At 48.3% G+C, this 288,358-nt stretch overlaps 1 protein-coding gene across 1 annotated transcript; it reads right to left on the reverse strand.

Moving 5' to 3' along the window:
* Positions 1-14,380: 14,380 nt before the first annotated feature.
* LOC134348749 (trichohyalin-like) lies at positions 14,381-157,569 on the reverse strand. The gene is made up of 27 exons (XM_063052551.1): positions 157,429-157,569; positions 152,650-152,742; positions 88,934-89,020; positions 85,323-85,340; positions 83,825-83,872; positions 82,704-82,748; positions 82,171-82,221; positions 72,078-72,110; positions 70,965-71,003; positions 67,598-67,654; positions 67,359-67,421; positions 66,956-67,036; positions 53,435-53,491; positions 52,528-52,605; positions 47,833-47,868; positions 44,986-45,111; positions 41,597-41,767; positions 40,497-40,589; positions 39,321-39,413; positions 37,714-37,806; positions 34,880-35,006; positions 26,075-30,091; positions 21,990-22,039; positions 21,322-21,439; positions 20,364-20,443; positions 18,582-18,686; positions 14,381-16,581 (listed from the first exon to the last, which is right to left on the reverse strand). The coding sequence occupies exons 2-27, from the start codon at positions 152,737-152,739 to the stop codon at positions 16,471-16,473; spliced, it is 5,967 nt and encodes a 1,988-aa protein (XP_062908621.1). The 5' UTR covers positions 152,740-152,742; positions 157,429-157,569; the 3' UTR covers positions 14,381-16,470.
* Positions 157,570-288,358: the final 130,789 nt, after the last annotated feature.

Here is a 288,358-nt window from a genome sequence, read left to right on the forward strand (position 1 = left end):
TCAAGAGTGGCAGTGGAGTGCCTTAATCTTTCATCACCTGATGTCCTTTGGATTACAAAATGTACTAGTATGCCAAGATGTCCAGATGCCTGTGGAGGAATGGTGCCGACTGGCACATTCCAAGCTGTGGGAGTATGTGCTGAGGGACACACTGAAGCTTGATGTGGATGCCGTGTAGACTTGGTGGCAAAGTGTCACAGTGTCAGACTCTTCTGCTTTGGAGAGGAAGGTGCTGGGTTGGGGGGTGGGGGAAGCCCCTCAATTATTGTAGTTATGTACCACCCCAGAGAGCCACATGAGTGGCAGCAGTACTATTGATTTTTAGGAATGGAATAGAACAGTACAGAAAGAATTGAGAATGAATGTAAATAATGAAAAGGCATCATTGCATGGTTTATTCTTCTAATTTTTTTCATTATGAATAAAGTTTATTTTGAAAAATCTTCACTTCCTCTGAATACTATCCTCTAAAAATCCTCTGACAAACTCTCCACCATTGATCTAAATAATTGTTTTATGTTCAGTTTACACTACATGAGAATTGCAATATTGTTAAATTGACCAGAGGAGTTCATCTGAAACATCTTAACAAATGCATTCTTGGTCTTATCCATGCTACTGGTTGCATCCTCCATGGCTTCTTTTTCCGGGAATTTTCTCTAACCATCAGCTTGCAATACTTCATTTGCGAAAACTAAACACATAGTATCTAGACCATGTGATTAAGTCCATATTTTTCCATTTCTGGATTACTTACCTGACGTACAAGTGGACACACTTTGTTGACACACTTCTTTGAGATAATTTCTGCTTATTCCAGGGCAGAGCAAATGGTAGATAGTACTGAACCAAGGCAAGTCTGAAATCATGTATGTTGGGATAATAAATGCTGGCAGGATGTATACAAAAATTGAAGCAAACTGAACAGTGTTTATATACAGAGAAACCTTGGCTTTTAAGATCATAGTCCCTGAAAATGGTGATACAGGTGGTGCTGAGGCATTAAGTGTGAGTTGGAACATCACATTGCAGCTGTACAAAATGTTGGCTTGGCTGTACTTGGAGTATTGCGTGCAGTTCTGGTCACCAAGCTACAAGAAAGATGTGGCAGCTTTAGAAAACGTTCAGAAGAGATTGATCAATATGTGGCCTGGAATGGATGCATCAGTTACAAGGAGAGATTGGACTTATTCCCACTGGAAGGTATGAGGCTGAGGGGTGACTTTCTTGAGGTTTATAAATTTATGAGGATATAGACAGAGCAGATAGACAGAGACTTTTTCCAGGATAGACTACTCTAAAATTAGAAGGCATGGGTATAAGGTGGAAGGGGAGAGATGTGAAGGAGATGGTGTGGTGGTTACTTGGACCAAGCTGCCAGAAGAGGCAGAAACAGTTAGAATGTTTAAAAGGCACTTGGACGTGTATTAGGAAAGGAATAGAGGAATACAATGGATTCTGGTAATTGAGTCATCGGTTAATCGGGGCAGCTGCTTATTCGGGACAAAAAGAGTAAAAACTAATTGTAAAAATAACCAGGATTCCCTTCCTTTATATGGGACACTGCCACTTAATTGGGACAAGAGACTGTTGCTGGACAGTTTCTAACTAGCGTCAGATGCATGTACTTGTGCTACTGTTAGACACTACACCATGCTAAGAGCAAAATTTTAAAATAGCATTAGTTATGCGTGCTTCTGTTTAAAAAGCAGTGATTTTTGTCACTGATAGCTGGTGAGAAATAAGCAGTAAAACAATTTTTGCTCATTGTTTTGCTCACTGCAGTTTAATCAAGTATTCAGGCCTGGAGATCATTGTGATCTCTTCTGGGGGAGGTATGACCTGTTCAAAAGTGACGGGTTGCACCTGAACCCGAGGGGAACCAATATTCTCGCGGGCAGGTTTGTTAGAGCTGTTGGGGAGGGTTTAAACTAATTTGGCAGGGAAGTGTGAACCGGAGTGAAGGGACTCAGGATAAGACAGATGGCAAAAAAGTAAAGATAGCGTTCAGTCAGACTGTCACGAAGGGCAAGCAGGTGATGGGACTTAGTTGCAGCCAACAGGCTGAGTATCAAAACATTAGGGATGCAGAATCAGAAAGGATAGCAAATATGGTACTCAAGGTGTTGTATCTAAATGTGTGTAGTATAAGAAATCAGGTGGATGATCTTGTTGCACTGTTACAGATTGCCAGGTATGATGTTGTGGCCATCACTGAATCGTGACTGAAGGATGGTTGTAGTTGGGAGCTGAATGTCCAAGGTTACATGTTATATCGGAGGGATAGGAAGGCAGGCAGAGGGGGTGGTGTGGCTCTACTGGTAAAGAATGGCATCAAATTTGTAGAAAGATGTGGCATAGGGTCGGAAGATATTGAATCCTTGTGGGTTGAGTTAAGAAACTGCAAGGGAAGAAGGACGTTGATGGCAGTTATATACAGGCCTCTCAACAATGGCTGGGATGTGGACCACAGATTACAACAGGAAATAGAAAAGGAAAGTCAAAAGGGCAATGTTATGATAGTCATGGGAGATTTTAACATGCAGGTTGATTGAGAAAATCAGGCTGGTGTAATGTATTGTGTGAGTATTCATAGCGTCAGAGTGCGTATGATGTCAGGACGTGGAAAAAGGGTTTAAAAAATGGAAGTCTGGTGAATAAATGGGGTTGTTCAATCTACAGTAGTGTCCGAGTCACATCAATATTACATGGTGTCAGAAAAAAACGCGAAAAATAAAAAGGAAGACACGTAAAAGATGTCACAGTTACAGCCACCGTCAAGTTTAAGCCTACAAGGTAATTTTGCTGAGAACTGAAAAATAAGGATCCAGAAGTTTGAGCTGTTTTGCACCGCTAGCGGCCTAGCTGAAAAGACGGAGAAAGTGCAATGTGCTACGTTTCTGCATGTGGCGGGAGAAGAGGCAATAAAAGTTTGCAACACATTTGTCTTCCAAGATGATGAGCAAGATAAAATTGAAGTGTTGAAAAAAAAGTTTCAAGATTACTGCAAACCGAGAAAAAATCTTACTTTCTTGTACTGTATTCTGCATTGTATTTTGCAATACTAACAGCAGTGTATTTTATTTTACTGACATAGACTAATAAACCTTTCATTAGTCTCTGTATCTAGCTGGAAGTTTGACTTGTCTCCCAGACCGTGTGTGATACAACTGTGACTGTGCTTGACCTTCATCCGCGTCAGTCTCTCGAGTGGCCTCTGTGTCTTTGGGGTCTGCATCACTCTTGGTGTCGTTTGTTTCCATGTCTGTATCTGTGGAAATGTCCTGTGCATCTGTACGTGGAAACTCACTCTCGCCTGTCTTCAGCAGATGTTTCCTGTTCCTCCTGTAGACTCTGTCATCTGGCATGCGAACTATGAAGGATCTTGGTTGCTGATGTCTGTTCACAACCACAGCTGGTTGCCAAGTGTCTCCTCTCTGTATTCTGACATTTTCACCTGTATGCTGATCTGGCAACTGTCTTGTATGTCTGTCATAGTAGCTCTTTTGCTTTATTTGCTTGTACTTTTGCTTGACATGTACTTGAGCATTACCTTCAGGAGTCAGTAGGGTTGTGGACGTTGGTAGTTTGTAAGTGCTCGTGATCCATACGCCACAGGCCTCCCATCCTGCAGTATAACAGCTGGTAATGGATCTCAAGAGAATGAGTTTGTTGAATGCCTAAGAGATAACTTTTTAGAGTGGTTTGTCATTGAGCCTACTAGGGGATCAGCTATACTGGATTGGGTGTTATGTAATGAACCAGAGACGATTATGGAGCTTAAGGTAAAAGAACCAATAGGAACCATTGATCACAGTATGATTGAGTTCAACTTGAAATTTGGTAGGGAGAAAGTAAAGTCTGATGTAGCAGTATTTCAGTGGAATAAGGGAAATTACAGTGGTATGAGAGAGGAGTTGGCCAAAGTAAATTGGAAGGAACTGCTGGTAGGGATGTCATCAGAGCAGTAATGGTGTGCATTTCTGAGAAAAATGAAGAAGGTGCATGGTATTTGTGTTCCAAAAATGAAGAAATACTCACATGGTAAAATAGTACAACCATGGCTGACAAAAGTAAAAGCTATTGTAAAGGAAAAAGAAAGGGCATACAACAAAGCAAAAATTAGTGGGAAGATAGAGGATTGGGAAGTTTCTAAAAACCGAATTATATTTATGATTTATAATTTAAATGTTTATATTTACTAATTTTTACTATTTTTAATATTTAATATTTGTAATCCAGGAAGTGGGAAGTGCAGAATCAAATATCACTGTGATGATTGTACATTCTAGTATCACACATCAAAGTTGCTGGTGAACGCAGCAGGCCAGGCAGCATCTATAGGAAGAGGCGCAGTCGACGTTTCAGGCCGAGACCCTTCGTCAGGACTAACTGAAGGAAGAGTGAGTAAGGGATTTGAAAGCTGGAGGGGGAGGGGGAGATGCAAAATGATAGGAGAAGACAGGAGGGGGAGGGATAGAGCCGAGAGCTGGACAGGTGATAGGCAAAAGGGATACGAGAGGATCATGGGACAGGAGGTCCGGGAAGAAAGACGGGGGGGGGTGACCCAGAGGATGGGCAAGAGGTATATTCAGAGGGACAGAGGGAGAAAAAGGAGAGTGAGAGAAAGAATGTGTGCATAAAAATGAGTAACAGATGGGGTACGAGGGGGAGGTGGAGCCTTAGCGGAAGTTAGAGAAGTCAATGTTCATGCCATCAGGTTGGAGGCTACCCAGACGGAATATAAGGTGTTGTTCCTCCAACCTGAGTGTGGCTTCATCTTTACAGTAGAGGAGGCCGTGGATAGACATGTCAGAATGGGAATGGGATGTGGAATTAAAATGTGTGGCCACTGGGAGATCCTGCTTTCTCTGGCGGACAGAGCGTAGATGTTCAGCAAAGCGGTCTCCCAGTCTGCGTCGGGTCTCACCAATATATAAAAGGCCACATTGGGAGCACCGGACGCAGTATATCACCCCAGTCGACTCACAGGTGAAGTGATGCCTCACCTGGAAGGACTGTTTGGGGCCCTGAATGGTGGTAAGGGAGGAAGTGTAAGGGCATGTGTAGCACTTGTTCCGCTTACACGGATAAGTGCCAGGAGGGAGATCAGTGGGGAGGGATGGGGGGGACGAATGGACAAGGGAGTTGTGTAGGGAGCGATCCCTGCGGAATGCAGAGAGAGGCGGGGAGGGAAAGATGTGCTTAGTGGTGGGATCCCGTTGGAGGTGGCGGAAGTTACGGAGAATAATATGTTGGACCCGGAGGCTGGTGGGGTGGTAGGTGAGGACCAGGGGAACCCTATTCCTAGTGGGGTTGTGGGAGGATGGAGTGAGAGCAGATGTACGTGAAATGGGGGAGATGCGTTTAAGAGCAGAGTTGATAGTGGAGGAATCTCCTATCATTTTGCATCTCCCCCTCCCCCTCCAGCTTTCAAATCCCTTACTCACTCTTCCTTCAGTTAGTCCTGACGAAGGGTCTCGGCCTGAAACGTCGACTGCGCCTCTTCCTATAGATGCTGCCTGGCCTGCTGCATTCACCAGCAACTTTGATGTGTGTTGCTTGAATTTCCAGCATCTGCAGAATTCCTGTTGTTCACATTCTAGTATCAATTGTTTGGTGACAATAAAGTATAAAGTATGTTGTATATTTGGATTTTCAGAAGGCTTTTGACAAGGTGCCACACATAAGGCTGCTTACCAAGTTAAGAGCCCATGATATTACAGGAAAATTACTAACATGGTTAGAGCATTGGCTGATTGATAGGAGGCAGTGAGTGGGAATAAAAGGATCCTTTTCTGGTTGGCTGCCAGTGACTAGTGGTGTTCCTTAGGGGTCGGTGTTGGGGCCACTTCTTTTTATGCTGTATATCAATGATTTAGAGGATGGAATAGATGGCTTTGTTGCCAAGTTTGCAACTGATGTGAAGATTAGTGGAGGGGTAGGTAGTGTTGAGGAAACAGATAGCATTCAGAAGGACTTAGACAGATTAGGAGAATGGGCAAGAAAGTGGCAAATGAAAGACAATATTGGAAAATAGTAGTAGAAATAAATGTCCAGACTATTTTCTAAACGGGGAGAAAATCCAGGAATCTGAGATGCAGGGGGACTTGGGAGTCCTTGTGCAGAACACCCTAAAGGTTGAGTCGGTGGTGAGGAAGACAAATGCCATGTTAGTATTCATTTCAAGAGGTCTAGAATACAAGAGCAAGGATGTGATGCTGAGGCTTTATAAGGTATTAGTGAGGCCTCACCTTGAGTATTGTGAACAGTTTTGGGCCCCTCATCTTAGAAAAGATATCCTGGCATTGGAGAGGGTCCAGAGGAGGTTCACAAGGATGATTCCAGGAATGAAAGGATTATCATACAAGGAATGTTTGCTGGCTCTGGGTCTGTACTCATTGGAATTCAGAAGGATGAGAGGGGATCTGATTGAAACCTTTTGAATGTTGAAAGGCCTAGACAGAGTAGATGTAAAAAGGATGTTTCCTATGGTGGGGGAGTCTCGGACAAGAGGGCACAGCCTCAGGATAGAGGGCGCCCTTTCAAAACGGAGATGCAGAGAAATTTCTTTAGTCAAAGGGTGGTGAATTTGTGGAATTTGTTGCCGTGCAACTGCGGAGGCCAGGTTGTTGGGTGTATTTAAGGCAGAGATTGATAGATTCTCCACTGGACATGGCATCAAAGGTAATGGGGAGAAGGCCGGGATCTGGGTTGAGGAGGAGAAAAAAAAGGATCAGCCATGATTGAATGGTGGAGCGGACTCGATGGGCCAGTTGGCCTAATTCTGCACATATATCTTATGGTCTTATGCTAGAAATGGTCAGAAGTGAAAATAAAACAATTGTATGTGACAGCTGCACACCCCGGTACACCACTTCATCATACAGACTAAACTAGGTGAGGGTAGCCGGCAGGCGTTATGCCCCAGTGTGACAGGGACATATATGTCTGTCCTAGCATGCGAAGTCATCTCTGGTGGACTGGGCGGATAAGATCTACAGTGAGATCCAATGGCCAGGAAGGCGGTTTTGCAAAGCTCTGTGAGGAATGAAGGGCATGATGAGGCACAGAAGAAGTCATAGCCAACTACTGCAACCAAGGAACTCCGGTTGTGACGACCTTTATACAACTAAACCTGGACTTCCGAGATCGAGAGAGCGAAACTGCCCCGGTGCACTTTAAAAACTCCTACACAGGTTTCCTTCCATCATCGGATACAATGGGCAACCACCAAAACAACCATTAGGAACTAATACACAGTTTTATAGTACTGTAGTGGTATTGAATATGTTATAATTTGTTCTGTATTTCATTTTAATATATAATTTGTTAGTCAGTTAAATGCTAGTCTGTCTTTTTAATACCTTTTTAACTACTTCAATGAAACTTTGGCTAATTGGGGCAGCCACTTAATTTGGCTAAAATATACTGGTCCCAAAGTGTTCCAATTAACCTGAATCCACTGTATTGGCCCAACAAAGGCAAATATGGTTATTGTAGATAGGCATCATGGATAAGATTAGCTTTATAAAGTCACATGTACATTGAAACATGTAGTGAAATGTGTCATTTGTGTCAATGACCAACACAGTCCAAGGGTATGCTGAGGGCAGCCACAGATGTTGCCATGCTTCCGGCACCATCATAACATGCCTGCAGCTTACTACGCCTAACCAATGTGCCTTTGGAATGTGGGCGGAAATGGAGCACCCGGAAGAAACTAATGCGAATAAAGGGAAAATGTACAAACTCCTTACAGTGGTGGGAACCCTAATCGCAGACACTGTAAAACATTAAACTAACCCCTGGAGGCCCCATTTCTGCACTGTACAGATCAACAATGAGTTGGTGTTTGTTGTTCCTGTTCTATTCCTTTTTATTTCAAAAATAAACTTTATTCATTTAAAAATACGTAAATACTAAAGAGTACATGACTTTCTTTATATTGGTAGTTTTGTCGAGGCTATATATTCATAGTGCTGTCAGGTCAATACATTTGTGATGTCATCAGGTTAAGATATTCTATGTGCAAACCACCAAAGATACTTTTTATGGTCACTTGAACAATATATCTTTAGAGTGAAGGGCTGTTACACAAGTCTGATTCTTTCTTGAAATGTGTCAAATCACAGTGCAAGCTTGATCTTCCAACTCTTTATGTAAGAACAGTCAGTCACTCTTCCTTCAGGTATTGCTGCATTGTTTACTAAATCTTTTGTCTCGATTTATGGCCCTAGTTTCAGATGGAATGACTTCATTTTCCACCTAAATTAAGAATTCTGTTACAGTCACTTTTCCCGAATGGACAATTTACAACATACCATCATTTAACACTTTATCATTACACAAATACAAATGTAATGTAGCTTCTTCACCATGTTGACCTGGAAAACCATCGCATAAGCCCTAGACTTAATAAAGCTCATCTTCAAAAATCTAAAAAGGAAGGTGGTATGGCCTTGCCTAATTTTCGTTTATATTATTGGGCAGCCAATATTCATTGTCTTATTTTTTGGTCTTTCTTCCATAACTAGTCTGACTGCCCAAAATGGGTGGCAATGGAGTTGAATTCTACTAAGGATCTTTCAACCTCTGCTCTTCTCAGTTCCTCACTTCCTTGTCACTTGCCTAGACTTATTGTTAATCCTCTTATCTGACATACTTTAAGAATATGGGCTCAGTTCAGAAAATTTGATGGTCTTCATGGTATTTCTCTGTCTAGCCCTATTTTACATAATCATCTTTTCCTACCTTCTATGCGGGATTCAACATTCTACGATTGGCATAGAAAGGGTATTAGGCGCTTTGAAGACCTTTTCATAGATAATCGTTTTGCAACTTTTCAACAATTGTCTGTAAAGTTTAATCTACCTAATACTCATTTCTTTAGATATCTTCAAATTAGACATTTCATTAACCCTTTGATATCAAACTTTCCTAAGATGCCTGAGAAAAATGTTTTGGACTTGTTTCTTTGTATTGGGAAAAGGTTTAATATCTGCTATTTGGGATAAGTTAATGATTTTGAGGCGCGCCCCTTTCGATAAAATCAGAACTGCCTGGGAACAAGTTCTAAATATCTCCTTATTTGATGCAGTTTGGGATTTAATTCTTAAGTCAGTCAGCTCAACCTCTCTATGTGCCCGCCTCTGCCTTTTGCAGTTTAAGGTTGTACACAGGGCCCACATAACTAAAACTAAATTATCGCGGTTTTATCCTGACATTAGTCCTGTCTGTGATGTGTAAAGGGGCTGAGGCTTCCCTTGTTCATATGTATTGGACCTGCCCTAGTCTAGAGAAATTCTGGAGAGAAGTTTTTTCAACCCTATCTCATATTCTTAATTGCCATTTAGAAGCTAACCCTCTGGTTGCTCTTTTTGGCACCTTGGGTGAAGTAAATATGCACTTGAGTCTGATTAAATGCCAAACATTATCTTTTGCCTCTCTCTTGGCTAGACGGTTGGTTCTTCTTAGGTAGAAAGATGCTGCCCCACCCATTTACGCTCGGTGGCTGAGTGATATTATGGCCTGTTTAGACCTCGAAAAGATTAATTATTCACTTCTTAATTCGGACATAAAGTTTCCTAAGGTGTGGGGACATTTTCTTGAATATTTTCATAATTCTTCTTTAGGGTAAGTTTATCCTTTTTTTGGTATGCTACAATCCCTTACTTCCAGCTTTTTTTGGTAAGTTATACGGTTTTTTGTTGTGAATTACATTATACTTTTGGTAGTCGGCATTATACTTTCTTTTTTCCTATATATATTTACAGTTCTCTGGGGTTGAATGCTCCGATTGATTTTTTTTTCTTTTATATGCAGAAATGGTTGGCCTGGGTTTTTCTTTTTCAGTGGGAGGTTGGGGTGGATACTAATTCTACATAATTCTCTTTTGGGTGCTTTTTTCTTATTGTTATGAATTACATATTGGATTTGTTTGTTTTGCACTGTATAAATCTCCATTTTGTTGTGGGGTTTTCTTTTGTAGTTTCACTGTAGAAATTTCTTTTCTTCGGTATTCACTAAGGAGAAGGACATTGAATTGTGTAAGGTAAGGGAAACAGGTAGGGAAGTTATGGAAACTATGATGATTAAAGAAGAGTAAGTACTGGAGCTTTTGAGGAATATAAAAGTGGATAAGTCTCCAGGTCCTGACAGGATATTCCCTAGGACCTTGAGGGAAGTTAGTGTAGAAATAGCAGGGGCGCTGACAGAAATATTTCAAATGTCATTAGAAACGGGGATGGTGCCGGAGGATTGGCATATTGCTGGTGTTGTTCCATTGTTTAAAAAGGGTTCTAAGAGTAAACCTCGCAATTATCGGCCTGTGAGTTTGACATCAGTGGTGGGTAAATAGATGTAAAGTATTCTTAGAGATGGTATATATAATTATCTGGATAGACAGGGTCTGATTAGGAACAATCAACATGGATTTGTGCATGGAAGGTCATGTCTGACAAATCTTATTGAATTTTTTGAAGAAGTTACTAGGAAAGTTGACAAGGGTAAAGTGGTGGATGTTGTCTATATGGACTTCAGTAAGGCCATTGACAAGGTTCCACACAGAAGGTTAGTTAGGAAGTTTCAGTTGTTAGGTATTAATATTGAAGTAGTAAAATGGATTCAGCGGTGGCTGGATGGGAGATGGCAGAGAGTAGTGGTGGATAACTGTTTGTCAGATTGGAGGCCGGTGACTAGTGGTGTGCCTCAGGGATCTGTACTGGGTCCAATGTTGTTTGTCATATACATTAATGATCTGGATGATGGAGTGGTAAATTGGATTAGTAAGTATGCAGATGATACTAAGATAGTTGGCGTTGTGGATAATGAAGTAGGTTTTCAAAGCTTGCGGAGAGATTCAGGCCAGTTGGAAGAGTGGGCTGAAAGATGGCGGATGGAGTTTAATGCTGATAGATGTGAGATGCTCATTTTGGTAGGACTAATCAAAATAGTACATACATGGTAAATGGTAGGGCATTGAAGAATGCAGTAGAACAGAGGGATCTAGGAATAATGGTGCATAGTTCCCTGAAGGTGGAATCTTGTGTGGATAGGGTGGTGAAGAAAGCTTTTGGTATGCTGGCCTTTATAAATCAGAGCATTGAGTGTAGGAGTTGGGATATAATGTGAAAATTATACAAGGCATTGGTGAGGCCAAATTTGAGTATTGTGTACAGATTTGGTCACCGAATTATAGGAAAGATGTCAACAAAATAGAGAGAGTACAGAGAAGATTTACTAGAATGTTACCTGGATTTCAGCACCTAAATTATAGAGAAAGGTTGAACAAGTTAGGTCTTTATTCATTGGAGCGTAGAAGGTTGAGGGGGGGGGCCTTAATAGAGGTATTTACAATTATGAGGAGGATAGATAGAGTTTACGTGGATAGGCTTTTTCCATTGAGAGAGAGATTCAAACAAGAGGGCATGAGTTGAGAGTTAGGGGGCAAAAATTTAGGAGTAACATGAGGGGGAACTTCTTTACTCAGAGAGTGGTAGCTGTGTGGAATGAGCTTCCAGCAGAAGTAGTGGAGGCAAGTTCGATATTGTCATTTAAAGTAAAATGGGATAGGTATATGGATAGGAAAGGAATGGAGGGTTATGGACTGAGTGCAGGTCGGTGGGACTAGGTGAGAGTAAGCGTTCGGCACGGGCTAGAAGGGCCGAGATGGCCTGTTTCTGTGCTGTAATTGTTATATGGTTAAATGCATAAAAAATTAATTTAAAAAAGTATATATCCTGTGCCTTCCAAATTATTTCCAGAAATCCCAACCATTGCTGCTCTGCAATCATCTCTGCCAGTGTTCTTTTACAATCAATTTTGGCCAGCTACTCTCTCATGTCTCTGTAATTCCCTTTATCACACTGTAATGCTTTTTTTGCTTGCTTTGACTGTCAAAACATGGAGGAACCAGCACACACCCCCAGAGCCGCTGATGATTCTGTGATTTCAGTTTCTGAGGCTGACGTGCAAGCAGCCTTCAGGAGGTTGAAAGCATAAAAAGCATCTGGTCAAGACAGGGGACTTGGGGAAGTATTAAACACCTGTCTTGATCAACTGAGTGGAGTGTTCATTGAGATCTTTAACATCTCATTTTGGCAGTCTGAGGTAAACACCTGCTTCAATCAGGCTTCAGTTGTACTGGTGCCTGAGAAAAACATGGTAATCTGCCTCAATGACTATTGTCCAGTAGCACTTACATCCACAGTGACGAAGTGTTTTGAGAGGCTGGTGATGAAACCTATCAACTCCTGCCTGAGAAGCGACTTGGATCAGCTTCAATTTGCCTACTGTCTCAACAGGTCCACAGCAGATACCATCTCACTGGCTCTTCACTCAACCCTGGAACATCTGGACAGCAGAAGTGACTACATAGGATGCTCTTTATCGTCTACAGCTTAGCATTCAATACAATCATCCCCTCAAAACTGATCAATAAGCTTCAAGACCTTGGCATCAATATCTCCTTGTGCAATTGGATCCTTGATTTTTTTTCCTCTTGCAGACCCTAGTCATTTGGATAGTTAACAACATTTCCACATCTGCATCAGTACAGGTGCACCACTGCTCTACTCACTTTACACTTGACTGTGTGGCTAAGCACAGCTCCAAAGCCAGATTCAAGTTTGTTGATGACATCACTGTTATAAGCTGAATCAAAGGTGGTGATGAATTAGCATATAGGAGGGAGATTGAAAATCTGGCTGAGAGGTGCCATAACAAAAACCTCTTACTCAACGTCATTAAGACCAAGGAGTTGATTATTGCTTCTGGAGAAAGAAACCAGAGGTCCAAAAACCAGTCCTCAATGGAGGATCAGAGGTGGAGAGAGTCAGCAACTTTAAATTCTCGGTGTTATTTCAAAGGACCTGTCTTGGACCCAGAAGTGAAGTGCAATTATGAAAAAGCATGGCAGTGCCTCTATTTCCTTACAAGTTAGCATAAATTCGGCAGGATATCTAAAACTTTGACAAGCTCCTATAGATGTATAGTGGAGAATATATTGACTGGCTGCATCACAGCCCGTTATGGACACACCAATGCCCCTGAACAGAAAATCTTACAAAAGTAATGGATATAGCCCAGTCCATCATGGTTAAAGCTCTCCCTACCATTGAGCAGATGCACATGAAGCATTGTTGAAAGAAAGCAGCATCCATCATCAGGGACCCCCATCACCTAGGACATGCTCTTTTCTCGCTGCTGCCGTCGGAAAGAAGGTACAGGAGCCTCAAGACTCACACCACCCAGTTCAGGAACAGTTACTACCCCTGAACCATCAGGCTCTTGAACCAAAAGGGCTTAACTGAATTTACCCCATAATTGAGATGTTCCCACAACCTATGGACTCACTTTCAGGGACTCTTCATCTAATGATCTTGATATTTATTGCTTATTTATTTTTAATCATTATTTCTTTCTTTTTGTATCTGCATAGTTTGTTGTCTTTTGCACAATGGTTGAACATCCAAGTTGGTGCGATCATTAATTGATTCTATTATGGATTTATTGAGTATGCCTGCAAATAAGAGAATCTCAGGGTTGTATATGGTGACAGATATGTACTCTGATAACAAATTTACTTTGAACTTTGAATATAGTGCCCAGACAGGCACTACTGGAATACTGCATCCAAATGGGAAGGGCTAGCAATATAATTCCAAGAGCATAATGGAAAGGGATATAGGACCCAGAGAAAATACAAGCAGGAATATAATCCAGATGAAAATAGGCAAATGGGAATACCTGCAAGGAAGAGGAATTGGAATATTTCTCAGGTGCTGTAAAGGGGTCAATACTATATATTTATTTATATATTTAAAAAAATTCAGCTGTGTACAATCTAGTACATTAGATTTATAAGATTTAATTAGGATTTTCATTTATCAAGTTGTCATAAAATAATTGAAAAATAAATGTTCCTTACAATATTATTTTAACCACTCCTTTCCATTCTTGGGTCCAAAAGTCTGGACTACACACACTAGATAGGTGGATAAGGATTAAACTTCTCTTTCATTGGGATCATTATCTCCTTATATGGATTAATATGAACATTTGTTCATATTTTGTGGTGACTCTGTTGTAAATTAGTCATAAAAAGTTGCTAATACTGAGGAATAAAATTTTGCCAGGACTCCTTACAATTATTCCATTAGGAAGGATCTCTGCTTAACATATTGTCCAAGGGACAGTTCCGAATTTTCTCCACATGCAGGTGTGAGCCTGGTTTACATGCTAAAGTCTCCTAGGGGCTCGGCAGATGAAGACAGGTTCCATGGTGATGGTCTGGTTGTACAAAATGATATGTTCAGATTGTTTCTAAGTTAAAATTAATATCATCCATTGGTCAATATATAGTGAAACACTCTGACAGTCTTTCGAAAATGTTTTATTGGTTTGAGAATGTAGTGTCGACATTAATATCTGTGTTGCAGTAAATGCTCCTTAGAAATTGCAGCAGATCTCCCCATTCTAAAACAAAATAAACTAAATCCAATGTAACAGCTTCAATTCCCCAACAGAAAACTCTCTCAACGAATCCTCTTACATTTGAGACCTCAACAGGATTAAGAAAGAAAGCTTAGCTCGCTGCCTGAGGTAGAATCTGTTCAGGAAAGCAAAAAACAAAACAAGAATGTACAACATGTGAAAAAGGAATTGTATAAACTACAGTTATGTACATTTGAATCAATCCCAGACTGTTTTTCATAGTTCTTGATTCAACCTAATCCTGTTGTTGCCATTTTCTATTATTGAAAAATTTAACTTGTCTATGTAAAAGCACTTCTCATCACTTAACACTTCCAAAATAATTTAGTTTCTCAAATCTAGACATGCCCCAGTCATGTACAGTATCTTAGGTAAGAAGTGCTTGTTATTATTTTTATAGGTAAGAAGAACATAACTGAGTTTCTTTTTAATGAAGCATTCCTTCAGCAGTTAGAAGCATGATTTGTTGCAGGTGCTGCTATCTCTGATACTTCAGGTTGTCAGATGTGAGGAAAGAGATAAGCTCTGATCTTCTGGGGAAGATAAAAGTCCATTCCTTCAGCCTCAAAGCTGAGTAGACCTTTTATTTATTTTGTTCATTGACAACTGCAGTGTGGTCAAACCACCACAACCCATATAAACACTGATGTCCTGCTTAAAGATACGTAGAGGGCAAAATACTGCAGATTTTACAAGAATTGCCTATCATTGAAAACTGTTTCTTCCTTAATGCTATTTTCACTTATTGATCTCTTCATCATTCCAGACAACTAAAAAGAGGAAACAATTACTGTTTGGAATTCTTCCACTTCCATGTGTGCTCAATTAATTATTAAAACTTTAACCGTTCTGTTTCACGAAACAAAGTCCAAGTAACCATTTGGTAGAATTAAATAAGAACTACTTAAGATAAAAGCTGGAGCATTGTCCAAGTTTAACTTTCAATCAGTGCATTTACTTAAAGTGAGTTTCAAAACCATCGCAGTATACTTAGTGTCCTGATGGCTTGGCTTTTCTAGCAGGCATTGAATTACCTCCTCACTTGCCGAAGATGCATTCCCATGACTTGACTCAACTGTTCTTTGGAGAGGAAGATTTAATCTAAGCATCATCTGCAATATTCCCTCCTTATCTTTAATTTTGCATTTCAGAGTGTTCCATGAGCGATATGTGGCAAAAATATGAAAATAAGCACTAGAGATTGAGGCAACATAGTGTACTGGCAAAACCCTTCACTGTGTTGGCAACTGACCTATCACTGATCACAGCCAACAAATCATTGACATTTGTACCAGCACTGAAAAAGGGACTATAATCCAATAGCACAACATTTGGTTTAAAAAAAATGTTTTCTCCAGATTCTGGTAATGCAGGCTCTTCTCTGAGGAGGTGGTGATTGAGTAATTGTGCAGACCACATCAAAGGGTAATACTGGAGTCATAAATAGGTTAGTCCAGGCAAAGATGCTCATTTTCCTATCCTGTATATAGATTATTGAACCAGTTGTGCTTTTAAAACAATTTAACATCTTTGTGGTTACTTCATTTGATGCCAACTTTTTATTTTCAGATACTTGAAGCTGACTTCATGTTCTGAATTGGTTAAAGGGAAGAATGCACTTATGTTCCAGGACATTTTGTCCAGTAACACAACCACTGTCTAACTATACCCTTTTCTGCTGTGGTTAACATACAGTTTAAAACCAGATCCCTGTGAAGCTAAGCTATTACTTGCTGATGGAATCATAAAACTATGTAGGCTATTCAGCCCGTCAGGTCTGTGCCAGAATGTTGACTGGGAAGCCTTCTAAAGAAAGTAGTACAAGTTGCAAGTCAGAAACATGTGCAATTTTTACCAATCTTTTTTCTCAGCAATGTGTCGTAACAGTGAAGCGTCTCGTTATATCTTTTGTAAAAAAAAAACACGCAAGTTTTTTTGTAACAAGCAGCTGGGCAGGAGTGTGACAGGGGTGCCCTATTGCTGGGATAATAGAGCACTCCGGTTAGCTTTCATTTTCTCCAGCCTCTTCGATAGGTGGCTGTTGCTCATCTCGAGCTCCTCAATTTTATCCAATGCTGAGCGGACCTATGGGAGAAAATAGAATCACTGGATCACCTCAGATTAGCACGTAAACAACAACGGCTGCCAGCAGAAATAATCATCTAATGAAGTGTGGAGCACAACAACAAGCCAAATGTTATTCCTTGATTAGGGACAGCCCTTTCAAATACTTTGCATCATTTGCGTTACCTTATGTACATGATCCACTTTTCTGCAAAATATGGAGCTTTCAATTTCCCTACATTTCTATAACCACTTACTGTATGGAAACATTATCAAACAGCTGACTGTCACAGTGGGAAATGTAAACGTTTATCTTGAGTGAAGTAGTAGTAAGCTGTATCTATTTCCGGTTCAGACCAATTCTCTATTGGGAGGTGTAAGCTGGAGAGAGATTAGATTAAAAAAAACTAAAACTGTTTCAGAGAGGAAGGGCTCCAACTACATGAACAGACTGAAGAAGCAATGATTGGCCTCTTTGGAAAATGTAGGCTGACATTTGAATGATGGGTCCAGAAAAAAATAAACAATAATCTTCTATTAATGGCACAACTTTAAGGTGATTGCTAGAAGAATCAAATACAAATTTGGGAATTAGCAGATATAGCTGTGTTCTGGAATGCATTTATTTAACCGTGCTATTCAAAAAAAAGGATCAATATCGGAAAGCAAAAAAAATTGCAGGGCTGCAGGGGAAAAACTAGAGGTTTGGGCCAAACTGGAATGCTGTTACAAAAAGTTGGCACAGGGAGAATGGTCTTCCATTGTAGTAGTTCAATAAACTATCATACAAAAACTTGAGCAACACAAAATGCTGGAGGAACTTAACAAGTCAGGAAACATCTATGGAGGGGAATGAACAGTCAAAGTTTCAGACCAAGACTCTTCATCAGGATTGGAAAGGAAGAGGGTAGAAGCCAGAATATTTAAACTTCAGGGTAGATGAAGCTGCAGATGCTGGAAGTCTTGAGCAACACACATAAAATACTGGAGGAGCTCAACAAATCAGGCAGCATCTATGGAGATCAGTCTTATATACATGAACAGATTATCAAAATTATTGATTTCTCACCTAGTCTAATCTGACCAACAATTTCCTTTAATTTTCTAGTTTAAAAGCAACTAATATATTTTTTTTCACCAGAGGCTATTGACTTTACTTCACTACAGTTTATAGGAACAATATCCAAAGTGTGTATGTCAAACCATATTATGTCTTGTCTGTACAGACAATAGGATATTGCATCAACAGGGAGACTCGGATGCTGTGAAGAGATAGAAGTGCTCACAAACTTAAATAAAAATAGTTTTTTGACATGTAAACTGAAGCCATTGAAGGCAGGAGGAGGTGATAGCAGTGCGTCGTGCGTACGTGCAGCTGTCTGGTGAAAATGATATCGTATCCGTTAAATAGGGGCCGTGGACAATTCTGATTTGATGGAGACAGACGTGAAAGCATAGAGGAACATCTGGAGAAATTTCTGAAACGCCCGTTCGCTGCTGTTGTTACTGCGCGATCGAGAATCTTTTCGGAGGGAAGGCCTCAAAATCCCCGGCTTTGCCTGCTGCTGGCGACCGAGACTGAGGTTGAATCGTTCGGATAGAGATGGTGCTTGGCACTTGGTGTCGGAGGGCTGATCGGAGGCTCGAAGTTTTTGGACGACTCAGAGTCAGGCATGGCAGGGAGAATTTTTCTTCCTTCTCCCGTCTGCGTGAGATGTGGGACTTTCGAGAAACTTTGCCATGGACTGTTCTTCATCAAGTTATGGTATTGTTGCACTGTTGTAACTATATGTTATAATTATGTGGTTTTGTTAGTTTTTTCAGTCTTGGTCTGTCCTGTGTTTTGTGGTATCACACCGGAGGAATATTGTATCATTTCTTAATGCATACATTACTAAATGACAGTAAAAGAGGACTGCGTGTCCTCATAATCTAGACCAACTGGACATCAGATATATATGTCTGCATTAAAATATTCTATTATTAAGTTCCCTTGAATAATTGTGAAGCCTTCACCTTACCTCTCTTTGGAGTTTGCGCTTCTCAGCTTTGAGTTCATCTTCCACTTTCTCTGCATTTTCTGCTGCTGTCTTATATCGTAAAACTTGGCCTTCAAGTCGAATGATCTGAAATAATTTCCAATCAGACCATGCAAACACACCCCCAAGAAAATATAAAACATTAATTAATTTCATAAGAGGTAAATAGAAAACTTTACATGTAGAAAAAGGGCTGCATGCAAGGGCACTAGTCAATAATTGAAAGTTCACAGTGTGGCAACTAACATCTCTCAGCTAATTTATTATTATGTATATGGTTAGTTGAGGGTGGTATCTTGTCAAAGGTACAAGGAGGGCTCTTTGTTCATCTAACAATGCTAGTAGAATTTTCAACATCTCTGAATCACAGGAAACAGACCAGTGCAAAATCTAGTATGAAAATCAGGACATGGCACTTCAAAAGTATGCTGTGTGGAACAAAGTCCAAAATGAAGTGTGACTCATGCAGAAGCAAGGCAAGTGCCAACTGAACAAAATGATGGTACTCTTCCAGGACAATTCCTTTACCACAAACCAGGGTTTATCTAATTGCAAAAACAAACCCTACAATTTTTGCTCCAGGGATCTAGGTGAAGTTTTGCATCTCTTATTCAACTTTAATATTTAAATTGGACCACACAAACATTTTGGATAAGAAAAGCCCACTAAGATGGAAACTGAATACTCTAACTCCATATACAAGTTTACAGATGATACCACCATAGTGAGCAGTATCTTGATGAGTTGGAATACAGGGAGGAGATAGAGGACTTAGTAACATGGTGTCATGTTTTCTCTGTGTCAGCAAACAAAAGAGCGGGTCATTGACTTCGGAAAGGGAGGCAGTGCACATGCTCAACAGTGCTGAGGTTGAGAACCTCAAGTTCCTAGACTGAACATCACCAACAGCCTGTCCTGGTCCAACATGTAGATGACATGACCAAGAAAGCTCAACAATGTCTACTTCCTCAGGCGGCTAAAGAAATTTGGCACCAACCCTCACCAATTTTTATCAGTGCACCATAGAAAGCATCCTATCTGAATGCATCACAGCTTGCTACTGCAATTGGTCTGCATGTGACCACAAGAAACTGCAGGGAATTGTGGACACAACTGAGCATATCATGGAAACCAGCCTCTCCTCCACGGACTCTGTCTATACTTCTTGTTGCATCAGTAAAGCAACCAGCATAATCAAAGACCTGGGCATTCTCTCTTCTCCCCTCTTCCATCAGGCGGAATATTCAAAAGGCTGAAAGCACACACCACTAGGCTCAAGGACAGCTTCCACCCTGCTGTCACAAATTTACTAAATAGTTCCCTAGCCTGATAAGTTGGACTCTTAACCTCACAATGTATTTTGTTATGATCTTACACTTCACTGTTTAATTGCACTGCACTTCCTTGTAGCTGTTACATTTTATTATCCATTGTTTTTTTAATCTTGTTCTACTTCAATGCACTAATATAATTATCTGATCTGTATGAACAGTATGTGAGAGAAGCATTTCACTGTATGTCAGTACATGTGAAAATAATAAAGTAATTCAAATTCCAGATTTTATGTGGAGTCACTGATATAGAGAACCAAATTGATAAACTAGTTTATTAATGTCACATGTACTAAAGTACTGTGAAAAATATTTCTTGCATATTGAGAGAGTAAAATAAATGGCTGATTAGGATTGAGGATAGAATAGAGTTAACAAGGGGAATGGACATTTTCTCCTCTTCTTTTTCATGCAGGAACACTGAAATTCTTACATGTTGTTCCAGTGCAGTTATTTCCTGTTCGGTCTTGGTGAGTTTAAACTTGTATTCGCTGATTTGTCTGTTAGCATCTCCTTTAAAAAAAATCCATCAGTTACAATAAGCAAAGGTTTGTCTATTTTGAGAATGAAAGATTTGCAAGTGATCAGGGATCTGGCCCCCAAAGTGAGCAGATTTGTAGCTGTATCGCACACACAGAATGAGTCAAACACCAGGATAAAGGTCAGGGTTGGGGTGGGGGGAGACAACACCAAAGAGAAAAAAGCAAATCAAACACGATGGTCAAAGATATTCTGTAGAGGAACAGAAACGTGAAACAGATACTTTATTAGTTTGAACTTTACGTGAGCTCAATTGGGCTGACAAGTTTCCTGAATAACCTCATTAAATCCTGTCCAACATCAAAATACAGAGGACAAAATTTCTGGAGATTATGTGTTTACAAGCCAATGAAAAACAGGAAATTTAATTTTGGGCCAGAGAACTCGTCTGACCTGGAGAGGTCCTTTTTTTTTGTGCTTTTCCTGCATGGATACCATTTAAACTACATAACAAGTATAATTTGACTTTGGATAACATCATAATAGCTTGCTTCAAAATGGTTACTGCAATTTCTCACCATTGTGACTTCCATATGATAACATCTTTGTTTTGCAACTAGAGAGAGCTAAGAATGTGTGGAGGAGCAATTTGCTTTATAGTCATTCTTTGAAAGGATATGCAAGGATTTTGAAAATGTGCTGCTCAATATAGCATACATAACCCATGTGCGTGATAACCTGAACAGGTTGGATATCCAGTCAGCAACGGTGTGATACCATTCTCAAAGTAGGCCACATAGAGCAAGAGCTGACTGGAGCACGAGACCTGCACTGAACTATCTAATACCACTACAGGAATCATACATAAACAAAGGCACACATTAAACAGATGACAGGAATTTGAGGCTTACTCTGCACATCAATGACCTGCACGTCCATCCCGTTTTCCAAGATTGTGTCACTGAACACTGCCTTTTCCACTTTTCCACTCTTGGTTTTCTCATCCAGTTGTGCTTTTAATATTTTAATCTAATGGAAACAAAAAAAAAATCAGAATGAAAACTAAATTCACACAAACATCTGTTGTGTCAATCTAGGTGCAATTTAAAATGCAAGGATCACATCTGACTCACGCAGCGTCCAATTTAGAGAACTAAAAGAAACAACTTATTAGGCATAAAGAGATGAAAGATGGCAGATGCTAGAATCTGAATAAAGCCTTCTTTTCCCCTTCTCTCAAATTCATCTCCCTGTTTGCCTGCTTCGCTCCCTTTTATTCTCATTCTCCCCTCCCCCCCTCCAAACCATTTCTCATCCCCCTTTCAGTCCATGGCCCCTTCTTTAATTTATTCCCCTTTCCCCAGCTGTTCTCTTCTAATTTTCCGCCCTTCAGCCCCGCCCCTACCCATCCCCACCCCTAATTTCTTTCCTTCTCTTATTTCCCGTCCTTCAGCTCCTCCCTCACCTGCACCCTCCCCTTTTAGCCTGTTTCTACCCCAAATTCCTTTCCTCTTGTTCTGCCTCCTTAACTCGTATCCTTCTCTCACCTTACTGTTCTCACCTCGCCGAAGGTTCTTACCTGCTCTAATAAGGCTTCCTTTTCATCTACAAATGTATTTACCCTAAAATCTGTGGAAGGAAAAAAGAAGAAAACTTTATGAATAAATCAGGGTACACAAATACTCATATTTAAAAGTATAAACACGAGACAAAAGAGAATGAGGAAATGTTGAAGTTAGTATAAAAAGTTAAATGAGTTATTCACATACCACAAAACACGGCAAGGGTGAGCCCAGGTTTAGTTCAACGTCAGTATGAGTGCTGGAACCTCGGGCTGCATGCAAACAGTCTACTCTTCCATTTTGTTTAGCATGCAAATTCCCTACAGTCAAACAGAACTGGAACACAAAATCTCATTATCCTGGTAATTTGGGGTTACATCAAAGATTATAACACACCAGAGAGAGGGAAGAAGATCGGTGGTAGGGGTGGAGGGAGAGAATGGGAGAAATAAAAGCAGGCGGTGAATGAAGCAGAAGGGCAAGATACTAGCAAAAGAAAGATAGATTGTGAAAAGGACTGAATGAAACTGACAGGATGAAAAAGAGCAAGATAGACTCGGAGATTACACAAACAGAGAGTGTGAGGGAGAGGGGGCTGAGGGAGTGAGGGAGGGAAGCAGAGAGAAAGAGTGTGAGAGAGAGAAATTTGCTCCCTGGCATCATGACATACAATCCAAGTTGCATCCATGCAAAATACCAGCCATGCACATGCTTAGTGTTTTCATTGTGCTCGACTTAGATGTTAATAGTATGTAAAAGGGGCCCCTTGGTGTGTTATAATTTTATAATTGCACTGTTGTAATCGACAGGTTATATTTTCCAAAAGGAGTTTACAATTATTAATTTTTGAAACTACGCAATTACTACAGTTAGTGGGAATGAGCTTGTGGAATGAGAGGTATGAATTGTAGGAGAGACAAATGTTACACAGGAATTGCAGTAAAACTCTGATAATCTGGCCTCCGATTGCTCATGTTTACTTATCAAACCAGAATGTGTGCCTAGGTGTGCAGCTAGGGTTGGTCTTTGAAAAATCAGAAACATGGGGAGGTCTGTGGCTGGAGCCAGCTTCGAGTATTTGTATATTTCCTATTCTCGTTAACCTTATGGGGTTTACTAGAAAAATCATTATACTACCGTGTAACATGTAAAAAAGCAGTAAATATTAGTGTGTTCGGGTATTAATGGGTGTTATGTATCCAACTGTGCAGAAAATTAGATAAGCTAGTCTGAGGGTGCCAGATTTTCTCAGTTTTACTGTTTAGGCTTGTCACGTGCACAAAAAATGATCACCAGAAAATAAATGCTGAAATTCATATTTCTATCATTTTCTCACTGGGTGAATTGAGACGAGCATGTAACCTTACAGATACTCTCAGGAATGTAGCCCTATTCTGTGGGGAGTAAGACTGTGACTCTCCTTAGGAGTGGGCGAGTGTCTGAGAGTTTGTCATTTTCTTCAGAGTGTAGCCTATCTCAGACCTGGAATAGGGGTACAGCTGTGGCTCCTCCAATAATCATGACCTCTATAATAATAATAGGTACGAGGTATGTGTGTGTTCTGTCCGTGACAGGACACTAACCTGTTACAGTGATTTTACCTCAACTACAATGATGGAATAGAAATCTTTACCTGTAAAATTTCCTTAAGTTAATGAGTTTTATAAAACTGTGATTCTTGTGATACAGTGTTGTGCCAGTGGTCTACTGATTCTGACAGTAATGAGATGTGCAAACATGGCAGGTAATCAAATCCACCCATGTGAGAGTACAGAAGCGGGATGGTAAAACGGGGGGGGGGTGGATTGCCCACACCATCACCCTATATTCTCACCTTGATAAACAGAATTTTACCCTTGACATAGAAAACACTCTTTGAAAGATGCAATTTCTTAATTCCCTTAAGGCAATCCATACGATGTTGTATAATTGGAGCAGACTCGATGGGCTAAATGGCCTATTTCTGCTCCTAATTTTGGTGGAGTGTAGTGCATTCAACCTGTATGAAAGCAGATTCTTCCCTTTCCATATCCTGCTTTTGGTTCAAGTTACTGTTAATTCCGTAATGACAATTTACTAACTACCCTTCTGAGCAAGGGACCTTTAGCTTAATCAACAGCTCAATCCAGTAGCAAGCAGGTTTTCCACTTCTCTTATCCCCAGTTCTCCAGGGCATTGAAACTGGTGAAACACTACCCCACATCCTCCATATTAATGTCATGGATGACAGGCCTGCAACGACCAGAACTTGTCATTACTAGCTAAGTTGTTGATAGAATTACACCCTGTGGCCACCTTATTTGGTACCTCCTGTACCTAAAGTGGTGACTGGGTATATGTTTTGTGGTCTTCTGTTGCTGCAGCCACCCATTTCAAGATTCAACGTGTTGTGCGATCAGAGATGCTCTTCTGCCCACCACTGTTGTAAAACATGGTTATTTCAATTATTCTTGACCTTCTGTCAGCTTGAACCAGTCTGGTTATTCCCCTCTGATCACTCTCATTAACAAGGCATTTTCCCCACAAAGTTGCTGCTCACCGGATTTTTAATTTTTCGCACCATTGTCTGTAAACTCTATAGACTGCAATACATGAAAATCCAGCAGATCAGCAGTTACACTAATAATCCCATTTTACACTAATAATTATTCCATGTCAAGGTTACTTGCATCACATTTCTCCCCCATTCTGATGTATTGTCTGAACAGAAACTGTACCTCTTGACCATGTTTGCATGCTTTTATGCATTGAGTTGGTGCCACATGATCGGCTGATTTGATATTTGCATTAATGAGCAGGTGTACCTAATAAAGTGGCCACTGAGTGTATATTCTCATTTATAAAAACTGGATCCATAAATGCATGTGTTTGGATTCTTCCAAACTCACTGATATGTACAGTTTAGGCCCAAACCTTCTCTCACGTGTAAATGAGCAGCATCTCAATTGATTTTAGATTGAACAGTTTGAACAGAACGTACAAGTTGTGATCTTTTATTCAGACTCCAGCCATTTCATAATGTCTCACTGATACATGTGCCTATTTAAGGATAGTGAGTGATATTAATACATACAAAAACTGTAACATAACACAGTACGCAATAATTTTTCAAGGCTCCAAAAAATGTATTAAGGCATAACAATAAGAACTCAAAGTTTTGGATGCAATTTGTGCTTCTTTAATTTTAAGTAGCTGTTCAGGGTTTATTTCAAATTTCACAGCAAACATGAACTTAAAAGTAAGTTGATGTTTTCAAGGGAATGTCTGAAGAAAGGCAGGGGGATAGCAGGGCACGCATAGGCACAAATCATTACATGCAGTTATTAAGCAGATAGGCTTTTATCATAGAGAGCCTCTGTCTAAACCAAGAGCGACTGCACAACCCTAACTGATTTTGCTGTCCAGCTATTGTAGAAGTGTGGACAGTAATCAGAACCAGAAACCTCATCTGGTCACTCTGCAGTAGTTATTGGTAAGCAGGACCTTTGAGTTTTCTACCTCCTACCTAAGAGTTACTGGATATTGATCAACAAAAGGAACCCTGAATGACTTCCCTGCCTAATTCTGGCATGTCATTTCCCTGCCCAATTCTGGCATGTCATGGACAATTGTAGGCACCCAATTTCTGCCGCCTCCTTATAATTGCTCTATGTTTAAAAACAGAATCTGGATTTCTGCACTTTTTATTATGTATGAGAAGTTCAAATTGATTTTGCATTCAAAACATTTCATTAAGCAGCAAGTATTGCACCATCAAGTAGTAGCCACATGGCAAAGAGATCAGTTGAAGACAAGTTGTCAACTGTGATCTGAGAAAAATGTGCAAGGTTTAGCTTGGCTTGTTCACAAAGAACACGCACATCATGGAAAGCTTAAAGAACAGGCAAGATGTGCAGTTAGCCAAGGGCTACAGAAGCTGGTGCTGGTGAAGCAGGATTGAGCACAGCTCAGAATATTGTGCAATAGTAGCTCAGGGCCAAGTGCAAACTTTATCAAAATGACAAATATACAAATTTATATTAAAATAACAATTCTGATAGTTCTTACAGTGTAGTTTTATAGTGCAATCTGCTGACTTGCAACAGATTTCATGAAAGTGAACACTCATCTTTACTTTTGCTTTTTCTCTTACTATCCTTTGTTGTCTCAGGAAGCCCCATTTCTTCTTCTGCTTCTTTCATATTGCCTTCTGCTCCACTAATGCTGGATATGCCCCTCTGATTCTCATCCTGCTGTTGGCTGCCATCATAGTTGGATTGCCTGGAACTACTGTTGCTACGCTGGCACTTCTGCTCAGCATATGCTGCATCCTTATTGCAATCAGTACTTGGAGTTAGATCCTCACTGGACCCTGCATTCACAATATGTCTGCGCTCAGCCTCACTTTCAGCAGATGTCTCTCCCCTTTTCTCTTCACTCTTAGATGCTTCTTCATCATCTTGTAATATGTCATTCATCTTTCTGTCCCACTCTAACTGATCCCCTTTCTCAGCATCCTTATCTTTGACTCTGATCTCTTGTTCTTCAGTTTCTCTCTGAGTATCTGTTGATTCTTCAGTCCCCATTTTGTTTATCTCAGAGCCATGCATCTTTTGTTCTTGGTTGGTCCCAGAATCTCCTTCACCCTTTTCAGGATACAGTTTTTCATCATCTCGAATTATTTGCTTGGCAACATCCTCCAGTGCCATTCTACCCATTGCTGGATCCTGCTGTGCAGCTTGCACTACTTCCTCCTGTCCTTCATTCAACTCAGGCCGTGTTCTTCCATCCTTTTCTTCAGCATCACTGACAGCCCCTTCAGATATTTGGGCATTATCCTCAAATGCTTTATTTCTGCTACTGATATCCAGGATTTGTCTGGTTCCTTCTTCATCTCCAAATTGCAGATTCTCTTGAGATGTTCGCTCTTCAATTACTCCAGTCTCACTCTCTCTCACCATCTCTTGTTCAGTTTTGCTGTGCATTACCTCGTGAATACTCTTGGAATCACTTTCTGGTTTGCCTTCACAGATTTCTTCCAAGTTCTTGTTTTGCAATTGATTGGTTTTGCAGCTCTCATGAACTTGTCCTTGTAAACAACACTCAGTTTCTTCATCTATGATTTCTTGCAGTTTCTCCTTTTGTATCAAAAGATCAGTGAGCTTTACTTCTTCTGATTCTTCAGCTATACAAATCTCATTCTCATTTCCTTGTGTTCTTCCTAGGATACTCGCGCCGTGCTGTTCTTCACTTTTTTGTCCAGAGTTGACTTTATCCTCCCCATTATGTTCAGGATCTTTAAAGTCATTATTTTCCTCTCCTCTTGGGCTCTTGACATCATCCTCTCCTCCCCTAAATCTTTTGACTTCTTCCCCCTCCTTGCCTTTGGGCCCTACAACCTCATCATCTTCTTTGAGGCTTTTGAACTCTTCCCCTTCTACATCTCTGGGGCCTGTGACTTCATCACCTATTTCTATGGGACTTTTGCTCACAGTCTCTTCTTTAAATTCACCCCCTTCCTCTTCCCTGGGAACTTGGAACTCACTCTCCTCCTCTCCTCTCAAGTCTTTGACCCGATATCTATCTTCACGAATGCTCTCATCTTCTGCTAAAATGGGGCCTTTGTCTTCACCTGCATCTTCATCCTTTGGGCCTATGGCCATATCTCTCTCTTCACTTCTTTCCTTATCAGCTTCTGCCCTGGGGTCCTTGACCCTATCACTCTCCTCTCTGGAGCCCTCGACTTTACTAACATTAGAATCAATGACTACGTTGCCCTCTTCACCTCTGGCTTTGTCCTCCCCTCTAAGGCCTTTAATCCCCTCTCCCTCTTTTCTGGAGTCTCCTTCAATATCCTGCATGTCTCTTCCTGGAAGGTTGACTTCATCCCCTTCATCACCTTTGACCTCATTATCTTTGATACTTTTGATTTCGTCTTCCTCTTCACTTCTGCCCTCATCCGTTTCTTCTCTGGATTTTTTGACCTCACTCCCCTCTTTATCTTCAACTTTATTGTCCTCTTTGGAAATTTTAATGTCATCCCCCTCCTTTTCTCTGGGATTTATGACCTCATTTTCCTCTTCTCTGAGCCTTTTGACCTCATCCTCTTCTTCACCTTTGGAGGACTTGACCTCATCCTCCTCTTCTCCATTGCCCTTGACCTCACATCCTTCTACACCTCTGACCTCATCACTACTCTCCATGGGACCTGTAACTTCACCTTCCTTCTCTTCAGGTCTGTTGAACATATCTGAACTAGCGTATTGAAACTCACACGCACTTTCCTTAATCTTAAACTCATTGTTAATATCTCCAGAAGCTTCCATCTCAATTTTTCCTCCTTGGATTTCCAATTTTGCTGCATACTCTTCTTGACATTTATTAATACCTTCTTTGGAGTCCTCAGTCTCATAGAGATCAATTATTTGGACTATGTTGTCATTTTTTTCTTTTCCCTGGTCTTTATCCCTACCATTGCCTTTATCCACATCAACACTGGAGCTCCCGACAGCTCTTTCACTTTCATGACCACTGTCACCACTCTCCCAACCATCTTCATCATACAAAATTCCACATGTATTACTTTCTTTGTCAGTACCATGATCTGTTCCACAACCTTCAATGACACTCTCTTTATTGTCACTTTCATCCATTCCATGGCCTTTAATTTCCTCTGCAGTGAAGCCTTTGTGCTCTTCTTCATCTTCTCTAAGTTCCCCAGCTTTATCCTCATTTTCTCTGAGCCGCTTACCTTCACCTTCAAATTCTACAGCTTTACTTTCAATCTCAGTTTCTGCCTCGTTTGTTTCCTCATTCAGTGTCATTTTCAGGAGACAGCCATGCTCTAAACTGCCTTCCACTTTTTGTTGCTGCAACAGTTGTCTGGTTCCATCACATGGGTCTGCATCTGGAATGAGCTCAGCTTCATTTGCCAGTTGTTCTTTCCCTTGTTCCAAATTTTCCATTTCTCTATCCTGCTGACAGACTTCTGTCCTCTCTTTCACTGTCATATCATCCGTCGAATCCTGGCCTTCACTATGAATGCATGCATGGTTAACTTCATCTCTGATCACAGGCCTTCCTTCCTCCCTTGGATGGCAAGCAATCTCTTCATTTTCCTCCAACTCCTGAAGGGCTGCTCCTTTTATTAAACCACTCCTTACCTCAGCCTTTTCTGCTTTTTCCTCTACTTCCTCCAGCTCTTCAGAAACTGTGAATCCACTAGCTACAGACTGCTCCTTTCTCTCATCTTTCTCTGCCCCATCCAGCTCATGGGTGCCTTCCCCGCTTGATCCAGATAGATCATTCTGATCTGACTGAATTAGCAATTGCCCAGCTTCCCCATTATTGATTATAGCACCCTGAACAGCAAGTGGGCAGATTTCACTCTCCTGAACTGTTGAATGGAACTCAATGTCCCGATTGACTGCCTGCTCCTGTTCTGTCTCTTGCATCATTGCTCCACCTAGATCCCTCTCTTCAACCTGGTGAAAACCAGCAGTTCTTTCTTGTGCCCTTGTCAAGTTTCCCTCTTTCACTTGGACTGACCCTATCTCACCAGAGATGGTCTCACCCTCATCTTGTGACTTTTCCTGCAATTCATGCCCCGACATCTGCTGCTGGAAAATTTGAATAGACTTTTCTACTACATTTTGCACTATTTCCTGAGTTTTCTCTAAAATCATTTGATAGTCAGCTCCGTTTTCAACATCATTAGAGTTCTGGTTAGCTTTCTCCTGTAGCTGATTCCCATTCACCCTTGGGTCACTTTCACTACCCTCACTGCAACCATAACTCTGCATTCCTTCTTCAAATCCTGAGGTGTCGCTTATTCCCTCAGATATCACTTTACCTCTAGAGTTTTGAGTGTCACTTGGACTTTGCTCTGCATCATCAAGATTAGATGCAGTACATTTTATCTGGTCTGCATTTCCATTATCTCTTACAGTCATTGTTGGTGCATCAGTCTCAGTTAGTTCCTCACAATTCTCAGCTTTGTCCTTTTCTTCCACATTATCCATTAATATCTCCCGATTCCCAGTCTCCTCCATCTGTTCATCAATTCCAGTATTCTGCATGTCTCCTGTTTGCTCAACAGCCTTCAAAATCTCACTCCTCATCTGCAATCCGTGGGTTTCTCCTATAAGGATCATTGGAAGAGGTGAAGACATTATGCCTGAGTTAACCCTTCTGAGTTAGGACTTTTCTCTAAAGAGCTGTAATTTGTCAAATATGTGTAAACCCTCAACAAAAAAAAAATACACATACTGGAAATCTTAAACTAATATTCCGATGAATGGCTACTGACCTGAAACATAAAATGTATTTCTCTTCCCACAACTACAACCCAGTCTGCTGAGTACCTGCAGCAGTTTCTGTTTGATTTGTAGTCCCCAGTTCTCCTGGCTTTTGTAAAAGCATTGGAGTGAAATTTTCACAGCATCTCTCGGGGCGGGGGGGGGGGGGAGTGGGGGGAATTTCACCTCCCCTCAAGGGACTTTGATTAAAACTGAGTAATGTCATTAACTGACCCAAAACTTGTTTAACCTCTTATGATGTTGACCATAATTTATCAATTGTGCTTTTTTTATTTCTTTGTAAAAATTTGGCTATTCTTGGCAAAGCCGACATTTATTGTCCAACCCTGATTGCCCTTGAGCAGGCAGAGGTGAGCTGCCTTCTTGAACCACCGCAGCCATCTTGTGAAGGTACACTTACGATGCTCTTGGGATGAGAACCTTAGGATTTAACACTTACCAATGATGAAGGAATGACAATACATTTCCAAGTTGGGATCACAGACAGGAGGAAATCTGTAGCTGCTGGAAATCTAAGCGACACACACAAAATGCTGGAGAGCTGGAGAAGCTCAGCAGGCCATGCAGCATCTATGGAAAAGAGTAGTTGACGTTTCAGGCCAAGACCCTTTATCAGGACTGGCGAAAAAAAGAGATGATGAGCCAGGGTAAGAGGTGTGGGGAGGGAAGGAAGAAATACACGGTAGTAGGTGATAGGTAAAGCCAGGGGTGAAGTAAAGAGCTGGGAAGTTGATTGGTGAAAGAGAAAGGGCTGGAGGAGGAATCTGAAAGGCCATGGAATAAAGGAAAAGGGGAGGAGCACCAGAGGGAGGTGATGGGCTGGGTAAGGAGATAAGGTGAGAGAGGGAAATGGGAATAGGGAATGGTGAAGGAGAAGGGGGGCATTAACAGAAGTTCAAGATGTTCCATCTGGGTAGCCTCCAACGTGATGGCATGAACATCGATTTGTTGAACTTCCAGTAATGCCCCCCACCATTCCGCATTCCCATTTCCCCCTCTCATCTTAACTTCTTGCCTGTCCATCACCTTCCTCTGGTGCTCCTCCCCCTTCCCTTTCTTCCATGGCCTTCTGTCCTCTCCTATCAGATCCATCCTTCTCCAGCCCTTTATCTCTTTTACCAAGCAACTTCCCAGCTCTTTATTTCAATCCTCCCCCTCTCCTGGTTTCACCTATCACCTGCTACCTTGTATTACTTCCTCCCCTTCCCCCATCCTTCTTACTCTAAGCTCCCACCTTTTTTTCTCCAGGCCTGATGAAGGGTCTCGGCCCGAAATGTAAACTATACTCTTTTCCACAGATGCTGCCTGGCCTGCTGAGATCCTTCTACATTTTGTGTGTGTTGCTCCAAGTTGGGATGGTATGCAACTTGAAAAAGAACCTGTAGTCATGATGCTCCCTGTGCCATTAACATTCCTGATGATAGAAACTGCAGATCTGGGACGCGTTGTCAGAGTAAGTAATTGCAGTGCATTTGCAGATGAAGCACACTGAAGCCACTGTTCACCAGTGGTGGACAAAGTAATTGTTTAGGATAGTAAATGTAATACCAAGTGGGCTACTTTAAGCCGATTGGCACTGAGCTTCTGGGAACTGTTGACAATGCACTCATCCAGGCAAGTGGATGGCATTCCACACATTCCCTACTTGTAAACAGTGAAAAGGCTTTGAAGTTTAAGAAGTTAAATTATTTGCTGCAGGAAGCCCAGCCTCAGGGTATGTCCACACTATGCCGGATAATTTTGAAAACGCCGGTTTTGAGTAAAAACTAAGCATTTTTCAAAATATCTCTGTCCACACTAACACGGATATTTGGGCGAATCTCCTCTACTGGGCACATGCAGCACACACAGAGAACAAGCGAAGAGGAAACGGTATACTTGGTGCGTGTTTGTCCAGTTAGAGTAGAAAAACTTAAAAGGAATTGCTCTTGGCTCTCGCACAGGAGGACTTAAAACTAAAACAAAAACAAATACTGGAGTGTATGGAGGCAACCGACTGAGAGTTCATGGACAGTATGACCCGGCTGACGACGAACATTGAAAAACTGACTAACTCTGTTGCATTAATAAAGCACCTTGTTAAATGTATAAAACATGTCTGCATCAGTGTTACCTTGTATTTCCATAAAATGTTACATTAGGCTGTTACACATCTATTGTCAGAGAAGTACTTGCATAAATAGGTAAACCACCTTCATACAAGCAAGGACAGAAAACAGGGCAAAGTGAGTGTACTTATTTATTCAGTAAGCTATGGGTCAAAGTATTTGGTGAGTACATTTCTAACTCTTCTGGCTTCAGTCTCGTTGCCGTCTCTTCTGAAATTGTTAGGTTCTGCGAAGCGCAGAATCAAATATCACTGTGTGATATCTAGTATCAATTGTTTGGCAACAATAAAGTAATAATAATAATAATAAGAAGAAAACAATGAAATGCCGCGCTGCCGCCATTTGTCCCGGCATGTCATGACAGCGGTTTTAAAAAGCTCCGGTTACCCCATACACAATGCAACGGATATTAGGCGTTTTCAGATTTATTCACTCTGGAGACCGTTTCTGAAAATCTCTGTTTTTGGGGGCTGAAAACGCCGTTTCAGTGTGGACGGAAGGTCAAAATGAAGTGAAAAAGCTTCGTTTTCAAAATTATCTGGCGTAGTGTGGACGTAGCCTAAGACATTGTACTTATGTGCTGCTCATTGCTGACCCCCAGGATATTGATGATAAGGTCTTTGTGATGGTAATTAATGGTTGGACTCGGTCTCAGTGAAAATAGTCATTACCTAGCACGCCTGTGCATTACCTAACCCATATTTGAATGATGCCTATTGTGTTTAGGCATGTGTTTTTTCATTTGCTGAGGAGTTATGAATGATATTGAACATTGACAATGAGCGAACATCCCCAGTTCTGATCATGTGATGAAAGGAAGGGCAATGATGAAGCAGTAGGTTGGCCTAAAACACTACCCTGAGGAACTCCAGTAGTGGTATCCTGGGTCTGGAATACTTAACTCCCAATGCCTACAATCATCTCTCTTTGTGTGAGGCATGACTTTGATCACTGGAGTGTTTTGTCTTGGATGATGATTTGCTTTAGTTTTACTATGGTGCCTTGATGTCACAGTCCTCAATTGCTGCCTTGATGTCTTGATTTCATTTTACCTCTGGCGTTCAGCTCTTTTGTTCACGTTTGGACCAAGGTAATGCTGTGAGCTCTGGAAATGGAGTGGATCTGGAAAACCTTACACAAGTCCTCAGTGAGTAGGCTATTGGTGAATGTGCTGCTTGTTAGCACTGTTTAAGGTAGTTACATTTATTTCACTGTCGAATAACTGATTGGGTGAAAATAAGCCAGGCTGGATTTGTCCTTATTGTAAATGGGACAAACTTGGGCAATTTTCCATATTACTGAGTAGATATCAGTGTTGTAACTTTCCTTGAAGAGTTTGCATAGAGGTACAAGTAATTCTGGATTATGTATCTTCAGTATTTTGGTTGGGATATTCCCATAGTCTCTGGTGTATCCAGTGCTGTCACCAGTTCCTTGGTAAGAAATTGGTTATTTTTGGAAAGGGTGGCAGGACAATTTAATTAGTTTTGAAAGATACTTACACTTCCGTTTGTGTAAAGAGGGTAATTTTTAACAGATGCAGTAGTCAAAAGGTGGCAACACATGACGATGCTAGTCTGTGGAGAATTTACTTAATGTATCTTGCAACAGGCACACTCTAATTTACCGCACTGTTCCTCTCCCACTTCAACCAAGACACCAGTGAAATTTGCCTTAAATTCCCTGTGGAAGAGTTGATATAAATTACAGAATTCCTCCTATTCCCTCTCAGTTGCCTGCACCTTTCAGTGTTGAGACACAACAGAATAATAGCCAACGTGGTGGAATAACCCATAGCACACGGCTGTGCCTACCTCTATTTAACAGCTTAACTATTTCATTCTGTAGTTGGGTTCAGACTTAAGCACCCCCTGTTTTAATCAATAATACACTCAATCTGAAACCTGCTCAAATGGTGTAAGTGGTAGTTGGCTTCCGTTAAATTTTCCAAAAAGGAGAAGGATTCAAATTGCTACCTTTACTTCAGGAAAGGGTTCCAAGATGGAATACATTAAACAACGCACATTCATCTCTGCCAAATGGTTCCAAAATTCAACCCCATTGCAGGCATTCCGTGTCCACTGGCTGAAGGGGACCTTCCTGAAGAATCATGGCTGATGGGTATGAGATGACAGCACCAATTTACCACAAATGGACACAATTTTAACAATTTCAGAGGGGCTAGTTGGTGGCATCAAAGATAGAAGTCACTGAACCACCTCTGGACACAAAATAAGTTCAATCTTCACATAAAGAAAATGTATTGCCCTAGCTATTGCGATCCGATGGTTCTGGAATATATATACTGCAGATGTAAATTTTTATGAGCTCAATTAATGTTCCTTAACAGTTCCAAAATCCCATTTAAACATATTTGTTCTGTGATCCAATTTGGCACATTTCCTGTTTCTTCTTTTGTTGTTCCTTCCTCCTTTATCCAGAGGTCATTTCAAAAGCTGAGATAAGCAACACACACCCCCAGCTTGAGCATCCTGTACTTACCTAGTGAGTTGTCACTGGAGTTCTGCTGCTGGGTTTCAGCTTGAGCCCTCGTCTGACTACTCTCACTGTGTGCACTGCCTTCTTTGCCAACGTGCTCAGCTTCTCCATTTGTCATCAACCCATGTGCCTGAGACAGAGAATGAACAAGTTACAGGGTGGAAGTGGTCCCAAACTCTTGCCAAGCTCCTACACACGTGCACAGGAGCAATGCTGAGCTTAACTGCTCATTTAGCTCTCTCGGGAGGCTTCAAGTGGCTAATCAAAGTAGCAGCCTGAGCCCTAGTCTGCACTGAACTTTCTGATATAACTTGATGCCATTGGAGTGACATGAAAGATGGCTGCAGCTCCTGGGCATGTGGGTGTGTTCTTCCTTCCCCACCACTGATAGAATTAGTGCTATATCACCCCCCCCCCCCATATCTTACAAGCTTTCTTGTGTCCTTTTCAATGTTAACAAAGTGTCTGACCTGATAGATCTCTTTCCACAGATGTAGACTGACCTGCTGAGTATTTTCAGCATTTTCTGTTTTTGTTTTAGATTCTGAACATCTGCAGTTGTTTTGATTTTTATTTGACCCACACTACCTTGTTTAAGCAGAGGTTCACACTCAATTAATGTGTATAGAAACTGATCTGGGAATCATTGCAGGCTGGATGCATAGCAAAGACAGCTGGACAGAAAGATGGCCTTAGTCATAAAATGTATGTTTTACTCGGCTGTGTCTTGCCTCAGAGCTCATTCCTCATATACACTCAGTGGCTACTTTATTAAGAACATCTGTACAGATGGTCGTTACTGCAAATATCTGATCAGCCAATCATGCGGCAACAATTCAATGCATAAAAGCACGCAGAAATGGTCAAGAGGTTCAGTTTTTGTTCAGACTAAACGTCAGAATGGGAAAGAAATGTGATCCAACTGATTTTGACTGTGGAATGATTGTTGGTACCACATGGGTGTTTTGAATATCTCAAACTCCTGATCTCTTAGGATTTTCACACAACAGGCTCCAGAGTTTACAGAGAATGGTGCGAAAAACAAAAAAAAATCCAGTGAACGGCAGATCTGTGGGTGAAAATGCCTTTTAATAAGAGGCTTAGAGGGGAATGGCTAGATTGGATCAAGCTAACAGTAAGGCAGAGTAACTCAAATAACCACGCGTTACAACAGTAGTGTGCAGTAGAGCATCTTTGAATGTACAACACACCAAACCTTGAAGTGGATGGGCTATAGCAGCAGAAACCACTGCTCAGTACCCTCTTTATTAGGTAAAGTAGGTTCCTGAGTGTAATTTGATCTGCTGATCCAAGTAGAAATAGGAAATGAGGGATGAATGTGTTGCTGGTGCTGCAAGGGTGACTTAGGAACTTGGATAATTGGAATTGCCTCTGAGGCAATTGAACCTTACAGTGTGGGACCCAAAAATCCTGCACCTTCCACCAGCAGCAGCAAGAGGGAGACTGATGAAACACAGGCAGACGATACTGAGCACCCATTTGTTTATTGCTCTCATCCTCATCGATTTTAACCTTGTTCAATGCTTTAGTCAGCAAGGAATAATGAAGCCAACCAAATGTTAGTAATCAATGCAGCGTACACCCCACAGCGCTGGCCCTAGCTGTACTCCAGCTGAATCCCCTTGAGATCACAGAAGTGCCAGATCATTCAGTCAGCTCAAAGATACTGTACATCCATAAAAGGGAAATTACAGGCTGCAATCGGTTGCAGTTCAGAAGTATATTTAGAAGAAGAAGAGTATCCAGCAGGTTTGTAAGTTGTCTGAAAGATGTCGCCATTGCTCACTGGTGCCACCTTGCTAGAAGTCAAGTACTGTTCATACAGATCGAACTATTACACAGTGCAATGAGGTAGAAGAAAGTGAAAAAATAACAATGGAAAATAAAGCTACAGAGAAAGTGCAGTTTTGGGAGAGGTTGGACGGGCTGAACTCGTTTTCCCTGAACCAATGGAGTCTGAGGAATGATCTAATATAAATATATAAGGTTATGAGAGACATAGGTAGGGTAGATACTCAGAATTTAATGAAAGGCCTTTGAACAACAGGGCGCATGTTTAAGATGAAGGGAAGAAGTTTTAAAGAGGATTTGAGGGGTTTTTTTTACACAGTTGTTAAAACCTGGAAAATTATTCTAGAAGTGGTCTAATCAGAAACAATTACTACATTTAAGAGGCATTTAGACAGACAGGCAAGGCACAGGAAGATATAGACTTAACATTGGAAATTTGGATTAGTGTGAATGGGCAAATAGGTCAGCATGACTGATGTGGGCCAAAGGGCCTGTTTCTGAGCTATACCACTCTTCATCTCTGTTATTGGTGGGGACAAATTTCCCCCAAAACAATATATAACTCTAGCTTCTATTCTTCAGTTAAGTATATTATAAAAGGCAATGGGCTCCTTCAGGAGCTTTGTTCCAGCAGTCCACTCTTCATGCATAGAGTTCAGACAGGCTGTAGGACAGCAGAAGGAATCCTAGTTAAGTCTGCCTCATCCTCATCCAGTACAACTGAATGGGAACTGGGATATGGAGGCCCGACTGCTATCCTCTCCCTGGCCTGGAAGGATTGAGGCTTACAATAATACTGCCCTGGCTGCTGAGCACCATCTCTTTCCTGCTGATTACATGACCTGTAACAGTCTGCAAACTTTCCCTGTTGCTACCACTACAATGTCCTCCCCTCCCAAAACACTCACTTCTCAATATTCTTTTCTCATTATTATTTTTCCTGTACCTGTTTCTCAATATTATTTTATGTAAGTGAAAGCCCAGGACCCCAGACTAGAAGATGCTTTCCAGTCCCAAATCCGTACCTTCAGTCTCTCCTTCAGCATTACAACCTCATTTCTAAGTTCATCTCGATCAATCCTGATGGCTTCAGAATATTCCTTCTGTCTTTCTAAGGCCTAATGCATCAGTAATAGAAGATGGATGAGAAAAAGGAAAAGTGTATGTAAAAATAGACAGGAAACAGAATTCAAAGTGAGGAGATACAGGCAAGATTCAAAAGATTCAGGCAAAAATAATGTTTATATGTTCGCATCAGATTAAGTAAACAGTTCTCATTATTGTACATACTGTCAAATTCCTTTTGTTAACCCCTCAGAAGCTCTAAACATCTCAAAGGCACTGTGTGACAAAACAGCTTCAGGAAGGAGCCAAAGGGCAGCAGTGGGTAGGAACTCTGTGGCAGCGGCAAGTCGCCGGTTGGAAACTGTTGGTCAATGATGGAATGGAGTTTCTCACCAACAGAGAGGAAGGGAAGCAGCGACTGGTCAATGAGGAAGAACTAGTAGAAAGGGAATTGCTGCATCAGTGGGACAAAAGAGATGATGGGTCCAGGGTTCTGAGGGGTAATATCTGATGTTAGGCTGCAGTTCTGGGAATTGAGGAAATAAAGGTCATGTGATCACTGGAAGCATCACAACATTTTGGAGGAACAGTCTGCAAGAATCATGGGTCAGTGAAGAAGGGCATCACATTTTCTTATCTGCAGTTTTCCCACAGTGTTATCATTCCCTATGTTGTACCTTTCCATGCCATAGTCTGTAACCTGCATTGTGACTGACCTGGTACCTCATCCGCATGTGTCGCCACTCTCAGTTGTCATGTATACTGGTTTTCCTTGTACTGCATTACCATGGGTTAGCAACAAACCAAAGGATGGCCACTGTTTCCCACTGTGGCTCCTCCCACAGCCAGTCGTCTGGCTGTTCCTTTCAGCAGCGCACTTGGAACCCAAAATGTTATAGTACTGAATAGAGAACGCCTTCTTCATGCAGATACCATAGCAACATGATAATTTCCTTGCTTTTTATTCAGAAGGTGGCTCCAGAGACTTTAGCTCATAATCTAGGGCTGATACTCTACTGTAGTTCTGCAGGAGGTTGCACTATTTGAGGTGCTGGTTTTCAGGTGAAACATTAAACCAAGGCTCTGTTTTCTTCCAGATTGGATGTACTATTTACATTGACTGTTTAATCAATATCACTAAGAAAGATCGTCTGATCATTTTCACGGGCTGCTGTGGGATCCCAGTGTGTGAAAGCTGACTGCCAGGTAAAATAATGACCATGCTGCAAAAGTGCTGGCTGCAAAGTGTTTTTGGCAGACCAGAGAAAAATATTGGTTAACCACAAGTGTTCCTTAGATCAGAATGTAAGAATGAGGCTTTTTTTCTGTGGACAATGGCAATGTTTTAATCCTCTGGGAAAAGTGGCAAGAAACCTATAACTGCCTTCACACAGCATTTAAAATGTGGCCAAATCTGGAAGAATTGGTCTGACCAACATTGTCCGTTCTGTCAATCACCAGAGGTCTAAGTGCCGTGGGGTTAACAAAATCTGGTCATCTGATTTAAATGCTGAGCAAGAAATGGGTAGCCGCGGTGTCAGGTCCTTCATGCACAGGTAGTTCCTACCCCAATTTTCTTGTCTTTCCATTCCAGCGTCTCCTGGAGGTCGGAGATTTCTTGTGCAAAAGAACGCTGTTTCTGGTTCAGCTCTTTGATTTCCTACCAGTTGCACCCAAGCCATGGAGAGCAGAAGATAAAAGAGAGAGAGAGAGAGAGAGCGAGAGAGAAGGTAGAAAAGGTAAGAATGGGGAGGAAGTGAAAAGAAGCCAGAGAAAGGGTGAATATGAGAAATGGTGTCATACTGAAAGCAAACCATACAATAGCAACAGTTCTCACATAGATTAAAATTAAAATGTCACCTCAGATGTTTTTTTTAAAAATCTGAGATAGCAATAGCGCACTATTCCACATTCTAAGTGTCACTTAGTGGAGACAAGAAACACATTTTGGGCAGTGCTATATTCTATCCTCACCCCAAGCCCACTGCCATGATCTCAGGTGACGTGACATGTTGCCAGCGTCAAGGGAGTAAGAGACAGGAAATGGTCAAGATTTCAGTGTTCACTGCTTATCTGTGTATACAATATCATTTTGTGAAGTATCTGCAGAAAAACTTTGAACTTACAGTTGCCTATCAGTTTAATTTACCATCCCACTTTGCCCTTTCTGTCTGTGGTCTCCCACATTGTTACAATGAGGCCCAAGACAAGCTTGAGGAACAACACCTCATCTTCCACCTGGGCATGCTGTAACCTGCAGGACTCAATCTCAGATTCAAATTTATAAAGTTAATTTAACAGCTTCTGGGGTAGTGTACTCAAGTTTCATGAGCAGTGCATGCCCATGACTAGTCTTCACATGTGAGATGGAGCAGGGCTAAACGTCCATTCATAATGTACACCAAAAAAAACAACAAAATAACAGCATCAGCAATTTAAACAGAACAATGAAAAGCATGGGTAATCCTCGAGAAACTTGAACCTTAGCCTACTAATTCAAAGAATACCAATCCACGGCTAATCCTAGACCAACCTGAACCTTAGCTTACTAATTAATGGAATTCCTATCCATGCCTAATCCTAGACAAGTTGGAATCTTAGCATTCTAATTTATGGAAAACCTATCCAAGGTATTCGATGAATTAGATTACTATCACTGTTACTGGCTATTGCCTTTCAGAAATGGTCAGTGGTAGCAGATTTGCTGCTCCCTGTCTGGAATGGCCTGTACCAATTCACTCACCATTAACATCTTTTCTCTCTCTTTAAGGGTCTCCTTCATTTCTTCAAACTGACGCTGCAAGATGCTATAAGCATGTTTTTGTCTCTCCAGTTCCTAGCAAGAAGAAGTAGTTAGGTGTTAGAGCTTCAGTAAACCAGGACAGTTGAAAATTGAGTATCTGTAATACCGGAGATAATGATGAACACTGTCCACAGATGAAACTCCAACCAGTAACCCACCGCAGGGCACCTGAAGCAATGAGAGACAGGGATCTATTTCCAGAAATCTCCACACAAACCATTAAGCTGGGTAGGGTGGTAAGGAAAGGAGAGGGTTATCTGTGGCTCTCCACACTCATAGGATGAGAATTTGTGTCTGAGATTTCCACTACTTGGTGAGAGCATAGCGAACTCAACATGTGGTTCTCTTGCGTAGTGTTGGATGTCATCATTATTGAACAGAATAAAAGTTCTACACACAAAATACTAGTGGAACTCAGGTGGTCAGGCAGTATCCATGGAGAGGAATAAAGTGTAAATATTTCAACCCTCATCAGGACTGGAAAGGAAGGAGGAAGAATGCTGGCATGAACATCAATTTCTCTCACTTCTGTTAATTTCTCTCCCTCCTCCTTCTCTCCTTTTCCATTCTTCATTCTGACTCCCCTCTTACCCCTTCTCTTCTCCTCACCTGCCCATCATCTTGCTTAGGTGGCCCCCTCCCCTTGCTCCCATGGCTCATTCTCCTCTCCATCAGGTTCCTTCTTCAGCCTTTTACCTTTTCCACCTATTTTCTCTCAGTTTCTCACCACATCCCCCCTCCCCCACCACCTACCTAACCCCTCATCTTGTTTCACTTATCACCTGCAGCTTGTACTCCTTCCCTTTCCCCCACCCTCATATTCTGCCTTCTTCCCCCTTACATTCCAGTTCTGATAAAGGGTCTTGGCCCAAAAGGTTGACTCTTTATTCCTTTCTAAAGATGCTGCCTGACCTGCTGAGTTCCTCCAGCATTTTGTGTGTGTTACTCTGGATTTTTAGCATCTGCAAATCTCTTCTGTTTATTAAAGGGCTATCCCACTCTGACATTGTCCTATGATGTTGAACACCCCATCTACTTACCTTGGTCTTTTCCTCATATCCCCTATGCATCTCTGCTAACTGTTCCTCCTGCTCCATCAGATCTTCCCTTAGTGTGTCCACCTGGTACATAAGGTTTGCTTTTTCATTGTCCAGCTGTGCATTTGATACCATGGCCTTTTTGTATTTCTCCTCAACCTCCATCAATGAGTCCTGGATAAAGGGCAAAAAACAAATTGTCAAAGGAGCAGCAAGCAAAGAAACTAGAACGTGAGGGATAGCATTGCTTTCCATTGGGACCAGGACAAAGCCTGCCTTAAAAAGCAAATATACAGTGACAGGGCAGAAGATCCTTCATTTTGTTAGGAGATATTCACTCAGTCACATATAAAAGAACACAGACCAACCAGTAGTCAACTTACTTCATCCACAGAAAGTAAAATTTGTGAAATAACCCACCTCTGGGATAATAGACTCAAACTCTCCCGGCTAGGAGAGACAGAGGCAAAAGATGGGTGAGTGATCCAGAGGAAGAAAGATTACAGAGAGAATAACCACAAGAAGAAGCTTGTTAGAATTTGGTTAATGGTAGGGTGAAAAACTGAATACATTCATGCTGTTAGTTGGAAGCTGGTCAGATGAAAGGAGATCGGTTTTAACTGAAGCCTATTGGTTAGCATCATCTGTTTACATAGGCAGCTAAACACCACTGGGAGAAGGGCTCACGCTCATTCCCAAACTAAATACCTTCAGCTCCTTCAACCCTTCCATGTATTTTCCTTCTACATCTTGTATCTGGTCCTTCAATTCAAAGATTTCCTATTGGTGGGAAAATTGGACAGTAGTGAGAATAGAAGGACCAAGAACAGAGAGAAATATGTAGATGCATAGAAAAGGTAGGTATCAGACAGCTGAAAACAGAAAGAAAATGGAGAGAGACCCATCAGGGCACAGTAGCAGCAGCCAGGCCAGTGGGGCTGTGGCCAGCTCTGAGGCTCAGAAACGAATGGTAAAGTCAGACAGAGCAATAGTGATGAGACTCATTAGGGGACAAACAGGAGATTCTGTGGCCATGAAAGAATCTCCAGATTGTGTATTGCCTCCTGATTGCTGGGGCAGAGGATGTCTCACAATGGCTGCAGAACTTTCTCAAGGGGGTGTAACGAGGTCCTGAGCAGGGAGTTAGGAGAGAGACTGAAAAGGAGGACCTTGAAAGCAGTCGTCTCTGGATTACTCCCGGTGCTAGGTGACAGGGGAAGAATAGAAAGATAGAACAGATGAATGAGGGGCTGAGGAACTGGTGCATGGGTCAAAGTTTCAGGACCCTCTTCTGAGAAAGGGGTGACCTGCACAAGAGTGACAGGTTGCACCTTAACTGGAGGGGAACCGATATCCAATTTGGGAGGTTTGCTGGTGCTACTGGGAAGGTTTAAACTGGTTTAGCAGGGGGATGGTCAAAAAGTAGGGATTGAGAGGAAGGTAGAGGTCATGAGCACAAAGAACAAGCAGGAGAAGAATAGACACAGTCAGATAGAAAGGTTAAAGTGTACGTATTTTAATATTAGGAATATTATGGGTAAGGGTGATAAACTTGAAATGTGGATCAATATATGGAACTATGAAGTTGTGGCCACAGTGAAGTTAAGAAAGGAACAGGAATGGATGCTTAATGTTCCAAGGTTTTGATGTTCCAGAGAAAATACAGAAGGAGGTAAAAGTGTGTGTGTGTGTGTGGGGGGGGGGTGTATGTGTGAGAGTGTGTGAGTGTGTGTGTGTGTGTGTGTGGGGGGGGGGTGGAGTTGTGTTATTAATCAGGGACAATATTGCAGTTGCCCTCAGAGGGACATAATGGAGGGCTCATCCACTGAATTGATATGGGTAGAACTCAAGAGTAATGAAGGTGCAATCACTCTGTTGGGATTATATTACAGACCCTGCCTCTTTCTCCTCTCCAATAACTGCCAGGCACAGGTAAGCAGGCACATTAGGGAAAGGTGTAAAGGTCATACTAGACCTGGTTTTGGGTGATGAGCCTGGCACTATGACTGACCTTTCAGTGGGTGAACAGTTATGGAACATTAAACACAATTCATTAAGTTTTAAGATAGCCATCAATAAGGATAAATATGGACCTTGTGGGAAAGTATTAAATTGGAGCTGGGCAAATTACAGGAGCGTTAGGCAGGAACTAAGGAGAATCAATTGGGAACAGTTGTTTTTGGGCAAGTCCACATCCAACAGGTAGAGCTGTTTAAAGACCAAATGTACAGAGTACAGGACAGTACAGTATGTTGCAGTCAGAAGGAAAGACAAAGATGGCAACGTCGGGGAATCTTGGATGTCGAGAGAGGTGATGAATTTAGTCAAGAAGAGAAAGTATGTAAAGCTTAGAAAGCTAGAATCAAGCAGTGCCCTTTAGGATTATAAAGCAGGCAGAAAAATACTCAAGAAGGAAATGAGGAAAGCCAGGAGGAGCCATGAAAAGTCCTTGGCATGTAGGATTAAAGAGAATCCCAAGGCATTCTATACCCCAAGTGATTTTCAAAATCCATGGTCACTCCTCGGAGAGGGAGCATTGAAATGGTATTGGGAACAGAGTCCATACACCAGGAGCACCCAGAAGCACTGTGTAGACAGCAAAAGGAGCATAGCACCTCCCAAGCACCGTATATGCTCACCCTGTCGGTCACCACATTCTCCATCTATGGAACAACACAGAACATAGAGCAGTACAACACAGGGACAGGCCCTTCATCAAACTAATTAAATTAGTAATCAAATGCCCAAATAAACTAAACCCTTCTGCTACACAATGTCCATATCCTTTCGTTTCCTGCACATTCATGTACCCACCTAAGAGCCTCTTGAAGACCTATCATATTTGCGCCACCACTTCCCCAGGAAGCGCACTTTAGGACCCTACCACTCTGCGTAACAAATCTTCCCCTGCACATCTCCTTAGAATTTATTCCCTCTCACACCAAATGCTTAATGCCTTCAGGTATTAAATATTTAAACCCTGAGCACAAAGATGCTGGCTGTCTACTCTACCTATGTGTTTCATATTCTTTTAAATCTCTTCCAGATTTCCCTCCGGTCTCAGCACCTCCAGAGCAAACATCTTTGTTCAACCTTTCCTTATAGCGCACCAGGCGGTATCCCGGCAAACCACTTCTGCATGCTCTGAAGCCTCCATGTCCTTTCTACGTATAATGGAGCAATCAGAACTGAATGCAGTAATCTAGATGTAAGCTAACTAGAGCTTTATAAGGCTGCAATGATCAGCACCCCGGGCAACTTCTTAATGAAAAGGATTTCTTCATCTCCACCATGGACTTGAAGGCCTGTTTAAAGAATGTCTGTATCTATCAGTGCATTCTTTATGTTCCCAGTGGATGAGGTTTTCCATGCCATTCCAATACACTCTTTACCTTGATCTCTCGAATGGAACCTTCAGTGTCTATTGAGGTGGTAGTCTCCCCACTACCTCGCCTTGACGAGGTCCCCCCCAGGGAGGCAAGGGTAGCTGCAGAGAGGCTTGAAGCTGCTCTGGATCCCTGAAATAAAATGTGCACCAATTAGTAAGTCAGGTCACATGGAGCAGAGTATTCCACAGCATAAGGCCAGTATCTGTGTTCACTCTGGACAGGACCAACCAAAATCAAACCATTAGACCACCAATTCAAAATCAGCCTGAAAAGGAATGGTATATTGACAATGATGACAATGATATTCAATCTATGGGCCTAAAAATTAACTACACTTGCATTTTTGGCATTAAACCAGCAATACATTTCTCACTAATGCTGTCTTCAAAAGTTTCAAAATGGTCAATATTTTATATGGTATATTTCAAAAACTGCATGGAGTTCTGCACTTACTGGTTAAGAAGTCGGTGAACACCTTGTAGTTGCTAGCACTCAGCCAAACAATTTCATGAGCTACTGCTATAACAGTATCAATGCACATAGAAACATAGAAAACCTACAGCACAATACAGGCCCTTCAGCCCACAAAGCTAAGCCGAACATGTCCTTACCTTAGAAATTACCTAGGGTTACCCATAGCCCTCTGTTTTTCTAAGCTCCATGTACCTATCCAGGATTCTCTTAAAAGACCCTATCGTATCCGCCAATACAAATAATATTGGAAAGTGCAGATTATTTACAGGAGGTACAAAATATAGTCCCAGGTTTAGTCAGAGGAACCCAGAGAGGCTCATGAACAACATTATCACAGCCAAGATGTCATATGTGGAAAGGGTTCAATGGACATTCCAGGCTACATGCAAGCACTGCAAACCAGTACAGCAAAAAAGACTTGATTTATCAAGTTGAGTCCTCTGCAATTAGGCCACTTTCATTATATTTTAACTTTTTATATTTCAGAAAATGCATATCTTTACAGTAAACACACATATATAACTGCTTACTTCCCTCCTCCCACCACAACCCCGTCTCTCTCTATCATTCCACATCTTGGTCTCTTCCCTCCTCTCTCCATGTCCCTGTCTCACTTTATTTTATCCATTGTGTCTCAGTCTTTCCAGTTCCACCCTCCCCCAGCTTTCTACAACCATGTCTCTATCTCTGGTGCACTGCCCACTTTTTCCTTATCTCTCTCCCATTTCTCTTCATGCTTTGCCAACTCTATTATACCAACAAATGCCACCCTGCCTCAGTTTGAGGTCATAGTAACTGTTTCACTTACAGTGCAATCTCTTCCAATAAAGGAGGTTAGAAGTTGCATACTGGTCGAAGGGGAACCTCAGAGTTGGTCATTTGCAGCTGGGGTGGAGGATGGAAATGGCATTGGTTGTTCACACAGCGCTAAAGCTGGGGATACTGTAACAGCCAGAGCTGGGATCCATTAGTCAGGGTTATGAAGGACTTAGGAGGGCACGTGGCCAAGTGGTTAAGGCATTCGTCTAGTATCTGAAGGTCACTAGTTCAAGCCTCAGCTGTGGCAACGTGTTTGTGTCCTTGAGCAAGGCAGTTAACCACACAGTGCTCTAGTGTCTGTGTGAGGAGTGGCGCCCCACACAGACTTCCAATCTGCGCTTTGTAAGGCATGAAAATGCCCGACACGGGCCTCTCATGGTCTGAGTTGACATTCCCTCCCTAGGAGGTGGAGAGATCACATACCAGGGAAGGGCAATATTCATGTATCTGTCTAAACGCTACTGAAAATCTTACTATTGTATTTGCTTTTACCATCTCTTCTGGTAGCTTGTTCCAGGTATCTGCAACTCTCACTACAAATTGGCTTGTGAATCTCTTTTAAACTCTCCAACTTGCACCTTAAATCTATGCCCTCAAATGTTAGACATTTCCATCCTGAGAAATAAAAACTCTTATCTACCCCATCTATGCTTTTCATACTTCTATATACTCCGCATTGGTGCTTATACCTTTAAGGAAATAACAGAAGCAATGGATCACCTTTACTAGCACTGTCAATGGAGGAAAGCTGGTGAGATAAGTAGAAACTGCACTCTACTTTTCATCTGCAAACCATCGTGTGAACATCATTGAGGTACACTTGACCAAGTGGTCACCAAACTGAGTCAAATGTTTAGGCTGTGCAGCATTTTAGAGTTCAAGTATGGTTATGTATCAAAAGGACACTTACAAGGTAATGCAGCCCAGCTCCAACCACCAAGGTACAATCCTGACCCACAGCCCTGTCTGTGTGGAGTTTTCACATTTTCCCTTCGTCTACATGGGATTCCCCTTCATATTCCACCCATGCCCAAAGAACTGCTAATTTTTAGGTTTACTGACTACTGTAAAATATCCCTGGTGGGAAAGCATGTGGAATATATGTGGAATATATGTGGAAATGAGATTGTTCTGAGGGTAGACATAGGCTCGAAGGGCTGAATTGACCTTCTTCTGTCATAAAGAAATACGAAGATCCAGCAGATTATGTCATGATAATTTTGCAACAAATTGTTTTTCTGTGCATATTATTTTTTGTGAGAACTTCCACTGCAGTTGTAAAATAAATTAATATGTAATCAGATCCACACTCAGAATCTGGATAGTCAATGTTGATTTGAAACCAAATTCAGATTTGGTGTTAACTTTGCAGAGTGCCTCCATTCTGTCTTTCAAGGGCAACTCCATATACCAAGGTACCTGCTGCTGTCACTTTAATTTTGTATCTCACTAATGGTTTGATAGTTTGTCTTTACCCTCGTTCACTTTTGAGGTGATACCCAACAGAACTGTTGAGAACAGGAAACAAAGCTCAGGTACTTGTAGCAAGCTCCTCACCTTCTCCATAAAATCTTTTTCCAATCGTTCCTCCACCTACAAGGAGAGAGCGAGAAAAACACAGGAAAGTTTAGAAAAACCTTTGTCATTAATGCAACCATTTTCATAAACCACGACATAGAGTGCAACTATGTTAAAACCGAACAAGAGCCAATGACACATGGGAGTCCATATTCCTGTAAATGTGTGTAGGATAGGTCAATGCCCAAATTTCAAGATTCAGCTGTCCATGAGGGAGGGGGAGGATGGGGGGGGCAGAAAGAGGAGGGAGGCAACTAAAAGAGTTATCACTATTAGAGAGGGAAAGAGAGAAGCCAATAGCAGTCACTGACTTTAGCCATTGTGAGTTAGTGTTCATGGTTGGAAACATACTTAAAACACACACTGTTTAACAATATCATGAACAATCTGCTCAAGCAGTCTGTTTGCTTTCCATACTGAATTGCAAATCAGCCTAATCTGTTAAAATTTTTCAGTGCTAAATTATTACCATCTTAACCCAAATTCATTCTACACAGGTTTTACCAAGATGTTTGATAAGGCACCTCATAGGAGGCTTATTCAGAAGATTAAAATGCATGGGATCCATAACAAATTGGCCATTTGGATTGAGAATTGTATTGCCCATAGAAGACAGAGGGTAGTGGTTGTCGGGACCTAATCTGGCTGGAGGTCTGTGACTAATGTGTTCTGCAGGGATCTGTACTAGGACCTCTGCTGTTTGTGCTATGTAAATGACCTGGGTGAAAATGTATATGGGTGTGTCAGCAAGTTTGAAGATTAATGATTTACACAGTTTGATAGGATGGTAAATAAGGCACAAAGCATGCTTGCCTTTATTAATCAATGAACTGAGTTCAAGACTCTGGACTGCTACAAACTTCTATAAATGCACGGTGAAGAGAATACCGTCTGGTTACATCACGGCCTGTTATAGAAACACCAATACTCTTCAATGGAAAATCCAAAAGAAGTAGTAGTCACAGCCCAGTCCATTACAGGTGAAATCCTCCCCACCATTCAGCACATCTACAGGGAGGACTGTCATAGGAAAGCTATGGACTCAGTTTCATGGACTGTACAACTCAGGATCTCAGTACTTATTTATTTCCCCCTTTTAGTATTTGCACAATTTGTTGTCTTTTGCACATTGTTTGTTTTTGTTTGTAAGCAGATTTTTATTGATTCTATTCTGTTTCTTTGTATTTACTGTGAATGCCTGCAAGAAAATGAACTTTGGGGTAGTATATGGTGACATATATGTAATTTGATAATAAATTTACTTTGAACTTTGGAAGTTATGATGGAATTTTATAAAATTCTAGTTAGGCCAAATCTGGAGTATCACATTCATTTCTGATTGCCCCTTTATAGGAAGGATGTCCAGTTTTTAGAGGATACAGAAGAGGTTTATCAGGATGCTGCCTGGATTAGAGGCATCTGCTATAAGGAGAGGCTGTACAAACTTGAGTTGTTTGGAGTGGTGGAAGCTGAGGGGAGATCCGATAAGATTATGAGAGACATAGATAGACAGTTGACATCTTTTCTTGCGAAGATTGAATTGTCTAATACAAGAAGGCATGCATTTAAAGTGAGTGGGAATAAGTGCAAAGGAATGTATTGGGTACAATTTTTATATAAAGACTGGTGGGACCTAGAATGCAGTGCCTGGGAAGGTGGTAAAAGCAAATATGATAGAGATAGATATGGACAGTGTGTACACAGAGGGACTAGTTTAGTTGGGCATTTGATTACTAATTTACAAACGCTTGTAATTAGTTTAGAACAACATTATAAACTGAAAGGCTTGTTCCTGTGCTGAACTGTTCTATGTTCTCTATACACTTACCATGAATAGCAGACCTTTGCCCAGTGCTATAGTGAGAGACTTATATTACTGTTGGATAATAAAAGGCTTATATCCATTGATACTTTCCAAAGTTGGTATGTAGTGAAAGACCTCTTGTACTGTACTCAGATCATATACATTATTAACAATCTTGCCCTACTAGTTCTGTACTCCAGTTACACAATGACAGACCTATACCCACCTGTACTATATCCTAGTGTAATACAACAAGGTCTGTACCAACCAGTATTATACCCCAGTATAATATAGTGTCCGTCTTTCCCCTATCAATATAGCCATGTAATATTCACAGACCTGCATATACCAACACAGCATCAAATAGATGGACATGAGACATTGTGACAGCAAGACCATACATGCCAGTACTGTGCCAATTACATACTGTATACATACTATAATGTGGCATTACTGGGCCCCACCAGTACTGGACAGTATGGACTTTCAGCCTCTAATATTGCACTTTAATGTTATAGTTTCAGAGGTTTTAATGCAAGAGCTAACACACAGGAGAGAATGAGTTCTCGCCATTCTAATAGTACCCATACAAATATAAATACCCATATATAATAAAACACTTTCCATCATAGCCAACAGTTAGCGATGAGAGGGGCTGTTGGATCTGGGAGATTACTCATCAGATGCAACTCTTGCTGCTACTGTCAGCGCTGGCCCACACACCTTTTGTTGACAGTGGCCCCACACCTCACTGTCGATGGCCTTTGCCCCTTCACAGCAGTCCTCACAGGCAGCTGCTCCATGCCAAGTTGTAAGTTATTATTTGTTGCTGGAACTCCAGCAGAGTGCCAGGGTTTGCACTAAGCTCCTGGCACAGCCCAAGCTGATGCCTTATTTTTTTTAAAGAAAGCTTGGGGCTGTCTGCCTGTAGGCAGTTTGACAGGAACATAACGAACCAGACATCTGCAGGGCTGTAGATTACCAGTGTACTAACAAAGTTTGCAAGTCCTAGTTGACTAAACAGGCAGTTGAACCAACAGTCCTTGAACTTCTGAATTAATCGTACATGCGGCCTAATGGTATCAATGAACTTCCAGCTGTTGTTCCAGAACAGTGGTACAGCTGGTAGATCCTCTAACCCACAGCTATGGAGACCGGAGTTTAGTCCTGACTTGGTCTGCTGTCTGTGTGCAGTTTGCATGCTCTCCCTGTGACAATGTGGATTTCCTCCCATAGCACCAAGACGTTTAGGTTAGTTGGCCACTGCAAGTTGCCCCTGAGTGATGGAACCTAGGAGGAGCTGGGGAGATTGAGGAGTGAATAAAAAAAGCAAGCTTAACTTAGGCTTAACGTAAATGGATGGTTGATAGTCAGCATGGTCAGCAGGGCCTGATTCCATGCTCTGCCTCTCTCTCTGACTGACTAAGTAGTGAGTCCCTGATAAAAGTCAGAACCCTCTCCGTGTTGTTCGATAAATAACCCGTTCTATTTCCCACATGCCCACACAATTTTTGCTTTTAAATCCAATATTTGTCAGTTGGAGTGTGAGAGTCTTAGAGAGAATTTCTTGAGCTTCAATATTTAAAAACACATTTTCACTTTGAAACAGAGTTGAAAAGAGAGAGACTGAGATGGGAGACTGCCTTTTGATAGAAAGGCATCACTCTACTACCGGAGAGGGGAGATTGCCCTTTGTCCTCTGGGGGAACCGCTCTGCTACTGCAGAGGGGAGACTGCCTTTTGATCACTGGTGGGATTGCTCCACTACTGGAGAGGGGAGACTGCCTTTTAATCGCTGGGGGAAATCGGTCTGTTACTGGACTGCCTTTGATCGCTGGTGGGACTGCTCTGCTGCCAGAGAGGGAAAGACCTATCACTGTGCCTGGAGAATGTTACCCAGGTTTTCTGCATTTCAGATATGGACTTTTTTCCCCAGTCTTATAGTTTTTTTTAAATTTTGAGGTTTTCGCCTGATCTTTCTCGCTTTTTGTATGCAGAGGGGATTTGGGGGTTGATGTGCCTGTTCTATTTTTGTTCATTTTTTTGTGTGGAGAGGAGGAATTTGCGGGTTGATGATCGTGCTGCCGTTCTTTTCTTTCTTGGTTTCTTGGCTATCTGGAGAAGAAGAATTTCAGAGTTGTATACTTTGATAATAAATGAACCTTTGAGATAATGCATCCATTTGTCATTCCTCAGTCTAACCGCCTGGGTGGGGGGGGGGTGTCAGAGTCCTCGAGGTTCTGACATTCCTCTATCCCCCAGTTACTAGTTGAATATTTCCACCTGTGTCTTGTTTTAGTTATCGGTGTACCTGTGCCTTGTTTTGCTGTAATAAACGGTGGTTGCCAGGCTCAGCTGAAGTTCAGTATCTTTAACCCATGGGCTACTGGGAAAGATGAATAGTAGAAATACTCAAGTTCAAGAGGAGGCAAGAGATGAGGATGGAGATGAATGAAGAATCTTTACTGAGGATTGGTTTGAAAGAAACTCGAGAATCACTACACACAGAGTAGGTAAACTCAAGGCTGAGCAAGGGCAAACAAGACAGAGGAAACTGAAAAAGAGAAATGAGACAAGGCACAGGTGCACTGGTAACAAAAGCAAGACACAGATAGAAACAATCAACTAGTCGACGGGAGGAGGACTTTGGTGCCTCCAGGTGGTCACACTGAGGTATGACACCATCGGAATTGGGCAGATTCGAAGATCACAGTTGGCATTGTAGACAGGAAAAATAATAACCAGATAGTTTTTACAAAGAGTTCCTGTGTAGATTATGAAGAAGAAAGGAAACCAGCAGGTTACACTAAAACAACAATGTGCATATTTTGTAAACACGAAGAGCAGAAAGCAAGCAAGATTGTCCTCACCACTGGACTTGCCCGAGCCGAGCTCGCACGAGATGATGTGCGGGAACCGGAGCCAAGCAAACAGTTGTATTCGGAGGGCTGGTCAAATGGGGAGAGTGTAGGAGAGACAGAGAGAGAGGGGGGAATTAGATGGAAGTTGTATAGGGACAGCTTAAATCAGTGTTTTTGATAGAGAGTTAAACATACACAACATGCAATGTTGCTGAATTATTGATAGTTAACGGGGAGAGGTACACATCTCAGTGTCTGGGATGGAACTCTTCCCATCCATCCATCCATCCATCTGCACATACATCCTTTACCTTTCTAAGGCCCCAGCGAGGGGCCCCATTTGACTCTGGCCAAATACTGGTTAAAAAGTTAGGCAAATGCTTCTTGAGCCTCAAGCATCAAATCAAGCAAAATACAGTACATGCAGGTCTTAGATCCCCATCAATGCAGCTTCTCTACAGATCCTATGGACCTAGATCAAATCTTATGCTTTCTTCCAAACTATAGCCATGCATTGCAGATCCATACAAACATACACCAAGTAATCCTTTCCAACCTCTTCTGCCCACTGTAGTCTATCCCAGACTACAATGAATCTAAGGAACTAAAATGTCTCTAGGTGCTTCACAGGTGTGCTTTTTAATAAAATTTTATGCCAAGGCACACCAGAGATAAGGCCTGATGATCAAAAAGATTAGAAATGGAATCAAATGAGAATTGCACAAAGAGTTGAGAAAGGGAAGAAATTCGAGCCAATGGTGAATCATAACCAATTATTATGATCAAGAGAGAAGAATAATCCAGTGTTATAGGCTGTAGAAGTTTACAGGAATACAACTTGAGATTGTGTCAGGAGTTGGAGGATGTATTAGAGAGAGAGAAAGAGAGAGAGAGAGAGAGGGAAACTAGGCCTTACAACGCGAGAGCTGAAACTACTGTAGCGATGGCTTGCACTCCCATCATAAGCAGACACCTGGAAGACAACGGTGAGACTGCATTAACTGGTGGAATAGGAGGTGAAGTGGCCACAGCAATGATGTCACTGACTAAGAGATATGTTGAGAAATCATGCATAGTGGATCAGTGAGGTATGTGTGGTAGGGGTGGGCAGCAGAAGCAATTTTTTATGAGACCAGTTCACAGCAAACTACAAAGAGTAAAACAGTAAGTAGTGACATGTAATTAATCTGATTTTCCCTCAGGAAGATGAACTGAAATATCTTCTAAACCGAAGTTAGAGGAAGAAATTTTACTCAAATAGAATGATCCTTTGAAAGGATTGGAAGGAAACAGCATCAGTTACATAGATTTAAGCAGAACCTTTGTACAGTGCTCCATTCAATCTGGCTGTTGCACCTTCAGGATAGAAAGGAGGAGATCTAGAACAAATTGACCAAAATAATACTTCATCTTAAAAGAGTTAAATTAAAACTTAAGGTTGCATCCAATTCTACACTCCTTTGATAAATTGTAGAAGACCGGATCAAGGTGTTTAAAGGTTTGAATGAGTTCATATGATAGAAATTGTTTCTTCTTGTGAAAGGAGTAATCTTACGTTGAGAGCTGGCCAGCAGGAACACAATGCTTGAAGTGGGTCAGACTGCAACATTGCTGGGCTATTTATGTCAAGCATGTTTCTTGTTAACAGAGAATTATTTTTCTGTCAAAATTCACTGTTACTTTTTGTTTATCTTCAGTACTGATTCTCTGCTGTGCTCTTTTTAGCCTCCTGAGGCTTGGTGCCTTCAGTGCATATATTTATTGTGTCTTTTCCCTGTAACTGTTTCTAATCTCCTTTTTCATCTTCCTTGTTTCTGTTGACCTCCAGTGCTCCCAGTGATTCTTTCCTGTTGCTTAATGTCTCCACGCACTTTCTACAATGTCTCAATATCTCCTAAGATGTTTTTTTTACACAAGCTACACCAAGGTTACGCTGATTGGCCAGGAAAGAGAGCATGTATATGAGAAGTCCAATCAATAACCTGACAGGCATGATAATCTCATGTAGTTACCGAGTCAGGCTGTAGGCTATACACCACAGGTTTACAATGCTTGAAATAGCCCCTGATTCAACTATTCAAATTAAAATCCTATTGTCTGACCAATCTAGAATGAACACAGAGACACCAGGGTTGGTACCAGGAAGAAACACTGAACAAGGGAATTCTTTGTGCATAATTATAAACAGTCTCACAGAGGGTGGAAGTGGTTTGAAGAGTGGGGATTGGTAAGATTATTATTGTGTAGGACAGTCAAAGGGTATGAAACTAAGGTGAGAAAAAATAGTTAAGATAAAGACTTACCATGAAGTAATCACACTGAAGTAGCTGTTCAAAAATGGCAGTTCTGTTCTCATGCACAGAAGTGCTATTGGAGTTTCCCATTTTCCACTTAATTCATTCAGCTTTGCAGTCTCTTAATTATTCCTTCTATACCTGGCCACCTTCTCCTCCTTCGAGCACCTCATCTTTCACTTATTTAGATACAGCGCGGATCAGACCCTTTTAGCCCAACCTGCTGTACCACCCAGCAACCAACCATTTAACCCTAGTCTAATCACCAGATAATTTACAATGACCAATTAACCTATTGTGTGGCGTGTGGCCAAGTGGTTAGGGCGTTGACTAGTGATCTGAAGGTCATGGGTTCGAGCCTCGGCCGGGGCAGCGTGTGTGTACTTGAGCAAGGCACTTAACCACACAATGCTCCAGTCTACCCAGCTCAGAATGGGGACCCGCAAAAATGCTGGGGGTTAACCTCGCGATAGACTGGCGTCCTATGGGGGGGGGGGGGTGCGTGGGAGTCTCATACTCTCAGCCGCTTCACGCCACAGAAACTGGCATAAGCACCGGCCTGATGGGCCACAAGGCTCGTGACAGACTTAATCTTTAATTAACCTATTAACTGATAAATCTTTAGACTGTGGAAGGAAAGCATGCACTCAGGGGAAGGACATTGGAATTGAACTCTAAACTTTGATGACCCATGCTGTTATAGTGTCCTCTTGTCTTATCGTCTCTGGGCTTATGAAATGTTTTCATTTTATGCAGCCTACGATAAGACTGTTCTCACTGAAACCTTTTCACTGCTTTCACTCTCTACATCAAGTCAGGTCCTAACTGCAGCAATTATCAACAACCATCTTAATTCTTCATAACCTCTCTACTGCATTCACAGCTTCCAGGATCTACTATAATCTGATGTTCAGCATTAAATTCCAGATCACATACAATGCCATTTCCTCCCTTGACCCTGTCTTCATTAGCATGTTTGTCTCAATCACAGATAGGTATCTTCTGCGTCTCCCCATTTTCGAGCAGTAAAAGAAATCTCAGTTAATGTTAATGCAGAAGTGAGACCATAGAACACTGTTGAAAGTGCTGCCTTTGAACTGTACTTTAAAGTGGATCTAAATGACTTTGAGGTATTACTTCAGAACAGATGGTGTCTTATTGGTTTCCTGAGCAAGTTTTCCTTAATTACTATTATAAAACAGATTATCTGTATATTTTTGAGAATTTGTTGCGTGTAAACCTATCAGGTTTCCAAATTTTACCACAACTGTGCTTATACGCCCCACTAAAAGGAATGTAAAAATGTTTCATTGATGTAATTTTTCCTTTTCTTCTAACCTCATGACCATCATCAAACTCAGTCAATCTACCAGTGATAGCTGTTCTTTCAATTCTTCCTTTTCCTACTCTTTCCCTCAGATTTGAGCATGTTGATGTATACCTGGAGACTAGGTCAGTCTGAAAGGCTAGACTGCATTGGATCCACAGAGATAGCTAATTACATACAAGCTTGGCTTAATGGCAGGAAGCAGATTGTGATAATAAAAAGCTGGTTTTGGACTGGAGACCTGTGACTAATGTGTCACAGGGATTGGCTCTGGGCCCATTGTTGTTTGACATCTATCGTGATGAATATTAACTGTCCTGGACCAGGAGCCTTACATATTTTTTGCTAAGCTCAGCTTTCTAAACACAGAAGCTGCCAATTGTAAAGATCAAAGTATTGTTTTGAAAAATTAAACAATATTCAATATAAATCAATATTCTTTGTTTAGCTTCTGGTCGTAAATGGGAGCCAGTTTTCAGTTCTTGATGTAAATGGCAAGCAGTAATCAGTTCGAAGTTAAAAAGACACTTTGTAAGTAAACACTGTCTGTAGCAGACTTGCTAGCTCCAACACACCTGTGCCGACTGCTGAAGAGGTGCAGTATAAGACAACGGGCTATTTAAAAAGTATAATAAAAACACAGGTTGGACAAAAATCCATTCCTCTGCCTTCGATTTCTGCGATGGATGACTAGTGGGTATGTCTTTTTGGCTTATAGGAATTGTAACTGTGTCTTATAAATCCTTTGTGTTTTTGAAATGGTTTGTAATTTAGAAATCTTTTATAAGCTAGAAATCCTCTTAAATGTGTTTTACGAATGTTGCTTACATTTAAATGTGTATCACTGAAAATAAATGAAATGTGTTTAAATCAGTTTGTTAGCTGGAAGTACCTCCTCCTTGGTTGTCAGGGGGGACCTACACTCAAATGGTGGGAACTTGCAGCTAAGCTCGCCATGAGCATAAACTAATCTTTGAAGATCAGGTTATAACAGTATAGCCTCTCTTTAGTGAGAGTACTTGTGGCTATCTATATCGGATAGGGCTTCAGGTCTTCATTTGAGTTTAGAACTTTGTGGTCAGCAAAACCAATGACATCAAGTTATATAAATAATTTGGATAAGAACGTACAAAGAATGGGTATGGTTAGTACTAGCGGATGATACTAAAATAGATGATATCATAGACAATAAAGACTATCAAAAATTACGGGGGCCTTAATCAGTTAGGTAAGCGGGCTGAGGAATGGCAACTTTTCATGTAAGTGTGAAGTTTTGTATTTTAGAAGTCAAACTAGGGATATACGTCCAGTGGATAGTAAGGGCCCTTGGGAAAGCAATGTCATGTGTTGACAGGGTGGTGAAGATCCTGTTTGGAATGCTGCCCTTCGTCGGTCAGGGCACTGAGTATATAAATTCGAATGTAATACAAGCCTGCACCTGGAGTACCGTCACAGTTTTACCTACCCTGATATAGGAAAGGTGTCATTAAGCTGGAAAGAGTGCAAAGGAGATTTGGAATAATGTTGCCAGGACTTGATGGCCCGAGTTACAGAGAGAGGTTGGGTGGGTTGGCACTTCACTCGTTGCTGTGTAAGAGACTGAGAGGTGACCTTGGAGGTGTATAAAATAATGACGGGAAGAGATGGGATGAATAAACAATCTTCTTCCCAGGAAAACAAACTCAGACTAGAGGGCATATGTTTAAGGTGAGAGGGGAAATAATTAAGAAGGACCTAAAGCAAAGATTTTCATGCAGAGGCTAGTGCCAGAGGAAGTGGTTGAGGCAGATACAATAAGAACATTTGGATAGGGGCATGGAAATGAAAGTTTGGAGAGATACGGAGTCAAACAAATAAGACGTGTGTTTGTGTGTGTGTGTGTGTGGTTGGATGTGATTTATATACTGTTACCTGCTGATGTAACTGTGTCCTGTGTCCTGAAACTGTGAAAACTGTTTTGGCTTTTAGAGTTAAGGTTATTTCCTCTGTAAGATAATAATCTAGTTGTTGTGGAAACCAATGACATAGACAGGACAAAGGAGGAAGTTTTGTTTAAGGAACATAAGCAAGTAGGGTCCAAACTGAAAAAAAACTTCTTGCTAAATGTATGGCTCCATGACCAAAGGAGAAACAGGTTCAATACATGGGGCACTGATAACAGTACTTGAATAGAAATAGCTGGTCTGTTGGGACAGGTTTCATTTGAATTGGTATTGAACCAATAGCCTAGTGAATTGAATAGCTAGAATTGTAAGACTTTAGATCAAATACATTAGGAAAGAGTCCTGGTGAGGGAGAATTCAGAAAGTTGAAGAGAATTTGACTGTCACTTTGTCCTGAGTAGCTAATGGGTAATGACAACCCGTGTGTTAGGAACATTCATTTGTAAACGTGCTTTGGAATTAGTCTGAGCAAGGAGAAGACCACTGAAGGCACCTTATCTGAATATGCAATACATTAATAACAAGAAATAGAAACAGATGAGATTGTAAAGTGACCAAAACCAGGAATTAAATATTCCAGGGCACTTTCAGAGAATGCAAAACTAAAAAGCTGAGGTAGTCTTGACTCTTTTCCAAGAATGAGATGAAAGGCAGTAGAAAAATCTTAGATCAGAAAATCTAGTTTCAGAATCAGTTGGAGTGCAATGAGAAACAACAAGGATGAGAACACTTGGGGGTTCTGTATAGGCTCCAGACAGTCATGGTAATGTCAGAGGCAGCATAAATGTAGAAAGTAAAGAAGGTACATACAATCAGTAGCCACTTTATTAGGCTCACCTGTACCTAATACAAATAGTAATACAAATTAATATTAAACTCATTAAATAATAATTGCTTATTAATGCAAATATCTAATCAGCCAATCATGTGGCAGCAACTCAATTCGTAAAAACATGCAACATAGTTAAAATGTTCAGTTGTTGTTCAGACCAAGTATTAGAATGGAGAAGAAATATGATCTCTGAATGCACAATACACAGAACCCTGAAGTGGATGGGCTATGGCAGCAGAAGACCACACCAGGTTCCACTCCTGTACCTAATAAAGTGGGCAGCGAGTGCATAACACCAGCTATAGAATAATCACAGGGTAACTTGCACCTACAGGACTGGGAAAATAAATTTAGCAGTAATGGAGAGGATGAATTTATAGTGAATAAGAGTTTTCAACAGCAATAGAAGTTATTTAGATCTGCTGTTTTGTATTAGAAAGGGTTATTTGATGACCTGCCACTTTGCAGAACACTCGTGATAAGAGAATATTTATGTAAAGAGAATGATTTAGTTCAATCTGATAAAAGGGTCTTAAATCTGAACAGAACAAATTAACTATGGAGACAGTACAGGGACTTGTTGTCGCCTTCCTTTATTCCATGAATTGGAAAGTAACAGAAATAACCCCAACACCTTTAAATAAGGAACTGTAAACCAGTTAGCCTAAAATCTGTAATTGGGAAAATGCTAGAACTTATTTCAGAAGAGGAACCGGGACCTTGGAAATTAACGGTATTATGCAGTCGATACATATTTATGAGAGGGAAAACCATATTCAACAGATCTCTTGGAATACTGAGGTTTTAACTTGCAAAATGGGTGAATGAGTTGATGTATGGAGTTTCACGAGGCCTTTCACAAGGCTATACAAAATTACTGGAAAAAATTACACTGTGTTGGAGTAATGTGCTGGTGTGGTTGAGGATTAATTAGTAACTAGAAAAGGCATGGCCATTTGAGTTTAGAGGCCGAGACAATCAAAATTCTACAAGGATCAATGCTGGGACCCCAGTTGTTCAAAATCAATAATTTCTAATAAGTAGTATCTATTTGTTGATGATACAAACTAAATTTAGGGTTGGCTGTCAGCAGATTGCAAAGGCTTTTAAGAAATAATGACTTGTTAAGTGAATGGGCTAGATTGGGGTAGGGGGTCGAAAACTAGAGGGGACAGATTTAAGGTGAGTTGGAAAAAATTTAGATGGCATTTGAGGGGCAAGTTTTCTTTCTGCCACATCCCCACACGCACACATAGAGGGTGGCGGGTATGTGGTAGAGGCAGGTAGATTTATAATGTTTAAAAGTCATTTGGTCAGATGCATGGATGCTAAAGGTAGAGGGATATGGGACAAAAGCATAAATGGGACTAGATACACTGGTTAGCACAGATAGTTTGGGCTGAATTGAATGCCTGTTTCTGTGCTGAATAACTTTGGCTCTTATATGCAGATACATCATACAATTACAATTAGGAAGGCGGACAGTATGCTAGTCTTTATTACAGAAGATTTGTGTTTGAGAGTAGACATCTCTCTGATTATATGTACTCAGTGGCCACTTCATTAGATACAGAGATACCTAATAAATTAGCCAATGAGTGTAAGCTCTTGGACTTCTGCTTCTGTAGCCCATCTACTTCAAGGTTCGAAGTGTTGTGCATTTAGATTTGCTCTTCTACATTGCACTGTTGTAGCACATGGTCGTTAGAGTTGCTGTCAACTTCCTGTCAGCTTGAACCAGTCTGACCATTCTCCTCTGTCATTAACAAGGTGCTTTTGCCCAAAGAATTGTCGTTCATTGGACGTTTCTTTTGTATTTTGCACCATTCTCTGTAAACTCTAGAGACTGTTGTGCGTGAAAATCCCACATCAGTAGTTTCTGAGATACTCAAACCATCCTGTTTGGTATCAACAATCATTCCATTATCGAAGTCACTTAGATCACATTTCTTCCCAATCTGATGTTTGGTGTGATCAGCAACTTGACTATGTCAGCATGCTTTTATGCTTTCAATTGCTGCCACATAATTGGCTGATTCGATATTTGCATTAATGAGCAGGTGTACAGGTGAACCTAATAAAGTGGCCACTGAGAGTAGATCGCTGCTGAGACTATCTCTGGAATACTGTTCATCTGATTCCATTTCCCTAGTAAGGATATGCTTGTGATAGAGGAAGATCAGTAAATGCTTACAAGATTGCAGGCTGGACCAGTGAAGAGAAACTGCACAAAGTAGGCCTGTATTCTCTATGCTTCAGAAGATCAAGGTCATGTTAAACATACAACATTCTTTCTGGAGTTAACAAGGTTATGTGGGATAATGTATTTCCTGGCTGGGTATCAAGAACCAGAAGTCTGTCCTTAAATGAATGACTGACCATTCGATTGACCGGTTAATTATTGTTTATGAGAAGTTTCTTCAATCTGACAGTACAGAATTTCAAAGAGTCACTGAATACATTAATGACAATGATAGATTTTTTTTGGATATTAAGGAATTTGTGGGGTTAGTGCAGGAAAGTAGTACTAGATAAGGTTGGGAGATACAATTAAAGATGTTGAATGACAGACACAGCATGAAGGTGTGAAATACCTGTTCTAAACTTCTTGACTCTAACTTCCTGTTCATCCCAAGATGCTCACTGAAATCTACCTCTTTAATCAAGCTTGTGGTCATCTCGATCTGATGAAGGACTGCAGGCCTGACACACTAACTGTTTCTCTTTCCACAGATATTGCCTGTTCTGTGTTTTTCAAGCATTTTGTTTATTTGTCAAATACCTACAGTGTTTAAATTTTCACTTAGCCTTCCAACAATTTGGTAGTGGTAACCACCACAATGCTGGAGCTCCAGAGCCTTTGCCTGACAATCCACACCTTGTTCAAAAGTAGCACTGGCTGAGGTTCCAAGTCTCTCTCCTAGCATACACTGGCATATAAATGTCTATGAACAAGAATTTCCACCTTGTAAAGATGAGGTCAGTTAAGAAGAGGAAACTGTAAGTGACAGGAGCATAGACAAAGGAGTCAATGGATGTTGTTCACTTGGATTTTCAGAAGGCCTTTGACATGGTGCCACACATGGGGCTGCTTAACAAGATAAGAGCCCATGGTATTACAGGAAAGATACTGGCATGGATAGAAGATTGGCTGATTGGCAGAGGCAAAGAGTCAGAAGACAGGGAGCCTTTTTTTGGTTAGCTGCCAGTAACTAGTCGTATTCCACAGGGGACAGTGTTTGGTCCACTACTTTTCATGTTATATGTTAATGATCTGAATGGAAGAATTGATGGCTTTGTGACCAAGTCTGCGGATAATACAAAGATAGCTGCAGTGGCAGGCAGTGTTGAGGAAGCAGGGAGTCTGCTGAAGAACTTGGATAGATTAGGAGAACACACACTGTATGTCACAGATAGAATACAGTGTATAGTTGTGCATTTTGCATATAGTAATACAGGCACAGACTATTTTCTAAACAGTCAGACCACATTTGGAGTATTGTGAGTAGTTTTTGGGCCCACATCTAAGAAAGGATGTGCTGTCATTGGAGAGGGTCAGTGATTCATGGAACACTACAGCACAGAAACAAGCCCTTCAGCTCATCTAAACTATGCCAAACCATTAATCTGTCTAGTCCCATCAACCTGCACACAGACCATAGCCCTCCATACACATACCTATCAATTTTTCTCTTAAACGTTGAAATCGAACCACCACCATCTTCGTTGGCACCTCATTCCACACCCTCAGCACCCTTTGAGTGAAGAACATCTCCCTCATGTTCCCCTTAAACATTTCACCTTTCACCCTTAACCCATGACCTGTAGTTGTAGTCTCACCCAACCTCCATTGAAAAAGTCTGCTTGTATTTACCCTGTCTATACCCCTTGTAATTTTGTATACCTTTATCAAGTCTCCTCTCATTCTCCTTTGCTCCAGGGAATGAAATCCTAACCTATTCAACCCTTCCCTCTAACTCAGATCCTCAAGTCCTGGCAACACCCTTGTCTGCACTCTTTCAATCTTACTGACATCTGCCCTGTAGATAAGTCATCAAAACTGCACACAATATCCAAATTAGGCATCACCAATATCTTATACAACTTCAACATAACTTCCCATCTCCTGTACTCAGTACTTTGATTTATGAAGGCCAATGTGTAAGAAGCTTTCTTTATGACTTTATTTACCTGTGATGCCACGTTCAAGGAATTATGGATCTGTATTCTCAGATCCTTCTGTTCTATTGTATTCCTCACTTCTGCCCCGCTGACCATGTAAGTCCCATCCTGGTTTGTCCTCCCAAAGTATAAGATCTCACACTTGTCTGCATTAAATTCCATCTGCCAGTTTTCAACCCATTTTTCCAGCTGGTCCAGATCCTGCTATAAGCTTTGGTAGTCTTTCTCACTGTCCACTACACCCCCAATCTTGGTGTCACCTACAAATATGCCGATCCAGTTTACCTTATCATTCAGATCGTTGATATAGATGACAAACAACAACAAAACTAGCACTGATTCCTGTGGCACACCACTTGTCACAGTCCTTCAGTCAGAGAGGGAACCATCTACTACACTCTCTGGCTTCTCCCACAACATAATGTCTAATCCAATTTACTACCTCATTTTGAATGATAAGTGACTAAACCTTCTTGACCACTGTCCCATGCAGGACCTTGTCAAACACCTTGCTAAAGTCTATGCAGATAACATCCAAAGCCTTGCCTTCATCAACTTTCCTGGTAACTCCCTCAAAAAACTCTAACAGATTGGTGAGACATGACCTACCACACACAAAGCCATTTTGACTATCCCTAATCAGTCCCTATCAAAATACTGAAATATCCGGTCCCTCAGAACACCTTCCAATAACTTACCCACTACTAGTACCAGGTTTACTGGCCTACAATTTCTTGGGTTATTCTTAGTCTTTCTTGAACAATGGAACAACATTAGCTATTCTCTAGCACCTCATTTGTGCCTAAGGATGATTTAAATATCTCTTCTATGCCTCTTGCAATTTCTGCACTAGCCTTCCACCAGGTCCGAGGGGACACCTTGTCAGGTGCTGAGAATTTATTCACCCTGATTTGCCTCAAGACAATAAACACCTACTCCTCTGTTATTTGTTTCGATCTATGACCTCACTGCTGCTTTGACTGAACTCTATATGCTCTGAGTCCATCTCTCGAGTAAATACCGATGCAAAAAATCTATTTATGATCTTTCAGCTCCATACATAGATAAGCCCTCTGATCTTTCAGAGGATCAATTTTGCCATTTGCTGTCCTTTTGCTCTTAATATATCTGTAGAAGCCTTTGGGATTCTCCTTCACCTTGTCTGCTAGAGCAACCTCATGCCTTCTTTTAGCCCTCCTAATTTCCTTCTTGCGTTTCCTCCTTAAGTACCTCATTTGTTCCATATTTCCTATACCTGCGATGTACCTTCTTTTTCTTAACCAGATTCCATAAACTTGTTACCCTTGCCTTTTATTCTGACAGAAACATACAAACTCTGTCCTCTCCAAATTTCACTTTGGAAGGCCTCCCACTTATCAAGTACACCTTTACCAGAAAACAACCTGTCCCAATCCACACTTGCCAGATCCTTTCTGATACCATCTAAATTCGCCTTTCTCCAAGTAGAATCTCAACCCGAAGACCAGACCTATCTTTCTCTCTAATTACTTTGAAACCAATGGCATTGCAATCACTAGATGCAAAGTATTCCCCTACACAAAGTTCTGTTAACTGCCCTGTCTCATTCCCTACTAGGAGATCTAGTATCACACTCCCACTAGTTGGGTCCTCTATGTACTTGTTAAGGAAAATATCCTGAACTCATTTGACAAACTCCATCTCATCCAGCCCTTTTATCTTATGAGAGTCCCACTCAAAATTTGTAAAGTTAAAAGTGCCTATTATCAGAACCTTAAGTTTCTTGCAAAAGTCTGTGAGCTCTCTACAAGTTTGCTCCTCTAAATCCCTTGGACTGTTGGGTGTCTATAATATAATCCATGGTTTTCCCTTTTTCACTCCTCAGTTCCACTCATGTAGGCTCAGTCAACGAGCTCTCCAGTCTGTCCTGTTGTGTCTGAGCAGTGCTGTGACATTCTCCTTGATTAGTAATGCCATTCCTCTCCCTTTAATCCTTCCTGCTCTATCACATCTAAATCAACAGAACCCTGGATCACTGAGCTGCCAGTCCTGCCACTCCTGCAACCAAGTCTCACCAATGGCTACAGTGTCATACTTTCATGTGGTGGCCATGCCCAAAGCTTATCTGCCTTTACTACAATACTCCTTGCATTGAGATATACACAACTTCCAACATTAGTCCCACTATGCTCAACCTTTTGATTTCTGACTTTGTATAAATGCTTAACAACATTTTTCCTCACAGCAACTCTATTATCAGCTCTGCTGCTTTAGTTCCTATTCCCTTGCGACTCGAGTTGAAAACCCCTTACCCCCATGCATCTTATTATTTGTTACATTATTTATGGTAATATTACTTTATGTGTTGTGTGTGTGAGCTATATGCACTGTATTGTGCACTTCGATCTGGAGAAACATTGCTTCATTTGGCGGTATACATGTGTATGGTCGAATGATAATAAACTGAACTTGAACTTCAACCTGTGTCCTGCACCTTGGTGTAACTACCTCCCTGTATGTCCTGTCGATAAACCCTTCAGCCTCCTGAATGATCTGGAGTTCATCCAGCTCCAGCTCCAATTCCTTTACGTGGTCTGAAAGAAGCTGCAGCTGGATGCATTTCTTGTAGGTGTAGTCACTGGAGGTCTCCCTGCCTTCCCACATCAGCAAGAGGAGCATTCATCTACCCTGCCTGGCTCTCCACTGCTCTAACTGTGCAATAAGAAAGAACGAAAGAAATAAAAATTAAATGAAAATATCTACCTACAGCCTCCGCCTCTCCTAAGCCTCTATGAGGCAAAGCCTGAACTCTCCACTTTAACAATGGTTCACTAACACAATGGCCACACACATAATGGCCCCTCTGCTTAAACCTAACTTCTTTATATCGGCCTTTGCCAAGAGCCTAATTATGCACAATCCAATGTCTCCATGGGAACTGTGGCACGCAGGATATCCTGACTGCCCCCACTCACTTTTTTAAAGATTTCTCTCCCACTACGCAATCCTGTGTCTCCAAAGGAACTGTGGCATGCAGAATAGGTTTACAAGAATGATCCCAAAAATGAAGGGATCAGCCTAATGGAAGCAGTTGATAGCTCTGACCCCGTACTTGCTGGAGTTTAGAAGAATGGGGGGGGGGGGGAGGAGGGGAATGTGTTCTCATTGAAACCAATTAAACGTTGAAAGCCCTAGACAGAGCGGATGTGGAGAGGATGCTTCCAATAGTGGGAAAGGGCTCACAGCCACAGAAGATGAGGACAAATTTCTTTAGCCAGAGGGTGGTGTATCTGTGGAATTCATTGCTACAGACAGCTGTGGAGGCCAAATCATTGGGTATATTTAAAGTGGAGGTTAATTTAGGAAGGTCGTCAAAGGTTATAGGGAGAATGGGGATGACATAAAAAAATAAATTAGCCATGACAGAATGGCAGAGTAGACCCAATGCGCTGAATGGCCTAATTTTGCTCCCATGCCTTATGGTCTTATTAACAGAACACCACTTAATTGCCTATGCTTAGTGTGAACAGATGATAAGAGATTTCCAGTGCTGGAATATAGAAAAGAAAAACAACACTGCAAGAACTTAGCAGGTGAAGCAGTATCTGGGGATGCAAAAAGTATATATCAAAATTTCTGGGCAAGACACAACATCAGAATTTGTGTAATATCTTGTACAAGTATCAGTGGGCACGGGCATGGACATGCACACATACAAGCAATTTTTTCTTTCGTCTGGTGATAAGTTAAAAAAAAAATGATGATTGAGGGTTAAAAGGAAGTGCACATGCAAGTACAAAGATATTGGCAAACACTGGCATACATCGACGTAAACATGCATAAGCAAGATAAAGCCAATGATGGTAGCAGAGACACCAACCCGTGTTCCATTCTGGGATGCCGTGTGGGACTTGGAGTTGAGTCCAATGCTGAGCACAGGGAGGTCGGAATAGTAACTTCCCTGGGAAAAATGCAAGAAAAGTGAATCAAACCCACACTTTACAAAGTGGGAGGGAGAAGACAGGGGACTGGTTAGCTGAGGGATGACGTCTAGTGAGTTTGGAAGGATGTGAGGCAAGGCGATAAGAACAGATAAAGGAAGAAACAGATTTGTGAGAAGGAACTGGTTGATGGGAGCAGTAATTAGGGCAAATTAGGAAAAGGTGATGGAGGAATGAAACACTGCAACGGTAAATTTCAGTGCAAGGGAGTAGTCAGTTTATACCAAGAACTCAATTGCTCTCCACACAATAAACAGGGCAGGAGAATGAAAACCAACAAACCACTGCCTCCTTTCTGAGTCGTTGTTTGGCTGATTTCAGACTGTCATCACTGTAGCGGGAGCTCTGTGCAATATCAGTGAGTGAAAGAAACAACAGGACATTACAGGCAGGTACTGGAGAACACTGATTGGATTGAAGCACATTCAGAATGTAAAAATCATAGATTCTGATTGTCTAGATTTGCACATGCTGCAAAGGTGCACACCCACACACTGCACAAATGCACAAGCAGTACTAACCCTACTAGAGTGTTTACTGTGCCCAGATCCACAAGACAACACGTCAAAGCCATTTGCCTGTCAGGAAAGAAAAGCAGTCTTTAAGTATCAATCGAAGCTTGGGGTGGCAGGAGGGATGCACTGGGCGAAGGATGCTAACCTACCCTTGGCCCAGTTCCTGGACTTGGTGTTTTATGACCCACCCTAAAGTGAACCAAAAGTCCACTCTTTGGGAACTTGCTAGCAAGGCCCTGACATTTCTTGTAAGGTGTGGAATCCAGGATGGAACATAATACTCCAGCCAAGCAGGAACAGTTTCACAACATTTTATTATCTTGTTTATTATTATCATTACACCACTATTTATAATGCCAAAAACAAAGAATCTCCTTTTTAAACACTTCACTTGATTCTGCTATTTGCAGAGACTTGTCCTCAGCACCAGACACAGGGGTTAACTCATTGCAGCGTCCCCTTAAAACAAAGTCTCCAGAACTATGAAACAAATACCATCACTGCACTGCGTAGACTTGGACATGCCTGTACTTCAGGGTTAGGCTGGGCTTGAACCAAGAGCTATTCCCTTGGTACAACACATTATCCCAACTATTTTTTTTTAACTTAAATAATGACTTATTATTAACTCCACTCAAAATAATCTCTTCATCTTGTAAAATGTTAACGGGGCGGATTCCAACTAGTCCTTCAAAATCTGTGGTACAGCATTTTCTCAAAGGTTAAAGGAATGTGAAAGGTTGTTACACCATGGGAACAAGACGATAGCTCTTGGCATTATAAATAGTGGCGTAATGATAATAAACAAGATACTAAAACATTGTGAAACTGTTATTGCATGACTCGAGTATTATGTTCCATCCTGGATACCACACATTACAAGAAATGTCAGGGCCTTACTAGCAGGTTCTCTGAGAAGTGGGTCTTTGGTTCGCTTTATGTTGGATCCAAATTAAGCCTCTGTAGGTGGGGCTAAACCTCCTCCATCTCCTAACCTCTGAGACTTCCAACCTCTCAATCATATGCCCGGGATTGTAGGAGGAAACAGTTTCAAACAAAACCAACTGGAAGAGGTCAAAGGCTGCTAACATGGGGACCTGCAGCAGGAAGGCTTCTGAGATTGGGCTTTGGATTCACCTCATATCAATTCAGTACTAGACTTTCTTTGAAAACATTTGATAAGTGTGCAGAGAAAGCTTTATTCTGTGGTGTGTAACTTGCCACACTTCTCTCCTTATGTAAAGTACTACTGTGAAGAATCCTAGACTTGTTACTTTTTCTGACTTTCTCATCTAAAAGTTCAATAGTCATCAGTTCCTCATTTCCTAGGTTTGTCTCCTAGTAGGAAGACTGTGTGTTAATTCCACTCAAAATGTGAGCATCAAATCCAGCTTGACTGCCCAGTCCAGTATCAATGCATTGTCAAAACCATCAACATATTAAACTGAGGTCCTTCTTGCCCTTCCAAGCAGGTAATTGCTCAAGTCTTGGCCAACGTTTGTCTCTGAACCAACATTACTGAAACATATTATTTGATCTTTACCACATTGCTCTTTGTGGGATCTCATTGTGTTTGAATTAGCCACGGCTTTTTCCCCAACGTTAAGCAACTTCCCAAAACATTTTCTTGCTGATGGACTAAGGATATATTGTGGATGCTGCATGAGCTTTATATATACAAGTATTTGCTTCTTATTCCATTTTTTCCATCCAACCTCTTTGTTGCATTGAAGAGGGTCCAGAGGAGATTCATGAGAAAGATCCCAGGAATGAAAGATCTATAGGAAGAGGTGCAGTCGACGTTTCAGGCCGAGACCCTTCGTCAGGACTAGGGGTCTCGGCCTGAAACGTCGACTGCACCTCTTCCTATAGATGCTGCTTGGCCTGCTGCGTTCACCAGCAACTTTGATGTATGTTGCTTGAATTTCCAGCATCTGCAGAATTCCTGTTGTTTCCAGGAATGAAAGAGGAATGTTTGATGGCTCTGGGCCTGAACTTTCTGGAGGTTAGAAGAATGAGGGGGGGATCTCATTGAAACCTACCAAATATTGTAAGGCCTGGATAGAGTGGATGTGTAGAGGATGGTTTCTATAGTGGAAGAGTCTAGAACCAGAGGGTACAGACACAGAATACAAGGACATCCCTATAGAACAGAGATGAGGAGGAATTTCTTTTACCAGAGGGTAGTGAATTTGTGGAAATCATTACCTCATACAGCTGTGGAGGCCATCATTGGGTATATTTAAATTGGAGTTTGATTAGTAAGGGTGCCAACAGTTAAGGGGAAAAGGCAGTGGAATGGGGTTGAAAGAAATAATAAATCATCCACGATGGACTGGTGGAGCAAAGTCAGTTGGCCTAATGGCCTAATTCTGCTCCTGTGTCTTATGGTCTTATGTTGGTAATGCCATGCCTTGCATGGAATTTCCATGCATTTCAACCACAGAGCAAGGAACAAATTAAGGCCTAGGTGTCAGAGATGAAATGGATCAGCCAGTATTACGGCAGCTCAGCCAATACTGACATACAGGGGTTCAGTTATAGTAGAAAGCTTCAACTCCAATTGCAATTCCCTAGGAAGAGCAGGTGATAAGTATTGGAGGGGAGCAGCAGGTACCCAACTCTGCAGAGAATTCAGGAAAATCATTCACAAGATCAACCTGCTTTTGGATTCTTTTAAGTAAAAACAAACTCCATCGAGCCTGAAATATGGTCCCCAAGTGACAGCTACTTTCAGGTGACCAACCTAAGCAGATGGGCTTTTTAAATAGAGTGATAGAGCAATCTGCTGCAGAGGCTTCACAGCTAAATCCATCATTGTCTTCAACCACACTCTATTTCCATCCCATAAACACTGCACCTGAAGACTATCATCATCTTTTCTCCAACTGAACTCAACATGGGTATGAAAAGATGAAGAAAGATATACTGCAGCTGGTGCCTTTGCCCAGACTGTCCAACCATACGATGATTGAGGCCTATGGCTGATGTGTAGTTAACTTAGATTTAGAGACTTACAGCATGGTAAAAGGCTGTAGCCAATGAGCCCACTTTGCCCAATTAAACTTGTGTGACCAATTACCTGTACCTGTGAACATGTATATCATTGGAATGGGTGAGGAGACTAGAGCACCCAGAGGAAACCCACACAGTCATGGGGAAAACATACAAACTCCTTACAGACAGTGGCGGGAATTGAACCCAGGTCACTAGCAATGTAATAGCGTTGTGCTACCATTGCACCCCATGATATGGACACTGTTGGGTAGAATGCTAGACTGCGACACCCTCCCTGCCCTTTCCAACCCCCCCTTCCACCCCCCGAGACAGGCACTCCTCAAATAGAAAATCGTATCAAGCTCCTGTTACATACGGCCTTTGCTTTCTTCTTCCTTCGGTGCTTCTCAGTGACCTGTTTCATACAGAGTAATGGGACAGTAAGGCAGACTTTCACAACTGGGAGGAAGAGATAGAGGAGAAGGAAGGGTTGAGGGGCTAAGGAATGCCTCAGCATGCAAAATAAGGGGAGTAAGTTACTCCATGAAATAAAGAGACAAACCATACAGCAAATACAGTCGGAACTTCTTGGAGCCTGCTCATGCCGCTCCCTCCATTCCAGTTAAGCTAGGAGTGAGCTGCCTTGCACAAGTTTAGGTGAGTAAAGCACCAGGGAAGCAGAGGACACACCCATGCAGGAGGACCAAGTTGTGGCAGGAATAATACCATTGCACCTTCATGGAGCTGACGGAGAGGCACTGACCAAGACATACCAGAAGTCACCAATCCTCTCAGTAGCCTGCTCGCACGGGGTTAGCCCTCCAGTCTGAGGCCAGGCAGTAAGCATATAGGATATTCCAGCTTTGGGGAATCATTCAAAGCCACACATGGGGAGTACAGTTAGAGTACAGGTTATGTTGCAGGGTTAGTGATTCAGAGAATGCAAGGTCAATCGCTACAATGATAATTTGAAATGTTATTTCAAAGTTTGAAGAAAACTAAATTAAGGAGCTGGTTTCTGTTCAAGTCAGAGTCACATGAAGTCTCTGAATTGTAAAACGCAATTGGTTCATTATTTTTTAAGGTATAAAAAAACTGCCACTATTACAGGAATGGCCTACTTACAAGCACAAATTCACAACCATGTGGTTTAACTCTGAGCTATTGAAAATAATACAAAGTAATGAGGTCCACAGCTCGGACAATCAGTAAATGCTGGTCTGGACTAGATCCCAAACGAAACAGAGGGCAGCTACAATAATTTTTAATTAGTTCAGCACAAAATTGTGGGCCAAAAAACGTGTTGTTATGTTCTAATACAACTGATCTGACTAAAATTATTTCATTATGTATTTAAACAATTTATTATTAATAATTTTAATTATTAATGATTACTAGTAATTAATAGTAACAAATAATTGATTTAATTTAACTAAACTAATTTAGTTAGTGACAGTCATGGAGGCACTCAACAGTTTTATGATCTCACCCCTCCAGAGGCACCAACACTCTCAAGGTCAGCCTGGTGAATAAAAGAAGAAAGTAGCACTCATCGGTGAAGAAGAGAGAGGTGCAGATCAGATGGATTTGTTATGCCTGAATGAAGCTGGCAACCGCAACTTGCATGAAGGCCAGGTCAGGTGACTTTTGTTTACATTAAATGAAATTGGGTTCATTGCTCTTAATTTGAGACTACCAATACAATGGCTATACCTGAACTAGAATGATGCTAATATCCTGGCACAAAGAGAAAAGAGAGGGGTTAAGGGCTTCAAATGATTAAAGTATGGAAGCAGATGGTGGAGAAGGGGTCAAGGGGATAAAGGGACCTTTCTTTCAAAGAAACCAAACTATTTTAAACAAACTAAACCTTAACAGCAAATAGAACAGATTAAACAGGGAGAGCCTAAAATGCCAGGCAATAAAATTTAACAAGGGTGGGTGATGATACTTAAAAGTAATGGGACAGGAACTGCTACTGAATTCGAATGTACAATATGGCAATATAACCGTCTTATGAAGAGCAATGAAGGAACTGTAGCCAGGATTTAATTGAAGTTGAGAGAAGAAGCTGCTTTCTCACTGAGAAATACAAGATTCTATGAGACGAAAAAAAAAACAATCAATAGTCTTGGTGTCAGATCCAAAACTAGAGGACATGGTCATAAATAGCCAATCCCATATCTCAAGGCTAAGAGAAGGAAGAATTTCTTTTAGATGGATAATTGAAAACATTTATAATTCACTGCCTTGGAACACAGATCAGGGATTGGTGGAATTTTGGATACTATGGGGATCAGAGGACATATTGAATGAGCAGAATATGAATGTTTACAGCCATATTCTTATCAAATGGTGGAACAGACTAGAACCACTACATGGCCTATTCCTGCTCTGCCTCTGTTAATCTTGTGTAACAGTAATAAAACAGGGAACTGGAGCTAATAGTATATTCAGAGGTAACCAGTATAGGTAAAAATCATAGTTCTGAGAGGCACATTTCTTGTTATATATATCACAATAGTATTAGAAAAAGTAACACTGCCACCAGAGTAACAGAGAATCCATTAGAACAGAAAATGAGATAATACAGGAATAATCACACTAATATTAAGTCTACAGAAAAGGAAGAAGGAAGAATAAATCTGTACACATGTTGGGGAAAAATGCACCTGGAAATTCATAGGTATAGCATTGTTTTTACTGCCACGCAGCAAGTCTTCCTTTTTCTGGAGTGGAAGACCATTGTTGTCGGGCCAAATTATACTATTCCGGAAATTCACCTTGACTTCCCCCACTTGTGTGACCCAGAGTGACTTCAAATATCATAGTTCCTCCAGAGCACTCCCAATCCAAACTAAAATCACTGACTTGGTGTCTTCTCTATCATCCCACCCCTAAATGTCGGTTAGCCTCGCTCCTGAACCCCTAATTTCCAGCTGAGGCTCTGATCTTTCTCATCACCACTTAACAAAGTCCCAATCTCCAAATCCATTCCCTGAACCAGTCTGAAATGGTGCAAAAACATGGTCAACTTTTGCCCAACTTCCCCAGAGCTGGTGCCAGTCTGAACCCCAAACATTCTTTTCTCAGTCTGTGCACATGATAGAAATCATGCATGCAACGGCCTTGGAAATGGGAGAATCACTTAAGTTTGCAGCTGTAGGTGCTTAACCCAAAATGACATCACTGAGGCCACATATCAATTTCATTGATAAATTATCTGGGTGGATTGCACTGCTCTGAAACAAATTGGCCTGATGTGACAAATGTCACATGGATGTAACTGGGCAGAATTCATTGGGCCAGAATGGCCTGTTACTGTGTTACATCTCTAAATAAAAAATATAACCATATAACCATATAACAATTACAGCACGGAAACAGGCCATCTCGGCCCTTCTAGTCCGTGCCGAACTCTTACTCTCACTAGTCCCACCGACCTGCAGTCAGCCCATAATCCTCCATTCCTTTCCTGTCCATATAGCTGTCCAGTTTAACTTTAAATGACAACATCGAACCTGCCTCAACCACTTCTGCTGGAAGCGCGTTCCATACAGCCACCACTCTCTCAGTAAAGAAGTTCCCCCTCATGTTACCCCTAAACTTTTGCCCTTTAACTCTCAACTCATGTCCTCTTGTTTGAATCTCCCCCACTCTCAAAGGAAAAAGCCTATCCACGTAAACTCTATCTATCCCTCTCATAATTTTAAATACCTCTATCAAGTCCCCCCTCAACCTTCTACGTTCCAAAGAATAAAGACCCAACTTGTTCAACCTTTCTTTGTAACTTAGGTGATGAAACCCAGGTAACATTCTAGTAAACCTTCTCCGTACTCTCTCTATTTTGTTGACATCTTTCGTATAATTCAGTGACCAAAACTGTACACAATACTCCAAATTTGGCTTCACCAATACTTTGTACAATTTCAACATTACGTCCTAACTCCTATACTCAATGCTCTGATTTATAAAGGCCAGCATACCAAAAGCTTTCTTCACCACCCTATCCACATGAGATTCCACCTTCAGGGAACTATGCACCATTATTCCTAGATCCCTCCGTTCTGCATTCTTCAATGTCCTACCATTTACCATGTATATCCTATTTTGATTAGTCCTACCAAAGTGTAGCACCTCACATTTATCAGCATTAAACTCCATCTGCCATCTTTCAGCCCACTCTTCTAACTGGCCTAAATCTCTCTCTCTAAAATAATTAAAAACTGTGAAATTAAATTATCAAAGAACCTAAGTAAATTCCATATTATTCTACAACCATATAAATTGATGTGGGAACAAGGTCACAACAGCAGATAGAATAAAATAAAAGACAGCCATGGCTAGGCAGTAATTTTATATAATTAATTTGCTCTGTCTCTACTAAAGAGATGCATGAAAAGATTAGAACTAATTGATATTCCAAGAAAGAGGATACTTATTAAGTAAGCCACTGAAAAAAGCCCTCATCTGGACAGATGATGTCCATTTTAAAACAATCTAGTAAACTGGAAGCAAATACTTCATTAGATATACAATGAATAATTTATTAGAGTAAGTGTAGAGCCAGAAGACTGACAGATAGCTAGTATTGTACCTATTTTTAAGAATGTATGTAGAACATGCTCAGAGTGTAATGGACTAGGCATCACATAATTGGTGGTAAGAAAAAATAAATTCTAACTAAAGAATGATTGTTAACTATCATTCAGGACCCCTAACACCTAGGACATACCCTCTACCCATGGTTACTATTAAGGAGAAGGTACAGGAGCCTGAAGACACACAATCAATGTTTTAGGGACATCTTCTTCTCCTCTGCCATCAAGATTTTTGAATTGACAATGAATCCATGCACACTACCTCACTATTTTTTTCTTTTTTTTGTTCTCCTTTCGCTCTACTTAATTTGATTTTATATATATATATATATATTCCAATTGTAATTTGTAGATTTTTTATTATTTTGTCTTGCAGAACCCTGTTGCTGCAAAACAACAAATTTCACGATATATGCCAGTGATAGTAAACCTGATTCTGATTTTGATTCTGAAGAAAATAGCAAAACATTTGAAACAAAAAGATACAATATTAAAATAGATTTCAAAATGTGATATCTTATTTGAAGAAAGTCATTGGAATCTCTAGGAATTTAACTGAATGATTACAAAGTGATCCAGTGGATGTAAATTATCTGGATGTCAATGAAGTACCAGATTAGAGATTAATAGAGAAAAGCATGAAGTCAGGGAATAAGCAGTGAATGGATGAATGCAAGGAATATGTAGGAAAGAACATATGGATGAACTGTGAGCTGATTAACAAAACCATATGAAAACAAGGTACTATTCTGACTTCAAGACTAACAGAACTAAAAATTGTTGATGGTGCACCTTTTTAGTTATGACATTGCATGCAAATTTGATTCTAAAACTGGGAGGTTTTAGCTATCAGGAATCAGCAACTGCTGGGTTTCGTCTCTTTTGGAAAGGGAAGCCTGGAAGAGTACAAAACCATGGAAGATTTTTATAACCTAGATACAAAGAGCTAGAAATTCCATTGTGTGGTACAATGCTTAGAGACACAACGAAACTCCATCAGAAGCATAATCACTAAACACACTTAACAAGTTTTTGCATACTCAGTCTCAGTCCTAGGAAAGTTTGATGACATACAAGTGGGGCCATGGGAAGCACAGTAGTGCTTCAAGGGTAGACAGCACACAGTTATCATTACCTACACAATTTCACAACAATAAACTATATATAAGATTAAGAAAAGATTTCAGCCTATTCCATTAATAGCACTTTTCTGCCTAGACCAGTAGCATGATGCTTGATAGTTCTCTGATTTCCCTATAGATACTGTAATAACTGAAGTGATAGTCCCAAGATCCACACCCAGCTGATGATTACTTGGATTTCTCTCACAAACCCTCACAATCACTGAAACCTATCGAATGGTGAAAGGCCTTGGTGGAGTGGATGTGGACGGTCTAAGACCAGAGGACACAGCCTCAGAAGAGAGAGGCAGGCATTCTTTCAGAACGGAGATGAGTAGGAGTTTCTTTAGCCAGGGAGTGGTGAATCTGTGGAGTTCTTTGCCACAGGCAGCTGTGGAGGCCAAGTCTTTATGTTTATTTAAAGCAGAGGTTGATAGATTCTTGATTGGTTAGGGCATGAAGAGATACAGGGAGAAGGCAGGAGATTGGGGTTGAGAGGAAAATTGGATCAGCCATGATGAAATGGTGGAGCAGACTCGATGGGCCAATTGGCCTAATTCTGCTCCTATATCTTATGGTCTTATCACCTTGATAACAACTTCATATATTTGACCCTCTGGTCTCATAGAATCACATAGTCACATAGCACACAAATAGGCACTTGCAATTCAACCCATAGTTCTACCACACACCTGCTAAAAGTTATTTACAGTGGATAATTAATCTGCCAGACTTTGGGCAGTGGGAGGAACCATCTCTATGGTCCCTGTACAAACTCCATAGAAGGTCAGGATTGAACACAGTGCATAAGAACATAAGAAATAGGAGCAGAATTAGGCCATTCAGCCCAAAGGGTCTGTTTCACCATTCGATCTTGGCTGATTTATTTTCCCTCTCAACCCCATCTACCTTCTCCTCATAACCTTTGATACCTTTAACAATTAAGAACCCATCAACCTCCACTTTAAATCAGTTGGCCTTCAGAGCCATCTGTGGCAATAAATTCCACAGATTCATCACCCTCTGCCTGAAGAAATTCCTCATCTGTTCTAAGGGGACATCCTTGTATTTTGAGGCTGTTCCCTCTGGTCCTAGACTCCTCCACTATAGGAAACATCCTCTCCTCGTCCGCTCTATCTCGACCTTTCAATATTTGATAAGTTTCAGTGAGATTCCATTCTCATTCTTCTAAACTCCAGTGTGCAGTGGCCCAGAGCCATCAAACGCTTCTCATAGGTTAATGCTTTCATCCTCAGGATCATTCTCATAAACTTCCTCTAGACCCTCTTCAATGGTAGTCCGTTCTTAGATACGGGCCCCAAAACTGCCTACAATTCTCAAAATGTGGTCTGACCAATGCCTTATAAAATCTCAGCATCACATCGCTGCTTTTACATCCTAGTCCTTTTGAACTGAATGCTAACATTGCATTTGCCTTCCTTACTACTGACTCAACTTGCGGTTAACTTTTAAGGATTCCTGCATGAGGACTTCCAAGTCCCTTTGCGCCTCCAATTTCTGAATTCACTCAATACTGCACAATACTGATGTACAGTGATGTTGAGCACAAGTCGAAGATTCATCATGGGGGTGTTGAATGGAATTTTGTACTCAACTTTTTATATCGGCCAAAAATTTAAACTTAGCTGACAGCAGACTTGTTGATGCAGGGTTGAAGATCAAAAATGAATGTGAAATGCAGCCAGCATAGTCCAGGAGAGGTGAAGGAAATATCCCATGTTCAGCCTAGGATACCAGACCTCACACACTTTCCAATCAGGACAGAAATCTAGTTGCACATACAGGATCAGACAGTGCAACTGACCATACATGCATACCTCACATGAGACTGTATCTCCACACCCTCCCTTCCCCAACCCACACACTGAGACAAAATTCAGCCTGTGTATCTGGGCACACAAAATAAACCTGTGTACAACAGAAAATGCAGGAAACACTCAGCAGGTCACTGAGCATCTTGGAAAAAAAGTTAATGTTTCAGATCAAAGACTCCTGTCATTAATTCTTATTTCTCTTTCCGAAGATGCTGCCTGACCTGCTGAGTCCTTCCATCATTTTCTGTTTAATTTCAAGTTTCCAGAACCTGCAGTTTCTTTATTTTTGCTTTCCAAATGAGACCCCATACTCACCTGAAATTACAATGTCCACTCTAACACGCTCATAGCCCAAACCAACCTGTGTCATCAGTCCCCTGAAAAATCCCCCACACTTACACAAATCCTTAAGCAGCTAGTGTTTTTGAATCAGACTGTGTAGCAGAATAATGCAGCCAACATGGCATTCTGGCTTCAGTTAGCAATGAGATTATTATATAGGTAAGTTATTTTAACAAATGGAGAATCGCTGCAACGTCCCAGGAACTGTGCATCTGAAAAACAACTCCTGTGCAAGATTTATCTGCACATAATTATAAAACATAAAGCTGGTTTAATTAAAGATCAGTTTTCGACTGATGCAGTGCGGTGCGCGGGATGACTCCTGATCGGAACTGATCAAAAACGTGGCTGAGAGAAGGGCAGGACTGGCAGTTCGCTAATCCAGGATTCAGACGCTACAGGTGTGACAGAGGTACACGGAAGTGAGGGAGGGCTGTTACCTTTCAGATAAGACAGGACATAACCGTAGTACTTAGAGATGACATTCTTGGGGGGAACATCCAAGGAGGTGGAACTTCAAAACACTGTCACTCTTGTTGGGGAGTATTATAGACCCTCCCCCAAATGTCAGCAGAAACCTGATGAGCTGGTGTATGGAGAAATTTTTCATAGTTTTAAGAATAATAGGGTTATAATCGTGGGAGATTCTAATTTTCCCCAGATTGACTGGGACTGGGTGTTAATGGACGAGACAAGGTGGAATTTGTAAAATATGTCCAGGAAAGTTTCCTGAATCAATATATAGTGGACCCTATTCAGGACAGTGTAATACTGGACCTCCTCTTGGGGAATGAGGTAGGGCAAGTGGCAAGTGGAGAACACTTCGGCTCTACAAACCATAACTCTATTAATTTTAAGACAATGATGAAAAGAGTAGGATAAGTCCTCCTGAAACTGGAGCAATGCTAACCTGGGGGAATTAGGCATGATCTACCAGAGGTTGATTTGATAAGCCTGTCTGAAGGGACAGGAACTAATGGCAAATGGGAGGCTTTTAAGAGTTGGATATGAAGAGCAGCATTTTCCTGTTAGGGTGAAGGGTAAACCTGGCTAATTTAAGGAATCCTGGCTGATGAGAGATATTGATACCCTAGCTGAGAAAAAAAGAAGCATAGTTTGGATTTAGAAAGTCAGGATCAATCGAATCTCTTGGTGACTATAAAAAGATTAATAATACTCACAGAGGGAAATTAGGAAGGCAAAGAAAGGATATGAGATGATGTGGTAGACAAGGCAAAGGAAAATCCCAAGAGTATAAGGGTGGTTCGGGAGGGAGTAGGTCCCCTAAAAGATTAGTAGAGAGATCAATGTCTTGAGCTACAGAGGTAGATGGAATTTTTAAAAATATTTCTCCTCCATGTTTACTGAGGAGAAAATCATGGTTGCTTAAGAGATAAGGGAAACTAGTGGAGATGTTTTGGAGGAAATTCATATTACCAGCGGAGGTATTTGCAACCTGAAAATACATTATGGTGGATAAATCCCCAAGACTTGACTGAGTACATTCACAGACTTTGTGGGAGGCCAGAGAAGAAATTACAGAGGCCCTTGCAGAGAGATCTGCTTCAACGTTAGCCAGAGGCAAAGTTAGCAGACTGAAGAGTGGCTAATGTTCTATTGTTCAAGAAGGACATCAAGGGCAAGCCAGGAACTACAGATTGTTCAGCCTGATATCAGTAGTGGTGAAGTTACTGGTGGGAATTCAGAGGGAAAGGATCTACCAGCATTTAGACAGACAGAGAGATAGATAGATGGATTCAGAGGAGTCAGCATGGCTTTCAGAGTGGAAACTTGAGTTCTACGAACATTTTAAAGTTTTTTGAAGAGGTAACCAAAGAAGTAGATGGGGTAGGGAGTCTGTTTAGACTTTGGCAAGGCACTTGACATGATCCTGCATAATAAGATGGTCTGGAAGGTTAAGTCCCATGGTTTTCAGGAAAAACTACAAGTCTTGGGCACATATATATAGCAAGAGTGCCTAAGACTTTTGCACAGTACTGTTGTAATTTTGTGTATTGCATTGTACTGCTGCCGTAAAAAAAAATTCATATGTGAGTGATGGTAAACCTGATATGGGTCTCTATTGTGGACTGAGAGTGGGAATGGAGTAGGGAGAGGAGAATTCTGGTTGGGAAAAGGGGAAGGGAGAGAGCAGCACCAGACAGACATTCTGTAATGATCAATAAACCAATTGTTTAGAATCACATGATGATCTTGCTTGGTGTCTCTGGGCTGGGTGTGTCTGCACCCGCACCACCCCTCACCCCGGCACTCCTTCTTGCCACCTTCCCATACCCCTCCCGCAGAACTCCACCCTCACCATTCCCAAGGTCCTTTGCTCCCGCCAGATTTACAAACTTGCTCTCCGCTCCACATTGACAAATACAGTGCTGTGCAAAAGTCTTAGGCACCCTAACTATATACAGTATACAGTATAGTATGTGCCTACCTGCTTTGCACAGTACTGTAGTTAGATGGATTCAAAACTGCCTTATAGGTAGGAAGCACAGGGTAATGGCTGGTTGTTTCTTGGAATGGAGGCTGGTGTCTAATGGTACATTGCAGGGGACGGTGTTGGACCCTTGTAATTCATTTATATACGTAAATGATTTGGATGCCCGTGCACAAGGCTTAATCATTAAGTTTGTGGATAACATGAAATTAGGTGTTATTGCTAGAGAAGAAGGGGATTATGGGGGATCTTGATCGGTTAGGGAAGTGGGCCGAGGAGGGGCAAATGTACTTCAATGCCGATAGGTGTGAGAAGATGCATTTTGGATTGTCAAACCAGCGAGGGACTTCCAGTATGAATGGTAGTGCACCAGGTGTGTAATGGAACAGAGAGACCAAGGAGTTTAAGTGCATAGTTCTTTGAAAGCAGTCTCACAGGTAGACAGGATGGTGAAAAGGGCGTACAAGCATTCTGGCCATCATCATTCAGGGCATTGAGAACAGGAGCTGGAACACTACGCTGCAGTTTTTTGTCACTGGTGAGGCTGTAGATTGAGCAGTGTACGGTTTTGATCACTTTACATAGGAAAGATTTGGTTAAACTGGAAACAGTACAGAGAAGATTAACAAGGATGTTACCAGGACTAGAGGGTTTGAGTTATAAGGAGAGGTTCTCCAGGCTAGTTATTTATTCCTTGAAATACAGGAGAATGCAATCTTATAGATATGTTTAAAATTATGAGAGGTATAGATAAGGGGATGGTAACAGTCATTTCCCCACAGTAGGGAAAACCAAAATTAGGGGGCATAGATGTATGGGTGAGAGTGGAATCATTTAAAAGCGACCCAAGGGGTGACTTTTTCCATGCAGAGGATGGTGAGTATATGGAACGAGCTGCTTAAGGGACCGGTGAAGACAGCTACAATAGTATCATTTGAGAGGCTGTTGGATAGGTACATGGAGGACAGGACTTGAGGGATTTGAACAAAACACAGGAAATTAGGACTAACTGAGTGTACAGCATGGTCTGCATGGATTGGTTGCGCTGAAGAACCTGTATTTGTGCTGTACCACGACTATAGCACCCCATTCTGTCTCCTGTGGGAGAGAGCCTGCATACTTAAATGAATCAAATTAGGAACCACATTATTGGTCAGAAATGAGTCATGAATTCAAAGTGCAAACAAAGACAGCTAACAATCACTGCAATAGGAAATTAAAATTCACAAACCCGAGCACTGCCTCGGCTTCCGACTGATGTCCACTCATCTTCATCAGACACCTGTACAAGAAACAAGCACGTTACCACACAGGCAGATGACAAAATCAAAGGAGGAAGGTGGAATGACTAAAGATGAGCAATATATAGCCGGGAATGGGGCTGGGTGAGGGAAGCAGAGGGCAGGTGAGGAAGAAAGAGATGAGAGAAGGGAGGGGAGAGATGGGGCAAGGTCAGAGAGAGAGACAGAGTGTGAGGCAGAGATATGGGGCAAGACAATAACAGTGGGCATCACTACAGAGGGAGTGAGATATGACTGGATTAGATGCTCTCAAGAGTTCTACATGCTGAGTGTGAAGTGCAGTGGGGAAGTGCAGATAAAATGCCGAAGACATGTGAATTAAGGAGAAATGAGAGGAGACAGTGACAGAACAATGGACAGTGAATTGGGAGGGGAAATAGTGAAAAGAAGAACAAGGGAAAGAAAAGGGAATTTGTAAAAGGAGAGAACAAAAGTAACAGAGAGAAAGAAGGAAGGTACAAACCGAAGTGTGTCTTCTGAATCTGCGAGAGTATTTCTCGCTGTCTTCCTGAAGTGCCAGGAGGATGATGAAGAGGGAGAAAAAAGCCAGAGTTTGTAAACAGTTCAAGCTGAGGTTCAGCAACAGTTGTTCAAAATTTTATAACAGACAGAAGAATGAGGAATCACACTTCATGCATTGTGTGCCAGACTCAAAATATAAAGATGTGAGCCTTCAAATGCTGACTGGGTTGAGGGGCCTGCAGATCCATAGCCTGCAGTAGGAACATAGATGAGGGAGAAGGTTGGATCTGTAGCTTGCCCCTCAGATCAGGGACACACTACGAAAGGATTTCACCTCATCCACTTTTGGCTCTTAATGGAACTCAGACCAGCCAAGAGCTGGTAGTGAGAAATATAATGATATCTCAGCCTTTCATAGAGCAGATTGTAGAGGATTCCCTCATTTACCAGCAAGCAATTTGCCTTCCTCATTATCTCATCTCCAATGGACATTGTGAATTGTTTGCTCATCAATGTGAGGAACTGCATTGTTCATAAAGAAACTCTTCAGGTTAAAGACAGTCAGTGCCAGTATCAAAGTCTTTCCCGGCAGCTATAGAGTGAATAACACTCTGATATCAAGTACTCCAGGAGATGAAGCAAATCTCTGGCTACATTGCAGAAATGGGAAAATTAGGTCAACACTAAGTTGATAATGTTTTCCTCCTTTCCAATGCCTTGAGCTTAGATTCCTGCTCATGGCTGCCTATACAGCCTCGCATAATCCAAGTGCCAGTTCACTGCTCAATCAGTATATGCACTGCCCAAATCTAATACCCCGGGGCCAGATGGACACCCTTCTATGGCTATAGTCTGGACTGGTTTTCACTTGGGGAGAGAAGACCACGTCTTTTGTGGTCTTTTTCCTCCCATCACATCCCATCCCAAAGACCACAAGGCATGCATCTGTCCAATCGTCGACAGGGAGAATGGCAATAGCTTACTCTAAGCACTGACCAGAATGGAAGCTCAATTTGCCCAAAGGACATCAGACACCAGAACCCTGCAACTGAGGATTATTTCCAAACGTAAAATGTGGGAAAGGGGAAGACTCTACATGCATTCTAACAGCACAGGCATTACCATCCACTGCTCGATGTCTCCCCACTTTGTATCCAGCCCATAATATTTCTACGAATAGAAAAAGGGAGAGATTAAGAGGAGGAAAGAAAAGTCAAGGACAGTAAATGAGGAGCAACTCAATATATGTTAAAGATCGTTGAATGCTTCAAGACCACAAACAACAGCAAACAACATTAATAAATACAATCAGTGGCCACTTATGTTAGGTACAGGAGGGGAGCCCGGTGCAGTTTTCTGCTGCTGTAGGCTGTCCACTTCAGTGTTTCGCATGGTTTACATTCAGAGGTGCTCTTCTGCACACCACTGTTGTTATATTTGTTATATACATGGATATTTGAGTTACTGTCGCTCTCCTGTCAACTTAAACTAGTCTAGCTATTTTCCTCTGACCTCTCTTATTAACAAGTCATTTTCACCCGCAGAATTACCGCTCACTGGATTTTTTTTTTCTTTTCACACCATGTTGTGTAAACACTAGAGATTGTTATATGTGAAAATCCCAAAAGATCAGCAGTTTTTGAGATATTCGAACCACCCCATCTGGCACCAACAATTATTCCATGGTCAAAGTCAATTAGATCGCATTTCTTGTTGCTTGGTCTGAACATCAACTGACCCACTTGACCATGTCTGCATGCTCTTAGGTATTGTGCTGTTGCCACATGATTGGCTAATTCCATATTTGCATTAACAAGTATAGGTGAACCTAAAAAGTAGCCACTGCGTGTATGTGAGCTGTGAGAAACACAACAATGTAGTCTCACTTGTTAAGCCTGATATTTAGACAGTTTTATCATTCCTAAATGGAGACCACCAGCTACTTTGGCCCCTATCATCCCCAATGATAGCTTAGTTGTGCCATACTAACTGAGCCAATTTTTCAGTACTGAAATTAGACTTCAAATTTCCTTTCCGTGCAGAAAACAACAAAAATCTACGACTCCACCTAAACTAGAGCTTTAGGCCAAAATTGAAATCGTCACTGGTGAGAATGAGTAATTACCTTACTGAAGGGCAGAACAGGGTCAAAGTAGCTAATTTGCCCTATATTAGTGTGCAAACTAAGCTGGATGGACCTGCTAGGCTGCAGATGGGTTACAGTGGAAGAGGAGACCAGGCAGATGGAATTCCTCTCCCTGGTGTTGTTGATCTCTTGTCCAGGGAGAACAGCCCAGTATTTTTTCTGAAACATCGGAGTGGGTGTTCCTCAATTATTTGCTTTCTCTCCAGCCCATATTTTGGATGGGTGTCCAACAGCATCACCATGCTTCTGCGGGGCAAACTCTAACTTCTATTTGATGATCACACTGTCACCACTCGTAACTGGAATTAGCCCAGAGGTGGAGGCGAGGTGTGAACTCGGGTCATAAACTAAAAATGTGCATGGAGTGTGGCAAAAGATCAGGCAACGAAGGGTGCACATTGACACATTTGATGAGTAAGCTGTCATGCCAGATTACTTTAAACATTTAGACAAACAAAGCAAAATACATCTCACCTTCTGTACCTGGTAAATCTACCAAGAGAAAGCAGTGGAGAGAAAACAAGAGAAGGCAGAAATTTAAAAAGAATTCAACTGAAACAGAGGTTCGACAGAGACTGAATCCGAAGCAGCTGTTGACCACAGAAAACCATGGGATATTTTCTTCTGATTTCCCTTATTCCCAACCTACACCAATACCATGTCACTCTGCCAGCCATGCACCTCTGCTGGCTACAAGGCCAGTTCTGCCCCCAGGCAACTTGTGCCGAAAGATCAGTACAACAAATTCATTATCTTTTTGACTTCCTCTCTAAAGTAGAACTGTACCTACCATCATTTAGAATTATACTGTGGCCGGTATCATACCCCAGTGGTACAGCGACAGACGTGTGTCATACTGGTTTTGTATCCATATGTTATACAGTGATAGATCCATATTTATCAGTGTACTGCAGTAGCAGTATTGCTCCCTGACATTATGGGGTCACAAGCATGCAATGCCTTCAAGTACTACTCTGCCATCCCAGTAAGAAGCACCAGACCGTACACTCAAGGCCCGCTCATTTGATTTTACTTAAATCACGGACTTCAACATTCTTCGATGCAAACTTAGTATCTGAGCTGCAGCAAACCACACAAAATCTATCAATTATGCTTGAAGCACCAGGCATCCTGCTAGTGGCATAGTGGGAATGATGATAGATACACCACAACCATCCTCCTCTAACCAGACATCAGAGTAGCCAACTCATGGTACATAATAAATGGGCCTTCACTGGGTTATTGTTCCCTCCATCGTACATATGGTCCCAAAATTACTCAAAGGGAAACAATGTAAACATCTGTTATTGAAGCTGTCATTTAAAATCACCACCAGAGGGCAGCAGATTGCGGATGAAAGCCATCAGATACAATTAACCCTACCACCCTCCTCTGACTCCATCAACTTTCCTCCCCCACTAATCCCAGCCCTATTCGCTGCCGTGTTTTCACCATGCCCTCTGAGCTTCCCCTCTTTGACGCAGAACATTCTGCCCTCAGCAAGGGCCTTACCTTTGTACCCCTTCATTTGCACCTCAGTGACTTCTGCGTCCGCCACGACACCAAGCTCTTCTTCCATCACCTCTGTCTCTAAGCCTGCTTCTTCAGCAAGAATTCCCTACTCCTCCCGTCTCTAACCCTCCTCCTATTCTTGGACACCCCACACTGGTTCTCTGCCTGCTTGGATCTTTTCATCTTTAATTGCCAACAAGACATCAACTAGCTCAACCTCAGCACTAATCCTTACCCCTTTGAACGCACCACCCTCCACTCTCTCTGCACCAATCCCAGCCTTACCATCAAACCCACAGACAAATCACGTGCTGTTATAGTGTGTCGCACTGACCTCTACCCTGCTGAGGCCAAGCAGCAACTCTCAAGACACCTTCTCTTATCTACCCCTTGAAGATGACAAAACTGCCTCTGACATCATCACTGACCTCATCAACTCTGGAGATCTCCCATTCACTGCCAACAAACTCCTAATTCCCTTACCTCCTACCCAGGAAACAACAAATTTCACTGTCTGGGTTGGCCATCGTCTCTGCCTGCTCCTGCCCCTCTGAACTCATGCCCACACACCTTGACTCCCTTCTATCCCCCTTGGTTCAGTCCACGACACTTCTCATACTCTCTATTTCCCCCCTACCTTTCAACTCCCTGGCCTGACTGCCTCACTTTCACCATGGCTCTCCAGTCCCTATACATTACTATCCCCCATTAAGAAGGCCTTAAAGCTCTGCTTCTTTCGCAATTAAAGAACCAACCAGTTCCCCTCCATCTCCACCGTCCTTGTCTGGCAGAACGGGTCCTCATCCTCAACAATTTCTCCATTGGCTCCTCCCACTTTCTCTAGAATTTCTCCACCTGCATGGGCCCCAGATATGCCTGCTATTTCGTTGGCTATGTAGAACATTCCATGTTCGAAGCTTTCCACAGTAATACTCCCCAACTCTTCCTCCACTACACTATCAACTATATCAGTGCTGCTTCTTGCACCCACGCTGAGCTCATCAATTTAATCAACTTTGCCTCCTACATCCATCCGGCCCTTAAATTCACTTGATCCATTCCTGACACCTCCCTCTTCTTTCTCCCCATCTCTGGAGCCAAACTGTCAAACCTACCAGTTCCCATGGCTACCTTGACTATACCTCTTCCCACCCAGTCTTCTGTAAAAATGCTTCTCCCTCTTCTCAGTTCCTTTGTCTCTGCCGCATCTATTCCCAGGATGAAGCTTTCCTTTCCAGGACATCAAAGATGTCCTCCTTCTTCAGAGAATGGGGTTTCCCTTCCTTCACCATTGACGTTGCCCTCAGCTGCGCCTCCTCCATTTCCTGGATATCTGCACCCACCCCAACTTACCACCACCTTAACAGTAATAGAATTCCTCTTGCCCTCACCTACCACCTCATGAGCCTCCGCATCCAGCGCATCAGTCTCTGCAACTATCACCATCTTCAAAGAGGTCCTTCTATCAAACACATCTTTACCTCCCCCCCCCCCACTCTCCCCTTTCTGCAGGGATCACTCCCTCCATGATTCCCTTATCCATTTGTCATCCCCATTAATCTCCCTCCCGGCACTTATCCCTGCAAGTGACCAACGTGCTACACCCGCCCATTCACCTCCTCCCTCGCCTCCATTCAGGGCCCCAAACAGTCTTCCAGGTGAGGCAACACTTTACCTGCGAATCTGCTGGGGTTGACTATTGTATTCAGTGCTCCCGATGCAGTCCCATGTGCATTGGTGAGCTCCGTTATAAATTGAGAGACTACCTCGTCGAGCAACTCCGCTCCATCCACCTAAAGCAGAACTTCCTATTGGCCAAACATTTTAATTCCCATTCCCATTCTTACATGTTGGTCCATTCGTCCTATGGTGTCACAATAAAGGCACCCTCCGGATGGAGAAGCAATACCTTATATTCTGTCTTGGTAGTCTCCAACCTGATGGCATGAATATCGATTTCTCATTCCGGTAAATATTTTCCCCCTCCTCCTGTCCACTTCTTCTATTCCCCACTCTGGCCTCTTATCTCTTCTCACCTGCCTGTCACCTCCCCCGGGGGCTTCTCCTTTTTCCCTTTCTCCTATGGTCCACTTTCCTTTCCCACCCACCTGGTTTCACCTATCAGCTTCTAGCTATTCTCCTTCCCCTTTCCCTAACCCTACCTTTTTATTCTGACGTCTTCCCCCTTCCTTTCCAGTCGTGAAGAAGGGTCTCAGCCCAAAATGTCAACTGTTTATTTCCATAGATGCTGCCTGACCTGCTGAGTTCCTCCAGTATTTTATGTGTTGCTTTGATTTCCAGCATCTGCAGAATTTCTTGTTTTTATCAGATACAGTTAACTTGGTTCTCAGCCCAAGTTTGTAAGTTTACAGTCTGCGTTGTCTCTATATACGTTCAGAATTGCAGCATTTCACCCTTCCCTCTCTTATGAGATTACTTGGCAGATCTTGCCACAATTAGAAATGCAGGCTCTTCAGACTCAGCCCAACTATACATCTTCTGGCTACGGAGGAAGCATAATAACAACCAACCGCAATTAAACTCTGGCAACACTTATTCAACCCACAACTCACCTCCTTCTGCTGTCTCTCCAGCTCCTTCATTCGAATCTCTCTTGCCTCAGCTCGTGCAGCTCGCTTTGCAGCCAACCTGGCCTCAGCCTGTGAAAGTCAAAGATTAAACATTGATGACTCTTAGGAACCACACCTCACTTCACTGGGAGGCCCCAGAGTAGTTCACAGGATTGCACACAAAACAACATGGCTCGCTGTTTGGATCAGCCCGCCCCACCATTGAGCACATTGAGAAGGAGCGCTGCCACAAGGAAACAGCATCCATCATCAAGGACCCCCCCATCCAGGCCATGCTCTCTTCTTGCTGCTGTCACCAGGAAGGAGGTACAGGAACCTTGGGTCCCACACCACCAGGTTCAGGAACAGTTATTACTCTTCAACCATCAGATGCCTGAACAAGTGTGGATACCCTCAATCACTGAACTGATTCCACAACCTACAGACTCATGTTCTCAGTTTATTTATTTGTTTGTTTCTTTTTGTATTTGCACAGTTTATTTTCTTTAACACATTGGCTGTCTGATAGTCTTTGTATGTAGTTATTCATTGTATTTCTCTGTTCTACTGTGTATGCCTGCAAGAAAACGAGTCTCATCGTATATGGTGACAAATATGGTGACCTGATAATAATTTTACTTTGAACTTTGGGAGGAAGTTATTTAAAAGGAAACAGTGGGAATGAATTATTCTATCCTTGAAAAGGCCATGATTAATTAAAGATAGTTAGTATGGCTATTTGGGGGAGATCCTGTCTAACCAATTTAATTACATTTTTTTGAAAAGGTAACAAAGCGTGTTAATTAGGCAGTATAGCTGATGTAGTCAGTACTTGAACTTCAGGGAGACCTTTGTCATGATTCCACATGGGTGACTGGGTCAAAATGATAGAGGCAAGTTGGCAACTGAATCTAAAATTGGCTCAGTGATACATGGCAAAGGGTTCTTTTTGTGATGGGAAGCATGTGGCCATGGCATTCCTACTCTTTGTAACAGGAAGGGGAGCTGGAATTGGAATTGGTTAGTTCTTGTGAGGTACAGTGAAAAGCCTGTTGTGCACACTGTCCATACCGATCATTCAACACACAGTGCCTAGAGGTGCTACAAGGTAAAGCAGGGAGAGAATGTAGAATGAAGTGTTACAAAGGAAGTGCAGTGCAGGCAGACAGTAAGGTGCAAAACCATAATGAGGTGGATTGTGAGGTCAAGGTCTGTTTTATCGTAAGAGGGAACCATTCAATAGTCTTATAACAGCAAAATAGAATTTGTCCTTCAGCCTGGTGATGTGTGCTTTCAGGGTTTTGAATTTTCTGCTCGATGGAAAGGAGAGAAGAGAGAATGTCTGGGATGGTTGGGGTCCTTGATTATGTTGGCTGCTCTACTGAGGCAGCAAGAAGTATAAACGGAGACCATGGAGGGGAGGTGGTTTCTGTGATGTGCTGAGCTGCGTTCACAACTCTCTTACAGTCCCAGACAGCAGTCATCATACCGAGCTGTGATGCATCCGGATAGGATGATTTCTATGGTACATCGATATCGATAAAAATTGGTCAATGCAGATATGCCAAATTTCTTTAGCCTCCTGAGGAAGTAGAGGCACTTCTTGGCCATGGCATCTACACGGTTATACCAGGACAGGCTATTGGTGATGTTCACTCCTAGGAACTTGAAGCTCTCAACCTCACAACTTTAGTATCATTATTGTAAACAGAAGCATGTGCACTTGCCCCTTTCTGAAGTCAATGACCAGCTCTTTCTTTGACATTGAGGGACAGGTTGTTGTCATGACACCACACACTAAGCTCTCTATCTCCTTCCTGATCTCTGACTAATAGTTATTTGAGGAACCGCCCACTATGATAGTATCATCTGCAAAATAGAGTAGACACTGGCCGCAGTCGTGGGTATATAAGGAGTAAAGTAGAGGAGGGTGTAACCTTGTTGAGCAGCAGTGTTTACAATAATCATAGCAGAGGTGTTGTTGCCTATCTTTACTGATTGTGGTCTATTAGTCAAGAAGTCGAGCAGGTGTTGATTCCCAGGTTTTGGAGTTTGGTGAAGAGTTTGCTTGGAATTATAGTATTGAAGATAGAGCTGTGGTCAATAAACAACACTATAATGTAGGTTCTTTACTGCCTAGATGCTCCAGAGATGAATATTAGTCGGGTGAGAGGGCATTCGCCAGAGACCTGTGTCAGCGGTAGGTGAACTGCAGTGGGTCAAGGCTGTCTGGAAGACTGGGGCTGATGTGTGCCATAATCAGCCTATCAAAGGACCTCATGGTGATAGACAAGTGGTAGAATCACTGGATCGTATTCATCAAGGCATGGTGCCCTGTTTATTATGACCTGATTTTTCTGGCACTGCCAGGTTAAATAGTAGGAAATTTATCCTCCTAATTACAGAATCAAAAAATTGAGGGCGGGGGGGAACATTTTGAGGAGATCTGAGAATGAAATTTTTTCATACTATACTTTTAATCTGGAACACAGTGGCTGAATGGGTGTTGGAGGCAGATACTCTTGCAAGAATTAAGTATCTAGAAAAGAACTTGAATTCCCAAGGCATAGAAAGCTACAGAGCAAGTGCTGGTAAATAGCATTAGTATAGATGATCATGTGGGTCAAAGAGCCTGTTTCTGTACTTTATAGCTACATGAATCTCAATATTGCGTCCCACTGGCAGATGCATAAACACCAAATTAGTAGCCCTTATCATCTACCAGGCTTGCATCCACTGATGTCGTGTCAGCTACATAATGACAGACTTGTACCTAGTACAGTAACCAGAAGGAAACTGTCGTTCACTCACCAATACAGGAGCTCGATATTAGTGACAAACTTGTACGCACCACGGTTATATTCCAGTATTATGAAAAGACAGAACTATCCCACCAGGTGTGTATTGCAGTGCTGTACAATGGCACCTGTTACTGTAAACTCTGCCACAGACTTACATTCAGCAGGACAGCCGCATTACCACAGCATTTGGAACACTGTTATGATAAACACTAAGTAAATGCAAGATCATTTTCCTTCTCCCCAAAAGCCCCTCTGGGATACTCCAGATCTCTGCCACAGTGCGCAGTAGCCATGTCGCCTTTAAGTGTAAACAAAATAATATTCCTAGCATTTATATCGTCTGTTTATGATATTCATGTATCATGTATCAAAGTAAAGTTCAAGTGCAAAGTAAATTTATTGTTATGAAATTTACTTTGAACTTGAAGTAATTTGAGTAAAGAATGCACATGTCATTGCATTCATTTTCTTGTAGGCATTCATAGAAATACAATATTATCAATGAAAAACTAGACAAAAACAAAGGCTGACAAAGAACCAATGTGCAAAAGGCAAACTGTGCAAATGCAAACAAGCAAACAAATAAATGAATAATACTGAGAACATGACGATGGATGATGGGTGTATAGGTGGCAGAAAAATGGAGGGCAATACAGCAGGGAGGGGTTAGATTAGTCTTAGTTGATAGGCACATGTATGATAGAAAAATGGAGGGCTATGTAGGAGGGAAGGGTCAGATTTATTTTCGAGTTAGTCAAAACGTCAGCACAACATTGAACAAACAGTAGTGGATACAGCCCAGTCCATCATGGTAAAGGGTAGAGCCTTCCTCACCACTGAGTACATCTACACGGAGCACTGCTGCAGGAAAGCAGCATCCATCAGACTCAGGTTTAACATCACCGGCATATGTCCAGAAATTTGTTAACTTAGTGGCAGCAGTATAATGCAATACATGATCATATAGAAAAAAAGTAAATAAGTATATATATGTATATTAAATAGTTAAATTAAAAATAGTGCAAAAACAAATAATAAAAAACTGAGGTAGTGTTCATGGGTTCAATGTCCCATTTAGGAATTGGATAGCAGAGGGGAAGAAGCTGTTCCTGAATCATTGAGTGTGTGCCTTCAGGCTTCTGTACCTCCTTCCTGACAGTAACAATGAGAAGAGGGGATGTCCTAGGTAATTGGGATACTTAATAATGGATGTCGCCTTTCTGAGGCACCATTCCTTGAAGATGTCTTGGATACTATAGAGGCTAGTATCCAAGGTGAAGCTGACTAATTTTACAACTTACTGTAGCTTCTTTTGATCCTGTGCAGTAGTCCCCCCCCCATGCCAGACAGTAATGCAGCCTTTCAGAATGCTCTTGATTGTACAAATTCTCAAGTGTTTTAGGTGACAAACAAATCTCCTCAAACTGCTAATGAAACATAGCCGCTGTCTTGCCTTCTTTATAGCTTCATCGGTATGCTACGACCCCACCATCAAGGCAATGTTCTCTTCTTGTTCCTGCCATTAGGAAGGTGGTACAGGAGCCTCAGGACCCACACCACCAGATTCAGGAATAGTTATTACCCCTCAAACATCAGGCTCTTGATCAGTGGGGATAACTTCTCTCAACATCACTCACCCCTTCGATGATTGTTCCCACAACCTATGGATTCACTTTCGAGAACTCTTTGTCTCACATTCTCAATATTTATTGCTTATTTATTTATTTATTTATTTATTATTATTGTCTTTTTGTTTCTTTTATATTTGTACAGTTTGTTGTCTTTTAAACATTGGTTGTTTGACCATCCTGTTGGGTACAGTCTTTCATTGATTCTATTATGTTTCTTGGATTTACTGAGGATGCCCACAAGAAAACAAATCTCTGGGTTGTATATGGTGACATATATGTTCTTTGATAAAAGATTTTCTTTGAACTTCGAACATTTTGGGCTAAGGAGCCTGCGCTGTTCTTTCTGGATAACCATTACAATTTATCCCCAAGGTAAACTTCATCACTCAGAGGGTGGTGCAAGTGTTGAATGAGTTGCTAGCAGAAGTGGTAGACGTGGGTTCACTGTAACATTTAAGAGAAGTTTGCATAGGTACATGGATGGGGGCAGGGGGGTTGGAGAGATACGGTCTAGGTACAGGTAGATGGAACTACGCAGAAGTTCAGGTTGTCATGGACCAGAGGTGCCGAAGGGCCTGTTTCTTTGTATAGTGGCCTATGACTATTAATTGAGGAGTCATTGAAAGTGAATCAATAGGTTGTGGTATCAGTTCAGATTTAAGGTGAGTGAAGTTACCCACAGCAATTCAGGAACCTGATAGTTATAGGGTAATAACTGTTCCTGAATCTGGTGTTGTGGGACCTAAAGTTCAGTACCTTCTTCCTGATGGCAGCAGCAAGAAGAGAGCATGGCCTGGATGGTGGAGTTCCTTAACAATGGAAATTACATGCTGGAGGGAATGAGGGAGGGGCGGTACCACTTACCCTGAAACCCAGCGCATTGCTTACCACGTAACCAGAGTCTTTCCTCCGGCCAAAGTTCAGCTCATAAACATGGCCACTGTTCATCAAGTACAAAGACTGAGCAAAAGTCTACTGTGGTAATGCAGGCCTTGGCATCATCTGCCCAGCGGCTGGCAGCACCTTGATTCCCCAGGCAGTGCAACACAATGTGCAGGGAGCATGGCTTTCTGGTAGGGAGCAATATTCAAAGCCCTCGGTATGCAAAGATATGGTGCTTTACATCAGGACGGGGCCAGTGTGATGGGGGAGATGGAAGTATTTCTACTTTGGCCAGTTGGCAGCTCTAGGTACCTAATTCTTTCCAGGGGCTGAGAGAGCCTCTCCATTTCATTTCACCGGACAAGCTCTTCAGATGGTCAACAGTCTCAGGTCATTTCACAGCAACTCGGCTGGTGAGTGGTTCTGAGTTTATCACCCAAGTGTCACGTTCCGATCAGGCATGAGTATGTAAGGACAGTTGATTCTGTGCTTGTCGTGTCAGCTCCTTACAAAAGTAATGCAACTCAGGCGCTGCTGTGATGCTTTGCTTAACTTATGATGCAGCTAGCTGACAAGTGACCCAACCAGCGCTATTCTAGGTCAGCTGTCAGAGTGATTCACCAGTCTCATTCAGATGAACTCCAGGATGCTTGTAGCCTTGCAGTAGACATGGGTTCAGCATCACTTTAACTCCTGTAGCTTTGATTTATCTATTATCTACTTATTCAAAGATACAGAGTGGAACAGGCTCTTCCGGCCTGACAAGCTGCACCACCCAGCAAACCCACCTAGTTAACACTAGCCTAATCCCAGGTCATTTACAATGACCAACTAACCTACTAACTGGTACGGCTTTGGAAAATGGGAGGAAACCGAAGCACCCACAGAGAACGCAGGCGTTCAAGAGGAGGATGTACAGACTCCTTACAGACGGCACCAGTATTGAACTCCAAACCTCAAAGCCCCGAGTCTGTTTACCACCTGTGATCTCCTTTCACCCGGGACGAGATGGTATTTCAGGACGAGACCCTTCATCAGGACCTAGTGAAGGGTCTCGGCCCGAAACATCGACTGCTTACTCTTCTACATAGATGCTGCCTGGCCTGCTGAGTTCCTCCAGCATTTTGTGTGTGTTTCTTTGGAGCATTTGCAGATTTTCCTCTGTTCTAGATGGTATTTGTCTTCTTGTTTCTCAGTTCCATGAAAAACATCAGTAAATGCATTTGTGTTGCTTGACTGAAGTGATTGTTTTTTGAACAGAGATGAGAAGGAATTTCTTTAGACAGAGGGAAGCGAATCTGTAGAATTCATTGCCACAGATGGCTTTGGAGGCCAAGTCACTAGATATATTTGAAGTGAAGGTTGATAGGTTCTTGATTAATAAGAGCGTCAAAGGTTACGGGGAGAAGGCAAGGAATGGGGTTGAGAGTGATAATAAATCAGCCATGATGGAATGGCAGAGCAGAATTGATGGGCTGAATGGCCTAAATCTCCTCCTATCCCTTATGGTCGAATGGATTACATTTCATAATCCTGTCATAGAAGATCTATATCAGTTCCACCTCTTACTTTGTACCACCTCCAAGTATAGTTGTGATATTTCTGGTTCACTTTCAGAGAGCATCTCTTGACAAGCTCCAGTTGTTCAAGGTCAGCATACCATTAGCTGAAACAGCGAGATAGTTTGATTAGTGGTAACTCCAAACCAGGTTGTAATGTCACTGACTACCCCTGAATCAATATCTTATCAGAGGTATTCTTCTCACAGAACTGGCCTTTTTCATCTCAAGATCCAGTGCTTTTAATGGGTACTCTGAAACTGACGTTATCTCTTCTGATGGCCTTTAACCATACAATGTTTGTATGGACGATTGTCCAATGCACACTGTGCACATTGTTTTCCAAAATGCAAGGGATTATCAGTCATTCTGGATGCCAGCACAATATCTGCAGCACCTCAGCCACCTGTTACAGCTATATTTTCTGTTCTGTGCCCTTTGTCTCACCCTTCGCTATGTCTACTTCCTCTTACTGACTATCTAACACATCAAGCATAGCTTTGGATATTTCATCCGCCTTACATGTCTGTGTGCTTTTCTGTAAATTTAATCCTGTCCCTCGTAGTATCCATTGTGTTCAAAGTCCACATACACTATCTTGAGATTCACTTTCTTGCAGGTATTTACAAGAAAGAAATACAGTAGAATTTTACAAAAAAGCTATACATAAACTGGAAACCACTGACAACCAATGAGCAAAAGACAAACTGTGCAAACAAAAATAATACTGAGAACGTGAGTTATAAAGGGTTCTTGAAAGTAAGTCTGTCGGTCGTAGAATCAGTTTAGAGTAGTGGTGACTGAAAGTATCCATACTGTTTAGGGGCTGGCTGGTCTTCCGGATTCTATAAATATTGTGATCTCAAACAAGTAAATTGTTTTCATCTGCAAAGCAAGCAAGTTCCCTTAATAGCAAAGGATTTTCTGTACACCCAGTTGCAAGTAGAGAACCAATTAAGTTCAACTGTTTTAACTGAAGGAAGGTGTAATCTGCTTGAATTAGTCTCTAATTAACACTTTGAGGGGCTCATTTAAGTATTTAATGATTATAGTACAATTCTCTCACCCTGTCACTACACAGTTGCAATAACAGATTTACTGCTCCAGTTTATCTGTCTAAGCCAGCTCACCATAAAGCACAAGCTATTCCTTCCACTGGCTCCATGTTTAGACAGATTACTTATCTAGAAATGCAGAAACTTGTTGGTTCTGTTTTCTCAATCATGTATCCCCTCTCTTGAATCGCATTGTTCACTGTCTTGGAGCCCATGTTCACATTATCTCAATTGGAATGGAATCATGCTTGGTACTCACTTTTTTCATTAGGCAATGTGTCTAAGTTTCATCAACTGACACTTCAAAGTTCAAAGTTAATTTATTATCAAACTACGTATATGTCACCATATACTATCTGAGATTCATTTTCTTGCAGGCATTCACAGCAGAACAGAGAATACACACAAAGTCTGACATACAATCAATGTGCAAAAGACAAACTCTGCAAATACTAAATAAATAAATAAACAAACAAACAGATAAATAAACAAACAAACAAACTGAGAACATGAGTTGTAGAGTCCTTGAAAGTGAGTTCTTCGGTTGTATTCAGTGATCAGCTGAGTGTTGAGGTGAGTAAACTTATCCAGGCCAGTTCAGGAGCCTGATGGTTGAAGGGTAATAACTGTTCCTGAACCTGATGGTGTGTGACCTAAGGCTCCCATAACTCCTTTCCGATGGCAGCAGTGAGAAGACAGTGTTGTCTGGATGGTGGGGGTTTTTGTTGATGGATGCTGCTGTCTTGTGGATGTGCTCGGACGCAGGGAGGGCTTTTCCCGAGATGGACTGGGCCACCTCCATGCCTCAGTTCACTCTAAATTACCTGAAAATACAGTTATTCTGTTTCAAACAGCTTTGCCTACAGCTTTGTTCCCTAAGTTATGCTGCAATACTAGAAGCAGTTAATCACATGTAACAACTTTAAAAGGAGTGGCAGCATTAAAGAAACAATTATCCATGGCTTGATGTGACATATAACACTTATTTCTAGCTATAACCTGTTTCGAACTAGTTAATAGTCTACCTGAATTCCAGATTCAAGAATGCTATTTAATACACTTCAAAAATTTATCATTGACATTTTTAATGCAAATATTTTGGGAATTATCCATGGCTTGACGTGACATATAACACTTATTTCTAGCTATAACCTGTACACTAGCACATCCTCTACATGTATATTGCTGCATACATTTTAGTGATGTTCTTATCAGTTCCATGTTAATTCTTACCTGATAACAGTCTAGTAAAATTTTGTCAACAAATGGTGTCTCTGCATATTGTTCTGCTCATTGGAATGGTGTGCAGCTTCTCTCTGTGCTTTCCTCCAAGAGAGAAGTTCACCGAACAGTGCCGGTTTCCACTCTGCTTAATTGTCCAGAATGGCTATGGTTTGTTCACCTGTAGGTCATGACTAGGGCTAAGGCCAACAATGTCACTGAGCTAACAGATACATGCAAAAAATAGCAATGACTCCACAGCAGGCAGTTCCGCACTATATATGGGTATCTAGAATGAGGACAGATGACAGAAGAGAAGGAAGTAGTTCAGAGCAGAGGCCCCAGCAGTGATGCAGAGAGAGTGGTTCCTTCAGGAAGACCCGGCAAATTAAAGTGTTACTAGTTGTCACCACCCCAACATCCTGGCATAGATGTAGAGATGGCCAATGAGTAGAAACAAAAAGGAGGAGAGAAGGGTGGGAACTGGAGGGGCATGGGATGGGCTGGGAAAAGAAAGATAGTGGAAAAAATAAAGAAGGAGAGAGGACAAAGATCAGAGTGTAGTAAGGAGCCAGCCGGATAAAAGGCAGGGTAGGGAAGCAGCACATTCCTAGTTTAGTGACTGCAAATGAACCATAGAACCATAGAACATTACAGCTGAAGCTGGGACTTCCTACAATACTTTCAGATTGTGCCCCTTGCAAATTTTACATCTTATTTCCTTAAACCAAAGGAGCTAGATTAAAACAGGTGGGAGAAGTGCAGGTGGAAACAACCGCTACATTCTCTCACTGCACTTAACCTTGCAAGGCCCTGGCACTTGTCCACATACCACACCAGGTTAAAACAGCAACATGTGATGTCAGAAGCCACTGGAGCTTGCTTTTCCTTTGAGCTGCCAACAGAAATAAAGTGCTGGGAAAGTGGGCAATCATAAAGAAAAATGTTCCAGAAATTATGTTGCTCAGCAGATCAAGTCGGAAGGAACAAAAAGACAGGAGGATTCACACAAGTTCCAAATTTACCCTCATAACAGGGTTCTGCTCTGAACGGCCTATCTATAAACCACACCCACTTTACCACGGGCAAGTTCTGCCTTACCCACGCACAGTTTGTAGGTACAAGAATCTTACTGGCGATCACTAGATTCAATTTTCTGCATTCAGTACAAGTACCCTAAAACTGCCCCGTCTACCCACCATCAAGGACATATACAGTGTACTGGGACAGATCAGGATCAGTATATTTTGGCCCAATTAAGCAGCTGCCCCAATTAGCCAAAGTTTCATGGAAATAGTTAAAAAAAGTATAAAAATGAGTAACAAATTATGGATTTAAATGAAATACAGAACAAATTAGACTATCAATACAACCACAGTAGTATAAAATGGTGTATTAGTTCCTAATAGTTAGCAATAGAGGAATTCATCCAGTGCATCCGTTCTTTTGACTGATCGTACATGGACAAAATCAGTGCTGGCACCGAGTGTAGATATTGGACTGCCTTCATACAATGCTGTCAACGATTATTCAAGATAACTGTCGATTTCTTCAAATTCTTTGTAGTTCCTAACTTATTGAAGCGGTGGAATCATTCCATTTTCACTCCTGGCTGTTTCTGGCATCTTTGAGCCTGAATGCTTGAAAGCGCAGGTAGCGAAACAGTTCTGAATGATCTTACTGCTTATTTCTCGCCAACTACCAGTGACAAAGATCACTGCTTTTGAACACAAACATATGCAACTGACACTATTTAACAATACTTCGCTCTACATGTACTGTCCTCCTCTCAATTCGTTCACTCATTTATACACTAGGAGCAATTTGCTGCGGCCAATACCCATCTCTCTGTATATCTTTGGGATGTAGGAAAAAATCTGGAGGAAACTAGTTAAAGGGAGAACATGGAAACTCCACATGGACAGCACCAGAGTTATGACTGAATCCAGGTTGATGGAATATCGGGGCATTAGCTCTATTATTTGCTTCACTGTGCAGTTTCTTGTACAATGAGATAAACAGACCTTTTTGGAGCACCACTATTTATTAGCCTTACATCATTTAAATAACATTTGCCTTTTTTTAGGAGTTTAGGAATTTGAGGAAACTTGGTATGCCACCAACGACTCTCGCAAATTTCTCCAGATGTACCATGGAGAACATTCTTACTGGTTACATCACCGTGTGGCACTGTACTGGATCGGAAAAAAGCTGCAGAGGGTTATAAACTCAGCCGGCTCCATCATGGGCACTAGCCTCCACAGAATTGAGGAGATCTTCAAAAGTTGATGCCTCGAAAAGACAACATCCATCATTAAGGAACCCCATCACCCAGGAAATGCCCTCTTCTCATTGCTACCATAAAGAAAGAGGTACAGGAGCCTGAAGACACATACTCAACATTTTATGAACAGCTTCTTCCGTTCTGCCATCAGATTTCTGAATGGAAAATGAAAAACAATATATACTACCTCACTATTTTTGGCTCTCCTTCTGTACTAATTTAATTTATATATATATATATTTCTTATCATAATTTATAGTTTTTTTGTAGTTTTATAGTTTTTTTTGCAATGTACTACTGCTGAAAAACAAAAAAATTCAGAATGAGAGAATCAGATTTAAATTTCACAACATATGCCAGTGACATTAAACCTGATTCTGATTTCAGTTTTATTCTTCCTGTGAAAGTGGTGAACGTCACATCTCCCCACATTGTTCCACTAGCCATCATTACGCCTGTCCACAACATGACTATATCCTTTGCAGTTTGTGCTGGGTTTTCAGTTTAAAAACTCCTTTAATTGGTGAGCTGCTTCCAGTCATTGGACAAAGCCTACAAGGTCTTTCCGAATGCAAGTAATTGGTTCAGTTCTGCCCTGACCACAAATGACCTTGACAAGTAGTGCGTCTCAGTCCCATAAGTTGTTACCAGACCACCAATATTGCAGAACATTGAACACTGTTTTCTAATGTGGGTTGTTATCATCAAGGTGATTGAAACATTGATGAGGGTTTTAAGACCATAAACATAGGATCAGAATAAGGCCATTCAGCCTATCGAGTCAGCATTCATCGTGGATGATTTATTATCCCTCCCAATCCCATTCTACCTTCTCCCTGTAACCTTTAATGCCCTCACTAATCAAGAGCCTATCAAACTCCACTTTAAATATATCCAGTGACTTGACCTCCACAGCCATCTGTGGCAATGAATTCCACAGATTCACTATCCTCTGGCTTAAGAAATTCCTTCTCATCTCTGTTCTGAAGGGCCTTCCTCTATTCTGAGGCTGAGCCCTCAGGTTCTGGACTCCCCAACTATAAGAAACAATCTCTCCAGATCATCTAGGGCTTTCAATATTTGAACAGTTTCAATGAACTTCACAGGTTAAAGAATGTATCACAACTTCAATGTCTAAGATTTCAGATAAAGCGATCTTAAGAAGTCAGGATGTTCATTAAGTAGAGCATTGCTCAGTCACAAACAGCAGGTAAGATTCATACAAAGTTGCAAAATAATTTACGCTGGTTTTGTAAGGAATAAATTATATCATGGTAATTATTTGCAACTTCAAATGCAGAAAGCCAATATGAGAGTAAATGATAAGACACTGAAAAAAATCTTGGAATTAAAATGCCAAGAATGAATTTATTTTCCATTAAATATCATTGCCCAATGGGGATTGCCAATGGGAATGGACTGGAGATGTGCTAAGCTTGATGAATCTTATTTTTGAGTGTCTGTCATGTGTCAATACTGGAGAAATAAAACAGCCATGGCCTTGGAAACCCAGCAGCTGTAACACTGCCTTTGTTCCAGCAGCAGTGTGTGTGTGTGTGTGTGTGTCTGTGTGTGTGTTTAACACCATTAGAAACTTGCTCCTCACTTGCTCTACAGATTCTGCAACTATTCAATCCACTGTGTACGAAAGACTGCAGTCAGAATATTACACAGCATCAACTTAAGCCAACACAGCTGAACAGACCCCAGTGGCTGATTTGGAATGACAAAAAGGTGGGAAGTTATCCCTAGCAGAGCAATCTAAAAGACAGCTCAGCGTTATGGTACTGGTACACTGGGATTAGCACATGCCCGAGCTCTAGTATCAATCTACTGTGCGGAAAAGCCAAATAAAAAAACAATAGTTAAGGGTGTAACTGTGTCCCTTCACAACTGTCTTTCCCAAATATCAGTAAACCTATATATTATCTGTATCATCTGTGAATGTGTCAAGAAATGCCAATTAAAATATATTTATTTATTTACTTTGCTCGCATACATTTTGTAAGAAAGAGCCAATTCTGTTCCTCAGATTATTGTATCCACTGGCACCATTTCCTGCTAGTAGCATCCTCAAAAACAATTGTTTGAATTTTTTTCAAGCAGAATTTCCTTTTCATAAAACTGTGACGACTGCTTAATCATCCTGTGATTTCCAACTGTGCTTGATGCGTCCTTAATTATTGACTCTGACGTTAAGCTAAGTGACTTGTAATTTTTCCCCTCCTTCCTTTCTTGAGTAATAGAGCCCTTTCCAGAAACGAGAGAGTTTTGGAATGTCACAACCAATAAATCCACATCGCTGCAGCCAGTTCTTTTCGATCCTTACGATCCAGGCCATAAGATCAAAGAGATTTGGCAGTCTTTTCTTCTTTACTCTAGTATTTATTCTCTAATGATGAAGATAATTTACATTCTCTGTTTTACACAGAACACAGAGCAGTATAGCACAGGAACAGGAGTCTGACCATCTGCACCAAACACAATGTTGAGCTAAACTAAAGCACAGGTTTGTTCAACCTCTCCTATAGCTCATACCCTCTAATCCAGACAGCATCCTAGTAAGCCTCTTCTACAAAGCCTCCACATTTCTTCTGTAATGCGGTGACCAGAATTGCACATAATACTTCAAATGAAGCCTAACCAAAGTTTCACGTAGCTGTAACATGACTTCCTGACTCTCATACTCAATACCCCAGTCACTGAAGACCAGCATGCCTGATGTCTTCTTTACCACTCTTTGTACTTGCATGACCACTTCAGTGATCTGCAGACATCGATCCCAAGCTCCAAGTACATCAATGTGGTTAAGTGTCCTGCCATTAACAGTGTACATTGGACCTCACACCTACTCAGGTTAAACTCCCTCTGTGATTTCTCTGGCCATATTCTGTAACTGAACTATGCTGTGTTGTATCCTTTGACACTGTCCATAATTCCACCAGTTTTTGTGTCATTTGCAAACTCACTAACCCATCTATCTACATTTTCATCCAAGCCATATATATCAGAAACAACAGACACCCCAGCACTAATCCCTGCTGTACACCGCTGGTCAGAGACGTTTTGTGTGCGTAACACCCTTCCATTACCATGGCTTTGTGAGGGGCATATCGTGTCTTACGAGTCTGATTTACTTTGTCGAAGAAGTGACAAAATAAACTGATGAATGTAGAGAGATGGATCTGGTGTATATGGATTTTAGAAAGGCTTTCAACAAGGTTCCCCATGGTAGGCTCATTCAGAAAGTCACAAGATCCAGGGACACAAATTGACAACGGTCCACATCTGCTGTGAAAAGAGTCCCTCATACGCCAGCCATATCTACCTCTCTGCACCATGCCCTGTATCACATTTCCAGCAAGCAAACATTGCACCCACCCTTAACTAATACATACCTGGAAACCTCTCGCAGGTGCCATTTGCTACTAAGGATGCACCCCCACTTCCTCCCACATATACAATACACCCATAAGGGCCTTCTGCAAATTCCATGATCTCTTTGCTGACCCTGGAAGTATCATGTATTGCCCACGACTCCTCCAGATACAGTGATCTCTCCGCACTAATCCTTGTCTAATCACCTGTAGCTAATCGTCAGCATACATTCAGGTATGGTTGAAAAATGCCACATGTTCCCAGGGATGCTTCTGACATACGAGAGGTGATTGATAAGTTCGTGGCCCAGGGTAGAAGGAGATGAGTTATACAGCTCTCGTTACATGCACATGCAGTTCAACTCTTTGAGTGATTATGCAGAAAGTTTGAAGTTTATAACTTATTAGTATTCTTACTTTTCTCTTCTTACTTTTTAACTTACGTTATTTTTTGTATTTTTTTTCATGGTAACATGTCGAAGCTGCACCCTCTCTAACATGCTGGTAGAGAGAGTTTTGTTTGGGTTTTTAACGCTGGAAATAGTTACATTCCGACACGTCTCATTAGCGGGACAGAAGCATGGTCGCATTGTTTATTCCAGGGACCAGCTGCTTACGCTTATGCCAGCCAGTTTAGCGAGCAGAGCGGCGGACACCCCTGCTGAAATCTGGAGGAAAACACACAGAGGATGCAGAGGGGGATCACAAAGTCGAGGAAAGAGGACCGGGTCGAGACAACAGAGACTTATGGAGAAGAGGAGTTCGGTGGGTAATAAAATGGACGAGTTCACGGCACTAGCCAGGCGTCAGAGAACATTTCGGGAGTGCAATGTTATGTGTTTCACTGGAGCGGGGCTGCACTAGGACATACCCGATCAAAACTTTTCCATGGACGGCTTCCAGACCGTTCAGGCCGACCAGAAGTGCACTGAGAGCGGTAAGCATAAAGGAGTTGGGTGCTTACTGTTCTGGTTAACAACAGATGGTGCAATCAGGGTCATACTACGATCGAGGAACGTGTTTGTAGACCGGATATTGAACTTTTTACTGTTGGACTTCGGCCATATTCCACCGAGATACAACACTGGGCGGCACGGGAGGTCGTTCCTGCCTGTGGCCATCAAACTTGCAGCTCCTCCCGTGGAGGGTCAGACACCCTGAGCCAATAGACTGGCCCTGGACTTATTTTCCATCTGGCATAGTTTGCATTTTGTTGTTTGATTGTTTGTGGTTTTTGTATTGCTATATTTATGCTCTATTCTTGGTTGGTGCGGCTGTAACGAAACCCAATTTCCCTCGGGATCAATAAAGTATATCTATCTATTTATCAGGGGTGATTGATAAGTTCGTGGCCTGTGGCAGAAAGAGATGAGTTATTAACCTCAAACTTTCTGCATAATCACTCAAAGAGTTGAACTGCATGTGCACGTAACGAGAGCTGTATAACTCATCTCCTTCTACCTTAGGCCACAAACTTATCAATCACCCCTGCTGTGGACACTTTCTGGAGGGCCAAGATCCGTATGCTCCACGACCGCTGGACTAAATGTGTAAATATAGGAGGGGACTACATTGAAAAATAAATGTGCTAGGTTTTCTAAAATTGACTCCTTCTACCTTATGCCATGAACTTATCAATCACCCGTCGTATTGTCCTTTAACATCCTGTCACCTATAGCGTGAGTTGCTCTAACAAAGAAAAGAGCTGTTATTTTATTGAGACTCTCAGATGCTAACAGGAAAACTCAAAGAGTTTTGTCGCATTCACCAACTGTCACGGTAGTGTAGTGGTGAGCATAACGGTATTACAGAGGCAGCGATCCGGTTTCATTTCGTTTCCTGCCACTGTCTTTAAGGAGTTATACGTTTTCCTCCCGTGACTGTCCCAAAGTCGTGCAGATTAATAGGTTAATTGGTCACATGGATGTAATTAGGTGGTGCAGGCTCATTGAGCTGAAAAGGCCAGCTATGGCATTGTATCTCTAAATTTAAAAAAAATGAACTCAATAATCACTCCGATTGACAGAGTCACAAGAAGCCGCTCAGCCAGGATGAAGAGATTATATTTGGACATTACTGGCACACCACCTGTTACTCAGGTAGTTGAACTATAAAAACAGTTGTGCCTTTTTAAAAGCCCTGGTTTGAACTCTAGATAGAGACGGTGCTAATTCAGAATTCATCCAGCCTTCAACTCAGCTATGAGAACCAGTAACATTAGCCCACTTTATCTTTCCACTTCACTGACAAGCTTCTCCGTATTTAGAACCAGTTTCAGATTACATTTCATCCTGAAAATTAAATGCAGCCACTCTCAGGGGCTTTGCTTCCTATTAATATGAAGGGTCGGCAGTACATGACCCCAGGCCTGTGTCAGAGATATAGCGACACGTGCCCTCCTCCTCTAGTATCAGATCATATCCTCCAGTGTTATCCCCAATTGCAGGAGATCCTCAGCTTCTCTCCCTGGTGATGCTGACCACTCACTTTTCTAGACAGGAATGCTGAAGAGGCTGCACTGAGGTAGGCCAGCTTTGGTGATCAATCACTGGGCTCTATTCTGATCCCATATTAAAAACATGAACTATTGTTTCAAGTTGATTTCAGAAGAGCGAGAGAGCATGAACCCAAGAGAAAGAGACTGCGCCAGAGAGCACCAGGTGAGGGCCAGGGATGAGCCAGATCTAGAGTGAGACAGTATACACTCAGTGGCCACAACTGCTCATTAATGCAAATATCTAATCAGCCAATCATGTAGCAGCAACCCAATGCATAAAAGCATGCAGACATGGTCAAGAGATTCAGTTGATATTCAGACCAAGCATCAGAATGGGGAATAAATGTGACCTAAGTGACCGTGGAATAATTGTTGGTAACTGACTGGGTGGTTTGAGGATCTCAGATTCTGCTGATCTCCTGGGATTTTCATGCACAACTGTCTCTAGAGTTTACAGATAGTGTGAAAAACCGGAAAAAACATCCAGTGAGTGGCAGTTCTATGGGTGAAAACACTTTGTTGATGGGGGGAGGTCAGAGGAAAATGGCCAGACTGGTTCAAGCTGACAGGAAGGTGATAGTAACTCAAATAGCCAATAGTGATTTGCAGAAGAGCATAGTGCATCAAGCCTTGAAGAATTTGGGCTACAGCAGCAAAAGACCATTAACATACATTCAGTGGCCACTTTAGTAGGTACAGGGTGTACCGACAATACTGCAAAAGTCTTAGGCACATGTACTGTATATTGGTTAAAATAGGAAGGTGATTGGGAAACAGTAATAAGAGTAGAATATAAAATTGTAATTTTGTGAATGCACATCCATTGACCTTTTGTATTAGCTCAGTCGTAATTAGTGTTATTTGGTAACTGGAACGACATAATATAAGAACTGTGCAAAAGTCTTAGGGACCTTAATTATATATACGTGCCTAAGACTTCTGCAAAGTACTGTAATGGAGTGGCCACTGAGGTTACGAGAACATAAACAAAGGAGAATAAAAAGGGAAGGAAGGCAGACTGCAAACACAAGAGCCGCTCACTGTTAACCATCAAGACAGAGAGGTTTTGTTAGAGGATTTTTCTCAATGGCAGTTTCCATTCTGATAAAGCAAAACCAGGATAACCATGGAGATCAAAATGTAAACATCAACAACAGGTCAATGGATGTGCATTCACAGAATTATAATTTTATATTTCCATATTTCCAATATGTTTTTAAAATGGGCCCTGCTACACCTGGCATCAACCACCATTAGAAGACACTGTCATTCTGGGTGAAGCCTAAGTCTTGTCACCGAACCTCAAGCAAAGTCTTTGGTGAGTTTGGGTGGAGGGAATGGGAATTCTGGTTTAAGATGGCAATGGTGAAGCATAGTGACGACTTGCTGGCACCAAACACAGCCATTAGGTACTTTATCACTCACACTTTTTCCTCAAGAACAATCACTGCAATCAATAGCCTATAACTTATCCTTTGGAGTTGGGCTTTCAAACTCCCTATATGACCTGGCATTTTTGCGGTGTGAACTGAAGTCTCGAAGGAGCAGGATGGTTGCAACACGGTATGTATGGGCTGAATTGAAGTGGTGAGGCCCGGGCCCGACAGTGGGAATGAGCCAATGTTCGGCCCTTGCTGGAGCAGACTTGGAGGCGATTTGAAGCAGCAGAATCAAGGCGAAGCAGAGCCGGGGCAGCAGGGCCCAGGTCCGACAGTGAGGAATGACCTGCTGTTTGGCCAGTTTAAGTGGTGGTCCAGATTGGAAAGATTGGGTACAGGTCGAATCAAGCCAGTGGGGCCCAGGCCTAACAGCATATTGAAATGGCAGGGCCTAGGTCCATGCACAAGGAAGGTTTGAACCATTTAAGCGCCGGGCCATATTGAAAAGGTCAGGGTGCCGGGGCCGGGCCAGTTCAGCACGCTGCTCTGTGAGGGTTACTCATCTCTGCATTGAACAGAGGCTGTGGCCTGCAACTAATGGGCTCCTGGATCAGCTGCAGTGATGACTGGCTTCATGGCTGTGGACTCACTTTTGAGAACTTCAGTTCCCAATGTTATTTGCTTACTTTTATTGTTTCCACGATTTGTGTTTTTTTCCCTGCACATTGTGAGTATGGTGGTCTTCTTTTTTAATGGGTTCAATTGGGTTTCTGTGTATTGTGGCTGACTGTGACAAGATGAATCTCAAGGTTGTATATGGTACACATTCTTTGATAATAAATGTACTTTGAACTTCGAACAGAATAGGTGATTACACTGAGGAATCCAGGATTGATTCCTGCGGTGTCTGTAAGAAGTTTGTACATTCTCCCAGGACTACATGGGTTTCCTCTGGGTGCTCCAGTTTCATAGAAACATAGAAACATAGAAAATAGGTGCAGGAGTAGGCCATTCAGCCCTTCGAGCCTGCACCGCCATTTATTATGATTATGGCTGATCATCCAACTCAGAACCCCGGCCCAGCCTTCCCTCCATACCCCCTGACCCCTGTAGCCACAAGGGCCATATCTAACTCCCTCTTAAACATAGCCAGTGAACTGGCCTCAACAGTTTCCTGTGGCAGAGAATTCCACAGGTTCACCACTCTCTGTGTGAAGAAGTTTTTCCTAATCTCGGTCCTAAAAGGCTTCCCCTCTATCCTCAAACTGTGACCCCTCGTTCTGGACTTCCCCAACATCGGGAACAATCTTCTTGCATCTAGCCTGTCCAATCCCTTTAGGATCTTATACGTTTCAATCAGATCCCCCCTCAATCTTCTAAATTCCAACGAGTACAAGCCCAGTTCATCCAGTCTTTCTTCATATGAAAGTCCTGCCATCCCAGGAATCAATCTGGTGAACCTTCTTTGTACTCCCTCTATGGCAAAGATGTCTTTCCTCAGGTTAGGGGACCAAAACTGCACGCAATACTCCAGGTGTGGTCTCACCAAGGCCTTGTACAACTGCAGTAGTACCTCCCTGCTCCTGTACTCGAATCCTCTCGCTATAAATGCCAGCATACCATTCATCTTTTTCACCGCCTGCCGTACCTGCATGCCCACTTTCAATGACTGGTATATAACTGAAGAAGATTTTGCAGTATCCTGCTTTACATTATTGGCTAGTTTGCCCTCATATTTCATCTTTTATCTTTTTATAGCTTTTTTAGTTGCCTTTTGTTGGATTTTAAAAGCTTTCTAATCATCCAACTTCCCACTCGCTTTTGCTACCTTGTATACCCTTTCCTTGGCTTTTATGCAGTCTTTAACTTCCCTTGTCAGCCACAGTTACCTAGCCTGCCATCTGAGAAATTCTTCTTCTGTGGGACATAATTATCCTACACCTTGTGATCTATTCCTAGAAACTTCAGCCATCTCTGTTCTGCCATCATCCCCTCCAGTATCTTTCTCCAATCCACCTGGGCAAGCTCCTCTCTCATGTCTGTGTAATTCCCTTTATTCAATTGCGATACTGATACATGTGACTTATACTTCTCCCTCTCAAATTGCAGTATGAATTCAATCATATTATGATCACTTTCTCCTAACAGTTCCTTTACCTTAAGCTCCCTAATAAGATCTAAGTTATTATGGAACACCGAGTCTAAAGTAGCTTTTCTCCGAGTAGGCTTAAGCATAAGCTCTCTTTCCTCCCACATTCCAAAGACGTACGGGTTAGCAGGGTAATTGGTCACATGGGTGTAATGGAGCCTGTTACTGTGCTTTATCTCCAAATTTTTAAACATCCCTGGGAAAAAAAATGCTCATCTATACTCCCCTCAGCTACCTGCCTGCTGGTGTCTGATAAGACAAGTGACGGCATTAAAATACGGCAATGGGATAACCCCTCACACAAAACACCCTTTGACTGAAAGCCCACGCTGCTCCACCACTTGACGACAGGGTCTCCTACAGCAGAATTCTTGCAGCAGGAGACTGACCTTCCACCTTTGCCCCTTCCTCCCGTCATCTAGTGACCAGGGTCAATGTAATAAGACAGTTAAATAGATCAATAATGCTCCCAATGACTTAGTTTCACATTGGGCAGTGCACATATTCACCGCACTAATCACATGGATCTTAAACTAAATTAACCCGCTCTCTCACAGGCTCTCTCTAACAATAAAATGCTAGAAATTTTAGGTCATTTCTGTGGGAGGAAAAACAGCATTGATGTTTGTTTGAAAACCCTTTATTAAAATTGGGAAGGAGACAGATTAGGTTTGTTAAGTGGTCAGAAAGGTGGAGGAGAGGTTGATATAGAACACAGAACATACAGCACAGGAACACAATGTTGTGCCAATCCAATTAAATTAGTAATTTAGATCCAAAGCAGATTCAAAACTAGGGCTCAACAGCCATCGATGCGGGTTGCAACAGCCTTGGACGTCTCCAAAGAGCTGATTGCGCAACCTCCAACTCCAACTCCGGCCTTGACCTATAGGCTGGGTCTTCATGTTGTGTCACTGGAACCCCCGTCTCCCCTTCCCCCACCACCTCTTCGCAATCAGATCTCTCTCAAGTCCTACTGCCAGCTCTTGGGCCTTCAGAGACTCCATCTCCTTCTCACCCCACTGTCCCTAAACACCCCAAACCTCCTTTCCCCTCAGACACTACCAACTCCCTTCTCCCCTCTGATCCCAGCTCTCATCTGTGCTGGGTCTTCACCATCCCCTCTGACCTTCTCCTCTCTAACTATTCTCTTCTGCCTACACAACGTCCCTATCCTTCCTTTATCCTCACATTCATGTGCCTACCTAAATGTCTCTTAAAAGTTCCTAATATTTCTGCCTCTACCACCAGCCAAGGCAGCGCATTCCAGACACCCACCACTTTCTCCTTTGAAATTACCTTCACTCACCTAAAATGCATGCCCTTTGCTGTTTGAAATTTCAACCCCTGGAAAAAGATATTTTTTGTCTACTCCATCTGTGCCTCTCATTATCTTATAAACCTCTATCAGATTTCCCCTCAACTCAGCTGCTCCAGCAAAACCCCCCAGTTTGTCCAAACTCTCATTATAGCACATGCTCTCTAATCCAGGCAGCATCATAGTAAACCTCTTCTGCACCCTCTCGAAAGCCTCAATATCTTCCCTATCATGGGATGACCAGAACTGTATGCAATACTCCGGATACGGCCTAATTAGAGTGCACAACATACTTCCTGATGGAGTAAAAGCAGGGTGACCATGAGCATAATTTGTAAACAAGGGTATCTAATCAGTGGATGAGTGGGAGCAGTTAGAGAATGAAAACACACACAGAAGTACATAGAATAAAACAAACACACAAGAAGAACTTAGTGGGTCAAACAGTATCTGTAGAGGCAAAACATTTATGGTGAAGACCTTGCAGGAGGGTTGACAGTGAACAGGAAAGATTGTTAGTAAACAACAGTATGTAGGGGATGGGACAGAGGCTGAATTGAAGGGGAAGGGGGTGATAGGAACGTGGAGAGAAGGATGAGAGGGATGAAGGGAAAAGAAGGCTAATTGGATCGGTGAGTGTGTGGGAGGAAAGCAACTTGGTGAGTGGTTACCTGAAACTGAAAAATTCGAAGACCTCTCTTTGACGGGACGTAATTGCCAAAAGAACATTGGAGTTGCAAAATTCAGATGGGAGAACATTCACAGCATGTCAGTTGGCCATGTCCTCTGCTCCCAGAGGGAAAAACCAAACAAGCTGAGCCAACATTACAGAATACAGACACAAATCAAGTTACCCGAAGTTGTAAAATTCAACTGGAAGCACAGAAGTTTCTACATCCCTCCTCCCCCACCTTCTCTCCAGCTTTACAAGCAGTGTCTGTCTCCTTCCCAGTTCTGAAGTGGGGCCTTTGAGCTGAAATGTTAACTATTTCTCTCTGTGTAGAAGCCGAACAGTTCCATCATTTCTGCTTCTGGTTTAGAGTTCCAGCATCTGCATTGTTTTTTTTAAATTTTTTGTTTTTTTCTGACATGTCAAACATTCTTCAACTCTGCCAGCTTCATACACACACCAATCATGAACTTTGTCCTCTGTGCCCACTCAATACCTACTGCACATTCACCCATTACTAACAGGGTTCCCTCTGGCATTAAAATTGGATTTCAGCAATTCAATGCTGCAACTGAAGGTCTCACATAGTGGACGGTCAACAGGAAATGGATATTAAGGGAAATAATGTGTCTCCACTCTCAAGAGAATGGATCCAAACCCTAATTCTCCCTCTCCCCCAGCATTCTCACCACATTCTACCAGAGGACCATCAAGAGTGTCCTGACCAGCTGTATGACCATCTGGTTTGGGAACTGCAATGCATCAGACTGCAAGGCCCTGCAGCTGATAGTGATGACACTGAAAACATCATCAGGGTCTCTCCTCTCCCACCCCGCAATCCATCCAGGACATATATCAGAAGCTGGTGCCTCCAGCACTGTCAAAAACCCCTCCCATCCTTCCCACAATCTCTCTGACCTCCTGCCATCAGGAAGAGGTACCACAGCATAAGAAGCAGAACTGTCAAGCTGGGTGACAGCTCTTCCTCCAGGCTGTTAGACCTCTTAACACCCTGCTGCCTCCCAGCATACGTGTACACCCCACCCGACCCCTCCTCAACTCACAGACACACTCTCATCCTGCACCGGTCACTTTTCACCTTGCATTGCTGCTGTTTCACATATTTTCACAACTGCTTGTTTTATTATAACTGCGACAGTAACATTATACTGTCTTACGTAAATATGCACCTCACACTTTATGTCAACCTGTCAACCTTCAGGCAATGTCACTCAGGGACTTGTGTTCATATTATTTTGTGACTCTATGTGCTGGGTCGTAATTATATGTGCTGTGGGTGACTATATATTCTGTGTTTTGCACCCTGGCCCCAGAGGAACGATGTTTAGTTTAGCCATATACATGTATATGGTTAAATGACAGTAAACTTGAACTTGAACTCTAACAGCAGGCTGAACACATGCAAGTCAGGGAGCCTTGGGTTCTTTAGACAGTTGGGAATGGGAAGCCACACCAGCAGGGAATAACTCTCATGCATAAATAGGTCCCTGCAACATTCCCATCCTTGCCACCTTTCCAACCTTCACTAATGTGTGCGAATGAACATCTCAGCCATTGCTTTATCTTGTATCGTTCCTTTCCACTACATTATGGTCCAACAATGCTGCAAGTCGGAATCAGAATCAATTTAATATCACTGACATAGGTTGTAAATTTTTTTTGCAGCAACAAGCAATACAGTGCAACACATTCAAGAAACGATATTACAGTAATACAATGCTGTGCAAAAGTTTTAGGCACATATACAGTGCCTATAAAAAGTATTCCCCCCCCCCCCCCGGAAGTTGACATGTTTTATTGTATCACAATATTGAATCACAGTAGATTTAATTTGGCTTTTTTGACACTGATCAACAGAAAAAAGACTTTTGTGTCAAAGTGAAAACAGATCTCTACAATGTGATCTAAATTAATTACAAATATAAAACACAAAATAAATGATTGCATAAGTATTCACCCCCTTTAATATGACACATCACATCATCACTGGTGCAACCAATTGATTTTGGAAGTCACGTAATTAGTTAAATGGAGATCACCGTGTGCAGTCAAGGTGTTTCAACTGATTGTGGTAAAAATATACCTGTATTTGGAAGGTCCAACTGTTGGTGAGTCAGTATCCTGGGAAAAACTACACATGAAGACAAAAGAGCAGTCCAAGCAATTTCGCGAAAAGGTTATTGAAAAGTACAAGTCAGTAGATGGATGCAAGAAAATTTCCAAGTTACTGAATATCCCTTGGAGTACAGTTGTCAATCATCAAGAAATGGAAAGAATATGGCACAGATGTAAATCTGCCTAGAGCAGGCGGCCCTCAAAAACTGAGTGACCGTGCAAGAAGGGTACAAGTGAGGGAGGCTACCAAGAGACTTATGACAACTCTGGAGTTGTTACAAGCTTCAGTGGCTGAGATGGGAGGGACTGTGCATACAACAACTGTTGCCTGGGTGCTTCACCAGTTGCAGCTTTATGGGAGAGTGGAAAAGAGAGAGCCACTGTTAAAAAAAATACAAATGAAGTCTCAGCTAGAATTTGCTAGAAGATATGTGGGAGACCCTGAAGTGAGCTGGAAGAAGGTTCTATGGTCTGATGAAACCAAAATTGAGCTTTTTGGTCATCAGACTAAACGCTATGTTTGGCGCAGGGCAAACGCCACACATCATCAAAAACACACCATCCCTATTGTGAAGCATGGTGGTGGCTGCATCATGCTGTGGGGATGTTTCACTGCAGCAGGCCCTGGAAGGTTCGTGAAGGTAGAGGGTAAAACGAATGCAGCAAAGTACAGGGAATTCCTGGAGGAAAACCTAATGCAGTCTGCAAGAGAACTGTGACTTTGGCGATTTGTTTTCCAGCAATACAATGATCCCAACATAAAGCCAAAGCTACACAGGAAAGGCTTAAAAACAACAAAGTTAATATCCCGGAGTGCCCAAGTCAGAGTCCAGACCTCAATCCAATTGAGAATTTGTGCTGGACTTGAAGAGGGCTGCTCACTCACAATCCCCATGCAATCTGACAGAGCTTGAACCGTTTTGTAAAGAAGAATGGGGAAAAATTGCAGTGTCCAGATGTGCAAAGCTGATACAGACCTATCCACACAGACTCAAGGCTGCAATTGCTGCCCAAGGTGCATCTACTAAATATTGACTTGAAGGGGTGAAAACTTACGCAATCAATTATTTTGTTTTATATTTGTAATCTTTGTAAAGATCTGTTTTTACTTTGACACAAAAGTCTTTGTTCATCAGTGTCAAAAAAGCAAAACTAAATCCACTGTGATTCACTGTTGTAAAACAATAAAACATGAAAATTTCTGGGGGGCGGTGAAGACTTTTTATAGGCACTTTATATAGTTAGGGTGGCTAAGACTTTTGCACAGTACTGTATTTGTCAACTTGGAGCAGACAGCGAGTTTGTAAATCTGGCAGGAGTAAATGATGTTGGGAATGGTGAGGGTGGAGTGCTGCAGGACGGGTGTGGGACAGTGTTATAGGAAAAGTGCCGGGGTGAATGGTGGCACAGGTGTAGACATATCCAGCCCTGAGCCACCAGGCAAGGTCATTTGATTCCTTTGGCTTATCAAACAGTACCGAATATCTCTCTGGTGCTTTCCATTCCCTCTCCTCTCCCTTCCCCTTTGCCCAACCATATAACTCCCTTTGCCACCCTCAGTTCACAATACAGTAGAGACCCATATCAGAACCAGGTTTATCATCACTCACGTATCCCATTATATTTTTTGTTCTGGCAGCAACAGTGCAATACATAAATTACTACAGGACTGTCCAAAAGTCTTAGACTGTAAAAGTGTATATATAAAAAAATTAAATAAGTGGTGCAAAAATAGTGAGGCAATGTTCATGAGTTCATTGTCCATTCAGAAATCTAATGGCAGAGGAAGAAGCTGCTTCTAAAATGCTGAATGTGTGCCTTCAGGTTCCTGTACCCCCTCTCTAATGGTAGTAATAAGAAGACAACATGTCCTGAGCGATGGGGGTCGTTAATGATGGATGCCGCCTTTTTGAGGTATCGCATTCTGAAGATACTTCTTCAGGAGTTTGAGGTTTGGTTTGCCAAAGACTCGAGCAAATTTCTACAGATGTACCTTGGGGGAGCATTCTAATTGGTTGTATCACTGTCTAGTACGGAGGGGCCAAAGCACAGGATCAGAAGAAGCTACAGAGAGTTGTAATTTTAAACATCTCATCATGGGCACTAGCCTCCCCAGCACTGAGGACATATTCAAAGGCAATGCTTCAAAAAGACAGCATCCATCATTAATGACCCCCAGCATCCAGGACATGCCTTCTTCTCATTGCTACCACCATGGAAAAAGTACAGAAGCCTGAAGATACACACTCAACATTTTAGGAACAGTTTTTTCACCAAATTTCTGAATGGTCCATGAATACTACTATATTGCTCTATTATTTTTCTTATATTTGATATTGTAACTAGTAGTATATTTTATGTATTGCATTGTATTGCCGCATGAAAACAACAAATTTCACGACACAAGCTAATGATAATAAAACTGATTCTGAATTTATTGTAGTCAATTAACGTATCAACCACGTGAGAGAAAACCTGAGCACCTGTTCGATATCCAGAAAGTCACAGAGTAAATGTGTAAACTCTGCATGACAACAACAGAGGTCATGAATGAACTGAGATAACTGCAGCCCATGAGGCCACAGTTTCCATCACTGGGCCACCCCGTTATCCTACCCTTATGCTTCCTCCAAAAAAGATGCTGCTACTTGTTGTATGTAAATGCCTGTTTGTAGCAGTGGTAACACTTCAAGAATCCTTTATTGTAAAACATTTTGTGACCTTGCAAGGTCATTGAGAAAAGTTTCTTTCATTCTTTGTTTGCCAAAGATTACAGTCACTTCCATTATACACTCTACGAAGTACCTCCTGCACCTAATGAAGTGACCACTGAAGGTATGTTTGTGGACTTCTGCTGCTGTGGCCCATCCACTTCAAAATACATCATGTTATGCATTCAGAGAATTTCTTCTGTTGTAACACTTGGTTACTTGATTAGTCACCTTCCTGTCAGCTTGAACAAGTCTGGCCATTCTCCTCTGACCTCACCCATTAACAGGGCATTTTCAAACACTGACTTGCTGTTCACTGGATGTTTTTTTTTCTTTTGTGCACCATTCTCTGTTAACTCTAGAGACTGTTAATACATGAAAATCCCAGGAAATTCATCCCAGGAAAGTCACTCATCAGGCAGGATTTGATATGGTTTATGACCAACCTCTCAAAGCGCTTCATTCCGGTGGATGTAAGTGCAACTGGACGGGAGTTATTGAGGCAGGTTACTACATTCTTCCGGGGCACCGGTTCCACCGATTGTAGCCTGCTTGAAGCAGATGGGTACCTTAGACTGCCAAAGTGAGAGGTTAAAGATGTCAGTAAACACTCCAGCCAGCCAGTTAATTAGCACAGGTCTTCAGCACTCGTCCAGAAACACAATCTTGGCCAACTGCCTTCGGTAGGTTCACCCTCCTGAAGGATGCTTTCGAGCCAGCCTCAGAGACTGAAATCACAATGTGGTTGGGGGCTATAAAAGTTCACAAAGCTGCCTTCGTGTTCTGTTGATCAAAGCAAGCATAAAAGGCACTGAGCTCATCTGGGAGCAAAACCTTATTGTCATATATGTCACTTGCTTTTACTTTGTAGGGGGTGATAAGATTCAAGTCCTGCCACAGCTGAAGTGCATCCTTCTGTGATCCATTTGGTCTGGAATTTCCACTACACATCTGAGATGGCTTTCCGGAGATCATACCTGGACCTCTTGTACTTTCTTTGGTCACCAAAACTGAACGCCACTGATATAGCTCTCAGCAGATTGCAGATCTTGGTTCATCTAGAGCTTCTGGTTGGGGAATACTAGGAATGATTTTGTGGGGCCACACTTTTTCCACGAGTGTCTTTATAAAGTCTGTAACAACCGTGGCATATTCATTCAGGTTCCCTGATGTGTCTTTGAACAAGGCCCAGTCCACCAACTTAAAGCTATCCTGTAGCTTTTCCTCTGCCTCCTGCGACCATCTCTTTATTGTCCTTGCCTCTAGTGCAGGGGATCCCTACCTGTTGCTCCAGGGACCCCTCAGTTAATGGTAAGAGTCCATGGCATAAAAAAAGATTGGGAACCCCTGCTCTCGTGCCTTGATCTTTAGGTGCTGCCTGTATGCAGGTTGAAGGAGGACAGGCAAATGATCAGATTTCCCAAAATGTGGTCTAGGGGTAGATTGCTAGGCATTCCTGATGGTGGTGTAGCAGTGGTCGAAAGTGTTCGAACCCCTGGTGCTGCAGGTGATATGGGCAGAGATTTTGATATGGGTAATTTGGTAATTGGGCAGAGATTTCTTCAAGCTAGCCTGATTGAATTCCCAGCAAAGATATGAAAAGTGTTAAGGTAGACTGGTCTTTGTTTATTAATTGTGGCACTCAATACATCAAGAGCTTGCTCAACATCTACCTTTGGCAGTATTTAAACTGCGGTCAGGATCCTAGTGGAGAACTCCCTCGGTAATTAGAATGATTGGCATTTAATCCTTAGGTTCCAGGTTTGGAGAACTAGAATGCGATAAGATCACTACATCCAAGCACCATGAAGAATTTATCATGAAACACTGCCTCCCGCCTCTTGCTTTCATCAAATTGGCAGTTCAGTCCATCTGGTAGATTGAGAACCCCTTGGGCTGCAGTGCCGTATCCAGACTGTCCGAGGTGAGTCATGTCTCAGTGAAACAGAGGACTCAGCAATCCCTTATTTCTCTGATACAGCAATCTTTCCCTTAGGTCCTCAGTCTCGTTCTCCAGTGACTGTACATTATGCTGGGGAGAGGTAGACTCATACCTTGATGCTTTATTCTACATTGGTCTGCCCAGGCACCCTCTCTTCTGGCAATGGCCAACCTTAGTTCACTTCTTGGTGCCGTACCTGCAGTCTTGAGAGTCAAATTTGCTAAATCCTTCAGATCGTAAAATCGCAAGTTCGTTTAGACTGTTCAAAAGTATGTTTCTTAAAGGGAAATTACACACTACAGTTTGCAGCAATTGTAGCTCAAAAAGATATATATAGTAGTATCGTACATACATACACAAAGGGTGGTATGTACTGTATGTGAAATGAACAGAGGAAGTGGTTGGAGCAGATACAATGACAACTTTTAAAAGAGAGTTGGTCAGGTACATGGACTACAGAGGTTTAGAAAGTTCTGGCCCATGTACTGGCAATTAGGACTAGCTTGAACGGGGCGTTTTAGTCTACATGGACCAGTTGGGCCAAAGGCCTGTTTCCACACTGTATCCCTATGACTATGACTGGAATGAGATTACACAAAGCTGTAGTACCAGAAGATCTAAAGATCCTCATGCAGGAAACAAAAAGGGTCACAAGTTAGCACCACAAGTGATTTGTAAGGTTAACGGAACAATGATCATTATTGTAAGAGATATAGAATACAAAAGTAGGGATGTTCCAACTTATTTTTATGAGCTGTTTGTTTTGACTGTCATATTTAAGAAAACACTTATACTAGAGGCAGCCTCCTGAAATTAAGAGGTTGGCATCTGCAGCGAGGTTCATCAAACTGAGCAAAATGATTTTATTAAAATATCAGATTGTGACTGGAAATGGACAGGTTGATGCTTGAGGATGTTTCCTCTTTGGGGTCATTTAGAATGAGGAATAACTTCAGGATAACAGTCTACATGTCTGCTGTAGAGATAAAGAATTTCTTTCCATTACAACTGGTGAATCTTTTGAAATTCTCTACCTCAGATAGCTGTGAAGGGGATTATTCAATATATTTGAGTCCGCATTCACCAAGGCAAGTGAAGAACTTTCACCAACCTGATGTGTCGTGTAGAAGATGGAAAGGCTTTGTAAAGCCAGCAGTTATATCTATATCCAATAGAATTTAAAATTTAACATGTACTTGCAGCCACAGTCATGAAGTGCCTGCTTAAGAACCGTTCATGGGGTGGAGAATATATGAGCCAGAGATTACAGATACTGGACTACAAAGAAGGCAAGGGATACAGGGAGTGAGTGAAAATGATGTCGAAGCCACAATTTAATTCGCTTATCGAATAGTGGGGGGAAGCCTAAGGGGCCAAACAGCTTACCCTGCTCCTATTTCTTACATTGTTTAAATGCAGAAATGGGCATGACAGTTCTTGCATTCAGATGACCAGTAGAAAGATGTTAATGACACTGCTTTGGAGATTCTGGTTCCCATGTTTATTCCTGTGACATATGGGCACTATAGTGACAGGTCAGTATTTAAAGAGCACTCATAAATGCATATTCATGGTCTTCTGCTACCGTTGCTGTCCATTTCAAGGTTCGACATGTTGTACATTCACAGATGCTCTTCTGCACACCACTATTGTAACACGTGGTTATTTGAGTTACTACTGCCTTCCTGTCAGCTTCCCCCACCCCCCGACCTCTCTCATTAGCAAGGCATTTTCACCAACAGAACTATCACTCATTGGATGCTTGTTTTACATTTTTGCACCATTCTCTGTAAACGCTAGAGACTGCTGTCCGTAAAAATCCCAGGGATTTCAGCAGTTTCTGAGATACTTAGATCCCCACATCTGTCACCAATAATCAATCCATGGTCAGTCAGTTAGATCACATTTCTTCCCCATTCTGATGTTTGGTCTGAACGTCTTGACCATGTCTGCATGCTTTTATGTATTGCATTGCTTCTATATGATTGGCTGATTAAATATTTGCATTACGAAGCAGGTGTAGAGCTCTACTTCCAAATCCACAAAGCCTGCAGACAACCTGGCAGGCAGTAAAGAACACAAGGCACTACTTTCCTTTTACCTTCTGGAGCCAGTGCGTTTTCCAGGTGAACTGAGGAAGCTATAGTGAATGATGCTCTTCATGTTTATGCATGCTGCACACTGCAGCGAAAACAGTCAGTCAGATACCAGTGGATGACCAATGCAGCCTGCTTCATCCGAAAATAATTAAAGCTTTTCCAATATATTTGAGTCTGCATTGATCATAGCAAGTGGAGTATTTTCAGCAATGAAGTATTGTGTAGAAGGTGGAAAGGTTTTGCAAAGCCAGCAATTCTGTCTCCCACAGTAGAATTTAAAGGTCCCACATTAAAGTTCAAAGTTAGCTTATAACTTGGAAGACACAGCACGGAACAGACCCTTCCAGCCCAACAGCCCAACAACCCAGCTATTTAACCCCAGCCTAATCACTGGACAATTTACAATGACCAATTAACCTGCTAATCAGTACATCTTTAGACTGTAGGAGGAAACCAGTGTGCTCGCGGGAAAGATGTATATGTCACCATATACTACTCTGAATTTTATTCACAGCATTACGCGCTGGCCTGCCAGTGAAGTACCTGGTTAAGGACAGTTTCTGGTCAATGATGTTCACCATTATATTGTGATTGGTGACTGAGTAACAGTGCCACTGAATGCAAGGGGAAGAAACCAGATTCTTCTTAACGGTGGTGATCATTGCCCAATTCCTAGTTATTGCAAACATAACCTGTCGCTTACAATCCAGCTCGCTTCTGAGAGTAGACCTCTTCCAAGCCTTTATTCTGTAGAGCGGGGTCCTCAGCTAAGCCAATAGGAGATCAATTGGGCTGCTCACTGTAGCATCCTGCCTCCTTCCTCCCTGTCATACCCATCACCATCAGGTTCTTCAACTCAGACCACATTTCCTTCAACCTGCGCTTGTTATTCTGTCATGCGAGCTAAACATAATTTATGTTAGAACAATACAGCACAATAATGACCTTTTGGCCCACAATGTTGTGCTGACCTATTTACCCCACGATCACTCTAACCTTTCCCTCCCACACACCCCTAACTCTCCACTTTTCTTATGTCCATGTGCTCATCTAAGTCTCTTATATGACCCTATTATATCAGCCTCTACCACCATCGCTAGCAGTGCGTACCAGGCACATACCACTCACTCTCTGCTTTAAATAGCTACCTCTGTCACCTTCTCTGAACTTTCCTCCACTGCCTTCAAATTTGCTCTTCCAAGGTGAATCACTTCACACTTGTCTAAACTAAACCCGATCTGCCACTTCTCAGCCCAGCTCTGCAACCTGTCAATGTAACCTAAAACAACTTTCTACACCACCAACCTTCATGTCATCTGGAAACTTATTACCCACGTTTCCATTTCCTCATCCACATCACAAAAAGCAGGAGTCCCAGAAATGATCCCTGCAGAACACCACCAGTCACAGACCTCCGGCAGAGGGCTCCCCATCTACTACCACCCTCTGCCTTCTCCAGTCTATCCAATTCTGAAGCATGTAGTAAAGTTTCCCTGTATCCCATGCCTCCTGACTTTCTGAATGAGCCTACCATGGGGAACTGTTGAAAGCCTTACTAAAATCTATAAACACCACATCCACCACCTTCGTCAATTTACTTTGTCGCTTCCTCGAGAAAGTCAATCAAGCTCATGAGGCATAATCTCCCCTCACAAAGCCATGCTGACTATCCCTAATCAGACTAGGCTTCCCCAAATGCTTGTAAATCCTGCCCATAAAAATCCTCTCCATTAGTTTGCCTACCACCGATTTAAGACTGCCTGGTCCATAATTCCCAGTATTAACCCTATTAGCTTTCCTGGTATACTTTGATAATAAATGAACCCTTGAATAACAGAACAATCGGTACTACTCTTGTGGCCAGGGAGTTACTCTCTTCCCTGCCTTCCTATCATAACCTGCAGCCTATCTCGTACGACCCGAGGGACTGATCTATCCTTATGTTTTACAGAAGCTCCAACATTGCCTCTTTCTTTACCTCAACATGCTCTTGCACATTAGCCTGATCTATACATCCCTCTCACTTGTAAATACTGAAGTAAAGTTTCATTAAAGACCTCTGTTACCTCCTCTGCCTCCAGGATTCTTGCCCTGTAATATCTGAGAGGTCCTACCCGCACCCTAATCATTCTCCTGTTGCTCACATGCAGGTAGAATGGCTTGGGGATTTTCTTAATTCTGTTCATCAAGGCCTTCTCATCTAGCCCTCCTAAGTTTCTTCTCAAGCTCTTTCCTGGCTTATAACTCATAAGAGCCCTGTCTGATTTTTGCTTCCTAAACCTTAAGTACGCCTCCTTCTTCTTCTTCTTGACTAAATGTTCCACCTCTCTAATCAACTATGGTTTCTTCTCCCTACCATCCTTTCCCAATCTCAGATGGACAAACCTATCCAGAAGCCCATGCAATTTGTCTCCAAACAACCACAACATTTCTTCTGTGCATTTCCCTGAGAGCATCTGTTCCCAATTAATGCACTGAAGTTCCCACCTAATATTAGCCCTCCCCATTTAAATACTTTGCCATATCATCTGTTCCTGTCCTTGTCAATGGCTATACTAAAAGTCAGGGAATGTGATTGCTGTCTCCTAAAAGCTCTCCCACTGAAAGATCTGTCACCTGAGCAGGTTCATGATCTAGCACTAATGCAGTATGGCTTTTCCTCTAGTCAGCCTGTCCATATAATATTCATCCACATCCTTCCTCAGCATACCAAACAAATTCTGCCCCAACTAAACCTTTTGCACTAAGAGGTGCCAATCAATATCAGAGAAGTTGAGGTCACCCTTGATAACAACCCTGTTATTTTTTGCACCTTTCCAAAATCCACCTACTTATCTGCTCCTAGTGTTCATGTTGTGATTGGGGGCCTGTAGAATATTCCCAATAGAGTGATAACCCCCTTTCTGTTTCTGACTTCCACATCACTGACTCAGTAGACAATCCCTCCAAAATGTCCTCCCTTTCTGCAGCTGTGTTCAGCAATGTCACTCCCTCACTTTTGTTTATAGCTCACCCTCCCTTTTGAAATCTAAACCCCAAAACATCAAGCGACCAATCCTGCCCTCGCAATAGCCAAAGTTCTGTAATGGACACAACATCGTAATTCCATCTACAAATTAATATGTTAATGTATATAATTTATGCAGTAATCAGAATCATAATCAGGTTTAATATCACTGACATATGTTGTGAAATTTATTGTTTTGTGGTAATACAGTGCAACACAAGCAAAAACTATATATTAACGAAATAAGGAGTGCAATAAGAGATCCAAAAATAGGTAATGTTTATGGGTTGATTCACTGTTCTTTCAGAAGTCTGATGGATTCTGTTTGTAATATAGTTATGTGCTGCAAAATACTAATTTTCATGGCCTTTCTACTCTGGATATGTATGCCCATGATAATAAACTTGAAACTTGATCTGTTGTAAGGTCATAGGGGGCAAGGTACTGGTATTGCCACATCACTGTGGTGCATGGGATCCATGGTGAATTAGCAATTTGGATTCTTGTGCATAGAAATCAGAGGGTAGTTGTCAAGGGACTTACTCTAGCTGGAGGTCTGTGATTAGTGGCGTGCTGCAGGGATCCGTGCTGTGATGTGTATAAATGACACAAATGAAAATGTAGATGAGTGGGTTAGTAAGTTTGGAGATGATACGAAGACTGGTGGTGTTGTGGATAGTGTAGGACCCTGGCAAAGAACACAGTGGGATATAGATCAGTTGCAGATATGGGCGAAGAAATGGCAGATGGAGTTTAGAGGGCATGTGCTATAATGAGAGGTTGAACAAACTTGGGTTGTTTTCTCTGGAGCACTGAGGCTGAAGGGAAATCTGATGGAGGTTTATGAGATTATGAGAGGCACAGATAGAATAGACCGGGCATATCTCCTTCCCAAGGGTGAAATGTCTAACACCAGAGGCATGTATTTAAGGTGAGAGGGGGTAATTTTAAAGGAGGTATGAGGGGCAAGTTGTTTTTTTTTTAAACACAGAGAATGGTGGGTGCCTGGAATGTACTGCCTGGAGTGGTGGCAGAGCCAGATATATCAGAGACGTTTAAGAGATGTTTAGATAGGCACATGAATGTGAGGAAAATGGAAGGAGATGGTTATTGTGTAGGCAGAGGGGATTGGTTAGGTTGCCCATTTGATGACTAATTTAATTGGATCAGCACAGCATTGTGGGCCATAGGGCCTGTTCCTGTTCTATGTCCTGTCTCATGGACAATACAGTGCGTGACATTATAATAAAGCAGGAGATGGTTTCTGAAGTGCATGGAGAGAAAGGCACTTTTCCAGACCAGCCCAAGAATCGGAAGCATTTACCACAGGACCCTGTTGATCATCTACGTAGTGCCCTTTGTTATTCCTTGCCTTTTATTGTATATGTACTCAGCAGCCCTGCACTTTCAGCAATTCGGAGATTATTAATATTCCGTTGATCTGAAGGTGGGGGCACAGCAGTAACCTCTAGTAAAAGCATTCTGCAACCTTCACTGGAGCATAGCACTAATGGTGATCACATAATTCAGGAAAAGCTGGATTTAGACTGCCTTCTAGCTGGGACCCTGATTTGTCCACCAGGCAAGGCACAAGGAGAAAAATCCACCACTTCATAAATGTGATCTGTCAACAGCTTTAACAGTCACTCAGCACCAGCCATCATGGTGTATGTCATTCCAGTTAGAACTCCTGCTGTCAGCCTACACTGCCAACCATATAAAGCTGTATGTAGCTCAGACATGCTGCACACAGATAACTGTCTCTCCCATCCATACAAACAGAGGGCCTGTTGAAATCCCTTTAAAACCCACTGGTATGGAGATACACCTACCGTGTGTATTCTGTTGTTACAGTGGAGTGTTTCCATAATAGGAGTACTCCTACTGTAATGGCTTTGACATACACTCAGTGGTCACTCTATTAGATACACTTGTACACCTGTTCAGTAATGCAAATATATAATTAGCCAATCAGGTGGCAGCAACTCAGTGCATAAAAACATGTAGCCGTGGTCAAGAGGTTCAGCTGTTGTTCAGACCAAATGTCAGAATGGGGAAGAAATGTGATCTATGTGACTTTGACCCTGGAATGATTGTCGGTGCCAGACAGGGTGGTTTGAGTATCTCAGAAACTGCTGGTCTCCTGGAATTTTCACACACAACAGTCTCTAGAGTTTACAGACAGTGGTATGAAAAAGAAAAAGAAATCCAGTGAGCAGCTGTTCTGTGGGCAAAAATGCCTTGTCAATGAGAGAGGTCAGAGGAGAATAGTTAGACTGGTTCAAACTGACAGGAAGGCAACAGTAACTCAAATAACCATTAACGACCATGGTGTGCAGAAGAGCATCTCTGAACACACACACGTCGAACTCTGAAGTGGATGGGCAGATCATGAACACATACTCAGTGGCCACTTGATTAGGTACAGGAGTGTATACAGTCGGCCCTCCTTATCCGCGAGTTCCGCATGTGCGAATTCAACCAACGCAAATCAAGAAAACCTGGAAGTGCTCTTCCAGCACTTTTTGTTCGAGCATGTACAGACTTTTCTTCTCTTGTCATTATTCCCTAAACAATGCAGTATATCAACTATTTTACATAGCATTTACATTGTATTAGGTATTACAAGTAATCTAGAGATGATTTAAAGTATACGGGAGGATGTGCGTAGGTTATCGTGGACCGGGATCGAAAAAAAAACGGAAGTTCTCTTACTAAGTAAGTTGGAACAGGTACATCCGGTATTATTTAGCGTCAGTGAGTCAAACGTTTGCCTTAGTATATAGTATATATTTCACTTTTTTATGCATATAAAACACTTAAGAAACATATGTTTCAGGGCCGAGCTCAGGAACAGAAGTTCCCGAGTTCAGTCCAGTGACAGATCGTTCCTGAGTTCGATCCAGTGACAGATCGCTCCCGAGCGTACTCTCCATCTGTGCCGGATTGATGTGGAGGATCAAAAACCCAAAACCCCAAAACCCAATAACTAAACCACTGCGTTGCTTAGTAATAATTGTAGCTTTCATCGGGGCAGGGCGTTTCTCACTTTATTCTTTAAAATTGTTCCAATTGTTGACCGACTGTAGCCTAATGCTTTTCCAATGACTGATAGCGTTTCACCTCTTTCCGATCACTTTATTATTTCCACTTTATTTTCAATCGTGATCGTGATTATGTTCGTGAACAGAAACACCGCGGATTCAGAGCTCCACCGCCGGGTCACAATGTCCACCACACTAAGACAGGTTAAATAAGGTCCAGGATTCCGCTGGGCCCTAAGATCCACCGCATTGTCGCAGATAAAGAGCGCCAACTGTATATTGACACAATTTACAACAGGGCCAGTCTAGAGCATTGACAAGGAGCAGCTTGAGTATGCACTATTGTTATATAGGAGGAATATACTGTTCCTAAACACAAGAGAGTCTGCAGGTGCTGCAAATCCAGAGACAGCCCCAGCAGATTCGTCTACTGCTTCTGCTGCTCCCAATGTGGCCTCTTCTACTTTGGTGAGACCCGATGTAGATTGGGGGGTCTGCTTTGCCAAGAACATTCGGTCCATCCGCAACAAGCAGGATTTCCTGGTGGTCCTGACGAAGGGTCTCGGCCTGAAACGTCGACTGCGCCTCTTCCTATAGATGCTGCTTGGCCTGCTGCGTTCACCAGCAACTTTGATGTATGTTGTTTCCTGGTGGCTGACCATTTTAATTCCGATCCCCAATCACATTCCAACATGTTAGAAACATAGAATTAAAGCGACTAGGTGTGAGGAGGTTAGTTCACAACAGAGGGATGGGAACCAGTGCAGAGAGACAGAGGGGTGTAAAGTGAGTGTAGAAGCAAAAAGTACAAAGGGGAAAAGTAAAAGTGGCAGGCCGACAAATCCAGGGCAAGCATTAAAAAGGGCTAAGAGAGTTGTAAAAGAGCGCCTGAAGGCTTTATGTGTCAATGCAAGGAGCATTCGTAATAAGGTGGATGAATTGAAAGTGCAGATTGTTATTAATGATTATGATATAGTTGGGATCACAGAGACATGGCTCCAGGGTGACCAGGGATGGGAGCTCAACGTTCAGGGATATTCAATATTCAGGAGGGATAGACACGAAGGAAGGGGAGGTGGGGTGGCGTTGCTGGTTAAAAAAGAGATTAACGCAATAGAAAGGAAGGACATAAGCCGGGAAGATGTGGAATCGATATGGGTAGAGCTGCGTAACACTAAGGGGCAGAAGGCGCTGGTGGGAGTTGTGTACAGGCCACCTAACAGTAGTAGAGGTCGGAGATGGTATTAAACAGGAAATTAGAAATGTGTGCAATAAAGGAACAGTAGTTATAATGGGTGACTTCAATCTCCATGTAGACTGGGTGAACTAAATTGGTAAAGGTGCTGAGGAAGAGGATTTCTTGGAATGTATGCGGGATGGTTTTTTGAACCAACATGTCGAGGAACCGACTAGAGAGCAGGCTATTCTGGACTGGGTTTTGAGCAATGAGGAAGGGTTAATTAGCGATCTTGTCGTGAGAGGCCCCTTGGGTAAGAGTGACCATAATATGGTGGAATTCTTCATTAACATGGAGAGTGACGTAGTTAATTCAGAAACAAAGGTTCTGAACTTAAAGAGGGGTAACTTTGAAGGTATGAGACATGAATTAGCTAAGATAGACTGGCAAATGACACTTCAAGGATTGACGGTGGATATGCAATGGCAGGCATTTAAAGGTTGCATGGATGAACTACAACAATTGTTCATCCCAGTTTAGCAAAAGAATAAATCAAGGAAGGTAGCGCACCCGTGGCTGACAAGAGAAATTAGGGATAGTATCAATTCCAAAGAAGTAGCATACAAATTAGCCAGAGAAAGTGGCTCACCTGAGGACTGGGAGAAATTCAGAGTTCAGCAGAGGAGGACAAAGGGCTTAATTAGGAAGGGGAAAAAAGATTATGAGAGAAAACTGGCAGAGAATATAAAAACGGACTGTAAAAGCTTTTTGTAAAAAGGAAATAGGAAATATGTAAAAAGGAAAAGACTGATAAAGACAAATGTAGGTCCCCTGCAAACAGAAACAGGTGAATTGATTATGGGGAGCAAGGACATGGCAGACCAATTGAATAATTACTTTGGTTCTGTCTTCACTAAGGAGGACATAAATAATCTTCCAGAAATAGTAAGGGACAGAGGGTCCAGTGAGATGGAGGAACTGAGCGAAATACATGTTAGTAGGGAAGTGGTGTTAGGTAAATTGAAGGGATTGAAGGCAGATAAATCCCCAGGGCCAGATGGTCTGCATCCCAGAGTGCTTAAGGAAGTGGCCCAAGAAATAGTGGATGCATTAGTGATAATTTTTCAAAACTCGTTAGATTCTGGACTAGTTCCTGAGGATTGGAGGGTGGCTAATGTAACCCCACTTTTTAAAAAAGGAGGGAGAGAGAAACCGGGGAATTATAGGCCGGTTAGCCTAACGTCGGTGGTGGGGAAACTGCTGGAGTCAGTTATCAAGGATGTGATAACAGCACATTTGGAAAGCGGTGAAATGATCGGACAAAGTCAGCATGGATTTGTGAAAGGAAAATCATGTCTGACGAATCTCATAGAATTTTTTGAGGATGTAACTAGTAGAGTGGATAGGGGAGAACCAGTGGATGTGGTATATTTGGATTTTCAAAAGGCTTTTGACAAGGTCCCACATAGGAGATTAGTGTGCAAACTTAAAGCACACGGTATTGGGGGTAAGGTATTGGTGTGGGTGGAGAATTGGTTAGCAGACAGGAAGCAAAGAGTGGGAATAAACGGGACCTTTTCAGAATGGCAGGCGGTGACTAGTGGGGTACCGCAAGGCTCAGTGCTGGGACCCCAGTTGTTTACAATATATATTAATGACTTGGATGAGGGAATTAAATGCAGCATCTCCAAGTCTGCGGATGACACGAAGCTGGGTGGCAGTGTTAGCAGTGAGGAGGATGCTAAGAGGATGCAGGGTGACTTGGATAGGTTGGGTGAGTGGGCAAACTCATGGCAGATGCAATTTAATGTGGATAAATGTGAAGTTATCCACTTTGGTGGCAAAAATAGGAAAACAGATTATTATCTGAATGGTGGCCGATTAGGAAAAGGGGAGGTGCAACGAGACCTGGGTGTCATTATACACCAGTCATTGAAAGTGGGCATGCAGGTACAGCAGGCGGTGAAAAAGGCGAACGGTATGCTGGCATTTATAGCGAGAGGATTCGAGTACAGGAGCAGGGAGGTACTACTGCAGTTGTACAAGGCCTTGGTGAGACCACACCTGGAGTATTGTGTGCAGTTTTGGTCCCCTAATCTGAGGAAAGACATCTTTGCCATAGAGGGAGTACAAAGAAGGTTCACCAGATTGATTCCTGGGATGGCAGGTCTTTCATATGAAGAAAGACTGGATGAACTGGGCTTGTACTCGTTGGAATTTAGAAGATTGAGGGGGGATCTGATTGAAACGTATAAGATCCTAAAGGGATTGGACAGGCTAGATGCGGGAAGATTGTTCCCGATGTTGGGGAGGTCTAGAACGAGGGGTCACAGTTGGAGGATAGAGGGGAAGCCTTTTAGGACCGAGGTTAGGAAAAACTTCTTCACACAGAGAGTGGTGAATCTGTGGAATTCTCTGCCACAGCAAACTGTTGAGGCCAGTTCATTAGCTATGTTTAAAAGGAAGTTAGATATGGCCCTTGTGGCTACAGGGGTCAGGGGGTATGGAGGGAAGGCTGGGTTCTGAGTTGGATGATCAGCCATGATCATAATAAATGGCGGTGCAGGCTCGAAGGGCCGAATGGCCTACTCCTGCACCTATTTTCTATGTTTCTATCTTCTAGCTTGTACTCGCTCCCCTCCTCCCACCTTCTCATTCTGGCTTCTTGCAATTTCCTTTCCAATCCTGATGAAAGGTCTCAGCCTGAAACAGCTTTCCATAGATGCTGCCTGACCTGCTGAGTTCCTCCAGAACCTTGTACATACTGTTCCTATATAGAACAACCCCCAATTTGAAAGCTCCTATACAATATTGTAGGATTTTGTGAATAAAATGATCAAGAGTTGTTTTATGTGCTTAACAAAAGCCGCAACCCTTTACTTCCATTACGAAACCAAAAGCAGTCGCCTTACACTGATGTCATTACATGAACACAACAACTCAATGACAGTGTTTGTGAATTATGTAGAACAGTTTATATTATAAAAAAAAACTGTGTTACCTGAAACCCATTACATTACCCTTCAATATTACAAAAATAGTGGTCGCTGTAGGATACCCACTTTAATGTCTACTGGATGAAATTGAAAACTGATTGATTTTACTGATCAATTCTCAGACACAATATGCTGTGGGGTGTGTGTAGCCTGTTCCTTGGTCCCCTGTTTGTACTCTGGCCTAATAACTCTACAGTTTTAACTGAACTGCAGAAGGATGCATGTTAGGAATGACTAAACCGAGTTCATGACAAACACAGGAAACCTCAGCACAAACATCATTTTAATGGGCCTTGGGCAGAAGGTAAACATTTATCAGGGAATAATAGTCATTCCAGGGCCAACAACTGGCTCTAATCGCAGCAAGGAATTTCTTCAAATGAATTTCCTTACAGAAATGAACACACAATCAACCAAACCCTGACACTACAATTTAGAAGCATCGTTTTTATCCCATCTAATTTCTGTGAGGAACACCTTCAATCTCATTGTAGTCTTTGAGTTAATTTTGCACATCAGACACTAATAAATTCAACAAGCCCACAGTGCAATAATGTATCATTTCCCCCTTTGTTTATGTGCCTGAACCTCTAAACACAATCTTCTCCAACCAAACACAATCTCCTCTAACCAAACACAATCTCCTCCAACCAAAACACAATCTCCTCCAACCAAAACACAATCTCCTCCAAACAAACATAATCTCCTCCAACCGAAACACAATCTCCTCTGAAACACAATCTCCTCCAACCAAACTATAGTCTGCTCCAACTTCACCGAGTTTCCACTTTCTGCTGTCAGAATCAGGTTTAATATCTCTGGCATATGTTGTGAAATTTGTTTTGCACCAGCAGTACAGTGCAAAATGTAAAATGAAACTATATACAGTATATATAAACACACACACACATACACACCACACACACACACACACACACACACACACACACACACACACACACACACACCCACCCACCCACCCACCCACAGTGGATGCCAGTTATTGGGGCTGTCACTTAATTGGGTCAAAATATCAAAATGTACTGTTTCCGACGTGTCACAATTAACCATAATCCACTGTATATGGTACTGTGTAAAAGTATTAGGCACATATATATAGCTAGGGTGCCTAAAACTTTTGTACAGTACTGTATATATAAATTAAATTAAATAAATAGTCTAAATAGAGACCAAAAAAAAGTAGTGTTTATGAGTTAGTTCATAGTCTGTTCACAAATCTGTTGGCGGGGGGTGGGGTGGTAAAGAAACTATTCCTAAAATGATGTTATGGCTATGATTAAAAAATTAACTGGTCCAATGGGAACACTGAAATTAATCTCTTCATTTTCTCCAATTAAAATCATTACATCCAGGTCAGATCCTTTGGTACTGAAGAAGCCCAATACTCCTGGAGCCAAGATTCAGAATTAGTTAGCAATGGAAGCAAAGGTTAGTGCACTGTAATGTCAGTGGAGATGAACAAGGCTCATGTCAGGAAGGTGTGAGTTTAAATTCCATTCCAGAGACTGAGGCTACATCCACACTAGACTGGATAAATCCATAACCGAAGCTTTTTCTCTTTGTTTTGACCCTCTGTCCACATTGAAACGGCGTTTTCATCCCCTGAAAACGGAGCTTCTCAGAAACGCTCTCCAGAGTGAATAAATCTGAAAACGCCTAATATCTGGTGTAGTGTGTACGGGGTAACCGACTATTTTTAAAACCGCTGTCATGACGTGCCGGAACAAATGGTGGCGGCAACACGGCATTTCATTGTTTTCTTGAATGCAACCTCCAGCACCACAACAATATCTGACAATAGATGTGTAACAGCCTAATGTAACATTGTATGGAAATACAAGATAACACTGATGCAGACATGTTTTATACATTTAACAAGGTGCTTTATTAATGTATTGCTTGTGCAAACATTCAATAGATGCAATTGTCACTTTTGCCCAGTAACTCGTTTTATTGCACATGTTAAATGCAGCAAAATAATACACAAAGACATGGCAAAAGTAAAGGCAAACAAATGTGGTAACAGCAGATTTCACTTTTGCCCAGTAACAAGCCTTATTGCATTTAGTTGTAGCTGTCGTCCCTTTCATTGGTGAAGAGACTATGGCTGTAGGAAATATTTCTGGACAAACACGCACCAGGTCTTTCGTTTGGCAATTTCCTTTTAAGTTTTTCTAGTCTGTAACTGGACAATGCGCACCAAGTACACAGTTTCCTCTTCGCTTGTTTACTGTGTGTTCTGCGCATGTCCGTAGGAGGAGATTCGCCCAAATATCTGTTTTAATGTGGACAGAGGTATTTTCAAAAACGCCTAGTGTGGATGCCTGTCGTTTTTACGTGAGACTGGCGTTTTCAAAATTATCCGGTCTAGTGTGGACGTAGCCTGAAGCACAACCATTCTAGGCCGACGGTTCTGAGGATATGTGGCATTGCAGAAAGTTCTGCTCTTTCATTGTGGAGGTAAATTATTTCAAATGTCTTCCCACGCAGATAGTCATGACAGATTCTACTGCTATACTGGTGGAAAACAGGAGCGTTCTTCCTGGGTGTCTGTCTCTATTAACAATCTCACTAACACGGATTTTGCAGTTTGTTATCACGTTTCTGATTGAGAGATTTTCTCACGTGCAAATTGGCTGCTGCATTTTCCAAATTACATTTCAAAGACACTTGGTTAGTTCTAAGGGAATTTTAGAGAGGTAGGCTATCATCGCAAGCCTTTGCCACACTGTGGTTAGTAATTACAAGAACTCCTGTACCTAGTGTCACTTAATGGACATATAATCAATCTATGTATATCAGATATCATGTGTATTTACATTCATTGTGCTTTTTATTATGTGTTTGTGTTTTTTGTGCTGTATTGGATTTGGAGTAACAATTATTTCATTCTCCTTTACCCTATTGTTCTGGAAATGACAGTAAACAATCTTGTGTCTTGAATCTTCCAAGTTAAAGTGGGGGGGGGGGAGCAGTAGGAACAAAAAAAATCCGACCTAGTCCCTGCACTTGATAACACCTCAGGCCCACTATTTCAGCCCCTCGTGAGGACCCAGCAGAAGGCATGGTCCATGATAATCCACCCCTACTGCTTACTGAGGGGGGATGATTACTTACTGACCAGACAAAACTCAGTTACTAGAGAAGTCATGGGAACAGTTGATGCCTTCTGCAGTTACAAAGAGTGCAAAATAATCATGATTATGTTTAGTGTAAACACCACAGAAATGTTCATGCTAAGCACAATCGTGATGATTTCTCAACAGGCAGAAACGATAGGGCCTTTTAAGAGACTCCTGGATGGGTACATGGAGCTTAGAAAAATAGAGGGCTACGGGTAAAGCCTAGGTAGTTCTAAGGTAGGGACATGTTCGGCACAGCTTTGTGGGCCGAAGGGCCTGTATTGTGCAGTATGTTTTCTCTGTTCTATGTTTCTAACATGAAAAGACCTTGCTCTCAAATACCCTACTGGTCTGGCTTCTGAGCTTTGACCACTTCCAGTCATCTTTCATTAGCTGTCTTCCCTTAGGTCTACATTTCCTCCCCATCCTTTGTATTTCCTTTGTTATTTCAGATAAAATCCTCATTGCCTAATCCAGTATCTCCTCATACATTCAGTGGCTACTTTATTGCTTCCTTTACTTAATAAAGTGGTGACTGAGTGTATGTTCATGGCCTTCTGGTGCTGTACCCCATCCACTTCAAGGTTCAAAGTGTTGTACATTCAGAAATGCTCTTCTGCACACCACTGTTGCAACGCCTGGTTATTTCAGTTACTGTCACCTTCCTGACAGCTTGAGCCAGTCTGGCCATTCTCCTCTGACCTCTCTCATTAACAAGTCGCTTTTGTCCACAGAACTGCTGCCCACAGGATGCTTTTTGTTTCTCTGTAAACCGTACAGACTGTTGTGCATGAAAATCCCTGGGGAAACTCAAACCACCTTGTCTGGCACCAACAATCATTCCACGGTCAAAGTCGCTTAGATCACCTTTCTTCCCCATTTTGATGTTTGGTTTGAACAACAACTGAACGTCTTGACCACATATGCATGCTTCTATGTATTGTGTTGCTGGCTCATGATTGACTGATTAGATATTTGAATTAACGAGCAGTTGAACGCAATAAAGTGACCACGGAATGTAAGACTGTCATATTTCAATGGATTGTACTCGTATAAAGCACCAGAAACAGCTTTACTTCCAAACTAAACGAATAAAAGCAGCTGCCTTTGTTGAATAGGAGCTCAACTCCAAGAGATCCACTGACTGAAGTAATGGCTTTAGACAGGTAGGCCACAGTCAATGTTAAACATATAACAAGCCCAACAGTGGCAGATATTAGGTTCCAGTCTTCAGTCTGAGCAACAAAAGGTAATCTGCATAATGACAGATCCCATCTGCTGTGTTATATTTATACATAAAACTCAAATATCTCCCTGCTGCTGGAGTGCACCTGCCCAGAGGAAAGGGAGGAGGTGACATAGGCAGCCAAGAGCAATGCAAGTGATAAGCAGGCTGCATTAGTCTGTAATGTTGCAGACTGCTTTGTTTGACAAGAGGAACCTAGACATAAAGAGACAGCACAGGACAGGGAGTAGAGGTTTTCACAGGCTAATCTCAAGAACAAACAGAGGCCTGGGCCGGGCAGTGTTTGGGAATTTCAGTGCAACTGTTTTTTTAAACAGCACATTAATCCCAGGAGCATAAAATGATTTTTCCTGGTCAGGAACCCTCCATGGATCGTATGACAGTTTGATGTATTTCTTAACGACAGAGTTGGAGATCAGAATTTTGGCCCATCAAGTCTGTGTTGGCACAGAGAGCCAACACATTCTGCACTGATGTTTCCCATAGTCTATTCTTGCAAAGTTCCCTTTAGTTACCCTCATATTCCACTCCTCACTTGTAAACACGAGGGGCAATTTACATTGGCTAATTAACATATCAACCAGCGACAAACAGTCTGCTGGAGGAACTCAGAGAGGGGAACCCAACGTGGTCATAGCGAGGGGGTGCAACCTCCACAACAACAGCAGCCAAGATCAGGATGGAACCTGGGTGGCTAGACCTGCGCCGCCGTGCTACACCAGTGCGCTGACGGCGGTTAGCACGATGTAATTTCAGATCAGTGCGTCAGCGTTCGGAGTTCAATTCTGGCATTGCCTGTAAGGAGTTTCTGTCTTCTCCCCTTGACCATGTCGGTTTCCTCCCACAATCCAAACATGTATCGGTTAGTCAGTGCATTGGCATTGTAAAACGTCCTGTGATTAGGCTGGTGTTAAATAGGAGTGTTGCTGGTGGTACAGCTCGTTGGGGCAGAAGGGCCTGTTCTACACCACGTATCTTAAATAAAAATAAATACCTTGTGTCAAGAATCTGTCGAATCAGAATCAGAATCAGGTTTATTATCCCCAGCATATGACGTGAAATTTGTAAACTTAGCAGCAGCAGTTCAATGCAATACATAATATAGCAGAGAAAAAATGAAAATAATGATAATAAATAAACAAGTAAATCAATTACAGTATACATATATATTGAATAGATTTAAAAAACGTGCAAAAACAGAAAATACTCTATATTAAAAAAAGTGAGGTAGTTTCCAAAGATTCAATGTCCATTTAAGAATCAGATGGCAGAAGGGAAGAAGCTGTTCCTGAATCGCTGAGTGTGTGCCTTCAGGCTTCTGTACCTCCTATCTGATGGTAACAGTGAGAAAAGTGCATGCTCTGGGTGCTGGGAGTTTTTAATAATGGACGCTGCCTTTCTGAGACACCGCTCCCTAAAGATGTCCTGGGTAATTTGTAGGCTAGTACCTAAGATGGAGCTGACTAGATTCACAACCTTCTGCAGCTTCTTTTGGTCCTGTGCAGTAGCCCCTCCATACCAGACAGTGATGCAGCCTGTCAGAATGCTCTCCACAGTACAACTATAGAAGGTTTTGAATGTACTTGTTGACATGCCAAATCTCTTCTAATGAAGTATAGCCGCTATCTTGCCTTCTTTATAACTACATCGATCTGTTGGGACCAAGTTAGATCCTCAGAGATCTTGATACCCAGGAACTTGAAGCTGCTCACTCTCTCCACTTCTGATCCCTCTTTGAGGATTGGTGTGTGTTCCTTCGTCTTACTCTTCCTGAAGTCCACGATCAGCTCTTTCATCTTACTGATGTTGAGTGCCAGGTTGCTGCTGTGGCACCACTCCACTAGTTGGCATATCTCACTCCTGTATGACCTCTCGTCACCACCTGAGATTCTACCAACAATGGTTGTATCATCAGCAAATTTATAGATGGTACTTGAGCTATGCCTAGCCACACAGTCACGGGTATACAGAGAGTAGAGCAGTGGACTAAGCACACACCCAATCAACACTGCATCAGTGTTGATCATCAGCTAGGAGGATATGTTATCACCAATCCGCACAGATTGTGGTCTTCCGGTTAGGAAGTTGAAGATCCAATTGCAGAGGGAGGTACAGATGATGCTAGTGTGACTAACTAGGGTTGAATTTCTGGCTGGTACACATTATGGACATGTATGCCTAACTTTAATGTACAGAATAACTGCTGGGAAGGCCCAAGCCTTCACTTCATCCTTGGGACCACGCCACAACTAGGTTAAATAACCTACCCTAAGTGCTAATTCCCATCTCTCTACCTTCCCAAATCTTACTGAACTGATTGCTGAATGATTTCTGCATCCCAATGAAACTCAGGGACTATTTCTAGAATAAGCAGAACCCTTGACAATGAGAGGTTTAGTTAACTGATTTCCCTTCACAGGGGACTGCAAAATCTACCAGTTCCTGTCACAATGCTCAGCTCAAGACGTCAGGTCAGGAAACGGCACTTCCTTTGTTTCTTGGCAACCTGGTTTAAAAAAAACAGTGGGTTGAGTCTATAGGTCCAAAAACAAACGTACAGTCCGTTTCTCAACAGCTGCCTGGAGAACTGGGCTGAGTCACAAACAGAGCAAAGCAGCCTTCAGTATTGCGGCACTCGAGTCTGCTAAATATAGAGACAAGGCCAAGAACTTCTGCTGCTGCTCCCAAAGACTGCAAATAACTTTTACAATATGCATTGTTTCCTCAGATTCCTCCCATTGTGGAAGCAGTAGGCCCACACTAAGCCTCATGTTGTGTGGGCCTTGCACTTGTGCCTCTTGTTTCATCCTCCCTCAGACTGTAGTGTGACTCTGCTCCACTCTACCTCACGCTTCAAGGTTCTCCCTCTGTCTGCTTCCTTTCTCTTCCCACAATTTTTAGTCTTTCACTCTGCAAAAGGTAAAGGAGTGAAAATGATGAGAGAGAGGGAGAAAGGCGGAAAGGGGGAGAGCTAAAATTATGGAAAGAGGCAAGGAACAAATAGATGGAGGAACTCATAGAAAATGATGGAGGAAGTGATCGCCACAGCCATTAGTGTGATCACTCAGTCGAGTATGTCATTCTGCTAAAGGGTAATTCCCTTAATGGAGAACGCCTGTATGTGAATTTATATTATGTAGGGAGGCTGAGCCACAACAGCCACTGAACAGTCTTTGACAGATTGAGTTCAAGACAACTGGGGACCCTTCAGTGATACGGCCTTGCTCCACCTTCACTGCCTTTATGATGTGTCACCATCTTCTGCCAGCTCCGCCATTGAGGTCTTGGTTGAACCACTCTTTAGCTGGAACTTGCCCCTTGACCTTACCGTCATGGGTGACGCTAAACTCCAGATGGCTTTGCTCTCAAGATCTCAGGAGCTTACAAATTTGTCCACCAAGACAAGATGACAATCGCCATAGTCATTAGAACTATTAGGAGAGGCAGGAATAACAATGCAATGAGCATTGTTAATTGGGATTTATTCCAATCCCCCTATGGTAGTAAACACTTCCAGATAAAGGACAGCTTGATCACAAGTGCCTTGCCAAATCCCTGCAGATTTGGCACTGCATCATACAATGCAGAATAAAACAATGAAGTAACACAGTTAAACTAAGCATTTTATGCACGACGCACAGTTCACTTCCTTCCCTTGCTGCCAGGGCAGCTTTTAACCCACTGATGCCTCTGAACTGGGCTTCAGCCCAGCTCCCACACACCCACAGAGTATTACTCAGGCAAATCTTCATCCAAAAATAGCCATACATTTCAAGTGACACAATGTCTGTTTGCTAGGGTGTGACTATATTACCAAGAATGCGGACACCCCGGCCAGACACAGTTATATTCGAGCCAGCACTGTGTAGCAGCATTGTTCTGAAAACAGTTGGGCTGACCTGCCAAGAAAACGAGGAGTCCTTCTACAACTACCTATTGGTGACCTGCAGCGGTTAGTCAACTCTTGGGTTTCACCTCAGATCGGCAAACTAGAACATAGGAGAACAAGAGGAAATTTGATAGAGGATGACAAAATTATGAGTAGTTTAGACAGGGCAATTGCAGACAGGCTTTTTCCATTGACGTTGAATGAGACTAGAACTAGGGATTATGGGTGAAAGGTGAAATATTTAAGGAGAACATGAGCGGGAACTTCTTCCATCAGAAGGTGGTGAGTGTGTGGAACAAGCTGCCAGAGGAAGTGGTGGATGTAGGTTCAATTTCAACATTTGAGAGACACTTGGATAACTACATGGATGGGAGATGTATGGAGGGCTACGGTCCAGGTGCAGGCTGATGGAACTAGGCAGAACATGAACTGGATTGGCCGAAGGGCCTGTTTCTGTGCTCCAGTTTTCATGACTCTATGACTCATGCTGCTTTTGTTGATCCAAACAAATCTCACAGACCCACAGCCCTGAACAGGACTAACCCCGCCTGCCTCACTCTGCAGGCCTTCCCCCTTCCTCACCTGCCGAGATCTGTTCCATTATGGCTCAGTCAGGTAGCAAGCAATTTGTTGCTCATCCACATGTGGCTGAGTCTCCTGTCAAATTTCCCCCTCTCTCCTGTGTCTAACGTTATACTGAGACTAGAGGGACCAATGGGCCAATCAGCTGCTCTCCTTCTTACGAGGTCAATGAAGGTCCATTTTGGGCAGGACCACCTGACTATTGGCAACAGTGGAATTGTCTAAAATATAAATCAAATAGAGAAGTCTATTATCTTTCAAATGGGAGTGCGGAGAGGATGTTTTCTATAGGACCAGAGGACACAGCCTCAGAATAGAAGGACATCCCTTGAGAACAGAGATGAGGAGTGATACCTTTAGCCAGAGTGTGGTGAACGGTAGAATTCATTGTCTCAGAAGGCTCTGGAGGCAAAGTCATTGGGTATATATTTTTTTGTAATTTATTTTTTATTGAATTTCATCAAACATTTCCATAAGATGTATTTCAGATACTGTACATATATATCATATAATCATATTTGTCACAAATCTCCACATAATATTTATCTGAGGTATACACTTATAGAAAGGAGAAGAAAAAAGGAACAATCGAAAGAAGAAAACTATGTACAGAGTAGGGAATGATCTTTTTTTTTACAACATATTCATTGACTTGTGAGAATAAAATCAGGCCTTTGAGGTGTTATGTAGTTAAATCATTTTTTTCCAGTATGAATAAAATTGTTCCAACTTATGATTAACAGATGCTGTTATCTTTTCCATTTTGTAAATGTCCATTGTAATTTCCATCCATACATTTAAATTTGGGATCTCCTGAGATAACCATTTCCTGGTAAGGGTCTTTTTACCAGCCACCAGCAGTACATTTATTAAATATTTATCTCTTTTCAACCATTCTTGAGGTATATACCCAAAATATATGGTCTTACTCTCTAAGGGTATTTCACATTTAAAGATGTCTTGTAGGGCATTATGTATCCCACTCCAATAGTCTTTGATAACGGGGCAATCCCAGAAAATATGATAATGGTTTGCATTTCGATTTCCACAATTTCTCCAGCAAGCAGGGGGGGTTACTATCATAATGGGATTTCTGAGAGGGTGTAATAAAATATCTTATCAAGTTTTTCCACCCGAACTCCCTCCATTCATTGGGTATATTTAAAGCAGAGGTTGATAGATTCTTGATTAGTAAGGTCGTCAAAAGTTAGGAGAAGGCAGGAGAATGGGGGTGAGAGGGATAATAAGTCAGCCATGATGGAATGACAGTACAGACTCAATGGGTCAAATGGCCTAATTCTGCTCCTTTGTCTTTTTAGTCTACCAACCAGATAACTTCATCTACTGTTTATTCCATGGACACTTGGGCTTCACCCAATCCGAGATTTTCCCTTTGTTTTATCCATCCCTCACCATTCTCTCTGCAATGTGATTCAAACCCATTTTCTCTCTTCCCCTGTCCTGGCCAAGGGTCTTCAACCAGAAACGTGAACTCAGTTTCTCCTTCCACAGACTTTGTCTGAGCTGCTCAATTTTTCTAGAATTTTCTGTTTTTATCACAAACAAGAGAAAATCTGCAGATGCTGGAAATCAAAGTAATATACACAAATGGAGGAGCTGGTTTCACCAAAATGACAGCTGGAGGTATACAGATGCTCTTGGCAACCAGAGTGCCTACATCTAACTATCAGCCTACCACAACTGCTATGTATTCAAAAGCATGGGAGTGCTGAGGTGCACTGGATGATGATGGGCTTGATTCAGCTTTATGGCTTTTCACTTTAATCAAAAAAACTGCAGGTGATGGAAATCCAACATAAAAACAGAAAATTAACACACACAAAATGCTGGAGCAGCTCAGCAGGCCAGGCAGCTTCTATGGAAAAGTGTAAACAGTTGACATTTCAGGCCAAACCCCTTCATCAGGACCGGAAAAAAAGATGAGAAATCACAGCAAGAAGGTGAGGGGAGGAGAGGAAGAAGTACAAGGTGGTAGGTGAAGGTGAAACCAGGAGAGGGTGAGAGGTGAAGTGAAGAGCTGGGAAGTTGATAGGTGAAAGAGGAAAAGAGCTGGAGAAGAGTGAATCTGATATAGGAGAGGACAGAAGACCATGGAAGAAAGGGAAGGAGGAGGAGCACCAGAGGGGGGTGATGGGCAGGTAAGGAGATAGGAGAGAGAGGGAAACAGGAATGGGGAATGGTGAAGGAGAGGTGGGGGGGGGGGTGCAATCACCAGAAGTTCAAAAAGAAGTACATTTGATCACTTAGCACAGCTTCTAGCACATCTGTGGAACAAACTCAACAGAGGAACTTCAGCTGTGATTGCACCACCTCAGAGGTCTTGCTGCTCTGAAGTGAACTGCGCCACTTAAGGTTCCAGCACAAATCTGAACTTTGGCTTTGAGGTCCTCGGCTGTGATCTGCATACTGGGCGCAGACCTGAGATTGCAGTGCAGCCGCGGCGGTCAGACTGGTGAAACTGGTCTTCAAACCTGCGCCAGGTCACATTATGTGCACATTCAACAACCATATGCAATCCATGAAAGAATTGCAATCATTTCCAGATAATTTATGTATTTTTTTCATATTGTGTAAATGATAACTGATGTCTACTACAGCTACTGTAGTAGACACCAGTTATTTGTGTGTGCGAGCACCATGGTAGTAATGGCCCATTGCTCACCGCAGAGTTTTAAAATGGTGACGTACAGACCCTTCTACTTACTGAGGGAGTTCACTGCCATTGTGATTGATGCTGTTACATTCCCGCCCTCCCGCCGCCCATGCTAGTGCTAGGGAAGTGGTGCAGGACCTCTACAATGGTGCTGGGTGACTTCAGTCATGCAAACTTAAAAGCAATCCTGTCAAAATACTACCAGCATGTCAACTTCGCAACCAGAGGAGAGAACATATTAGACCTGGTTTATAACAATGTCCATGGAGTCCACAGGCTACACACCACCCTCACCTCGGATACTCAGACCACATCTCCACTTTGCTAATCCCAGTGTATCCAGACCTCTGGTTAAAACAGTCAAACCAGTTCACAGAGAGATCTCGGTGCTACAGGACTGCTTCGAAAGCACGGGCTGGAGTATATTCAGGGGGCTGTGTGCTCAGTCCGCTGCTGTTCATGCTGATGACTCAATGACTGCACTGTCAGATTCAGTGCAAACCACATCATCAAGTTCATCGATAACACCTGAGTGGTTGGTCTCATCAGCAACAATGATGAGCCGGCATACGGAGAGAAGGTAAAGAGGCTTGTCCAATGGTGTGGGAACAACAACCCGAGTCTTAACGTGGACAAGATCAAAGAGACGATTCTGGATTTCAGGAAGGCACAGGTCACCCACTCTCCAATGCACATCAATGGCTCTGACACGGAGAGAGTGAAGAGCACAAAGTTCCTTGGTGTGCACTTGGTCTCACTTGGACCCACAACACCTCCTCACTGGTCAAGAAGACACAACAGCATCTACACTTTCTGAGAAGATTGAAATGTGCAAAGGCTCCCCACCCCCATTCTAACAACTTTCTACAGGAGTACCATCAAGACCATCCAGTCTGTCTACCTCATTGCAGTACAGAAGCTGCAAGGCATCGGACCGCAAGACCCTACAGAAGACAGACAAAATTGCCAAAACTATCATCAGGGTTCCTCCACCTCCCCCGTTTGTGACACTTATCAGAAGTGCAGACAGAGGGCCCAAAGCACTGAGAATCCATACAACCCATCCCACAATCTCTTTCACCCACTACCGTCAGGAAGGAGGTACACAAGCATCAGGACTAGGGCTGTCAGACTGGGCTTCTTCCCTCAGGCTGTGAGACTAATGAATACTCTGCCACCATGGAGGTCTCGTCATCAGGATAGCGGGCTGTTTACTGGACTGTTAACTGTTTATCTGTGCTGATCTTTACTACATACATTTTGAATTATATTTTACTTACCTATTTGTAGTATAATATTTTGGTTTATGTGCTGTATGTGATATATGTTGTGTGGGTGCACTGTGGTCTGGAGGAATGTTGTTTCGTTTGGCAGAAAAGTGAGATGACAATAAACCTGAACTTGATGTAAACAGTGTTTTAATACTTTTTATTAAAATTACACAGTGGCCACTTTATGAGGTACACCTGTACACCATTTATTAATGCAAATATCTAATCAGTCATTAATGTGCAGTTCAGCCAGTCAATGCATAAAAGCATGCAGACATGGTCAAAAGGTTCAGCTGTTTTCATTCCAAATATCAGACTGGGGAAGAAATGTGATCTAAGTGACTTTGACGGTGGAATGATTGTTGGTGCCAGATGGGGTGGTTCGAGTATCTCAGGAACTGCTGATCTCTTGTGATTTTCTTGTATAGTAGTCTCTAGAGTTTATAGAGGAAACCCTCCGTTGGTTGGGGTTGACCATTGATATTGCGTCCTAGCTGTCTACGTGATATGCAAGTCAGGGCAGTATGGTGTGGCGACCAAGCCATTGCCCATGCAGCAGACTCCCCTTCTCCGTGCAGCTGATGAATATAAAGAAATGGTGGAGACGGTACAATTTATAGAAAATGGTGCAAAAAACAAAGAACACCCAATGAGCAGCAGTTCCTTGGGCGAAAACGCCTTGTTAATAGAGGGTCAGAGGAGAATGGCCAAATTGGTTCACCTCACCTGGAAGGACTGTTTGGGGTCCTGAATGGAGATGAGGAAGGAGATGAATGGACAGGTGTATCACTTCACACTTGGTTCAGTCCCTTCCCACTTACATAAGCAACACTTCACATGGTCGCAATCTCCTCAACAACCTTCAATTCCCTGGCCCTGATCACCTCATTTTCACCATGAATGTCCAGTCCCTATACACTTCTAAGGTCCATCAAGAAGGCATTAAAGCTCTCCGCTTCTTTCTCAACAACAGAACCGACCAGTTCCCCTCCACCACCACCGAACTGTTCTTCACACTCAACAATTTTTCTTTCGGCTCCACCAACCTTTTCCAAACTCAAGATGTAGCCATGAGCACTTGCATAGGCCCTAGTTAAGCCTGCCTTTACATTGGCTACATGGAACAGATAATGTTCCAAGCCTTCCCTAGTAATGCTCCACAACTCTTTCTGCACTATAATGACGACTGGATTGGTGCTGCTTCATGCACTCACACTGAGCACTTCAACTTCATCAACTTTGCCTCCAACTTCCACCCTGCCCTTAAGTTCACTTGATCCATCTCTGACATCTCTCTCCCCTTTCTCGATCTCTCTGTCTCTATCTCTGGAGACAAACTGTCTAACGATATTTTTTATAAACCGACTCCCACGGCTATCTTGACCATCTGTCTCCTATCTTCCTACTCTATGTCCTGTAAAAATGTCATTCCCTTTTCTTAATTCTTTTGCCTCTACCACATCTGTTCCAAGGATGAGGCTTTCCTTTCCAGAACATTAGAGATGTCCTCCTTCTTCAAAGAATGGGGTTTCCCTTCCTTCATCATAGATGCTGCTCTCACCTGCATCTTCTCCATTTCCTGGACATCTGAACTCACCCCATCTTCCTGCAAATTTAATAGAGTTAGTTCCTTTTGATCTTAGCTACAACCCAATGATCCTCCGCATCCAGCACATCGTTCTCTGCAACTTCCACCACCTTCAAAGGGACCCTACTACCAAACACATCTTTAACTCCATCCCGTACTCTCCACTTCCCACAGAGATCACTCCTTCCTTGAATCCCTTGTCCACTCATCTCTCCCCACTAATCTCCTTCTTGACACTTATTCATCCATGCTCTCCCTCCCCTCCATTCAGGGCCCCAAACAGACCTTCTAGGTGAAGCAACATTTCACCTGGTGTATCTGTTGGGGTCATCTATTATATCAGGTACCCCCAAAACGGCCTGCTCTACACCCAACATAGAAAGGGAGATCACTTTGTTGAGCACCTTCACTCCATTCACAAGAAGCAGGATTTCCCTTTAGCCACACATTTTAATTCCAATCTCCATTCCCATTCTGCCATTAAACGAAATCTGCAGATGCTGGAAATAACACAAAATGCTGGAGGAGCTCAGCAGGCCAGGCAGCATCTATGGAAAAGAGTACAGACGACATTTCAGGCTGAGATCCTTCAGCAGGACTGGAGAAAATAAGATGAGGAGTAGATTTAAAAGGTGGGGGGGGGGAGGGGAGGGAGAAACACAAGATGATAGGTGAAACCTGGAGAGGGAGGGGTGGTAAAGAGCTGGGAAGTTGATTGGTGAAAGAGATACAGGACTGGAGAAGGGGGAATCTAATAGGAGAGGACAGAGGGCCAAGGAGGGAGGAGCATCAGAAGGGGGCAATGGGCAGGCAAGGAGATAAGGTGAGAGAGGGGAAAGGAGATAGGGAATGGTGAAGGTCCATGGCCTCCACTACTGCCATGATGAGGCAATTCTCAGGTTGGAGGAGCAACACCTCATTTTCTGTCTGGGTACCCTCCACCCTGATGGCATGAACATTGATTTCTCCAACTTCCACTAATGTTTACCCCTCCCCTTCCCTCTTTTTCCATTCCCCACTCTGGCCTCCTTCTTACCTCTTCTCTTCTCCTCACCTGCTTATCATCTTCCTCAGGAGGCATTCCTTCTGTCAGATTCCTTCTTCTCCAGCCCTTTATCTTTTCCACCCATCACCTCCCAGCTTCTTACCTCATTCCCCCTCCCCTACCCACCTGGCTTTTCCTATCACCTCCAAGCTGGTTCTGCTTCCCCTCCGCCCAACTTCTTATTCTGGTTTCTTCACCCTTCTTTTCCAATCCTGATGAAGGGTTTCAGCCCAACATGCTGCCTGCTTATTTCCACAGATGCTACCTGACCTGCTGAGTTTTTTCCAGCATTCTGTGTGCGTTGCTCCAGATTTCCAGCCTCATGTTAAGGCGCTTGACCAAATGCTTTGAGGGAAGTGTGCTTGATTTCAGTTTTAAATAACATTGACCTTCATGATTTAGGTCACCCAAGTGTGATTTTGTGTGTTCTCAGTTCTGAGGAAGGATATATCCAAAACCTTAATTAGCATTTTCTGTTTACAGCTGCTGACTGACTTGTTATTGTTTCCAACATGTTATATTTTAGTTTTAGATGTGCATCATTCACATGTACTTAATGGTCTTCTGCCAGCTGTTTCTGGCCATGATTGCCCAGCCTGACCTCTCTTGTTTATAATTCTATATAAATGTATTCAAAGCACTGGGCATCACTGAAACCACTGTCTCTTGGAGATTCAAACACACATTTCTTAAGTGAATGTCAAAAAGAACTTCTATTCATAGATGTTACCTGACTGAGAGTTTGTGGTCACACTGGAATGAGGCTGGTAGTAAAGTTCATCTTGTACATCTCCTCACTGCCTGTGCCTGCCAATTCTGTCAGCGACACCAACAGGACAGATGCAATTGCCCGTGGTTTGCCACCTGCACGCTTATCAGATGCGGACCCAGAAGCACAGGACAAAGGACACAGTAGGTCATTAGGGTCCTCAAGTCTGCTCTGTCATTCAATATGCTGGTGACTGCAGCCTCAGCTCAGCACTCCCAACTACTCCACCTTGCTTATCTACTTATCTTTATGCTAAAAATATTTAAAATCTCTGCTTCCACTTCGCTTTTATGAAGAGAGTTCCAAAGACAAAACCTACAGAGAGAGAAAATATTTCATCACATCTTATTCTTAAATGGACAATTCTCCAGATTCTTAAACAGTGATCGCTGGTTCTACATTCTCCTACTCTCCATATCCACCTCAAGATCCCTCAGGATTTTACAAAAGCTCCCTCTCATTCTTCTTACCTCCTGTGAATATGAAGCTGGCCTGTCTAATCTCTGTCACATGACAATCTATGTCTAGTAAATCTTCTCCGAACATCCAATGCATTTACATCTTAAATATGAAAACTCATATTGTACAGAGCTCCAAATATGGTATCACCATTGCCCTACTTAACTCTAGCATTATCTCCCTACTTTGGTTTTCAGTTCTTTAAAAATAAAATTCTATTTGCTTTCTTAATTTCTGGCTATACCAGCACACTTGCCTTTTGGAAATCATGCACATATTCCTCAACATCTCAGAGCTCTTCATTCTCTCACCATTTAGAAGGCGTGTTTCTGTTTGCTAAAACAGGCAATTTCATATTTTCCCACATTATACTCCATTTGTCTGATCTTTGCCTGCTCACATAACCCACCTTTAGCCTTTGTAACCTCCTTATTTTGTTTCCAAGCCTTCTTCCACATCTACCTTTGTGTCATCAGCAAATTTATCAAACATACCTTCAGTATCTACATCCATATCTTTTATAAAACTATAACAAATCGTGTTGGCGCATGGCCAACTGATTAAGGCGTTTGTCTAGTGATTTGAAGGTCGCTAGTTCGAGCCTTGGCTGAGGCAGTGTGTGTGTCCTTGATCAAGGCACTTAACCACACATTGCCCTGCGACGACACTGGTGCCAAGCTGCATGGGTCCTAATGCCCTTCCCTTGGACAACATCAGTGGCGTGGAGAGGGGAGACTTGCAGCATGGACAACTACTGGTCTTCCATACACCCTTGCCCAGGCCTGCGCCCTGGAAAACTTCCAAGGCGCAAATCCATGGTCTCATGAGACTAACTGATGCCTATATATAAACAAATTGAGGTCCTTGCACAGATCACTAAGGTAACGGCTCTTACATCTAGCCAATCAAAAATAACTTCAACTATGCTTTGTTAGTCATCCAATTTCTATCCATGTTACATACTACATTAAAAACTTCTAGTTTTCTCAATTACCGTTGACGTGGCACTACTGCCTAGAAATCCTAAATCCATTGATTCCCCTCTGTTCAAACAGAGGACCTCTACTTCAACCACCAAAAATTGTTACAAATTTTTACAGATGTACGGTGGACAATATTCTGACTGACTGTATCATTGTCTTGTATGGAGGCTCCAATGTGCAGGATTTAAAGAGGCTACAGAGGATTATGGACTCAACCAGTTCCAAAATGAACACAACCCACCCTCCCATTGAGGACATCTTCAAGAGGTGATGCCTTAAGAAGGTAGCATCCATCATTTGGGATCCTCAGTATCTGCGACATGTCCTTTTTTCATTATTATAATTGGGGAGGAAGTTCAGAAGCCTGAAGACCCAAGCTGAGTGTTTCAGGAACAGCTTCTGCCATCAGATTTCTGAATGGTCCATAAACACTACCTCATTATTCCTCTTTTGCACCATTTATATTTTGTAACTTAATTTTTATGTTTTGCATTGTACTGCTGATGCAAAACAACAAATTTCTTGACATACACTCAGAGGCAACCTTATTAGGCTATGTCCACACTAGACTAAATAATCTTGAAAACGCCAGTTCCACGTAAAAACGATAGGGGTCCACACCAATTTGAAAATACCTCTGTCCACATTAAAACAGATATTTGGGCAAATCTCCTCCTACTGGGCATGTGCAGGACACACAGTAAACAAGCGAAGAGGAAACAGTATACTTGGTGCGTGGTTGTCCAGTTACAGACTAGAAAAACTTAAAAGGAAATTGCCAAACGAAAGACTTGGTGCGCATTTGTCCAGAAACATTTCCTACAGCCATAGTCTCTTCACCGATGAAAGGGACGACAGCTACAACTAAATGCAATAAGGCTTGTTACTGGGCAAAAGTGAAATTTGCTGTTACCTCAGTTGTTTGCCTTTACTTTTGCCATGTCTTTGTGTATTATTTTGCTGTATTTAACATGTGCAATAGAATGAGTTACTGGGCAAAAGTGACAATTGCATCTATTGAATGTTTGCACAAGCAATACATTAATAAAGCACCTTGTTAAATGTATAAAACATGTCTGCATCAGTGTTATCTTGTATTTCCATACAATGTTACATTAGGATGTTACACATCTATTGTCAGATATTGTTGTTGTGGTGTTAGAGGTTGCGTTCAAGAAAACAGTGAAATGCCGCGCTGCTGCCACCATTTATTCTGACACGTCATGACAGCGTTTTTAAAATTAGCCGGTTACCCCGTACACACTACAACGGCCAACTGGCGTTTTCAGATTTAAACAGTCGCAGAGTGTTTTAGAAAAGCTCCATTTTCGGGAGAGGAAAACGCCGTTTCAGTGTGGACGGAGGGTCAAAACGAAGAGAAAAAGCTTCAGTTATAGATTTATCCAGTCTAGTGTGGACGTAGCCTTAGGTACACCCATACGCCTGCTTGTTAATGGCAATATCTAAATAGCCAATCATGTGACAGCAATTCAATACATAAAAGCATGCCTACATGGTTGAGGCGTTCAGTTGAGGTTTAAACCAAACAAAAGAATGGGGAAGAAATGTGTTCTAAGTGACTTTAACCATACAACAGTCTCTACAGTTTACAGAGAATGGTGCAAAAAACAAAAAAACATCCAATGAGTGGGAGTTCTGTGGGTGAAAACGACTTGTAAATGAGAGAGGTAAGAGGAGAATGGCTAGACTGGCTCAAACTAACAGGAAATTCAAAGTTCAAAGTAAATTTATTATCAAAGGATATATCTGTCACCATATACAACCCTGAGATTCATTGTCTCACAGGCATACTCAATAAATCTAGAATAATAACTGTAAAAGAATCAATAAAAGATCACACCAACTTGGGGGTTCAACCGGTGTGCAAAAGACAACAAACTATGGCTATAGAAAAAGAATAATAATAAATCAATAAGCAATAAATATCGAGAACCTGAGATGAAGAGTCTTTGAAAGTGAGTCCATTGGTTGTGGGAACAGTTCAGTGATGGGGTAAGTAAAGTTGAGTGAAGTTATCTCTTTGGTTCAAAGGCCTGATGGTTAAGGGGTAGTAATTGTTTCTAAACCTGGTGGTGTGAGTTCTAAGGCTCCTGTACCTTCTTCCTGATAGCAGCAGTGACAAGAGAGCATGTTCTGGGTGGTGGGGTCCCTGATGATGGATGCTGCTTTCCTGCAACATTGTTCTGTGTAGATGCGCTAAAAATTTGGGGAGGGCTTTACCCATGATGGACTGGACTGTATTCACTATTTTTTGTAGGATTTTCCATTCAAGGGCATTGGTGTTTCCATACCAGGCTGTGATGTAGCCAGTTAATATACTTTCCACTACATAGCTATATTAGTTTATCTAAGGTTTAGATGTCATGCCAAATCTAAGGAAGTAGAGGCACTGCCATGCTTTCTTCGTTTATGCACTGGGCCCAAGAATAGTAACAAAAAGGAATTTAAGGTTCTGAATTTACAGGTAGGCGACAGTAATTCAAATAACCATGCGTTACAACAGTAGTGTGAAGAAGAACATCTCTGAATGCACAGCATGTCAAATCTTGAAATGAATGGGCTACAGCAGCAGAAAACCAAGAACGTACACTGAATGGCTACTTTGTTAGGTACATGAGGTGCATAATAAAGTGGACTGAATTTATGTCAATGATAATAAACTTGGTTCTGATTCCTTAGGTTATAAGTATCTGGTTTTTGGACATCAGATTGTTTCTCGATGAGAGTTTGTGTGGCTACAACAAACAGGGAGGCAAGGTTGTGGGAAAAGGGAATTCCTCTGACTTCCACCAGTGAGTTTGACATTGAGCTCAAAGTGGCTTCTGAACAATAAACAGGTGGTAAGTCTATTTCAGAGATGAAGCGAATAGACTTGGGACAACACAGTACTGCCTCCCACAGCCAAGTATTGAAGCTACCTTCAATACTTACCACAAATGCTAACTCACAGCTTTGGTTCAGTCCTGATCTCCAGTGCTGTCTGGTAGTCATGCCTGTTCTCCCTGTGACCGCATGGGTTTACCCGCCTCCCCCAAGTGTTCCTCTTACATCAAAGACAAACTGATTAGTGTGTGAATTGTTGTCTATAAATTGCCAGCTTACGAGTGATAGAAATGGGATGGATCAAGCATGGGGAAAAATAAATTACAGGGGAAAGGTAGAACATGGAAGAAGCTATGCTATAAGAGAGGCAAGCCTAACCCACAAGGAAATCTGCATATTGAACTAACCACACTCAAGTAAAGATATTGATGCCAGAGCTGCCAAAAATGGCAGTGAATTTGTACAACTGGAGGCTGAAATTAAATCTCAAATGATCCAAGTCTTATCATCTCACAACTATCAAAAGGCAAACATCATCTCAATATCACCTTCACCAGCAAAAAAGTGAAACTTTGACCTTCTATAACCATTTTTGAGAGTCAGGTGAACATTGTAAAAGATCACCACAATGGGTTGAAATACCCCTGTGGCAGTGACAATGGCTTTTACAACAGCTGAATACTGCGCATTATTCTGAGTTCTTGTACCAAATGCATGGATATCTAGTTGAGTTCTGCAATGCAATCTGTCAGCTGAATCCAAAATCTGCATCAATTCACATCAAAACAACAGTACTAGCTAACATTCTCTTCCAGACATTCATTGTGCCAAGCAAGACATGAGGAGATTATCCATTATAAACAGCCATGGGCTCCTTGGTCAACAAGCTTCCAATTTCACTACGTGGTCTCCAAGAAACCTTCATGGATGTCTGTAGAAAACCTAGGATGTGGCCACTTAGTACATGAGGAAACAGTGGAATGGGACACAATCCAGAAGGAACTCCTAATCCCTGACCTAAACACGAAGCTGCCTGCTTTTGACCTTCTGAGAGATACATGCAAGGCAGTAAGCCAGATCTCAAGGAGGCAGATGCTCTGTGAGCTTCTGCAGATGTTGCTGTGGCATCGCTGATCAAACTATGGACCATATAGTAACATTGTCTGCTATACAAATGTGACAGTGACATTAGCAGAAACATGGTTCCCTCCTTCCAAGAGCATTGTGCAGTTAACCAACCTTAAACTGATACCCCAAGTCAGTAACACAAGAGGAGAAGGATGCAACCTACCTCCCTGGCAATCAGATTCAGAGTATCATCCTCTGCAGACAGTCGCTCTCGATTGGCAATCCGCTTTCTGCCTGATCCTTGAGTCCCCATATCCTGAAATATTTGAAAAAAAAAGAAAATCTAGTATAAGGCAAGATACAACTCCTGGATTGATTTTTTTTTAAGATGTCAGAAAATTAGCAAGGTTGGTAATATAAACCATGAGCAGGCGAGTAGCCAGATGTACAGTACTACTGTAGCTCCTTACATATTCTAGAATCAATTTAGAGATGTCACAGAGTATAACCCCACTAGGTCTTCACTCTCCTTCAGTAGATCCAGTGCTTTCTCACCAATACTCTCTTCCTCTCCTTCTTCTCCACCACCACCACTGAAACTCTTGCCTAGAAATTAGACTTACTTGCTTATTTTTTTTAAATCACTGATTTGCACATTTAAAAAAAACATCCTGCATACATGAGATCTTAGTCACGTTTGGATTAGCAAACAACAGATAATTAACTGCCTAAGCACTTTTCATCTTGGTGTATTTGGCCATTTATCTGTCGTGCATCTTACAATCTACTCATTACCCACATTAACATGAGGGATACCTTTCCAAGTCAGGAAGGACATTCAAATTAAACAGTCCCACTATGACATTGGAGATTTGCCCACAGACCCTGCCAGCCCTATTTTTCCATGCTCCTCTTCTGTCCATATGTGGCTGCTAAGAGATAGCAATAACTCAGCACTGTGGATCTCTTTGTCTCTGATAGAGGTTTATGAGATTATGAGAGGCATAGACAGAGTAGACAGACAATAACTTTTTCCAAGGGTTCAAATGCCTAAACCAAAGTGCATACATTTAAGTTGAGAGGGGGTAATTTCAAAGGAGATGTGAGTGGTAAGTTTTTTTAAACACAGAGAGTGGTGACTATACACCGCCCCGGTGGTAGAGGAGAAAAAATTGAAGACTTTTAAGAGACATTTGGATAGGCACATGAGTGTGAGGAAAATGGAAGGATATAGATTCTGTGTAGGCAGAAGAGATTAGACAGCCATTTGATTTTTAATCTAATTGTTTTTTGGATAACACTGGGAGCCGAAGGGCCTTCTTCTGTGCTGTCACTGTTCTAAGACTGTGTTCCCTGGATCAGCACAACGACTCATCATGATAGTTGAGGGAGGAGATGTAACCTACCACACAGCAGCCTATCACACATCCCCTTCCCACACCCCTGGCTGCCTCTTATGCTGCTTAAGTCTAATTGCCATAGGAGGATCTTAAAGAACTGACTTGCCTCCCCAACAATGACATAGCAGTTTCATCTCTGCAGTCAACTTTCACTGGGAAAGTACAGGTTAAATATTACCATGTGAAATGCTCCCCAACAAATCTTGAAGTAATTTTTCACCAACTTCCTGATATTTTGCAGATGACCTCACAGAGTGCCAGTGCTACTCACATCACCCATTCATGGACTTTTTCTCCCTTCGTACATCTGATACCCTCACTCCCATCCCCTTGGGGGCAAGGGCATAATGCCGAGGACTTAAAAGGCAGACAGAACTCGGAGTACTGCAAGCAGTTTTGAGCCCCTTAGCTAAGAAAGGATGTGCTAAATTTGGAGAGAGTCCAGAGGGGGTTCACAAAAATGATCCCAGGAATGAAAGGGTTAATAAATGACCAGCGTTTGATGGCTCTGGGCCTGTACTCGCTGCAGTTCAGACGAATGAGGTGGGGAATCTCATTAAAGTCTATCAAATATTGAAAGGCCTAGACATGGCGAGGATGTTTCCTATAGTGGGGAGTCTAGTACCTGAAGTCACAGCCTCGGAACAGAGGACAGTGATGGGGAGTCATTTTTTTAGCTAGAGGCTGAATCTGTGGAATTTATTGCCACAGGGAACTGTGGGGGCCAAGTCATTGAATATACTTAAAGCAGAGCTTGCTAGGTTCTTGATTGGAAAGGGAGTCAAAGGTTACAGGGAGAAGGCAGGAAAATTGGGTAGGGGAGGGGGGGAATAACCAATTCCAATAAGTAATGGAATGGTGGAGTAGACTTGATGGGCTGAATGGCCTCATTCAGCTTCCATGTCTTATAGTCTTTCTCTCCCACACCTTACCATTAATACTCTATCTCACCTTCTTCTCACCATTTAATTTGTCTCTGTAATTTCTTCCTGCCTGATGGGCTGTGCCTTTTCACCTCCAATCTTTCCCCAGGTGCTCTATCCTCTCACTAATACTTAATATTTCCTCAGTACTTGCAATAACTCTCCTAATTGTATTCACTTCATCTGGATAACATTTTATCTAGCATACTCCCTTTCAACTTGGACAAAGTCTTCTCTCCAATACATCCTTCAACACTAATTCTCTGGAACACATTCCATCTGACAGTCTCTCAACCTCTGATGCACACTCAATCCTTCCCTCCCTTGCTTCCTATCTTGATTTTATATAAGTCTTAAAGTAACCTCAAACTCCATGTGAAATAGACAGGCCTTCACGCATGAGAACATTAAGTACTTCAGATGGAAGAGAAAGCAGAATGGAGAGATTGTATTGGACACAAAGGGAAAAAAAGAGTCCACATGTTAGTATTTGGTCCACTGAATTGGTTATCAAACAAATTTACTCTTGGCCTTTCTCCAAGTGATACATCTCCCCCTTCCCCCATCCACTCTTCTCCACTGATATATTTCTCTCTCATTATACTGCATCCTTCCCATTTGATTCTGTCTCTTGATGTCAACAGCATCCCTTCATAAGCTGCCTCATTTCTGCACAATATGCCCTTTACTATTTGATATTGTTATTGAGTAATCTACTACTGGATAATACCTGTCTCCCCATTGTCCATTATTATTTTGACAGTCTCCCCCTAAATTATTCCTCTATTTGTTAGTTTCTGTCTCACTCCCCTTGATAATCAACACCGTTCTTTCTCTCTGCATACAGTGCCATCTCTTCTCGCCCTCTACCCCTCTTCATTTGATAACCTCTGCTCCACACTTTCAGCTGGAGAGAGACAGACTATGTACCAAGAAAGAAATGATAAATACAAAGGTAAAATTAGAAGCAGTAGGCATGCAGCCCCTCAATCCAATTTCAGAAAATCACAACTAATCTGGCTATAACGTCATCTGTGCATTCTTATCCACTCCCAGTGCTCATCAAGAATATATATACCTTTGTTTTAAAAATATTCAAAAGTTCTGCTTCTTCTGCCCTTTGAAAAATAGTCCTATAGGCACTTCTCTCTCTTAGTGGGTGACCCGAGCTCTAGTTTGCTCCATAAATCGAAACATTCTTTCCACATTTCTAGCAAATAAAATCACATCAATCCCTCCTTTCCTCTCAAGCAACCCGGTTAAGTATCAGTTGTCCATGCATCAGTCTGGTAAACCTTCTCTCAATGGTTTCCAGTGCATTAACATCTTCCTTATCGTGCACTAGGACATCCAAATGTCTCACTAATCACACAGTACAGGAATCGAAAGAGAAAGGAATACTACAACAAGAGGGTCAATAAATGCAGGGACACTACTAAATAAACCATAGGAGCAGAATTAGGCCATTTGGCCTTTCGCATCTACTCTGCCATTCCATCTTGGTTGATTCATTATCCCTTTCAACCCCATTTTCCTGCCTTCTCCCAATTACCTTTGAGGCCCTTATTAATCAAGAACCTATCAACCTCTGCTTTAAATATACACAATGATTTGACCTTCACGGCCATCTCCAGCAATGAATTCCACAGATTCATCACCCGCTGGCTAAAGAAATTCCTTCTCATCTCTGTTCTAAAGTAATGTCCTTGTATTCTGAGGCTGTGCCCTCTGGTACTAGACTCCCCTATTACAGGAAACACTGTCTCCACATTCTTTCAATGTTCGATACTTTGTGTCCCTCTTCATTGTAACAGCATCTCTGCTTAAACCTCACCATGTCTCTTTGCATATTCTGATCCCTCCACTGAAACACTTAACCACTCTAATCTTCGTTGTGACTTTTGCTATATGCTTCCCCTCTCTGATAACCTTTGTCTGCACAAGCTTCCTCTTTTCATTTAATATTTCCCCCTGCTCCGCACAGTCTGGAAATATCTCTTTTTAAATTTTCTTCAAACTCTGCTTGCTCCACTAGATCGACACTCCATCTGGAGCAGTATCCTTCTCCTTATACTGCTCTCCATCCTTTTGACACTCTCCTTTCATAAACTATATTTCATCATGTCTCCCTAAATTTGATCGATTCTCTCTCTCTCTCTCTCTTCCCACACACTATGCCCCTCTCCATTTAATCTCTCTCTCTCTTCTCTCCTCTCCTCCCCCAGCACTATGCTCCTCTCAATTTGCTGGAACATCTCACCCACAAAGCTTTGCTCCCTCTCTATCTGATCAATGTCTCTCTCCCTCCACACTTACCCATCCCTATTTGATGACTCTCTCTCTCCCCACACTATGCCCCTCTCCGTTTGATCAGTCTCTCTCTCCCACACCATGCCCCTCTCCGTCTGATTTCCCTCACACACACACACACACTGTACCCCTTTCCATTTGATCACTGGTTCTCTGCTTCCACATTGTGCCCCTCTCAATTTGATCTCCCCTCCACACACACACTGTGCCCCTCTCCATCTGATCACTGTCCCTCTGCCTCCACACTGTGCCCGGCTCCATTTGATGCGATGTCGCTGCCCGTATTCTCCTGTAGCAAGTCTCTCCTTGCTCTCCATTTCAAACAGTCTCGGTCTCTCTCGGCACGCACTCCATTCTTCTCCAATGTACCTCTTCCAGTGTCCTTCCCTTTGTCCCTATCGGAAGGCTGTCTCCCTCCAGTACCGGTTCAATAGCCTACGATCGTTGCCCCCTGGACTGGTTGCTGTCACACGGCCGCCTCTGAAGGCTCGGCTCGGCTCGGCTCCGGATGAAGTCCTGACCGCCGTTTGCAACATATTCCGGGGTCGGCCTGTCTGCTTAAAGGCGCTGTCTCCAACCCCCGAATAAATGTCGGCGACCAGCAGAAACTGCAAATCTGACTGATTAACACTTTAAAAAAACTTCCTCGATGCATTGAAATATATTAAGTTAGCAGACTTATATTTATTGAAAGATCCCCATTAACTATATGAATCAAATTCTCAGATATAATTAATTAATCTAGCTACAACATATTCTAAAAACACAATCCTGTACTGTATTTTAATCCAGTATTTAAACATATTCAGTGAACCCAACCTCCCCTGAATCATCCCCTGTACGTTGTAAATTAATCCTTATAAAGTAGCCTACATAACATACATCTCAATGTACATAAAAATTACTGAACTTTTTCTTGAAGAGTCTTGGTCTGAAATGTGAACTGTACTTTTTTCCACAGATGCTGCCAGGCCTACTTGGCTCCTCAAACATTTTGTCTGTGTTGCTTGCATTTCCAGCATCTGCAGATTTTCTCTTGTTCAAGCTTTTTCTTAATTGGCCATTACCCAAATGTTAAACTATCTAATTCCACATAAGTTAAAGTAAGGCAGGTCACATTTTGCTAATATAACTCACTACTAAAATGCAACTAACAGTAATTTAGCCAGTATATCTAGTGAAGTATGTATTTGGGAAAAGACAATGTTCCTCCCTGCCATCATTTTATTAAAACTATTATCTATATTCAACTAGTTTGTTCCTCTCCATAGATGCTGCCTCACTTGCTGAGTTTCTCCAGCCTTTTGTATGCGTTGCTCTGGGTTTCCAGCATCTGCAGGATCTCTTGTGTTTATGATCACCTTGGCCTCTCTGATCCTACAGATGCTGCCTGGCCTGCTGCGTTCACCAGCAACTTTGATGTGTGTTGCTTGAATTTCCAGCATCTGCAGAATTCCTGTTGTTTATGGTAATATAATGGACTGTTTTAGAGTTATAGAGTAATACAACACCACATCAGGTCCTTCGGCTAAAATGGTCCATGCTGACCAAGATGCCTTTCTAAGCTCGCCCCCATTTGTTTGCATTTGGCCCATATTCCTATACATGGACCTATCCAGGTGCCTTTTAAATGTTTATTTCCAGGGAGTTATTGTTGTGATTTTTTTTCCTGCAGTGTACTACATCAATTGGACGCATTAAGTTTTTATTGAAAAATATTTTCATTCTTAGTTGCCCTTGTTGGTCATATCATTTGACTGGCTCAGCCGTGGCAACCCTGGAACTGAAAAGAGTGAAAGGCAAATTTCTTACTTACAAATTGAGACTAGAACATTTTTATGCCGCAGAAAAAGAACCTCAGGGCTGTACGTGGTGACAAGTATGAACTCTGACAATAAATTTTACTTGGAACTTTTGAACTTTGAACATGTTATCTACTCAAGTCACACAGGTTGATACCCAGAACTTCACTGTAAAACAACCTTGCTCATTGTAAAAGTCATTGCCGGGGCAGCACGTGTATATTTAAGGCAGAGGTTGATAGGTTCCTGATTAGTAAGGGAGAAAGCAGGAGAATGGGATTAAGAGGGATAATAAATCAACCACGATGAGATGGTGGAGCAGAATCATTGGACCGAATGGGCTAATTCTGCTCTATGTCTTATGGTCTCATGGTCTTAAATCAGCGGTGTAGATTTTAATCCACTTCATTCAGCCAAGTGAAGAATATTCCTTCACCCTCCTTGTAGGTGGTGGGAAAAGTTTGGGAGTTAGGTGAGTCTCTTGTAGCTGAATATCAGTTACAGGTAAAGACGAGGTAACCAGGTCATTGATTTGAAGGACTACTTTCAGCTTTGAGTTAAGGACATTGGGTATAATTTGTCGCCATGGTTTCTGTACACATGGTACATTAATGTGTAAAGGCCTGTAGGCATGCACCATGATGCCACACAATATATAATAACTTCGTCAGCTGCGGATTCTGTGGCTGATGGGGAGGGTAGGAGGGTGGGAGCTTGTCAGGTGGTGTGCACTAACACCAGGCTTCTGTCTGCTCCTGATGCATGGTCTCAAAGTTTTCAATAAATCCTGAATGCTCATGGAACAGTGATTCCTGGGAGTTAGTGAGACATTGCATTTATCCAGAGAAGCTTTGAGCACGTAATTTTATATTTTTCCCTCTTCATTTGGTTATCTGTTCCCATGACAGAGCTAAGAAATTAATTATTTCCGGAATCTGGATCTACAAGGCAGCAACCATCATCAAAGACAGCCACGATTCAGGCCATGCTCTCTTCTCACTGCTGCCATCAGGGAGGAGGTAACAGGAAGAGCCTTATGTTCACACCACCAGCTATTATCCTTCAACCATCAGACTCCCGAACCTCACTCACCTCAACACTGAACTGACCCCACACCCTGTGGACTCACTGTCAAGGACTCTGCAACTCCTGTTCTCAATATTGATTATTGATTGATTTATTTTTTCTTTCTGGCATTTGCACAACTTGTTCTCTTTTGCACATTGGTTGCTTGTCCCTCTTTGTAGTGTACAGTTTTTCATTGATTCTATTGTGTTTCTTTGAATTTACTGTGAATGCCTTCAAGATAATGAATCTCATGGTGACATATATGCACATTGCTTACAAATTTACTGTGAACTTTGAACTTTAAAGCCTAAAAGCTTGTGAGTTTTTTTAAAGGGTGGCTTAGAAAGCCCACGATTACACAGCACTACTTCGCCTACGATTGTCCTTTGCCTGAGTGAAGCTTACTCGGTTTTCTAAGAGATACAGATGTTCTCTCACGATACCCAAAATGAGTCGGTGCAGCTGATGGCTGGCTCCACTCGAAGAAGGATCATCAGGTGTGTATGCAATGCAGGCTTGGGGACACTGGTGATTACAGGACATGAGAGACAGAGACCATAGGAGAAATCCTGACATCCTGAGAGGGGATGGAGTCTCCATCCCTGCACTGGTAGCTGGACATCCATTTTGTTGTCTAGACTACTATCATCACTTTAGAACCATAGAATCCTACCGCACCAAAACAGGATCCTTAGCCTAGCTCAGCTGGGACGCCTAAGACTTTTGCACAATGCTCTCGTAATTTTATGTATTGCACTGTACTGTTGCCGCAAAAGAAATCTAATTTCATGGCATACCAAATCAAGTTTAATTATCAATCAACCATACATAGACACAGCCGAACAAGACAGCATTCCTCTGCGGCCAAGGTGCAAAACATTCAAAATAGCAAGCTAATATTCAAGATAGCAAGTAACATTCAAAATAGTCAGTAACATGATTCAAAATAGCAAGCAAATATTCAAAATAGCAAGTAACATTCAAAATAGTGAGTAACCTGATTCAAAATAGCAAGCAAAGGAGCATATTCACCCGAAAAAAAGCATATACAGTATATAGTCCAAGACCCTGAGTGACAATGTCTGGCAATTGATGGTACAACCCCCCAGCAGTGTACAGACACAAGTAATCCAGGCTGTTATTCCACTGTTCGACATGGGAGGGCAGCAGCAACAGAGGCCAACCCTGCAGGCGCGCACAGACACCATGTTGTAATGCTTCTGTATCTTCTCACCAGATCTGCTGCAGCAGGCAAGTCCGAGGCTTGAGGCCTAGTCCTTGCTACAAGCAATGCTACACAGCTCCCAAGGCACCTGTTGTGCCACCAGACAAGGGAAACAGGCCTGCGGCAACTTACATTATCACTGACCAAGCAGAGTTTTGTGACCGCAAGTGAAGTGTCCGAGACAATCTCCCACTGTTATATTGCACCAATTCATATCAACCTCTGCTTTATAACCAATGACTTGGCATCCACAGCTAACAGCGGCAATGAATTCCACAGATTCACCACCCTCTGGCTAAAGAAATTCTGCCACTTCTCTAATCTAAAGGGACATTCTTCTATTCTGAGGCTGTGCCTCTGATCCTCACCACTCCCACTATTGGAAACATCCTCTGCCCATCCACTCAATATTATTGTCACACATCCTGAGGCACAGTGAAAAGCTTGTTTTGCATACGGTTCATACAGATCAATTCATTACACAATGCATCAAGGCAGTAAACCGTGAAGCAATAACAGAGTGCAGAATAAAGTGCAACAGCTACAGGAAATGCAGTGCAGGCAATCAGTGAGGTGCATTGTGAGGTCAGGAGTCCTTCTTATTGTATTAGGGAACCATTCAATAGTTTAAAACAGCAGGCTACAAACTGACTTCAAAGTGGTGTCTTCTTCTTGACAGGAGAGGGGAAGAGAGAACGTCCAGGGTCTACGGGGTCTTTGATGATGCTGGCTTCTTTACTGAGTCAGGCACACGTATAGTCAGAGTCCATGGAGGGGAGGCTAGTTTCTGTGATGTGCTGAGCTGTGTCCACAATGCTCTACATTCAGAAATTTGGACAACACATGTAAAAAATGAGTCCTGGGATATTCTGCACAAACTCTTGAAGCTGCAGGACAGGTGCAAATAGAGAACTACAGCAAGGAGATCCAAGCTAAGCATCTATAAAGAGGTACTTTTGTTCTATCTGGAGTAGTGTTTCTAATTCTGGGAAGTTCACTTTAAAAAGAGCATTACTCTAGAGAGGATGCTAAAGAGGTTTATGAGATTTATTTCAAAGGATAAGGAATACATTGGTGTAGATAGACAAGAGAAGATGGGTTTGTTCCCCTTAAAGCAGCAACAGTTAAATGGGAAAGGATTTGATAATTGAAAGACAGGGACCAACGAAACAGCATAATTGAAAAATTTCCTGCATTAAATTGATGATGAATGATGTGCTAAATAGGGCGGTGAATACAGATTCTGTAGTAGCCTTCAAAATGGATTTGGATACTGACAGCCTTATTTTGTGATGTGTTGATTGCCTGAGTACATTTTATGGATGAGTGCTTGTAAGTGGAGGTAGGGATGAGCCTGGATTTGGAAGCAGAATGCAGGATTTCATGTCTACTGTTTAGGTAATCTATCACAAGGCAAACCAATTGTTAGTGGCCTGGATAACTGCAGTCATTACATCCAGCTCTTCTCCCAAGCAGCCTTGGATATTTGTGAACGTACAAGGGTCCTGTTCTTCCAAGAGATCAAGTTGAGTTTCTGCTTTCAAATCCTGTGACGTTGGCAGGGTCTGCTAAAACGTAACCTCACTTCTAGTCACTTTCCTTATTGTGCAGCTATTCTCTTTGTGCATTGGCTGCAACGTGCATCCTTGTTCATCTGTATGATGCCTTCTGTGGATCTGTCTCTTGTCCCACCTGTGTGCCAGACCCCTTACGTTCCAGTCCCATCAGTGTACTTTATCGCCTGTGCTTTGTACAAGGGACAGAGTAAATTTATAAATTTATTATCATATACGGGCTGGGGATTCACCTTTTTGCAGGCAGCCACAAAACAAGGAAACACAATAGAATCCACGCAAAGCTCTACACAATAAAGTGCATCAAACGTCCATTGTTCAAAAAAAGAACAAATTATGAAAACAATTAAAAAATCAGCAAATAAATAATCCACAGAGCATGAACCACAGAATCCTTAGCTGTGGAACCTGGTCAGTGCTGAGGTGAGTGAAACTGGTCCAGGAGCCCGACAGCTGCAAGGCCACAACTACTCCCGAACCTGACAGCGTGGGCCAAGACTCCTGCACCACCTGCTCGCTGGTAGTGGTGAGAAGAGAGGGAGATGGGTCAAACCCAGACATGCTCAGGTGGGGCATCTCGATTGTCATGAAGAGGAGAGCAGAACACTGATTCAAACCGCACCCCCCCCCCGCCCCGTCTCAACACCTTAATCTTTTAAATCTCGCTTGTTACTTAAATCAGATAAACATTGGTTCATTTTCCACTCTCAAGCCCCAATGCAGCCTGCAATTGCGTCGCAGTGATAGCTGCATTCTCAAGAGTCCAGTTTGCCAAATCCTTCAGGAGACCACAAAAATGCCAGATCATTCAGATGGTTCAAAAGCACACTTCCCAAAGGGGAATGACAGACTGCTACATAGTCAGCCTGTAATTTACCTTTGCCCTCCTGAGCACTCTCTGTCCTGTGTGCCTGTTTCTTCTCAGCATTTGTCTCCTGTGCATATCAGTTTCTTGAGCTCCTCTCTCCCCCAGTGCAAAGTGTCCCACCTACACATCTGAACACTAAGCCCATTCTTGCTCCTGTGCACCCTTATACACCAGTCTCTCCTGTGCCTGTCCCTCAGCTAGAATCACTTTTGTCTACCTATCCCTAATCCCTCTTGCCAATGCGTACTAGTTCCTCCACTGCACTTTGTCTCCGTGCATTTGCGGGCCCTCTCCAGCGGACAACTATGCTCCAGCACCTTGTTAGCTGTGCTTGATGATGGGCCTTCTCACTCGAAGGGCTATAAAATAGACTTAAAGCACGTCCCATATCCTCAGAGCACCCAGAAAAAAAAACATTGTTCAATGTTTGCCAGAAGAACCGAGATTCCAGCTGCAACATGAGCATTTAATTGCATCATGTAATGTGGTTTTGCTGGCCTTTCACATTTTTAATTTACATTAAAGTTAAATCAAGTTTATCTAGAACTTATTAATATCTCATAAAGAGGTTAATTGCTCTGGTACAATCACACCCACGTGTACTAATCAAATCCCTCACCACTATACCCAGGTTAATCACAGGCATCACAATATTCAAATGAGGGTGTGTTTGTGGCTGCAGTCCAAGATTATAATTTAACTCCCACCCAGTCTCCGCATACGCATTCAAGTTGATCAATCATGCCAGCATTGACTTAAAAAGGAGACTATGGCAAACTCTGCCCATGGGCTTGTTTTCCTAATTAAGTTCTCCCATAGTGTTAAACTACCGTGCCTCTTCAGGGGATCAGCGGACCATGTCAAGTTCCCTCAAGGGCTTGACTGAGACATCATGTTGTGTTCCCGGAATCTGTGAAACTTTAACAAGGGTATTGTTGGAGCAGATCAAATACTGAGCTCGCTAGCTCCTGCCCTGATTTAGAAATGCCTGTATAAGAAGCCCCTTTCTTTCATGGCTCTGCTTTCGAGCAGTATGTAGGAGCCATGTGGAGCACTGCCAATGAACAGGCATCTGACATAACGTTGCCATCTGTATGAACTGCCGCCACAGGAAAGCAGCATTCATCATCAAGGACCTCCACCATCCAGGGCATTCTCTCTACTTGAAGGAGGTACAAGAGCCTTAGGTCCCACATCACCAAGTTCAGTGACAGTTATTACCCTTCAACCATCAGGCTCCTGAACCATTGTGGATAACTTCACTCACCTTAACTCTGAGCTGATACCACAACCTATGAACTCACTTTCAAGGACTCCCCTACCCATGCTCTCTGCATTATTTATATTTGTTTTAATTTCACAGTTTATCTTCTCTTGTACTTTGGTCATTTGTCAGTCTTTCTGTGTAGTTTTTAGTCCATAAGACATAGGAGCAGAATTAAGCTATTTGGACTGTCGAGTCTGCTCTGCCATTCCATCAAGGCTGATTTATTATCCCTATCAACTCTATTTTTCTGCCTTCTCCCTGTAACCTTTGACGTCCTACAAATCAAGAACCTGTCAACCTCCACTTTAAATATGACTTGGCCTTCACAGCCATCTGTTGCAATGAATTCCACAATTTCACCACCCTCTGGCTAAAGAAATTCCTCCTCATCTCTGTTCCAAATGGACATCCCTCTTTTCTGAGGCTGTCCTTTTCTGGTCCTAGACTCCCCGACTATTTCAAATATCCTCTCCACATTGACTCTATCTTGCCCTTTCAATATTCAATAGGTTTTAGTAAAATTCATCCCCTCCCCCACCGTTCTTCTAAACTTCCGTGAGTAACCAGCCCAGACACTCCTTATATATTAAATCTTTTATTCCTGGAATCATTACCATAAACCTCCTCTGGACAGTCTCCAAAGCCAGCAAATCTTTTCTTAGGTAAAGGGCCAAAACTGCTCATTATACTACAGGTGTGGTCTGACCAATGCCTTAAAAAGCCACAGCATTACATCTTTGCTTTGATATTCTAGTCCTCTTGAAATGGATGCTAACATTGCACTTCCCTTCCTTACCACCTATTCAATCTGAAAGTTAACTTTTAGGGAATCCTGTGTGAGGACTCCCAAGTTCCTTTGCACCTCGGATTTTTTAAATGTTTACTCCATTTAGAAAATAGTCTACGCCTTTATTTCTTCTGCCAAAGTGCATCTTCTAATCTAAGTCCTTCTGGAGACTCCTTGCTTCCTCAACGTTACCTGCTCCTCCACATATCTTCATATCATCCACAAACTTGGCCTTCATGGTCAATAACATATAACATGAAAAAAATGGTCCAGCACTAACTCCCGCGGAACCACATTTGTCACCAATTAGAAAAGACCCCCTTTATTCCCAGTCTCTGCCTCTTATAGTCAGCCAACCTTCTAACCATGCTAGTATCTTTCCTGTAATACCATGGGCTCTTACCCTGTTAAGCAGCCTCCTGTGTGGCATCTTGTCAAAGGGCTTCTGAAAATGCAAGTAAACAACATCCATGACTCTCCTTTCTCTACCTTGCCTGTATTTCCTCAAAGATTTCCAACAAAATTCTCAGGCAAGATTTCCCCTTAAGGAAACCATGCTGACTTTGGCCTATTTTATCATGTACCTCCAATTACCCTGAAACCTCATCTGTAATAATGGACTCCGATGCAAGAATATAAGAACATAAGAAATAGGAGCAGGAGTCGGCCATCTGGCCCAGCGAGCCTGCTCCGTCATTCAATAAGATCATGGCTAATCTGGCCATGGACTCATCTCCACATACCTGACTTTTCCCCATAACCCCTTATTCCCCTACTATGCAAAAATCTATCCAGCCTTGTCTCAAATATATTTACTGAGGTAGCCTCGACTGCTTCATTGAGCAGAGAATTCCACAGATTCACCACTTTCTGGGAAAAGCAGTTCCTCCTCATCTCTGTCCTAAATCTACTCCCCCAAACCTTGAGGCTATGTCCCCTAGTTCTAGTCTCACTTACCAGTGGAATTAACTTTCCTGTCTCTGTCTTATCTATCCCTTTCATAATTTTATATGTTTCTGTAAGATCTCCTTTCATCCTTTTTATTTTTACCATTTAAATAATAATCTGCTCTTCCATTTTTTCCTTCCAAAGTAGATGACCTCGCATTTATCAACATTGTACTCCATCTGTCAGACCCCTGCCCACTCATTTAACCCACTCATTTATCTCTCTACAGAAGCTCCATATCTTCTGCACAATTTTCTTTTCTACTCAATTTAATATCATCAGCGAACTTAGATACACTACACTCAGTCCCCTCTTCCAGATCATTAATGTATATCGTGAACAGTTCCGGGCCGAGCACCGACCCCTGCAGCACACCACTCACCACTGATTGCCAACCAGCGTAACACCCAGGTATCCGAACTCTCTGCTTTCTATTAGTTAACCAATTCTCTATCCATGCTAATATATCACCACAACTCTATGCATCCTTATCTTATGGATAAGCCTTTTATGCGGCACCTTATCGAATGCATTCTGGAAATCCAAGTAAACAATGTCCATGAGTTCCCCTTTATCCACTATGCTTTTTATATCCTCAAAGAACTCCAGTAAGTTTGTTAAACAGGACCTGCCTTTGCTGAATCCATGCTGCATTTGCCTGATGGATCCACTTCTTTCCAGATGCCTCTTCTTTAATGATAGCTTCAAGCATTTTCCCAACTAAAGATGTTAAACTAACTGGCCTCTAGTTACCTGCCTTTTACCTACATCCATTTTTGAACTGTGGTGTGACATTTACCATCTTCCAATCCACCGGGACCTGCCCAGAATCCAGAGAATTTTGTTAAATTATCACCAAAGCATCTACTATAACTTTTGCCATTTCTTTTAGTACCCCGGAATGCATTCCATTAGGAAGCTATCTTCAGGCCCACAGGTTTGCTCAGCACTGCCTCTTTAATGATAGCTACTGTATCGAGGTCCACATCCATCGCATCCATCGCATCCATAGCAACTCTCTTCGGAATGTTAGAACTAACTTCAGCTTCTCTCTCTCAAACTGCGGGGGAATTCTATCATAATATGATCACTGTCCCCTAAGCGTTCCTTCACCTTAAGCTTCCTAATCAAACCTGATTCATTACACAACACCCAATCCAGAACTGCCTTTTCCCTAATGGGCTCAACCACATAGTGCTCTAAAAAGCCATCTTATGGGCATTCTTCAAATCCAGTACCAACCAGATTTTCCCAATCTACCTGCATATTGAAATTCACTATGACTATTGTAGTCCTTTTTACATGTCTTTTCTATCTCCCTTTGTAATTTGTAACCCCTGACCTGGCTACTGTTTGGAGTCCTGTATATATCACCAGGCAGGGTCTTTTTACCCCTGCAGATTCTTAACTCTACTCATGATGATTCTATATGAATTATATGACTAAATTATGATAATACTGAGATACTTTTAGTTGGTTCCAAAGCCAAAAGAAATGAACTTGATAAACTTGACAATTTGGCTCCCCTTGTAAATCAGAAGTAACAAGGCTGGCTGCTATTCTTGATTCAGATTTGAATTTTAAATCCCACACAAAGAGAGCATTTCTACACTTAAGAAATATTACAAAGGTACATCTGTTTCTATTATGTAATGATAATGTAAAGTTAGTTCATGCCTTTATATCGAATAGACTGCAATGTAATTTTTACTGGCCTTCCAAAGCAATCTATTGACAAACTTCAACTCCTTCAGTATGTCACTGCCAGGCTTTTAACTGAATCCAGGATGAAGGAGTGTATCACTCCCATCCTAACTACTCTGCATTGGCTTCCTGTATCTCTTAGAACTGATTTTAAAGTTATCTCACTTGTTTCTAAATCTCTCAGTGGTCTGGGACCAGAGTACATCATAGAATCACTTTTGCTTTATAATCCTGCTCAAGCTCTCAGGTCGTTTTCCGCTGGTCTCTTAAATTTAAACAACTTCCCTCAAATGATAACTGGCAGGATAGGTTATTGAACCACGCTCCTAAACTATAGAACTCAATACCTAAAACTATAAGGGATGCAGAAGCATTTGACACTTACAAACACCAGCTAATTTATTTATTTAACCTTGCTTTTAATTAACATCTTTTTGTCTTTGTTTTCATGTTTGTACTTTGTCATTGTAAAGCACTTTGAACTTCATTGTTTGTATGAAAAGAGCTCTATAAATACGTTATTATTATTAGTTTAATATCTTTTTCTCAGCTTGAGGTGGTAAAACCTGAGGTATGGGCATAGACAAGCACGCTCATTTGTTTTTTTATTAAAATAAACAACTCAATTTCTGGAAACTTTAAAACTATTCTGGTGGTGTTTAGTATTATAGCTTTCTGGAGATTGACATAAATATTGTCAGGTAGGCCTAATTGTTTACTGATATTGTGTAGTAACATTGGGATGATACCAGTTGTAGATAATACTATCAGGACAATGTATACCCGTTTCATGTTCCATAGTCTTTCAATTTCCTCATTTAATTCAGTGTATTCTAGGTGTTTTTCACTTATTGATTTCTGTATGTTATGTGCATTTGGAATGGCTACATCTATCAAATTAGTTATTCTTTCTTGCTTATCCTAGCTTATTATACACGGACTGTTATTATGGATTGTCCTATCTGTAATAATCTATTGGTCATAATACAATTTGTGAGACAATGTCCCTAAAGCTGGATCAGGCTTGTATTTATAGTTAAATATGTTTTCTTTTATGAGTTTATGTTTTAAAGCAAGATTTTGGTGAATGACGTATGATTGTGCCTGTGCAAATAATCAGATTGAGTTAAACTGCTGAAGGATCCTGTAATGTGTTACGTTGTTTCCTGTTTCTCTTAGCATTTTCTGCATTTATCATCTTGAATTTGTTGGTCTTTTATGGATTTTTGATATTTTTTGTGTTAACCACCTGGTCCTGCATTGCCACAAGGAACCTTCTGTTTCTGGGAAGAGGTCTCTAATTCTGAGCCTGGCATTCAATGCTTCCTTGTTGACGGATGGTGAGATGTTTTCCATAGAGAATCATGCTCTTCCATTGGTTAGCTTTTTCTTCTGTAGTGATAATTTCTTCATTTTTCTGGGTTGTACTTTCATTTCAGTTCAGTGGTGTGTGCTTCTTAACAGAATTGTATACGGTTGCATGGAGTGCAGAATCCAGATTTCGTTGATGAAAATATATCCTTAGAAGTTTTATCTGACTGTTGTGTACATTTTTATGTTATTCCTCTTCCTCCTTCTGTCCTAGGTAGTGTTCATCTAAGCATGTTTGAGTGTACTGTACACAGTGTTTTCTAAAATATGTCATTTCATTTCTTATTTTTTTGGTAAATTTTTCAGATTGGTTTTGAACCAAGATATTATGACAAAAGAATAGATTAATATGGGTATAGTGAAACTGTTTATTGCCTTTGTCATATTTTTACTATTGAGCTCTGTTAGGCAGATTTTCACAAGGCTTGAAGTAAATTCTGTTGAAAGTTTTCCCTTCATCACACCAGGATCTATTGTCTTTCCTTGTTGATATCCTAGATACATATATGTTTCATATTCAGCCATCGGGCGTATTGTATCCTGCTGCTCTGTTTTGTATTCTGCTAGCTCTATTTCACCTTTCTTTATGTTTAATGTTTTGAACTTAAATAATCCAAAGTTCATGTTCATTTCTTACAAAAATAGTTCGACTATTTGAATTAATTCTTGAACAAAAGGAGATAACTGCTCTCATTTTAGGACTCTTTTATCTTGTTATTTAATGCTCTCTGTTTATTGCTGTTTATTTATATCTGCATTTGCAGTTTGTTACAGTTTACAGTTCCCGATGTTTGCAGTTACTCTTCCAAAGATTTGTTAAGTATGCCCGCAGAAAAATATTCTCAGGGTTGTACGTGGTAACATGCACGTACTCTGATAATAATTTTTACTTAGAACTTTGATTAATTGCTTTAGCTTTACAGATGAAGGAGCATATAATTTCAGATCATCCACATATAGATGATGTGTCAAGGTATAATTCGTTACGTTGTTTCTGATTTGATACCTAATTTTAGTCCGATTCAGTAAATTAGAGAGCAGGTTTAAAGCTAGACAAAACCATATTATTATTATTATTATTATTACATCTTCCAATTTTATGTCACCTCTTTCTAAGGATTTGATTTCATTTTTTACCAATGGAGTCATCCCAGCCCCCTCTGCCTACCTGCCTGTCCATTCGATACAATGTGTATCCTTGGATGTTAAGCTCCCAGCTATAATTTTCTTTCAGCCATGACTCAGTGATGCCCACAATGTCATACCTGTCAACCTCTAACCACACTACAAAATTACCTAACTTATTTGGTATACTGTGTGTATTTAAATATAAAACCTACAGGCCTGTTTTCATCACCCTTTTTGATTTTGCCCCCATGTTACACTTCAACTTAACCCCCAGACTGCAATTTTGCCCGAACATGTTCCTGTGCTTCCTCACAGTCTTACTGCACACTGCCAACTGCCCCATCCTCAGCTCTAACATTCTGGTTCCCATCCCCGACCAAATTAGTTTAAACCCTCCCCAACAGCTCCAGCCAAACTTGCCCGCAAAGATATTTGTGCTTCTCGTGTTCAGGAGTAACCTGTCCTTTTTGACAGGTCATACCTTCCCTAGAAGAGATCCCAATGATCCAGAACTCTGAAACTCTCGCCCTGCATCAAATCCTCAGCCACATATTCATCTGCCAAGTCATGCTATTCTTACCCTCACTAGCACAGGGCATGGGCATCAATCCAGACATTACTACCCTTGAGGTCCCACTTTTCAGCTTTCTACCTCAAGGAGATCTTGTGACTTTCTTCTGAGAATGATATAATGGTCTTTTGGAGGTCACCTGATATAATTTTCCTGCCAATGTGAGGTCTCATGATGACATGTTCACCATGGGTATAAAAGGGAAGACCCCTGGTGATGGAGTTAGTTTTTCCAGTTGGAACGTTAGCCTGAGGCTCCGTTCCGTTGCGTGTTTTTTTTTATGATGCAGTTTCAATTTAAAATGGAGTTCTACGTTCTATAGTAATGTACAACAGTGCTGGACGGGCAATTTCTGCCAGGTTTGTTGATGTACCTTTTCAGTAGTATTGGAGAGTGAAGACTTTATCGAAGTACAGGATATGAAGGGTTATATTCAGCAGTTTAATAAAGGATCGACCTTATTGAGTCTTCATCAAAGAAGTAGTGACCTGCATCGAAGATAACTCCTGCCAAAAGAGAAAGGAAGTTCATGCAAGGTTTGCTCTCTAGAAGTAAAGGTCAGTGGTTTTTAAGCTGTTTATTTCCTTTATCGTGAATCCTTTGGACAGAACCAGGAGGAAAGTTGCATCTATGAAGAAATCCTTCTCCAGAGGAGTCTCTCCCAATTGAATGTATAAATCTGTTGGACTTTCGAATTTACCATTTTGAGAACTGCATTTGACTTTACTGCTTTAAGAACTGTTTTCGCATTTATCGCTTTAAGAACCAGTACCGAGTGGCGATCTGTTGAACGGCCGCATAGCGGTTAACTTCTGGTTAAGGTTTTCATTATTTTATTGTTTATCCATGTTTAGTAATCTTTAGTTGTTTTTATATAACTTGACTCGATTGATATACATTGTTACCCGTTACGTAACAGAAATTGTGGGGGCTCGTCCGGGATTTTGTTCCAAATCTTTGAGCTTAAGTGCTTGTTTAATTGCCATTCTGATTTGGAAAAGGGAAATACCCGATTTTTGTTTTAGTTTGATTGGTGTGTGAGTAGTACTCGGCTGCAATGAATATTGACGACTTTATGGATTCGCCTGACCCGGACTTTTTAGCGAATGCGAGAAAACCTATTGTATCGGAGATTGCTAGGAGGTTGGATATTAAAGGAATTACAAAGTGAACAACAAAGGTCTTAATTCAAAGAAAAATTGCTGAGCATTATATAACTTTGGATCAGTTTGATGATGAGGTGTTAGATAGGTTTCCAATGAGTAATCTGGAAAGGCAGTTACATCTTGAACAGATAAAGTTTGAAAGATTTAAAGCCGAAATGGCTGAAAGAAAGGCTAATAAAAAAAAGGGAATTTGATGAAAGAGAGCAAAGTAAACTAAGGGAATTTAAAGAAAGAGAAGCTGAAAACCGGAGGAAATTTGAGCTGGAGATGGAGAAATTAACAATGTGAGATCAGTCTTCTAGTTCGAAGAAACAGTTTATTGTCAGTCGTGAGGCCATTTTGGCTCCTCCATTTAATGAAGCTGAAGTGGACAAATATTTCCAGTATTTCAAAATTGTTGCTCTGAGTTTAAAGTGGCCAAAAGAGCAATGGTCAGCGATGTTACAAAGTGTAATTAAAGGCAAGGCACAACAAGTTTATACAGCTTTAAATGCTGAGCAAGCAGTGGATTATGATATTGTTAAACAGCATATATTAAAGGCATATGAGCTGGTTCCGGAAGTGTATAGAGAAAGATTCAGAAATTTGAGGAAATCGATGGAAAAACTTATGTGGAATTTGCCTATGAGAAATCTGTGTGTTTTGAGAGATGGGTTTCCTCTAAAAATGTGAATGGGGAGTATAATAAATCAGTTGATTTTACTGGAAGAATTTAAAAGAAGCATTCCTGTTGAAGTGAGAACATACTTAAAGGAAAGGGACACTGCTACATTGCAGGAAACTGCAAAATTAGCTGATGAGTATGCTTTAATTCATAAGAATAATTTTTCTCCAGGTAGAACTTTTAAAAGGAAAAATAGCACAGAGTCAAGGTAAACCAGAAATTAAATCTGAAGTTAGTGAGAAAAGTAAGGATGAGGGGAGACATGTGAAGGAAAGACATTTTAGTATTATTTGTAATTATCGTAAGAAACCTGGACATGTAATAGCTAACTGTTTACGATTGAAAAAGAAAGAGAAGGAAGCAGTCCCAGGTGCTTGTGTGCAGCATATAAAAACACCTGTAAATTCACAGAGTTTGATAAATACTAATGAAGATTTGTCAGATTCTGACCAAGTTAAGAGGGGATATGAATATTTTATAACAGAAGGATTTGTATCCTTGAAAGAAGGATCCAATTCAGTACGAATAAGAATACTTAGAGATATTGGAGCTTCTTAATCACTAATATTAGATGGTGTGCTAAAGTTTAGTGATGAGTCTGACATTGGTGAGGTAAACTATATAAGAGGAGTTGGGAGTGCCCTTATACCAGCACATTTACATAGAGTAAACTTAAGGTCAGGATTAGTTACAGGGGTTGTTAAAGTAGGACTACAATCCAGTTTACCTGTGAATGATGTTTCTCTTTTGTTAGGGAATGACTTAGCAGGTGGACAAGTTTTTCCTGAAGTGCATTTGACAATAAATTCAAATTCTGAGGAACCACAGAGGGATTCTAACACAGATTCTTCCTGTGTTGTAACAAGAACTATGGCTAAAAAGACTGATGTACAGGATAAGGTTGTTACCCATGACTGTTCAACTCAAGATTCGTATTTTGAGGATGTATCAGAAACTTTTTTTACCTACATTATTTGAGCAGGATTTTGGTAGTAAGTCTGACCATAAAGATTTGTCTTTATCTCAGAAGGAGATGATAGCAGAGTGGGGTAGAGATCCTGAGATAGTTAAATTAAAGGAGCAAGCTCTTCCAGATAGTGAAATTGAAAAAGTGGCAGTAGGATATTATTTAGAAAAGGGAGTATTAATGAGAAAGTGGAGATCACCAACAATTCCTGCTAGTGAGGAATGGGAAGTTAATCACCAGGTAGTAGTTCCTAAAGTTTATCGAAATGAGATTTTAACTGTGGCTCATAGTATTCCTTTGGGTGGTCATTTAGGTGTAAAGAAAACTATGAACAAAGTTTCTAAACATTTTTATTGGCCTAGTTTAAGAAAAGATGTAGCGACATTTTGTAGAATGTGTCATACGTGTCAAATTGTTGGTAAGCCTAATCAAATTACTCCAGTGGCCCCACTGCAACCAATTCCAGTATTTGGTGAGCCGTTCTCAAAGATCATTGTAGACTGTGTAGGTCCTTTGCCAAAAACTAAAACTGGACATCAATATTTATTAACTATTATGTGCACAGCATCTAGGTTTCTGGAGGCAATACCTCTTAGGAATATAACAGCCAAAACTGTGACAAAGGCTCTTATAAAATTCTTTACTTATTTTGGGTTGCCTATGGAAATACAATCGGATCAAGGTAGTAATTTTATGTCTGGATTGTTTCAGCAGATAGTTTATAAACTGGGAGCAAAACAGATTACCTCATCTGCATATCATCCAGAGTCACAAGGAGCCTTGGAGAGATTTCATTCTACCCTTAGAAATATGATTAGGACGTATTGTGTGGAAAATGAAAAGGACTGGGATGAAGGTGTACATTTACTACTTTTTGCAGTACAGGAGGCTGTCATAGGAAGGTGGCTGGGAACAGACCCAAGTGCAAGACACAGACACTGAAGTACTAGGGACAGGACTAGGATACAGGCTGAGGGCAAGGACATGGACATGAAAACTGGGAACCCGGAACAGGGCTGGACAAGAGAGCTTGGAGCCCGGGCTTGGACACCGAGCCAGAGAGTGGAAAAGGACCCAGAACCTGGGTCTTGCCTCTGGCTCAGACCCGAGAACTAGGCAAGGACGAGGCTTGGCAGGCAAGCAGGATGAGGCTGGAGTCTTCAGGCTTGAGGCTAGAGGTGAGGCTTGGCAGGAGGCAGGAGGATGGAGTCTTCAGGCTTGAGGCTAGAGGCTAGAGATTTGAGGTGAGGCCTGGCAGGAGGCAGGAGGCTGGAGTCTTCAGGCTTGAGGCTAGAGGCTAGAGAATTGAGGCGAGGGCTGGCAGGAGGCAAGAGGCTGGAGTCTTCCAGCCTGAGGCTAGAGACTTGAGGCGAGGATTGCCAGGAGGCAGGAGGCTGCAGTCTTCAGGCTTGAGGCTAGCCAGCCTCCTCCTGGGCAGGGTGCGGTACTCCTGGACAGGGCGCGGTACTCCTAGACAGGGCATGGATCACTTGGGCAGGGCGCGGATCACCTGGGCAGGGCGCGGTACTCCACCCAACGGAGGCAGAGGACAGGAAGGGACAGAACCAACTGTAGGTAACGGCAATACGGCCTGGCTTACCCGATGGAGGCAAGGGATAGGAAAGGACAGAACAAACCGCAGGTAATGGCAAGATGGCCTGGCTTACCCGACAGAGGCAAGGGACAGGAAGGGAGCTAGGTACAGGTTGGCTCCAGGACAAGACTGCAGGTGAGACGAGGCGAGAGTTACCAGCAAGACAAGGCAATGCTTCAGGCAAAGCAAGGCGAGATGAGAACTTCAGGTGAGGCGAGAGTTACCGGCAAGACAAGGCAAGGCTTCTGGCAAAGCAAGGCAAGACGAGAACTTCAGGTGAGGTGAGAGTTACCGGCAAGACAAAGCAGGGCTTCAGGCGAGGAAACAGAAGGCAGAGGAAGGGATACAAGGAGTAAGGACAAGAACAATCCAGCAGCCACGCCCTGGTCTCTGAAGGTATTTAAGCAGCCAGCCCCAATGAGAATCAGCTGCCTCAATTAGAGCTCAACAGAAACAGAAACAGGGTAGACAGGAAAACCTGGAGCAAGGGTCGATGGACTGGACCGTGAACTGGAATACTGACTTCATGGACCGGACCTTGACAGTATTCCCCCTCTACGGGAGCCTCCTGGCGACCAAACAGGGTATCCAGACTATGGACAACCCGGGCGGGTGGGAGGGTATTTAACAGAAAGGAACCCCGGGTGGCAAGAAGAAAATAACAGTGTCTGCGTTGCTGGGTCCATGGGTGACTGGATTGTTCTGTCATAGGAAGGTGGCTGGGAACGGACCCAAGTGCAAGACACAGACACTGAAGTACTAGGGACAGGACTAGGATACAGGCTGAGGGCAAGGACATGGACACGAAAACTGGGAACCCAGAACAGGACTGGACAAGAGAGCTAGGAGCCCAAGCTTGGACTCCGAGCCAGAGACTGGACAAGGACCCAGTACCTGGGTCTTTCCTCTGGCTCAGACCCGAGAACTAGGCAAGGATGAGGCTAGAGTTTTTAGGCTTGAGACTAGAGGCGAGGCTTGGCAGGAGGCAGGAGGCTGGAGTCTTCAGGCTTGAGGCTAGAGGCAAAGCTCGGCAGGAGGCAGGAGGCTGGAGTCTTCAGGCTTGAGGCTAGGCAGGCTCCTCCTGGGCAGGGCGCGGTACTCCACCTGACGGAGGCAAGGGACTGGAAGGGACAGAACCAACTGCAGGTAATGGCAAGACAGCCTGGCTTACCCGACAGAGGCAAGGAACAGGAAGGGACAGAACCAACCGCAGGTAACGGCAAGACGGCCTGGCTTACCTGGGCGGAGGCAAGGAACAGGAAGGGAGCTAGGTACAGGGTGGCTCCAGGACAAGACTGCAGGTGAGATGAGGCGAGAGTTACCAGCAAGACAAGGGAAGGCTTCAGGCAATGCAAGGCGAGATGAGAACTTCAGGCGAGGCGAGAGTTACCGGCAAGACAAAGCAGGGCTTCAGGCGAGGAAACAGAAGGCAGAGGAAGGGTTACAAGGAGTAAGGACAAGAACAATCCAGCAGCCATGCCCTGGTCTCTGAAGGTATTTATGCAGCCAGCCCCAATGAGCATCAGCTGCCTCAATTAGAGCTCAACAAGAACAGAAACAGGGTAGACAGAAAAACCTGAAGCAAGGGTCGATGGACCGGATCGTGAACCGGAATATGGACTTCACGGACCGGACCATGACAGAGGCAGTGCAGGAATCATTAGGTTTTAATCCTTTTGAACTTGTGTTTGGGCATAGAGTTCGAGGACCTTTAGCCTTGTTGAAAGAACAGTGGATTAATAAAGAGGTACACACTAATTTGCTAGATTATGTTTTAAAATTTAAAGAAAGATTGTATAGAACTTGTAGCTTGGCCAAAGAAAATTTAAAATTGACTCAGGAGAAAACGAAGACTTAGTATGATAAGGAAGCTAGAATGAGATTATTTAAGCCTGGAGATGAGGTGTTGGTTCTTTTCCTGGTGCAAACGAACCCATTACAAGCTAAATTTCATGGACTTATGAGATTAAATCTAAAGTAAATGATGTGGATGACGTGATAAAAACCTCAGATCGAAGAAAGCCAACAGAGCTGTGTCATATAAATATGATAAAACCGTATTATGAGAGAAAAGCTGCTACTATGACTGTTGTGATCAATAATGAGTCTGATCTTTATAAAAACGTAATGGATGATTCATCTGAAACTCATTTTAAACCCAACATTATTTCAGTCAGGTTACCAAATTCAAAAATTCTAGGAAATATTGATGAGAAATTAGATCTTTTACAGCCAGAGCAGAGAGAGCAGATGAAACAGTTAATTTTTAAATATAGGGATTTATTTCCAGACGTTCCTAGAAGAACCACCGTAGCTTCACATGATGTAGGTGCTGGAGATGCAAAACCCATAAAACAATATCCGTATCGAATGAACAGTGAAAAATGTGAACTTGCTGAACAAGAAATTAAGTATATGTCAGAGAATGATATTATTAGACATTCTAATTCGAATTGGAGTTCACCGTGTGTTATGGTGCCTAAGCCAGACCATAGTATTAGGTTTTGTACAGATTACAGGAAGGTGAATGCTGTGACAAAAACTGATGCATATCCAATCCCTAGGGTAGATGATTGTGCGGATGAAGTTGGTCAAGCCAAATTCCTTACAAAGATTGATTTGTTAAAAGGTTATTGGTGTGTTCCATTGACAGATAGAGGCAGAGAAATTTCTGCATTTGTAACCCCATCTGGGTTATATGAATATAATGTTCTTCCATTTGGGATGAAGAATGCACCAGGTACTTTTCAGAGGATGATTAATAGTGTGATTCATGGATTAAAAGATACAAATGCCTATATTGATGATTTAGTTACAGGAAATAATACGTGGAAAGCACATATTACTGCGGTGGAGAAACTAATTGAGAGACTTTCAAAAGCTAACTTAACTACTAACTTAGCTAAAAGTGAATTTGGTCATGAAACAGTGAAAATTAGCTCCTGTTCAAGCAAAAGTTCAGGCAATTTTAGAAGTACCCACTCCAACTGGTAAGAAAACTCTTAGAAGATTCTTGGGTATGGTAGGATATTACAGAAAATTTTGTAAGAATTTTTCGAATATTGCTCTTCAATTAACTAATCTCTTGAAGAAGAATGAAAAGTTTGTTTGGACAGGGTCTTGTCAGGAAGCATTTGATAAATTGAAAACTATAATATGTAGTCAACCTGTACTCAAATCTCTTGACTTTGAAAAACCAGTTTTGTTAGCTGTAGATGCTAGTGATGAAACTGCAGGAGCATTGTTACTTCAAAGAGATGATGGTGATGAAATTGATCGCCCGGTAGCTTATTTTTCTAAGAAATTTAATGCCCATCAAAGAAATAATTCAACAATAGAAAAGGAATTATTATCTCTTGTTTTGTCTTTACAACATTTTGAAGTGTATGTTCGTACTACTCATAAACCACTCACAGTTTATACCGAACATAATCCGTTAGTGTTTTTGAGTAAGATGAAAAACAAAAATAGAAGATTACTAAATTGGAGTTTAATGTTACAGCAGTATAATAATTTGATCACTCATATTAAAGGTAAAGATAATGTGATCGCTGATTGTCTATCTTAATGTTAAATGTACAATGTATTTTTTTTACGGAGTGGTATTACTGTATATTAGTTTGTAAAGTGCTGAAAGATAATATTGTGTATATTGTAATTTTTTATACCTTTGTATATTTTTGTGTAAATTGTTAGTTGTTAAAAAATTTTGTTCCTCAAGAGACCAAAATTTTTTTTGGAGGGAGGTGTTACATACCTCAAGGAGATCTTGTGACTTTCTTGTGAGAATGATGTAATGGTCTTTTGGAGGTCACCTGATGTAATTTTCTCGCTGATGTGAGGTCACGTGATGACATGTTCACCACCGGTATAAAAGGGCAGACCCCTGGTGATGCAGTTAGTTTTTCCAGTTAGAACGTTAGCCTGAGGCTCCGTTCCGTTGTGTGTTTTTTTATGATGCAGTTTTGATTTAAAATGGAGTTCTATGTTCTATTGTAATGTACAACAGTGCTGGACTGGCAATTTCGGCCAGGTTTGTTGATATACCTTTTCAGTAGTATTGGAGAGTGAAGACTTTATCGAAGTACAGGATATGAAGGGTTAAGAGGAGTCGGTAATGTTCAGCAGTTTAATTAAAGGATCAACCTTACTGAGTCTTCATCGAAGAAGTAGTGACCTGCATCAAAGATAACTCCTGCCAAAAGAGCGAGGAAGTTCATGCAAGGTTTGCTCTCTAGAAATAAGAGTCAGTTGTTTTTAAGCCGTTTATTTCCTTCATCATGAATCCTTTGGACAGAACCAGCAGGAAAGTCATGTCTATGAAGAAATCCTTCTCCAGAGAAGTCTCTCCCAATTGAATGCATAACTTTGTTGGACTTTTGAATTTACCATTTTAAGAACTTTATTTGACTTTACCGCTTTAAGAACTGTTTTCACATTTATCGCTTTAAGAACCAGTACCAAGTGGCGATTTGTTGAACGGCCGCATAGCGGTCGTTCTGGTTCCGGTTAAGGTTTTCGTTTTTTTTATTGTTTATCCGTGTTTAATAAATGTTTGGTTGTTTTTATATAACCTGACTCGATTGATATTCATTGTTGCCGGTTAGGTAACACTTACTCCCTGTATTCTCTCTTCAGGACCTCCTCCCTTTCCTACGAAAGGAATAGGCTCCCTTAAGGATCAATGTGGCCATCTCTATGGGGAACCACAGGAGATGGGCATGGTATTAAATTAATTTATCTTATTTATATTTACCATGGAGAAGATCATGGAAACTAAGGTATTAAGGGAAATGAACGGCAGTGTATTGGAGTTTATCCACATTACAACAGAGGAGGTGCTTAAGGCTTATTAAATTAAATAAATCCCGGAGCCATAAACAAGTGTATCCTAGGATGCTTTGGAAAGCTAGGGAAGACTTATAGTCCTCTGTCAATAACCCATATCCCTCTATCAATAGCCCATATCTCCCTATCATTTGAACACGGTAATTATACACACCTCTACAGATTCCTCTGACAGCTCATTCCAAATAATCACCACCCTCTGTGTGAAAGAGCTTCCCCTCAGTTCCCTTTTAAATCCTGCTCTCACCATAAACTTATGTCTTCTGGTTTTAGGCACAATAACCCTGGGAAAAAAACTATGACTATTCATATTTATCAATGTCTCTCATGATTTTGTATACAGCTATAAGGTTACCCCTCAGCTTCCTACTCTCTGGGGTTTGAACTACCGTACAGCCAATCAGTGAACAGGAGCGTGAGGAGAAGAGGCAACTTCACACAGGTCCACGATTGAAGATTAAAAAAAGCAAAATTTCTCAGCAGTTTTCAGAGTTTGAACTGTGGCCAATCAGTGAACGGGGCTGTTAGCGAGAGCAAATAAAAATAAAGCATGGGAAAGCTGAGCGGCCACTGTTGGAGTGGGTTAGTGTTAGAGAGGAGAGGCTTTGGCTATGGTTCATCAGGCTCAGGTGAGGTAAATATCTGGTAAATTTCTTCTTCTTTATTCTTTATTCATCGTCTGTTAGGGTACAATTAAAGCAGTAAGACTGATTCCAGGACAGTGTTATGTTCTTTGTGTAAGAGGTGGGGACTCCAGAAGACCTATAGCCTCCCAGATAAACACATCTGTATCAGGTGCTCGGAGCTGCAGCTCCTCGGAGACTGTGTTAAAGAACAGGAACTGTAGCTCAATGATCTTTGGTTCATGCAGGAGACTGAGGAAATGATAGATAGGAGCTACAGGGAGGTAGTCACCCCTAGGTTGCAGGAGGTAGGTAACTGGGTGACTGTCAGGAGAAGGAAGGGTGATAGGCAGCCAGTACAGAGTATTCCTGTGGACTTTCCCCTCAATAATAAGTACACAAGTTTTGGGTACCGTTGAGGGGGAAGACCTACTGGGGGAGCTGCAATAACGGGGTCTCTGCACTGTGGCTCAGAAGACAAGAGAGATGAAGAGGACTACAGTAATGATAGGAGATTCCATAGTTAGATGAGTAGTTATCAGAGTCTGCGGGTGCAATAGAGACACCCAGATGGTAGTTACCTCACAGGTGCCCGGGTCAGGGATGTCTCGGATCGGGCCCATGGCATTCTAAAGGGAGAGGGTGAACAGCCAGGAGTATTGATACATATCGGCACCAATGACATAGGTAAGAAAGGTGAGAAGGTCATGAAGAGAGTTTTAGGGGGCTAAGTAGAAGGCTGAAAAGCAGGATCACCAGGGTAGTAACCTTTGGATTGCTGCCTGTGCTATGCTCCAGTAAGGGTAAAAATAGGACGACTTAGCAGGTGAATACATGGCTGAGGAACTGGTGCAGGGGGCAGGGGTTCAGATATCTGGATTATTGGGATCTCTTCTGGAGAAGGCATAACCTGTACAAAAGGGAAGAGTAACACCTGAATTCAAAGGGGATCAATATCCTTGTGGGAAGGATGGTTAGAGCCGTTCGGGAGGGTTTATACTAATTTGGAAGGGGACAGGAACTGGAGTGATAGGGCTGCGGATAGTGCAGTTGGTTTACAAACAGTGGCAGTGTGTAGTGAGACAGCCAGCAAGAGCAGGCTGATGATAGGGCAAAATTGCAGTCAGCGGGATGAGTTGCAATGTAAAAGGAGGACAACATTGAAAAGGGTGATGAATACAGAACTGAAGTGTTATATCTGAATGCATATGGAATAAGGTAGGTGAACTTGTAGCACAGTTACAGGTTGGCAAGTATGACTTCGTGGGCAATGCTGAGATGTGACTGAGGGAATATTATAGCTGGGAGCTTAATGTCCAACTACTCTCTGTCTTCTATGAAAAAGCCAATTCTGAATCTAAATGGCTAATTTACAGTGGACCCCATGTTTCTAAATCTTTTGGATGGGCCTCCAGAAAATCTCAATCAAGTTAGTCAGACATGACTTGTCCTGCATAAAGTCATGCCGACTCCATAATTGCCATGCTTTTCCAATTGCTCATAAATCTTATCACTAAGAATTCTCCCCAGTAACATCCTTACCACTGACATGAGACTCACTGGTCTACAGTTTTCTGGATTATTCCTATTTCCCTTCTAGATTAAACGAATATTTTTTAGTCACTTGCCAATCCTCCAGGCACATGCCTGTGGCTAGAGAGGACATGAAGATGTTGGTAAAGGCTCTAGCAATCTCATCTATTGCCTCTCTCAATAACCTGGTGTGTATCTTTCAGACCTGGGGGACTTAGCCACCTTAACATTCTTTAAGAGATACAATACGATTTCCGTTTTACTCCTGAGATTCCCGAGCAATTTAACAAGTTCCACATTGATCTCTCTGTCATCCACATCCTCCTTGGTAATTATTCACCAACCAAAGCCTTCTTTATCTTCCAATAGTTCTACCCAATCCCTGGTTATCTTCTTGCTCTTGAACTATGTATAAAATCCTTTAGAATTCTTTAATCCTACTTGCCAAGGACTTTTCATGGTCCCTTCTGACTCTCCTAATTGCCTTCTTGAGTTCTTTTTCTGGCTTCTTTGTGTTCCTCAAGGGCTCTGTTTGATTTTAGCTCCCTAAACCTTATTTTCCTACTTGACTAAATCCACCATCTTTGTCGACATCCAGTTTTCTGTTACCTTGTCATTCTTGTCCATCCTTCTTACTGGAACATACCTGTCCAGCATAGTGCAGTTATTTTTTAAGCATCCTTCATATGTCAGATGTAGAGCTGCTCAAATACAGCTGTCCCCAAATAAACCTTCCTCATTTCTGCCTAATAATCTTTTAATTTGTCCTGCATCAAAAGAACATAATAACATAAGAAATAGGAGCAGCAGTAGGCCATTTGGCCCGTTAAGCCTGCTCCGTCATTCAATAAGATCATTGCTGATCTGGCCATGGACTCATCTCCACCTACCTGTTTTTCCCCATAACCCTTAATTATCTACAATGCAAAAATCTAACAAGGCAGCCTCCACACCTTTATTGGACAGGGAATTCCACAGGTTCACCACTGTCAGGGAAAAGCAGTTCCTCCTCATCTCCATTCTAAATCTACTCCCCTGAATCTTGAGGCTATATCCCTTAGTTCTAGTCTCATTTACCAGTGGAAATTACTTTTCTGTCTCTATCTTACCTATCCCTTTCATAATTTTATATGTTTCTTTAAGATCTTCTCTCATTCTTCTGAATTCCAGGTACAGTCCCAGGTGACTCAATCTCTCCTCATGGTCCAACATCCTCATCTCCGGAATCAATCTGATGAACCTCCTCTGCACCGCCTCCAAAGTCAATATATCCTTCCTCAAGTAAGGAGCCCAGAAATGCATGCAGTACTACAGGTGCGGCCTCACCAGTACCCTGTACAGTTGCAGCATAACCACCCTGCTCAAATTCAATCCTTCTAGAAATGAAGGCCAACATTCCATTTGCCTTCTTGACAGCCTGCCGCACCTGCAAACCAACCTTTTGTGATTCCTGCACAAGCACTCCCAAGTCCCTCTGTACAGCAGCATTAAGTAATAATAAGCTCTTTCAATTTTTCTTCCAAAGTAGATGACCTCACATTTATCAACATTGCACTCCATCTGCCAGACCCTTGCCCACTCACTTAATCTAACTATATCTCTCTGCAGACTCTCTGTATCTTCTGCATAATTTGCTTTTCCGCTCAATTTAGTATCATCAGCAAACTTAGATACACTACTCTCAGTCCCCTCTTCCAGATCGCTCATACATATTATGAACAGCTGCAGACCCAGCACCCACCCCTGTGGCACACCGTTCACCACTGATTGCCAACCAGAGTAACACCCATGTATCCCAACTCTGCTTTCTATTAGTTAACTCATCCTCTATTCATGCTAATACATCACCCCCAACTCTATGCATTCTTATCTTATGGATAAGTCTTTTATGTGGCACCTTATCGAATGCCTTCTGGAAATCCAACTAAGTAACTTCTATCTGTTCCCCTCTGTTCACTGTGCTCATTATATCCTCAAAGAACTCCAGTAAGTTTGTCAAACAGGACCTGCCTTTGCTGAATCCATGCTGCGTCTGCCTGATGGATCCATTTCTTTCCAGATACCTCGCTATTTCTTCTTTAACGAAAGTTTCAAGCATCTTCCCAACTACAAATGTTAAACTAACTGGCTTATAGTTACCTGCCTATTGCCTACATCCTTTTTTGAACAGTGGTGTGACATCCGCCATCTTCCAAAATGCTGGGACCTGCCCAGAGTCCAGAGAATTTGGTAATTAATCACCAAAGCCTCTACTGTAACTTCTGTCACTCTTCAGTTTGATACATGCTCACAAGGTTCATGCTTATCTATAGCTATCTTAAAACTTAATGAGTTGTGGTCGCTGTTCCCTCACTGTTCTTCCATTGAAAGGCGGGTCACCTGGCCAGGCTCATTACCCAACACCATCCAGTATGGCCCTTCCTTTTGCTGGACTTTCTACATATTGATTTAAGAAACCTTCCTTGGATTCTATACAGAACATAGAACTGTACACCACAGGAACAGGCCTTTTAGCTGCCAATGTTGTGCCAAACTAACTAAATTAGTATTCATATGGCTAACAAAACTAATTTCTTCTTCCTGCATAATGTCCATACCTTCTATTTTCCTCACATTTCATCTACATGTCTCTTAAAAAGTCTCTAATGTTTCTGCCTCTACCATCACCACTGGCAGCATATTCCAGGCACCCATGATTCTTTGTGTAAATCTTCTTTGAAATTACCCTCTTACGGCTTAAATGCCTGCCTCTGGTATTAGACATTTCAACCCTGGGAAAAAGACATTGTCTGTCCACTCCATGTATGCCTCTTCCAACTCTATCAGGTTGAAAGAGCAACACCTCATATTCTGTCTAGGTAGCCTCCAACCTGATGGCATGAACATTAATTTCTGCAACTTCCAGTAATTTTCCCCCTCCCCCTTCCATCTTCTTCAATTCCTCACTCTGGCCTCTCACCACTTCTTGTCACCTGCATATCACCTTCTCATGGAGCCCTCCTCTTTCCCTTTTTTCCAAGGCCCACTCTCCTGTTTTATCAGATTCTTTCTTCTCCAACCTTTTACTTTTTCCACCTATCACCTTCCAGCTTCTTACTTCATTCCCTTTCCCCACTCACTTGGCTTCACCTATCATCTTCTAGCTTGTCCTTCTTTCCCTTCCCCCATCTTTTATACTCTGGCATCTTCCCTCTTTCCTTTCAGTCCTGATGAAGGGTCTCTGCCTGAAACATTGACTGTTTATTCCTTTCCATAGATGCTGCCTGCTTTGTTGAGTTTCTCCAGTATTTTGTGTGTGTTGCTCTAGATTTCCAGCATCTGCAGAACCTCTTGTGCTTAAAGAAGAAGGCATAAGTCAGGGGAAGCAAACAGCTTGCTGATGGCAAGCTGAAATGTAGCGGGTCAAGCAATATTTATGAAAGGGTGGTAGGAATTGGTGGCATATGTCAGCTACAGGCAGCTGGGATCAAGTGTGTCCCTTGAGGATGTAGGAGTAGACTTAAGATGGAAATCAGGAGGGGAGAAAGATGACATGAGATAGCTCTGGCAGACAAGGTAAAAGAAAATCCCAAGAGATTCTGTAAATTTATTAAGTGCAAAAGTGTACGCAGGGAGTGAATAGATACCCTTCAGGATCACTATGGTTGTCTATGTGTGAAGCCACAGGAGATGGGTGACATCGTAATTAAATACTTCCCATCTGTGGTGGTCATGGAAGCTAGGGAATTCAGGGAAGAGACTGGTGATGTCTTGAAATATATCCAGATTACAAAAGAGGAGGTACTTGCGGCCTTAAGGCACATAGAGGCGGATAAATCCCCAGAGTCTGAAGGAGGATAAACTAGGACATTATTGTTAGCATTTTAAGCCATGGGTGAGGTGCTGGAAAACTGGAGGGTGGCTAATATTAACTAATAATACTAAGAAGGGTTGCAAGGATAAGCCAGAGAACTACTGACCAGGCAGATTGAAGAGGGCAGGGCAGTACTCATTGCCCATGTAGACTTTATCAAGGCCTTTGACATGTCCTTCATGGAAGGATGGCCTGAAAGATTACCATAGAAACCATAGAAACCATAGAAACTACAGCACAGAAACAGGCCTTTTGGCCCTTCTCGGCTGTGCCGAACCATTTTCTGCCTAGTCCCACTGACCTGCACATGGACCATATCCCTCCATACACCTCCCATCCATGTATCTGTCCAATTTATTCTTAAATGTTAAAAAAGAACCCGCATTTACCTCCTCGTCTGGCAGCTCATTCCATACTCCCACCATTCTCTGTGTGAAGAAGCCCCCCCTAATGTTCCCTTTACACTTTTCCCCCCTCACCCTTAACCCATGTCCTCTGGTTTTTTTCTCCCCTTGCCTCAGTGGAAAAAGCCTGCTTGCATTCACTCTATCTATACCCATCATAATTTTATATACCTCTATCAAATCTCCCCTCATTCTTCTACGCTCCAGGGAATAAAGTCCTAACCTATTCAACCTTTCTCTGTAACTGAGTTTCTCAAGTCCCGGCAACATCCTTGTAAACCTTCTCTGCAATCTGTCAACCTTATTTATATCCTTCCTGTAATTTGGTGACCAAAACTGAACACAATACTCCAGATTCGGCCTCACCAATGCCTTATACAACCTCATCATAACATTCCAGCTCTTATACTCAACACTTCGATTAATAAAGGCCAATGTACCAAAAGCTCTATTTACGACCCTATCTACCTGTGATGACACTTTTAGTGAATTTTGTATCTGTATTCCCAGATCCCTCTGTTCCACTGCACACCTCAGTGCCTTACCATTAACCCTGTATGTTCTACGTTGGTTTGTCCTTCCAACGTGCAATACCTCACACTTGTCAGTATTAAACTCCATCTGCCATTTTTCAGCCCATTTTTCCAGATGGTCCAAGTCCCTCTGCAGGCTCTGAAAACCTTCCTCACTGTCTACTACACCTCCAATCTTTGTATCATCAGCAAACTTGCTGATCCAATTTACCACATTATCATCCAGATCATTGATATAGATGACAAATAACAATGGACCCAGCACTGATCCCTGTGGCACACCACTAATCACAGGCCTCCACTCAGAGAAGCAATTCCCTACCACCACTCTCTGGCTTCTTCCATCTAGCCAATGTCTAATCCAATTTACCACCTCTCTATGTATACCTAGCAACTGAATTTTCCTAACTAACCTCCCATGCGGGACCTTGTCAAGGGCCTTACTGAAGTCCATGTAGACAATATCCACTGCCTTCCCTTCATCCACTTTTCTGGTAACCTCCTCGAAAAACTTCAACAGATTGGTCAAACATGACCTACCACGCACAAAGCCATGTTGACTCTCCCTAATAAGCCCCTGTCTATCCAAATGCTTGTAGATTCTGTCTCTTGGTACTCCTCCAATAATTTACCTACTACTGACATTAAACTCACTGGCCTATAATTTCCCGGATTACTTTTCGATCCTTTTTTAAACAACGGAACAACATGAGCCACTCGCCAATCCTTCGGCACTTCACCCGTAGACAGCGACATTTTAAATACTTCTGCTAGGGCCCCTGCAATTTCAACACTAGTCTCCTTCAAGGTCCGAGGGAACACCCTGTCAGGTCCCGGGGATTTATCCACTTTAATTTTCCTCAAGACAGCAAGCACCTCCTCCTTTTCAATCTGTACAGTTTCCATGATCTCACTACTTGATTCCCTCAGTTCCATAGATTTCATGCCAACTTCCTTAGTAAATACAGACGCAAAAAACCTATTTAAGATCTCCCCCATTTCCTTTGGTTCCGCACGAAGCCGACCACTCTGATGTTCAAGAGGACCAATTTTATCCCTTACAATCCTTTTGCTCTTAATATACCTGTAAAAGCTCTTTGGATTATCCTTCACTTTGACTGCCAAAGGCAACCTCATGTCTTCATTAGCCCTCCTGATTTCTTCCTTAAGTATTTTCTTGCACTTCTTATACTCCTCAAGCACCTGAATTACCTCCTGTTTCCTATACATTTCATACAACTCCCTCTTCTTCTTTATCAGAGTTGCAATATCCCTTAGATCAGATGGGATCCAGGGTGAATTAGCCTGTCTGATACAAAGTTATCTTGGTGGTAGCAGAGAGTGCTATCTGATGCTGTTGTTGTCATGCATGTTAGGTTGCAATTGTTAAGTGTGAACACAACACTAAAATCGGTGATATAGTGGACAGTGAAGCATGTTACTGAAGATCTCAATAGGATTTGGAGCAAGTGGGTGCTGGCTTCCTTCTCAGGACATTTTGGACCCGGAATTGATACAGACTTTCACAACTGATATTCTGATCTCCATGGGCCATCACAAGGTGGCCATAGAAGGGGGGGGGGGGCGGTGTGGTCCTGTCATAAACCCTTTAGATCAGTGAGAGGTCTGAGGGTCCCAGACCTCACCACTCTACTTCTCCTGGATATCATTAATTTACCTAATTGTGGTTTGTGTTACCTGTTAATTGCTCCCCGAGGTTTCTCATGCTCGTTATCTGTAACTGTGGGTTTCTCATGTACCTTATGCTATTTAAGTTACATGTGCTGAGCAGTCATCGCTCAGTCTCAGACAAGCCTTTCCACAGTGATGCTCAATCCGAGTGACCTGTGTATCTTCATTGATTCTTCTGTGAATAAACTCTCGTTGGTGTTTCATACTCAAGTCTCCAGTTACTCTGCGCCTGAGTTCATTGTTACAGTCTACCTCTTTGGCTCCTCTTCCCTTGCTGCTCTCTTTTGAAATGACTTAAGATTCTCCTGAATCTTATCAGTTTTTTTCCCTCCTAATTTTCTTATTTAAGTGCTCAAATGTTTTATCATCATATTTTTATGCTAACTTGGGTGGGGACAATTCCTGTGGTTGGGAAAGAGTCCCTTGTACATATCTGCTGTTATGGGATGAAATGGCCAAAAGAAGCTTGCAAAATCATCTGAGAAATGTGTGTGTGTATACAAAATCTCTGAGAAGTGTGTGCATGCATGCATGTGTACAAAATCATCTGAGAAATGTGTGTGTGTGTGTGTGTGTGTGTGTGTGTGTGTGTGTGCAAAAACATCAAAGAAGCGTGTGTGTGAGTACAAAATCATCTGACAGGCAGGTTGGCAGAAGGGGTGGGGTGGCTGTGTTGGTGAGGAATGAATTTCAGTCACTTGCGAGGGGGGACATAGAATCAGGAGATGTAGATGTCATAAGGAGGTGGCTGGGAACGGACCCAAGTGCAAGGCACAGACACTGAAGTACTAGAGACAGGACGAGGATACAGGGCGATGGCAAGGACATGGACAGGAAAACCAGGAACCTGGAACAGGACTGGACAAAAGAGCTAGGAGCCCAGGCTTGGACTCCGAGCCAGAGACTGGACAAGGACGCGGTACCTGGGTCTTGCCTCTGGCTCGGACCCCAGAACCAGGCAAGGACAAGGCTTGGCTGGAGGCAGGAGATGAGGCGAGGCTTGGCAGGAGGCTAGAGGCAGGGGACTTGAGGCGAGGCTTGGCAGGAGGCTGGAGGCAGGAGATGAGGTGAGGCTTGGCAGGAGGCTGGAGGCAGGAGACTTGAGGCGAGGCTTGGCAGGAGGCTGGAGGCAGGAGATGAGGCGAGGTGAGAGGCAGGAGATTTGAGGCGAGGCGAGGCTGGAGGCAGGAGACTTGAGGCAAGGCTTGGCAGGAGGACGGAGGCAGGAGACCTGAGGCGAGGCTTGGCAGGAGGCTGGAGGCTGGAGACTTGAGGCGAGGCTTGGCAGGAGGCTGGAGGCAGGAGACTTGAGGCGAGGCTTGGCAGGAGGCTGGAGGCAGGAGACGAGGCGAGGCATGGCAGGAGGCTGGAGGCAGGAGATGAGGCGAGGCTTGGCAGGAGGCTGGAGGCAGGAGATGAGACAAGGCTTGGCAGGAGATGAGGCAAGGCTTGGCAGGAGGCTGGAGGCAGGAGACGAGGCGAGGCTTGGCAGGAGGCTGGAGGCTGGAGACTTGAGACGAGGCTTGGCAGGAGGCTGGAGGCAGGAGACGAGGCGAGGTGAGAGGCAGGAGATTTGAGGCGAGGTGAGGCTGGAGGCAGGAGACTTGAGACGTGGCGAGGCTGGAGGCAGGAGACTTGAGGCAAGGCTTGGCAGGAGGATGGAGGCAGGAGACCTGAGGCGAGGCTTGGCAGGAGGCTGGAGGCTGGAGACTTGAGGCGAGGCTTGGCAGGAGGCTGGAGGCAGGAGACTTGAGGCGAGGCTTGGCAGGAGGCTGGAGGAAGGAGACGAGGCAAGGCTTGGCAGGAGGCTGGAGGCAGGAGATGAGGCGAGGCTTGGCAGGAGGCTGGAGGCAGGAGATGAGACAAGGCTTGGCAGGAGATGAGGCAAGGCTTGGCAGGAGGCTGGAGGCAGGAAACGAGGTGAGGCTTGGCAGGAGGCTGGAGGCAGGAGACGAGGCGAGGCTTGGCAGGAGGCCGGAGGAAGGAGAATTGAGGAGAGGCTGGAGGCTGGAGGCAGGAGACCTGAGACGAGGCGAGGCTGGAGGCAGGAGACTTGAGACAAGGCTTGGCAGGAGGCCGGAGGCAGGAGACTTGAGGTGAGACGAGGCTGGAGGCTGGAGGCAGGAGACTTGAGGCGAGGTGAGGCTGGAGGCAGGAGATTTGAGGTGAGGCGAGGCTGGAGGCTGGAGGCAGGAGACATGTGGCGAGGCGAGGCTGGAGGCAGGAGAATTGAGGTGAGGCTGGAGGCAGGAGACTTGAGGCGAGGCGAGGCTGGAGGCAGGAGAATTGAGGCGAGGCTGGAGGCTGGAGGCCGGAGACTTGAGACGAGGCGAGGCTGGAGGCAGAAGACTTGAGACAAGGCTTGGCAGGAGGCCGGAGGCAGGAGAATTGAGGTGAGGCGAGGCTGGAGGCTGGAGGCAGGAGACTTGTAGCGAGGCGAGGCTGGAGGCAGGAGAATTGAGGCGAGGCTGGAGGCAGGAGACTTGAGGCGAGGCGAGGCTGGAGGCAGGAGAATTGAGGCGAGGCTGGAGGCTGGAGGCCGGAGACTTGAGACGTGGCGAGGCTGGAGGCCGGAGGCAGGAGAATTGAGGCGAGGCTTGGCAGGATGCTGGAGGCCGGAGACTTGAGGCGAGGCTTGGCAGGAGGCTGGAGGCTGGAGACTTGAGGCGAGGCTTGGCAGGAGGCTGGAGGCAGGAGACGAGGCGAGGCTTGGCAGGAGATTTGATGCGAGGCGAGGCTGGAGGCAGGAGACTTGAGACGAGGCGAGGCTGGAGGCAGGAGACTTGAGGCGAGGCTTGGCAGGAGGCTGGAGGCTGGTGACTTGAGGCGAGGCTTGGCAGGAGGCTGGAGGCAGGAGACGAGGCGAGGCTTAGCAGGAGGCTGGAGGCAGGAGATGAGGCGAGGCTTGGCAGGAGGCTGGAGGCAGGAGATGAGACAAGGCTTGGCAGGAGATGAGGCAAGGCTTGGCAAGAGGCTGGAGGCAGGAGACGAGGCGAGGCTTGGCAGGAGGCTGGAGGCAGGAGATGAGGCGAGGCTTCGCAGGAGGCTGGAGGAAGGAGAATTGAGGCGAGGCTGGAGGCTGGAGGCAGGAGACATGAGACGAGGCGAGGCTGGAGGCTGGAGACTTGAGGCGAGGCTTGGCAGGAGGCTGGAGGCTGGAGACTTGAGGCGACGCTTGGCAGGAGGCTGGAGGCAGGAGACTTGAGGCAAGGCTTGGCAGGAGGCTGGAGGCAGGAGATGAGGCGAGGCTTGGCAGGAGGCTGGAGGCAGGAGACTTGAGGTGAGGCTTGGCAGGAGGCTGGAGGCTGGAGACTTGAGGCGAGGCTTAGCAGGAGGCAGGAGAATTGAGGCGAGGCTGGAGGCAGGAGACTTGAGGCGAGGCGAGGCTGGAGGCAGGAGACTTCAGACGAGGCGAGGCTGGAGGCAGGAGACTTGAGGCGAGGCTTGGCAGGAGGCTGGAGGCTGGTGACTTGAGGCGAGGCTTGGCAGGAGGCTGGAGGCAGGAGACGAGGCTAGGCTTAGCAGGAGGCTGGAGGCAGGAGATGAGGCGAGGCTTGGCAGGAGGCTGGAGGCAGGAGATGAGACAAGGATTGGCAGGAGATGAGGCAAGGCTTGGCAAGAGGCTGGAGGCAGGAGACGAGGCGAGGCTTGGCAGGAGGCTGGAGGCAGGAGATGAGGCGAGGCTTGGCAGGAGGCTGGAGGAAGGAGAATTGAGGCGAGGCTGGAGGCTGGAGGCAGGAGACATGAGACGAGGCGAGGCTGGAGGCTGGAGACTTGAGGCGAGGCTTGGCAGGAGGCTGGAGGCTGGAGACTTGAGGCGACGCTTGGCAGGAGGCTGGAGGCAGGAGACTTGAGGCAAGGCTTGGCAGGAGGCTGGAGGCAGGAGATGAGGCGAGGCTTGGCAGGAGGCTGGAGGCAGGAGACTTGAGGTGAGGCTTGGCAGGAGGCTGGAGGCTGGAGACTTGAGGCGAGGCTTAGCAGGAGGCAGGAGAATTGAGGCGAGGCTGGAGGCAGGAGACTTGAGGCGAGGCGAGGCTGGAGGCAGGAGAATTGAGGCGAGGCTGGAGGCTGGAGGCCGGAGACTTGAGACGAGGCGAGGCTGGAGGCCGGAGGCAGGAGACTTGAGGCGAGGCTTGGCAGGATGCTGGAGGCTGGAGACTTGAGGCGAGGCTTGGCAGGAGGCTGGAGGCTGGAGACTTGAGGCGAGGCTTGGCAGGAGGCTGGAGGCAGGAGACGAGGCGAGGCTTGGCAGGAGATTTGATGCGAGGCGAGGCTGGAGGCAGGAGACTTGAGACGAGGCGAGGCTGGAGGCAGGAGACTTGAGGCAAGGCTTGGCAGGAGGACGGAGGCAGGAGACCTGAGGCGAGGCTTGGCAGGAGGCTGGAGGCTGGTGACTTGAGGCGAGGCTTGGCAGGAGGCTGGAGGCAGGAGACGAGGCGAGGCTTAGCAGGAGGCTGGAGGCAGGAGATGAGGCGAGGCTTGGCAGGAGGCTGGAGGCAGGAGACTTGAGGTGAGGCTTGGCAGGAGGCTGGAGGCTGGAGACTTGAGGCGAGGCTTAGCAGGAGGCAGGAGAATTGAGGCGAGGCTGGAGGCAGGAGACTTGAGGCGAGGCGAGGCTGGAGGCAGGAGAATTGAGGCGAGGCTGGAGGCTGGAGGCCGGAGACTTGAGACGAGGCGAGGCTGGAGGCCGGAGGCAGGAGACTTGAGGCGAGGCTTGGCAGGATGCTGGAGGCTGGAGACTTGAGGCGAGGCTTGGCAGGAGGCTGGAGGCTGGAGACTTGAGGCGAGGCTTGGCAGGAGGCTGGAGGCAGGAGACGAGGCGAGGCTTGGCAGGAGATTTGATGCGAGGCGAGGCTGGAGGCAGGAGACTTGAGACGAGGCGAGGCTGGAGGCAGGAGACTTGAGGCAAGGCTTGGCAGGAGGACGGAGGCAGGAGACCTGAGGCGAGGCTTGGCAGGAGGCTGGAGGCTGGTGACTTGAGGCGAGGCTTGGCAGGAGGCTGGAGGCAGGAGACGAGGCGAGGCTTAGCAGGAGGCTGGAGGCAGGAGATGAGGCGAGGCTTGGCAGGAGGCTGGAGGCAGGAGATGAGACAAGGCTTGGCAGGAGATGAGGCAAGGCTTGGCAAGAGGCTGGAGGCAGGAGACGAGGCGAGGCTTGGCAGGAGGCTGGAGGCAGGAGATGAGGCGAGGCTTGGCAGGAGGCTGGAGGAAGGAGAATTGAGGCATGGCTGGAGGCTGGAGGCAGGAGACATGAGACGAGGCGAGGCTGGAGGCTGGAGACTTGAGGCGAGGCTTGGCAGGAGGCTGGAGGCTGGAGACTTGAGGCGACGCTTGGCAGGAGGCTGGAGGCAGGAGACTTGAGGCAAGGCTTGGCAGGAGGCTGGAGGCAGGAGATGAGGCGAGGCTTGGCAGGAGGCTGGAGGCAGGAGACGAGGCGAGGCTTGGCAGGAGGCTGGAGGCAGGAGACGAGGCGAGGCTTGGCAGGAGGCTGGAGGAAGGAGAATTGAGGCGAGGCTGGAGGCTGGAGGCAGGAGACCTGAGACGAGGCGAGGCTGGAGGCAGGAGACTTGAGACAAGGCTTGGCAGGAGGCTGGAGGCTGGAGACTTGAGGCGCGGCTTGGCAGGAGGCTGGAGGCTGGAGACTTGAGGCGAGGCTTGGCAGGAGGCTGGAGGCAGGAGACTTGAGGCGAGGCTTGGCAGGAGGCTGGAGGAAGGAGACGAGGCAAGGCTTGGCAGGAGGCTGGAGGCAGGAGATGAGGCGAGGCTTGGCAGGAGGCTGGAGGCAGGAGATGAGACAAGGCTTGGCAGGAGATGAGGCAAGGCTTGGCAGGAGGCTGGAGGCAGGAGACGAGGCGAGGCTTGGCAGGAGGCTGGAGGCAGGAGACGAGGCGAGGCTTGGCAGGAGGCCGGAGGAAGGAGAATTGAGGAGAGGCTGGAGGCTGGAGGCAGGAGACCTGAGACGAGGCGAGGCTGGAGGCAGGAGACTTGAGACAAGGCTTGGCAGGAGGCCGGAGGCAGGAGACTTGAGGTGAGACGAGGCTGGAGGCTGGAGGCAGGAGACTTGAGGCGAGGTGAGGCTGGAGGCAGGAGATTTGAGGTGAGGCGAGGCTGGAGGCTGGAGGCAGGAGACTTGTGGCGAGGCGAGGCTGGAGGCAGGAGAATTGAGGTGAGGCTGGAGGCAGGAGACTTGAGGCAAGGCGAGGCTGGAGGCAGGAGAATTGAGGCGAGGCTGGAGGCTGGAGGCCGGAGACTTGAGACGAGGCGAGGCTGGAGGCAGGAGACTTGAGACAAGGCTTGGCAGGAGGCCGGAGGCAGGAGACTTGAGGCGAGGTGAGGCTGGAGGCAGGAGAATTGAGGTGAGGCGAGGCTGGAGGCTGGAGGCAGGAGACTTGTAGCGAGGCGAGGCTGGAGGCAGGAGAATTGAGGCGAGGCTGGAGGCAGGAGACTTGAGGCGAGGTGAGGCTGGAGGCAGGAGAATTGAGGTGAGGCGAGGCTGGAGGCTGGAGGCAGGAGACTTGTAGCGAGGCGAGGCTGGAGGCAGGAGAATTGAGGCGAGGCTGGAGGCAGGACACTTGAGGCGAGGCGAGGCTGGAGGCAGGAGAATTGAGGCGAGGCTGGAGGCTGGAGGCCGGAGACTTGAGACGAGGCGAGGCTGGAGGCCGGAGGCAGGAGACTTGAGGCGAGGCTTGGCAGGATGCTGGAGGCTGGAGACTTGAGGCGAGGCTTGGCAGGAGGCTGGAGGCTGGAGACTTGAGGCGAGGCTTGGCAGGAGGCTGGAGGCAGGAGACGAGGCGAGGCTTGGCAGGAGATTTGATGCGAGGCGAGGCTGGAGGCAGGAGACTTGAGACGAGGCGAGGCTGGAGGCAGGAGACTTGAGGCAAGGCTTGGCAGGAGGACGGAGGCAGGAGACCTGAGGCGAGGCTTGGCAGGAGGCTGGAGGCTGGTGACTTGAGGCGAGGCTTGGCAGGAGGCTGGAGGCAGGAGACGAGGCGAGGCTTAGCAGGAGGCTGGAGGCAGGAGATGAGGCGAGGCTTGGCAGGAGGCTGGAGGCAGGAGATGAGACAAGGCTTGGCAGGAGATGAGGCAAGGCTTGGCAAGAGGCTGGAGGCAGGAGACGAGGCGAGGCTTGGCAGGAGGCTGGAGGCAGGAGATGAGGCGAGGCTTGGCAGGAGGCTGGAGGAAGGAGAATTGAGGCGAGGCTGGAGGCTGGAGGCAGGAGACATGAGACGAGGCGAGGCTGGAGGCTGGAGACTTGAGGCGAGGCTTGGCAGGAGGCTGGAGGCTGGAGACTTGAGGCGACGCTTGGCAGGAGGCTGGAGGCAGGAGACTTGAGGCAAGGCTTGGCAGGAGGCTGGAGGCAGGAGATGAGGCGAGGCTTGGCAGGAGGCTGGAGGCAGGAGACGAGGCGAGGCTTGGCAGGAGGCTGGAGGCAGGAGACGAGGCGAGGCTTGGCAGGAGGCTGGAGGCAGGAGATGAGGCGAGGCGTGGCAGGAGGCTGGAGGCAGGAGATGAGACAAGGCTTGGCAGGAGATGAGGCAAGGCTTGGCAGGAGGCTGGAGGCAGGAGACGAGGCGAGGCTTGGCAGGAGGCTGGAGGCTGGAGACTTGAGACGAGGCTTGGCAGGAGGCTGGAGGCAGGAGACGAGGCGAGGTGAGAGGCAGGAGATTTGAGGCGAGGTGAGGCTAGAGGCTGGAGGCAGGAGACTTGTGGCGAGGCGAGGCTGGAGGCAGGAGAATTGAGGTGAGGCTGGAGGCAGGAGACTTGAGGCGAGGCGAGGCTGGAGGCAGGAGAATTGAGGCGACGCTGGAGGCTGGAGGCCGGAGACTTGAGACGAGGCGAGGCTGGAGGCAGGAGACTTGAGACAAGGCTTGGCAGGAGGCCGGAGGCAGGAGACTTGAGGCGAGGTGAGGCTGGAGGCAGGAGAATTGAGGTGAGGCGAGGCTGGAGGCTGGAGGCAGGAGAGTTGTAGCGAGGCGAGGCTGGAGGCAGGAGAATTGAGGCGAGGCTGGAGGCAGGAGACTTGAGGCGAGGTGAGGCTGGAGGCAGGAGAATTGAGGTGAGGCGAGGCTGGAGGCTGGAGGCAGGAGACTTGTAGCGAGGCGAGGCTGGAGGCAGGAGAATTGAGGCGAGGCTGGAGGCAGGAGACTTGAGGCGAGGCGAGGCTGGAGGCAGGAGAATTGAGGCGAGGCTGGAGGCTGGAGGCCGGAGACTTGAGACGAGGCGAGGCTGGAGGCCGGAGGCAGGAGAATTGAGGCGAGGCTTGGCAGGATGCTGGAGGCTGGAGACTTGAGGCGAGGCTTGGCAGGAGGCTGGAGGCTGGAGACTTGAGGCGAGGCTTGGCAGGAGGCTGGAGGCAGGAGACGAGGCGAGGCTTGGCAGGAGATTTGATGCGAGGCGAGGCTGGAGGCAGGAGACTTGAGACGAGACGAGGCTGGAGGCAGGAGACTTGAGGCAAGGCGTGGCAGGAGGACGGAGGCAGGAGACCTGAGGCGAGGCTTGGCAGGAGGCTGGAGGCTGGTGACTTGAGGCGAGGCTTGGCAGGAGGCTGGAGGCAGGAGACGAGGCGAGGCTTAGCAGGAGGCTGGAGGTAGGAGATGAGGCGAGGCTTGGCAGGAGGCTGGAGGCGGGAGATGAGACAAGGCTTGGCAGGAGATGAGGCAAGGCTTGGCAAGAGGCTGGAGGCAGGAGACGAGGCGAGGCTTGGCAGGAGGCTGGAGGCAGGAGATGAGGCGAGGCTTGGCAGGAGGCTGGAGGAAGGAGAATTGAGGCGAGGCTGGAGGCTGGAGGCAGGAGAGATGAGATGAGGCGAGGCTGGAGGCTGGAGACTTGAGGCGAGGCTTGGCAGGAGGCTGGAGGCTGGAGACGAGGCGACGCTTGGCAGGAGGCTGGAGGCAGGAGACTTGAGGCAAGGCTTGGCAGGAGGCTGGAGGCAGGAGATGAGGCGAGGCTTGGCAGGAGGCTGGAGGCAGGAGACGAGGCGAGGCTTGGCAGGAGGCTGGAGGCAGGAGACGAGGCGAGGCTTGGCAGGAGGCTGGAGGCAGGAGATGAGGCGAGGCTTGGCAGGAGGCTGGAGGCAGGAGATGAGACAAGGCTTGGCAGGAGATGAGGCAAGGCTTGGCAGGAGGCTGGAGGCAGGAGACGAGGCGAGGCTTGGCAGGAGGCTGGAGGCTGGAGACTTGAGACGAGGCTTGGCAGGAGGCTGGAGGCAGGAGACGAGGCGAGGTGAGAGGCAGGAGATTTGAGGCGAGGTGAGGCTAGTGGCAGGAGACTTGAGACGTGGCGAGGCTGGAGGCAGGAGACTTGAGGCAAGGCTTGGCAGGAGGATGGAGGCAGGAGACCTGAGGCGAGGCTTGGCAGGAGGCTGGAGGCTGGAGACTTGAGGCGAGGCTTGGCAGGAGGCTGGAGGCAGGAGACTTGAGGCGAGGCTTGGCAGGAGGCTGGAGGAAGGAGACGAGGCAAGGCTTGGCAGGAGGCTGGAGGCAGGAGAAGAGGCGAGGCTTGGCAGGAGGCTGGAGGCAGGAGATGAGACAAGGCTTGGCAGGAGATGAGGCAAGGCTTGGCAGGAGGCTGGAGGCAGGAGACGAGGCGAGGCTTGGCAGGAGGCTGGAGGCAGGAGACGAGGCGAGGCTTGGCAGGAGGCCGGAGGAAGGAGAATTGAGGAGAGGCTGGAGGCTGGAGGCAGGAGACCTGAGACGAGGCGAGGCTGGAGGCAGGAGACTTGAGACAAGGCTTGGCAGGAGGCCGGAGGCAGGAGACTTGAGGTGAGATGAGGCTGGAGGCTGGAGGCAGGAGACTTGAGGCGAGGTGAGGCTGGAGGCAGGAGATTTGAGGTGAGGCGAGGCTGGAGGCTGGAGGCAGGAGACTTGTGGCGAGGCGAGGCTGGAGGCAGGAGAATTGAGGTGAGGCTGGAGGCAGGAGACTTGAGGCGAGGCGAGGCTGGAGGCAGGAGAATTGAGGCGAGGCTGGAGGCTGGAGGCCGGAGACTTGAGACGAGGCGAGGCTGGAGGCAGGAGACTTGAGACAAGGCTTGGCAGGAGGCCGGAGGCAGGAGACTTGATGTGAGGCGAGGCTGGAGGCTGGAGGCAGGAGACTTGAGGCGAGGTGAGGCTGGAGGCAGGAGAATTGAGGTGAGGCGAGGCTGGAGGCTGGAGGCAGGAGACTTGTAGCGAGGCGAGGCTGGAGGCAGGAGAATTGAGGCGAGGCTGGAGGCAGGAGACTTGAGGCGAGGCGAGGCTGGAGGCAGGAGAATTGAGGCGAGGCTGGAGGCTGGAGGCCGGAGACTTGAGACGAGGCGAGGCTGGAGGCCGGAGGCAGGAGAATTGAGGCGAGGCTTGGCAGGATGTTGGAGGCTGGAGACTTGAGGCGAGGCTTGGCAGGAGGCTGGAGGCTGGAGACTTGAGGCGAGGCTTGGCAGGAGGCTGGAGGCAGGAGACGAGGCGAGGCTTGGCAGGAGATTTGATGCGAGGCGAGGCTGGAGGCAGGAGACTTGAGACGAGGCGAGGCTGGAGGCAGGAGACTTGAGGCAAGGCTTGGCAGGAGGACGGAGGCAGGAGACCTGAGGCGAGGCTTGGCAGGAGGCTGGAGGCTGGTGACTTGAGGCGAGGCTTGGCAGGAGGCTGGAGGCAGGAGACGAGGCGAGGCTTAGCAGGAGGCTGGAGGCAGGAGATGAGGCGAGGCTTGGCAGGAGGCTGGAGGCAGGAGATGAGACAAGGCTTGGCAGGAGATGAGGCAAGGCTTGGCAAGAGGCTGGAGGCAGGAGACGAGGCGAGGCTTGGCAGGAGGCTGGAGGCAGGAGATGAGGCGAGGCTTGGCAGGAGGCTGGAGGAAGGAGAATTGAGGCGAGGCTGGAGGCTGGAGGCAGGAGACATGAGACGAGGCGAGGCTGGAGGCTGGAGTCTTGAGGCGAGGCTTGGCAGGAGGCTGGAGGCTGGAGACTTGAGGCGACGCTTGGCAGGAGGCTGGAGGCAGGAGACTTGAGGCAAGGCTTGGCAGGAGGCTGGAGGCAGGAGATGAGGCGAGGCTTGGCAGGAGGCTGGAGGCAGGAGACGAGGCGAGGCTTGGCAGGAGGCTGGAGGCAGGAGACGAGGCGAGGCTTGGCAGGAGGCTGGAGGAAGGAGAATTGAGGCGAGGCTGGAGGCTGGAGGCAGGAGACCTGAGACGAGGCGAGGCTGGAGGCAGGAGACTTGAGACAAGGCTTGGCAGGAGGCTGGAGGCTGGAGACTTGAGGCGAGGCTTGGCAGGAGGCTGGAGGCTGGAGACTTGAGGCGAGGCTTGGCAGGAGGCTGGAGGCAGGAGACTTGAGGCGAGGCTTGGCAGGAGGCTGGAGGAAGGAGACGAGGCAAGGCTTGGCAGGAGGCTGGAGGCAGGAGATGAGGCGAGGCTTGGCAGGAGGCTGGAGGCAGGAGATGAGACAAGCCTTGGCAGGAGATGAGGCAAGGCTTGGCAGGAGGCTGGAGGCAGGAGACGAGGCGAGGCTTGGCAGGAGGCTGGAGGCAGGAGACGAGGCGAGGCTTGGCAGGAGGCCGGAGGAAGGAGAATTGAGGAGAGGCTGGAGGCTGGAGGCAGGAGACCTGAGACGAGGCGAGGCTGGAGGCAGGAGACTTGAGACAAGGCTTGGCAGGAGGCCGGAGGCAGGAGACTTGAGGTGAGACGAGGCTGGAGGCTGGAGGCAGGAGACTTGAGGCGAGGTGAGGCTGGAGGCAGGAGATTTGAGGTGAGGCGAGGCTGGAGGCTGGAGGCAGGAGACTTGTGGCGAGGCGAGGCTGGAGGCAGGAGAATTGAGGTGAGGCTGGAGGCAGGAGACTTGAGGCAAGGCGAGGCTGGAGGCAGGAGAATTGAGGCGAGGCTGGAGGCTGGAGGCCGGAGACTTGAGACGAGGCGAGGCTGGAGGCAGGAGACTTGAGACAAGGCTTGGCAGGAGGCCGGAGGCAGGAGACTTGAGGCGATGTGAGGCTGGAGGCAGGAGAATTGAGGTGAGGCGAGGCTGGAGGCTGGAGGCAGGAGACTTGTAGCGAGGCGAGGCTGGAGGCAGGAGAATTGAGGCGAGGCTGGAGGCAGGAGACTTGAGGCGAGGTGAGGCTGGAGGCAGGAGAATTGAGGTGAGGCGAGGCTGGAGGCTGGAGGCAGGAGACTTGTAGCGAGGCGAGGCTGGAGGCAGGAGAATTGAGGCGAGGCTGGAGGCAGGACACTTGAGGCGAGGCGAGGCTGGAGGCAGGAGAATTGAGGCGAGGCTGGAGGCTGGAGGCCGGAGACTTGAGACGAGGCGAGGCTGGAGGCCGGAGGCAGGAGAATTGAGGTGAGGCTTGGCAGGATGCTGGAGGCTGGAGACTTGAGGCGAGGCTTGGCAGGAGGCTGGAGGCTGGAGACTTGAGGCGAGGCTTGGCAGGAGGCTGGAGGCAGGAGACGAGGCGAGGCTTGGCAGGAGATTTGATGCGAGGCGAGGCTGGAGGCAGGAGACTTGAGACGAGGCGAGGCTGGAGGCAGGAGACTTGAGGCAAGGCTTGGCAGGAGGACGGAGGCAGGAGGCCTGAGGCGAGGCTTGGCAGGAGGCTGGAGGCTGGTGACTTGAGGCGAGGCTTGGCAGGAGGCTGGAGGCAGGAGACGAGGCGAGGCTTAGCAGGAGGCTGGAGGCAGGAGATGAGGCGAGGCTTGGCAGGAGGCTGGAGGCAGGAGATGAGACAAGGCTTGGCAGGAGATGAGGCAAGGCTTGGCAAGAGGCTGGAGGCAGGAGACGAGGCGAGGCTTGGCAGGAGGCTGGAGGCAGGAGATGAGGCGAGGCTTGGCAGGAGGCTGGAGGAAGGAGAATTGAGGCGAGGCTGGAGGCTGGAGGCAGGAGACATGAGACGAGGCGAGGCTGGAGGCTGGAGACTTGAGGCGAGGCTTGGCAGGAGGCTGGAGGCTGGAGACTTGAGGCGACGCTTGGCAGGAGGCTGGAGGCAGGAGACTTGAGGCAAGGCTTGGCAGGAGGCTGGAGGCAGGAGATGAGGCGAGGCTTGGCAGGAGGCTGGAGGCAGGAGACGAGGCGAGGCTTGGCAGGAGGCTGGAGGCAGGAGACGAGGCGAGGCTAGGCAGGAGGCTGGAGGAAGGAGAATTGAGGCGAGGCTGGAGGCTGGAGGCAGGAGACCTGAGACGAGGCGAGGCTGGAGGCAGGAGACTTGAGACAAGGCTTGGCAGGAGACTTGAGGCGAGGCTTGGCAGGAGGCTGGAGGCTGGAGACTTGAGGCGAGGCTTGGCAGGAGGCAGGAGAATTGAGGCGAGGCTGGAGGCAGGAGACTTGAGGCGAGGCGAGGCTGGAGGCAGGAGAATTGAGGCGAGGCTGGAGGCTGGAGGCCGGAGACTTGAGACGAGGCGAGGCTGGAGGCCGGAGGCAGGAGACTTGAGGCGAGGCTTGGCAGGATGCTGGAGGCTGGAGACTTGAGGCGAGGCTTGGCAGGAGGCTGGAGGCTGGAGACTTGAGGCGAGGCTTGGCAGGAGGCTGGAGGCAGGAGACGAGGCGAGGCTTGGCAGGAGATTTGATGCGAGGCGAGGCTGGAGGCAGGAGACTTGAGACGAGGCGAGGCTGGAGGCAGGAGACTTGAGGCAAGGCTTGGCAGGAGGACGGAGGCAGGAGACCTGAGGCGAGGCTTGGCAGGAGGCTGGAGGCTGGAGACTTGAGGCGAGGCTTGGCAGGAGGCTGGAGGCAGGAGACTTGAGGCGAGGCTTGGCAGGAGGCTGGAGGAAGGAGACGAGGCAAGGCTTGGCAGGAGGCTGGAGGCAGGAGATGAGGCGAGGCTTGGCAGGAGGCTGGAGGCAGGAGATGAGACAAGGCTTGGCAGGAGATGAGGCAAGGCTTGGCAGGAGGCTGGAGGCAGGAGACGAGGCGAGGCTTGGCAGGAGGCTGGAGGCAGGAGACGAGGCGAGGCTTGGCAGGAGGCCGGAGGAAGGAGAATTGAGGAGAGGCTGGAGGCTGGAGGCAGGAGACCTGAGACGAGGCGAGGCTGGAGGCAGGAGACTTGAGACAAGGCTTGGCAGGAGGCCGGAGGCAGGAGACTTGAGGTGAGACGAGGCTGGAGGCTGGAGGCAGGAGACTTGAGGCGAGGTGAGGCTGGAGGCAGGAGATTTGAGGTGAGGCGAGGCTGGAGGCTGGAGGCAGGAGACTTGTGGCGAGGCGAGGCTGGAGGCAGGAGAATTGAGGTGAGGCTGGAGGCAGGAGACTTGAGGCGAGGCGAGGCTGGAGGCAGGAGAATTGAGGCGAGGCTGGAGGCTGGAGGCCGGAGACTTGAGACGAGGCAAGGCTGGAGGCAGGAGACTTGAGACAAGGCTTGGCAGGAGGCCGGAGGCAGGAGACTTGAAGTGAGGCGAGGCTGGAGGCTGGAGGCAGGAGACTTGAGGCGAGGTGAGGCTGGAGGCAGGAGAATTGAGGTGAGGCGAGGCTGGAGGCTGGAGGCAGGAGACTTGTAGCGAGGCGAGGCTGGAGGCAGGAGAATTGAGGCGAGGCTGGAGGCAGGAGACTTGAGGCGAGGCGAGGCTGGAGGCAGGAGAATTGAGGCGAGGCTGGAGGCTGGAGGCCGGAGACTTGAGACGAGGCGAGGCTGGAGGCCGGAGGCAGGAGAATTGAGGCGAGGCTTGGCAGGATGTTGGAGGCTGGAGACTTGAGGCGAGGCTTGGCAGGAGGCTGGAGGCTGGAGACTTGAGGCGAGGCTTGGCAGGAGGCTGGAGGCAGGAGACGAGGCGAGGCTTGGCAGGAGATTTGATGCGAGGCGAGGCTGGAGGCAGGAGACTTGAGACGAGGCGAGGCTGGAGGCAGGAGACTTGAGGCAAGGCTTGGCAGGAGGACGGAGGCAGGAGACCTGAGGCGAGGCTTGGCAGGAGGCTGGAGGCTGGTGACTTGAGGCGAGGCTTGGCAGGAGGCTGGAGGCAGGAGACGAGGCGAGGCTTAGCAGGAGGCTGGAGGCAGGAGATGAGGCGAGGCTTGGCAGGAGGCTGGAGGCAGGAGATGAGACAAGGCTTGGCAGGAGATGAGGCAAGGCTTGGCAAGAGGCTGGAGGCAGGAGACGAGGCGAGGCTTGGCAGGAGGCTGGAGGCAGGAGATGAGGCGAGGCTTGGCAGGAGGCTGGAGGAAGGAGAATTGAGGCGAGGCTGGAGGCTGGAGGCAGGAGACATGAGACGAGGCGAGGCTGGAGGCTGGAGTCTTGAGGCGAGGCTTGGCAGGAGGCTGGAGGCTGGAGACTTGAGGCGACGCTTGGCAGGAGGCTGGAGGCAGGAGACTTGAGGCAAGGCTTGGCAGGAGGCTGGAGGCAGGAGATGAGGCGAGGCTTGGCAGGAGGCTGGAGGCAGGAGACGAGGCGAGGCTTGGCAGGAGGCTGGAGGCAGGAGACGAGGCGAGGCGTGGCAGGAGGCTGGAGGAAGGAGAATTGAGGCGAGGCTGGAGGCTGGAGGCAGGAGACCTGAGACGAGGCGAGGCTGGAGGCAGGAGACTTGAGACAAGGCTTGGCAGGAGGCCGGAGGCAGGAGACTTGAGGTGAGGCTTGGCAGGAGGCTGGAGGCTGGAGACTTGAGGCGAGGCTTGGCAGGAAGCAGGAGAATTGAGGCGAGGCTGGAGGCAGGAGACTTGAGGCGAGGCGAGGCTGGAGGCAGGAGAATTGAGGCGAGGCTGGAGGCTGGAGGCCGGAGACTTGAGACGAGGCGAGGCTGGAGGCCGGAGGCAGGAGACTTGAGGCGAGGCTTGGCAGGATGCTGGAGGCTGGAGACTTGAGGCGAGGCTTGGCCGGAGGCTGGAGGCTGGAGACTTGAGGCGAGGCTTGGCAGGAGGCTGGAGGCAGGAGACGAGGCGAGGCTTGGCAGGAGATTTGATGCGAGGCGAGGCTGGAGGCAGGAGACTTGAGACGAGGCGAGGCTGGAGGCAGGAGACTTGAGGCAAGGCTTGGCAGGAGGACGGAGGCAGGAGACCTGAGGCGAGGCTTGGCAGGAGGCTGGAGGCTGGTGACTTGAGGCGAGGCTTGGCAGGAGGCTGGAGGCAGGAGACGAGGCGAGGCTTAGCAGGAGGCTGGAGGCAGGAGATGAGGCGAGGCTTGGCAGGAGGCTGGAGGCAGGAGATGAGACAAGGCTTGGCAGGAGATGAGGCAAGGCTTGGCAAGAGGCTGGAGGCAGGAGACGAGGCGAGGCTTGGCAGGAGGCTGGAGGCAGGAGATGAGGCGAGGCTTGGCAGGAGGCTGGAGGAAGGAGAATTGAGGCAAGGCTGGAGGCTGGAGGCAGGAGACATGAGACGAGGCGAGGCTGGAGGCTGGAGACTTGAGGCGAGGCTTGGCAGGAGGCTGGAGGCTGGAGACTTGAGGCGACGCTTGGCAGGAGGCTGGAGGCAGGAGACTTGAGGCAAGGCTTGGCAGGAGGCTGGAGGCAGGAGATGAGGTGAGGCTTGGCAGGAGGCTGGAGGCAGGAGACGAGGCGAGGCTTGGCAGGACGCTGGAGGCAGGAGACGAGGCGAGGCTTGGCAGGAGGCTGGAGGAAGGAGAATTGAGGCGAGGCTGGAGGCTGGAGGCAGGAGACCTGAGACGAGGCGAGGCTGGAGGCAGGAGACTTGAGACAAGGCTTGGCAGGAGGCTGGAGGCTGGAGACTTGAGGCGAGGCTTGGCAGGAGGCTGGAGGCTGGAGACTTGAGGCGAGGCTTGGCAGGAGGCTGGAGGCAGGAGACTTGAGGCGAGGCTTGGCAGGAGGCTGGAGGAAGGAGACGAGGCAAGGCTTGGCAGGAGGCTGCAGGCAGGAGATGAGGCGAGGCTTGGCAGGAGGCTGGAGGCAGGAGATGAGACAAGGCTTGGCAGGAGATGAGGCAAGGCTTGGCAGGAGGCTGGAGGCAGGAGACGAGGCGAGGCTTGGCAGGAGGCTGGAGGCAGGAGACGAGGCGAGGCTTGGCAGGAGGCCGGAGGAAGGAGAATTGAGGAGAGGCTGGAGGCTGGAGGCAGGAGACCTGAGACGAGGCGAGGCTGGAGGCAGGAGACTTGAGACAAGGCTTGGCAGGAGGCCGGAGGCAGGAGACTTGAGGTGAGACGAGGCTGGAGGCTGGAGGCAGGAGACTTGAGGCGAGGTGAGGCTGGAGGCAGGAGATTTGAGGTGAGGCGAGGCTGGAGGCTGGAGGCAGGAGACTTGTGGCGAGGCGAGGCTGGAGGCAGGAGAATTGAGGTGAGGCTGGAGGCAGGAGACTTGAGGCAAGGCGAGGCTGGAGGCAGGAGAATTGAGGCGAGGCTGGAGGCTGGAGGCCGGAGACTTGAGACGAGGCGAGGCTGGAGGCAGGAGACTTGAGACAAGGCTTGGCAGGAGGCCGGAGGCAGGAGACTTGAGGCGAGGTGAGGCTGGAGGCAGGAGAATTGAGGTGAGGCGAGGCTGGAGGCTGGAGGCAGGAGACTTGTAGCGAGGCGAGGCTGGAGGCAGGAGAATTGAGGCGAGGCTGGAGGCAGGAGACTTGAGGCGAGGTGAGGCTGGAGGCAGGAGAATTGAGGTGAGGCGAGGCTGGAGGCTGGAGGCAGGAGACTTGTAGCGAGGCGAGGCTGGAGGCAGGAGAATTGAGGCGAGGCTGGAGGCAGGACACTTGAGGCGAGGCGAGGCTGGAGGCAGGAGAATTGAGGCGAGGCTGGAGGCTGGAGGCCGGAGACTTGAGACGAGGCGAGGCTGGAGGCCGGAGGCAGGAGAATTGAGGTGAGGCTTGGCAGGATGCTGGAGGCTGGAGACTTGAGGCGAGGCTTGGCAGGAGGCTGAAGGCTGGAGACTTGAGGCGAGGCTTGGCAGGAGGCTGGAGGCAGGAGACGAGGCGAGGCTTGGCAGGAGATTTGATGCGAGGCGAGGCTGGAGGCAGGAGACTTGAGACGAGGCGAGGCTGGAGGCAGGAGACTTGAGGCAAGGCTTGGCAGGAGGACGGAGGCAGGAGACCTGAGGCGAGGCTTGGCAGGAGGCTGGAGGCTGGTGACTTGAGGCGAGGCTTGGCAGGAGGCTGGAGGCAGGAGACGAGGCGAGGCTTAGCAGGAGGCTGGAGGCAGGAGATGAGGCGAGGCTTGGCAGGAGGCTGGAGGCAGGAGATGAGACAAGGCTTGGCAGGAGATGAGGCAAGGCTTGGCAAGAGGCTGGAGGCAGGAGACGAGGCGAGGCTTGGCAGGAGGCTGGAGGCAGGAGATGAGGCGAGGCTTGGCAGGAGGCTGGAGGAAGGAGAATTGAGGCGAGGCTGGAGGCTGGAGGCAGGAGACATGAGACGAGGCGAGGCTGGAGGCTGGAGACTTGAGGCGAGGCTTGGCAGGAGGCTGGAGGCTGGAGACTTGAGGCGACGCTTGGCAGGAGGCTGGAGGCAGGAGACTTGAGGCAAGGCTTGGCAGGAGGCTGGAGGCAGGAGATGAGGCGAGGCTTGGCAGGAGGCTGGAGGCAGGAGACGAGGCGAGGCTTGGCAGGAGGCTGGAGGCAGGAGACGAGGCGAGGCTTGGCAGGAGGCTGGAGGAAGGAGAATTGAGGCGAGGCTGGAGGCTGGAGGCAGGAGACCTGAGACGAGGCGAGGCTGGAGGCAGGAGACTTGAGACAAGGCTTGGCAGGAGACTTGAGGCGAGGCTTGGCAGGAGGCTGGAGGCTGGAGACTTGAGGCGAGGCTTGGCAGGAGGCAGGAGAATTGAGGCGAGGCTGGAGGCAGGAGACTTGAGGCGAGGCGAGGCTGGAGGCAGGAGAATTGAGGCGAGGCTGGAGGCTGGAGGCCGGAGACTTGAGACGAGGCGAGGCTGGAGGCCGGAGGCAGGAGACTTGAGGCGAGGCTTGGCAGGATGCTGGAGGCTGGAGACTTGAGGCGAGGCTTGGCAGGAGGCTGGAGGCTGGAGACTTGAGGCGAGGCTTGGCAGGAGGCTGGAGGCAGGAGACGAGGCGAGGCTTGGCAGGAGATTTGATGCGAGGCGAGGCTGGAGGCAGGAGACTTGAGACGAGGCGAGGCTGGAGGCAGGAGACTTGAGGCAAGGCTTGGCAGGAGGACGGAGGCAGGAGACCTGAGGCGAGGCTTGGCAGGAGGCTGGAGGCTGGTGACTTGAGGCGAGGCTTGGCAGGAGGCTGGAGGCAGGAGACGAGGCGAGGCTTAGCAGGAGGCTGGAGGCAGGAGATGAGGCGAGGCTTGGCAGGAGGCTGGAGGCAGGAGATGAGACAAGGCTTGGCAGGAGATGAGGCAAGGCTTGGCAAGAGGCTGGAGGCAGGAGACGAGGCGAGGCTTGGCAGGAGGCTGGAGGCAGGAGATGAGGCGAGGCTTGGCAGGAGGCTGGAGGAAGGAGAATTGAGGCGAGGCTGGAGGCTGGAGGCAGGAGACATGAGACGAGGCGAGGCTGGAGGCTGGAGACTTGAGGCGAGGCTTGGCAGGAGGCTGGAGGCTGGAGACTTGAGGCGACGCTTGGCAGGAGGCTGGAGGCAGGAGACTTGAGGCAAGGCTTGGCAGGAGGCTGGAGGCAGGAGATGAGGCGAGGCTTGGCAGGAGGCTGGAGGCAGGAGACGAGGCGAGGCTTGGCAGGAGGCTGGAGGCAGGAGACGAGGCGAGGCTTGGCAGGAGGCTGGAGGAAGGAGAATTGAGGCGAGGCTGGAGGCTGGAGGCAGGAGACCTGAGACGAGGCGAGGCTGGAGGCAGGAGACTTGAGACAAGGCTTGGCAGGAGGCCGGAGGCAGGAGACTTGAGGTGAGGCTTGGCAGGAGGCTGGAGGCTGGAGACTTGAGGCGAGGCTTGGCAGGAGGCAGGAGAATTGAGGCGAGGCTGGAGGCTGGAGGCCGGAGACTTGAGACGAGGCGAGGCTGGAGGCCGGAGGCAGGAGACTTGAGGCGAGGCTTGGCAGGAGGCTGGAGGCAGGAGACTTGAGGCAAGGCTTGGCAGGAGGCTGGAGGCAGGAGATGAGGCGAGGCTTGGCAGGAGGCTGGAGGCAGGAGACGAGGCGAGGCTTGGCAGGAGGCTGGAGGCAGGAGACGAGGCGAGGCTTGGCAGGTGGCTGGAGGAAGGAGACCTGAGACGAGGCGAGGCTGGAGGCAGGAGACTTGAGACAAGGCTTGGCAGGAGGCTGGAGGCTGGAGACTTGAGGCGAGGCTTGGCAGGAGGCTGGAGGCAGGAGACGAGGCGAGGCTTGGCAGGAGGGTGGAGGAAGGAGAATTGAGGCGAGGCTGGAGGCTGGAGGCGGGAGACCTGAGACGAGGCGAGTCTGGAGGCAGGAGACTTGAGACAAGGCTTGGCAGGAGGCCGGAGGCAGGAGACTTGAGGTGAGGCGAGGCTGGAGGCTGGAGGCAGGAGACTTGAGGCGAGGTGAGGCTGGAGGCAGGAGATTTGAGGTGAGGTGAGGCTGGAGGCTGGAGGCAGGAGACTTGTGGCGAGGCGAGGCTGGAGGCAGGAGAATTGAGGCGAGGCTGGAGGCAGGAGAATTGAGGCGAGGCTGGTGGCAGGAGACTTGATGCGAGGCGAGGCTGGAGGCAGGAGAATTGAGTCGAGGCTGGAGGCTGGAGGCCGGAGACTTGAGACGAGGCGAGGCTGGAGGCCGGAGGCAGGAGACTTGAGGCGAGGCTTGGCAGGAGGCTGGAGGCTGGAGACTTGAGGCGAGGCTTGGCAGGAGGCTGGAGGCTGGAGACTTGAGGCGAGGCTTGGCAGGAGGCTGGAGGCAGGAGACGAGGCGAGGCTTGGCAGGAGATTTGAGGCTAGGCGAGTCTGGAGGCAGGAGACTTGAGACGAGGCGAGGCTGGAGGCAGGAGACTTGAGGCAAGGCTTGGCAGGAGGACAGAGGCAGGAGACCTGAGGCGAGGCTTGGCAGGAGGCTGGAGGCAGGAGATGAGGCGAGGCTTGGCAGGAGGCTGGAGGCAGGAGATGAGACAAGGCTTGGCAGGAGATGAGGCAAGGCTTGGCAAGAGGCTGGAGGCAGGAGACGAGGCGAGGCTTGGCAGGAGTCTGGAGGCAGGAGACGAGGCGAGGCTTGCCAGGAGGCTGGAGGAAGGAGAATTGAGGTGAGGCTGGAAGCTGGAGGCAGGAGACCTGAGACGAGGCGAGGCTGGAGGCTAGAGACTTGAGGCGAGGCTTGGCAGGAGGCTGGAGGCTGGAGACTTGAGGCGAGGCTTGGCAGGAGGCTGGAGGCAGGAGACTTGAGGCGAGGCTTGGCAGGAGGCTGGAGGCAGGAGATGAGGCGAGGCTTGGCAGGAGGCTGGAGGCAGGAGATGAGGCGAGGCTTGGCAGGAGGCTGGAGGCAGGAGATGAGACAAGGCTTGGCAGGAGATGAGGCAAGGCTTGGCAGGAGGCTGGAGGCAGGAGAGGAAGCGAGGTTTGGCAGGAGGCTGGAGGCAGGAGATGAGACAAGGCTTGGCAGGAGATGAGGCAAGGCTTGGCAGGAAGCTGGAGGCAGGAGACGAGGCGAGGCTTGGCAGGAGGCTGGAGGCTGGAGACTTGAGGCGAGGCTTGGCAGGAGGCTGGAGGCAGGAGACGAGGCGAGGTGAGAGGCAGGAGATTTGAGGCGAGGCGAGGCTGGAGGCAGGAGACTTGAGACGAGGCGAGGCTGGAGGCAGGAGACTTGAGGCAAGGCTTGGCAGGAGGACGGAGGCAGGAGACCTGAGGCGAGGCTTGGCAGGAGGCTGGAGGCTGGAGACTTGAGGCGAGGCATGGCAGGAGGCTGGAGGCAGGAGACTTGAGGCGAGGCTTGGCAGGAGGCTGGAGGCAGGAGACGAGGCGAGGCTTGGCAGGAGGCTGGAGGCAGGAGATGAGGCGAGGCTTGGCAGGAGGCTGGAGGCAGGTGATGAGACAAGGCTTGGCAGGAGATGAGGCAAGGCTTGGCAGGAGGCTGGAGGCAGGAGACGAGGCGAGGCTTGGCAGGAGGCTGGAGGCAGGAGACGAGGCGAGGCTTGGCAGGAGACTGGAGGCAGGAGACGAGGCGAGGCTTGGCAGGAGGCTGGAGGAAGGAGAATTGAGGCGAGGCTGGAGGCTGTAGGCAGGAGACCTGAGACGAGGTGAGGCTGGAGGCAGGAGACTTGAGACAAGGCTTGGCAGGAGGCCGGAGGCAGGAGACTTGAGGTGAGGCGAGGCTGGAGGCTGGAGGCAGGAGACTTGAGATGAGGCGAAGCTGGAGGCCGGAGGCAGGAGACTTGAGGCGAGGCTTGGCAGGAGGCTGGAGGCTGGAGACTTGAGGCGAGGCTTGGCAGGAGGCTGGAGGCTGGAGACTTGAGGCGAGTCTTGGCAGGAGGCTGGAGGCAGGAGACGAGGCGAGGCTTGGCAGGAGATTTGAGGCGAGGCGAGGCTGGAGGCAGGAGACTTGAGACGAGGCGAGGCTGGAGGCAGGAGACTTGAGGCAAGGCTTGGCAGGAGGACGGAGGCAGGAGACCTGAGGCGAGGCTTGGCAGGAGGCTGGAGGCTGGAGACTTGAGGTGAGGCTTGGCAGGAGGCTGGAGGCAGGAGACTTGAGACGAGGCTTGGCAGGAGGCTGGAGGCAGGAGACGAGGCGAGGCTTGGCAGGAGGCTGGAGGCAGGAGATGAGGCGAGGCTTGGCAGGAGGCTGGAGGCAGGAGATGAGGCGAGGCTTGGCAGGAGGCTGGAGGCAGGAGATGAGACAAGGCTTCGCAGGAGATGAGGCAAGGCTTGGCAGGAGGCTGGAGGCAGGAGACGAGGCGAGGCTTGGCAGGAGGCTGGAGGCAGGAGACGAGGCGAGGCTTGGTAGGAGGCTGGAGGCAGGAGAATTGAGGCGAGGCGAGGCGAGGCTGGAGGCTGGAGGCAGGAGACTTGAGGTGAGGTGAGGCTGGAGGCAGAAGACGAGGCGAGGTGAGGCTGGAGGCTGGAGGCAGGAGACTTGCGACGTGAGGCTGGAGGCAGGAGGCAGGAGACTTGAGGCGAGGCGAGGCTGGAGGCTGGAGGCAGGAGACTTGAGGCGAGGCTTGGCAGGAGGCTGGAGGCAGGAGATGAGACAAGGCTTGGCAGGAGATGAGGCAAGGCTTGGCAGGAGGCTGGAGGCAGGAGACGAGGTGAGGCTTGGCAGTAGGCTGGAGGCAGGAGACTTGAGGTGAGGTGAGGCGAGGCTGGAGGCTGGAGGCAGGAGACTTGAAGTGAGGTGAGGCTGGAGGCAGAAGATGAGGCGAGGTGAGGCTGGAGGCTGGAGGCAGGAGACTTGCGATGTGAGACTGGAGGCAGGAGGCAGGAGACTTGAGGCGAGGCTTGGCAGGAGGCTGGAGGCAGGAGATGAGACAAGGCTTGGCAGGAGATGAGGCAAGGCTTGGCAGGAGGCTGGAGGCAGGAGACGTGGTGAGGCTTGGCAGGAGGCTGGAGGCAGGAGACGAGGCGAGGCTTGGCAGGAGGCTGGAGGCAGGAGAATTGAGGCGAGGCTGGAGGCTGGAGGCAGGAGACTTGAGGCGAGGCGAGGCTGGAGGGCAGAGGCCTGTGGCGAGGCGAGGCTGGAGGCAGGAGACTTGAGGCGAGGTGAGGCTGGAGGCAGGAGATTTGAGGTGAGGCGAGGCTGGAGGCAGGAGACTTGTGGTGAGGCGAGGCTGGAGGCAGGAGAATTGAGGCGAGGCTGGAGGCAGGAGACTTGAGGCGAGGCGAGGCTGGAGGCAGGAGAATTGAGGCGAGGCTGGAGGCTGGAGGCAGGAGAATTGAGACGAGGTGAGGCTGGAGGCCGGAGGCAGGAGACTTGAGGCGAGGCTTGGCAGGAGGCTGGAGGCAGGAGACTTGAGGCGAGGCTTGGCAGGAGGCTGGAGGCAGGAGATGAGGCGAGGCTTGGCAGGAGGCTGGAGGCAGGAGACGAGACGAGGCTTGGCAGGAGGCTGGAGGCAGGAGACGAGGCGAGGCTTGGCAGGAGGCTGGAGGCAGGAGACGAGGCGAGGCTTGGCAGGAGGCTGGAGGCAGGAGACGAGGCGAGGCTTGGCAGGAGGCTGGAGGCAGGAGATGAGGCGAGGCTTGGCAGGAGGCTGGAGGCAGGAGACTTGAGGCGAGGCGAGGCTGGGGGCAGGAGACTTGAGGCGAGGAGAGGCTGGGGGTAGGAGACTTGAGGCGAGGCGAGGCTGGAGGCAGGAGACTTGTGTCGAGGTGAGGCTGGAGGCAGGAGACTTGAGGCGAGGCGAGGCTGGAGGCAGGAGACTTGTTGCGAGGTGAGGCTGGAGGCAGGAGACTTGAGGCGAGGTGAGGCTGGAGGCTGGAGGCAGGAGACTTGAGGTGAGGCAAGGCTGGAGGCTGGAGGCAGGAGATTTGCGATGTGAGCCTGGAGGCAGGAGGCAGGAGACTTGAGGCGAGGCAAGGCTGGAGGCTGGAGACTTGAGGCGAGGCTTGGCAGGAGGCTGGAGGCAGGAGATGAGGCGAGGCTTGGCAGGAGGCTGGAGGCAGGAGATGAGGCGAGGCTTGGCAGGAGGTTGGAGGCAGGAGACTTGAGGTGAGGCTTGGCAGGAGGCTGGAGGCAGGAGGCTTGAGGCGAGGCTTGGCAGGAGGCTAGAGGCAGGAGACAAGGTTAAGCTTGGCAGGAGGCTAGAGGTAGGATACTTGAGGCGAGGCTTGGCAGGAGGCTGGAGGCAGGAGGCTTGAGGCGAGGCTTGGCAGGAGGCTAGAGGCAGGAGACAAGGTTAGGCTTGGCAGGAGGCTAGAGGTAGGAGACTTGAGGCGAGGCTTGGCAGGAGGCTGGAGGCAGGAGACGTGGCGAGGCGAGACTGGAGGCTGGAGGCAGGAGACTTGATGCGAGGTGAGGCTGGAGGCAGGAGACTTGAGGTGAGGCGAGGCTGGAGGCTGGAGGCAGGAGACTTGAGGCGAGGTGAGGCTGGAGGCATGATATTTGAGGTGAGGCGAGGCTGGAGGCTGGAGGCAGGAGACTTGTGGCGAGGTGAGGCTGGAGGCAGGAGAATTGAGGCGAGGCTGGAGGCAGGAGACTTGAGGCGAGGTGAGGCTGGAGGCAGGAGAATTGAGGCGAGGCTGGAGGCTGGAGGCAGGAGACTTGAGACAAGGCGAGGCTGGAGGCCGGAGGCAGGAGACTTGAGGCGAGGCTTGGCAGGAGGCTGGAGGCTGGAGACTTGAGGCGAGGCTTGGCAGGAGGCTGGAGGCTGGAGACTTGAGGAGAGGCTTGGCAGGAGGCTGGAGACAGGAGACGAGGCGAGGTGAGAAGCAGGAGATTTGAGGCGAGGCAAGGCTGGAGGCAGGAGACTTGAGACGAGGCGAGGCTGGAGGCTGGAGACTTGAGGCGAGGCTTGGCAGGAGGCTGGAGGCAGGAGACTTGAGGCGAGGCTTGGCAGGAGGCTGGAGGCAGGAGACGAGGCGAGGCTTGGCAGGAGGCTGGAGGCAGGAGATGAGGCGAGGCTTGGCAGGAGGCTGGAGGCAGGAGACCCGAGACGAGGCGAGGCTGGAGGCAGGAGACTTGAGGCGAGGTGAGGCTGGAGGCCGCAGGCACGAGACTTCAAGCGAGGTGAGGCTGGAGGCTGGAGGCAGGAGACTTGAGGCGAGGCGAGGCTGGAGGCTGGAGGCAGACTTGTGGTGAGGCGAGGCTGGAGGCTGGAGGCAGCAGACTTGAGGTGAGGTGAGACTGGAGGCAGAAGACGAGGCAAGGTGAGGCTGGAGGCTGGAGGCAGGAGACTTGCGATGTGAGGCTGGAGGCTGGAGGCAGGAGACGTGAGGCGAGGCTTGGCAGGAGGCTGGAGGCTGGAGATGAGACAAGGCTTGGCAGGAGATGAGGCAAGGCTTGGATGGAGGCTGGAGGCAGGAGACGAGGCGAGGCTTGGCAGGAGGCTGGAGGCAGGAGACGAGGCGAGGCTTGGCAGGAGGCTGGAGGCAGGAGAATTGAGGCGAGGCTGGAGGCTGGAGGCAGGAGACTTGAGACGAGGCTAGGCTGGAGGCAGGAGACTTGAGGCGAGGCGAGGCTGGAGGCCGGAGGCCTGAGTCGAGGCGGGGCTGGAGGCTGGAGGCAGGAGACTTGAGACGAGGTGAGGCTGGAGGCAGGAGATTTGAGGTGAGGCGAGGCTGGAGGCAGGAGACGTGGCGAGGCGAGGCTGGAGGCAGGAGAATTGAGGCGAGGCTGGAGGCAGGAGACTTGAGGCGAGACGAGGCTGGAGGCAGGAGAATTGAGGCGAGGCTGGAGGCTGGAGGCAGGAGACTTGAGGTGAGGTGAGGCTGGAGGCAGAAGACGAGGCGAGGTGAGGCTGGAGGCTGGAGGCAGGAGACTTGCGATGTGAGACTGGAGGCAGGAGGCAGGAGACTTGAGGCGAGGTGAGGCTGGAGGCTGGAGGCAGGAGACTTGAGGCGAGGCTTGGCAGGAGGCTGGAGGCAGGAGATGAGACAAGGCTTGGCAGGAGATGAGGCAAGGCTTGGCAGGAGGCTGGAGGCAGGAGATGAGACAAGGCTTGGCAGGAGATGAGGCAAGGCTTGGCAGGAGGCTGGAGGCAGGAGACGAGGTGAGGCTTGGCAGGAGGCTGGAGGCAGGAGATGAGACAAGGCTTGGCAGGAGATGAGGCAAGGCTTGGCAGGAGGCTGGAGGCAGGAGATGAGACAAGGCTTGGCAGGAGACGAGGCAAGGCTTGGCAGGAGGCTGGAGGCAGGAGACGAGGTGAGGCTTGGCAGGAGGCTGGAGGCAGGAGAATTGAGGCGAGGCTGGAGGCCGGAGGCAGGAGACTTGAGGCGAGGTGAGGCTGGAGGCCGGAGGCCTGAGGCGAGGTGAGGCTGGAGGCAGGAGACTTGTGGTGAGGCGAGGCTGGAGTCAGGAGAATTGAGGCGAGGCTGGATGCAGGAGACTTGAGGCGAGGCGAGGCTGGAGGCAGGAGAATTGAGGCGAGGCTGGAGACTGGAGGCAGGAGACTTGAGACGAGGCGAGGCTGGAGGCCAGAGGCAGGAGACTTGAGGCGAGGCTTGGCAGGAGGCTGGAGACTGGAGACCTGAGGCGAGGCTTGGCAGGAGGCTGGAGGCAGGAGACGAGGCGAGGCTTGGCAGGAGGCTGGAGGCAGGAGATGAGGCGAGGCTTGGCAGGAGGCTGGAGGCAGGAGACTTGTGGCGAGGCAAGGCTGGAGGCTGGAGGCAGGAGACTTGAGGCGAGGCGAGGCTGGGGGCAGGAGACTTGAGGCGAGGCGAGGCTGGAGGCAGGAGACGAGGCGAGGCGAGGCTGGAGGCAGGAGACTTGTGTCGAGGTGAGGCTGGAGGCAGGAGACTTGAGGCGAGGTGAGGCTGGAGGCTGGAGGCAGGAGACTTGAGGTGAGGCAAGGCTGGAGGCTGGAGGCAGGAGATTTGCGATGTGAGCCTGGAGGCAGGAGGCAGGAGACTTGAGGCGAGGCAAGGCTGGAGGCTGGAGACTTGAGGCGAGGCTTGGCAGGAGGCTGGAGGCAGGAGATGAGGCGAGGCTTGGCAGGAGGCTGGAGGCTGGAGATGAGGCGAGGCTTGGCAGGAGGCTGGAGGCAGGAGGCTTGAGGCGAGGCTTGGCAGGAGGCTAGAGGCAGGAGACAAGGTTAGGCTTGGCAGGAGGCTAGAGGTAGGATACTTGAGGCGAGGCTTGGCAGGAGGCTGGAGGCAGGAGGCTTGAGGCGAGGCTTGGCAGGAGGCTAGAGGCAGGAGACAAGGTTAGGCTTGGCAGGAGGCTAGAGGTAGGAGACTTGAGGTGAGGCTTGGCAGGAGGCTGGAGGCAGGAGATGTGGCGAGGCGAGACTGGAGGCTGGAGGCAGGAGACTTGATGCGAGGTGAGGCTGGAGGCAGGAGACTTGAGGCGAGGCGAGGCTGGAGGCTGGAGGCAGGAGACTTGAGGCGAGGTGAGGCTGGAGGCAGGAGATTTGAGGTGAGGCGAGGCTGGAGGCTGGAGGCAGGAGACTTGTGGCGAGGCGAGGCTGGAGGCAGGAGAATTGAGGCGAGGCTGGAGGCAGGAGACCTGAGACGAGGCGAGGCTGGAGGCAGGAGACTTGAGGCGAGGTGAGGCTGGAGGCCGCAGGCACGAGACTTCAAGCGAGGTGAGGCTGGAGGCTGGAGGCAGGAGACTTGAGGCGAGGCGAGGCTGGAGGCTGGAGGCAGACTTGTGGCGAGGCGAGGCTGGAGGCTGGAGGCAGGAGACTTGAGGTGAGGTGAGACTGGAGGCAGAAGACGAGGCGAGGTGAGGCTGGAGGCTGGAGGCAGGAGACTTGCAATGTGAGGCTGGAGGCTGGAGGCAGGAGACGTGAGGCGAGGCTTGGCAGGCGGCTGGAGGCTCGAGATGAGACAAGGCTTGGCAGGAGATGAGGCAAGGCTTGGCAGGAGGCTGGAGGCAGGAGACGAGGCGAGGCTTGGCAGGAGGCTGGAGGCAGAAGACGAGGCGAGGCTTGGCAGGAGGCTGGAGGCAGGAGAATTGAGGCGAGGCTGGAGGCTGGAGGCAGGAGACTTGAGGTGAGGTGAGGCTGGAGGCAGAAGACGAGGCGAGGTGAGGCTGGAGGCTGGAGGCAGGAGACTTGCGATGTGAGACTGGAGGCAGGAGGCAGGAGACTTGAGGTGAGGCGAGGCTGGAGGCTGGAGGCAGGAGACTTGAGGCGAGGCTTGGCAGGAGGCTGGAGGCAGGAGATGAGACAAGGCTTGGCAGGAGATGAGGCAAGGCTTGGCAGGAGGCTGGAGGCAGGAGACGAGGTGAGGCTTGGCAGGAGGCTGGAGGCAGGAGACGAGGCGAGGCTTGGCAGGAGGCTTGAGGCAGGAGAATTGAGGCGAGGCTGGAGGCCGGAGGCAGGAGACTTGAGGCGAGGTGAGGCTGGAGGCCGGAGGCCTGAGGCGAGGCGAGGCTGGAGGCAGGAGACTTGAGGTGAGGTGAGGCTGGAGGCAGGAGAGTTGAGGTGAGGCGAGGCTGGAGGCAGGAGACTTGTGGTGAGGCGAGGCTGGAGTCAGGAGAATTGAGGCGAGGCTGGAGGCAGGAGACTTGAGGCGAGGCGAGGCTGGAGGCAGGAGAATTGAGGCGAGGCTGGAGGCTGGAGGCAGGAGACTTGAGACGAGGCGAGGCTGGAGGCCAGAGGCAGGAGACTTGAGGCGAGGCTTGGCAGGAGGCTGGAGACTGGAGACTTCAGGCGAGGCTTGGCAGGAGGCTGGAGGCAGGAGATGAGGCGAGGCTTGGCAGGAGGCTGGAGGCAGGAGACGAGGCGAGGCTTGGCAGGAGGCTGGAGGCAGGAGACGAGGCGAGGCTTGGCAGGAGGCTGGAGGCAGGAGATGTGGCGAGGCGAGACTGGAGGCTGGAGGCAGGAGACTTGATGCGAGGTGAGGCTGGAGGCAGGAGACTTGAGGCGAGGCGAGGCTGGAGGCTGGAGGCAGGAGACTTGAGGCGAGGTGAGGCTGGAGGCAGGAGATTTGAGGTGAGGCGAGGCTGGAGGCTGGAGGCAGGAGACTTGTGGCGAGGCGAGGCTGGAGGTAGGAGAATTGAGGCGAGGCTGGAGGCAGGAGACCTGAGACGAGGCGAGGCTGGAGGCAGAAGACTTGAGGCGAGGTGAGGCTGGAGGCCGCAGGCACGAGACTTCAAGCGAGGTGAGGCTGGAGGCTGGAGGTAGGAGACTTGAGGCGAAGCGAGGCTGTAGGCTGGAGGCAGACTTGTGGCGAGGCGAGGCTGGAGGCTGGAGGAAGGAGACTTGAGGTGAGGTGAGACTGGAGGCAGAAGACGAGGCGAGGTGAGGCTGGAGGCTGGAGGCAGGAGACTTGCGATGTGAGACTGGAGGCAGGAGGCAGGAGACTTGAGGCGAGGCGAGGCTGGAGGCTGGAGGCAGGAGACTTGAGGCGAGGCTGGGCAGGAGGCTGGAGGCAGGAGATGAGACAAGGCTTGGCAGGAGATGAGGCGAGGCTTGGCAGGAGGCTGGAGGCTGGAGATGAGACAAGGCTTGGCAGGAGATGAGGCAAGGCTTGGCAGGAGGCTGGAGGCAGGAGACGAGGCGAGGCTTGGCAGGAGGCTGGAGGCAGAAGACGAGGCGAGGCTTGGCAGGAGGCTGGAGGCAGGAGAATTGAGGCGAGGCTGGAGGCTGGAGACTTGAGACGAGACGAGGCTGGAGGCAGGAGACTTGAGGCAAGGCTTGGCAGGAGGACGGAGGCAGGAGACCTGAGGCGAGGCTTGGCAGGAGGCTGGAGGCTGGTGACTTGAGGCGAGGCTTGGCAGGAGGCTGGAGGCAGGAGACGAGGCGAGGCTTAGCAGGAGGCTGGAGGTAGGAGATGAGGCGAGGCTTGGCAGGAGGCTGGAGGCGGGAGATGAGACAAGGCTTGGCAGGAGATGAGGCAAGGCTTGGCAAGAGGCTGGAGGCAGGAGACGAGGCGAGGCTTGGCAGGAGGCTGGAGGCAGGAGATGAGGCGAGGCTTGGCAGGAGGCTGGAGGAAGGAGAATTGAGGCGAGGCTGGAGGCTGGAGGCAGGAGACATGAGATGAGGCGAGGCTGGAGGCTGGAGACTTGAGGCGAGGCTTGGCAGGAGGCTGGAGGCTGGAGACTTGAGGCGACGCTTGGCAGGAGGCTGGAGGCAGGAGACTTGAGGCAAGGCTTGGCAGGAGGCTGGAGGCAGGAGATGAGGCGAGGCTTGGCAGGAGACTGGAGGCAGGAGACGAGGCGAGGCTTGGCAGGAGGCTGGAGGCAGGAGACGAGGCGAGGCTTGGCAGGAGGCTGGAGGCAGGAGATGAGGCGAGGCTTGGCAGGAGGCTGGAGGCAGGAGATGAGACAAGGCTTGGCAGGAGATGAGGCAAGGCTTGGCAGGAGGCTGGAGGCAGGAGACGAGGCGAGGCTTGGCAGGAGGCTGGAGGCTGGAGACTTGAGACGAGGCTTGGCAGGAGGCTGGAGGCAGGAGACGAGGCGAGGTGAGAGGCAGGAGATTTGAGGCGAGGTGAGGCTAGTGGCAGGAGACTTGAGACGTGGCGAGGCTGGAGGCAGGAGACTTGAGGCAAGGCTTGGCAGGAGGATGGAGGCAGGAGACCTGAGGCGAGGCTTGGCAGGAGGCTGGAGGCTGGAGACTTGAGGCGAGGCTTGGCAGGAGGCTGGAGGCAGGAGACTTGAGGCGAGGCTTGGCAGGAGGCTGGAGGAAGGAGACGAGGCAAGGCTTGGCAGGAGGCTGGAGGCAGGAGATGAGGCGAGGCTTGGCAGGAGGCTGGAGGCAGGAGATGAGACAAGGCTTGGCAGGAGATGAGGTAAGGCTTGGCAGGAGGCTGGAGGCAGGAGACGAGGCGAGGCTTGGCAGGAGGCTGGAGGCAGGAGACGAGGCGAGGCTTGGCAGGAGGCCGGAGGAAGGAGAATTGAGGAGAGGCTGGAGGCTGGAGGCAGGAGACCTGAGACGAGGCGAGGCTGGAGGCAGGAGACTTGAGACAAGGCTTGGCAGGAGGCCGGAGGCAGGAGACTTGAGGTGAGACGAGGCTGGAGGCTGGAGGCAGGAGACTTCAGGCGAGGTGAGGCTGGAGGCAGGAGATTTGAGGTGAGGCGAGGCTGGAGGCTGGAGGCAGGAGAATTGAGGCGAGGCTGGTGGCAGGAGACTTGATGCGAGGCGAGGCTGGAGGCAGGAGAATTGAGTCGAGGCTGGAGGCTGGAGGCCGGAGACTTGAGACGAGGCGAGGCTGGAGGCCGGAGGCAGGAGACTTGAGGCGAGGCTTGGCAGGAGGCTGGAGGCTGGAGACTTGAGGCGAGGCTTGGCAGGAGGCTGGAGGCTGGAGACTTGAGGCGAGACTTGGCAGGAGGCTGGAGGCAGGAGACGAGGCGAGGCTTGGCAGGAGATTTGAGGCTAGGCGAGTCTGGAGGCAGGAGACTTGAGACGAGGCGAGGCTGGAGGCAGGAGACTTGAGGCAAGGCTTGGCAGGAGGACAGAGGCAGGAGACCTGAGGCGAGGCTTGGCAGGAGGCTGGAGGCAGGAGATGAGGCGAGGCTTGGCAGGAGGCTGGAGGCAGGAGATGAGACAAGGCTTGGCAGGAGATGAGGCAAGGCTTGGCAAGAGGCTGGAGGCAGGAGACGAGGCGAGGCTTGGCAGGAGGCTGGAGGCAGGAGACGAGGCGAGGCTTGCCAGGAGGCTGGAGGAAGGAGAATTGAGGTGAGGCTGGAAGCTGGAGGCAGGAGACCTGAGACGAGGCGAGGCTGGAGGCTAGAGACTTGAGGCGAGGCTTGGCAGGAGGCTGGAGGCTGGAGACTTGAGGCGAGGCTTGGCAGGAGGCTGGAGGCAGGAGACTTGAGGCGAGGCTTGGCAGGAGGCTGGAGGCAGGAGATGAGGCGAGGCTTGGCAGGAGGCTGGAGGCAGGAGATGAGGCGAGGCTTGGCAGGAGGCTGGAGGCAGGAGATGAGACAAGGCTTGGCAGGAGATGAGGCAAGGCTTGGCAGGAGGCTGGAGGCAGGAGATGAAGCGAGGTTTGGCAGGAGGCTGGAGGCAGGAGATGAGACAAGGCTTGGCAGGAGATGAGGCAAGGCTTGGCAGGAAGCTGGAGGCAGGAGACGAGGCGAGGCTTGGCAGGAGGCTGGAGGCTGGAGACTTGAGGCGAGGCTTGGCAGGAGGCTGGAGGCAGGAGACGAGGCGAGGTGAGAGGCAGGAGATTTGAGGCGAGGCGAGGCTGGAGGCAGGAGACTTGAGACGAGGCGAGGCTGGAGGCAGGAGACTTGAGGCAAGGCTTGGCAGGAGGACGGAGGCAGGAGACCTGAGGCGAGGCTTGGCAGGAGGCTGGAGGCTGGAGACTTGAGGCGAGGCATGGCAGGAGGCTGGAGGCAGGAGACTTGAGGCGAGGCTTGGCAGGAGGCTGGAGGCAGGAGACGAGGCGAGGCTTGGCAGGAGGCTGGAGGCAGGAGATGAGGCGAGGCTTGGCAGGAGGCTGGAGGCAGGTGATGAGACAAGGCTTGGCAGGAGATGAGGCAAGGCTTGGCAGGAGGCTGGAGGCAGGAGACGAGGCGAGGCTTGGCAGGAGGCTGGAGGCAGGAGACGAGGCGAGGCTTGGCAGGAGACTGGAGGCAGGAGACGAGGCGAGGCTTGGCAGGAGGCTGGAGGAAGGAGAATTGAGGCGAGGCTGGAGGCTGTAGGCAGGAGACCTGAGACGAGGTGAGGCTGGAGGCAGGAGACTTGAGACAAGGCTTGGCAGGAGGCCGGAGGCAGGAGACTTGAGGTGAGGCGAGGCTGGAGGCTGGAGGCAGGAGACTTGAGATGAGGCGAAGCTGGAGGCCGGAGGCAGGAGACTTGAGGCGAGGCTTGGCAGGAGGCTGGAGGCTGGAGACTTGAGGCGAGGCTTGGCAGGAGGCTGGAGGCTGGAGACTTGAGGCGAGTCTTGGCAGGAGGCTGGAGGCAGGAGACGAGGCGAGGCTTGGCAGGAGATTTGAGGCGAGGCGAGGCTGGAGGCAGGAGACTTGAGACGAGGCGAGGCTGGAGGCAGGAGACTTGAGGCAAGGCTTGGCAGGAGGACGGAGGCAGGAGACCTGAGGCGAGGCTTGGCAGGAGGCTGGAGGCTGGAGACTTGAGGTGAGGCTTGGCAGGAGGCTGGAGGCAGGAGACTTGAGACGAGGCTTGGCAGGAGGCTGGAGGCAGGAGACGAGGCGAGGCTTGGCAGGAGGCTGGAGGCAGGAGATGAGGCAGGCTTGGCAGGAGGCTGGAGGCAGGAGATGAGGCGAGGCTTGGCAGGAGGCTGGAGGCAGGAGATGAGACAAGGCTTCGCAGGAGATGAGGCAAGGCTTGGCAGGAGGCTGGAGGCAGGAGACGAGGCGAGGCTTGGCAGGAGGCTGGAGGCAGGAGACGAGGCGAGGCTTGGCAGGAGGCTGGAGGCAGGAGAATTGAGGCGAGGCGAGGCGAGGCTGGAGGCTGGAGGCAGGAGACTTGAGGTGAGGTGAGGCTGGAGGCAGAAGACGAGGCGAGGTGAGGCTGGAGGCTGGAGGCAGGAGACTTGCGACGTGAGGCTGGAGGCAGGAGGCAGGAGACTTGAGGCGAGGCGAGGCTGGAGGCTGGAGGCAGGAGACTTGAGGCGAGGCTTGGCAGGAGGCTGGAGGCAGGAGATGAGACAAGGCTTGGCAGGAGATGAGGCAAGGCTTGGCAGGAGGCTGGAGGCAGGAGACGAGGTGAGGCTTGGCAGGAGGCTGGAGCAAGGACACTTGAGGTGAGGTGAGGCGAGGCTGGAGGCTGGAGGCAGGAGACTTGAAGTGAGGTGAGGCTGGAGGCAGAAGATGAGGCGAGGTGAGGCTGGAGGCTGGAGGCAGGAGACTTGCGATGTGAGACTGGAGGCAGGAGGCAGGAGACTTGAGGCGAGGCTTGGCAGGAGGCTGGAGGCAGGAGATGAGACAAGGCTTGGCAGGAGATGAGGCAAGGCTTGGCAGGAGGCTGGAGGCAGGAGACGTGGTGAGGCTTGGCAGGAGGCTGGAGGCAGGAGACGAGGCGAGGCTTGGCAGGAGGCTGGAGGCAGGAGAATTGAGGCGAGGCTGGAGGCTGGAGGCAGGAGACTTGAGGCGAGGCGAGGCTGGAGGCCAGAGGCCTGAGGCGAGGCGAGGCTGGAGGCAGGAGACTTGAGGCGAGGTGAGGCTGGAGGCAGGAGATTTGAGGTGAGGCGAGGCTGGAGGCAGGAGACTTGTGGTGAGGCGAGGCTGGAGGCAGGAGAATTGAGGCGAGGCTGGAGGCAGGAGACTTGAGGCGAGGCGAGGCTGGAGGCAGGAGAATTGAGGCGAGGCTGGAGGCTGGAGGCAGGAGAATTGAGACGAGGTGAGGCTGGAGGCCGGAGGCAGGAGACTTGAGGCGAGGCTTGGCAGGAGGCTGGAGGCAGGAGACTTGAGGCGAGGCTTGGCAGGAGGCTGGAGGCAGGAGATGAGGCGAGGCTTGGCAGGAGGCTGGAGGCAGGAGACGAGACGAGGCTTGGCAGGAGGCTGGAGGCAGGAGACGAGGCGAGGCTTGGCAGGAGGCTGGAGGCAGGAGACGAGGCGAGGCTTGGCAGGAGGCTGGAGGCAGGAGACGAGGCGAGGCTTGGCAGGAGGCTGGAGGCAGGAGATGAGGCGAGGCTTGGCAGGAGGCTGGAGGCAGGAGACTTGAGGCGAGGCGAGGCTGGGGGCAGGAGACTTGAGGCGAGGAGAGGCTGGGGGTAGGAGACTTGAGGCGAGGCGAGGCTGGAGGCAGGAGACTTGTGTCGAGGTGAGGCTGGAGGCAGGAGACTTGAGGCGAGGCGAGGCTGGAGGCAGGAGACTTGTTGCGAGGTGAGGCTGGAGGCAGGAGACTTGAGGCGAGGTGAGGCTGGAGGCTGGAGGCAGGAGACTTGAGGTGAGGCAAGGCTGGAGGCTGGAGGCAGGAGATTTGCGATGTGAGCCTGGAGGCAGGAGGCAGGAGACTTGAGGCGAGGCAAGGCTGGAGGCTGGAGACTTGAGGCGAGGCTTGGCAGGAGGCTGGAGGCAGGAGATGAGGCGAGGCTTGGCAGGAGGCTGGAGGCAGGAGATGAGGCGAGGCTTGGCAGGAGGTTGGAGGCAGGAGACTTGAGGTGAGGCTTGGCAGGAGGCTGGAGGCAGGAGGCTTGAGGCGAGGCTTGGCAGGAGGCTAGAGGCAGGAGACAAGGTTAAGCTTGGCAGGAGGCTAGAGGTAGGATACTTGAGGCGAGGCTTGGCAGGAGGCTGGAGGCAGGAGGCTTGAGGCGAGGCTTGGCAGGAGGCTAGAGGCAGGAGACAAGGTTAGGCTTGGCAGGAGGCTAGAGGTAGGAGACTTGAGGCGAGGCTTGGCAGGAGGCTGGAGGCAGGAGACGTGGCGAGGCGAGACTGGAGGCTGGAGGCAGGAGACTTGATGCGAGGTGAGGCTGGAGGCAGGAGACTTGAGGTGAGGCGAGGCTGGAGGCTGGAGGCAGGAGACTTGAGGCGAGGTGAGGCTGGAGGCATGATATTTGAGGTGAGGCGAGGCTGGAGGCTGGAGGCAGGAGACTTGTGGCGAGGTGAGGCTGGAGGCAGGAGAATTGAGGCGAGGCTGGAGGCAGGAGACTTGAGGCGAGGTGAGGCTGGAGGCAGGAGAATTGAGGCGAGGCTGGAGGCTGGAGGCAGGAGACTTGAGACAAGGCGAGGCTGGAGGCCGGAGGCAGGAGACTTGAGGCGAGGCTTGGCAGGAGGCTGGAGGCTGGAGACTTGAGGCGAGGCTTGGCAGGAGGCTGGAGGCTGGAGACTTGAGGAGAGGCTTGGCAGGAGGCTGGAGACAGGAGACGAGGCGAGGTGAGAAGCAGGAGATTTGAGGCGAGGCAAGGCTGGAGGCAGGAGACTTGAGACGAGGCGAGGCTGGAGGCTGGAGACTTGAGGCGAGGCTTGGCAGGAGGCTGGAGGCAGGAGACTTGAGGCGAGGCTTGGCAGGAGGCTGGAGGCAGGAGACGAGGCGAGGCTTGGCAGGAGGCTGGAGGCAGGAGATGAGGCGAGGCTTGGCAGGAGGCTGGAGGCAGGAGACCCGAGACGAGGCGAGGCTGGAGGCAGGAGACTTGAGGCGAGGTGAGGCTGGAGGCCGCAGGCACGAGACTTCAAGCGAGGTGAGGCTGGAGGCTGGAGGCAGGAGACTTGAGGCGAGGCGAGGCTGGAGGCTGGAGGCAGACTTGTGGTGAGGCGAGGCTGGAGGCTGGAGGCAGCAGACTTGAGGTGAGGTGAGACTGGAGGCAGAAGACGAGGCAAGGTGAGGCTGGAGGCTGGAGGCAGGAGACTTGCGATGTGAGGCTGGAGGCTGGAGGCAGGAGACGTGAGGCGAGGCTTGGCAGGAGGCTGGAGGCTGGAGATGAGACAAGGCTTGGCAGGAGATGAGGCAAGGCTTGGATGGAGGCTGGAGGCAGGAGACGAGGCGAGGCTTGGCAGGAGGCTGGAGGCAGGAGACGAGGCGAGGCTTGGCAGGAGGCTGGAGGCAGGAGAATTGAGGCGAGGCTGGAGGCTGGAGGCAGGAGACTTGAGACGAGGCTAGGCTGGAGGCAGGAGACTTGAGGCGAGGCGAGGCTGGAGGCCGGAGGCCTGAGTCGAGGCGGGGCTGGAGGCTGGAGGCAGGAGACTTGAGACGAGGTGAGGCTGGAGGCAGGAGATTTGAGGTGAGGCGAGGCTGGAGGCAGGAGACGTGGCGAGGCGAGGCTGGAGGCAGGAGAATTGAGGCGAGGCTGGAGGCAGGAGACTTGAGGCGAGACGAGGCTGGAGGCAGGAGAATTGAGGCGAGGCTGGAGGCTGGAGGCAGGAGACTTGAGGTGAGGTGAGGCTGGAGGCAGAAGACGAGGCGAGGTGAGGCTGGAGGCTGGAGGCAGGAGACTTGCGATGTGAGACTGGAGGCAGGAGGCAGGAGACTTGAGGCGAGGTGAGGCTGGAGGCTGGAGGCAGGAGACTTGAGGCGAGGCTTGGCAGGAGGCTGGAGGCAGGAGATGAGACAAGGCTTGGCAGGAGATGAGGCAAGGCTTGGCAGGAGGCTGGAGGCAGGAGATGAGACAAGGCTTGGCAGGAGATGAGGCAAGGCTTGGCAGGAGGCTGGAGGCAGGAGACGAGGTGAGGCTTGGCAGGAGGCTGGAGGCAGGAGAAGAGACAAGGCTTGGCAGGAGATGAGGCAAGGCTTGGCAGGAGGCTGGAGGCAGGAGATGAGACAAGGCTTGGCAGGAGATGAGGCAAGGCTTGGCAGGAGGCTGGAGGCAGGAGACGAGGTGAGGCTTGGCAGGAGGCTGGAGGCAGGAGAATTGAGGCGAGGCTGGAGGCCGGAGGCAGGAGACTTGAGGCGAGGTGAGGCTGGAGGCCGGAGGCCTGAGGCGAGGTGAGGCTGGAGGCAGGAGACTTGTGGTGAGGCGAGGCTGGAGTCAGGAGAATTGAGGCGAGGCTGGATGCAGGAGACTTGAGGCGAGGCGAGGCTGGAGGCAGGAGAATTGAGGCGAGGCTGGAGGCTGGAGGCAGGAGACTTGAGACGAGGCGAGGCTGGAGGCCAGAGGCAGGAGACTTGAGGCGAGGCTTGGCAGGAGGCTGGAGACTGGAGACCTGAGGCGAGGCTTGGCAGGAGGCTGGAGGCAGGAGACGAGGCGAGGCTTGGCAGGAGGCTGGAGGCAGGAGATGAGGCGAGGCTTGGCAGGAGGCTGGAGGCAGGAGACTTGTGGCGAGGCAAGGCTGGAGGCTGGAGGCAGGAGACTTGAGGCGAGGCGAGGCTGGGGGCAGGAGACTTGAGGCGAGGCGAGGCTGGAGGCAGGAGACTTGAGGCGAGGCGAGGCTGGAGGCAGGAGACTTGTGTCGAGGTGAGGCTGGAGGCAGGAGACTTGAGGCGAGGTGAGGCTGGAGGCTGGAGGCAGGAGACTTGAGGTGAGGCAAGGCTGGAGGCTGGAGGCAGGAGATTTGCGATGTGAGCCTGGAGGCAGGAGGCAGGAGACTTGAGGCGAGGCAAGGCTGGAGGCTGGAGACTTGAGGCGAGGCTTGGCAGGAGGCTGGAGGCAGGAGATGAGGCGAGGCTTGGCAGGAGGCTGGAGGCAGGAGATGAGGCGAGGCTTGGCAGGAGGCTGGAGGCAGGAGGCTTGAGGCGAGGCTTGGCAGGAGGCTAGAGGCAGGAGACAAGGTTAGGCTTGGCAGGAGGCTAGAGGTAGGATACTTGAGGCGAGGCTTGGCAGGAGGCTGGAGGCAGGAGGCTTGAGGCGAGGCTTGGCAGGAGGCTAGAGGCAGGAGACAAGGTTAGGCTTGGCAGGAGGCTAGAGGTAGGAGACTTGAGGTGAGGCTTGGCAGGAGGCTGGAGGCAGGAGATGTGGCGAGGCGAGACTGGAGGCTGGAGGCAGGAGACTTGATGCGAGGTGAGGCTGGAGGCAGGAGACTTGAGGCGAGGCGAGGCTGGAGGCTGGAGGCAGGAGACTTGAGGCGAGGTGAGGCTGGAGGCAGGAGATTTGAGGTGAGGCGAGGCTGGAGGCTGGAGGCAGGAGACTTGTGGCGAGGCGAGGCTGGAGGCAGGAGAATTGAGGCGAGGCTGGAGGCAGGAGACCTGAGACGAGGCGAGGCTGGAGGCAGGAGACTTGAGGCGAGGTGAGGCTGGAGGCCGCAGGCACGAGACTTCAAGCGAGGTGAGGCTGGAGGCTGGAGGCAGGAGACTTGAGGCGAGGCGAGGCTGGAGGCTGGAGGCAGACTTGTGGCGAGGCGAGGCTGGAGGCTGGAGGCAGGAGACTTGAGGTGAGGTGAGACTGGAGGCAGAAGACGAGGCGAGGTGAGGCTGGAGGCTGGAGGCAGGAGACTTGCGATGTGAGGCTGGAGGCTGGAGGCAGGAGACGTGAGGCGAGGCTTGGCAGGCGGCTGGAGGCTCGAGATGAGACAAGGCTTGGCAGGAGATGAGGCAAGGCTTGGCAGGAGGCTGGAGGCAGGAGACGAGGCGAGGCTTGGCAGGAGGCTGGAGGCAGAAGACGAGGCGAGGCTTGGCAGGAGGCTGGAGGCAGGAGAATTGAGGCGAGGCTGGAGGCTGGAGGCAGGAGACTTGAGGTGAGGTGAGGCTGGAGGCAGAAGACGAGGCGAGGTGAGGCTGGAGGCTGGAGGCAGGAGACTTGCGATGTGAGACTGGAGGCAGGAGGCAGGAGACTTGAGGTGAGGCGAGGCTGGAGGCTGGAGGCAGGAGACTTGAGGCGAGGCTTGGCAGGAGGCTGGAGGCAGGAGATGAGACAAGGCTTGGCAGGAGATGAGGCAAGGCTTGGCAGGAGGCTGGAGGCAGGAGACGAGGTGAGGCTTGGCAGGAGGCTGGAGGCAGGAGACGAGGCGAGGCTTGGCAGGAGGCTGGAGGCAGGAGAATTGAGGCGAGGCTGGAGGCCGGAGGCAGGAGACTTGAGGCGAGGTGAGGCTGGAGGCCGGAGGCCTGAGGCGAGGCGAGGCTGGAGGCAGGAGACTTGAGGTGAGGTGAGGCTGGAGGCAGGAGAGTTGAGGTGAGGCGAGGCTGGAGGCAGGAGACTTGTGGTGAGGCGAGGCTGGAGTCAGGAGAATTGAGGCGAGGCTGGAGGCAGGAGACTTGAGGTGAGGCGAGGCTGGAGGCAGGAGAATTGAGGCGAGGCTGGAGGCTGGAGGCAGGAGACTTGAGACGAGGCGAGGCTGGAGGCCAGAGGCAGGAGACTTGAGGCGAGGCTTGGCAGGAGGCTGGAGACTGGAGACTTCAGGCGAGGCTTGGCAGGAGGCTGGAGGCAGGAGATGAGGCGAGGCTTGGCAGGAGGCTGGAGGCAGGAGACGAGGCGAGGCTTGGCAGGAGGCTGGAGGCAGGAGACGAGGCGAGGCTTGGCAGGAGGCTGGAGGCAGGAGATGTGGCGAGGCGAGACTGGAGGCTGGAGGCAGGAGACTTGATGCGAGGTGAGGCTGGAGGCAGGAGACTTGAGGCGAGGCGAGGCTGGAGGCTGGAGGCAGGAGACTTGAGGCGAGGTGAGGCTGGAGGCAGGAGATTTGAGGTGAGGCGAGGCTGGAGGCTGGAGGCAGGAGACTTGTGGCGAGGCGAGGCTGGAGGTAGGAGAATTGAGGCGAGGCTGGAGGCAGGAGACCTGAGACGAGGCGAGGCTGGAGGCAGGAGACTTGAGGCGAGGTGAGGCTGGAGGCCGCAGGCACGAGACTTCAAGCGAGGTTAGGCTGGAGGCTGGAGGTAGGAGACTTGAGGCGAAGCGAGGCTGTAGGCTGGAGGCAGACTTGTGGCGAGGCGAGGCTGGAGGCTGGAGGAAGGAGACTTGAGGTGAGGTGAGACTGGAGGCAGAAGACGAGGCGAGGTGAGGCTGGAGGCTGGAGGCAGGAGACTTGCGATGTGAGACTGGAGGCAGGAGGCAGGAGACTTGAGGCGAGGCTTGGCAGGAGGCTGGAGGCAGGAGATGAGACAAGGCTTGGCAGGAGATGAGGCAAGGCTTGGCAGGAGGCTGGAGGCAGGAGACGAGGTGAGGCTTGGCAGGAGGCTGGAGGCAGGAGACGAGGCGAGGCTTGGCAGGAGGCTTGAGGCAGGAGAATTGAGGCGAGGCTGGAGGCCGGAGGCAGGAGACTTGAGGCGAGGTGAGGCTGGAGGCCGGAGGCCTGTGGCGAGGCGAGGCTGGAGGCAGGAGACTTGAGGTGAGGTGAGGCTGGAGGCAGGAGAGTTGAGGTGAGGCGAGGCTGGAGGCAGGAGACTTGTGGTGAGGCGAGGCTGGAGTCAGGAGAATTGAGGCGAGGCTGGAGGCAGGAGACTTGAGGCGAGGCGAGGCTGGAGGCAGGAGAATTGAGGCGAGGCTGGAGGCTGGAGGCAGGAGACTTGAGACGAGGCGAGGCTGGAGGCCAGAGGCAGGAGACTTGAGGCGAGGCTTGGCAGGAGGCTGGAGACTGGAGACTTCAGGCGAGGCTTGGCAGGAGGCTGGAGGCAGGAGATGAGGCGAGGCTTGGCAGGAGGCTGGAGGCAGGAGACGAGGCGAGGCTTGGCAGGAGGCTGGAGGCAGGAGACGAGGCGAGGCTTGGCAGGAGGCTGGAGGCAGGAGATGTGGCGAGGCGAGACTGGAGGCTGGAGGCAGGAGACTTGATGCGAGGTGAGGCTGGAGGCAGGAGACTTGAGGCGAGGCGAGGCTGGAGGCTGGAGGCAGGAGACTTGAGGCGAGGTGAGGCTGGAGGCAGGAGATTTGAGGTGAGGCGAGGCTGGAGGCTGGAGGCAGGAGACTTGTGGCGAGGCGAGGCTGGAGGTAGGAGAATTGAGGCGAGGCTGGAGGCAGGAGACCTGAGACGAGGCGAGGCTGGAGGCAGGAGACTTGAGGCGAGGTGAGGCTGGAGGCCGCAGGCACGAGACTTCAAGCGAGGTGAGGCTGGAGGCTGGAGGTAGGAGACTTGAGGCGAAGCGAGGCTGTAGGCTGGAGGCAGACTTGTGGCGAGGCGAGGCTGGAGGCTGGAGGAAGGAGACTTGAGGTGAGGTGAGACTGGAGGCAGAAGACGAGGCGAGGTGAGGCTGGAGGCTGGAGGCAGGAGACTTGCGATGTGAGACTGGAGGCAGGAGGCAGGAGACTTGAGGCGAGGCGAGGCTGGAGGCTGGAGGCAGGAGACTTGAGGCGAGGCTTGGCAGGAGGCTGGAGGCAGGAGATGAGACAAGGCTTGGCAGGAGATGAGGCGAGGCTTGGCAGGAGGCTGGAGGCTGGAGATGAGACAAGGCTTGGCAGGAGATGAGGCAAGGCTTGGCAGGAGGCTGGAGGCAGGAGACGAGGCGAGGCTTGGCAGGAGGCTGGAGGCAGAAGACGAGGCGAGGCTTGGCAGGAGGCTGGAGGCAGGAGAATTGAGGCGAGGCTGGAGGCTGGAGACTTGAGACGAGACGAGGCTGGAGGCAGGAGACTTGAGGCAAGGCTTGGCAGGAGGATGGAGGCAGGAGACCTGAGGCGAGGCTTGGCAGGAGGCTGGAGGCTGGAGACTTGAGGCGAGGCTTGGCAGGAGGCTGGAGGCAGGAGACTTGAGGCGAGGCTTGGCAGGAGGCTGGAGGAAGGAGACGAGGCAAGGCTTGGCAGGAGGCTGGAGGCAGGAGATGAGGCGAGGCTTGGCAGGAGGCTGGAGGCAGGAGATGAGACAAGGCTTGGCAGGAGATGAGGCAAGGCTTGGCAGGAGGCTGGAGGCAGGAGACGAGGCGAGGCTTGGCAGGAGGCTGGAGGCAGGAGACGAGGCGAGGCTTGGCAGGAGGCCGGAGGAAGGAGAATTGAGGAGAGGCTGGAGGCTGGAGGCAGGAGACCTTAGACGAGGCGAGGCTGGAGGCAGGAGACTTGAGACAAGGCTTGGCAGGAGGCCGGAGGCAGGAGACTTGAGGTGAGACGAGGCTGGAGGCTGGAGGCAGGAGACTTGAGGCGAGGTGAGGCTGGAGGCAGGAGATTTGAGGTGAGGCGAGGCTGGAGGCTGGAGGCAGGAGACTTGTGGCGAGGCGAGGCTGGAGGCAGGAGAATTGAGGTGAGGCTGGAGGCAGGAGACTTGAGGCGAGGCGAGGCTGGAGGCAGGAGAATTGAGGCGAGGCTGGAGGCTGGAGGCCGGAGACTTGAGACGAGGCGAGGCTGGAGGCAGGAGACTTGAGACAAGGCTTGGCAGGAGGCCGGAGGCAGGAGACTTGAAGTGAGGCGAGGCTGGAGGCTGGAGGCAGGAGACTTGAGGCGAGGTGAGGCTGGAGGCAGGAGAATTGAGGTGAGGCGAGGCTGGAGGCTGGAGGCAGGAGACTTGTAGCGAGGCGAGGCTGGAGGCAGGAGAATTGAGGCGAGGCTGGAGGCAGGAGACTTGAGGCGAGGCGAGGCTGGAGGCAGGAGAATTGAGGCGAGGCTGGAGGCTGGAGGCCGGAGACTTGAGACGAGGCGAGGCTGGAGGCCGGAGGCAGGAGAATTGAGGCGAGGCTTGGCAGGATGTTGGAGGCTGGAGACTTGAGGCGAGGCTTGGCAGGAGGCTGGAGGCTGGAGACTTGAGGCGAGGCTTGGCAGGAGGCTGGAGGCAGGAGACGAGGCGAGGCTTGGCAGGAGATTTGATGCGAGGCGAGGCTGGAGGCAGGAGACTTGAGACGAGGCGAGGCTGGAGGCAGGAGACTTGAGGCAAGGCTTGGCAGGAGGACGGAGGCAGGAGACCTGAGGCGAGGCTTGGCAGGAGGCTGGAGGCTGGTGACTTGAGGCGAGGCTTGGCAGGAGGCTGGAGGCAGGAGACGAGGCGAGGCTTAGCAGGAGGCTGGAGGCAGGAGATGAGGCGAGGCTTGGCAGGAGGCTGGAGGCAGGAGATGAGACAAGGCTTGGCAGGAGATGAGGCAAGGCTTGGCAAGAGGCTGGAGGCAGGAGACGAGGCGAGGCTTGGCAGGAGGCTGGAGGCAGGAGATGAGGCGAGGCTTCGCAGGAGGCTGGAGGAAGGAGAATTGAGGCGAGGCTGGAGGCTGGAGGCAGGAGACATGAGACGAGGCGAGGCTGGAGGCTGGAGTCTTGAGGCGAGGCTTGGCAGGAGGCTGGAGGCTGGAGACTTGAGGCGACGCTTGGCAGGAGGCTGGAGGCAGGAGACTTGAGGCAAGGCTTGGCAGGAGGCTGGAGGCAGGAGATGAGGCGAGGCTTGGCAGGAGGCTGGAGGCAGGAGACGAGGCGAGGCTTGGCAGGAGGCTGGAGGCAGGAGACGAGGCGAGGCTTGGCAGGAGGCTGGAGGAAGGAGAATTGAGGCGAGGCTGGAGGCTGGAGGCAGGAGACCTGAGACGAGGCGAGGCTGGAGGCAGGAGACTTGAGGTGAGGCTTGGCAGGAGGCTGGAGGCTGGAGACTTGAGGCGAGGCTTGGCAGGAAGCAGGAGAATTGAGGCGAGGCTGGAGGCAGGAGACTTGAGGCGAGGCGAGGCTGGAGGCAGGAGAATTGAGGCGAGTCTGGAGGCTGGAGGCCGGAGACTTGAGACGAGGCGAGGCTGGAGGCCGGAGGCAGGAGACTTGAGGCGAGGCTTGGCAGGATGCTGGAGGCTGGAGACTTGAGGCGAGGCTTGGCCGGAGGCTGGAGGCTGGAGACTTGAGGCGAGGCTTGGCAGGAGGCTGGAGGCAGGAGACGAGGCGAGGCTTGGCAGGAGATTTGATGCGAGGCGAGGCTGGAGGCAGGAGACTTGAGACGAGGCGAGGCTGGAGGCAGGAGACTTGAGGCAAGGCTTGGCAGGAGGACGGAGGCAGGAGACCTGAGGCGAGGCATGGCAGGAGGCTGGAGGCTGGTGACTTGAGGCGAGGCTTGGCAGGAGGCTGGAGGCAGGAGACGAGGCGAGGCTTAGCAGGAGGCTGGAGGCAGGAGATGAGGCGAGGCTTGGCAGGAGGCTGGAGGCTGGAGATGAGACAAGGCTTGGCAGGAGATGAGGCAAGGCTTGGCAAGAGGCTGGAGGCAGGAGACGAGGCGAGGCTTGGCAGGAGGCTGGAGGCAGGAGATGAGGCGAGGCTTGGCAGGAGGCTGGAGGAAGGAGAATTGAGGCAAGGCTGGAGGCTGGAGGCAGGAGACATGAGACGAGGCGAGGCTGGAGGCTGGAGACTTGAGGCGAGGCTTGGCAGGAGGCTGGAGGCTGGAGACTTGAGGCGACGCCTGGCAGGAGGCTGGAGGCAGGAGACTTGACGCAAGGCTTGGCAGGAGGCTGGAGGCAGGAGATGAGGCGAGGCTTGGCAGGAGGCTGGAGGCAGGAGACGAGGCGAGGCTTGGCAGGACGCTGGAGGCAGGAGACGAGGCGAGGCTTGGCAGGAGGCTGGAGGAAGGAGAATTGAGGCGAGGCTGGAGGCTGGAGGCAGGAGACCTGAGACGAGGCGAGGCTGGAGGCAGGAGACTTGAGACAAGGCTTGGCAGGAGGCTGGAGGCTGGAGACTTGAGGCGACGCTTGGCAGGAGGCTGGAGGCTGGAGACTTGAGGCGAGGCTTGGCAGGAGGCTGGAGGCAGGAGACTTGAGGCGAGGCTTGGCAGGAGGCTGGAGGAAGGAGACGAGGCAAGGCTTGGCAGGAGGCTGGAGGCAGGAGATGAGGCGAGGCTTGGCAGGAGGCTGGAGGCAGGAGATGAGACAAGGCTTGGCAGGAGATGAGGCAAGGCTTGGCAGGAGGCTGGAGGCAGGAGACGAGGCGAGGCTTGGCAGGAGGCTGGAGGCAGGAGACGAGGCGAGGCTTGGCAGGAGGCCGGAGGAAGGAGAATTGAGGAGAGGCTGGAGGCTGGAGGCAGGAGACCTGAGACGAGGCGAGGCTGGAGGCAGGAGACTTGAGACAAGGCTTGGCAGGAGGCCGGAGGCAGGAGACTTGAGGTGAGACGAGGCTGGAGGCTGGAGGCAGGAGACTTGAGGCGAGGTGAGGCTGGAGGCAGGAGATTTGAGGTGAGGCGAGGCTGGAGGCTGGAGGCAGGAGACTTGTGGCGAGGCGAGGCTGGAGGCAGGAGAATTGAGGTGAGGCTGGAGGCAGGAGACTTGAGGCAAGGCGAGGCTGGAGGCAGGAGAATTGAGGCGAGGCTGGAGGCTGGAGGCCGGAGACTTGAGACGAGGCGAGGCTGGAGGCAGGAGACTTGAGACAAGGCTTGGCAGGAGGCCGGAGGCAGGAGACTTGAGGCGAGGTGAGGCTGGAGGCAGGAGAATTGAGGTGAGGCGAGGCTGGAGGCTGGAGGCAGGAGACTTGTAGCGAGGCGAGGCTGGAGGCAGGAGAATTGAGGCGAGGCTGGAGGCAGGAGACTTGAGGCGAGGTGAGGCTGGAGGCAGTAGAATTGAGGTGAGGCGAGGCTGGAGGCTGGAGGCAGGAGACTTGTAGCGAGGCGAGGCTGGAGGCAGGAGAATTGAGGCGAGGCTGGAGGCAGGACACTTGAGGCGAGGCGAGGCTGGAGGCAGGAGAATTGAGGCGAGGCTGGAGGCTGGAGGCCGGAGACTTGAGTCGAGGCGAGGCTGGAGGCCGGAGGCAGGAGAATTGAGGTGAGGCTTGGCAGGATGCTGGAGGCTGGAGACTTGAGGCGAGGCTTGGCAGGAGGCTGGAGGCTGGAGACTTGAGGCGAGGCTTGGCAGGAGGCTGGAGGCAGGAGACGAGGCGAGGCTTGGCAGGAGATTTGATGCGAGGCGAGGCTGGAGGCAGGAGACTTGAGACGAGGCGAGGCTGGAGGCAGGAGACTTGAGGCAAGGCTTGGCAGGAGGACGGAGGCAGGAGACCTGAGGCGAGGCTTGGCAGGAGGCTGGAGGCTGGTGACTTGAGGCGAGGCTTGGCAGGAGGCTGGAGGCAGGAGACGAGGCGAGGCTTAGCAGGAGGCTGGAGGCAGGAGATGAGGCGAGGCTTGGCAGGAGGCTGGAGGCAGGAGATGAGACAAGGCTTGGCAGGAGATGAGGCAAGGCTTGGCAAGAGGCTGGAGGCAGGAGACGAGGCGAGGCTTGGCAGGAGGTGGAGGCAGGAGATGAGGCGAGGCTTGGCAGGAGGCTGGAGGAAGGAGAATTGAGGCGAGGCTGGAGGCTGGAGGCAGGAGACATGAGACGAGGCGAGGCTGGAGGCTGGAGACTTGAGGCGAGGCTTGGCAGGAGGCTGGAGGCTGGAGACTTGAGGCGACGCTTGGCAGGAGGCTGGAGGCAGGAGACTTGAGGCAAGGCTTGGCAGGAGGCTGGAGGCAGGAGATGAGGCGAGGCTTGGCAGGAGGCTGGAGGCAGGAGACGAGGCGAGGCTTGGCAGGAGGCTGGAGGAAGGAGAATTGAGGCGAGGCTGGAGGCTGGAGGCAGGAGACCTGAGACGAGGCGAGGCTGGAGGCAGGAGACTTGAGACAAGGCTTGGCAGGAGACTTGAGGCGAGGCTTGGCAGGAGGCTGGAGGCTGGAGACTTGAGGCGAGGCTTGGCAGGAGGCAGGAGAATTGAGGCGAGGCTGGAGGCAGGAGACTTGAGGCGAGGCGAGGCTGGAGGCAGGAGAATTGAGGCGAGGCTGGAGGCTGGAGGCCGGAGACTTGAGACGAGGCGAGGCTGGAGGCCGGAGGCAGGAGACTTGAGGCGAGGCTTGGCAGGATGCTGGAGGCTGGAGACTTGAGGCGAGGCTTGGCAGGAGGCTGGAGGCTGGAGACTTGAGGCGAGGCTTGGCAGGAGGCTGGAGGCAGGAGACGAGGCGAGGCTTGGCAGGAGATTTGATGCGAGGCGAGGCTGGAGGCAGGAGACTTGAGACGAGGCGAGGCTGGAGGCAGGAGACTTGAGGCAAGGCTTGGCAGGAGGACGGAGGCAGGAGACCTGAGGCGAGGCTTGGCAGGAGGCTGGAGGCTGGAGACTTGAGGCGAGGCTTGGCAGGAGGCTGGAGGCAGGAGACTTGAGGCGAGGCTTGGCAGGAGGCTGGAGGAAGGAGACGAGGCAAGGCTTGGCAGGAGGCTGGAGGCAGGAGATGAGGCGAGGCTTGGCAGGAGGCTGGAGGCAGGAGATGAGACAAGGCTTGGCAGGAGATGAGGCAAGGCTTGGCAGGAGGCTGGAGGCAGGAGACGAGGCGAGGCTTGGCAGGAGGCTGGAGGCAGGAGACGAGGCGAGGCTTGGCAGGAGGCCGGAGGAAGGAGAATTGAGGAGAGGCTGGAGGCTGGAGGCAGGAGACCTGAGACGAGGCGAGGCTGGAGGCAGGAGACTTGAGACAAGGCTTGGCAGGAGGCCGGAGGCAGGAGACTTGAGGTGAGACGAGGCTGGAGGCTGGAGGCAGGAGACTTGAGGCGAGGTGAGGCTGGAGGCAGGAGATTTGAGGTGAGGCGAGGCTGGAGGCTGGAGGCAGGAGACTTGTGGCGAGGCGAGGCTGGAGGCAGGAGAATTGAGGTGAGGCTGGAGGCAGGAGACTTGAGGCGAGGCGAGGCTGGAGGCAGGAGAATTGAGGCGAGGCTGGAGGCTGGAGGCCGGAGACTTGAGACGAGGCGAGGCTGGAGGCAGGAGACTTGAGACAAGGCTTGGCAGGAGGCCGGAGGCAGGAGACTTGAAGTGAGGCGAGGCTGGAGGCTGGAGGCAGGAGACTTGAGGCGAGGTGAGGCTGGAGGCAGGAGAATTGAGGTGAGGCGAGGCTGGAGGCTGGAGGCAGGAGACTTGTAGCGAGGCGAGGCTGGAGGCAGGAGAATTGAGGCGAGGCTGGAGGCAGGAGACTTGAAGCGAGGCGAGGCTGGAGGCAGGAGAATTGAGGCGAGGCTGGAGGCTGGAGTCCGGAGACTTGAGACGAGGCGAGGCTGGAGGCCGGAGGCAGGAGAATTGAGGCGAGGCTTGGCAGGATGTTGGAGGCTGGAGACTTGAGGCGAGGCTTGGCAGGAGGCTGGAGGCTGGAGACTTGAGGCGAGGCTTGGCAGGAGGCTGGAGGCAGGAGACGAGGCGAGGCTTGGCAGGAGATTTGATGCGAGGCGAGGCTGGAGGCAGGAGACTTGAGACGAGGCGAGGCTGGAGGCAGGAGACTTGAGGCTAGGCTTGGCAGGAGGACGGAGGCAGGAGACCTGAGGCGAGGCTTGGCAGGAGGCTGGAGGCTGGTGACTTGAGGCGAGGCTTGGCAGGAGGCTGGAGGCAGGAGACGAGGCGAGGCTTAGCAGGAGGCTGGAGGCAGGAGATGAGGCGAGGCTTGGCAGGAGGCTGGAGGCAGGAGATGAGACAAGGCTTGGCAGGAGATGAGGCAAGGCTTGGCAAGAGGCTGGAGGCAGGAGACGAGGCGAGGCTTGGCAGGAGGCTGGAGGCAGGAGATGAGGCGAGGCTTGGCAGGAGGCTGGAGGAAGGAGAATTGAGGCGAGGCTGGAGGCTGGAGGCAGGAGACATGAGACGAGGCGAGGCTGGAGGCTGGAGTCTTGAGGCGAGGCTTGGCAGGAGGCTGGAGGCTGGAGACTTGAGGCGACGCTTGGCAGGAGGCTGGAGGCAGGAGACTTGAGGCAAGGCTTGGCAGGAGGCTGGAGGCAGGAGATGAGGCGAGGCTTGGCAGGAGGCTGGAGGCAGGAGACGAGGCGAGGCTTGGCAGGAGGCTGGAGGCAGGAGACGAGGCGAGGCTTGGCAGGAGGCTGGAGGAAGGAGAATTGAGGCGAGGCTGGAGGCTGGAGGCAGGAGACCTGAGACGAGGCGAGGCTGGAGGCAGGAGACTTGAGACAAGGCTTGGCAGGAGGCCGGAGGCAGGAGACTTGAGGTGAGGCTTGGCAGGAGGCTGGAGGCTGGAGACTTGAGGCGAGGCTTGGCAGGAAGCAGGAGAATTGAGGCGAGGCTGGAGGCAGGAGACTTGAGGCGAGGCGAGGCTGGAGGCAGGAGAATTGAGGCGAGGCTGGAGGCTGGAGGCCGGAGACTTGAGACGAGGCGAGGCTGGAGGCCGGAGGCAGGAGACTTGAGGCGAGGCTTGGCAGGATGCTGGAGGCTGGAGACTTGAGGCGAGGCTTGGCCGGAGGCTGGAGGCTGGAGACTTGAGGCGAGGCTTGGCAGGAGGCTGGAGGCAGGAGACGAGGCGAGGCTTGGCAGGAGATTTGATGCGAGGCGAGGCTGGAGGCAGGAGACTTGAGACGAGGCGAGGCTGGAGGCAGGAGACTTGAGGCAAGGCTTGGCAGGAGGACGGAGGCAGGAGACCTGAGGCGAGGCTTGGCAGGAGGCTGGAGGCTGGTGACTTGAGGCGAGGCTTGGCAGGAGGCTGGAGGCAGGAGACGAGGCGAGGCTTAGCAGGAGGCTGGAGGCAGGAGATGAGGCGAGGCTTGGCAGGAGGCTGGAGGCAGGAGATGAGACAAGGCTTGGCAGGAGATGAGGCAAGGCTTGGCAAGAGGCTGGAGGCAGGAGACGAGGCGAGGCTTGGCAGGAGGCTGGAGGCAGGAGATGAGGCGAGGCTTGGCAGGAGGCTGGAGGAAGGAGAATTGAGGCAAGGCTGGAGGCTGGAGGCAGGAGACATGAGACGAGGCGAGGCTGGAGGCTGGAGACTTGAGGCGAGGCTTGGCAGGAGGCTGGAGGCTGGAGACTTGAGGCGACGCTTGGCAGGAGGCTGGAGGCAGGAGACTTGAGGCAAGGCTTGGCAGGAGGCTGGAGGCAGGAGATGAGGTGAGGCTTGGCAGGAGGCTGGAGGCAGGAGACGAGGCGAGGCTTGGCAGGACGCTGGAGGCAGGAGACGAGGCGAGGCTTGGCAGGAGGCTGGAGGAAGGAGAATTGAGGCGAGGCTGGAGGCTGGAGGCAGGAGACCTGAGACGAGGCGAGGCTGGAGGCAGGAGACTTGAGACAAGGCTTGGCAGGAGGCTGGAGGCTGGAGACTTGAGGCGAGGCTTGGCAGGAGGCTGGAGGCTGGAGACTTGAGGCGAGGCTTGGCAGGAGGCTGGAGGCAGGAGACTTGAGGCGAGGCTTGGCAGGAGGGTGGAGGAAGGAGACGAGGCAAGGCTTGGCAGGAGGCTGGAGGCAGGAGATGAGGCGAGGCTTGGCAGGAGGCTGGAGGCAGGAGATGAGACAAGGCTTGGCAGGAGATGAGGCAAGGCTTGGCAGGAGGCTGGAGGCAGGAGACGAGGCGAGGCTTGGCAGGAGGCTGGAGGCAGGAGACGAGGCGAGGCTTGGCAGGAGGCCGGAGGAAGGAGAATTGAGGAGAGGCTGGAGGCTGGAGGCAGGAGACCTGAGACGAGGCGAGGCTGGAGGCAGGAGACTTGAGACAAGGCTTTTCAGGAGGCCGGAGGCAGGAGACTTGAGGTGAGACGAGGCTGGAGGCTGGAGGCAGGAGACTTGAGGCGAGGTGAGGCTGGAGGCAGGAGATTTGAGGTGAGGCGAGGCTGGAGGCTGGAGGCAGGAGACTTGTGGCGAGGCGAGGCTGGAGGCAGGAGAATTGAGGTGAGGCTGGAGGCAGGAGACTTGAGGCAAGGCGAGGCTGGAGGCAGGAGAATTGAGGCGAGGCTGGAGGCTGGAGGCCGGAGACTTGAGACGAGGCGAGGCTGGAGGCAGGAGACTTGAGACAAGGCTTGGCAGGAGGCCGGAGGCAGGAGACTTGAGGCGAGGTGAGGCTGGAGGCAGGAGAATTGAGGTGAGGCGAGGCTGGAGGCTGGAGGCAGGAGACTTGTAGCGAGGCGAGGCTGGAGGCAGGAGAATTGAGGCGAGGCTGGAGGCAGGAGACTTGAGGCGAGGTGAGGCTGGAGGCAGGAGAATTGAGGTGAGGCGAGGCTGGAGGCTGGAGGCAGGAGACTTGTAGCGAGGCGAGGCTGGAGGCAGGAGAATTGAGGCGAGGCTGGAGGCAGGACACTTGAGGCGAGGCGAGGCTGGAGGCAGGAGAATTGAGGCGAGGCTGGAGGCTGGAGGCCGGAGACTTGAGACGAGGCGAGGCTGGAGGCCGGAGGCAGGAGAATTGAGGTGAGGCTTGGCAGGATGCTGGAGGCTGGAGACTTGAGGCGAGGCTTGGCAGGAGGCTGGAGGCTGGAGACTTGAGGCGAGGCTTGGCAGGAGGCTGGAGGCAGGAGACGAGGCGAGGCTTGGCAGGAGATTTGATGCGAGGCGAGGCTGGAGGCAGGAGACTTGAGACGAGGCGAGGCTGGAGGCAGGAGACTTGAGGCAAGGCTTGGCAGGAGGACGGAGGCAGGAGACCTGAGGCGAGGCTTGGCAGGAGGCTGGAGGCTGGTGACTTGAGGCGAGGCTTGGCAGGAGGCTGGAGGCAGGAGACGAGGCGAGGCTTAGCAGGAGGCTGGAGGCAGGAGATGAGGCGAGGCTTGGCAGGAGGCTGGAGGCAGGAGATGAGACAAGGCTTGGCAGGAGATGAGGCAAGGCTTGGCAAGAGGCTGGAGGCAGGAGACGAGGCGAGGCTTGGCAGGAGGCTGGAGGCAGGAGATGAGGCGAGGCTTGGCAGGAGGCTGGAGGAAGGAGAATTGAGGCGAGGCTGGAGGCTGGAGGCAGGAGACATGAGACGAGGCGAGGCTGGAGGCTGGAGACTTGAGGCGAGGCTTGGCAGGAGGCTGGAGGCTGGAGACTTGAGGCGACGCTTGGCAGGAGGCTGGAGGCAGGAGACTTGAGGCAAGGCTTGGCAGGAGGCTGGAGGCAGGAGATGAGGCGAGGCTTGGCAGGAGGCTGGAGGCAGGAGACGAGGCGAGGCTTGGCAGGAGGCTGGAGGCAGGAGACGAGGCGAGGCTTGGCAGGAGGCTGGAGGAAGGAGAATTGAGGCGAGGCTGGAGGCTGGAGGCAGGAGACCTGAGACGAGGCGAGGCTGGAGGCAGGAGACTTGAGACAAGGCTTGGCAGGAGACTTGAGGCGAGGCTTGGCAGGAGGCTGGAGGCTGGAGACTTGAGGCGAGGCTTGGCAGGAGGCAGGAGAATTGAGGCGAGGCTGGAGGCAGGAGACTTGAGGCGAGGCGAGGCTGGAGGCAGGAGAATTGAGGCGAGGCTGGAGGCTGGAGGCCGGAGACTTGAGACGAGGCGAGGCTGGAGGCCGGAGGCAGGAGACTTGAGGCGAGGCTTGGCAGGATGCTGGAGGCTGGAGACTTGAGGCGAGGCTTGGCAGGAGGCTGGAGGCTGGAGACTTGAGGCGAGGCTTGGCAGGAGGCTGGAGGCAGGAGACGAGGCGAGGCTTGGCAGGAGATTTGATGCGAGGCGAGGCTGGAGGCAGGAGACTTGAGACGAGGCGAGGCTGGAGGCAGGAGACTTGAGGCAAGGCTTGGCAGGAGGACGGAGGCAGGAGACCTGAGGCGAGGCTTGGCAGGAGGCTGGAGGCTGGTGACTTGAGGCGAGGCTTGGCAGGAGGCTGGAGGCAGGAGACGAGGCGAGGCTTAGCAGGAGGCTGGAGGCAGGAGATGAGGCGAGGCTTGGCAGGAGGCTGGAGGCAGGAGATGAGACAAGGCTTGGCAGGAGATGAGGCAAGGCTTGGCAAGAGGCTGGAGGCAGGAGACGAGGCGAGGCTTGGCAGGAGGCTGGAGGCAGGAGATGAGGCGAGGCTTGGCAGGAGGCTGGAGGAAGGAGAATTGAGGCGAGGCTGGAGGCTGGAGGCAGGAGACATGAGACGAGGCGAGGCTGGAGGCTGGAGACTTGAGGCGAGGCTTGGCAGGAGGCTGGAGGCTGGAGACTTGAGGCGACGCTTGGCAGGAGGCTGGAGGCAGGAGACTTGAGGCAAGGCTTGGCAGGAGGCTGGAGGCAGGAGATGAGGCGAGGCTTGGCAGGAGGCTGGAGGCATGAGACGAGGCGAGGCTTGGCAGGAGGCTGGAGGCAGGAGACGAGGCGAGGCTTGGCAGGAGGCTGGAGGAAGGAGAATTGAGGCGAGGCTGGAGGCTGGAGGCAGGAGACCTGAGACGAGGCGAGGCTGGAGGCAGGAGACTTGAGACAAGGCTTGGCAGGAGGCCGGAGGCAGGAGACTTGAGGTGAGGCTTGGCAGGAGGCTGGAGGCTGGAGACTTGAGGCGAGGCTTGGCAGGAGGCAGGAGAATTGAGGCGAGGCTGGAGGCTGGAGGCCGGAGACTTGAGACGAGGCGAGGCTGGAGGCCGGAGGCAGGAGACTTGAGGCGAGGCTTGGCAGGATGCTGGAGGCTGGAGACTTGAGGCGAGGCTTGGCAGAAGGCTGGAGGCTGGAGACTTGAATCGAGGCTTGGCAGGAGGCTGGAGGCAGGAGACGAGGCGAGGCTTGGCAGGAGATTTGATGCGAGGCGAGGCTGGAGGCAGGAGACTTGAGACGAGGCGAGGCTGGAGGCAGGAGACTTGAGGCAAGGCTTGGCAGGAGGACGGAGGCAGGACACCTGAGGCGAGGCTTGGCAGGAGGCTGGAGGCTGGTGACTTGAGGCGAGGCTTGGCAGGAGGCTGGAGGCAGGAGACGAGGCGAGGCTTAGCAGGAGGCTGGAGGCAGGAGATGAGGCGAGGCTTGGCAGGAGGCTGGAGGCAGGAGATGAGACAAGGCTTGGCAGGAGATGAGGCAAGGCTTGGCAAGAGGCTGGAGGCAGGAGACGAGGCGAGGCTTGGCAGGAGGCTGGAGGCAGGAGATGAGGCGAGGCTTGGCAGGAGGCTGGAGGAAGGAGAATTGAGGCGAGGCTGGAGGCTGGAGGCAGGAGACATGAGACGAGGCGAGGCTGGAGGCTGGAGACTTGAGGCGAGGCTTGGCAGGAGGCTGGAGGCTGGAGACTTGAGGCGACGCTTGGCAGGAGGCTGGAGGCAGGAGACTTGAGGCAAGGCTTGGCAGGAGGCTGGAGGCAGGAGATGAGGCGAGGCTTGGCAGGAGGCTGGAGGCAGGAGACGAGGCGAGGCTTGGCAGGAGGCTGGAGGCAGGAGACGAGGCGAGGCTTGGCAGGAGGCTGGAGGAAGGAGACCTGAGACGAGGCGAGGCTGGAGGCTGGAGACTTGAGACAAGGCTTGGCAGGAGGCTGGAGGCTGGAGACTTGAGGCGAGGCTTGGCAGGAGGCTGGAGGCAGGAGACTTGAGGCGAGGCTTGGCAGGAGGCTGGAGGCAGGAGATGAGGCGAGGCTTGGCAGGAGGCTGGAGGCAGGAGGCGAGGCGAGGCTTGGCAGGAGGCTGGAGGCAGGAGACGAGGCGAGGCTTGGCAGGAGGCTGGAGGAAGGAGAATTGAGGCGAGGCTGGAGGCTGGAGGCAGGAGACCTGAGACGAGGCGAGTCTGGAGGCAGGAGACTTGAGACAAGGCTTGGCAGGAGGCCGGAGGCAGGAGACTTGAGGTGAGGCGAGGCTGGAGGCTGGAGGCTGGTGACTTGAGGCGAGGCTTGGCAGGAGGCTGGAGACAGGAGACGAGGCGAGGCTTAGCAGGAGGCTGGAGGCAGGAGATGAGGCGAGGCTTGGCAGGAGGCTGGAGGCAGGAGATGAGACAAGGCTTGGCAGGAGATGAGGCAAGGCTTGGCAAGAGGCTGGAGGCAGGAGACGAGGCGAGGCTTGGCAGGAGGCTGGAGGCAGGAGATGAGGCGAGGCTTGGCAGGAGGCTGGAGGAAGGAGAATTGAGGCGAGGCTGGAGGCTGGAGGCAGGAGACATGAGACGAGGCGAGGCTGGAGGCTGGAGACTTGAGGCGAGGCTTGGCAGGAGGCTGGAGGCTGGAGACTTGAGGCGAAGCTTGGCAGGAGGCTGGAGGCAGGAGACTTGAGGCAAGGCTTGGCAGGAGGCTGGAGGCAGGAGATGAGGCGAGGCTTGGCAGGAGGCTGGAGGCAGGAGACGAGGCGAGGCTTGGCAGGAGGCTGGAGGCAGGAGACGAGGAGAGGCTTGGCAGGAGGCTGGAGGAAGGAGAATTGAGGCGAGGCTGGAGGCTGGAGGCAGGAGACCTGAGACGAGGCGAGGCTGGAGGCAGGAGACTTGAGACAAGGCTTGGCAGGAGGCCGGAGGCAGGAGACTTGAGGTGAGGCTTGGCAGGAGGCTGGAGGATGGAGACTTGAGGCGAGGCTTGGCAGGAGGCAGGAGAATTGAGGCGAGGCTGGAGGCAGGAGACTTGAGGCGAGGCGAGGCTGGAGGCAGGAGAATTGAGGCGAGGCTGGAGGCTGGAGGCCGGAGTCTTGAGACGAGGCGAGGCTGGAGGCCGGAGGCAGGAGACTTGAGGCGAGGCTTGGCAGGATGCTGGAGGCTGGAGACTTGAGGCGAGGCTTGGCAGAAGGCTGGAGGCTGGAGACTTGAGGCGAGGCTTGGCAGGAGGCTGGAGGCAGGAGACGACGCGAGGCTTGGCAGGAGATTTGATGCGAGGCGAGGCTGGAGGCAGGAGACTTGAGACGAGGCGAGGCTGGAGGCAGGAGACTTGAGGCAAGGCTTGGCAGGAGGACGGAGGCAGGAGACCTGAGGCGAGGCTTGGCAGGAGGCTGGAGGCTGGTGACTTGAGGCGAGGCTTGGCAGGAGGCTGGAGGCAGGAGACGAGGCGAGGCTTAGCAGGAGGCTGGAGGCAGGAGATGAGGCGAGGCTTGGCAGGAGGCTGGAGGCAGGAGATGAGACAAGGCTTGGCAGGAGATGAGGCAAGGCTTGGCAAGAGGCTGGAGGCAGGAGACGAGGCGAGGCTTGGCAGGAGGCTGGAGGCAGGAGATGAGGCGAGGCTTGGCAGGAGGCTGGAGGAAGGAGAATTGAGGCGAGGCTGGAGGCTGGAGGCAGGAGACATGAGACGAGGCGAGGCTGGAGGCTGGAGACTTGAGGCGAGGCTTGGCAGGAGGCTGGAGGCTGGAGACTTGAGGCGACGCTTGGCAGGAGGCTGGAGGCAGGAGACTTGAGGCAAGGCTTGGCAGGAGGCTGGAGGCAGGAGATGAGGCGAGGCTTGGCAGGAGGCTGGAGGCAGGAGACGAGGCGAGGCTTGGCAGGAGGCTGGAGGCAGGAGACGAGGCGAGGCTTGGCAGGTGGCTGGAGGAAGGAGACCTGAGACGAGGCGAGGCTGGAGGCAGGAGACTTGAGACAAGGCTTGGCAGGAGGCTGGAGGCTGGAGACTTGAGGCGAGGCTTGGCAGGAGGCTGGAGGCAGGAGACGAGGCGAGGCTTGGCAGGAGGGTGGAGGAAGGAGAATTGAGGCGAGGCTGGAGGCTGGAGGCGGGAGACCTGAGACGAGGCGAGTCTGGAGGCAGGAGACTTGAGACAAGGCTTGGCAGGAGGCCGGAGGCAGGAGACTTGAGGTGAGGCGAGACTGGAGGCTGGAGGCAGGAGACTTGAGGCGAGGTGAGGCTGGAGGCAGGAGATTTGAGGTGAGGTGAGGCTGGAGGCTGGAGGCAGGAGACTTGTGGCGAGGCGAGGCTGGAGGCAGGAGAATTGAGGCGAGGCTGGAGGCAGGAGAATTGAGGCGAGGCTGGTGGCAGGAGACTTGATGCGAGGCGAGGCTGGAGGCAGGAGAATTGAGTCGAGGCTGGAGGCTGGAGGCCGGAGACTTGAGACGAGGCGAGGCTGGAGGCCGGAGGCAGGAGACTTGAGGCGAGGCTTTTCAGGAGGCTGGAGGCTGGAGACTTGAGGCGAGGCTTGGCAGGAGGCTGGAGGCTGGAGACTTGAGGCGAGGCTTGGCAGGAGGCTGGAGGCAGGAGACGAGGCGAGGCTTGGCAGGAGATTTGAGGCTAGGCGAGTCTGGAGGCAGGAGACTTGAGACGAGGCGAGGCTGGAGGCAGGAGACTTGAGGCAAGGCTTGGCAGGAGGACAGAGGCAGGAGACCTGAGGCGAGGCTTGGCAGGAGGCTGGAGGCAGGAGATGAGGCGAGGCTTGGCAGGAGGCTGGAGGCAGGAGATGAGACAAGGCTTGGCAGGAGATGAGGCGAGGCTTGGCAGGAGGCTGGAGGAAGGAGAATTGAGGCGAGGCTGGAGGCTGGAGGCAGGAGACATGAGACGAGGCGAGGCTGGAGGCTGGAGACTTGAGGCGAGGCTTGGCAGGAGGCTGGAGGCTGGAGACTTGAGGCGACGCTTGGCAGTAGGCTGGAGGCAGGAGACTTGAGGCAAGGCTTGGCAGGAGGCTGGAGGCAGGAGATGAGGCGAGGCTTGGCAGGAGGCTGGAGGCAGGAGACGAGGCGAGGCTTGGCAGGAGGCTGGAGGCAGGAGACGAGGCGAGGCTTGGCAGGAGGCTGGAGGAAGGAGACCTGAGACGAGGCGAGGCTGGAGGCAGGAGACTTGAGACAAGGCTTGGCAGGAGGCTGGAGGCTGGAGACTTGAGGCGAGGCTTGGCAGGAGGCTGGAGGCAGGAGACTTGAGGCGAGGCTTGGCAGGAGGCTGGAGGCAGGAGATGAGGCGAGGCTTGGCAGGAGGCTGGAGGCAGGAGGCGAGGCGAGGCTTGGCAGGAGGCTGGAGGCAGGAGACGAGGCGAGGCTTGGCAGGAGGCTGGAGGAAGGAGAATTGAGGCGAGGCTGGAGGCTGGAGGCAGGAGACCTGAGACGAGGCGAGTCTGGAGGCAGGAGACTTGAGACAAGGCTTGGCAGGAGGCCGGAGGCAGGAGACTTGAGGTGAGGCGAGGCTGGAGGCTGGAGGCTGGTGACTTGAGGCGAGGCTTGGCAGGAGGCTGGAGGCAGGAGACGAGGCGAGGCTTAGCAGGAGGCTGGAGGCAGGAGATGAGGCGAGGCTTGGCAGGAGGCTGGAGGCAGGAGATGAGACAAGGCTTGGCAGGAGATGAGGCAAGGCTTGGCAAGAGGCTGGAGGCAGGAGACGAGGCGAGGCTTGGCAGGAGGCTGGAGGCAGGAGATGAGGCGAGGCTTGGCAGGAGGCTGGAGGAAGGAGAATTGAGGCGAGGCTGGAGGCTGGAGGCAGGAGACATGAGACGAGGCGAGGCTGGAGGCTGGAGACTTGAGGCGAGGCTTGGCAGGAGGCTGGAGGCTGGAGACTTGAGGCGAAGCTTGGCAGGAGGCTGGAGGCAGGAGACTTGAGGCAAGGCTTGGCAGGAGGCTGGAGGCAGGAGATGAGGCGAGGCTTGGCAGGAGGCTGGAGGCAGGAGACGAGGCGAGGCTTGGCAGGAGGCTGGAGGCAGGAGACGAGGCGAGGCTTGGCAGGAGGCTGGAGGAAGGAGAATTGAGGCGAGGCTGGAGGCTGGAGGCAGGAGACCTGAGACGAGGCGAGGCTGGAGGCAGGAGACTTGAGACAAGGCTTGGCAGGAGGCCGGAGGCAGGAGACTTGAGGTGAGGCTTGGCAGGAGGCTGGAGGATGGAGACTTGAGGCGAGGCTTGGCAGGAGGCAGGAGAATTGAGGCGAGGCTGGAGGCAGGAGACTTGAGGCGAGGCGAGGCTGGAGGCAGGAGAATTGAGGCGAGGCTGGAGGCTGGAGGCCGGAGTCTTGAGACGAGGCGAGGCTGGAGGCCGGAGGCAGGAGACTTGAGGCGAGGCTTGGCAGGATGCTGGAGGCTGGAGACTTGAGGCGAGGCTTGGCAGAAGGCTGGAGGCTGGAGACTTGAGGCGAGGCTTGGCAGGAGGCTGGAGGCAGGAGACGACGCGAGGCTTGGCAGGAGATTTGATGCGAGGCGAGGCTGGAGGCAGGAGACTTGAGACGAGGCGAGGCTGGAGGCAGGAGACTTGAGGCAAGGCTTGGCAGGAGGACGGAGGCAGGAGACCTGAGGCGAGGCTTGGCAGGAGGCTGGAGGCTGGTGACTTGAGGCGAGGCTTGGCAGGAGGCTGGAGGCAGGAGACGAGGCGAGGCTTAGCAGGAGGCTGGAGGCAGGAGATGAGGCGAGGCTTGGCAGGAGGCTGGAGGCAGGAGATGAGACAAGGCTTGGCAGGAGATGAGGCAAGGCTTGGCAAGAGGCTGGAGGCAGGAGACGAGGCGAGGCTTGGCAGGAGGCTGGAGGCAGGAGATGAGGCGAGGCTTGGCAGGAGGCTGGAGGAAGGAGAATTGAGGCGAGGCTGGAGGCTGGAGGCAGGAGACATGAGACGAGGCGAGGCTGGAGGCTGGAGACTTGAGGCGAGGCTGGGCAGGAGGCTGGAGGCTGGAGACTTGAGGCGACGCTTGGCAGGAGGCTGGAGGCAGGAGACTTGAGGCAAGGCTTGGCAGGAGGCTGGAGGCAGGAGATGAGGCGAGGCTTGGCAGGAGGCTGGAGGCAGGAGACGAGGCGAGGCTTGGCAGGAGGCTGGAGGCAGGAGACGAGGCGAGGCTTGGCAGGTGGCTGGAGGAAGGAGACCTGAGACGAGGCGAGGCTGGAGGCAGGAGACTTGAGACAAGGCGAGGCTGGAGGCTGGAGGCCGGAGTCTTGAGACGAGGCGAGGCTGGAGGCCGGAGGCAGGAGACTTGAGGCGAGGCTTGGCAGGATGCTGGAGGCTGGAGACTTGAGGCGAGGCTTGGCAGAAGGCTGGAGGCTGGAGACTTGAGGCGAGGCTTGGCAGGAGGCTGGAGGCAGGAGACGACGCGAGGCTTGGCAGGAGATTTGATGCGAGGCGAGGCTGGAGGCAGGAGACTTGAGACGAGGCGAGGCTGGAGGCAGGAGACTTGAGGCAAGGCTTGGCAGGAGGACGGAGGCAGGAGACCTGAGGCGAGGCTTGGCAGGAGGCTGGAGGCTGGTGACTTGAGGCGAGGCTTGGCAGGAGGCTGGAGGCAGGAGACGAGGCGAGGCTTAGCAGGAGGCTGGAGGCAGGAGATGAGGCGAGGCTTGGCAGGAGGCTGGAGGCAGGAGATGAGACAAGGCTTGGCAGGAGATGAGGCAAGGCTTGGCAAGAGGCTGGAGGCAGGAGACGAGGCGAGGCTTGGCAGGAGGCTGGAGGCAGGAGATGAGGCGAGGCTTGGCAGGAGGCTGGAGGAAGGAGAATTGAGGCGAGGCTGGAGGCTGGAGGCAGGAGACATGAGACGAGGCGAGGCTGGAGGCTGGAGACTTGAGGCGAGGCTTGGCAGGAGTCTGGAGTCAGGAGACTTGAGGCGACGCTTGGCAGGAGGCTGGAGGCAGGAGACTTGAGGCAAGGCTTGGCAGGAGGCTGGAGGCAGGAGATGAGGCGAGGCTTGGCAGGAGGCTGGAGGCAGGAGACGAGGCGAGGCTTGGCAGGAGGCTGGAGGCAGGAGACGAGGCGAGGCTTGGCAGGTGGCTGGAGGAAGGAGACCTGAGACGAGGCGAGGCTGGAGGCAGGAGACTTGAGACAAGGCTTGGCAGGAGGCTGGAGGCTGGAGACTTGAGGCGAGGCTTGGCAGGAGGCTGGAGGCAGGAGACGAGGCGAGGCTTGGCAGGAGGGTGGAGGAAGGAGAATTGAGGCGAGGCTGGAGGCTGGAGGCGGGAGACCTGAGACGAGGCGAGTCTGGAGGCAGGAGACTTGAGACAAGGCTTGGCAGGAGGCCGGAGGCAGGAGACTTGAGGTGAGGCGAGGCTGGAGGCTGGAGGCAGGAGACTTGAGGCGAGGTGAGGTTGGAGGCAGGAGATTTGAGGTGAGGTGAGGCTGGAGGCTGGAGGCAGGAGACTTGTGGCGAGGCGAGGCTGGAGGCAGGAGAATTGAGGCGAGGCTGGAGGCAGGAGAATTGAGGCGAGGCTGGTGGCAGGAGACTTGATGCGAGGCGAGGCTGGAGGCAGAAGAATTGAGTCGAGGCTGGAGGCTGGAGGCTGGAGACTTGAGACGAGGCGAGGCTGGAGGCCGGAGGCAGGAGACTTGAGGCGAGGCTTGGCAGGAGGCTGGAGGCTGGAGACTTGAGGCGAGGCTTGGCAGGAGGCTGGAGGCTGGAGACTTGAGGCGAGGCTTGGCAGGAGGCTGTAGGCAGGAGACGAGGCGAGGCTTGGCAGGAGATTTGAGGCTAGGCGAGTCTGGAGGCAGGAGACTTGAGACGAGGCGAGGCTGGAGGCAGGAGACTTGAGGCAAGGCTTGGCAGGAGGACAGAGGCAGGAGACCTGAGGCGAGGCTTGGCAGGAGGCTGGAGGCAGGAGATGAGGCGAGGCTTGGCAGGAGGCTGGAGGCAGGAGATGAGACAAGGCTTGGCAGGAGATGAGGCAAGGCTTGGCAAGAGGCTGGAGGCAGGAGACGAGGCGAGGCTTGGCAGGAGGCTGGAGGCAGGAGACGAGGCGAGGCTTGCCAGGAGGCTGGAGGAAGGAGAATTGAGGTGAGGCTGGAAGCTGGAGGCAGGAGACCTGAGACGAGGCGAGGCTGGAGGCTAGAGACTTGAGGCGAGGCTTGGCAGGAGGCTGGAGGCTGGAAACTTGAGGCGAGGCTTGGCAGGAGGCTGGAGGCAGGAGACTTGAGGCGAGGCTTGGCAGGAGGCTGGAGGCAGGAGATGAGGCGAGGCTTGGCAGGAGGCTGGAGGCAGGAGATGAGGCGAGGATTGGCAGGAGGCTGGAGGCAGGAGATGAGACAAGGCTTGGCAGGAGATGAGGCAAGGCTTGGCAGGAGGCTGGAGGCAGGAGATGAAGCGAGGTTTGGCAGGAGGCTGGAGGCAGGAGATGAGACAAGGCTTGGCAGGAGATGAGGCAAGGCTTGGCAGGAAGCTGGAGGCAGGAGACGAGGCGAGGCTTGGCAGGAGGCTGGAGGCTGGAGACTTGAGGCGAGGCTTGGCAGGAGGCTGGAGGCAGGAGACGAGGCGAAGTGAGAGGCAGGAGATTTGAGGCGAGGCGAGGCTGGAGGCAGGAGACTTGAGACGAGGCGAGGCTGGAGGCAGGAGACTTGAGGCAAGGCTTGGCAGGAGGACGGAGGCAGGAGACCTGAGGCGAGGCTTGGCAGGAGGCTGGAGGCTGGAGACTTGAGGCGAGGCATGGCAGGAGGCTGGAGGCAGGAGACTTGAGGCGAGGCTTGGCAGGAGGCTGGAGGCAGGAGACGAGGCGAGGCTTGGCAGGAGGCTGGAGGCAGGAGATGAGGCGAGGCTTGGCAGGAGGCTGGAGGCAGGTGATGAGACAAGGCTTGGCAGGAGATGAGGCAAGGCTTGGCAGGAGGCTGGAGGCAGGAGACGAGGCGAGGCTTGGCAGGAGGCTGGAGGCAGGAGACGAGGCGAGGCTTGGCAGGAGACTGGAGGCAGGAGACGAGGCGAGGCTTGGCAGGAGGCTGGAGGAAGGAGAATTGAGGCGAGGCTGGAGGCTGTAGGCAGGAGACCTGAGACGAGGTGAGGCTGGAGGCAGGAGACTTGAGACAAGGCTTGGCAGGAGGCCGGAGGCAGGAGACTTGAGGTGAGGCGAGGCTGGAGGCTGGAGGCAGGAGACTTGAGATGAGGCGAAGCTGGAGGCCGGAGGCAGGAGACTTGAGGCGAGGCTTGGCAGGAGGCTGGAGGCTGGAGACTTGAGGCGAGGCTTGGCAGGAGGCTGGAGGCTGGAGACTTGAGGCGAGTCTTGGCAGGAGGCTGGAGGCAGGAGACGAGGCGAGGCTTGGCAGGAGATTTGAGGCGAGGCGAGGCTGGAGGCAGGAGACTTGAGACGAGGCGAGGCTGGAGGCAGGAGACTTGAGGCAAGGCTTGGCAGGAGGACGGAGGCAGGAGACCTGAGGCGAGGCTTGGCAGGAGGCTGGAGGCTGGAGACTTGAGGTGAGGCTTGGCAGGAGGCTGGAGGCAGGAGACTTGAGACGAGGCTTGGCAGGAGGCTGGAGGCAGGAGACGAGGCGAGGCTTGGCAGGAGGCTGGAGGCAGGAGATGAGGCGAGGCTTGGCAGGAGGCTGGAGGCAGGAGATGAGGCGAGGCTTGGCAGGAGGCTGGAGGCAGGAGATGAGACAAGGCTTCGCAGGAGATGAGGCAAGGCTTGGCAGGAGGCTGGAGGCAAGAGACGAGGCGAGGCTTGGCAGGAGGCTGGAGGCAGGAGACGAGGCGAGGCTTGGCAGGAGGCTGGAGGCAGGAGAATTGAGGCGAGGCGAGGCGAGGCTGGAGGCTGGAGGCAGGAGACTTGAGGTGAGGTGAGGCTGGAGGCAGAAGACGAGGCGAGGTGAGGCTGGAGGCTGGAGGCAGGAGACTTGCGACGTGAGGCTGGAGGCAGGAGGCAGGAGACTTGAGGCGAGGCGAGGCTGGAGGCTGGAGGCAGGAGACTTGAGGCGAGGCTTGGCAGGAGGCTGGAGGCAGGAGATGAGACAAGGCTTGGCAGGAGATGAGGCAAGGCTTGGCAGGAGGCTGGAGGCAGGAGACGAGGTGAGGCTTGGCAGGAGGCTGGAGGCAGGAGACTTGAGGTGAGGTGAGGCGAGGCTGGAGGCTGGAGGCAGGAGACTTGAAGTGAGGTGAGGCTGGAGGCAGAAGATGAGGCGAGGTGAGGCTGGAGGCTGGAGGTAGGAGACTTGCGATGTGAGACTGGAGGCAGGAGGCAGGAGACTTGAGGCGAGGCTTGGCAGGAGGCTGGAGGCAGGAGATGAGACAAGGCTTGGCAGGAGATGAGGCAAGGCTTGGCAGGAGGCTGGAGGCAGGAGACGTGGTGAGGCTTGGCAGGAGGCTGGAGGCAGGAGACGAGGCGAGGCTTGGCAGGAGGCTGGAGGCAGGAGAATTGAGGCGAGGCTGGAGGCTGGAGGCAGGAGACTTGAGGCGAGGCGAGGCTGGAGGCCGGAGGCCTGAGGCGAGGCGAGGCTGGAGGCAGGAGACTTGAGGCGAGGTGAGGCTGGAGGCAGGAGATTTGAGGTGAGGCGAGGCTGGAGGCAGGAGACTTGTGGTGAGGCGAGGCTGGAGGCAGGAGAATTGAGGCGAGGCTGGAGGCAGGAGACTTGAGGCGAGGCGAGGCTGGAGGCAGGAGAATTGAGGCGAGGCTGGAGGCTGGAGGCAGGAGAATTGAGACGAGGTGAGGCTGGAGGCCGGAGGCAGGAGACTTGAGGCGAGGCTTGGCAGGAGGCTGGAGGCAGGAGACTTGAGGCGAGGCTTGGCAGGAGGCTGGAGGCAGGAGATGAGGCGAGGCTTGGCAGGAGGCTGGAGGCAGGAGACGAGACGAGGCTTGGCAGGAGGCTGGAGGCAGGAGACGAGGCGAGGCTAGGCAGGAGGCTGGAGGCAGGAGACGAGGCGAGGCTTGGCAGGAGGCTGGAGGCAGGAGACGAGGCGAGGCTTGGCAGGAGGCTGGAGGCAGGAGATGAGGCGAGGCTTGGCAGGAGGCTGGAGGCAGGAGACTTGAGGCGAGGCGAGGCTGGGGGCAGGAGACTTGAGGCGAGGAGAGGCTGGGGGTAGGAGACTTGAGGCGAGGCGAGGCTGGAGGCAGGAGACTTGTGTCGAGGTGAGGCTGGAGGCAGGAGACTTGAGGCGAGGCGAGGCTGGAGGCAGGAGACTTGTTGCGAGGTGAGGCTGGAGGCAGGAGACTTGAGGCGAGGTGAGGCTGGAGGCTGGAGGCAGGAGACTTGAGGTGAGGCAAGGCTGGAGGCTGGAGGCAGGAGATTTGCGATGTGAGCCTGGAGGCAGGAGGCAGGAGACTTGAGGCGAGGCAAGGCTGGAGGATGGAGACTTGAGGCGAGGCTTGGCAGGAGGCTGGAGGCAGGAGATGAGGCGAGGCTTGGCAGGAGGCTGGAGGCAGGAGATGAGGCGAGGCTTGGCAGGAGGTTGGAGGCAGGAGACTTGAGGTGAGGCTTGGCAGGAGGCTGGAGGCAGGAGGCTTGAGGCGAGGCTTGGCAGGAGGCTAGAGGCAGGAGACAAGGTTAGGCTTGGCAGGAGGCTAGAGGTAGGAGACTTGAGGCGAGGCTTGGCAGGAGGCTGGAGGCAGGAGACGTGGCGAGGTGAGACTGGAGGCTGGAGGCAGGAGACTTGATGCGAGGTGAGGCTGGAGGCAGGAGACTTGAGGTGAGGCGAGGCTGGAGGCTGGAGGCAGGAGACTTGAGGCGAGGTGAGGCTGGAGGCATGATATTTGAGGTGAGGCGAGGCTGGAGGCTGGAGGCAGGAGACTTGTGGCGAGGTGAGGCTGGAGGCAGGAGAATTGAGGCGAGGCTGGAGGCAGGAGACTTGAGGCGAGGTGAGGCTGGAGGCAGGAGAATTGAGGCGAGGCTGGAGGCTGGAGGCAGGAGACTTGAGACAAGGCGAGGCTGGAGGCCGGAGGCAGGAGACTTGAGGCGAGGCTTGGCAGGAGGCTGGAGGCTGGAGACTTGAGGCGAGGCTTGGCAGGAGGCTGGAGGCTGGAGACTTGAGGCGAGGCTTGGCAGGAGGCTGGAGGCAGGAGACGAGACGAGGCTTGGCAGGAGGCTGGAGGCAGGAGACGAGGCGAGGCTTGGCAGGAGGCTGGAGGCAGGAGACGAGGCGAGGCTTGGCAGGAGGCTGGAGGCAGGAGACGAGGCGAGGCTTGGCAGGAGGCTGGAGGCAGGAGATGAGGCGAGGCTTGGCAGGAGGCTGGAGGCAGGAGACTTGAGGCGAGGCGAGGCTGGGGGCAGGAGACTTGAGGCGAGGAGAGGCTGGGGGTAGGAGACTTGAGGCGAGGCGAGGCTGGAGGCAGGAGACTTGTGTCGAGGTGAGGCTGGAGGCAGGAGACTTGAGGCGAGGCGAGGCTGGAGGCAGGAGACTTGTTGCGAGGTGAGGCTGGAGGCAGGAGACTTGAGGCGAGGTGAGGCTGGAGGCTGGAGGCAGGAGACTTGAGGTGAGGCAAGGCTGGAGGCTGGAGGCAGGAGATTTGCGATGTGAGCCTGGAGGCAGGAGGCAGGAGACTTGAGGCGAGGCAAGGCTGGAGGATGGAGACTTGAGGCGAGGCTTGGCAGGAGGCTGGAGGCAGGAGATGAGGCGAGGCTTGGCAGGAGGCTGGAGGCAGGAGATGAGGCGAGGCTTGGCAGGAGGTTGGAGGCAGGAGACTTGAGGTGAGGCTTGGCAGGAGGCTGGAGGCAGGAGGCTTGAGGCGAGGCTTGGCAGGAGGCTAGAGGCAGGAGACAAGGTTAGGCTTGGCAGGAGGCTAGAGGTAGGAGACTTGAGGCGAGGCTTGGCAGGAGGCTGGAGGCAGGAGACGTGGCGAGGTGAGACTGGAGGCTGGAGGCAGGAGACTTGATGCGAGGTGAGGCTGGAGGCAGGAGACTTGAGGTGAGGCGAGGCTGGAGGCTGGAGGCAGGAGACTTGAGGCGAGGTGAGGCTGGAGGCATGATATTTGAGGTGAGGCGAGGCTGGAGGCTGGAGGCAGGAGACTTGTGGCGAGGTGAGGCTGGAGGCAGGAGAATTGAGGCGAGGCTGGAGGCAGGAGACTTGAGGCGTGGTGAGGCTGGAGGCAGGAGAATTGAGGCGAGGCTGGAGGCTGGAGGCAGGAGACTTGAGACAAGGCGAGGCTGGAGGCCGGAGGCAGGAGACTTGAGGCGAGGCTTGGCAGGAGGCTGGAGGCTGGAGACTTGAGGCGAGGCTTGGCAGGAGGCTGGAGGCTGGAGACTTGAGGAGAGGCTTGGCAGGAGGCTGGAGACAGGAGACGAGGCGAGGTGAGAAGCAGGAGATTTGAGGCGAGGCAAGGCTGGAGGCAGGAGACTTGAGACGAGGCGAGGCTGGAGGCTGGAGACTTGAGGCGAGGCTTGGCAGGAGGCTGGAGGCAGGAGACTTGAGGCGAGGCTTGGCAGGAGGCTGGAGGCAGGAGACGAGGCGAGGCTTGGCAGGAGGCTGGAGGCAGGAGATGAGGCGAGGCTTGGCAGGAGGCTGGAGGCAGGAGATGAGACAAGGCTTGGCAGGAGATGAGGCAAGGCTTGGCAGGAGGCTGGAGGCAGGAGACCCGAGACGTGGCGAGCCTGGAGGCAGGAGACTTGAGGCGAGGTGAGGCTGGAGGCCGCAGGCACGAGACTTCAAGCGAGGTGAGGCTGGAGGCTGGAGGCAGGAGACTTGAGGCGAGGCGAGGCTGGAGGCTGGAGGCAGACTTGTGGTGAGGCGAGGCTGGAGGCTGGAGGCAGCAGACTTGAGGTGAGGTGAGACTGGAGGCAGAAGACGAGGCAAGGTGAGGCTGGAGGCTGGAGGCAGGAGACTTGCGATGTGAGGCTGGAGGCTGGAGGCAGGAGACGTGAGGCGAGGCTTGGCAGGAGGCTGGAGGCTGGAGATGAGACAAGGCTTGGCAGGAGATGAGGCAAGGCTTGGATGGAGGCTGGAGGCAGGAGACGAGGCGAGGCTTGGCAGGAGGCTGGAGGCAGGAGACGAGGCGAGGCTTGGCAGGAGGCTGGAGGCAGGAGAATTGAGGCGAGGCTGGAGGCTGGAGGCAGGAGACTTGAGACGAGGCTAGGCTGGAGGCAGGAGACTTGAGGCGAGGCGAGGCTGGAGGCCGGAGGCCTGAGTCGAGGCGGGGCTGGAGGCTGGAGGCAGGAGACTTGAGACGAGGTGAGGCTGGAGGCAGGAGATTTGAGGTGAGGCGAGGCTGGAGGCAGGAGACGTGGCGAGGCGAGGCTGGAGGCAGGAGAATTGAGGCGAGGCTGGAGGCAGGAGACTTGAGGCGAGACGAGGCTGGAGGCAGGAGAATTGAGGCGAGGCTGGAGGTTGGAGGCAGGAGACTTGAGGTGAGGTGAGGCTGGAGGCAGTAGACGAGGCGAGGTGAGGCTGGAGGCTGGAGGCAGGAGACTTGCGATGTGAGACTGGAGGCAGGAGGCAGGAGACTTGAGGCGAGGTGAGGCTGGAGGCTGGAGGCAGGAGACTTGAGGCGAGGCTTGGCAGGAGGCTGGAGGCAGGAGATGAGACAAGGCTTGGCAGGAGATGAGGCAAGGCTTGGCAGGAGGCTGGAGGCAGGAGATGAGACAAGGCTTGGCAGGAGATGAGGCAAGGCTTGGCAGGAGGCTGGAGGCAGGAGACGAGGTGAGGCTTGGCAGGAGGCTGGAGGCAGGAGATGAGACAAGGCTTGGCAGGAGATGAGGCAAGGCTTGGCAGGAGGCTGGAGGCAGGAGATGAGACAAGGCTTGGCAGGAGATGAGGCAAGGCTTGGCAGGAGGCTGGAGGCAGGAGACGAGGTGAGGCTTGGCAGGAGGCTGGAGGCAGGAGAATTGAGGCGAGGCTGGAGGCCGGAGGCAGGAGACTTGAGGCGAGGTGAGGCTGGAGGCCGGGGGCCTGAGGCGAGGTGAGGCTGGAGGCAGGAGACTTGTGGTGAGGCGAGGCTGGAGTCAGGAGAATTGAGGCGAGGCTGGATGCAGGAGACTTGAGGCGAGGCGAGGCTGGAGGCAGGAGAATTGAGGCGAGGCTGGAGGCTGGAGGCAGGAGACTTGAGACGAGGCGAGGCTGGAGGCCAGAGGCAGGAGACTTGAGGCGAGGCTTGGCAGGAGGCTGGAGACTGGAGACCTGAGGCGAGGCTTGGCAGGAGGCTGGAGGCAGGAGACGAGGCGAGGCTTGGCAGGAGGCTGGAGGCAGGAGATGAGGCGAGGCTTGGCAGGAGGCTGGAGGCAGGAGACTTGTGGCGAGGCAAGGCTGGAGGCTGGAGGCAGGAGACTTGAGGCGAGGCGAGGCTGGGGGCAGGAGACTTGAGGCGAGGCGAGGCTGGAGGCAGGAGACTTGAGGCGAGGCGAGGCTGGAGGCAGGAGACTTGTGTCGAGGTGAGGCTTGAGGCAGGAGACTTGAGGCGAGGTGAGGCTGGAGGCTGGAGGCAGGAGACTTGAGGTGAGGCAAGGCTGGAGGCTGGAGGCAGGAGATTTGCGATGTGAGCCTGGAGGCAGGAGGCAGGAGACTTGAGGCGAGGCAAGGCTGGAGGCTGGAGACTTGAGGCGAGGCTTGGCAGGAGGCTGGAGGCAGGAGATGAGGCGAGGCTTGGCAGGAGGCTGGAGGCAGGAGATGAGGCGAGGCTTGGCAGGAGGCTGGAGGCAGGAGGCTTGAGGCGAGGCTTGGCAGGAGGCTAGAGGCAGGAGACAAGGTTAGGCTTGGCAGGAGGCTAGAGGTAGGATACTTGAGGCGAGGCTTGGCAGGAGGCTGGAGGCAGGAGGCTTGAGGCGAGGCTTGGCAGGAGGCTAGAGGCAGGAGACAAGGTTAGGCTTGGCAGGAGGCTAGAGGTAGGAGACTTGAGGTGAGGCTTGGCAGGAGGCTGGAGGCAGGAGATGTGGCGAGGCGAGACTGGAGGCTGGAGGCAGGAGACTTGATGCGAGGTGAGGCTGGAGGCAGGAGACTTGAGGCGAGGCGAGGCTGGAGGCTGGAGGCAGGAGACTTGAGGCGAGGTGAGGCTGGAGGCAGGAGATTTGAGGTGAGGCGAGGCTGGAGGCTGGAGGCAGGAGACTTGTGGCGAGGCGAGGCTGGAGGCAGGAGAATTGAGGCGAGGCTGGAGGCAGGAGACCTGAGACGAGGCGAGGCTGGAGGCAGGAGACTTGAGGCGAGGTGAGGCTGGAGGCCGCAGGCACGAGACTTCAAGCGAGGTGAGGCTGGAGGCTGGAGGCAGGAGACTTGAGGCGAGGCGAGGCTGGAGGCTGGAGGCAGACTTGTGGCGAGGCGAGGCTGGAGGCTGGAGGCAGGAGACTTGAGGTGAGGTGAGACTGGAGGCAGAAGACGAGGCGAGGTGAGGCTGGAGGCTGGAGGCAGGAGACTTGCGATGTGAGGCTGGAGGCTGGAGGCAGGAGACGTGAGGCGAGGCTTGGCAGGCGGCTGGAGGCTCGAGATGAGACAAGGCTTGGCAGGAGATGAGGCAAGGCTTGGCAGGAGGCTGGAGGCAGGAGACGAGGCGAGGCTTGGCAGGAGGCTGGAGGCAGAAGACGAGGCGAGGCTTGGCAGGAGGCTGGAGGCAGGAGAATTGAGGCGAGGCTGGAGGCTGGAGGCAGGAGACTTGAGGTGAGGTGAGGCTGGAGGCAGAAGACGAGGCGAGGTGAGGCTGGAGGCTGGAGGCAGGAGACTTGCGATGTGAGACTGGAGGCAGGAGGCAGGAGACTTGAGGTGAGGCGAGGCTGGAGGCTGGAGGCAGGAGACTTGAGGCGAGGCTTGGCAGGAGGCTGGAGGCAGGAGATGAGACAAGGCTTGGCAGGAGATGAGGCAAGGCTTGGCAGGAGGCTGGAGGCAGGAGACGAGGTGAGGCTTGGCAGGAGGCTGGAGGCAGGAGACGAGGCGAGGCTTGGCAGGAGGCTTGAGGCAGGAGAATTGAGGCGAGGCTGGAGGCCGGAGGCAGGAGACTTGAGGCGAGGTGAGGCTGGAGGCCGGAGGCCTGAGGCGAGGCGAGGCTGGAGGCAGGAGACTTGAGGTGAGGTGAGGCTGGAGGCAGGAGAGTTGAGGTGAGGCGAGGCTGGAGGCAGGAGACCTGTGGTGAGGCGAGGCTGGAGTCAGGAGAATTGAGGCGAGGCTGGAGGCAGGAGACTTGAGGCGAGGCGAGGCTGGAGGCAGGAGAATTGAGGCGAGGCTGGAGGCTGGAGGCAGGAGACTTGAGATGAGGCGAGGCTGGAGGCCAGAGGCAGGAGACTTGAGGCGAGGCTTGGCAGGAGGCTGGAGACTGGAGACTTCAGGCGAGGCTTGGCAGGAGGCTGGAGGCAGGAGATGAGGCGAGGCTTGGCAGGAGGCTGGAGGCAGGAGACGAGGCGAGGCTTGGCAGGAAGCTGGAGGCAGGAGACGAGGCGAGGCTTGGCAGGAGGCTGGAGGCAGGAGATGTGGCGAGGCGAGACTGGAGGCTGGAGGCAGGAGACTTGATGCGAGGTGAGGCTGGAGGCAGGTGACTTGAGGCGAGGCGAGGCTGGAGGCTGGAGGCAGGAGACTTGAGGCGAGGTGAGGCTGGAGGCAGGAGATTTGAGGTGAGGCGAGGCTGGAGGCTGGAGGCAGGAGACTTGTGGCGAGGCGAGGCTGGAGGTAGGAGAATTGAGGCGAGGCTGGAGGCAGGAGACCTGAGACGAGGCGAGGCTGGAGGCAGGAGACTTGAGGCGAGGTGAGGCTGGAGGCCGCAGGCACGAGACTTCAAGCGAGGTGAGGCTGGAGGCTGGAGGTAGGAGACTTGAGGCGAAGCGAGGCTGTAGGCTGGAGGCAGACTTGTGGCGAGGCGAGGCTGGAGGCTGGAGGAAGGAGACTTGAGGTGAGGTGAGACTGGAGGCAGAAGACGAGGCGAGGTGAGGCTGGAGGCTGGAGGCAGGAGACTTGCGATGTGAGACTGGAGGCAGGAGGCAGGAGACTTGAGGCGAGGCGAGGCTGGAGGCTGGAGGCAGGAGACTTGAGGCGAGGCTTGGCAGGAGGCTGGAGGCAGGAGATGAGACAAGGCTTGGCAGGAGATGAGGCGAGGCTTGGCAGGAGGCTGGAGGCTGGAGATGAGACAAGGCTTGGCAGGAGATGAGGCAAGGCTTGGCAGGAGGCTGGAGGCAGGAGACGAGGCGAGGCTTGGCAGGAGGCTGGAGGCAGAAGACGAGGCGAGGCTTGGCAGGAGGCTGGAGGCAGGAGAATTGAGGCGAGGCTGGAGGCTGGAGGCAGGAGACTTGAGGTGAGGTGAGGCTGGAGGCAGAAGACGAGGCGAGGTGAGGCTGGAGGCTGGAGGCAGGAGACTTGCGATGTGAGACTGGAGGCAGGAGGCAGGAGACTTGAGGCGAGGCGAGGCTGGAGGCTGGAGGCAGGAGACTTGAGGCGAGGCTTGGCAGGAGGCTGGAGGCAGGAGATGAGACAAGGCTTGGCAGGAGATGAGGCAAGGCTTGGCAGGAGGCTGGAGGCAGGAGACGAGGTGAGGCTTGGCAGGAGGCTGGAGGCAGGAGATGAGGCGAGGCTTGGCAGGAGGCTGGAGGCAGGAGACGAGGCGAGGCTTGGCAGGAGGCTGGAGGCAGGAGACGAGGTGAGGCTTGGCAGGAGGCTGGAGGCAGGAGACGAGGCGAGGCTTGGCAGGAGGCTGGAGGCAGGAGACTTGTGGCGAGGCAAGGCTGGAGGCTGGAGGCAGGAGACTTGAGGCGAGGCGAGGCTGGGGGCAGGAGACTTGAGGCGAGGCGAGGCTGGAGGCAGGAGACTTGAGGCGAGGCGAGGCTGGAGGCAGGAGACTTGTGTCGAGGTGAGGCTGGAGGCAGGAGACTTGAGGCGAGGTGAGGCTGGAGGCTGGAGGCAGGAGACTTGAGGTGAGGCAAGGCTGGAGGCTGGAGGCAGGAGATTTGCGATGTGAGCCTGGAGGCAGGAGGCAGGAGACTTGAGGCGAGGCAAGGCTGGAGGCTGGAGACTTGAGGCGAGGCTTGGCAGGAGGCTGGAGGCAGGAGATGAGGCGAGGCTTGGCAGGAGGCTGGAGGCAGGAGATGAGGTGAGGCTTGGCAGGAGGTTGGAGGCAGGAGACTTGAGGTGAGGCTTGGCAGGAGGCTGGAGGCAGGAGGCTTGAGGCGAGGCTTGGCAGGAGGCTAGAGGCAGGAGACAAGGTTAGGCTTGGCAGGAGGCTAGAGGTAGGATACTTGAGGCGAGGCTTGGCAGGAGGCTGGAGGCAGGAGGCTTGAGGCGAGGCTTGGCAGGAGGCTAGAGGCAGGAGACAAGGTTAGGCTTGGCAGGAGGCTAGAGGTAGGAGACTTGAGGTGAGGCTTGGCAGGAGGCTGGAGGCAGGAGACGTGGCGAGGCGAGACTGGAGGCTGGAGGCAGGAGACTTGATGCGAGGTGAGGCTGGAGGCAGGAGACTTGAGGCGAGGCGAGGCTGGAGGCTGGAGGCAGGAGACTTGAGGCGAGGTGAGGCTGGAGGCAGGAGATTTGAGGTGAGGCGAGGCTGGAGGCTGGAGGCTGGAGGCAGGAGACTTGTGGCGAGGCGAGGCTGGAGGCAGGAGAATTGAGGCGAGGCTGGAGGCAGGAGACTTGAGGCGAGGTGAGGCTGGAGGCAGGAGAATTGAGGCGAGGCTGGAGGCTGGAGGCAGGAGACTTGAGACGAGGCTAGGCTGGAGGCCGGAGGTAGGAGACTTGAGGCGAGGCTTGGCAGGAGGCTGGAGGCTGGAGACTTGAGGCGAGGCTTGGCAGGAGGCTGGAGGCTGGAGACTTGAGGAGAGGCTTGGCAGGAGGCTGGAGACAGGAGACGAGGCGAGGTGAGAAGCAGGAGATTTGAGGCGAGGCGAGGCTGGAGGCAGGAGACTTGAGACGAGGCGAGGCTGGAGGCAGGAGACTTGAGGCAAGGCTTGGCAGGAGGACGGAGTCAGGAGACCTGAGGCGAGGCTTGGCAGGAGGCTGGAGGCTGGAGACTTGAGGCGAGGCTTGGCAGGAGGCTGGAGGCAGGAGACTTGAGGCGAGGCTTGGCAGGAGGCTGGAGGCAGGAGACGAGGCGAGGCTTGGTAGGAGGCTGGAGGCAGGAGATGAGGCGAGGCTTGGCAGGAGGCTGGAGGCAGGAGATGAGACAAGGCTTGGCAGGAGATGAGGCAAGGCTTGGCAGGAGGCTGGAGGCAGGAGAATTGAGGTGAGGCTGGAGGCTGGAGGCAGGAGACCTGAGACGAGGCGAGGCTGGAGGCAGGAGACTTGAGGCGAGGCGAGGCTGGAGGCCGCAGGCACGAGACTTCAAGCGAGGTGAGGCTGGAGGCTGGAGGCAGGAGACTTGAGGCGAGGCGAGGCTGGAGGCTGGAGGCAGACTTGTGGCGAGGCGAGGCTGGAGGCTGGAGACTTGTGGCGAGGCGAGGCTGGAGGCAGGAGACTTGAGGCGAGGTGAGGCTGGAGGCAGGAGACTTGTGGCGAGGTGAGGCTGGAGGCAAAAGACGAGGCGAGGTGAGGCTGGAGGCTGGAGACTTGAGGCGAGGCAAGTCTGGAGGCTGGAGGCAGGAGACTTGAGGCGAGGCGAGGCTGGAGGCTGGAGACTTGAGGCGAGGCGAGGCTGGAGGCAGGAGACTTGAGGCGAGGCGAGGCTGGAGGCAGGAGAATTGAGGTGAGGCGAGGCTGGAGGCAGGAGACTTGAGGTGAGGCGAGGCTGGAGGCAGGAGACTTGAGGCGAGGCGAGGCTGGAGGCAGGAGAATTGAGGTGAGGCGAGGCTGGAGGCAGGAGACTTGAGGTGAGGCGAGGCTGGAGGCAGGAGACTTGAGGCGAGGTGAGGCTGGAGACTGGAGGCGAGGTGAGGCTGGAGGCAGGAGACTGGAGGCGAGGTGAGGCTGGAGGCAGAAGACGAGGCGAGGTGAGGCTGGAGGCAGGAGGCAGGAGACTTGAGGCGAGGCAAGGCTGGAGGCTGGAGGCAGGAGACTTGAGGCGAGGTGAGGCTGGAGACTGGAGGCGAGGTGAGGCTGGAGGCAGGAGACTGGAGGCGAGGTGAGGCTGGAGGCAGAAGACGAGGCGAGGTGAGGCTGGAGGCAGGAGGCAGGAGACTTGAGGCGAGGCAAGGCTGGAGGCTGGAGGCAGGAGACTTGAGGCGAGGCGAGGCTGGAGGCTGGAGAATTGAGGCGAGGCGAGGCTGGAGGCAGGAGACCTGAGGCGAGTCGAGGCTGGAGGCAGGAGAATTGAGGCGAGGCTGGAGGCTGGAGGCAGGAGACTTGAGACAAGGCAAGGCTGGAGGCTGGAGACTTGAGGCGAGGCGAAGCTGGAGGCTGGAGACGAGGCGAGGCTGGAGGCAGGAGACTTGTGGCGAGGCGAGGCTGGAGGCAGGAGACTTGTGGCGAGGTGAGGCTGGAGGCAGAAGACGAGGCGAGGTGAGGCTGGAGGCTGGAGACTTGAGGCGAGGCAAGTCTGGAGGCTGGAGGCAGGAGACTTGAGGCGAGGCGAGGCTGGAGGCAGGAGACTTGAGGCGAGGCGAGGCTGGAGGCAGGAGACTTGAGGCGAGGCGAGGCTGGAGGCAGGAGATGAGGCGAGGTGAGGCTGGAGACTTGAGGCGAGGTGAGGCTGGAGGCAGGAGACTTGAGGCGAGGCGAGGCTGGAGGCAGGAGACTTGAGGCGAGGCGAGGCTGGAGGCAGGAGACTTGAGGCGAGGCGAGGCTGGAGGCAGGAGAATTGAGGTGAGGTGAGGCTGGAGGCAGGAGACTTGAGGCGAGGCGAGGCTGGAGGCTGGAGACTTGAGGCGAGGTGAGGCTGGAGGCAGGATACTTGAGGCGAGGTGAGGCTGGAGGCAGAAGATGAGGCGAGGTGAGGCTGGAGGCAGGAGGCAGGAGACTTGAGGCGAGGCAAGGCTGGAGGCTGGAGGCAGGAGACTTGAGGCGAGGCGAGGCTGGAGGCTGGAGAATTGAGGCGAGGCAAGGCTGGAGGCAGGAGACTTGAGGCGAGTCGAGGCTGGAGGCAGGAGAATTGAGGCGAGGCTGGAGGCTGGAGGCAGGAGACTTGAGACAAGGCGAGGCTGGAGGCTGGAGACTTGAGGCAAGGCGAAGCTGGAGGCTGGAGACGAGGTGAGGCTGGAGGCAGGAGACTTGTGGCGAGGCAAGGCTGGAGGCAGGAGACTTGAGGCGAGGTGAGGCTGGAGGCAGGAGACTTGTGGCGAGGTGAGGCTGGAGGCAGGAGACTTGAGGCGAGGTGAGGCTGGAGGCAGGAGACTTGTGGCGAGGTGAGGCTGGAGGCAGAAGACGAGGCGAGGTGAGGCTGGAGGCTGGAGACTTGAGGCGAGGCAAGTCTGGAGGCTGGAGGCAGGAGACTTGAGGTGAGGCGAGGCTGGAGGCAGGAGACTTGAGGCGAGGCGAGGCTGGAGGCAGGAGAATTGAGGTGAGGCGAGGCTGGAGGCAGGAGACTTGAGGTGAGGCGAGGCTGGAGGCAGGAGACGAGGCGAGGTGAGGCTGGAGACTTGAGGCGAGGTGAGGCTGGAAGCAGGAGACTTGAGGCGAGGTGAGGCTGGAGGCAGAAGACGAGGCGAGGTGAGGCTGGAGGCAGGAGGGAGGAGACTTGAGGCGAGGCAAGGCTGGAGGCTGGAGGCAGGAGACTTGAGGCGAGGCGAGGCTGGAGGCAGGAGAATTGAGGCGAGGCGAGGCTGGAGGCTGAAGTCTTCAGGCTTGAGGTTAGGCAGGAGGCTGGAGCCTTCAGGCTTGAGGCTAGGCAGGTTCTTCCGGGGCAGGGCACGGTCCACCACTCGACGGAGGCAAGGGACAGGAAGGGACAGAACCAACCGCAGGTACGACGAGACGGCCTGGCTTACCCGACAGAGGCAAGGGACAGCAAGGGAGCTAGTTACAGGGTGGCTCCAGGACAAGACTGCAGGTGAGACGAGGCAAGAGTTACCAGCAAGACAAGGCAAGGCTTCAGGCAATGCAAGGTGAGACGAGAACTTCAGGCGAGGTGAGAGTTACCGGCAAGACAAGGCAGGGCTTCAGGCGAGGAAACAGAAGGCAGAGGAAGGGATGCAAGGAGTAAGGACAAGAACAATCCAGCAGCCACACCCTGGTCTCTGAAGGTATTTATGCAGCCAGCCCCAATGAGCATCAGCTGCCTCAATTAGAGCTCAACAAGAACAGAAACAGGGTAGGCAGGAAAGCCTGGAGCAAGGGTCAATGGACCGGACCGTGAACCGGAATATGGACTTCACGGACCGGACCATGACAGTAGAGTCAGTATGGATAGAACTGAGAAACTGTAAGGGCAAAAAGACCCTAATGGGTGTTATCTACAGGCCCCAAACAGTAACCTGGATATAGGGTGCAAATTAAATCAAGAGTTAAAATTGGCATGTCGCAATGGTAATACTACGGTTGTAATGGGGAATTTCAACATGCAGGTAGACTGGGAAAATCAGGTTAGTACTGGACCCCAAGAAAGGGAGTTTGTGGAATGCCTCATAGATGGATTCTTAGAGCAGCTTGTATTAGAGCCTACCAGGCAATTCTGGATTTAGTGTTGTGTAATGAGCCAGGTTTGATAAGGGAACTCGAGGTAAAGGAGCCATTAGGAGGTAGTGACCATAATGTTGTTGTTCGTCCATCGTACGTCAATGAGGACCTCGACACCATTATTGATGGTGTCGAGACTAGCGCGTGACTTGGATTTAAGTGAGGGAGAGATGCGCAGCGTCAGCCTCACTCTCTCTTCCCAATTCCCATCTGGATCCAGTGGCAAGACAGAGTCGAGACGGCTGGAGATGGGACTAGGCGCAGTGGATGACCAGGACGTCTTCTGTGTCTTGTCCTGCTCTACACGTTCCACGATGCTTGCAGAAACCGCCTTCTTAACCGTTGGACCTTCCATTGGTCTCGTGCGCTCAATCCGCCGGAGTCTGTCTTCACATGCTGGGATAGACAACTCCCTATCTCATCGAGGGTTTGAGACCCGTCGGCTGCCCTCACCTGGTTTAGCCGGCTTGTCGAAGCCGTTGCCCGGGGTGTGGACGCTGTCGCATGCAAACAGCTACGGGGAGCCACAGGTGAGAGCTGAGTGCCAGGTGGGGACCAACGGTGGACTAACCGCCTTGAAAAGGATGCGACATGTTACTCCACCAGAGGTGCTACCCCTCCCTGACACCCCATACACCCCAGTGACCATAATATGATAAGTTTTAATCTACAATTTGAGAGGGAGAAGGGAAAATCAGAAGTGTCAGTATTACAGTTGATCAAAGGGGACTATGGACCCATGAGGGAGGAGCTGGCCAAAGTTGACTGGAAAGATACCCTAGCAGGGATGACAGTGGAACAACAATTGGCAGGTATTTCTGGGAATAATACAGAAGGTGCAGGATCAGTTCATTCCAAAGAGGAAGAAAGATTCTAAGGGGAGTAAAGGGCAACCGGACAAGGGAAGTCAAGGACAGTATAAAAATAAAGGAGAGGAAGTATAAAATAGCAAGGATGAGCGGGAAACCAGAGGATTGGGAGACTTTTAAGGAGCAACAGAAGATAACTAAAAAGGCAATACGGGGACAAAAGATGAGGTACGAAGGTAAGCTAGCCAAGAATATAAAGGAGGATAGTGAAAGCTTCTTTAGGTATGAGAAGAGGAAAAAATTAGTTAAGACCAAAGTTGGGCCCTTGAAGACAGAAATGGGTGAAATTATTATGGGGAACAAGGAATGGCAGACGAGCTGAACAGGTACACCAGATCTGTCTTCACTAGGGAAGACACAAACAATTTCCCAGATGTAATAGTAGCCAGAAGACCTAGGGTAATGGAGGAACTGAAGGAAAATCACATTAGGCAGAAAATGGTGTTGGATAAACTGATGGGACTGAAGGCTGATAAATCCCCAGGGCCTGATGGTCTGCATCCCAGGGTACTTAAGGAGGTGGCTCTAGAAATCGTGGATGCATTGGTAATCATTTTCCAATGTTCTGTAGATTCAGGATCAGTTCCTGTGGATTGGACGGTAGCTAATATTATCCCACTTTTTAAGAAAGGAGGGAGAAAGAAAATAGGCAATTATAGACCAGTTAGTCTAACATCAGTGGCGGGGGAGATGCTGGAGTCAATTATAAAAGATGAAATAGCGGCATATTTGGATAGCAGTAGCAGGATAGGTCTGAGTCAGCATGGATTTACAAAGAGGAAATCATGTTTGACTTACCTTCTGGAATTTTTTGAGGATGTAACTATGAAAATGGACATGGGAAAGCCAGTGGATGTAGTGTACCTGGACTTTCAGAAAGCCTTTGATAAGGTCCCACATAGGAGGTTAGTGGGCAAAATTAGAGCACATGGTATTGGGGATAGGGTATTGACCTGGATAGAAAATTGGTTGGCAGACAGGAAACAAAGAGTAGGGATTAACGGGTCCTTTTCAGAATGGGAGGCAGTGACTAATGGAGTACCACAAGGCTCGGTGCTGGGACCGCAGCTATTTACAATATACGTTAATGATTAAGATGAAGGGATTAAAAGTAACATTAGCAAATTTGCAGATGACACCTGGGTGACAGTGTGAAATGTGAGGAGGATGTTATGAGAATACAGGGTGACTTGGACAGGTTGGGTGAGTGTGGCAGATGCAGTTTAATGTGGATAAATGTGAGGTTATCCACTTTGGTGGCAAGAACAGGAAGGCAGATTACTATCTGAATGGTGTCAAGTTAGGAAAAGGGGAAGTACAACGAGATCTGGGTGTCCTTGTTCATCAGTCACTGAAAGTAAGCATACAGGTACAGCAGGCAGTGAAGCAAGCTAATGGCATGTTGGCCTTCATAACAAGGGGAGTTGAGTATAGGAGCAAAGAGGTCCTTCTGCAGCTGTGCAAGGCCCTGGTGAGACCCTGCCTGGAGTATTGTGTACAGTTTTGGTCTCCAAATTTGAGGAAGGACATTCTTGCTATGGAGGGAGTGCAGCGTAGGTTCACTGGGTTAATGCCAGGGATGGCGGGAATGTCATATGTTGAAAGATTGGAGCGACTGGGCTTGTATACACTGGAATTTAGAAGGATGAGAGGGGATCTGATTGAAACATATAAGATTATTAAGGGATTGGACATGCTAGAGGCAGGAAACATGTTCCCGATGTTTGGGGAGTCCAGAACCAGAGGCCATAGTTTAAGAATAAGGGGTAGACCATTTAGAACGGAGTTAAGGAAAAACTTTTTCACACAGAGGGTTGTGGATCTGTGGAATGCTCTGCCTCAGAAGGCAGTGGAGGTCAATTCTCTGGATGCTTTCAAGAAAGAGTTAGATAGAGCTCTCAAAGATAGTGAAGTCAAGGGATATGGGGATAAGGCAGGAACTGGATACTGATTGTGGATGATCAGCCATGACCACAGTGAATGGCGGTGCTGACTCAAAGGGCCGAATGGCCTACTCCTGCACCTATTTTCTATTGTCTATTGTCTATTGTGTGCATGTATACAAAAACATCAGAGAAATGTATGCATGTGTACAAAAACATCAGAGAAGTGTGTGCGTGAGTGTATACAAGGATGAAGATGCAAACATGGAACCACACCGTTCAGAAGGGCTGGAAATGAACAACTCATCTAAGGGAACTGTTGAACACATCTTAACATGAAACAGAGAACACTGGACATGTACAGCAGGTCGGATGGCATCGACAGAGAAGAAGTTTCAGATCAATGACCTTCCACCACTAAAGGTCATCAGCAAGAATTTTTAACTGTTTTTCTCTCTCTAATTATGCTGCCTGCATCCACAAAGCTTTTGTATTATGATTATTTGTTTAATGAAGTGCTTTGAGTGGCATGGCAGTGGCAGCAGAGAGGTTAGAGTAACACTTTACAGTGCCAGTGACCACTGCTGTCTGTAAGGAGTTTGTATCTTCTCCCCTCTGATCCCGTGGGTTTCCACTGGGTGCTTCACTTTCCTCTCACATTCCAAAGACTTGCGGGTTTGGGGGTTAATCGATCACGTGAGTGTAGTTGGTGGCATGGCTTTGTTGCATCAGTAGGGCTGTGCTGGATCTCTCTAAATTACTGCACACTTCGTGAAGGCCAAACATTTCCTTAGCCCTCTCACAGCTGCATAACCTCATGGGAGAGGCAATACAACAGCTAAGCCATGGCCAACAAGGAGAATGGTACCCTAGAAAGCTTCTTTTTGATTTCTATACCAGGATATTATGAGTGTTTGTACATGAAACCTCCAAGAAGACCACAACCTTATTGTGGTTTGAAGGCTTGCGTGTCTCACTGAACTGGAGAGCTATGTTGACTGGAGCCAGGGCTTTATGCTTTGGCTCTTGGTAGGGTCACCCATGTCAAACAGGTCAAAAGTTAGACACCAGACAAATAATGGTCCACCAGTCCTCCAGGTTTGGGAGTTCAGCTCAGGGCTAACAACCCTGACTGGTAAAACAAAATTATTGCAGAAACAGCAAAGAAGAATCCTTCTACGTATGCGTGTAGAGGCATTCCTGAGTCTCTGTCCGGGACTTGCATGACTGACAGTAGTGAAAACCAAGAGGAAGCTACTGACACGATGAAGGAAGCCCTGAACACCACCAGAGATGGAAGAACTTCATTGCTGCCCTAAATGCCAGTGGCATAAGAGACACCCTTCTCATGTATATGAAAATAGTTTCCACATGGGGCATCAAATATATGGCAGAAAGGCATGATCATGAGGCATTCAGATAGGCACATGAATGTGCAGGCAATGGATCATTGCAGGCAAATGGGAATTGTTTAATTTGGCATCATAGGTGACATATACATCATTGGTTGAAAGGGCTGATTTTACTGTACTGTTCCATGTTCTATATAATCCAGACTGGACACAGGTGCCTCTTAAAGGCAAAATGGCAGCTGGCAGAATATTCCATACAGTACTGTGCATAGGTCTTGCTATATATATAGAGCTAGTGTGTGCCTTAGACCAGGGGTCGGCAACCTTTTTGCCTCTGTGGGCTGGATCGTGTATTAATGAGTGGATGGTGGGCCAGATAAATGCCATAAAAAACTTGAAATACCAGAATTATCCATTTAAATATATCTAGTTACATTTTGCCTCAAATTAATGAATAACGCATGCTAGAAAATCATTTGTGCTTAAGGGTGCCTACCCCTGCCTTAGACTTCTGCACAATACTGTAGTAATTTTATGTATTGCATTCTACTGCTGCCACAAAAACAAATTTCATAGCATACGTGAGTGATGATAAACCCGATTCTGAAATGGGTCTCTATTGTGCACTGAGGGTGGGAAGGGAGCAGTGAGAGAGGAATCATGGTTGGGAAAAGGAGAAGTGAAAGGGGAGGGAGCAGAAAGCACCAGAAAGACATTCTGTACTGATCCATAAACTGATAGTTTGGAAACAAATAATCTTGTCTGGAGCATCAGGGCTGGATGTGTCTGCACCCACGCCTCCCCCTGCCCTTGGTACTCCTTCCTCCTTCTGTGTCACACCTGTCCTGCTGCACGGCACCCTCACCATTCCCAACAGATTTACAAACTTGCTCTCCGCTCCATGTTGACAAAGTCAGGCTGCCATCCGGAAGGTGGTACAGGAGCCTCAGGTCCCACAACACCAGGTTCAGGAACAGTTATTACCCTTCAACCATCAGCCTCCTGAACTATTGTGGATACCTTCACTCACCTCAGCATTGAAATAATTCCACAGCCTATGGACTCACTTTCAAGGTCTCTTGTCCTCAGCTTAATTAATTACCTAATGAATTTGCATTTGCAAAGTTTGTCCTTTGCACATTGACTGTTTGTTAGTCTTTGTTTATTTGTAGTTTTTCATTGATTCTATTATATTTCTTTGTCTAGTGTGAATGCCTGCAAGAAAATGAATCGCAGGGTTGTATATGCTGACAGATATGTACTTTGATAGTAAATTTACTTTGAACTTTGAATGGGAGGATTTATCTTGGATGCTCCTGAAATGCACTCATCTTGATTTCACTCCCTGATTAAATGGGGAAACATATTTGCGTAATTTTGAGCTGTGCACTGTGATAGTCCTGTTGCTGTTGTGTTTGTTAGGTTGAAATTGGGGATAGACTACTGGCCCAATGAGAGAGGACTGGGTAGATGTAAATACATGAGCTGTGAACTTTCTTGAGAAATGGCTTCAGATGCCCCCTTGTGATTAAGTCTTGTATTTCTGTATCAGTGTAACCCCCCATTTCAAGATTAAGTTGAACTGCTTTATGAACTTTCCAGTGAAATACTAAGTTAAAGTGGCTTTTTTGTTAAGGGCTGGTGATTTTCAGAAAATGAAAAAATAAGGAGAACTTGAAATGCGGTGAGGTTGGACATCTTATTGGGGATTCATATCTACTGTGAAGTGATGCTGATTTGCAGATGGGAGTACCAGTGATTCCTGATGGAAGAGAGCATCCTCCCATATGAAAATATCAATTAGTATCAATTTGCCTCTGAGCCATCTCTACTGTTCAATAAGATAATGGCCAACTTGACCGTCGTTTCAGCTTTGCATTCCTATCTATGTCTGGTAACTTCTTAGTGCTTCCAGTGTTGTCAAAGACCCCTCCCATCCTTCCCACAATCTTTCTGACCTCCTTCTGTCAGGCAGAATGTACCACAGAATAAGAACCACAACTGTCAGGCTGGGTAAAGAGTTTCTTTTCCCCCTGCCTATAGGACTACTTAGCAACCTGCTGCCACCCAGCACACACGTACTCCCTTCCTGAATGCACTGCCACCCTCTCCCCACCCACACTCCCAACTCACAGACACACTCTCATCCTGCACCGGTCACTTTTCACCTTGCATTGCTGCTGTTTCACATATTTTCACAACTGCTTGTTTTATTATAATCGCGACAGTAACATTATCCTGTCTTACATAAATATGCAACTCACACTTTATGTCAACCTGTCGATCTTAAGGCCATGCCACTCAGGGGCTTGTGTTCATATTATTTTGTGACTCTACGTGCTGGATGATAATTAAATGTGCTGTGTGTGTGTATGTATGTGTACTGTGTCGTACACCTTGGCCCCAATAGAAAGAAGTTTCGTTTACCTGTATACATCTGTATGGTTGAATGACAATAAACTTGAACTTGAACTTCTCCTTTGGCTTATAAAAACTATATCTACCTCTGCCTTAATATTCAAAGATTCTGTTTCTACCACTCTGAGCAAGAGTAATTCAAAAATTCATGCCCTTAGAGAGAAATATTCACATGGCATTCCATTATTCTAATTCTAGGTTCTGTCATGAAGAAAATATCCCCTCTACATTCACCCTGTCAAGACTCCTCAGATATCCTGTTTTCAGTCAAGTTTTATTTCGCTCACTTTTCTAAGAATAGCCATTTTGGCCTTTCCTCAGAAAATAACCTGTCTATTCCAAATATCAGTTTGGTAAACTTCCTTTTAATTGCTTCCAAGCATTAACATCTTTCTTTAAGCAAAGCAAACAGTGATATACTGGGACTCCAGATATTCTCTACAATGTCCTACATAATTGAAGCATAAGCTCTCCACGTGGATTCAATTCCCCTCACAACACATGATAACATTCTATTAACTTCCCTAATTAGTTGTTGTACCTGCTTAAATGCCTTTTACAAATTATGCACTTGGATGGTGTGAACTATCTGCAATTGTGTGAAATCTCTCACAATTTAAATGATCAGCCTTTGCCTTATTTTTTTCTCTCAGATTGGACGATTTTACCTTCTCCCACATTATACTACATTTGCCAGAATTTTGCCAACTCAACCCATTTATACTTTTGTAATTTCCTATACCCTCTTCAAAATTTACTGTACCTTCCTATCTACCTGTGTCTGCAGCGAATTTGTAGCTGCAGGAATATCATATCGTTGGCCCTTCATCCGTCATTCCTACAGACTAAAATGTGGAATGCTACCAGTGAGCACTGAAAACCTGTGCCAACCAACTGGCAAGAGTATTCAAGGACATTTTCAACCCCTCACTGCTACAGGCAGAAGTTCCCACTTGCTTCAAGAAGGTAACATTTATACCAGTGCCAAAGAAGAATAATGTGGGCTGCCTTAATGACTATCGCCCGGTAGCACTCACATCGACAGTGATGAAATGCTTTGAGAGGTTGGTCATGACTAGACTGAACTCCTGCCTCAGCAAGGACCTGGACCCATTGCAATTTGCCTATTGCCACAGTAGGTCAATGGCAGACGCAATCTCAATGGCTCTCCACACAGCTTTAGACCACCTAGACAACACAAACATCTACGTCAGGATGCTATTCGTCAACTATAGCTCAGTATTTAATACCATCATTCCCACCATCCAGATTCAGAAGCTGCAGAACCTGGGTCTCTGTACCTCCTTCTGCAATTGGATCCTCGACTTCCTAATCGGAAGACCACAGTCTGTGCGGATTGATGATAACATATCCTGCTCGCTGACAATCAACACTGGCGCACCTCAGGGGTGTGTGCTTAGCCCACTGCTCTACTCTCTATATACACATGACTGTGTGGCTAGGCATAGCTCAAATACCATCTATAAATTTGCTGACGATACAACATTGTTGGTAGAATATTCAGGTGGTGACAAGAGGGCGTACAGGAGCGAGATATGCCAACTAGTGGGATGGTGCTGCACCAACAACCTGGAACTCAATGTCAGTAAGACAAAAGAGCTGATTGTGGACTTCAGGAAGGGTAAGATGAAGAAACACATACCAATCCTCATAGAGGGATCAGAAGTGGAAAGAGTGAGCAGCTTCAAGTTCCTGGGTGTCAAGATCTCTGAGGATCTAACCTGGTCCCAACATGTCGATGTAGTTATAAAAAAGGCAAGTCAGCGGCTATACTTTATTAGGAGTTTGAAGAGATTTGGCATGTCAACAAATACACTCAAAAACTTCTATAGTTGTACCGTGAAGACCATTCTGACAGGCTGCATCACTGTCTGACATGGAGGGGCTACTGCACAGGACCGAAAGAAGCTGCAGAAGGTTGTAAATCTAGTCAGCTCCATCTTGGGTACTAGCCTACATAGTACCCAGGATATCTTTAAGGAGCAGTGTCTCTGAAAGGCAGTGTCCATTATTAAGGACCTCCAGCACCCAGGGCCTGCCCTTTTCCCACTGTTACCATCAGGTAGGAGGTACAGAAGCCTGAAGGCACACACTCAGCGATTCAGGAACAGCTTCTTCCCCCCTGACATCCGATTCCTGAATGGACACTACCTCACTTTTTTAATATACAGTATTTCTGTTTTTTAATCTATTTGATAAATGTATACTGTAATTGATTTACTTGTTTATTTATTAATTTTAAATTTTATTTATTAATTTTTTTCTCTGCTATATTATGTATTGCATTGAACTGCTGCTGCTAAGTTAACAAATCTCAAGTCACTTGCCAGTGATAATAAACCTGATTCTGATTCTGAGATCCCCATAGTTCACATCCTGGCAACCAGAGAAGGTACACCTGTTCCTTCTCTATCTTTCCTGTCAGCAGCCAGTCCTTTTATCCATTACCAATATGTTACCTCAATGACATAAGCTTCTATTTTCCGACATAACATGGATTAAAATCCTTCAGAAAATCTAAACATAGATTTGTGCTTTCTATTATCTCCTATCCGAGTTAATTGTTGTCCATAGTGATACTCTCTAACCATATCTCTATAATTTTTGACTTATGATGTCATTCCAACCTTGGTCCCTTGTCCTCACTATTTAGTTTAAATCTTCTGTTCTTCCCTAGAAAATTGTTCCCTGCATAGTTCAGGTACAAACTATCCCAATGGCACAACTCTCACTTTCCCCGATATTTGTACCAGCAACATCCATTTATAACACATCATACAAGGTTTTTACTAATCTTATTTGTCCTGTGGCTCAGCTAATAATCCAAAGATGCCTGGCTCCTTAGTGATGAGGGAGAAATCTTTTCTTTAGTCCGTCTTTGATGTTGGTACTCACATATACCCAGGGACCATATCCTCTCCCTCCTAAGCCAAGTTCCTCTCCAACTCTCAGCAATGGGCAGTCAATAACGCCTGTAGACTCTCTGCTGCAGAAAGTAGTGTAAATCTCATTGCTATATTGTCATATGTAACCAGTAGTTGTTCTTGTGATTCTCCCTAATTATTTGTCATGTTGTATCACAACATCATGGTCAGTTAGCTCATTCACCCTGCAGTCATCTTCTCATCCAAACTGACAGAATCCTAAACATATTAGAATTGAAAAGGCCGAGGCTTCTGCCCTATCTGCCCCTATCTGTCTGACACGCAGTCATTCTCCGTCTTTAACTCCAATTAGAAGCCCTTATCTTGGGGGCAAGATCACCTCCAGTTATAAACCACCTAGGCAGCTTTACCCCACCCAATATGTTATCATGTTTCCAGCTCAGCTTCCAGTTCAGAGATTCCATGTTGAAGCAATTCAAGCCATATGTACCTATTGTGGAAGTACTTGCCCCTGTTTACACCGTTGTCCAATCTCATGAAGAATGTCTGGCCTACAATTTGAAATACCTGTGAGGCACACTGGGGTTTGGGGATGGAGGAGCTGTGGTCGATAGCCCTCCCCAGCATTCCTAATGACCAACGCTGTTCATTGTTCTTGTGTGCTTTTGAATTGAATTGAGTTGACTTTATTACTTACATCTTTCACATCTATGAGGAGTAAAAATCTTTACCTTACATCTCGTCTAAATGTGCCACGTGCAAGTTATAGCAATTTGTAATAAATAGTATGTACACCAGGGCAGTCAATATAGCATAGAAATGCAATTTAATCAGCATGAATTAATCAGTCTGATGGCCTGATGGAAGAAGTTGTCCTGGAGCCTGATGGTCCTGGCTTTGATGCTGCGGTACCGTTTCCCAGATGATAGCAGCTGTTATAGTTGTGGGTGGGGTGACTTTGGTCCCCAGTGATCCTTTGGGCCCTTTTTGCACACCTGTCTCTGCAAGTATCCTGAATGGTGGGAATTTCACATTTACAGATGTGCTGGGCTGTCAGTACCACTGTTTGCAGAGTCCTGTGATTGAGGGAGGTACGTTTCCCATACCAGGCAGTGATGCAGCCAGTCAGGATGCTCTCAATTGTGCCCCTATAGAAAGGATTTGGGGGTCATACCAAACTTCTTCAATGGTCTGAGGTGAAAGAGGTGTTGTTGTGCTTTTTTCACCACACAGCTGGTGTGTACAGACCACATGAGATCCTTGGCGATGTTAATGCCGAGGAACTTAAAGCTGTTCACCCTCTGAACCCCAGATCCATTGATGTCAATAGGGGTTAGCCTGTCTCCATTCCTCCTGTAGTCCACAACCAGCTCCTTTGTTCTTGCGACATTGAGAGAGAGGTTGTTTTCTTGACACCACTGTGTCAGGGTGATGACTTCTTCTTTGTAGGCTGCCTTGTTATTATTTGAGATTAGGCCAATCAATGTAGTCTTGTCATCAAATTTAATTCGTGGCGACACAGTCATGGGTATACAGAGAGTAAAGGAGTGGGCTTGGGACACAGCCCTGATGGGCTCCTGTGTTGAGGGTCAGAGGGGCAGAGGTGAGGGAGCCCACTCTTACAACCTGCCAGTGATCTGACCAGCTGCACAAGGCAGGATGAAGGCCTAGGTCTCTGAGCTTCTTGTCGAGCCTGGAGGGAATTATGGTGTTGAATGCTGAACTGTAATTCGAGAACAGCATCCCCACATATGCATCCATCTTCTCCGGATGTTTAAGGATGGTGTGTAGAGCTGTGGTTATTGCGTCATCTGTCAATCAGTTGTGTCAGTAGGTGAATTGTAGGGAGTCCAGTGTGGGTGGTAGCAAGCTGCAGATGTAGTCCATGACCAGCCTCTCAAAGCATTTGCTTATTATTGAGGTGAGTGTGACAGGACGCCAGTCGTTCAGACATGTTACCTTGATCTTTTTAAGTACAGGGACAATGGTGGATGTTTTGAAGCAGGAGGGCACTCTACACTGGGAGAGGGAGAGATGAAAAATGTCAGTAAACACACCGTGCACATCCTGAGTACTCACCCTGGGATGCTGTCCAGTCCTGTAGCCTTGCGACTGTCCACTCATTGGAAATACCTGCGTACTTCAGCCTCTGAGATGACCGAGGTGCAGGTCACTTCAGCGGCTCTCCTTGGGGGCTCAGAGTTGGCGACATCGAACGAAGCGTAAAAAAGATTTAGCTCATCTGGGAGAGAGGCAGCGATGTTGGCAGCACAATTGCGCTTAGCTTTGAAGTCTGTGATGGTGTGCAGACCTTTCCATAAGCCTTGTGCTGGAGAGTTGTGTCTGGATCTTGTCTCCATATTGTTGTTTCGCTGTCTCAATGACTTTGCGCAGATCGTAGCTGCACTCCTCGAGTTCCTATTGGTTACTGGCAACATAAACGCTGTCTCGCGTGGTTAGTGCTGCTCGCACGGAATTGTTGATCCAGGGTTTCTGATTTGGGTAGACCCTGACCGATTTCTGGGGGGACAACATCCTCGATGCACTTCTGGATAAAGCTCGTGACCCCTTCCGTGAACTCAGAGACATTCTCATCACGAAAGACATTCCAGTTGACGTCATCAAAGCAGTCCTGTAACACGGAGACTGAATGGTCGGACCAACAGGGGACGGTTTAACTATGGCCGCCTCTTGTTTCAGTTTCTGCCTCTACATCGGCAGCAGCAAGATGGAGCAGTGACTTTCTAAACGGTGGGTGGAGGAGTGCTTTGTAAGCGTTGTGGAAGGGAGAGTAGCAGTGGTCGAGTATGTTATCTTCCCGTGTGCTCACCTGGATGTGTTGACAAAACTTCGGAAAGACTTTAGTCAGCACCGCTCTGTTGAAGTCTCCGGCGAAGATGAAGCCATCCTCTGGGTGTGCAGTCTCCTGGGTGCTGATGGTCTCGTACAGTTCCTTGAGAGCCAGGTCAGTATCAGCCTGCAGCAGAATATACACAGCTGTGATAATAACAGCCGTGAACTCCTTGGGCAGTCAGTAGGGTCTACACAGCAGCACCAGATACTCCAGGTGCGGGGAACAAAAGGATTTGAGAACATGCACAGTCCAGAGGTCGCACCAAGCATTATTGACCATGAAGCATGCCCCACCTCCTTTACTCTTCCCAGAGAGATATTTTGACCTGTCCGCCTGGAACAGGGAGAGCCCAGAAGGCTCGATGGCATGATCTGGTATCTCCTCTGTCAGCCAGGTCTCCACAAAGCACAAACATTACATTTCTTTGCTTCCTGCTGATAGGAGATTCTGGCTGTTAGTTCGTACAGCTTATTGTCCAGGGACTGAACATTAACTAGGAATGTGCCAGGGAGCGGCTGCTGATTAGCATGCCGTCTCGTCCTCACCAGGACGCAGGCCAATCTCCCTCATCTCCGGCACTTCTTCCGAGGTAGTGGCGGTGTAGGAGATGAGTCTCCCATGGATCACGTGAGCAGGAGTTCCTTGCGTAGGAAAGGCGGCACATAGCAGGTAAATGCCATATTTCCGATGTTCAGGAGGGTCAGTCTATCATAACTGATGTGACTATCAGCTACTTGAACATAAAATGCAAAGGGAATTGCAGAAGTTATCAGCGTACTGTAAAGTTGGAATGGAGCTCGCAACACGGCCGGCGTTAGCGGCTCCGTCTTGGGGATGCTGTGTTTGTGAGTCACCCTGACTGTAACCGGGATGTGTGATAATCACTTCCCCCATCTGTATGTGACTGAGTGTGTTTTCTCCCCAGGTTATAGTGCCTGGCCTGTTTTTGCGTTTATCACAGTAAAAATGGTTGTTGAGTTAACTGAGCTTCCCTGTCTGTCATTACGGACCAAATGCTCGCTACATTGGTGTCAGGAGTGGGATTAGAAATTGGTGGTGAGATTGAAGAGCTACGATGTCGGATGGAGTGCCTCAAGTCCCGGGGAATATGTCGAAGGACCAAGCAATATGCTTCCTTGGGTCGGGCTCCCAAAGACGGGCCACTGCCCCGGAGGGAGAACCTGGGAACCTGGGAGCATCGTGCCTTCCAGGGAACCCTGACGGGGTTAGCGTACTCAGGCTCCGCAACCTGGGGGACACAGTGAAATGCATCACCCACCTCCCTTGTGGCCTGCACCGGCGAACCCAAGATACCGCAGCCATAGGAGGATGGACAACATGGCAGGCACCACCAACGCCATTGCTGGAGCAAGAGAAAGACTAACGAACCTCAGCAATTCATGCCCCAAGGTCCACCCATGAAGCTCCCCAGATACAATGGCACCTGCCACCTGGAGTCTTACCTGGCGCGAGTCAAACTTGCTGTGTGGTGCAACGGATTGAGCCCCACTGAGATGATGGTGAACCTTGGCCCTGATGCTTGAGGGGAATGCCCTGCAGGCCCTCCTCGGCCTAACGCTGGCTGAGCAGCCTAAGCCCTCATAGTGGTGCTGGAGCGGTGTTTCGAGCAGAGGCCATCGGAGGAAGCATTGAGGGAAGATCTGGGCAGCAGGTGGTGTCTGGTGGGAGAAAGCCTGCGGGCGTTCGCAGCAGATCTCTGCCACTGTGCTCAGCATGGCTACCCCAGTTCCCACCTGCAGCCCAGGAGGAGCTTGCCCTCCATGCCATTGTAAAGGCACTGGCACTGAAGCACCTTCAGCAGCTTGCACTGTTGAATGGAACTGCATCACCATCATCATTGCAGAGACTCTGATCTGTACTGTATATGGGCACTAAAGAAACACATGAGTTTGCTTTTTACTTTATAGGATCTCTGTCAGGATTCAGTACAGAGTCTATCTCAATCTAAGAGACTTGTGGGTAGAAATCTGTCACTAGTCATATGTCCTAAATGTGCAAATATGGTTATTTTTCAATTCCCAAATTCAAATCCATTTCCTCCTCATGTGAAAGTAGCACATATATTCAACAGAGCATCATGAAACCAAGGAAAAATTTCTACTGGTCTGCAAATATTTACTTACACAATTCCAAACTTGCAGTGCACAAGATTCAGACCATATTTTGGTGTCAATGCTTGAAATCTGTCCCTCTACAGAACGGTACCATAGTGCTGTACTACCCCAAGGCACTCACACGTGTAGAGTGAGGTACCATGCAATCTCTCAGGTCAAGTCGTCACTTTTTATTGTCATTTTGACCATAACTGCTGGTAAAGTACACGGTAAAAACGAGACAACGTTTTTCAGGACCATGGTGTTGCATGAACAATACAAAAACTACACTGAACTACAGAAAACAACACAAAACTACACTAGACTACAGACCTACCCAAGACTGCATAAAGTGCACAAAACAGTGCAGGCACTACAATAAATAATAAACAAGACAATAGGCACAGTAGAGGGCAGTAGGTTGGTGTCAGTCCAGGCTCTGGGTATTGAGGAGGCTGATGGCTTGGGGGAAGAAACTGTTACACAGTCTGGTTGTGAGAGCCCGAATGCTTTGGTGCCTTTTGCCAGATGGCAGGAGGGAGAAGAGTTTGTATGAGGGGTACGTGGGGTCCTTCATAATGCTGTTTGCTTTACGGATGCAGAGTGTGGTGTAAATGTCTGTAATTGCAGGAAGAGAGACCCTGATGATCTCAGCTGACCTCACTATCCGCTACAGCGTCTTGCAATCCGAGACGGTGCAATTCCTGAACCAGGCCGTGATGCAGCTGCTCAGGATGCTCTCAATACAACCTCTGTAGAATGTGGTGAGGATGGGGGGTGGGAGATGGACTTTTCTCAGCCTTCACAGAAAGTAGAGACGCTGCTGGACTTTCTTTACTATGGAGCTGGTGTTGAGAGACCAAGTGAGATTCTCCTCCAGGTGAACACCAAGAAGTTTGGTGCTCTTAACGATCTCTATGGAGGAGTCATCGATGTTCAGCGGAGAGTGGTCGCTCCATGTCCTCCTGAAGTCAACAACCATCTCTTTCTTGAAAAAAAGCCATCCCCTTCTTGCAATTTCTCTGTCTCTGTTGCATCTGCTCTCAGGATGAGGCTTTTAATTCCACGATGAGGGAGATGTCCTTTTTTAAAGAAAGGGGCTTCCCTTCCTCCACCACCAACTCTGCTCTCAAACGCATCTCCCCCATTTCACGCACATCTGCTCTCACTCCATCCTCCCACCACCCCACTAGGAATAGGGTTCCCCTGGTCCTCACCTACCACCCCACAAGCCTTCGGGTCCAACATATTATTCTCCGTAACTTCCGCCACCTCCAACGGGATCCCACCACTAAGCACATCTTTCCCTCCCCCCGCTGCTTTCCGCAGGGATCGCTCCCTACGTGACTCCCTTGTCCATTCGTCCACCCCATCCCTCCCCACCGATCTCCCTCCTGGCACTTATCCTTGTAAGCTGAACAAGTGCTACACATGCCCTTACACTTCCTCCCTTACCACCACTCAGGACCCCAAACAGTCCTTCCAGGTGAGGCGACACTTCACCTGTGAGTCGGCTGGGGTGATATACTGTGTCCGGTGCTCCCGATGTGGCCTTCTATATATTGGCGAGACCCGACGCAGACTGGGAGATCGTTTTGCTGAACACCTATGCTCTGTCCGCCACAGAAAGCAGGATCTCCCAGTGGCCACACATTTTAATTCCACATCCCATTCCCATTCTGACATGTCTATCCAAGACCTCCTTTACTGTAAAGATGAAGCCACACTCAGGTTGGAGGAACAACACCTTATATTCCGTCTGGGTAGCCTCCAACCTGATGGCATGAACATTGACTTCTCTAACTTCCGCTAATGCCCCACCTCCCCCTCATACCCCATCCGTTATTTATTTATATACAAACATTCTTTCTCACTCTCTTTTTTCTCCCTCTTTCCCTCTGACTATACCCCTTGCCCATCCTCTGGCTTTTCCCCCCCTCCCCCTTTTTCTTCTCCCTGGGCCTCCTGTCCCATGATCCTCTCATATCCCTTTTGCCAATCACCTGTCCAGCTCTTGGCTCCATCCCTCCACCTCCTGTCTTCTCCTATCATTTTGGATCTCCCCCTCCCCCTCCCACTTTCAAATCTCTTACTAGCTCTTCCTTCAGTTGGTCCTGACGAAGGGTCTCGGCCCGAAATGTCGACTGTACCTCTTCCTAGAGATGCTGCCTGGCCTGCTGCATTCACCAGCAACTTTTATGTGTGTTGCAACCATCTCTTTTGTTTTGTTCACATTCAGAGACAGGTTGTTGGCTCTGCACCAGTCTGTTAGCCGCTGCACCTCCTCTCTGTATGCTGACCCGTCATTCTTGCTGATGAGACCCATCACGGTCGTGTCAGTGGCGAACTTGATGATGTGGTTTGAGCTGTGTGTTGCAGCACAGTCGTGGGTCAGCAGAGTGAACAGCAGTGGACTGAGCACACAGCTCTGGGGGGCCCTGTGCTCAGTGTCATGGTGTTGGAGATGCTGCTTCCAATCCGGACTGACTGAGGTCTCCCAGTCAAGAAGTCTAGTACAACCCTGTGCCACACAGCAGGTTTGATCCACAATGCAGTCCATGTAGTTACACAATGCAGCCATGTTCCACAGCGTTGTCCTGTTCTACAGTGCATCTCTGTGTTATTTAAGCATGCAATTCTATTTTGTTGTGCAGTTCCATTTAAGAGTGCAAGTGCAGTCCTATTTCACAATACAGGACCAGGCACTTCAACAACGCCACTCTGTTACAATGTATACCCCTACGCTGTCCAAAGCTGTGAGGACATGGTGTTGTACAGTGCAGCTCCTGTATATTCTGTAGTGCAGTGCCCTGTCCTGCGGTTCCAGACTGCAGTCCTGTTCCACACTGTGTTCAACCATGCAGCCTTGTTTCACAGAGCAGTGTTGTGCAGACTCAGAATGTAGGTGCTGTTCCATTGATTCAAGATTGTTCAATGTCATTTCCAGTACACAAGTGTAAAGAAGAACACCATAATTGTTAGCACGAGGAAATCTGCAGATGCTGGTATTTCAAGCAACACACATAGAAGTTGCTGGTGAACGCAGCAGGCCAGGCAGCATCTCTAGGAGGAGGTACAGTCGACGTTTCGGGCCGAGACCCTTCGTCAGGACTAACTGAAAGGAGAGATAGTAAGAGATTTGAAAGTGGGAGGGGGAGGGGGAGATCCAAAATGACAGGAGAAGACAGGAGGGGGAGGGATGGAGCCAAGAGCTGGAAAATTGATTGGCAAAAGGGATACGAGAGGATCATGGGACAGGATGCAAAGGGAGAAAGAAAAGAAGGGGGGAACCTAGAGGATGGGCAAGGGGTATAGTGAGAGGGACAGAGGGAGAAAAAGGAGAGAGAGAAAAAGAATGTGTGTATATAAATAACAGATGGGGTACAAGGGGGAGGTGGGGCATTAGCAGAAGTTTAAGAAGTCAATGTTCATGCCATCAGGTTGGAGGCTACCCAGACGGAATATAAGGTGTTGTTCCTCCAACCTGAGTGTGGCTTCATCTTTACAGTAGAGGAGGCAGTGGATAGACATCTCAGAATAGAAATGGGATGTGGAATTAAAATGTGTGGCCACTGGGAGATCCTGCTTTCTCTGGTGGACAAAGCGTAGATGTTCAGCGAAACGATCTCCCAGTCTGCGTCGGGTCTCGCCAATATATAAAAAGGCCACATCGGGAGCACTGGACCGTTGAAGTGCATGGTCCTGTATTGTGAAATAGGACTGCACTTGCCCTTTAGTAACAATAATTGTTACTCCAGATCTGATGCAGCGCAAGAAATACAATACGAGAGAGAATACAATAATAAAAACACTATAAATGTAAATACATAAGATAGCTTCTGTACATAGATTGATTGTATGTCCATGAAGTGATGCTGGGCACAGCATCTGCACATAACATGACTCTGACAGGAAATGATAAAGTAGTGGTGGTTGTGGTGTGGTGAGGTGAGTTTGTGGCTGCTTATGTTTGATTAGCATTACTTCTCAGGGAAAGTAGCTGTTTTTGAGTCTGGTTGTCCTGCATGGGTGCTGTGTAGCCTCCTCCCTGATTGGAGTGGGACGAACAAACATGAGCAGGGTGGGTGCAGTCCTTCATAATGTTACTGGTCCTTTTCTGACACCTTTCTGTCTAGCTGTCTTTGATGGCGAGTAGGCTGGTACTGGTGAAGTGTTAGGCGGTTTTGACTACCCGTTGTAGAGCCTGCTTGTCCCCTGCAGTGCAGTTCCTGCACCAGACAGTAACGCAGCTTGTTAGGATGCTCTCTACTGTGCATCAGTAGAAAGACATGAGTATGGATGTGCAATGTCCAGCTCTCTTCAGACTCCTCAGGAAGTAGGAAGTAGAGGCATTGGTGAGCTTTCTTGACTGTGTAGGGTGTGTTCTGGGACCGTGAGAGGTTGTGCAAGATGTGTACTCCCAGGAATTTGAAACTGTTCACAGTGCCACTGCTGTGCCATCGATGTAAAGAGGAATATGAGTGGTGCAAGTTCTACTGAAGTCAATAACCATCTCCCTTGTCTTGTTGACATCAAAGAAGAGGTCACTTACCTGGCACCAGGCCTCAGGCTCTTCCATCTCCTCCCTGTGGGCTGTTTCATCGTTGTTGGTGATGAACCCCATGACAGTCATGTCACTGGCGAACTTGACAATGTGATTACTCGTGTGTTTAGATGTGAGCAAAGTGTACCGCAGTGGGCGTAGCACACAGTCCAGGAGGCACCCATGTTGAGGAAGATGAGGAGGGAGGAGGATTTGTGCATCCTGACTGTCTGAGCTCTGTTGGTTAGGAAGTCCAACTGCCAATTGCACAGTGGTGTATTTAGACTGAGGTGTTGGAGTTTGTTCACCAAGGTCTGTGAGACAATAGTGTGGAATACTGAACTGAAATCCAGGAACAGTATTCTGACATAAGTGTCCTTGTTTTCTAGGTGTGTGAGGGCCACGTGTATGTCAGGTGCTATGGCATCCTTCGTAAACTCGTTCTGTCAGTAAGTATATTGGTGGGTCTGCAGTGTGGCAGGAATAGGGTTTTCGATCTGTGCCATTATCAGTAATTCAAAACACTTCACAATGATTAGCCTCAGTACCGCTAGGTGGTAGTTGTTTAGTTCTGAAGGTGTAAAGTTCTTCGGTGCAGGGATGTTGGTGGCTGACTTGAAGCATGCGGGGCAGCAGCCCAGATGAATGAAGTGTTGAAGATGTCTGTGAAGATGTCAGTGAGCTGGTGTGCACGCTCCCTGAGTACGTAGGCTGGGTTATTGTCTGCTCAGGCCATCTTACAGCGTATGACTCTGCATTGTGTTGCATGCCTCGAAGTGTTATAAAAGTTGCTTAGAGCATCAGGGAGGAAGGAGCCATTGGTACAGTCTACACTGACTTCCCTTCAGTAGTCAGTAATGCTGTTGATGCCCAGCTACATAAGCCGGGGATCATTATTAGACAGATAATGTGCCTGGTAGCTTTTGCCCTTTTGATGGCTAAGATGTGGTTTCTCCCAGCTGCTCCGAGAGCTGTTCTGTCACCAGACTTGAAAGCAGTGTCCCAGGCTTTCAGCGGGGAGCTCACCCCTGTGTTCAGCCAGGGTTTCTGGTTGGGCCATGAAATGACTGTTCTTGAGGTACCACATCATCCAGATGCTTACAGATGTAGCTGGTGATGGGTGATGCATATTCCTCGAGGTCTGTGTCTTCCCTACTTGTCATGGCTTCCTTGAACATCAGCCAGTTAGTCTGTTCAAAACATTCTTGAAGCATAGAGATTGCCTCATTAGGCCATATAATGATGGTGCTCTTGACTGGTTTCTCTATTTTCAGCAGTAATCGGTACGCTGGGATTGACATTATGGAGATGTGGTCAGAATGGCCACGATAAAGACGAGGGATGGCTTTGTATGTATCATATCTGTCTGTAAAAATGTGGTCCAGTCTGCTTGTTCCCCTAGTGATCATGGTGATGTGTTGGGTGGAATTTGGGTAAAATGTCATGACTGAAGTCTTCTGCAATTATGAAGAGATTGTCTGGCTGCTTGTCTTGCAGAGACGATGATACTGTAAAGCTCTCCCAGTGTGTTCTTGCCATTGGCATTTGGTGTGGGGAGGGGTATGGTAGGAAGCAGTGAGGAACACAACAGTAAACTCCCTGAGCAAGTAATGAGGTCGGAATTTAATTGTCAGATGTTCAATTAAACAGTGACTGCCAACTACAGATGAGTTTGTGCACCAACCTTTGTTAACCTTTGTTACACACAGATTCCATCTCCTTTGGACTTCCCCAGTGGGGAGTTTCTGTCTGCACAGAACAGCGTCATCCCATTGAATAGAAATGCTGAGTTGGGCATGTTGTTGTTTAGCCACATTTCAGTGAAAACCAGAATGTAGCAGTTTCTCATCTCTTTCTGAGCATTCATTCTCAGTCTCATTGAGTTCATTTTATTTTCTAGTGAGCAACGTTGACCAAGAAAAGTGATGATACCACCATCCTGGTCAGGTTAGCTCTCAACCTCGCAAGTGCCTCAGTTCTCTTGCCACATTTCTGCTTCCCCTCGCACTGCCTAGACCTGTTGCTCCCTCGGCTGAGCTGTCTAGGCCAGATTGCCATTGTACACAGAGCCTGTTGAGCACTGCTATTAACTCTGATGCCAGCAGGTTACAAGTAATTTTGTCTAACAGTTCAGTGATGCTCTATTCGCAGAGCTTTAGTTAACTGAAACCCTTGACAAAACTAGCACCATTATTGGGAGCTAGAGAAGCCACTGTGTTTCTATGTGCTGCCTTTTAAAATCATTAAAATCAGGATTGTGTTGTTCCAGAGCTCAGTCTAATTTCACTGTGAGTCGATGCATTGTGTAGGGGCTTGAATTCAGCAGTTAGTCCTGGTGTTCCAAGCTACAGCTCTGATCTTCAGGACAGACCTGTTTCGTGGCATAAGCAGTGCAGTGCTGTTTCAATTTGCAGTCCTAGTGCTGTGGTGTGGTGCTATGCCATTTCACAGTGTGGCCTCTTTACAACGTCTCTCACTATTCACATCTCAAGTTGATGTAATTATCTTTCTACTCTTCTAACGGTCACACAATGCAATATTGTTGATTAGTTATGGCAGCTATTCAATAGTGTGGAATGTTGCTTGAGAATATTCTGTCCATATAAAGTAGGAGGAACCCAATATGGTGAATAACCACTCAAGTAAGCCTATCCTCAATCATCAGCAAAATAGTGGAAGTTGTTCGTGACAATGCTGTCAAAATGCACTTATTTGCCAATAGCTTGCTCACCAATATCTAGTTTAGGCTTTGCTGAGTCCATTCAACTCATGGGAGAAAATGCTTGATTTCCTCAGCAAGGTGAGAATAACTGCCCTTGACATCAAGGGGGACTAACCAAGTGTGGCAGCAGAGTACTCTGGTAAAGGTGAAGAAATCAACATCACAAAAGAGTTATAAATCAAAGTAAAATGGTTATGGATGTTGAAGATCAATTGTTCCAGCCTCAGAACATCATTGCAGGAGTTCAACAGGGCAATAGCCTCAACCAAACTATCTTCAGCTGCTTCATCATTGACCTTTCTTCTATCATGAGGTCAGAAGTGGTGATGCTTGCTGATGCTTAATTTCATTCACCCAATCCTCAGCAAATGAAACAATCTATGCAACAATATGATGGTATTAGGTTTGCTGGCCATGAAGTTCTAATCTCAATGAAGACCTTAACCCTAATCAGATTTAAATAGCCACGAGTACTCTCACCAAAGTGAAATTATACTGTATCTATCCAATCTTCAAAAACTATCTTACTTCCCTGTTTATTCTCCACGGTGATTTTAGCAGCCATTATTTGCTATTCACAGCCCTCTCCCTACCAAGGAG

The sequence above is a fragment of the Mobula hypostoma genome, chromosome 6 (genome assembly GCF_963921235.1).
Source record: "Mobula hypostoma chromosome 6, sMobHyp1.1, whole genome shotgun sequence".
Taxonomy (NCBI): Eukaryota; Metazoa; Chordata; class Chondrichthyes; order Myliobatiformes; family Myliobatidae; genus Mobula; species Mobula hypostoma.

Coding starts and splice junctions, on each gene's coding strand:
- LOC134348749 (XM_063052551.1), bottom strand. CDS start 152,739: ATGGGGACTCAAGGATCAGGCAGAAAGCGGATTGCCAATCGAGAGCGA. Junction 67,037..67,358: donor GACTCAGAAAGGAGGCAGTG/GTTTGTTGGTTT, acceptor CATTTTTCCCAG/GGAAGTTACTATTCCGACCT. Junction 16,582..18,581: donor AGCGCAAACTCCAAAGAGAG/GTAAGGTGAAGG, acceptor TTTCTCCCATAG/GTCCGCTCAGCATTGGATAA.